Below are 247,067 nucleotides of genomic sequence, written 5' to 3' on the forward strand. Positions count from 1 at the left end.
CTCACATACACGAGGCAAGCGCTCTACCTCTAAGCTACACCCCAGCGCCTACAATTCTTTGGGAAGAGCTAATGTAGACGAAGAAATGTGAAATCAGATAAGCACAAAAGTAACTTTTGGTAGTCACAACTGGAGTTGCGTGCTAATGGCATCTACTGTGTAGAGGCCAGGGATACTGCCTACCATCCTACAGCACATAGTCTCTCCCTCTCTGCCGAACCAAAAACTATCGGGCTTTAAAAGTTAATGGTATCGCTGCTGAAAAACCCTGATCTAGGAGGAATACAAAATGCAAGCCAGTAGGTGGTGGTACAGGCCTTTGATACCAGCATCTGGGAGGCAGATGCAAGTAGATCTTCATGGGTTCAAGGCCAGCCTGGTCTACAGAGTGAGTTCCAGGACAGCCAGGGCTACACAGAGAAACCTTATTTCGAAAGCAAACAAAACAAATGAAGAAACAAAATTTATTTTAAGAAATAGAAAATACAGCCAGGAGGTGGTAGCTCACGCCTTTAATCCCAGCACTCGGAAGGCAGAGGCAGGTGGATCTCTGTGAGTTCGAGGCCGGGCTGGACCAACAGCCTCCAAAACAATACAGAGAAACCCTGTCTCGTAAAAACCAAAATAAATAAATAAATAAATAAATAAATAAATAAATAAAAAGAAATAGAAAATACATCCCCATTTTAATTCTGATTCTTTCTGTCTTTAGTGGACAGGGGATAGTGGCCCATTTGAAGAGGAATATTCAAAACTTCAATTTCTTTTCACCCTGGTAGCTGTCTAGGTGCAGAGACATAGTGGTAATGGCGACAAGTTTTTAAACTGGTAAAGGGTCACAGAACTGCCTCCCGCAGACATGTTCTTTCATCCCGCCCTGCTGTGGGATGAGCACTAGGAGCCTCCCCCTTTTGCAACTGAGAAGTAGCCAAGAGACTAATTCCCACACAAAATAAACCCAGTCACATTCTGCAGAGTTAATTTCACACTCAGGTCTACCAGCTTCACTATAATAGTCTGGTAAGACTAAGGATAGTCTCATTACAAAATCTATTTCCTTGACAGAACACAGGCTCCATAAGGAGTTCAAGGGAACTTTAGGTCACAGTCTAAAAGAAAAATGACATTTAAGGAACAACCAAAAAACATCCAGAGGAAGAGACCAGACACCTGAGCAAACCTTTCTTCATCCCAGGAAAATCTCGAAAGCATCTACATTCTTGACGCCAGTGGGCAAACTCGAGAGCGTCTGAGGTCGGAAGCCACTAGCATCCACGCCTCTAGGGCAGAAATAAGAGGAGAGCCAATAGCTTCCCGGCCGGTTTCATAAGCACCGCCCCAAGGCACGAGCATGCGCAGCTCTCCATCCCGGCCCCTCCCAGCGCGGGTCCACCCCCGTCACAGAGCATGCGCTCTCCTCCAGCCGCCCCGCCCCTCCCTACCAGTGCTCCCTGTTCCTTAGAAACCGGGCGGCGTGTTCCCGGTATCGGTGCGCTGGATTCCGGTGTCCGCGCATCCGCACTAGCCTCCCTCAAGGCGGACGGGCGGCCTCCGAAAGCCGTCCAGATCTATGGTCTCGCGAGCGGCTCCGGACGGGCGATGCCAGCGTGCCAGGTGAGAGGCAGCCGGCGGCGGGTGAGGGCGAAGGAGGGCATGGCGCTGCTGAGAGCGGGCACTGGCCCGGCCTCTGCCGCCGCCCAGATCCTGAGGTTGGAAGTGAGCATACGTGGGGCCCCGGCTGGAGAAGGCCTGTGCTAAATGCCATTATGTGCATTGCACTGAGTACCAGGCTCGCCCTGGGCTTCGTTTTCCCCACCGTAGAGATAGGACCTGCGCGTTTGGAAGCAGAATTTTGGATCCGGTAGGATCTTGAACCTAACCCATCGTTACACAGACGTGAAACCCTAGGCTGCCTCGCCTAGTGCGGAGCAGACTACTCCCTCCGTACCTTACCTGTGTGAGGATGGGCGCTTTGTAGATGAACGTTTGTGAGGTGTGGGAACTTCAGACAAAGGACTCGTCGCATAGCTGATCCATCCTCTCGCAAAACGAGATGGAATTTTCAGGCGGTACATATATTAGAAACTGGTGTTCAGGTAACAGCTTGAAAAAAAGGAACATCCGAGAAGTGTTTGGTTTACCCTGCCAGCCCCGAGTGCTGTGTCCCTGTTGGCTCTGGCCTACTTTTGTAGCCCAGGAAAACGATAACAACAAAAAAAACCTGCTGGATTTGGGGAGACAAAAGACAGATGAGGTGTGCCTGCTAAGGTTTTATTACACCTAAATATGAGGAAAGACGGCTGGGAGACGAGCATTTGTGAATGGGTATGTGAACAGCTTGACCTTCCAGACTGCAGCAGGATCTAACGAACAGGACAGAAATGTAAAGGTACAAAACTATATTGGGTAGACAGCAAGGAAGTAATGGTAGGTTTGTGTTCATTGTTCCCAGTATCATGCAGAGGGCAGAATACTGAGGAAGAAATCAAATAGTGCTCAGGCACTGTTCTTGCCCATCTGTGGGCACGAAGACTTCCTGATGGAAGACCACTCAGTTGAAAGAAACAGCCCTTAAACTAGAAAAAAGACATTATTATCATACAGAGTGATAAGGAAAATGATTGTCTTTGAGTAGGGGAAGCTAGATTCACCTGTGATAAGGAAACTCATTTCCTTCTTAAAAACAAAACAAAAAAAAACAACTACACCAGAGAATGTAAGTTTCAGGACACCCATTTTACAGAAAACAGAAAATTAATGCTTTAGGGCTATGAACTTAAAACATATTTTGGGGCCAAGATGGAGATTTTTGTATGCAATTCAATTGTTAGAATCCCTTTATCCCCCCCCACACATTGTTTCTGTGTGTAGACCTGGCTGACCTGCCCTGGCACTCGCTCTGTAGATCAGGTTGATCTCGAACTCCACGGAGATCCACCTGCATCTGCCTCCTGAGTGCTGGGATCAAAGGCGTGTGCCACCACCTGCAGCTAAATTGACAGTTCTAAAGAATCCCTGTTTTATAGAAAATTCTGTTATAAAGAATGTTCACTTAGAATATGGTTGTCACTTTTCCTATGAGATTATTGGTCTGAGTCTAATCCTTTATTCAAACTCACTGTGTAGCAGAAAATGACCCTAGAATTGTAATCCTCCTGCCTCCACCTTCCAAGTACTAAGACTTTACCACCATGTCTGGTTTTATAAGGCCCCAGAAATTGAGCCCAAGGCCTTGTACTTGCTAGGCATGTACTATATGAACTGAGATACAACTGTAATCTTCCATTACTAAATTTTTTTTACATTTTATTAATTTATTTTGTATGCATGAATATAGAGGTCAGGGCAGCTAGTCCTACCATGTGGATCCTGGGCGTGGAACTTGGGTGTCAGGTTTGGCAGCAGGTAGTTTTACCTGATCAGCCACCTCCAGGCCTCTGTGTGTGTGTGTGTGTGTGTGTGTGTGTGTGTGTGTGTGTGTGTGTGTGTGTGTGTGTCTAGAAATTGAAGCTGAGTGAGGTTGGTATGTGCCTGTAATCCTAATACCCAGGAGGTGGGAAAATAGCAAGTTCTGGGCCAGTCTGGGTTGCATATTAAGATTATGTCACAAAAACACAAAAAGGGCCAGAGAGATGGCTTGGTGGTTAAGAATGCTTGATGTTGCTGGGCGTGGTAGTGCAAGCCTTTAATCCCAGCACTTGGGAGGCAGAGGTGGGTGGATCTCTGTGAATTCAAGGTCAGCCCAGTCTACAGAGTGAGTTCCATGACAGCCAGTACTACATAGAGAGATCCTGTCTTGAAGAAAAAAGAGAACACTTGATGTTCTTGCTCAGGATGGGTTAGGTACCCAACACTCACATGGTGGCTCACACCATTCATAAATCCAGTTCCAGAGAGTCTGGCATTCTCTTCTGGCCTTCTTGGACACACATGCAGGCAAAATACTCACAACATAATATAAAATAAATCCAAAAATGTTTTTAGAATAAGTAAAACACACAGAGGCCAGGTAGTAGCTCATGCCTGCAATCCCAGCACTCAAGAGCTAGAAGCAAGATTTCTGAAAGTTCAACGCCAGCCTAACATAACAATACAAGCAAACAAACAATATCAGTAAAAGCCTAGAAAATTCAGATGTATGATTTCTATAGTAATTTAGATTTCATGTGTGCACAGAGAGGCCACCCTTTCCAGGACTGTGCATTTCAGGTTTGTGATGATAAGATCAACTTCCATTGGCCCTGAAGTTCCAGCATGCAGTTGCCTCACTCTGGATTGTGCTTTTCAGTGGGAGATGGAACTTTTTCAGAGAACTGAACTGTGGGAAAATGATCTTTCCTCAGCTTGAAGCTACTTTTAAAATCTGAGGGTCTGAACCAAAAGAAGAATGTCACATTTTTTGTAGTCAAGATGACAGATACAGTGAGAGTAACTACTAACTCCAAAGATGGCTTCACTCGAGAGAAAGAAGCATCCTAAGAGTAAGACAGGCTGCCTGAAGGTCCCAGGAAAGCTGTAATTTTCATCAGCAGTTACTCATGCAGCAGTGTATGCAACAGACACTGCTCCTTTTGATTCTGTGTTAGTACTTTTTGACCTGGGACATGGGTTTTCAAGGGACATTATCTGTACCAGCTTCATTAAAATAAACAATATTTGTAAAAACCGTAAAAAAAAAAAGAGATTTTGTGTGTGTGTGTGTGTGTGTGTGTGAGAGAGAGAGAGAGAGAGAGAGAGAGAGAGTTTGTCTATATGTATGTATATGCACCATATGTGTGCTTGGTACCAATGAGGGCCAGAAGAGGGTGTCAGATCTCCTGGTACTAGAGTTACAAATGACTGTGAATTGCCATGTAGGTGCTAGGAACTGAACCCAGGTCCTCTGTTATAGCAATAAGTACTCTTTTTGGTTTTGAGACAGAGTTTCTCTGTGTAGATTTGAAGCCTGTCTTGGAACTCACTCTCTAGACCAGGCTGGCCTTGAACTCACAGAGATCCCCTGTCTCTGCCTCCTAAGTGCTGGGAGTCAGTACTCTTTTTTTTTTTTTTTTTTTCTTCGAGACAGGGTTTCTCTGTATTGTTTTGGAGGCTGTCCTGGAACTTGCTGTGTAGACCAGGCTGGCCTTGAAGTCACAGAGATCTGCCTGCCCCTGCCTCCCGAGAGTGCTGGGATTAAAATGTGCCACCAACGCCTGGCAGGAGTCAGTACTCTTAGGAGACATTGTTACGTTGGAATGTGCTCTACTTAGATATGGCTTCATTGTGCTTCATGGGTTGTGGGTTTTTTGTTTGTTTTGGTTTGTTTTGCTTTTTAGAGGCTGGGTTTTTCTGTGGCTTTGGAGGCTGTCCTGGAACTAGCTCTTGTAGACCAAGCTGGTCTCAAACTCACAGAGATCCTCCTGCCTCTGCCTCCCGAGTGCTGGGATTAAAGGCGAGTGCCACCACTGCCAGGCTTTGTTTTTGTTTTTGAGTTTTACTATCAGACACTTTTTTTTCAAGGGAAGGTGGACATACAGGAGACTCTCCAGGTGTTTCTAAGTTACTATGGCAATGAAACCTTTGACAAATAATTGCTTAGCACCCACTCCATTTTCAGGGTAAGTGAGGACAGCTATCAACTCTGACCTGCAATAAAGTAATCACTAGTGTTTGACAGTTCAGCTGCAAGGAACTCTTACCAGATAAACCAGTAGTGCTAACAGAATCGACTTTCACTGAACTGACTTTCGGGTTTTCCTATAGGAGAAATAATGAGGGCATGCAGTGCCCTCTGATAAAGTGAGTCTGTGACACAGAGGCTTGTGATTAAAGCAGAGATTAGCCGTGCCAACCAGCACTGGGAGGCAGAGGCAGGTGGGTCTTTGTGAGTTCCAGGACAGCCAGAGCTACATAGTGAGATAGAGGAAGGGAGGGAGGGAGGAAGGGAGAGTTTTTCTGCATATGTGTAAACCTCTGGGTTCAGGGTTCTACAGCAAAACAGGAGTTTATATTTAAAGTTGAAAAAATCCAAATTACTTAAAAATTTAGATGTCATGTCTAATTTTATTTCATTTATTTGTTTTTCTTGTGTTGGGCATTGTGCCTAGGACTCCTGCATGCTAGACAAGTGCACTACCACTAAGGTATGTTCCCAATCCCTCGATTTCTTACACATACTTTAAAAAAATATATATATATGAACAAAAGAACAGCAGGGTACATGTGGAAGGCTGAGGCAGGGGGATTGCAAATTCAAGGCCTCTGTGGGCTACAGAGTGAGTTCAGAGGCAGCCTGGACTTTTACAAGAGCCTGGGTCAAAATTAAAAGTGAAAGAGGTCTCGAGTTCAGAGACCACTTGCCTAGTATGCACACATCCTGGGTTCAGTCCCACTACCGTCGAAAGTTAAAATAAGAGACATTGAGAAAAAAAATGAAAGACTTCCCCATTCTATTAATTTTTTTTTTTTGGTAATAGCCCTGGCTGTCCTGGAACTCGTTCTGTAGACCAGGCTGTCTCAGAACTCCTCACAGAGATCCTCCTGCCTTTGCCTCCCGAGTGCTGGGATTAAAGCTGTGCGTCGTCACACAGATCTTATATTTGGGTTTTGTTTTGTTTTTAGGGGTACTGGATGTTGTGCATGCTAGGCAAGTGCTTTCCCACTGGCCACACCATCGAGCACCTCACTGTTCTCACTGTTGGGCAGCGTTCCAGAGCAGAGGATAGTCCTTGTGCTTAGTGACTTCTGCTGTCCCATGGGGCACGTGCTAGAAAATGATTATCTCTGAGGGGATCCCACCTCAGAGTGGCTCTAGGAACCTGGTGAGTTGGAAAATTTGACCTGCTAGGACTTCTTAGATTGTCAGAGAGAAGGGTTCAACTGTACTCCCTGTTTCTTTTCAGCCTTTTGTGTTTATATTACCGTGTGGAGTATTCAGGAGATCCAGCTTGTGTTTGGGGACAGTGAAGTAAATATTTAATATATTATTTCCTTATGTTACTTTCAAAATAATTTGTGTTTATGTGCGTTAGTGTTTTGCCAGCATGTATGTTTGTGTGAGGGTATTAGATGTTAGAGTTTCAGATTTCTGTGAGCTTCCATGTGGGTGCTGGGATTTGAACCCAGGTCCTCTGGAAGAGCAGTCAGTGTGTGTGTATGTGCACACACATGTTATGACATGTGGAAGTCAGCCCAGGCGTTGATGGTGCACGCCTTTAGTACTGGCACTCTGGAGGCAGAGGCCAGCTTGATGTTTAAAGTGAGTGCCAGGACTGTTACACAGAGAAACCCTGTCTCGAGAGACAAACAAACAAACAAAAAAAGGAAGTCAGAGAAAGCTTTTTGGAGCTGGGTCTCTGCTTCTATTTTTATGAGGGTTCTAGAATTGAACTCAGGTCATCAGACTTGTATAACTCTAGTTTACCCACTGAGCCATCTTGCTGAGCCTGATCTTGATCTTGATCATGCTGTCTCAGCTAGGGTTAGTATCTCTCTGATTAAACACTATGACCAAAAGCAACTTGGGGATGAAACGGTTTATTTGGCTTATGTTTCCACATCACAGTTCATCACTGAAGGAAGTCAGGGCAGGAACTCAAACAGCAGGAACCTGGAGGCAGGAGCTGATGCAGAGGCCATGGAGGTGTGCTACTTACTGGCTTCTTCAGCCTGCTTTCTGCTTCTTTCTTTCTTTCTTTTTTTTTTTTTTTTTGGTTTTTCGAGACAGGGTTTCTCTGTATTGTCTTGGAGGCTGTCCTGGAACTCTCTCTGTAGACCAGGCTGGCCTCAAATTCACAGAGATCCGCCTGCCTCTGCCTCCCCAGTGCTGGGATTAAAGGCGAGTGCCACCAACGCATGGCCAGCCTGCTTTCTTATAGAACCTAGGCCAGTTTGAGGCCAGCCTGGTCTACAAAACTACACAGAGAAACCCTGTTTTGAAAATGATAATCATTTGTCTAAAATCAGAAGAACTTCTAATCAGTGTGTCATCCTCACAGGATTGTGCCTGATTTGATTTCCTCATTGGTTCAGTGACTGGTCATGCTGCAGCTCCCTCTGTATCAGAAGCTGTGCTGTGTTTTGGAGAGACAGCAGTGTGTGAGAGAAGCTGAGTCCTGTCGCTCTCACTGCTAGACAGTTGACAGGTGAGCACTGAGAAAGCCAAAGCCTCGGGTGCTGTGGGAACACTGAGCTGAATGTTGACTCCAGCCAAGGACACGGGCTCCCCTGGAGGTGGTGCTTTAAGTGACGGACTGACAGTTCTGAGGGTTAGCTAGAAGTTAGAAAAGAACTTTACAGGCAGAGGAAGTGGCACAGACCAGTCTCAAGAGGACCTGAAGGAGACAACTGAAGATAGTAGCTAGCCTGGCGTGCATGGAGTGGGAAGGTAGAGAGGTGGGAGGTGTCCTGTCCACATGAGTACCTGTGTTATGAGCAAGGGATTCAGAGCTTACCCTAAGGGTGCTTCCCTTAGGCTGGGGGAGTTAATGTTCAGGACCAGGAAAATACTGGGTATCTTTGGAGATCAAAGTAGTGGGTTAATTCAAGTGACATCAGGGTGTCCAGTTGATGGGTTATGACAGACTGTTGTGGGGGCAAGGTGGGGGGACAGGGAGGCTTCACTGTTGCCATGTTTCTTTTAAACTGGTCAAGTTTGAATCACTGGCATTTGTTTGAGTCCTTTTGGTCAGTGGCATTTGACTAAACAAGCCTCCATGCAATCTACTGTGGTCCTCCAAACTTAGACACACAGTATTCTTTTCTGGTAAGAGAGGACTAAGGTAACTGGTAGTGTGTGTTTCATGTGATGGGAGGGAGGGGTCAAAGTTGTAGAAGTGGCTCTGTGTTAAGGGCACCCTTTGAGAGCTCATGTTGCAACATAAGACACAGGGCGGGTAGCTACTTTTTCTAGTCCTCAGTTTGCTGTCATCTGGTGCTTATTTTCTTTCCTGCTTTCAACCATTAAAGCAGATTCTGTTCCAGAATACTCAAGCTAAGGACATAAGAGTGTGTGCATGTGTGCATGTGTGTGTGTGTGTGTGTGTTCTCCTCACTTACTTTCCACCTTATTTTTTGAGACAGTCTCTCTGAACCTGGATTTCACAAATTTGGCTAAACTAGCTGGCCAGCAAGCCCCAAGACCTACCTATCTCTGGTTTCTCAGCACTGGGACTAACAGAGGGGCATGATGGCAACCCCCCTCCAGCTTTTACATGGGTGTTGGAGAACTAAACACAGGTCCTCATGGTTATACAGCAAGCACTTTACTGACTGAGCCGTTTCCCCTTGTTTTGTTTGAAAGGGATTTATGGTGGCACTGAGTACTTGGATTACAGGCATGAACCACCATGCCTAACTGGAAATCTCCTTCCCCCTCTCTTTCCCAGAGGAGCATAAGACTTAGAACTCTGTCTTTCTCTCTTTTTCCCTCTCCTCTCCTCCCTCACTGCCTCTCTTCCTCTCCTTCCTTCTTCTCCCCTCTCACTGTGTTGGCAGGTTCTGGAATTTAGCCACCACACCTGGTTTTTATGCAGTGTTCAGTAGGAATAGAACCAGAGCTTCATGTGTGCTATTCAGGCCCTCTACCAACTGAGTGGCAGCCCATATCTAATTTTGTAGCTAGAGAGCTATTGATTACATTTGTATACATATACTGAACTATATGTAGCTTTTCCTTCTTTGTCTTTGTTTTCAGATAAGGTCTCAATATGTAACCTAGGTTGGCCTAGAACTCAAAATCCTCCTGCCTCAGTGTCTCAGGTGCTATGATTATAGGGATGAATCACTATGCCCATCTTTATGTTCATTGCTTGTAGATTTTCTTTTTTAACTTGGGTTTTTTTTTTTTTGTTGTTGTTGTTGTTGTTGTTTTATTTGTTTGTTTTTGAGACAGGTTCTCACTAAGTAATCCTGGCTAGCCTCACCTATGTAGACTAGACCCTGGGACTCACAAAGATCCTCCTGCCTCTGTATCTGAGCACTGGGATTGAAGGTGTGCACCACCACACCTGACTATATTTATTCATTTCATGTGTTCAAGTATTTTACGTGTATGTATGTATGTCTACCATGTTGCGTGTCTGGTGCCCTGGGAGGCCAAAAGAGAACATTGTAAGATCCCCTGGAACTGGAGTTACAGACAGCTAGTTGTAAGCTACGGTGCTGATGCTGGGAATTGAGCCCAGGCCCTCTGCAAGTCTCTTAACCAGTGAGCCATTTCTCCAGCCCTCGATATACAATTTTGTTTGTTTATTTTTATTTTTCAAGACAGGGTTTCTCTGTAGCTTTGGAGCCTGTCCTGAAACCTGCTCTGTAGACCAGGCTGGCCTAAAACTCACAGAGATCTTTCTGTCTCTGGGATTAAAGATGTTTGCCACCACTGCCTGGCTATCTCTATATGGAATTTTTATTAGCTCAGTAAATGTGTCTTGGTTTCTTGACTGTGGGAATAAGGTCTGCATATTTCTTTCTTTTTTTCCCCAGAGCCTACTTATTAAACGTTTATTATATACTAAGTATTGATGATAAAACACTGGAAAAAATATGCCCCTCCAAGCCCCCCCCAATCACTTGTTCTCAGGGAGCATAAATTCTAGCAGGTTGGCCAGTAAAACAACAGCAACAACAATATAACCATAAACCTGTTATAGGACTGCATGTTTAAAATCTTGGGAAATATCACTAATAGAAAACTTGCTAGGATTGATCCAGACCCCCTGAGTGTGAGAGTCAGTGAGGAGGCCTTGGCAACCTATGGGGCCCTGAGCCCACGTGTTTATCCCTGGAATACAAACGGACTTCGTGTGTCCATAACACAAAGAGGGATGCTCTCTCAGCCTGGACTCTTTTTTTTTTTTTTTTTTTTTGTTTTTCGAGACAGGGTTTCTCTGTGGCTTTGGAGGCTGTCCTGGAACTAGCTCTTGTAGAGCAGGCTGGCCTTGAACTCTCAGAGATCCACCTGCCTCTGCCTCCCTCAGCCTGGACTCTTAGGGGAGTGCCTGGACCCTGCCCTGAGTGAAATGACAGACTCTAGATATCCCCTATGTGGAAGGAAGTAGGGATAGGATGGGAGGCTGGGGGGGACGAGGGGTGCGGTAGGAGGGGAGGGAGAGGGAACTGGGATTGACATGTGAAACAAGCTATTTAAAATTAAAATAATAAAAAAAGAAAAACAAAAAAAGAACACTTGCCTATCATGTGTGAGGCTTTAGGGCCAACTCCCCAGGACTAAAGAAATAATAGATAAAAACAAGTAAATAAACAAAAATAAAAAGAAATAATAGAAAGGGAAAAAGACCATATTTGAGTAGAGACCTGAAAGGAAGGGGGAGATAAGTGAGTTTCTAGAAACACAGCAAATCTAAAGTATAATGGTCCTAAGACAGGAGCAAGCCTGGCATGTTTGAGATACATACAGCAGTGAAGTCGTATCTGGCTTGGTTTATAAGGTCAGAAAGGTAAAGTAGGCAGCAGGAAGGGTGTCTCTGTAGGTCAGTGGAAGAATTTCGTTATTATTCCACATGAGGAAGCCTTTGGCCAAATAATTTGATCTGAATCACACTTCAACCAGGTCACTCTTGCATTGTGTGAGTAGATTGGGGTACAGTATGGGGAGACAGTAGAAGCTGGGAGCCAGGAAGACTGTTGAAATAATGCAGGAGTCATTTGAACTTCAGAGATGGTGACAGAAAGTGGGAAGTGCTGAGAATCAGGATGAAGTCAGAAGGCAGAGAGCTGGCAAAAGATTTGTTGATGGACCAGATATCAAGTGTGAGAAGGAAGCAAAGATAACTCCAAGGTTTTGGTTGAGCCATTGGAAGATTTGTGTTACCAATTTCAGTGATGAAGCCACCATGGGAGGAATAGAAAGTGTTGTTCTAGACGTTTTAAGTATCAGATACATATAAGTATCCAAGTGGAGCCGGGGTGGTGGCGCACGCCTTTAATCCCAGCACTCGGGAGGCGGATCTCTGTGAGTTCGAGGCCAGGCTGGACCGACAGCCTCCAAAACAATACAGAGAAACCCTGTCTCGTAAGACAAACAAACAAACAAAAAACAAAACAAAACCAAAAAAAGTATCCAAGTGGAGATGTCAGATAGGTAATTGATTATACTGGTCTGGACCTCAATTGAAAGGATCTAGCTGATGACTTTAGGAGTCACTAGGGAATAGATGGTATTTAAAGTCATGAGACTTGGTAGACTCACCAAGGGAGTATAAATAGAAAAGAGAAATGGGCTGGGTAGTTGCATTGCTTATCAGGAGAAACTAGCCAGAAGGGTCTGAGAAGTGGCTAGAGAAACGGGAGCAAAATCAGGAGACATTTGCTTTCTAGAAGTCAAGGAAAAAAAACAGTCAAGGAGGGTGGGGAAGACATCAGATGTTGCAGACAAATCTAAGTAGGATGAGCATGGGAACTGGCCCCTGAGGTTAGCAATATTTTAATTGTATGTGACAAATATCAGGTAAGTCTAGGGTTTTGTTTTTGTTTTATTTCTCAAGACAGGGTTTTTCTGTGTAGCTTTGGAGCCTGTCCTGGAACTCACTCTAGACCATGCTGGTCTCAAACTCACAGAGGTTCGCCTGCCTCTGCCCCCTGAGTTCTGGGATTAAAGGCGTGTGCGACCACTGCCCAGCTAGTTGTGTTGCTTTATACCTTTATACTTCCACCATAAATATAAGATTTCCGTATATTCCATGTCCTCTGCACACTTTGGGTTTGTCACTCTTTTGCTTTGTTCAGAATTGAACCCAGCCTCTTGTAGATAAGACTGTTCCAAGCCTTTTTTTTTTTTTTTTTCCTTCACTGCTCTAAGTCTAGAGAGACAGCTCAGCTGTTAAGAGCACTGGCTGTTCTTGCGGAGAACCTGGGTTCACTAAGAGCACACACACGGTACCTCATAATCATCTGTAACTCCAGTTCCAGGGGATCCAACCCCGTTTTCTGACCTCTGTGGGCACCAGGCATGTACCTGGTACACATATATACATGCAAGCGAAACATTTATACACACAAAATAAATCTTTAAAATAAAATGAGGGGAAAAAAGACTCCAGATGTAATTTAGTGGGGCAGTTATTGCTTGGCATGTGTAAGGCCATGAATTAGATCCCCAGCACTACAAAATAAAATAAATGTAGGCTGGTAGACCACTTGGTGAAGCCCTGAGTTCAGTCTCCGAGACTGACACAAACAGAAGGAATCCAAGCTGCTTAATAGAAAGTGAATTGTGCAGCAAGAACAGTGCTTTTGTGGCTATTGATGGGGCTTTTGATAAACCAGGCGGACAGACCAGAGCAGCATAAGGACAAGTGCTTTTAACTGCTGAGCCTTCACTGCAGACCACTATTTCTGTTTCTTAAAAAAAAAAAACCACAAGTTGGCTGGGTGGTGGTGGCACATGCCTTTCTTTAGTCACAGCACTTGGGAGGCAGAGGCAGGTGGATCTGAGTTTGTGGATAGCCAGGGCTACACAGAGAAACCTTGTCTTAAAAAAAACAAAAACACAAGTTTTAGCAAACTATACCTTCTATATTTATCTCATTAGATAAACCTCTGCGCAAGGAAGTATGGGAAATACAGGATTTAGCTTTACATATTCCAATGCCAACATTAAAGTTGTGCATCACCAACGCCCAGCTATGGCACATGCCTTTAATCCCAGCACTCAGGAGGCAGAGGCAGGCGGATCTCTGTGAGTTTGAGGCCAGCCTTGTCTACAGAGTTCCTAGACAGCTTCCAAAGCCACAGAGAAACCCTGTCTTGAACCCCCCCCAATTTATTTTTTGTGTATAGTGTTTGCCTGAATGCATGCCTGTTCACCATGTCTGTGCAGTGCCTGCTGAAGATATTGGATCCCCTGGGACTGTAGCTACAGATGGTTTTGAACTGTCATATAGATGATAGATGCAGGGGATTGAACTGGGTTCACTGGATGAGCAACCAGTGTTAGTAACTGTTGAAACACCTTCACACTCGTATGTATGTATGTATGTATGTATGTATATACATACACATATACACACACACATATATATCTTTTAAACTTTTTTGTTTTGTGTTTTGAAGACAGGGTTTCTCTGTGTAGCCTTGGCTGTCCTGGAACTTTCTCTGTAGACCAGACTGTCCTTGAACTTGCCTCCAAAAAGATTCACTTGCCTTTGCCTCCTGGGTGCAAGGATTAAAGGTGTATGCTACTTCTGCCTGACTAAGTTAAAGCATTTAGTTGTGTATGTAGGCATGTGTACTAGATAGTTTTATGTCAACTTGACATAAGCTAGAGTCATCTGAGAGGAGGGAAGCTCAGGTGAGAAAATGCCTCCTTAAGACTGGGCTGCAGGCAAGCCTGTCGGGCGTCTTCTTAATTAGTGATGGATGGGGAGAGCCCAGACCATCATGGGTAGTGCCATCCCTGCGGTGGTCCTGGGTTCTGTAGGAAAGCAGGCTGACAAGTCATGAGGAGCAAGCCAGTGGGCAGCACTCCCCATGCCTCTGCATCAGCTCCTGCCTCCAGACTCCTTTCCTGCTTGAGTTTCTGCCCTCACTGCTTTTGATAATGAACTGTGAATGATATGTGGAACTGTGAGGGAAATCAACCTTTTTCTCCCTAAAATGCTTTGGTCATTGTGTTTCATCACAGCAATAGTAATCTAGTAATCTTAACTAAAGCAACACATGTGCGCAGATATATAGGTCTGTGCATGTGCTGTGTCTCAAGTGTGGAGGTTGAGGACAACTTGTGGGAATTGGTGTTCGTCTGCTGTGTTGTTAGTCCAGGGATCAAACTCAGGTCTTCAGACTCAGTGGTAAGAGCCTTTACCTGCTAAGCCATCTCACCAGCCCCTCCCTTTTGCTTTTTCTTCTTTTTCCCTGTGTATGAGCTTGTGGTTAATAGTGGAGATCTTCCTCCATTGCTCATCTTACACTTTGAGTCAGGGTCTGTCAGTCAAACGCAGAGCTCACTGATAAGTCTAGTCTGGAGATCCTGTCTTCATCTTCTCAGCCTAGAATTACAAGTGGCTAGCTGTGCCCATCCGGCATTTACATCAGTCCAGTGGATCTGAATTCCTGCTTGTATAACAAGTGCTTTAACCACTGTGCCATCTACCCAGCCCTTCTGCCTTAGTTTTTGAGAGATGAGCTTGTCACTGAACCCAGAGCTTTCTGGTTCAGCTCGATTAGCTAACCAGGAAGCCCCAGGGATCTTTCTTTTTCAATTCATGGGCCTGGATTTTTGTGGAATACTAGGGATCCAATCACAGGTCCTTATTCTTATGTGGCAAGCACTTTACTGAGCCAGCTTCCCAGCCTTTCCTTGTCTTTTGGTATTATAACTTTTTACCACATGTCTCCTAAATCTATTCCACCTTCATCTTTGTGCCAACTTTAAAAAGGAAATCAGTGGTTCCTAGCTACTTACAGGATACAATTCCTAGCTACTTACAGGATACAAGAAGTATACTCTGTCTTAATAAAAGACCTTGAATAAAGGAATTATTTACAATTGCAATGGTCAAGTGGCCCAATAATAGATGGTAGAACACCAAGAATCTGTCAGGAACAGACAATACCTGTTACACTCCATCGCAGATGCAATGGAGGAAAAGTGGGTGTGATTGGAACCCAGCCAAAGCTATGGCCAAGAAACAGGATCCTCAATAGTCCCCATAGGAGTTGTGACCTCAGTCAGAGAACATAAATTCTGCTAGAACCACATCTTTGAAAAGAGAGATCACAGGATAAGTGCCTTGACCTTCCTGCTCTCAGATTTCTTCTGGTGACTCAGACAAAAGTCAGAAGACCTGGAGTCTTGCTTCTTAGAGATTGGCCTTCTGAACCTCGAGGCAGCAGAGCAGACCAGGAGGGCGAGCATACCACCTGCCAGAGTTCACCCTTTGACTACCTTGATGCCATCAGCCTAGGCTCCTGCCTACCTTTCTGACTGTCATCCTTTGAGCTTGGAGTTTTCTTGTTTTTATACCCCGAAGGCCCGTTAAACATCGCATGAAGATTGATACATAAACAGATTGTGTTGGCTGAGGGTAGATCTGAGGCAAGCAGTAAGTTAGATGGGAAAGGACCTTTCCTGGTTCACACTCATCCCTAAGGATAACAGTCAAGCTGCTGATGCCGCACGCCTTTAACCCCAGCACTCGGGAGGCTGAGGCAGGAGGATCTCTGTGAATTCAAGGCCAGCCTGGTCTACAGAGCGAGTTCCAGGACAGCTAGAGCTACACAGAGAAACCCTGTCTCAGGGGGGGAAAAAAAGTTGAGCTACTCTTAAGTGCACAAGTGTCCCACAGTAATGTGTGGAGTCTCAGGAAAGCCAAGTAACTGTGAAGGTTCTCGCAGTTTGTGGCAGTCTGCTGCTCACAGCCAGCTGTGAGGTGTTGGAAAAGTCTCTCTGAGCTTCTGTTTTCTCAGCTTTAGGACAAGACTGTATGGACTTAAAGACAGGCTAATAATGCCTGATTGGCTGTACCCATGCAGGTAGCTCGGGGTTTACCTTTGTAATCCTGCGTAGCTGTGGTTTGTTTGTTTTACAAGACAGGGTTTCTTTGTGTAGCCCTGGCTGTCCTGGAACCAACTCTGTAGACCATTCTGGCCTCGAACTCACAGAGATCCACCTGCCTCTGCCCCCTGAGTGCTGGGATTAAAGGTGTGTGCCACCACCACCTGGCTATTTGTTTTGTGTGTGGAGGGTGTAGTCTATGCATGCAAGGGTGTGGTGCCCGAATCTGGGCATATGGCTGTGGACATCAGAGAAAGATGCCAGGTGGCCTCCTCTATTACTCTGCACCTTATTCGGTTGAGAGGGGTCTCTCACTGAACCCGAAGTTCACTGGTCTAGTTAGACAGGTTAGCCTGCAAGCTCTGGGAACCACCTGTCTGTCATTCCAGATGCTGGGCTTGCAGGCCCATAAACCCATACCCAGCTTTTTACATACGTGTTGGGGATTTGAATTCAGGTCTTTATGTTTGTATTGCAAGCACTCTTACTCTGAGCTATCTCCATAGTCTCCACTATTTATTTACTTATCTGTTTATTTGCTTTTGCTGCTTCTGAATATCAGAATTTAAGTTGGTTATTTGAAAATGAAATTTTGGGCCAGTGAGGTGACTCTGTGGGCACAGGCATTTGCTGCACTAGTTTGATGGCCTAAGTTTGGTCCCCAGACCCTATGGTGAAGAAAACTAACTCCCAGAAGTTATTCTCTGACCTCTACATGTATGTCTTCATATGTGCACGTCTACACTCAAAATACATACAATAAAATAAATATTTTAGCTCCAGAAAAGCATGCAACTTTGAGCTGGTTGTGGTAATGCACTTGGTAGGTACAAGTCACAGGAGTTCAAGATCACCTGCTACATGGTTAGTTAGAGGCTAGTTACATCTTGACTTAAAAAAAAAAAAAAGATGGGAGGCAGAGGTAGGCGGATCTCTGTGAGTTTGAGGCTAGCCTGGGTCTACAGAACGAGTTCCAGGACAGCCTCCAAAACAATACAGAGAAACCGTGTCTCTAAAAAAAAAAAAAAAAAAGATTTCATTTCTGTCTGCTTCCTGTCTGTGGACCCCATGTGACCAGCTGCCTCCTGCAGCCATTGTCTTATGCCATGGTGGACCATCCCCTAGAACTGTAAGCCAAAGGAAGCCCTTTCCTTTAAAAACCAGCAAACGTAAAACAGTGAATCTCATATTTCCCTGTTGCTTTTTGGTTTTCTTTGGGGGGGGGTTCTTTTGAGACAGGGTTTCTCTGTATTGCTTTGGAAACTGTCCTGGAACTCACTTTGTAGACCAGGCTGGCCTCGAACTCACAGAGATCCTCCTGCCTCTGCCTCCCGAGTGCTGGGATTAAAGGCGTGCGCCACCACTGCCTGGCTAGCATTTTTAAACATATCTACCATTGTACTTTGCTTGTGTCCTATCCCCCTTCCACACATATACAGAGACTGTAAATCCAAAGATACATTATCTTTTTATTTTTATTTTTGAGACAGGGTTTCTGTGTATAACCACTCTGGCTGTTCTGGATCTAGCTCTGTAGACCAGGCTGCCCTCAAACTCACAGAGATCCACCTGCCTCTGCCTCCCAAGTGTACCGCCACCGCCTTAGGCCATAATCAATCTTTTTAAAAAGCTGAGCTCTCTGGCTACATATGATAGTACACACCTGTAATCACAGTTCTGGGGAAGCTGAGACAGGCACATTGCTGTGAGTTTAACGTCAGCCTGAGTTACACAGTGAGTTGTAGGCTATAGTGTGAAACATAGTCTCAAAAAACCTGTGGGGGTGGGGAGGAGGGGGAGGGGGAGGGGCATGGGGGTTGAGAAAAGAAACTGACCAACTTACTTGGCCGCCCAAGTGAAGGCCACCTGACTGGTGACAGAGTCAGGACTTGAATCCAAACTTCTGACCTCTGCACTGCCTTCCCCGTCACCTAGTACTTGTACTCTGCATCCTGACAAGATGTACTGATTGGAATTCATCTGCGCTTGAGGAGGCTGGATTTGGGTAGATCTTCAGGGGCATGTGAAAGGCACATGCACTGACTTTAAGATAAGAGTAAGGAATTTAGGGGTGAGAAAGAGTAGCTGCTGAAATGCACCAGGAAAACTAGCTGTTCCTGCTTGAGCAGGAAATACCCAGCCATCCAGCTTGGTTAGTTTCGTGCCGTTTAGCTTCTTTAGGGGCCGTTTATGGGTGTTAGCGAAGCTGCCCTTGAGTCAGCGGTAGTGAAACAGGTTATTAAAACATCTAAGCCAGGCGTTGGTGGCGCACGCTTTTAATTCCAGCACTCGGGAGGCAGAGGCAGGCGGATCTCTGTGAGTTCCAGACCAGCCTGGTCTACAAAGTGAGTTCCAGGACAGCCTCCAAAGCCACAGAGAAACCCTGTCTCGAAAAACCAAAAAAAAAAAAAAAAATCTAATCCATTTTGCTATCTTACACCACCAATGTTTAAGAATATATATATATATACACATAAACATACATCCTTGGACCATGGTGGTGCACACCTTTTAATCCCAGCACTTGGGAGGCAAAAGCTGATGGATCTCTGAGTTCAAAGCCAACCTCGTCTGTACATCAAGTTCCAGGACAGCAAGAGCTACACAGAAACACCGCCCCATTTCATTGAATAAATAAAATATGTGCATAAATATTATTTATTTATATACATACCATATATGACTAGAGTATTTAGGAGTGTAGTGTGAAATAGGAGGAAGTGTGTTGTCCTGGACATAATTTCACAGAGGATATGGACACCCCTGGCTTTTAATAATTAATGGTCTGCAGAGCTAGGTATAGTGACTTAGACCTTTAGTCCCAACATGAAAGGCAAAGACAGGTGTATCTCTGTACCTTTGAGGCCAGCTTGGTCTCAGTATTGAGTTCCAGCTTCACCAACCTCCCCCAAATGCTTGTCGTCATGGTGCTGCAACCATAGCTACCTTTCCTTTCCTTGTATGCTGTTTTTATTTCCTACTTTTTCTTGTCATATAATGAAACCACTAAATATACAGCAAGAAACAACTTTAAGGGCTGGAGAGATGACTCGGAAGTTAAGAGCATCACTGCTCTTGCAGAAGACCCAGCACCCACATGGAGGTTCACAGTAGCCTGGAACTCCGATTCCAGGGGAATCCAGTGCCCTCTCCTGGCCCCCCTGGTTTCCTGCACATGTGTGATGCACAGACATAACTCAGGTACACACACACACACACACACACACACATAAAATAAATACTTTTGAAAAGAAGGAAGTTAAAGATCAATCCTTTTTGTTGTTGAAGTCTTGAAGGCTAAATTACTTGCCCAAAATTATACAGAAACTTTAGCAGAATAAGAATTTGACCTCCACTTCTCATTTATTTGTTTGTTTGTTTTGTTTTCTCTATGTCTAACAGGTGACTAAGTTGTGGTATCTTTCAGTGTTCTAGGAACAAGAGCCTTCAGTTTTTTTATTTTGGAAAAATACCTTATTTGTGCCTTAGGGGCAGAAAACTTGTTGCTTCCAAATACCCAAGAATGTAGGTTCCAGTGAGCATGATCTCCACAACTAAGTGTTTCTTTCTTACTGTTTTAGGAGCCATGTTTGATCAGGACTATGGGAAGGTCAACTCTGTTCTGGAGACCCTTGTAAGGAGATGAGTTGTTGAGGAGAGGCCAGGATGAAGTTGCTGCCAGGAGTGGGTGTGTTTGGGACTGGCAGCTCAGCCCGGGTCCTCGTCCCGCTGCTGAGGGCAGAGGGGTTCACTGTGGAGGCCCTGTGGGGGAAGACCGAGGAGGAAGCAAAGCAGCTGGCGGAGGAGATGAACATCGCCTTCTACACCAGCCGGACCGATGACGTCTTGCTGCATCAAGATGTGGACCTGGTGTGCATCAACATCCCCCCTCCTCTCACCCGGCAGATATCCGTGAAGGCTCTAGGTATGCACCTTCAGGCCATGGCGGGCAGGGTGTGTTCTTCTGGGCAGTCCTTTGTCTGCATCTGCAAGTAACAGTGCCCGGGGACATCACTGGGGCAGGGCTGGGGAAGGTATGTTGGAGATTCTAACAGCTCTAAAGAGGAAAAAAGGGCTTGAACCTTGCCTTCCTCCTGTTCACTAGAAACCCTCTGAGCCCAAACCCAGCCCATCAAGGAGCTGGAGATAGTTGCACTTCTTGACTGTCAGGTCTGCCTCTGGGAAGTCAGCACTCCCTGGACCCTGCAACGCAGTTGTGACTCATGTGTTTGTTCTGCCATTCTGTGTCACACAGACTACAGGAAGGAGGGGAGGCTGTCTAGAAGGCTACAGTTCCCATGCTTTGGCAGCCCTTGACTGTAGTGAGCACCACCCTTCCTGGCATTGCCAGACAGCAGGAAGGCTCTGTCAGCCCTGACTTTCCTGACACCAAACGCAGGACAGCGTGCTCACATTTCCACTCCCTTGGGAAACTGGGCTTGGGGACCTCTGACCCTGGCTGGGTGTGGCCTAGTCAACTGCTCTTCTGTTCCTAGTGAGTTTCTCTTACATATAGTGACACAGACCAGTGTCCTCTCAGACTTCTCCTGCCAGTCAGAAGAACCATGTCTTTAGAACAGCGAGGTCTGTGTGTGCCCTGAGTGTCTAGTCAGCGCCCATTCTGTGCTCTCGTTTTCTTAGTGAGAGTTCTGCCTTGACTCAGTACTGTGGAAAAGGCTCACAGAACTTGTCCAGTTCCCCCCACACTGCAGGGGTCCCCACACAGCACTACCAAAGAAGCGATGTCACCTGGGATAGTTGTAAGAATAGAACTGTAATTCCTCAAGCCCCTAAAGCCTGCTGCCTCCTGAGTGGGCCCCACACTGTGACTGGCCAGCTTCCTGCGTGGTTCTCATGCACACTGTGGGTGAAGGGCCGCAGACCCATTGTAATGTCTTGGTTGTCAGTTAAAGAATGTGACTTAGTTGGTAGAGTGTTTGCTGTATCAGGGCAAAGTCTCCAGAGCCACGTAAAACTCAGTGTGGTGATGTGTATATACCCACAGTCCCTGCATTTGGGAGGTGGAGCAGGAAGACCAGAAGATCAAAATCCTCTTGGCTCCATAATGAGTTAAAGGGCGGCATGAGATACATGGAAAAACTGTGTTTAAAAAAGAAAAGGAGAGCTGGGCGGTGGTGGTGCACACCTTTAATCCCAGCACTCGGGAGCCAGAGGCAGGCGGATCTCTGTGAGTTCGAGGCCAGCGTGCTCTACAGAGTGAGTTCCAGGACAACCAGAGCTGTTACACAAGGAAACCCTGTTTCTAAAAAGGAAGGAAGGAAGGAAGGAAGGAAGGAAGGAAGGAAGGAAGGAAGGAAGGGGAAAAAGAAAAAGGGGGCGGTGAGGTAGCTTGGTGGTTTAAGGTATTTGCTGCCAAGGCTGGCAACTTGAGTTTGAGCTCCTGAATCACACAGTGAAAGGAGAGACTGACTCCTCAACTTTCCTCTGAATCTGAAGCCCATTGGGACTTGGAGGTGTAGCTCAAGCAGAGCTCGTGTATGTGAGGCTTTGGGTTCAGTCCCTAGCACCCCAAACAAAAGAAAAAGAAGAGAATATAACTGAGGCCCAGGAATGTTGCTTGGATATTTTCTTTTTTTTTTTTTTTTTTTTTTTTTTTGGTTTTTCGAGACAGGGTTTCTCTATATTGTTTTGGAGGCTGTCCTGGAACTCGCTCTGTAGACCAGGCTGGCCTCGAACTCACAGAGATCCGCCTGCCTCTGCCTCCCGAGTGCTGGGATTAAAGGCGTGCACCACCAACGCCCGGCTGTTTGTATTATTATTTAAAGGGGGTTTTGTTGTTATTATTAAGCAATAAAGTTTATAAAATTAATTAAAATTAAATATATATATGTCGAGTGCTGGGATGGCTCAGTGGTTAAGAGCATTGACTGTTCTTCCAGAGGTCCTGAGTTCAATTCCCCAGCAACCACATGGTGGCTCACAACCACCTTGAGTGAGATCTGGTGCCCCCTGCTGGCATGCAGGCAGAAGACAGTATACATAATAAATAAAATAAAAAAGAAGATTTATTTAAAAAATATATATGTCTATATAATTTCTATATACACACTCATTATGTTTACTTTTGTCATGGACTGTTATGATAACAAAAGATTGTTCTCCAAGCAGACTGACCCAGATAATTTAATCTCAAGAATTCCAGTTCCTTAGGAAGCCTCTCTGAGTCCAGACCAAACCAGATTCCTGAATGGTCATCTGAACCTTAAAGTGTAACTTTTCAAGTAAATCCATGACTGATACACTGTGTCCCCCACTGCTCGACCAGGACCTGGCATACTGGGTAAATGAGACATTTATAGTTTGCACCCTTGTAGGTCATTTTGCTGGTGGCCAGTGAGCTAACATGGACCCGAGGCCAGGAAAGAATGAGATGGGCTGAAAGCAAGAGTGAGAGCCTGCTCTGCTGTTTTTCAAACTCATATTTCTAGTAGCTGGGCCTGGTGTGGTGGGGACACTTTTAATCCCCGAGTTCAGAAGGCAGAGGCTGGCAGATCTCTGTGGCCAGTCTGGTCTACATAGTGAGTTCCAAGACAGCCAAGACTCCATAGAGAGACCTTCTCTCAATAAAACAAAATAAGGGCTGGAGAGATGGCTCAGGGGCTGAGAGCACTGGCTGCTTCTCCAGAAGACCTAGGTTCAGTTCCCAGCACCCACATGGCAGCTCACACCTGTCTGTAACTCCAGCTTCTGACACCCTCACACAGAAGTACTTGCAAGTAAAATATCAATGAATGTAAAATAAAAATAAATTATTAAAATTTTTTATTTTGCTGAACAGCCTGTCTACAAAGTTACACAGAGAAACCCTATCTTGAAAAACCCCAAAAAAACAAAGGGGCTGGAGAGATGGCTCAGTGGTTAAGGGCTCTGACTGTTCTTCCAGAGGACCCAGATTCAATTCCTAACACCCACGTGGCACTCACAACTGTCCGTATCTCCAGGGCCTGGCACCCCCCACAAGCAACCCACCAATGCATATAAATTTTAAAAAACTGTTAAAAAAGCAAATGGGAGCCACTGAGATGGCTCAGTGGGTAAAGGCGCTGTCCATGCAGTCGTGGCCATCTGGATTTGATCTCTGGAGCCCATATAAAGGTGAGAGGAGAAAAGTAAAGCTGTCCTCTGGCCAGCATGGGCCAAGGCACATGCACCCACATGCACACAATGTGACTACAATATACTAGTGTGTGCAAACACACACTAGTGAGCAAGGCTGTGTACATGTGCGTCTCCCTGGGTTTTGTTAGACATAGCGCATGAAAGTGAAGCCTTTCTGGGTCCCCTCTCTACCCTGCTTTATGAGTCACTCACTCCCAGGCCTGAGCCCAGCCTGAGAACCCCACTCCTACAGTGTTTGTTACTAGGCAACAAAGAAGTGTTCTGAGGATGACTGGGACAGCTCCTGTGGGCCTTGGTAAGAGATCTGTAGCTAGAGAGAGGCTTACAGCTTAAAACACATTTACCCTCCAGAGAACCTCAGGTAAAAATTACTGGGGGAGCGGGGAGCAGCAAGGCTCAGTGGTAGAGTATGTGCTTAGCACACTGCAGAATCTAATACTCAGGATGCTGGGCAGTGGTAGTGCATTCCTTTAATACTAGCACTCAGGAGGTAGAGACAAATATGAGTTCAAAGTCAGCCTGTTCTAGGACAGTCAGATCTGTTACACAGAGAAAACCTGTCGCAGAAACAAACAAACAAAGAAAAAAAAAGTACCTAGGAACTCAGTCTCCTGCTGCCAGGAAGCAAGTAGCAGTTTTCATTCAATAATGTCTCTTTTGACTTCCTGGCAGGAGAGCTGGATAAACTTGAGGGTGTATTCAAGATAACCCGAGTCTAACAAAAGCTGAAGTTTGCATGGCCAGCCTACGGGAGCCCAGTTATGTCTGATTACTTTTGTTTGTTTGTTTGTTTGTTTTGTTTTTCGAGACAGGGTTTCTGGGTAGCTTTGGAGGCTGTCCTGGAACTCACTTTGTAGACCAGGCTGGCTTCAAACTCACAGAGATCTGCCTGTCTCTGCCTCCCGAGTGCTGGGATTAAAGGCGTGTGCCACCAATGCCCGGCTCGTCTGATTACTTTTGATTTCCATGCTAAGACTCCTGGGTCCTATGTCTGAGATCTCTTCTGCTGGGCATGCTGGAAGTGGGGCTTCTCCCACCCTTCTCCTTCAAACTTACTTCACTGCCCCCTCTGTAGTGTCTGCCACAAGCGAGCAATGTGTTGTTATAATAGAAGCTTCTAGGTGGTCAGAACTGCCACTCTCTGTAGGTTATGTCTGATAACCCAATTACAGCTCAGTGGTCAGCCAGATGGCAGTTACCTCTAGTATTGAGACACTCCTGTCCCTCATCAGAAATCACAAAGAGGGGGGCATTGGAGACCCTCCAGAAGCAGTAATAATGGCAGCTGGGACTCCTTTCCCTCCTGCAAGGCTCCTATGCAAAAGCCTGGGCATTCTGTCCCCTGCCCTGACATGGGACAGAAGCTGGCTATTCTGTCATCCTGCCTGTACCTGTTGTTGAAGCTTCAGTTATTTGAGGAAGAGCAGGAGATTGCACAGAGCTCATTTCTGTGAGAGGCCTTGTAAGCAGTACTGATGTAATAGGGAATATGATATAAGAAGTTTGAAGGTAGCCTGGCCTATAGAGTAAGACCCTATCTTAAGCCCCCTCTCCCTCAAGAAGGTGAAAAAACACTTCAGCATATTAAACACAGAAACTGTCTGCCTGGAAATTGTGGCACTTGTGTGAGTCTTGAAGTCTGAGTTACAGGAAGCCCTTCTGCTCTAGTGCATTCTCCCTGTCCTGCGGTGACGCCCTCTCCTGCGGTGACCCCTCTCCTGTGGTGACCCCTCTCCTGCGGTGACCCCTCTCCTGTGGTGACCCTTCTCCTGCGGTGACCCCTCTCCTGTGGTGATGCCCTCTCCTGTGGTGATGCCCTCTCCTGTGGTGACCCCTCTCCTGTGGTGACCCTTCTCCTGTGGTGATGCCCTCTCCTGTGGTGACCCCTCTCCTGCGGTGACCCCTCTCCTGCGGTGATGCCCTCTCCTGCGGTGACTCCCTCTCCTGCGGTGACCCCTCTCCTGTGGTGACCCTTCTCCTGTGGTGACTCCCTCTCCTGTGGTGACTCCCTCTCCTGTGGTGACCCCTCTCCTGTGGTGACCCTTCTCCTGTGGTGACCCCTCTCCTGTGGTGACTCCCTCTCCTGTGGTGATCCCTCTCCTGTGGTGACTCCCTCTCCTGTGGTGACCCCTCTCCTGTGGTGACTCCCTCTCCTGCGGTGACCCCTCTCCTGCGGTGACCCCTCTCCTGTGGTGACTCCCTCTCCTGTGGTGACCCCTCTCCTGTGGTGACTCCTCTCCTGCGGTGACAGTTGTGCTGAGCCAGGGGCCTCACCTGGGCTACCTCAGTTAACCCAGTCGTTCTCCGGGGAAGGTGACGAACCAAAACTCTTGACAGGAGGACAGAAACCGCAGGTCATTCCGTATGAACTGAAAAACATTTAGATGACAGAAATATCTGGTCTGTGTTTAAGTTTGTCACTAACACTTACAGTTGGCACTTTCTTGCCATTTGGCTGGCCGGAGGCCCATCCATCATAGGAGGCATCAGTCATTTTTATTTTTATAGTTTTTTTTCTTTTGCCACAAAATTTATAGTCAATGTAACCAGTGTTCATGGTGAAAGATGGCTAGATGAATTTCCCTGCTGAACCTGTGGGAACAGGATCCACCCATCAGGATAATCTGCCCTGCAGTGAGCCACCAGAAGTCATCTGCACCCCACCTTTGTCTGATCTGGAAACATGAGCACTATGGCTCTAGCAGAGGGACACACCTAGAGAGGAGTACAGTAAGGACCCAGGAGAGGGACGTCACGGTTTGGAGACTACCCCTCCAACCAGACAGCACCTGTGGAGCCAGGAGGTCAGTCCAGATGGCCCATGTGTGCACACACTGTTCAAGATGTCTCCCATAAGGACCAGGAATAAAGCCAGGCAGAGGCAGGTGGATCTCTGGGTTCAAGGTCACTCTGGTCTACAGAGTATAATCCCTGTCAAGACTTCCCTTACTGTGATGGTACCCAGTTCTGCCTGTCAGCTGCCTTGGTGCTAATAACCGCTGCCTCTCCCTGACCACTGGGCTCTCCACAGCAACACCACCTCCAACCAGTGGCTGGTAAGGCTGTGTGTGGGAGGGGCCATGGCAGGCAGAAAGAGCGAAAGGAAAGTTTTCAAAGGGTCTCTAGTCAGAAATGAAGGTTCTATCAGTGGACCACTAATAGAATTTTGTGTTTTTTCAGTGCCTGGGGTTGACCCTAGGGCCTCATGTGCTGGGCAAGAGCTGGGCTCATCCCTAGTCCTCTTTTACTTCTTGAGACTGAATCCTTCTAAATTTCCATGCTGAAATTGAATGTATACACCAGGCAAGGTTGTACTTTTAAAATTTATTATGGTCAGCCAGACATAGTGGCACATGCCTTTGATCTCAGCACTCAGGAGGCAGAGACGGGAGAGCTCTAGGAGTTCAAGGCCAGCCTGGTCTACAAAGTTAGTTCCAGGACAGATAGGGCTGTTACACAGATAAACCCTGTCTCCAAACAAACAAACAAATTATTGTCATGTATGTTATCATATATGTGTATGTAGGGTGTGTGTGCGCACGTGCGTGAATCTGGAGATTGAACTCATGTCATCAGGCTTACATAGCAAGGGCTTCCCCCAAACCCCAACTGAGCCATCTTAACAGCCCTAATCCATTTATTTATTTATTTATTTGTTTGTTTGTTTGTGACAGGGTTTCTCTGTGTAGGTTTGGAGCCTGTCCTGGAACTCGATCTGTACATGTAGACCAGGCTGTCCTCAAACTCACAGAGATCCACCTGCCTCTGCCTCCCAAGTGCTGGGATTAAAGGCGTGCGCCACCAATGCCCGACTCACAGCCCTAATTCTTTTTGGGACAAAGTCTTTTGGTGTAGTTCAGGCTGGCCTCCAACTCATAGTCCTCATGTCTCTGCCTCCCAAGTGCTGGAATTATAGGTATGTGCTGTCATGCCTGATGCCAGGACTTTGACTTTTCTTCTGAATGAGATATGAGTCCATTGGAAGGGTTTTTGGGAGAAGTATGCTGATCCATCGTAAGTTTTATGTTGTGTTTTAGATTCCATCACCAGGACAAATATTTGAGATATACAACTTAAAAGTGCAGGTCAGCCTGGTCAGCCAGGCCGGTGGCAATGCTAATCCCAGCACTTGGAGGCAGCAGCAGGAGGATCTGTGGGTTTAAAAGGAAAGTTTGCTTTGCTGGAGGGCTAGCCATTTAGCCATGGTAGTAGCTTTCCTGCCTCTGGGCCCATTGAGATAGGAGAGCACGTGGTGGAGGAGGACTGCTCTGTACGCCTTTGAAACAGACTCTCACTGTGTAGCTTTGGCTGGCCTCGAGCTCGTAACCCTCCTGCTTCAGCCTCTGACTGCTGTGGTTGGGTGTGTGAGCACCCGGCCCGCCCAGGGGCACAGAGAAAGAGCAGGAGAAAGGCCAGGAATTCAGTACCCCATTCAAAGGCACGGCCTCCTGTGGCTATAAGGGACTAGGGTTTAGTTAGCAAAGTGCTTGCTGTGGGGACCTGAGTTTGGATCCCCAGTACCCTCATAAAGAGGACATAGCAGCGTATATCCGAAACCCCAGAGGTGCGGAGGCAGAGATGGGCACTGGCTGGCCAGCCAGTATAACCAGGTTCAGTGAGAGACTGTATCAAAAATAAAGTGGCCTGGTGTGGTAAATACTTTTAATCTCCACACTCAGGAGTCAGAGGCAGGAGGATCTCTGTGACTTCAAGGCCAGTCTGATCTGCATAGTGAGTTCAAGACAAGCTTTGGCTACACTGAGAGACCGTGTATCAAAAAAAAAAAAAAAGTGGAAGGTACTAGAAGCAGACACCTAATTTTGGCGCTGGCCTTCTTACGCATGCATTGTATGACCAACCACACATTCACATGCACACATATAAGCACACACACTTTCATACACCACACAGATACAAAATCTTTTTTAAAGTGGCATGTATGAGGTTCCTCCAGTTATATATATATGTATATGTATATATATATATATTTTTTTTTTTTAATTCAGGAAACCTAAACGGGGAAAATTTGAGCAAGGGACTCTCCAGAGCCCCGTTTGTATCTTACCTTGAATGTCTGGGAGTAAGTGATATCTATTGTCTGTCTGCTTTCCCACATCGCGTTAAATACCACATAATCTCTCTGGTTCTGTGTCCTGGCATGCAGCCAGATTGTTAGCAAGTCTAACTCTTGGCCCTTCTCTGCCTTACTGTCTTGGCATTTGTCACCCCCCCACTCTGTGCCTTTGGTCCTGTTCCCTGACCCCAGAAACTCCCATCCACCACCACTCCAGTGAAAGAACTTATTCCTCCAGTCACTGAGACTTCTTCAATATGTCTTAAATCTCCTCCCTCCAGATCACTTGTTTCTGCAGGAGACATTCCTGGGCCATCTGGAGAGGGTGTGTGTGTGTGTGTGTGTGTGTGTGTGTGTGTGTGTGTGTGTGTGTGTGTGTGTAGACTGAATCTTATGTAATCCAGGCTGGCATCAAACTCCGTTATCTTCCTGTCTCCATCCCACCCACCCAAATGCTAAGATGACAGGTATATCCCACTTTGTCAGGCTTGGGAAATACAATTGTGTTATGGTAGCGTACACTTTTGATCCCAGTGCCTGGGAGGCAGAGGCAGGCAGATCTCTGAGTTCGAGGCCAGCCTGGTCTACAGAATGAGTTCCAGGACAGTCAAAGCTACTAGAGAAACTTGTCTCAAAAAAAGAAAAAAAATTTCCCCCTACAAGGCAGATCTTGTGAAACTTTGAAGACTTCCCATTGTCTTTTATTTACAGGAATCGGGAAGAACGTGGTCTGTGAAAAGGCAGCGACATCAGTGGATGCCTTCCGGATGGTGACAGCGTCCCGCTACTACCCACAGCTGATGAGCCTGGTGGGGAACGTGCTGCGCTTCTTGCCGGCTTTTGTGCGCATGAAGCAACTGATCGCAGAGCACTACGTCGGGGCAGTGATGATCTGCGATGCTCGCGTCTACTCCGGGAGCCTGCTCAGCCCCAGCTATGGCTGGATTTGTGATGAGCTTATGGGTGGTGGGGGCCTGCACACCATGGGTACCTATATTGTGGACCTGTTGACCCACTTGACTGGCCGGAAAGCTGAGAAGGTGCATGGGTTACTCAAGACCTTTGTGAGACAGAATGCCACCATCCGAGGCATCCGGCATGTCACCAGTGATGACTTCTGTTTTTTCCAGATGCTCATGGGTGGGGGGGTGTGCAGCACAGTGACACTCAACTTCAACATGCCAGGTGCCTTTGTACATGAAGTCATGGTTGTGGGCTCAGCAGGACGCCTTGTTGCCCGGGGAGCCGACCTCTATGGGCAGAAGAACTCTGCCACACAGGAGGAGCTGCTGGTGAGAGACTCACTGGCTGTGGGTGCAGGGCTCCCTGAGCAGGGTCTCCAGGATGTCCCATTGCTCTACTTGAAAGGTATGGTCTACATGGTGCAGGCCTTGCGCCAATCCTTCCAGGGCCAGGGGGATCGCCGTACTTGGGACCGCGCCCCTGTCTCTATGGCTGCCTCTTTTGAGGACGGACTATATATGCAGAGCGTGGTGGATGCTATTAAAAGGTCAAGCCGATCTGGAGAATGGGAGACTGTGGAAATGCTGACGGAAGAGCCAGATGCCAACCAGAACCTGTGTGAAGCACTTCAGAGGAACAACCTGTGAGCCTACACGTGACCTTCCTCCCGTGGGACAGAGGGACCAGGGAGGGGACCGGGAGTGGGATTGGCTATAGCAAAGACAGTGTCTTTTGTTTAATAAATCAGCTTGGGCCAGGGCTTGGAGCCCATGAAGGTGACCCAGGAAAAGCCCATCCATCCGTCATTGACTCCTCAGACTTGCAAGGCAGCAAGTGCTGTATCTCAGGCTAGTGATGTATGCAGGATCAGGCTGTGGCCTGCCCCTTGTGGTCCTACGAGCCAGCAGGGCCAATGAAAGTTCAGTCTGGGCTGTTCAGCCTGATTTGTGATCTGACAAGAAGAGAAAGCCCAGTAAAAGGAACCAGCTTGGTTGAGTCCTATGGGGAGATGGCAAGAAGCTTTGCTGGTCTTGGGACTAGGCCATCTCAGGACTAGTGACGGCAATAGGTCATCCCTTAGGGATCTTCACCCACCCTCCCTTGTGATCAGACCTTTTCAGGCCCAGGCATGCCCTTCCCACAGAAAAGGAGATTTCTGTATTATACATAGGGAGGAGGGCCCCTGCCTTGGCAGAGAGGAGACAAAGGGGAACTGTAGAACATCTCAGAAATGTCAGTAAATAAGTCAGAAAAAAATGTGACATCATGGTGTGTGGTCGTTTGTTTGGGGTTGGGTTTCTTTAATAATAGAATGCTTGTTTATTGCTGTAGATTGGTTATTTTCCCCGTTTTCACGGACTACACAGCAGCTCTGAGCTAATGGCTCAGCTCATGACTGAGTCCCAAGAGTTCTCCAAATATTTTTAGTAGACAGGGTGTGAGACTTCCTATTAGGCTGCTGCTAAATCTGCCATTTCAAGATTATAGAAGGATCCTGGGGCCCCTGGGCTGGTGGTCACGGAAGGTGGTTCTTTTTTTGTTTTTGTTTGTTTTTCAAGACAGGGTCTGTGGCTTTGGAGGCTGTCCTGGAACTAGCTTTTGTAGACCAGGCTGGTCTTGGACTCAGAGATCCGCCTGCCTCTGCCTCCCGAGTGCTGGGATTAAAGGCATGCGCCACCAACGCCCGGCTGGTTCTAGTTTAAGATTCATTATTTATTTATATGTATGCATGTCTCTCACTCTGTGTGTGTGCGCGTGCGTGTGTGCGTGTGTACATGAGTGCAGGTGCCCGAAGAGGCCAGAAGATGGCATCAGATTTCCTGGAACAGGAAGTAGTGAGCTACCTGATGTGGATGCTGGGAACTGAACCTGGATCCTCTGTCAAAGCAGTAAGCAAGTTTAACTGCTGTGCCATCTCCAGCCCCAGTGTTCTGTTCTTGAAGCCATGTGGTACTCCAGGAGTCCTTGAGGAGAAGGGACCTGTGCAACCCTTTGGAGCAGGGTTAACTGGCACAACTTGAGTCAGCTGGCTAGTCACCAGCCATGCTTATTAACTAGTGTTGCAGACAAGGACAGGTCTGAGCTGGTTGGGGGCTTTTTTTAAGAAGGTCGATTCTGCCCCGTGTTTCCTTTGCCAGTATGCTGGACTGAGAAGCCGCTGTGAGCTGTTCCATCTCTAATCTTCCTCCTTCAAGTCCTGGGCTCCTTGCCAAAAAGGAGGGGGCGGGGGCTTCCTCTTCCTCTTGGCATCACTTGTAGAAACCACCATGCCCATTTCCCTACAGTGTCCCGATTTCAAACATTGTCTTTTGTGAGGTAAAGTCAGGTTGGTGTGCTGGTGGTGTTCTGATTTTATGCAGATTACTCTATTTAATCTCTGAGCCATTCTGAAAGGACTATTAATATGTCCATTAGAGCTGGGTGTGGTGCTGTGCATCTGTAATCCTAGCATTTGGGAGGCAGAAGCAGGGGGATTGCTGCAAGTTCAAGGCCAGCCTGGTCTACATAGAGACTTCCAGATCAGCCAGGGCTACATAGCAAGAACCTTTCTCAAAATAAAACCCATGCCCATTGTTTACTCTAGAAGGCAAAGAGAGGCAGTTACTCCGTGAGGATGCTGGCCCCTGACCTTAAACTACCTTATTCCAGCACTTGGAATCTTCTCAGGACACCTAGGCATTGACTCCTCTGCAGCAGGATTCGGCCTGGCCTGAACTAGGAAGGCATTGACAGTGCCCACCCTCAGGTAGGAAGCTAACACACGATAGTCCTGTCTTTAGAACACTTCTCAGCTCCAGCTGTCCCTGTGTGTCTTACTAAGATGCCAAGGTCGCAGTCAGGCGGTGGTGGCACACACCTTTAATCCTAGCACTCGGGAGGCAGAGGCAGGCATACATCTGAATTTGAGGCCAGTCTGGTCTACAGAGTGAGTTCTAGGACAGCCAGAACTGTTACACAGGAAAACCCCGTCTTGAAAAAAAAACCAAAAAGATGCCAAGGTCACGCCTATGTTTGAGAATGGCCAAGACTCCCAAAGATGTACTTGTGAAAGATGCTTTTTGCTGGCTCAGAGTGGTGCTTACATTAGAAAACTGTATTTGGAGATAGACTCCAGTACTAGAGCAGGCAGAGAGCGGGCATGAGATGGGATTACTTTTAGAAGACACAGGACTCTGAGGGCACCTCTCAGAGCCTAGATCCAGACCCCTGACATCTTTTCATCTCTCTGGCACAAGAACTTGCAGTCACTGGGAATGAAGTGAACTGAGCCTTAAGGCCCAGATGCCTTGGCTAAGAGAGCCCAGGGGTGACTTAACCAAACTAGTTCCCGGCTTGTCCTGCAGCGCCCCCTCCTGGAAGAAGGCAGCGGCATCTCCCAGGACTATACTTTCAGGTAAAATTTGTTCTGAGTTAGCTTTCCCCTTTGATACCACAACCACATGAGAACTTCTAAAACACCTGTTAAGTCATCGACCTTCAAGAGAATCTAGGCTTTGTCTCACCCACATGGCATCTGCTGCCTGCCTCCCTGGGCACCTCACCAGTCCTTGTTCTTTGCTTCAATAACAGTCTGTCCTCAATGTCAGGCTGAGAGAAGCAGACCCCCACCCAAGACACCGCCAGTTTGCACTCGGAGAGGTGGAGAACTCAACTGTATTAGTTGGTGATAACTCAAGCTAATCCTCAAAGTGGTCAGACCCTGATCCATTGTCTCATACAGCTGCTAATGGCTGTATGTACAGTGTCGCTTTTGCGATTTCTCCTGATTGGTGGGCTTTACACTTTAGTTCCTATGATTACAGACTTCTAGCAACAATTCATTTTTCTCAGTTTTTAAAAACCAGCATGTTTTCCGGGCAGTGGTGGCGCATGCCTTTAATCCCAGCACTCGGGAGGTAGAGGCAAGCGAATCTCTGTGAGTTCGAGGCCGGGCTGGACCGACAGCCTCCAAAACAATACAGAGAAACCCTGTCTCGTAAAACCAAAAAACAAACAAACAAACAAAAAAACCCAGCATGTTTACGCCCAGTGGCGGTAGTGTATGCCTTTAACCCCAGCACTGGGGGAGGCAGAAGCAGGCAGATCTCTGAGTTTGAGGCCAGCCTGATCTACAGAGTAAGTTCTAGGGCAGCCAGGGCTACACAGAGAAACCCTGTCTTAGAAAAACAAAGCACCAAAAAACCAAGCATGTTAACAGAAGCAGCAGGACAAGGCAACTATTTTGGAACTATTTCTCAAGGAAACTAAGAGTTCTTGGCATAAAGAATAAGTAAAATTTCTAGAGACATATTGTATCATCATTCTAGGCTCCAGCAGGGCTCAGCTCCTTCCTACCATGTAACTGTTACCTTCTTTAGGCTATGGTAGAACTTAACTCCTCTATCGTGGTTAAGACTCCTGTTTGCTTACAGTCTGCTTCATCCCTGTCATACTTGTCCGGCCTGTGACCCTGGTAGCCATGTCCTCTGCTTCCTGAACAGCCTTCCTGTTGGCATCTGCCACACCAGGACAGGTTTGTCCCTGGTTTATCTCAGGCCTTGAAGGCTGTCCCCGAGGACAGCTGTCTTGGCATCGCTTGGCTCCCAGCATGTACCCCGCTAAGACAAGCCTGCAGGTCCAGGCCTCAGCAATTGTTCTCTAAGCACAAACATGAACTAGACGTCTGCACTTGCAGCTCTGGAGACAGAAAGAGCAAATGCTTCATACGCTTAGATCATGCCACTGACAGAGTCCCTTAGTCCACAAAAGGTGTAGAACTCCCAGCAGGACAAGACCCCAGGGTTTCCTGTAAAGTCACATCTCTGCCCAAATCTACTTCCTCAGTTATAGAATGAGGAGGGCAGACTCCATTATCTAGCTCTGAAACATCCTTAATCATGTGTGCTCATCTCATTTCTGTGTGCAAGATTCTGTCTGCATGGCTCCTGTGGACAGCATCACCGGAGGTGGTAGAATCATCACTGTAGGCAGATGGAGGGAGAGATGTCCTAACCTTATAAGGCTTGCTATGGGCCAGAAAGCATCCAGGTAATCTTCCAATGGCAGGAGCAGGCTGGACCATGCTAGGAAAGTGGACCGTGCCCATTCTGCCTTCACCTGCCCCTGCCCGCCTCATTCCCTCCCAGTGATCATGCTGGGCGATTATTCCAGAGGCCCTGCATGAGGCTGTGGGCTTCAGATGGCTTTAGCTGTTCTGTTTCGGACTGTCTGTCATCTATAGCCTCCTCTACTTTGGCCTCCTTGTCCTGAGGCCTTTGATGGGAACCCTTAGGTAGGTGTGACCCAATGATGTGTGATCTAGGGGTGTACGTACAGTCTAGTGGAGATACACAATTCACATGATAAAAATGCTGCAAATTCAGGACAACACTGGTACTTCCTGACTCAGCAGAAAGAGGGTGTGTGTGGTATATTTGTGTGCATTTATATATATATAGTGTGTGTGGTATTTATGTATTGTGGATGTCTGTGGTGTGTTGGCATGTATCTATGTGTATATGTATGTGGTGTGCATGGTATGTGTTGTGTATTTATGTGGTGCATTGGTATGTATGTATTGTGTATGTGTGGTGAGTGTGGTATGTATGTATTGTGGATGTCTGTGGTGAGTGTGGTATGTATGTATTGTGTATGTGTGTGGTGTGTATGTATTGTGTATGTGTGTGGTGAGTGTGGTATGTATGTATTGTGTATGTGTGTGGTGTGTATGTATTGTGTATGTGTGTGGTGAGTGTGGTATGTATGTATTGTGTATGTGTGTGGTGTGTATGTATTGCGTATGTGTGTGTTGAGTGTGGTATGTATGTATTGTGTATGTGTGTGGTGTGTATGTATTGTGTATGTGTGTGGTGTGTATGTATTGTGTATGTGTGTGGTGTGTATGTATTGTGTATGTGTGTGGTGTGTATGTATTGTGTATGTGTGTGGTGAGTGTGGTATGTATGTATTGTGTATGTGTGTGGTGTGTATGTATCGCGTATGTGTGTGTTGAGTGTGGTATGTATGTATTGTGTATGTGTGTGGTGTGTATGTATTGTGTATGTGTGTGGTGTGTATGTATTGTGTATGTGTGTGTTGAGTGTGGTATGTATGTATTGTGTATGTGTGTGGTGTGTATGTATTGTGTATGTGTGTGGTGTGTATGTATTGTGTATGTGTGTGGTGTGTATGTATTGTGTATGTGTGTGTTGAGTGTGGTGTGTATGTATTGTGTATGTGTGTGGTGAGTGTGGTATGTATGTATTGTGTATGTGTGTGGTGAGTGTGGTATGTATGTATTGTGTATGTGTATGGTGAGTGTGGTATGTATGTATTCGTATGTGCATGTGGCGTGTGTGGTATGTATGTATTCATGTGTGCATGTGGCGTGTTGTGGTATGAACCAGGGGGAAGGATGAAGGAACAAAGATATCTTAGATAAAGCCCCATGTGCAGAATGAAAGCAATAAAGGCCTGGTTCATCAGGGACTTACACACAGCCATCAAGTTTCAAAGCAACTGAGGTAGGAAGAGCAAGACACTAGAGGGACAGTAACATCATCGAGGATTCAGGTATATGTGCAGCAGGGTTACTGCATGTATCTATAAGACCAGAGACCACAAGCAGGGGACACTTTTGAGGCTTTTCCCTGGAGATGTCTGAGGCCCACGTTCTGACCTCTCGATTTAGAGGATAGATTCACTTGTAGGAATAGAGCCCGAAGTAACACCAGGACCTTAGCTTGACACGGGAAGAAAAGGATCTAATGTGGGAAAACCCTTGTCTGAAGTGTTTGAAGGACACACAGAAAGACCAGCAGTCTTGTCTCCACACATCCCTCTAACATCCCTCTGTCATCCACTCTTCCCAGAAAGCTGTCTCTGGACAAGAGGCAGCAGTCACTCAGTGAGGGGCCTTACAGCTCCAAGACATGCATTCACTGTCACCACCTCCCATCACCAGGGCCATCTGTGGGCAAAGTGTAGTCTGGTTCCTCTATGATAGTAGAGAACATTTGTACAAGTGTTTAATGCACATGAGCGCTTTGCCTGCATGTATATTTGTACACCACAGTGTGGACATGGCACAGGCAGAGGCCAAAAGAGGGTCAGACCCCTAGGGCAGGGTTACACAGGAGTAAGAGGAGCAAGGTACTGTGTGGGTGCTGGGAATTGAACCTGGCTTCTCTACAAAAGCAGCAAGTGCTTTTGCCAAGAGCTAGCTAGCGCTTTCTGTCTGTCTGTCTGTCTTTCTATGTGTGTGTCTCTGTCTGTCTGTGTATATGTGTGTGTCTCTCTGTCTGTCTGTCTGTCTGTCTCTCTCTGTCTCTCTCTCTCTCAGTCTCTCTCTCTCTCCAGCCTTAGTTTTGGCTTTTGAAGATAGGGTCTCTCTGTCTAGCCCTGGCTTAAGAGAGGGAGACAGAGACAGAGAGACTCTCTGTAACAGTCCTGGCTGTCCTAAAACTCACTGTGTAGGCCAGGCTGACCTCAAACTCACAGAAATCCACCTGCCTTTGCCTCTGGAGTGCTGGGATTAAAAGTGTGTGTCACCAGGGTCTCATGTGGTATACCCCGGCCTTGAATTCACTATGCAAACAAGGCTGGCCTTCAACTCATCATCTGCCTGCCTCTACCTCAAAAAAGCAAGGGCAAAGCAAGGCCTAAGGTGTGCACCACCACACTTGGTTAGTAGTAAACCTTCTAAAACTGCTTGTCTTGGGACAGACAAATGAACTTTACCACCTCAGAGGGAGATCCCAGATCTGATTCCTTGAAGTCAGGACAAACGTAGGCCCTTCTTCAAGACACAGGTAATAGGATCCAATGCTGGTTCCGAACACTTCTTCCCTCTGTCCCAACTTCCTCCCCCTCACTTCCTACCCTCAGGCAGACACTATGGGAGAGCACACAGAGCAGGGCACTGAGCCTGTCTCGTTGAGTAGCAGTTTCCTCTGAGATCCAAACATTCTATCCTGGAGGAGGCTCCTTAAGCAGGAAGGTAAACAACTCAAACTAGCTTCAGGAAGTCCCTGAAACTGACCAGATTCACTAGGCCCCTCCCTGCCAGAGTCAGCAATAAAAGCTAAGAGTCCTTCTCTGGTAGAGGGAAACTTGGCGGCATAGAAGGTTTTTAGACTAGACCAGAAGCCTGGAAAAAGTAGAAACCCGAACTCTTCAACCTGCTGAGCCGCCTCCAGGGTGTGCAGTGAGCGCCAGGTTACCAAATTTTGTGAGCTGTCACCCGTGCTGGAGTGGGCTTTGGTGGTGCAGCTGTCTTTGAGTCATTTCTGCTCCTGTAGTAACCCCTCACCCATATTCCTCTAAGCAACTCCAATAAAACTCATTGGTTCACCAAGTTGGACTTTGGTGGTGTCTGTACTTTGGTCTGTCCTGGGCTCCCTATCTCGGGTGAATAGATGTGATGTGTCTCCCCAGGAAACATTTTGGCACACAACAACCTCACCCACTCTGACACATTTGTCAAGGTTCCAGTGATCCAGATAGCCCATGAGGCAAATGATGGGTGAATTCTCCTCCCTTTTCCCAATTCAGGCATCATATTTGAGGAATAACAATTTTAAAAGGGGGAAATGTTTATTTTCAGAGCCCGAATTCCCAGTACAGACAAAGTCTGAATTCCTTCCTCCACCTGATGGCCTAGGCCTGAGCGTACAGCCCTAGTTTAGGCCTGGAGACCTTCTCAGTGGGTAGATGGTCACTTGTACTGCGGGGAGAGGGGGGGCACGAGAGGGGCTGCACAGACACTCAGCATCTTGTCAATGTCCACTTGGGTGGTCTTGTCCACCTCAGCCTTGCGGCTGCCGCTCGTCCTTAGACTAGACAACCCCCCGGGCTGCTCTCCCACCTCCCGTCCCAGAGGAGGCAGCGCACGAGTGAGTGGCACTAGTGTATTTGAGCAGGACAAGGCGAGGCCCAAGCCCAGCTCACCCGCCACGGGCAGCAAGGCCTGCAACTGCAGCTGCTCCACAACGGCCTCCTCAGGAGCCGGGGCCAGCTCCGACTCAGGCTCCACCTCCGGCTCCCTGTCCTCGTCCCCTGCCTGATTCAGCTCAGGGTTGCAATAGTTGATATATTGGTACAGCGGCCGCAGACGCTGGGCTTTTCCTGCAAGAACCCGAGGCAAGGCAAAGGCTGGAGCGCCAGGTGGTGCCATGTCAGACCCAGAAGACAAAAAAAAGGTAACCCCGGAGACTGCCACTCACGCTCCAGCCCCAGCGTCTCCGTAGATGTGGGCGTGCCGGCTGCATTCGGGGGCACAGGGGCCCCCGCGCTCTTGCGTTTCTTGGCTTTTTTGTGCTGCTTAGCAGACACCGAAGACTCACTGTGGCTGCCCTCTGGTTCCTCCTTCTGCAGCAGCATCCCTGGTGGCTGTTCAGCTTCAGCCCTAGGGTGCCCATGGTAGCTTGGCCCTGGAAGGCCTGGGCTGCCCAAGCCTGGGACGAGAGGCCTGAAAGAGGTGCGCTTCAGTCTTTGGCTCCTGTGTCTTGAGCCTAGGGCCTAGTCCTGCCTGCCCACCAACCCCAGGGCTAGTCAGCTGCCCCTTTCCTGGTCAACGAAGCTCCAAGCCCAACAGAGACCTGGCCCTCATGGTAACAGTCTCCTACAAGACTCCCAAATCTTTTATTTATTTTTTCTTCCTACTAGACTCCTTTTCTAGAGAAACAGAAGTTTCTAGTTGGGAGTGAGGGGCAGCAGCAGAAGACAAAAATACCTGCCTTGAAGGAATCGGGATTTAGGAAGCTGGGGGTGTAAGGCCCCCAGCCGCCTTCAGCCCCGCAACTCCTTCCCTCTGAAAACCCCCTCACTTGATGGGCTTTCTCTTGGGTCCATGACTGGGCCTCACGATGGATGATGTAGGCTTGGGTCCTCTCTCCTCTCTTGCGTCCACCCCTGGATTGAGCCCTTCCTGTCCCCGGTTTATTCCTTCCTCCTGGAGCTCCGGCTCGAAGCTGTGTCCTACTGAATACTTGTCTTCACCTGGGCTTCTGCAGGTCTCATGTGCGGGCACCAGACACTTTTCTCCTGGTCCTGGGCACTAGAAGATACGCAGAGTAGCCAATGGCCAGGCAAAGCATTGTAGGGACCGGTCATTCAAAGTCCACAAAATATGACATGAAGGCTACCAGCTCAGGCCCCTCTACTTGCAGGGCTTGGCCAGGCAGGGGGTTGGTTCACCTAGAGTCCCGCCTCTCCTGCCCTACCGCTGCCACCTCCCGAGCTTCGAAGATGCCTGACTCACCTCAGGGATCTCTGCAACCTGGGCTAATCCTACTGTCATCCCATTCTGGGCTTCTGGTTGCCTCTTGGCCCCTGCTGAGGCCATGGCTGTGCGGAATCAGTGCAGCCCTTGACGGTTGCTAGGAGAAGAGGGCGGGCTCAGAGGAGGGTTGGACTGGTGTTCTCAGTGTTGGTAGGGTAGGCCGACTGGGAGGTGAGGATCCCGCTGAGACCTGAGACTTTAAAAAAAAAAAGTTCGTCATCTGGAACTACAAACCCCAGAAGGCTTTTCGCCGAAGTTGTTGACCCATGACCTCAGGAAGCCATTTGTTGCCAAGCAACAGCAACTTCTACCAGCTTGCAACAGTTGGCGGTAAAACTGCTCCAGTGAGAGCCCCCTCTAGGGCGTTGCGGGGGGAGGGGTCGCGAACCCCTCAGGGCAATGGGCTAGGATCCCGGTCGCGGGGCGGTGGCGCCGACTGACCCTAGGGGCTGGGCGAGAGACGAGGGCGGGGGTCGGGAATGGGGGCTGCTGCGGGGCTGCAGGGCTCGGGTGGAGGATGGAAGCACCCGACAGGGATTGGGGGCCGAAGTTGCACGGCGCAGCAGGCTTCGTTGCACGGTTGCAGGGCTGCGATAGGATCATGTGCGAAGGACCGTCCCGCATCTCGGGACCCATTCCCCCAGACCCTACGCTCTGCCCGGACTACTACCGCCGGCCGGCCTCGGGTGAGTTGCGGGGTCCCACGGCGTGGCGAGTGTCTCGCGCCGCCACTGAGCACGGCTTCTCACCGTGTCTTGCCCTTCAGCCCAAGGGCGCTTGGAAGGAAACGCACTGAAGCTGGACCTGCTGACTTCAGGTCGCGACCTGGACTGCAGTCCTCCTCGTGGCCCCCGCATCAGGCCTGGAGCCCGAGAGATCCTTGAGCGTGGGCAGCGAGGCGTGGGAGACGTGCTGCTGCAACTGGAGGGCATCTCCCTTGGTTCAGGGGTATCTCCTAAGAGTAAGTCCTTGCCAGAAAGGGTATCGCGGCATTCGGAGGTCAAAAGCAGAGATTAAAATAGGAGGCTTCCTAATTGCCTTGAGCCCAGGGAATTAATTTACTTTTGTGGGTCTTAAGTTTCCCTAGCACAAAAAGAGGGCGAAATGAACTACTTCCTGACAGGATCAGAGTTCTCTTCTTATGTAGGAAATCCTAACTTCAAGCATTCACACCTCCATGGAGCATTGTTTACTTAGCCTACTTCTGTGCCAAGCCCTATAGGTGGTAGGAAGACAGACTTTAAAAGTATGGGCATCACAGTTGGAGGCAATAAACAAGACAGGACAAGGTAATTAATGATATTCGTTCACTATCGAAATATAGAGGATAACCAGGAGGAGCACTGTGGAAGGAGAGATTAAGATGATAATAGTGGGCCGGGCGTTGGTGGCGCACGCCTTTAATCCCAGCACTCGGGAGGCAGAGGCAGGCGGATCTCTGTGAGTTCGAGGCCAGCCTGGTCTACAGAGCGAGTTCCAGGACAGCCTCCAAAACAATACAGAGAAACCCTGTCTCAAAAAAATCCAAAAAAAAAAAAAAAGATGATAATAGTGCTGTGTGTATGGAGTCTAGCTTACATAAAGAGATCTTGGTTGTATTTAAATTGTGTGTGTGTGTGTGTGTGTGTGTGTGTGTGTTTGTGTGTGTGTTGAACCCAGGGCCTCTTGTATACTAGGCATCTACCAGATTGGGAGAAATTTCTGCAAACGGTACAGTGTGAGCCTGTGTGCTCTAAGTTCCATGGCCATCTGTAGGGTTGTCCCTAACAACAGTTTTTCCCCAGGGAAGGATCCAAAAGACCATGAGAAGGAGAACCTGAAGCGGATCAGAGAGATCCAGAGGCGTTTCCAAGACCAAGAGCGAAGCCAGGAGCAGGGCCGGCCTAAGCCCCTGAAGGCGCTGTGGCGCTCGCCCAAGTATGACAATGTCGAGTCTCGAGTCAAGGCCAGGATGAAGGTATCTGTCCCTCAGAGCCAGACATATTGTACACATTGGCCAACAGACAACTATACCCTGATCTAACTCACAGGGAGTGTGGGGGTCATAGAGGCTCAGGCATCTGGGGCAAACCTTCTCTGAGCTGCTGTTGGTGGCATCAGGACAAGTAAGAATTAGGCTAGGGAAGAGATGAAACCATAGAGATGAAACCTCACAGGTAGAAAGAAGTCCTGGGGATCAGGGCAATGAAGATAGCAGTTATAATGCAATTTGTAGACAGTTAGAGCTGAAAGCTATCTTGACACATCTGAAAGAGCTACCTAAGCTATTTGTCAACATTATTTATGGTGTTGGAGATTGAATCCAGGGTCTCATGCACGTTAGGCACACACTGTACCACTCACTAAGTTATACCCCCAGCCTTCCTACTAATTCATTCTCAGTTTTTCTGTCTCTGTCTGTTTCATGTAGCCCAGGCTATCCTCAAACCCTGTGTACATGAGCTAAAGTTGACCTTTGAGCTCCTGGCTCTCTTTTTCTACCTACCAAGTACTGGAATTTTTTTTTTTTTTTTTTTGGTTTTTCGAGACAGGGTTTCTCTGTGGCTTTGGAGGCACTGGAATTAAAGGTGTATACTACCACACCACTTTCTCTCTTTTTCTTTTAATTAATTAATTTTTGAGATAAAAAATTTTCTATGGGGCTGGAGAGATGGCTCAGTGGTTAAGATTACTGGCTGCTGTTGCAGAAGCCCTGGGTTCAATTCCCAGCACCCACATGGCAGATCACAACCATCTGTGACTCCAGTTCCAGGGGATCTGGTACTTTCAAACCAATGCACATAAATAAAATTAAATTAATTAGTTTAAAAAATTTTTATGTGTATGGGTATTTTGCCTGCAAGTCTATGTGTCACAGAGGCCAGAAGGTGGCATCAGATCTCCTGCATCTTTTATTCTAGACTGCTGTGAACTGTCATGTGATACTGGAGACTAGTCCCCTGGAAGAGCATCAGTGTTCTTAACTGCTGAGCCACCTCCCGACCCCCCCAACCCCCCCCCCGCCCCCACTACTTTCTTTTGAAACAGGGTCTCAGTATGTAGCTGGGTCATGTAGGCCCAGGCTGGCCTCGAACTCACTAAGATCTGCCTGCCTCTGCCTCCCAAATGCTGAGATTAGGAAGTATGCCAACAATGCCTAGCTGACCTTACGCTCTCAGATGTTGAGATGATAGGTTTGGACCACCACTTGCAGCTCATTCCCTTCTGAGACCATAGCTTGCTCAGCCTCACGCTGTCCTTGAATTCTCTGCATAACCTGGACTGGCCTCAAATTTTCTGCTCCTTCTACCAAAGCCTCCTGAGTCCTGGGACTATAGGCATGCACCACCATTCCTTGAAACATATATTTCTGAGGACAGAGAGGAGTGTTGGGTTTTGATGGTAGTTACCATTTCTCTATTCAGGGACCCAGAAAGGCACAGGGGACTGAGAGAAAAGACAAGGTCACATGAGATTGTATTCAGGCTGAAGCATGTGTGGGACTACCAGGGGGTAGGACTGTGTCCAGGAAGCAGATGGATACATAGCTCCGGATCTCATCAGCGGGACCAGAGTGCTATTGACAATTAAAGTGAGGACAGTGGGTCTAAGGAAGCAGCTTTGAGGACTTGGAGGCAACCCTCGGTAACTTTGGGGTGCTAGAGCCAGAAAGCTTGGTTAAGAGAAAAGGAGCCGGGCGGTGGTGGCGCACGCCTTTAATCCCAGCACTCGGAAGGCAGAGGCAGGCGGATCTCTGTAAGTTCAAGGCCAGCCTGGTCTACAGAGCAAGTTCCAGGACAGCCAGGGCTATACAGAGAAACCCTGTTTGAAAACCCAAAAGTAAATAGATAGAACGAATGAAAATGGAAGAAAGGATGGTAGCCAAATGAGGATGAATGTAGACAACAAAGTATTTGTTTTCTTAAAGCTTTAAGAGACAGGCATATTGGAATGTTGTTGAGACATCTTCCTTCAAGGAGGAGGCGCATAGAGATGATCGTAGAAAAGTACTTAGAGGAAGGAGGGACAGAAAGGGGAATAATCTTGTGGCTCAGGACCCTGTCTTCTGTCTCCCTAATCCCAACCTTCCAGGAGCCTGGTCCTGCCTCTGTGACAGAGCCTGTCCACTTTCTGCGGGCACACTCCCGCTGCGGCCCTGGGCTCGCACCAACCCGTGTCTCCAGTCCTCAGCTCACCCTGCCAAGTCCCAAAGCTAAGGTGAGCGGTTCTGTGGGGACCAGAAAGGCTATTAGCTGGCCATCTTGGGGGTGGGGTACAGAGATCCAACACAGTGCCACAGGGTCCCTACCATTTGCCATGTCCCTTGCAGGGGCCAGGCCTGGATGTGGATTTCATTAGTCACAATGCCCGAGCTGCCAAGAGAGCCCCCCGCCGCCATTCCCGTTCACTGCAGGTCCTTGCACAGGTTCTGGAACAACAGCGACAAGCCCAGGAGCACTACAATGCCACACAGAAAGGCCATGTGCCCCATTAGTAGGTTGCATGGGCCTGCAAGTATGGTTATGAACCTTTGTGGGGGGGTGGGAACCGGTCGGCCGTGGTGTCATCAACCCTGGGCCTGTGCATTTACAGCTTGTTGGAGCGCAGGGATCTGTGGCAGAGGGAAGCTGAAGCTCGACAGCACAGCCAGCCTGACCCTGCCACGCCCCCTGGCCACACGCTCATGCCTGAGAATCAGCGGCTAGAGACCCTGAACAGTCTGCTCCAGAGTGAGTGCTCGGGCAAGGTGGCTGAAAGGGAGCCCAAGGAGCACCATGCACCCCTACCCAGCATTCTCTGTTTCCATGCTCCCTTGTAGGCCAGAGCCAGCTGCTGCGTGAGTTAGTTCTGCTACCTGCTGGGGCAGACTCTCTAAGAGCCCAGGGCCACCGTGCTGAACTGGACCGGAAGTTGGTGCAAATAGAAGAGGCTGTCAAGATCTTTTCCCGACCCAAAGTCTTTGTGAAGATGGATACCTGAGCCCTGCCTTTGTGTGTAGAGTGACAGGGAGACCCACAGTGAGGATTGCCACATGGCTACAAAGTGCAAGCTCAAGCCCTTTCACAGTTCCAAAGGCAGGAGCGTTGGGGCGGGCAGTCTCTCAAGCACTTGCTAGTCAGCAGTAGCTGCAGAAGGGCCACCCAGCCTCCAACTCCTATGTCAAAATTAAACCTTTTATACATAGCAGCTGTTTCCATAGGATCTTTCTTAGAAATGCCAAGCTCAGCGGGCCTCCTGCTGCACAGTTAGAGGAAGATCTCATGTGTTCTTATTATCCCTCCTGCCTCATGTCCACAGAAGAAGCCTGACTTACAGGCTCAAGGAAGAGGTAAGGGCTGGGACACAGAAGAACCACATCTATATTTGTAGAAAACCTTTAATGTTCACTGGGTTGAGAGGGCTCTGTGAACAAGCTAATCTTCCCTCCCCAACTGGAAAGTCCATGCCACGTTTCAGCAGCCTAAAGCGACAAGGGCTGCATCTTTGACTGTTAGAGGCTGAAACCACTAACATCACCTCGCATGCCATTCCCCCAGTCAGAGTTGGCTTGCTCTTGGCTATCCAAGGAGGGCAGAGAGCTGCCAGCACCAGGAAGTAGGCAGCCAGGTTGCAGGTCCCAGCACAGGGGTCCCTGAGACAGCCCATTAGAACAGGGAGGGTGGCGGTTCTCAATGACCAGGTCACTGCTGTCATCGTCGCTGTCAGGGTCAGTAGGCCCAGGCCCTACAGAGGAAGGCCCTGTCAGACGCCCAGATGCCCCTCGTACCACATTATTACGCTGGTTGGCAGGCTTGACAGTGACAATGAGGTTATGGCTGTTAGCAACCATCATGTCTGTCACTTGGTCCAAGGTCTTCCCAGCCACCTCAATGCCATTGACCTCGAGGATCTCATCACTCACTGCCAGCAGCCCTGTGCTCTCGGCCAGGCCCCCACGTACCAGGCGGGAGATGAAGATGCCTGGAACCCGCTCCAGGCCCTGGGGAGCCACCCGAACACTCAAGCCATCTCGAATGTAGAAGCCCAGGGGACGGTCTGAGCCATGTTTGTGGAGCCTCACACGTCGGTGGGTCTCAGGTAGTAGGTCCACGTCTATGACTGAAGACACCTGTCGGAAATCTTGGGGCAGGCTGATTAACAAGGGTGGTCGGGTGCGCAGAGGTGCCGCTGGTCGAAGCAAGAGCCCTTTCTTGCGCCTCTGCAGAGAGTTGGAGGCAAAAGCCAGACCACTGGAGTCACCTTCTGCTGCAGAAGAGGGGGGTGCGAGGATTAGAGACAGGGACATTGTCAACTGTTTCCTACCCCTTGGAGGTCAGGCCAAGGGCAGAGACTGCAGAAGGTGAAGCCTGGGAACCCTGGGTAGGACTAACCCTAGTAGACCTTCCCTGTCACTCTACCCCAAGGAAGCTGCCCACTGTCCCCCATCCTCACCCCGCTTCTGCACCAATAGGCGCAGTGGCGGGGGCCCACTGGCCAGGGCCCGGTGCAAACTGTCATCGTTGGTGAGGGGCAGCAAGTCGCCGTGAGCATCCGTGTAGCCAAGCAGCACGTCCAGACCAGATATCTGGTGTACCACACACAGCAACCGCGAGAACTCCTGGAAGCCTCTCACCGAAGCACGGGGCAGCGCAAAACGTCGGAACTCGGCGTCAAACTGGAGGCGGGAGGGGAAGGGGAGAGGAGTGTCAGGACAGCCCAAGCCCCTTTCTCACTACAGGTCTGAGGCTGTCAAGTGAGGGAAAGAGCTGCTGCAACCGCTGCAGCCTTAAAGCTTAAACCTCAGTTCCAGTACAAGGGACACTGTCCAAGGTCTTTTCCTACATACCCAGCCATAGAGGGACTCTGGAGATCCGTAAAGGGAAGGAGGATGCGATGAGGGGAGGCAGGCAGAAAAGCAGAATAGGACGCGGGGGATGGAGGACAGACAGAAAGAGATGATGGAGATCAAGACAGACAGTAAGGGAGAGAAAGGAAATTGGGAGCGTCTAGCGCAGTGGCCAGAGCCGAGGCCGGAGGAGCCCTTACTTTGCTCTTCACCTCGACGATGCTATCGGGACTGCGCGCCGGAGTCCTCTGCGGTCTGGCCATTGCGGGACCTGGCGGGATGGGGACAGTGCCCCTAGGCTGCCCGCCGAGGCGCAGGTGCACAGCCCGGCCCGCTGGCCCGAGCCGCCCCGCCCCTGGCGGTAGCACTCGCCCCGCCCTCCCACCCGAATCATTACGTCAAGGGGGACGCGACACAGAGAAACACGGAGTCTACGTTTCCTAGGAAACGGAGACGGAGGTAGCCAGGGCTTCCTCTGCTCTTGCGTCATTACGCTATGGTTCGAGCGTTCCTGTGAGTTCTCGACCAATCCGGGAGCAGAATGAGGGAGCTAACATAAGTTGTCTGTAGTGTCATTTCCACTGGCCTTACAAGACCACTCATTTTGCAGACGAGACTTAGTCAACATGTTGGGAAACCTCTTGGGGCCACACAAAGCCGAAGGGGCTTCGAGCCCCATTCTCGGCTGCAGTATCTTAGCCTGGATCGCTCCTATCCAGACCAGCCCTTGCTCTTTCCTTTTCCGTGTTAGGTAGCACTGAGGAACAGGTCACAGACTCAGTAAGAACTTGGTAAGAACAAGCAGCCTGCAGCCAGCTGCCACGCTCGCCAGCCAAAGACCACACACACACAAACACATTACGGCCCAGGAAGTGCTTGCGCAAGCGCAGAAGCCGAAGCGTGGATAGGCGGCGCCTCAAACTTGGGATCCGCCTAGCGGTCACGTGCTTCCTCTCCGGCGGAAGACTGAGCGGCTGCGCTCGAGGGAATCCCCTACTCGGGGGTCTCCCAGGGGGCGGCCGCTCTAATGTCGGGCTCGGGGAGACTGGAACTGCGGCCCTGGATTCGGGATCTGATCCTGGGCTCAGAGACACTGTCAAGTCCACGAGTCGGGCAGCTCCTGAAGGTGAGCAGGCCACTGAGACCCCAGAGACCCGAGTGCAGGCCGAGGAAGGGAGTTGACACTGGCCACTACTGTTAGGTACTCCAGGACTCGGAGAGTCCCGGCCCGTCATCCGCGCCTGACACACCTAACACCGGGGCCGTGTTGCTCGTGTCAGACGGGACCCACAGCGTCCGCTGCCTGGTGACGCGCAATGCCATCGACACGTCCGAGTGGTAAGAGAGGTGCTCCTGGTCTGTGGAAGGTGGGAGCGCGAGGTTGAACCCGAGGTGGGCGGGTGCTGGAGAGGTGGGAAGCTCATACCTCAGGCGTGTGGCGCATGTGCCTGGGTTCTGGGCAGTGAGGGCTGTGACTGTTGCAGGGAAGAGAAAGAGTTCGGATTCCGTGGGACCGAGGGCCGCCTCCTGCTGCTGCAGGTCTGCGGGGTTCGCATTCAGGTTGCTCAGGATCGTGCGGTGAGTGGTAAGGCTCACTTGGGGTGGGGGGTTGGTTACTGTGCCTGGCTCTTTGAGACAGCTCCTTAAACGCCGCTCCCCAACTCCTCCAGCCTGCGGAGTTCTACCTCCAGCTGGACCGCTTTAACCTGCTGCCGTCGGAGCAGCCCCGGGTACAGGTGACTGGTTGGTAAGTGATCCCTCCAAGGGAAGGGGATATAGCTCCGTGGAAGAGCACAGGCTTAGCATGCCTGCGGTCCCGAGGGGTTCAGTCCAAGTCTCCCCATATTCCTTCCTCCAAAACAAAACAGTAAATCCACCCTCTGCCTCTTCACTCTCCCTGGCGTGGGTCTTTGGGTGAGAAGGCTTGGGCATCAGTCACTGACTACCTACCCCTGTCTTTCTTCTAGCAATCAGGATTCAGATGTGCAGAGAAAGCTCGGTGAATGCCTTGAGTGAGTCTGGGGTTGCGCTCTGATTCTGAGTGTGTTATGCTCAGGGGTGGCAGAGCTTCGTAGCCTGGCATCAGGGTTGTTCTGAGGAGTGTTCACTCTGTTTCTCTAGGGACCACCTTTCAGAGTGTGCTTCTCCCGGTGCAGGTACTGGTAGGGTCTCCTGGTAACCCTACCTATCTCCCTGTGGAGGTACTTCTGCTATCCATGACTCTCAGTAAGTAACTATAATGCCTTACCCATCCTTCTTGTTTCAACTTCAACTCTTTGGCCAAATCTCTGGCCCCAGGCCTAACGCTGTCTCAGCTTCTGGATGAGGTGAAGGAGGACCGGGATCATCGGGGGGCACTAGCCCATCTAGCTGAGAGCTGCCTGCTGCTGTCAGGCCCTTACACAGCCACCCCCCTCACCCGCTGGACGGCCTCTTGTTTCCAGGCCACGGTCAGTGTGGGGCTTTTCTTGGGAGGTTTCAGGGTGAGGGTTAGGCAACTGCCATGCTGATGTGTCATTCCCACAGGAAGAAACTGTGTTCACTGTCTCTAGCCTATTGCTGCACATCTCTGAGAATGACGAGCAGATTCTGAGTTCTGTTGGGTCAAGTCAGAAGGCGCAGGGTAAGGAGAACTGCAGAGGTCAGAAGGGGGAGTCTTTGGAGCCCAGGGCCCACCACAGCATTGATGATTCTCTCCAGAATCATCTCTCCAGGGCCCATCTTTGTTCTTCAGCCAGTCCTATAGGTTCAGGCCAGTACTGTCAGTCAGATTACTGGACTATGTGGAATGCTCTGAAATGTCGTATAATAGTTCCCAGCACTCAGCTGTCCTGAGCCGAAAGGTCTGTCCTGTCCTCACAGTCAGTCTCCTCTTCCCAGGAAACCTTGCTTCACTCAGGCACGCACCAGTGGAGGAAAGCGATGCCAGTGTTAGCCTTCTGTCAGCCTTGGCTGCATCAGACCCTGGACAGAAGGACAGCTTCCAGCCTCTACCAGCTGCTTGTTCATCCTCCCTGAGACCTCAGGCTCCCAGATCCCCGCCTCAGAGTTCTACACCCAACTCCCCACTCCTGACCTGTACCCCCAGTATCTCGCCCCCACCCCGTGCCTCTGGTCCATACCCAGACCATAGCCTGGAGGTCAGGCAGCTCCAGTGGCCTATCAAGAAACGGCAGCTTTTCCCAAGAACCAGAGCCAAGGGAGCCCAAGAACCTGACTGTGTCTGGGTGAGCACTGCAGCCTGCAGGGGAGATGTGGGAGAGCCTCGGGCGTGGAGAGGGCTAAGGGTAGGCTTGGATTACCTCAGGGGTCCTTATTGGACTCTATCTGGATACTGCCCCCTTTTCAGAAACCCCCAAAGAGGCATCATGATGCTTCCGCTTTCCAGTATAAATATGAGACACCCTCTGCCTCGCTCCATGCCCAGGTCCAAACTGCCAGGTGAGTGCTTGCTTGTGGTGGTGCCACCTGTGTTGGCCACCAGTCTTAGATAAACTGTGACTTAAGGCAATGGTTTCTTTCCAGGCTTCCTCCTCAGCTTGTAGCTTGGGCCTTGAGCTTGGTGATGGAGTCAGAGTCTGAGTTAACACAGCCATGAGGAGTCACCTGGACATATCAGAGGATTCGTACACACAGGTCTACGGACAAACAGTATTCCATACCCTGTTTCATTCAAGTTTTTTAATAAAATAATTTCATGCGGCAGGAGAGGACAGGATCAGGGATTGGGGCCGCCGCCTCTTTGGTCTGTGGCTGGGGAGGGAGGGCTCCGCTCAGGGCTGGAGGATTCTGTTGAGTATGGAAAAAGAGGCTTGGTTCCAAGGCCAGAGCCTGTGAGGAGAGATGGAGAAAGTTCTAGGCTTGTGCTGAGCCATCATGTCATCGTCTCAGTTGGCTCTTGCCCACTCTTACCTAAGCTTGGAGATGGTGGTGCCTCAAGCTTCGGCCTGCGCTTGAGGACAGGGGAGCGCTGCAGCCGAAGGGGCCGTTCTAAAAAGGATACAGAAAAACTCACTGGCTGCTCCTAACCCTTCTCCATCTTCAGTGCACGCAAAAACGTGCATATTCTACTTCCATCGATTCTCCAACTAGTGTCCTCCCACCCTAGCAGACATCGTCTCCAGGAGGTAGAGCCTGGTCTAGTAGGAAGGGCTTGTCACTCTTGGACTACACTGGGCCTTTGGGCTTCCTGCTTGTTCCAGCACTCAGCACTGGTGGTTCTGTCCAAGTACCAGAACCAAGACAGAAGTCCAGGAGCCCACCCTCCCCCATCTTCTGCACTCAAACACAGACAGAGGTGTCTCCCTCACCCGCAGGGGTCTGGAGCTGGTCCTCATGCACAGACACTGCTCGCCGCCCTGCTGAGAGAGGCCTCGGCCTCAGCTGGCCATCTAGAGGAGGCCAAGATATCAGGGTACATTCCCAGTAGCTGCCCACACCCAGTCTTTTCCTCCCAGTGGTCCCAGATGAGTTCCCAGCAGACACTCTGCCAGTCCCAGCCTAGGACTGGAGTGCCCACCTACCTTCACTCCGAGGGCCCATGCAAGGGTCCTCTGGGAGACTCAGGATGTCTGGGGAGGGGCTGGTTCTTCGGGGACTTGGGCTAGGACATGGGGAAGGGGGCCCTGGACCATCCTGTTGGCCCCAACCACGGCCTCTGAGCTCTGCATTCAGCTGTTGCCCCAGTGTCTTCCAGGTGGCAGACTCAGGTCCCTGGCCCCCTGGGCCGGGTCTACATGAGGGATCTGGGTAGAGAAACAAATGTCAGCTGGCTCCGAGCACGGCCTTGGAGATGGTTCTGAGTAATGGTCTGATCCCCTGACTCACAGTCCTTGTACCTCCCTCGGCATATACAATGACCCTCACTCACCAGCAGACACAGAGTGGGTACGGGACTTGATTGAGATGGGAGGGGTCTCTGTGGAACTGTCCATAATGTCACCTGCAAAGTAGGACTAGAGGCTTAGGTGTCAGACCTCAATGGTTCACCTTCAGGGAGGCAAAACAGCCTGTCCCCTACCCAAGGAGAGTAAGTAAGTATCTCTAAGACCACCTCCTCCTCCTAAATATATTTCTTTGTTTCAGGGTCCTACTTACCATCTGAGCCTGCCTTCTTGATCTCACCATCTTTGCTCTGTAGAAAACAAATCAGTCAGACGTCCTGTTGCCCTTACTCTCGCCTTGTCTCTGTCCGTTTATTTTCTTAAAACCTAGCTACAGAATGCATACCATGGGATGGCTCTAACATGGCAAACGTATTCCCCTGCCCTCTGACCTTACAGTCTGGGATGGCAGAGTTGACACACGAAAATATGCATGTTAGTCCTAACAAGTAGGTATTGTGATTTCTTTGTTTTTGTTTTTCTTTTGAGATAGTCTCATTGTATAGCTCATGCTAGTTTTCCTTGCAGTCCTGCCTCAGTTTCCTGAAGGCTGAGTTTACCACTATACCCAGCAGATGATGTGATTTCTTAGTTTTATGGTCCTTCCCATACTTTAACATCTCTAAATTCAGGCCAGTCTCATTGCATGTGTGTTTTTCCTGGAAAACTTAGGTGGATGGCATCCAGGGGTATGGTTCATAATAAAGACTGATTGGAATGACATTATCAGGGTGACCGGGAAAGGGAGCCAGGGAAGGCTCACGAGGACACAACTGGACATAGGACAGAGGGTGTAAACCTATGGCCATGCGAGGCCCTGAGATACTCCAAAGGACAGCAGGGAAGCCTAAGGTGGCCAGGACTGAGATCCAGAAGCTCTTGCTGCAGGGTTAGGAATCTGGATAAAGAGGAAGTCCTGGAGGACCGGTTTCAGGTATAGGTAACAAAGTCAAGAATCTTTGGAGAAAGTTCCCTACACTCTAGGAAGTACCAGGTCAGAAGCAAGAAGGAAGAAAGATCAATGACTACTTTTAGGGGTGAGAGTGTAACTGACAATCTGCTTGTGCCGTGTGTGTCCCTTCTTAGTTACATATGCCATCCAGATTGCCCCCTGCCCCCAGTCCACACACCCCACTCACTTGCTTCCTCTTGCTTTCGGCACCCCCACTGCCCCGGCTCACACCGATCCTCTGCAGCATCACTTGGACCCGCTGCTCAAAAGACGGGGCCAGTTCTGTGTCTCCCCGTTCCAGAGGCCGCCTCTGAGGACAGAGATGCCTAAGTAGAGAGAGCCCACTGCTTCCTTTCCTGACGAGCCCCCAGTCCCCGACACAAGTCCTTACCTTGTCAGGTCTGGCACTCCCTGTCGCTTCCTCCTCCTCAGCGGGCAGCAGTATCATAGAGTAGGCTTTGCTTTCCCGTGTGTACCGAGGCCGATTTCTTCGAGCAGAGTCAGGACTGCTGGTGCCCCCTTCTGCCCCTCCAGGCTCCTCGCTGCGGCTTGGACGAGCTGGTGGTCGAAGCAGGTCCCCAAGTGTGGTTTTTCTAGCACGAGCTGTTGCTCCAGGGCTGGTCTCTAGATCAGATCTTGGACCCCTTGTTGAACGAGGTTTCTTAAAGGCAAAGAGGGTACCCAGCTTCTTTCGAAGTGTACGGGGGACAGGAGTGGCACCGCCCTCAGTGGCTGGATCCTCCTCTGGGGCCCAGCTGTAGGAGCGACCATCAGTGAGTGAAGAAAGTCAAGGGTGCCCCACCCTCTTCCACCCCCAGCAGCTGACCCTCACTCACAGGCGATCCTGCTGGATCAGCCTTTTGGAGAAGAATTCCTCCACACCCTCATCCACACGAGCAGTGAGCCCATTCCCTTCTTGCAGCAGGGCTGGGGACACCTGGGAGACATTGAGAGGTTAGGACTGAGAACTGTGGCTCTCCCCACCCCCACTCCTTCCCCAGTGACCGGGCCTGAGTATATCCCAGAGCTGGGGTGCTGTCTGTACTGCGCTGGGTTTCATTCCTCACCGCTGCCACAGAACACCTGCTCAGTCCACACCCGTTCTTGTTTCCTAGAGGATGCTGTACCCCGAGCCGCCTGGCTATCACTAAGCAAACACCTACGGGTCACACATTCCAATATGCCACCGTTTTTACTTCTAACAGCCCCCCTCCCGCAGTACCCTAACCCTCCACCGCCACCCTACCCCACCCGGTCTGTCATCCAGGCTCAGTGGCGCCGCTGCTGCGTCAGACCCTGGGGGGGGGGCGCTCAGGCCGGCTCCTCCTCTCCTTCTGCCAGTGCCCACTGCCCCTGCCAGTACCCAGCCCACACACACATCCACCCGCTAGTGCACAGCAGACGCAGGAGTGTCCCGCGGCCCAGCTGCCCAGTATTTTTTCAGTAACCCCAGGAGAGGGAGGGCAAGGCGGACACCCGCTTTCACACGTCCACGCATACAGCGGCTCACTCCAAGGCGGGAGTCCACCCTCTAGGCACTGCTCACAGGAAACCCGCACATCAGTGGCTCGTTATGGGCACAGCCTGAGGTTAAGGGTGGCCGGGGAAGAGGATAGGGCGCGATCCGGTGGCCTTGGGCCTCCACTACCCATCTCCCTGTCTTCTACAGCAAGTGAGGAGCGAATGGACTACCCATGACCCTCAAGCGGGCGAGGGGGAAGGGAATCACTTACCTGGGGGCCCCCCGGCGGCGGACGGTGGTGGTGCTGGCGACGTGGCCGTGGCCGGGCCCGGGTCGGATGGCGTAGGGGTTGTCCGGCGGGTGGCAGGTCCATGCGAGGCAGCGGGCCGGCGGGGGGCCCCGGGGCAGCGGGGCTTGGAGAGCCGCGTGCGGACGGCCCAGCCTGCGGCTCCGCATCTTCACCCGGAGCCGCCAGCTCGGGGTCCCGCTCTGCTTCCTCAGCAGTACCTGAGGCGAAAACACCAGAAGAGCACAGAGCGTCGAACCCGGGGAGGTGGCGGAGGCGCTAGGGCGGGCGGCGGGGGACCCGCCCAGGGCGCGGGGAGGGGCCCGGCTACGCCGCCCGCCCCTCCCCCAGTCGCCGCTGTCCGTGGTGCTGAGCGCGGCCCCGAGTGCGCGCGGCTCTGAGCAGCCGCCAAGCATGCGCGTCCTGGGGTTAGGAAAAGGGGCGGGGGAGGCAGGGAAGAAGGTATTTTAGGCTTATTTCATTCAGGTCTCACACAGTTCCGAGAAGAGCTGACTCAGGCTTTCTTTCTAGCCTGGCTCGGGGGTGGGGGTGGGGGTTAGGGTATACCTGGGATAGGGCTGAATGAGTGTCTAAGTGCCCAGATTTAACAGAGCTTCAGTTCATTTGTAAACTCTCTTTCCTCCAGGGCCTGACTTACCATGAAGGGAAGGGACCAGGTGAAAACAATAGCTGGGCTCGGGCCATTTCCATGACGAACCATTATCCTGGTGGGATGGATACAACCTCAGTCTAGCATAATCCAGAACTGCTACTCACCTTCCACATCCCAGAGCAAGGGAAGATTGGGAGTTGTAGGCATGGAATTTAGGAGACTCACCTCTCTCTCCTCTTCCTTCTCCATGGGAAAGAAAAGATCTTCCAATCCCCCAGTCTCAAGGGGACTGAGCTCACATACATCCAGTGATGGTACTGCGGGGTCCACTGTCACTGGTGCCTGCTGAGCTAGACTCTCCATCTGCAGTACCAGCCACCCAAAGACAGGCAGATCTAAGACAACCCTAAAGTAGTTATCTTATGACCCCAGAAGTCATTACACGACCCCCTGGGAGTGTTAAACAGGTTACTCTGTGAAATATATGCAAAGCTTCCCCTCACCAGTTGATCTCTGGCTATATGAAGACCTTCAAGAGCCTGAGCCACAATGCTCTCTGCTAGGGTCCCTGTGATTGACAGGCGCATGTCCCTGAAGGCAGAGAGGGTGAGGATTAGTGTGTGGCTCTTTCCTGATTTGCCCACCCCAGTGGAGCTTGCTTACCTCAGCCTAGTAAAGGCATCTTGCAGCAGATGTTCTGGAAGCAGTTCTGGAAGGCTCCTGGAGCCCACCAGAACTCCCTCTACCTGCTCCTTCCAGCTAGGTCTCTGCAACATCTGCGGGCAAAGGCTCCTTGTGGTATCCAGTGTGGTCTGAGTGAAGTCCTAGACAAAGGTCATAAAATGGCAACGGTATGGCTAGAGCCTAGACCGCTTGACTTAAGGGTGTGAGCCTCCATGAAGTCTCTGCTGATTAAGGGCTTATCACAGACACGCCTACGGACCGTAGAGGGAGGTGAAGCTAGGGCAAGAATAACACTTTACCTGGATGTCCTGGCGGCAGATCTCGCCCACCTGACCCAAGAGGCCCTCCAGCTTCTGGTGCAGCTGCCAGTGATGGCTTGGAGAGCTCCCGGCCTCATATAGAATGGGAAGGATCTGAGGGCCAAGCAACAAAAAGAGTTGCAAGCTGACACTTCATTAGGAGCAGAAAGGGCCTCACAGTGGGAGGGAGGGAGTACTCACACTGAGAGAGAAGTTGGCATTCTGGATGGCATCTTCAGCCTGGTGCACAGCAACCTCACCCTGGGGCCCAGCCCCACAGCCCAGCAGCTCCATGTGCTCCTGCACTGACTGGCACAGTTCGTTCACTTCCTGAGGAGAATCAAGGGTCAGCCCACCGTTGTCTCTCATGAGTCTCCCTGATCTCCTGCCTCCCTTCCAGGGAAGGTGAAGCCGGAAGCAAGGTGCTTGGGAAACCCTGTCTGCTCGAGATAGGATAGCAGGGTCTTTCCCTTTTGGTTGTTTTAGGGACGTGTTACTTCCCAAATGCCTAGAAAGAGAAGGAAAGTTTTGGTCACTGTTTCAAACTCTTCTCAACCATCCTCACCAAGGATAGGTAGGTAGGTGTGTGTGTGTGTGTGTGTGTGTGTGTGTGTGTGTGTGTGTGTGAGAGAGAGAGAGAGAGAGAGAGAGAGAGAGAGAGAGAGAGAGAGAGAGAGAGAGAGAGAGAGAAACTGAGGAAGCAAAAGACGGCTGATCTGGGGTAAGGACTATGTTAGAGAGATGGTCCAGAGGCAGATTAGGGCTGTGAATGCGCCAGTGTGTGTGGCCAGGAGGGACCAGGAAGGGCACAGTGATAGAGGCCCCAAAGAAACTGTGCCCTGTGAGACAGAGTGGTGCTTATGGGTGATAATAAGATCACTCGAGAGGCCGTGAGATGGCCCAGAGATGGCCCACTGGGCCTGATGACATGAGTCCATCCCTGGGACTCACGTTGTGGAAGGAGAGAACCGGCTCCTGCCTGCTGTCCTTTGACGTCCATATGACCTGGGAGCATGAGGATGCGGGTGCATGTAAGATTGCACACAGTCAAACACAATAAGTAAGAGTTTGTAGAAAATCACGTGAAGGCATGCAGTGCATAAAGCCTGCCCCTCAGATGTCTGGATCAAGGTAAGTGGGCTTCAGAGCTTAGATGAGACCTGAGCCATAGGGACAACTCAGGAAGGCGTCAGTGGAGGGAAAGTCATGCCAGAGACAGGACCACTGAAGCTAGCCACAGAGATGAGTGGCGAGGAGTCCTTGACTGGGAAGTCAGATGAGACCATGAGGAGAGGTTGTTTACATTCTTTTTTTTTTTTTTTTTGGTTTTTTTTTCGAGACAGGGTTTCTCTGTGGCTTTGGAGGCTGTCCTGGAACTCGCTCTGTAGACCAGGCTGGCCTCGAACTCACAGAGATCCGCCTGCCTCTGCCTCCCGAGTGCTGGGATTAAAGGCGTGCGCCACCAACGCCCGGCTGGTTGTTTACATTCTTAAAGTAAGGCAGTCAAACATTACATGGGGAGTTATTTCAGGAATAGTGACCAAAGGGAGAAAATTGTGTGGGACACAGGACTCAGGCGGCTTGACCCAAGAGAGTCCCACGCTCGGCCTCAGGTGCCCAAGCACTCAGGGTTAGGGGAGGAACACTGACCTGCTCCGAGTGGCCTGAAGTCAGATGCAAAGGCTGAAGGCAGGACGTGAGGTCAGGAGCAGGCTCTGCCTGGTTGTTCCTCAAGAGACAGGCTTGGATCTGCAATCAAGGGACAGTGAGAGGTACCGGGGGCAGAGTCTACACTTATAAAAGGGAGGAGAACAAGAAGGGACCCCTACCTGATGGACTGCTCGTGCTGTCAGTTCTGGGCGGCTGCGGTGTGCCTGGGTTACGTCATTCAGCGGCAGCGGCATGGACTTCAGGCTGTGATTTTCTTCCAGGGCTTGCGCCACATCCAGCAGGCCCAGAGCAGAAGTGTTGTTTCGGTCCCAGATCACCGACCTGGGCCCCACCAGACTTCAGCTGGGGCAGAGCCCCACCCCACCCTCTGGCCTTACCCACTCATCTACGCCTTAGCCTCCCCCCACGCCTCTCTAATACATCCCCCCTTTCTTCTCTTGTTGGTCCCAGCCCTTATAATGACCATGCCCACCGAAGCCTGGTGTTGACTCGTAGAGCCTTGGCTAGCATCTTGGCACCAGCATCCCCTATGGCATTGCCACTGATATCCAGTGCTGTCAGTTTAGGATTAGTGCCCAAAGCCCGAAGCAGGACACTGGCTCCCTGCTTCAACCGGGAGTCAGCCACTGACAGAGACTGCAAAGGCTGGGATTAAAAGAAAATCATTGATGCACGATCGGAATCAGGCTCAGCAAAGAGGGTTTGAAGAAGCAAAGTGAGAGGCGTGGCAAGAGGCTAATTGTTTGAGGCACCCCCAGGTTCTGTGAACTCACACAGTCATCGTCCTGCATGAGCTGGACTATCCGGTGCAGGACATCGTCCAGGGTCTCCCTGTGGGCAGGGGGCCATTGTTAGGGGACTATCTGAGTGGTGGAGTCCTATCTGAGGGGTATAGAGATCGGCTTGGGGCTCACTTGCACCGCACGTTGAAGTTTCTTCCAAGGGCCACGTGTTTCAGAGACCGGCTCCTCCCGATGGCAAGCACCAGAGTCACCATGTCGGAGCCAAAGCCTGGGGGTAACTAGGGTGATGCACAAGTCGATGCTGCCAGGGCGGGGTCCCCATCCTGGGAATCAGGGAGTGTGGATGGGTTCCCCGGCAGCCTCACCATTGTCTGACAGATCCAAGGAGCTCAAGGCACCGGCGTCACAGACTAAGTCTTGTATCACCTGGGCACCCGCGGAGCGCAGCTGGAGGTGGAGGTAAGGATGCACTCAGGATATTTATGTGGACATGCTCCCGGTTCACCACCAGGACCAGGTGCCTACCTCACATGCGCTGAGGTCCAGGTGCAGGTCATGGATCTGCGTGTTGAGCGCAAGGCCATCTAGAAGGGCCCTGGAAGAAGGATGTCACACAGGTGACAAGATCTGGGAAAGTGGGACTCAGGGTGCAAACGAATAAGCCTGCGCCAGGCAGCTTGGGATTATGGAAGATGGGAGTGGGGAATAAAGTGGACAGTGGAGGTCTGGTCAAGGTCGTGACTGAACGCGTGGGGGCGTGGCCATGGGTAGCAAGACTGACCTAAGCGCTTCCGGTGGCAGTTTGCAGCCGGCCAGGCCCAGGTGCTGCAGTATCCTGACACTGCCGAGGAAGCGTTGCAGCGCGGCCGGTGCCGCTTTGGACTTCCTGCGGTGGGGTGGGGAGAGGGAGACGTGGGATTCAGGCTCACAGAACTGCTTTCCCGAAGTCTCTTCCTCCCGGGCCTTCCTTACGTGCGCGAGAAGATATTCCTTGAAGCTTCGAGGCGGGTGAGGTTGGAGCAGCAGCCACCAGATAACGCTGCAAAGAGCTGAGGGAAGGCAGTTTTGGTGGTAACCTTCCCGTAGACCTGGCCCTGCTCTGCAGCCTACCCTGTCCCACCAAATATCCCCCACAACCACACTCTCACCGTGCCCAGGGCGGCGTCAGTGCCTGCCAGATTCAGAAACACCAGAACGTTAGGACGGCTCAGGAAAGTGTACAGGCCCTGTGGAGGGTGGGAAAGAGGGGGCCAGGGGTTGCCTAAGGATTCCTGGCAGCCCACTGACTGGGCAGCTCCAATTCCTGACTTCAAAACCTGCCACTCACCCCACTGTCCTGAGAGGCTCCCAGTGCCCCAGGGTTCCCGGAAAGATCCAGGTGGGTCAGGGTGGAGTCAAAGGTGGCGTTGGCTGCCAGTGCCCTGCCTAGAGCCCTCATTCCTGGAGGCAGTGAGAGGAACCAAGTAGCTCAGAATCCCACAGCCTGCTCCCCCTCCACGCCAGCCTTCAGCAGCCCCGCACACCTCGAGGTGTCAAGCCTGTCTGTGCCAGGCTGAGTCTCCTCAGGGCTCCTGGACAATGCTCTAGGTGTCTGCTGAGTGCAGCCAGACCTGTGGATAGAGCAGCTAAGTGAACTCCACCTCCCGCAGCTGTCTGCCGTGGGTCTCCCAGGTTCTGCCATACCTCTGTCATCCAGCAAGTTCCCAGACAGGCTGAGCTCCCGAAGTCCAGAGTTAGAATGCCCTGCCAGGGCCTGGGCCAGTCGCCGAACAAAGTCTCTGGGGATCAAGATCCTGGGGTAAGACTGATTCCCAATCACGCCAGAGACCGCTAGTTCCCAGTCCCAAGCCCTGCTCAGGCCTCTCACCCTCTGAGGCCACAGGTCTCCAGCACCAGCTCCTCCAAGTGGGAAGATTGACTCATCATGTGTAGAATCTGTTCTGAGACCTCCAGGCTCTAACACCAGAGGGCCAGGACTCATTAGGCTGAACTTTGACCCTTGTGCCCTTGGCATGCCCTGCTGTGTATCCTCACCAGCTTCATGTCCACGCAGGAGAGACGCCGGAACCACAGGTTGTAAGATAAGGCAGCTACACTCAAGGCCAGGTCTCTGGCATGGGGAAGAAGAGGTACAGAGCTCTGGGCCTTCTAGATACTGGGCCCAGCCAGCATCCCCACCGCAGAGAGGCTCAAGTCTAGGAATATGGTTCCTGAAGTCCTCTCCTCCCAATCCTGGGAAGCCTCATACCTGCTGCCCAGGTGGGCGAAGTCTCCAAGGCAGAAATGGCGGCAGCCTTGACGGTGGTAGATAGTGTCCACATCCTGGATAGGAAGGAAAGTATCCACAGCTGGTTTGGGGCCACAAAGGATAGAGGGATTCAGCACACACGGGCGACATCTCCAGAGCTCCCAGAAAGGGCCCTTCTCTCACCCACTGAATCTCCTCTCGGAAAGGGAAGCCATTGTAGTCACACAGAGCTTCATATGTCTCCAAGAAGCCACCTAGGGAAGTAGCAGGGGCATAATGGAGGGCTCTGGGAGCCCCTAATACCAAGGGCCTGGGGCTGCACGGAGACAACCTGGAAGATTTATGGGGCTGTGGTTTGGCTCTCACCACAGGGACTGCTGGGTGATGTGGACTCTGAGGGAAGGCTTCTCTCCAGTCGAGCCAGCAGGGACGAGGGTGTGGGCTTCCGGAACAGCTTCCTAGGTTGGGGATAAAGGAGAAGAGGCAAGGGACGTGTAGCCTCCGAGGGGTGAAGAGCAGCTCACTAGTGCCCTCCAGCCCCTTTGGGTTCTCCAGGCCTCACCCGAGGGTCGAGCGAGGAAAAACCTTTTTGATGGCTACAGCCACATGCTGGGCCAGCTGTTCTAGGGCAGCCACACCCGGAAACTCCAGGACCAGTTCAGGCAGGGACTCCAGCTCAAAGGTGACCTGGGGGAGGTGACACTGTGGCACTTTTTGGATCGGTGTGTTTGGAAGCTAGTGTTTGTCCAGAACTCCATGTTTAGGGTTAAATGATCCAGCAGGGTGTAGGTTCAAGGTGGGGGTCCAGCTGTCTCACCTGAGGAGGTGTTTCCTGCAGTGCCATGGCCTGGACCTCCAGGTAGCTGAATGTGCAGTCCACCTAGAGAGCACAGGAACCATCTAGGGCTAACTGAGGCCACTCTCTGGACCCTAGCTTGTGTTGCACAGTTTTTATTACTGGATGTTCCGTCCTCATGTTTGTCTGTAGACCACTTGATACCCAGTGCCCAAGATGCCAGAAGGGGGCAGTGGGTCCCCTGAAACCAGAGTCCCAGCCAGTTTCCTTGTGGTGCTGGGAATTAAATCCAGCCCATGATTTTGTGGAGTCTAGTCCAGAGCTAGACCTGTCCAGACTCCGTTCCTGTCTGCTGCTGGAAGCCCAGTGCTGTTGGAAAGTAAAAGCTAGCACAGGTAAAAAGGGGCATCCTTGCAAAAGAAGTTCCTCACTGAAGGGGAGAGGAGTGTTGGCCGGGCCTGGACTCACCCTCAGCGGGAGGCAGGTATGCAGCAAATATGCCCTCCATCGAAGCAGTGCCTGGGGGAGACAAAATACTGGTATTCTAGGCAAACCAAGCTTCTATGTGCTGGGCCTGGCCACTGCCCTGAACTCTACTGGTGGCTGTCATACCAGGATATGACTTTGTTCAGCACCCTCCTGGGGAAACCAGGTTTTCAACAGCAGCTCTGCCTCCTTGGGCCACAGGAACCTGGTGATCTCGCCTGTGGAAAAACAGTCTGCTGGGTGACTTTTGTCCTCCCACTCGGTGCCCAAGGACTGTGCTAGGCTGGGTGTTTATCTATGGATCGGCTAGGAAGAAGTGAAGCGGGTCTTTAGGCACTGGCCCGCCAGAACAGAACCCCTCTGGTCAAGTTCCCCGAGGCACGGAGCTCAGGTCTCGTTGGGGTCAGGTTACCTCTTAGCGGTGGGCTCCCAGGAAAGGCCAGGCAGGGCTTACCTCGCAGTTCACAGGATATGCCGTCTGGGGTCTGAGCCATAGGGCCCGGGTGGCCCAATGAGCTCTGGCGGGAAAAAGCAGCCAGCGGGAGCGTACACAGGAAGCCTGGGGCCCGGGGCAGCACGGCAGCCACCTGCTCCTCCTGCAGCGGAAGGTACGCGCCGCTTCCTGCCAGGCCGCCCCCGACCCGGCCCCTCCCCGCCTGGGCTTCGCAGGCCGAGTTCGCCCGCGTTGGAGGTTGTGGGAGGGAGGTCGAATCCTGGCTGCTGCTGTCACTCAGGGACTTTTCCGTGTCCGGGTACTCATGGGTGTGGTGAATAGTGTAGCGGAGAAGGTCTTGCCTGTTTCTTGCGGATCCTCGTGCCCTACTTTCACCCACGACACATAGTCCTTGATGCGAACACCAGGGGGCGCCACTCTCCAGGGGATTGCATACGCCCAACTTGGTCTGTCCCAAGACAGAGGTTGGGTAGGTGTAGTAGGTACTCAAAAGAAGTCAGAAAAAGGTGTAAGTGAATTCGAGGCCAGTCTGGTCAACATAGTGAGTTCCAGAACAGCCAAGACAACACAGAGAAACCCTGTCTCAACAAACAAACAAAACAAACAAAACCCAAAAACCCAGCGGTGGTGGCTCATGCTCTTAATACCAGCACTCAGGAGGCAGACTCTTGAATTCGAGGCAAGCCTGGTCTACAGAGTGAGTTCTAGGACAGCCAGGGCTACATAGTGAAACTCTGTCTAGAAAAAAAAAAAGCTCAAACAACAAACAAAAGCCATAGTATTCCTTTGTAGCAGTTTCCTTTCATTAGATTGGGGATTATTACTATTATTATTTTGGGTTTCTTTTTTCTTTTCTTTTTTCTGAGACAGGGTTTCCCTGTAACAGCCCTGGTCATTCCACAGCTCACTCATTCTGTAGACCAGGCTGGGCTTGAATTCAGAGATTTGCCTGCTTCTGACTCCTGAGTGCTGGGGTTAAAGACATACACTATCACCACTCGGGATTGGGGCTCTTGGAAGACAGCTGTTGTTAATTATGGCCGGAACTTTAGGGAATGTAGGAGTGACTCATGAGCAAATGCCAAATACACTACATTTGTGTCCTCATGTTGTCTACGTTTAAGTTTAGGGAGAATTCCTTTGAGAAGGAAGCTAGAGCTGGAGATCATCCAGGTGTGGTGGTGCACACCTTTAATCCCAACACTCAGGAGACAGAGGCAGGAGGATGGGTGTGAGTTCTAGGCCAGCCTGATCTACAGAGTGAGTTCAAGGGCTACACAGAGAAACCCTATCTCCAAAAACAAAACAAAGTCTGTCAGAGTATGCTAGCCAGAAGCATACTATTGTACAAAAGTCCAGGGACTAGACTTCATGGTTCATAGATTGAAAACTGTGTCCCGAGACTTCTATTAAATCCCACTTCTAACTGTCCTTCTCGTGGTTCAGCTAGAGAGAAATGGAATGTCCTGGAAAGTCGAAGACTATGAATTAGGTAAGCTCTTCTTCAGCTTTTTTCCCATCTCTACCTACCCTTCCCAGACTTGGGGTTGAGACTAGGCATAGCCTCTAGAAAGGACCCACTTAACCAAGTCTCAGTCATTCTGAATCCACACAACTTTCTGAACAACCTGAACAACACAGAGACCCTGTCTCTTCAAAATAAAATGGCTAAGTGCCAGGAGCATTTGCTTTGCCTATGTGAAACCCGAGTCCAAGTCCCTGTACTGTGATGAGAACAAGCCTCTTAATGCGTTTGCCAATTTTCATCAAATCATAGGACAAGATGGGAAGCAGAAATGGAGAAACAACTTGGGGAACAACACAGCCATTTAAGAGGTACATGGTAGGACAACTAAAGGCTGACAGGGAGCGAGCAGATGTAGACAGACCAAGACGTTCTGATGCCTCTCAGCCCGAGACTGAGATGGAAGACTTTAAGGCCATCTGGAATTCACAAATAGCTCATAGGGTGATAGAATTTAGTCCTATGCACATTATGGCATGTGGGTTTTGGAAGGCGAAGTGAATGAATTTTGACAGCCTCACTAGTCTTTTGGAAGCTATTGAGGGACACCTGAGATAGTCTCAGAACTTGGTTCAGCATCAGATCACCCGGAGTTAGAGGTAATTGTGCCCTGCCTGCAGTGGGTGTTAGAACCAAATTCTGGTCCTCTACAAGAGCAGCAAGCAAGAAACCACTGAACCATTTCTCCAGCTCCCTTTTTGTTGATAAAGGGTCTTGCATTCCCTGTAGTCCAAGCTGGCCTTAAACTTGTGGCAATCCTGCTTCACTTCCTGAGTGCCAGAATTGCTTGTGAGCACAGGGCCAGCTTCTCCCAAGTGCTGGCATTACAGTGGTGTGTCAGGCGCCAGGCTCCGATGTTCACTGAGAGATGTGTATTCCATCTACCAAGTCTACCATGGCAACTATGGGACTTCAAAAACAGAAAACCTATCCGTGTCCCCTAGGACTTTTCTGATTAAAATAAGGGGTGTTTGTCAAAGGGCTACAGAAGTGCTCTGGGTCAAGGCCAGACACAGCACTAACAGCGTTAGTTCTATGCCCCGAGGGCTAGAGACAGACGGGACTACTGGGAAAAACAGGATCTGCAGAGGTAACCAAGCTGTTTGTGGTTGGTACAGTAGTGACAAAGAAATCTGAGACCAAGAACACTCAGGCAGGTTCTACAGGTGATGTCGAAGCTCATCAGGAACAAGTAAACTGGCTGCTGAGAGCAGTTAGTGCACACGGCTCATTCATCACAGGTCAGCGGTGGATAGGGCTGAAGCTGGGCCAGGAATGGAAAGAATACAATTCAGACAATAGATTACTGTAGGCTCAGTAATGTGCTTAAGTTTTCTCATAGAATAGGGGTGACGACCAGCTTCTGATGTTGAGGGGTTTAATGGACTTATGCATTTGTGCAAAACCATTCTTTAGCTCCATCAGAACCTCACTTCCTGCTTGACCCCAACAAACCAGCCAAGACTGATGTACTCTTTAAAGCAGAGGGTGGGGGCACACTGATGATGTTGATCAACAACTGATTGTTCTGGAAAAGGGACTTTCTTAGCAGCTACAAGCTGTATGAATTTTGCCCTTTGCCTTTTTTCTCACAGAAAAGCATCTGAAAACCAGTAAACACTAGACTTTTTTGTTTTTGTTTTTTTTTCGAGACAGTGTTTCTCTGTGGCTTTGGAGGCTGTCCTGGAACTCGCTCTGTAGACCAGGCTGGCCTCGAACTCACAGAAATCCGCCTGCCTCTGCCTCCCGAGTGCTGGGATTAAAGGCGTGTGCCACCAACGCCCGGCAATACTAGACTTTTGATGAAATAACAGAGACAGGAGAAATCCAGTAAGGAGTATTTTTGGTGAAACAAGCCCCTCCCCCACATACACCCCACCACCACCGACACCCCAGTTGAAGTTAAAGTGTGTTTCCATGGGGACTGGAGAGATGGCTCAGCGGTTAAGAGCACTGACTGTCCTTCCAGAGGTCCTGAGTTCAATTCCCGGCAACCACATGGTGGCTCACAACCACCTTGAATGAAATCTGGTACCCTCTGCTGGCCTGCAGACAAAAGGCTGTATGCACAATTAAAAAAAAAAAGTGTGTTTCCACTACAACGTAAGTCTCTAAATCCCCTTGTGAAGCTAAGGACTAAGAATCACCACCCAAGTTTGCCCTCAGCCTGTCTTACCTTTTCAATGTTCTTTGTCTCTCACAGGTTGAGCTCAGTTTCTCTGTTCCCTGTCTAGCTAGAAACTAGGACTGACTGTAAACCTTCCAAAGTAGATCTCAAGGACACAGCACCCTCTGGCCAGGCCTGCTGTGTAAATTACAGGCATCTCGGGTGTATCGTGGAAGCAGGAGGCTGTGTAACCATGCACTTCTCTACTCCACACCTGGAGGCACTACAACTTGAAGCAGGCTGCATTTCATATGCTATTGTCTACCAGGACCATCTATCTACAGTCTGTTGCAGAGGAAGCTGTGCACAGGCCCTGAGGGACCCCAGCAAACAGGAATCACAAAAGATGGAGTCTACAGAGCGCCTGTTAATCCGTTATGATTTATTAGCTGTACAGCAGTAGATCCTCCTCCCCAGCTTTCAACCCCATTACATATTTTATTACAGGTCTCATGTTGGCGTCCTAAAATAATGAAAAATATCACACAGTACAGCTAAGTACAAAAATGCATCAACCTAGAGTCTGATAGCTAACTGATGGCTCTCTTAAAAGCAATACACAGAAGAAAAACAGTGTTTGAAATCAGTCAGACTGAGGCTCTTTAAAAAACACATATCAACATGTGAGAATTCATGTGCAAGAATCACTTTTTAAGTTGGTTTGCTTCACATTATTATTAATAATTTTTTTCCAGATCCAAAGTTTAAATTACTGACCTAGTGAAATTTTTTGGCCCAGCTTGCCAGGGCTGCTGTGACCCATTCATAATCAACTCTTCTGGCTTTAACAGAGATTTTAAAAATATAACATTCAGCTACAAACAGAGCAAAGGAAATGTTGATGGGAAATCATAAATGAGAGTTATTTGTTCAAGGTTCAAATGCTGGCTCCATGAGCTGGAAATCATGACTTTCCACCTGGGTGTCCATCACTAGCAGGCAGCAGGCCTGATGCCCCTCTGCTACATGATTGAGATCTGATTCAACATTTACACACCACCCAGTCCGTGCTACCTTAATTTGCAAGTAATTAAAATGCTGGGTTTTCTTACACTGCGCTTCTTTTCAACCTCTTAATTAATGGAAAAGATTAAAATGTAAAAAAAGGTTATTTACAAGCTTGACCATACCAGAAACTTTGCCAAGAAAGAGGCAAAGCATTCAGGACAGAAACTGATCGTAGCATGCCATCCTACTGGTGTGCAGCTGACTCCGAGCAAAGGGAGTCAGGGAAAAGCAAAAGCAAAAAACCAGGTTAAAAGTCTAAGTCTTTCCCAAGTCTGCATTTACAATTAAAAACTCTCTTGGGAAGACCATAGAACTCTGGGAAACCCGTGGCCATTCTGGAGTGGTTTACTAAATCAAGAGAGAGGGCTCAATGTCTCTGTTTCCATCTAAGAAAACTAGTTAGGATAAACACTGTCCTCAGCACTTCACTGTAAACCCTCAGAGACGTAGAACATTCCATGATTTGCTAACATCAAACAACAAGTTCTAGAAATCACATTTTTCTAACATCATCCTTGAAGTTTTCGTTCTCAGTATGTTTGGTAAAATGGTGTAAAATTATGCCGTTCCCAAAGCCAAAAGAAAACAGAGAAAAAAATAAAGATGTGGGCCGTTTAAACACAGCCCCAATAGTCCTGGTGAGGAGCAAGGCCCCATCATCACCGGTCCATCATGCTGAGGATCATCTCAGGCGTGAGGTCTCCATTGGGAGCATCTGTGGTGGCTGCTTGAGCCTCCTCCTCTTCCCCTTCCACAGGCTCAGCATCTGGCTCTTTTTTGACTTCAACTATAATGTTCTCAATTGCACCTGTATTCTGGTCTTCAACCTGAATGATGGCTGTTGCTGACAAAGAAGAGCAGGAACAAAACAAATGTACATTAAAGCCCAGAGAGTTCAGGGATCCCTTCAGATACTGACAAATGAGTGGGGTGGCAGCAACATAGAAAGCCTTAGCAGAGATGCAGAAGTAAAAACAACAAACAAACAAACAAAAAGCCACAAGCAAGCCTCTGCTAATGTTAAGTAGTCATACATCCACCTACATAGGCCTCCAAATTGCACTGTTTTTTTTTTTTGTTTGTTTGTTTTTCGGGACAGGGTTTCTCTGTGGCTTTGGAGGCTGTCCTGGAACTCAATTTGTAGACCAGGCTGGCCTCGAACTCACAGAGATCCGCCTGCCTCTGCCTCCCGAGTGCTGGGATTAAAGGCATGCGCCACCAACGCCCGGCTTCCAAATTGCACTGTTAAAATACTTAGTTTCCCTTTATGTTTACTGTGAATTTAGGGTTTATAATGAAAGACCCCTACCCAGGACCCCCTAGGAAAAGAAAAACAAGGCCAGGCCGTTGCCTAATGAAAAAAACCCAGACCAGGTGGCTCGCCCAGTTGGCAGGATGTCAAACAGGATCTGTGGTCACCAGAGCAGTCATGGGACCCGGATAATAATTGCTGAAGCGTGCTAGGGTCTTTTATGTGGCAATACCAGGACACCTAGTCCTTGGCAACTACTCCTGCCCCTAGTTGTGTCTATGATCACCATAGTAGTCATGGGACCCGGATAATAAATGCTGAAGCGTGCCGGGGTCTTTCATGAGGTAATACCAGGAAACTTAGTCCATGGGAACTACCCCTGCCCCCAAGATGAGCCAATAAAATGCCTGTTACTATACTATGCTGATACTTATGTAACCATTAAAACTCTGTAAATATTATGCTCCCTGCAAGCCCGGTATGCTCTGCACCTGAGTTGCAGTAGCATCCGCAGGCGCCTGTGTACTCAACAAATCACCTCTTGCATTTGCAGCCAGTGGTCTGGCCCCGGTTCTTGGGCAGAGGGTTCGGTTCAGTGCCCGGCGCTTTGATGCCAAGGTCTTTCAATAGTAATGAGGCAGGGGAATAAAATTCAACCTCACCATTACATGACTAGGAATACTTCCGTGTATGATGTAGCTGACATTTCTGATTCTGTAGTGCTCCTGATGGAGTGTATGTAGGTGAGATGGGGGGCCTGGTTCTAGATCTAAAGTTAACTTCCTTTTTTGTGATGGACATCTAAACATGGGGCTCAGGGAGAGCATTTAATAGATTAAAGAGAGGAAAAGATATAAAAACCTAAGTGAATAGAGGGTAAGCGCCTGGTGCTACCTGGGCAGTATGGCTGAAAGAGAACACACCTCTGGGCCAGCCCTTACCCTTCAGTTTTTCTTTTCTCTTTCCCTTCCCCTCCTCCCCATGTAGCCCAGGCCAGCCCCAGTCCCCCAGGTGTGAGACTGCGGGTGGGCCAGAATCCTCTCTGTCTAGATGGGCTCTCTCAGTCCACTCACCTTATCCTATCCCTTGAAATCTGGCTCCCTTTAATCCACAACCGCATCAACTCTGCAGGCCACATGACTGGCTGTTCTCCAAGCCCTCCCACATCAACAGTGCACCTCAGACATCAGCGTCCTTCTACTTTGCACTCCCAAGTGCTGGGGTTAAAGGTGTGTGCACCACTACCCGGCCTACTCTGAACTTTTTCTGCAGGAATGTAACAGGCTTTTAGAGAAAACTTCCTTAAAAAAAAAAAAAAGGCGCTTCCTCAGAGTCTGTTGCCAATGTGACCTTCACTTGTTTTCACGGCTTAGTTCCCATCTTCACAAGAAAACAGACCCGTCTGGCTTCCTCAAATGAGGGAGAAGATGACTACTGAGTCAAGGCAGGTAACTTACGCTGGCTCTGTTTGGGCTGGTTGGTTCTTCCAGGAGGTCGTCCTCTCCTCTTCTTGGCAGGTGGTGGGGCTGGGGCCACAGGCTGAGGCTGAGGCTGGGGCTCTGGCTCAGGTTCAATTTCTACCGCAGGCTCCTCCTCCTCCTCATTGTCATCCAGATCTGGCTCAGCATTTTCTTCTCAAGAAATCAAAGCACAGGTGGCGGGTCAAGCAGAGTGGTGAGAGACACAGCAGACAAATGTCCTGAACAGTCTATACTTCCAGCACTTGGGAGGCAGAGGCAGGCGGATTCTGAGTTCAAGGCCAACCATGGCTATATAAAGAGACCCTGTATCCACGCCCCCAACCAAAAACAAAAGGGCCTTTACCAGAATTTTCCTATCAGCACTGATAAGGTCAATTGGTACTGTGCAGAGTATTGAAATTATATACTTCAACTATGTATTACTTTGACATTTCACATTGGCTGCCCATTACTTTTCCCTTTTAGGTTTAGTATAATACTGAGTTTAAGCCAGGTGGTGGTGGCCCATGCCTTTAATCCCAGCACTTGGGACGCAGAGACAGGCGGATCTCTGATTTCAAGGCCAGCCTGGACAGGCTCCAAAGTCACAGAGAAACACTGCCTCGAACGCCCCCCCCCAAAAAAAGAATACTTTATGCCAGGTGTGGTGGCATAATTCCAGCACTCAGAGGAAGAGGAAGACAGATCTCTTGAGTTCTAGGCCAGCTTTGTCTATGTAGCGAGTTCCAGGACAGCCAGGGTTACACAAAGAAACCGTCTCGAAAAATGGTAAAACAAAAACCAACCCCCCCAAAAAACCTCTGAGCTTCAAACCATAGAACCATTTTCATCTTTTACCAGTTATGTAACATACTACAAAAACAGTGCTTGAGCAAATAAAACAAATATTGCTCTTATTATACAGGGTAAATCAGGAGACTGGGCTGAAGTTGAAGCAGGGACTGGAGATACTCGTCTCTGACTGGACAGTATGTGTGGGTAGACACCCAGCTATTTGAGAAGGAAATACAAAACTATTGATACAAGTCTCTCATTTCTTAGGATAAGTTTCAAGAGTTGTTATGGGACTGTCTTCTGTTCCTCTTGCCTCTCTTACAATTACAGGTGGGAGCCATGATTCTTACTTTATTGCAGTGATGGTGACTGAATCCAGGGACTTGTTTTTTTTTTTTTTTTTTTTTCTTGTTTGTTTGGTTTTTCCAGACAGGGTTTCTCTGTATTGCTTTGGAGGCTGTCCTGGAACTCACTCTGTAGACCAGGCTGGCCTTGAACTTAGAGATCCACCTGCCTCTGCCTCCTGAGCACCAGGATTAAAGGCGTGCACCACCAACGCCTGGCTGAACTCAGGGCTTTGTCATGTTCATCAAGTACTACCAACCAAGCTATATCCCCAGCCTTTGAAACTATTAAATTAAAGGAGTGGATTATTAAAGAGAATACAATACAGATAAGGAGTCAGATAAGGCTTTGAAGTCTCAGATCTTATTCGATGTACTGACTAAACAGACAGCTGCCCTCCATTTCCTTGAGTAGTATCTACAGTACCTCAAGAACCATTTAACAGTGGTTTGAGAATTAAAGAATGAGACAGATGCATATGGTGATGTATCTATGCAAGTCAGTATCAAGAAACCTAGGCAAGAGAACTGAGAGTTTGAGACCACCTGGGCTAGTTTATATAAACACAGCCCGTATGTATATTGTTCATTAGAATATAAAAAGTCCCTTTTACTAGGCTTCACTAGTTAAGAGGTGTTATTTGGAGCTAGGGAGATAGCTCAGCTAGTAAAGTGTTTGGCATGCAAACATGAGGACCTGAGAGTTTAATTATCACCACCCACATTACATTAGAGGCTGGCCCAAAGGTTGTGGTTAAGGGCACTTCCTGCTTTTGCAGAATTCAGTTCGTAGCACCCACATCTGGTGGTTCTCAACCACCAGTTAACTCCAACTCCAGATGATTTAACGATTCTGGCTTCAACTGGCATCTGAATTCATGTCATATACCTTATTTCCCCACATATACATAACATAAAAAGATTAAACACTAAAAGAGCCTGGAGTGGTGGTATGTATCAAGTAATCCTAGCACTAGAGAAAAGACAGTACCCCTGGGGCATTCCATGAGCCCCCAAAGACACGCACACATACCTGCATGTGCACACACAGCTTCACGTGTCCATGCACACTGCTCAAAAGGCTTTCTGGCACTGAGCTGTGGCACACGCCTTTAATCCCAGCACTCGGGAGGCAGAGGCAAGGGAATCTCTGTGAGTTCAAGTTCAGGCTAATCTACAGAATTCTAGGACAGCCAAGGCTACACACAGAGAAAACCTGTTTCATCCCCTCCCCCCCCAAAAAGGCCTTCTGACTTCAAGAAAGTTCAGAAAATTATTTTTTTTCTTTTTCTTTTCTTTTTTCATCTTGGTTTTTCAAGACAGGGTTTCTTTGTGTAGCTTTGGAGCCTATTCTGGCATTCTCTCTGTAGAACAGGCAGGCCTCGAACTCACAGAGATCTACCTGCCTCTGTAAAAGTGTGTGCCACCAATGCCCGGCCTGGAAAATTCCTAAAAGTAACAGAATATGCAGGTCAATCTCTGCAGATGGTTGACAGAACTGAGTGGCCTTAGCTTGCAGTAGGATGGAATGTAGATTGACTCCAACATTCAGGAAGAAAGAAAAGAGACACTACCTTAAGACCCCGAGAAACAAGTAATACTAGACCAAGGAAGAACTGCAGGAATCTATTAGGGGCCATCAATAATTTCTTCAGAGACAGAACAGGAACAGAACAGTAGCAGGAAAAAGGCAAGGGACAGCAATCTACAGAGCTATCTGCTCATAGTCACTGTGAACACTTGTAACTTCTGGGGGTTATCTGATGTTCCTTTTTTTTTTTTAGGAAAGGGTTTCTCTGTATTGTTTTGGAGCCTGTCCTGGAACTTGCTCTGTAGACTAGGTTGGCCTTGAATTCACAGAGATCCGCCTGCCTCTGCCTCCTGTGCGCCTGATGTTCCTTAATGCCAGGGCTAGCCTTGAACTTGCTATGAAGTGAGGCTGGCAATGAACCCCTGGCTTTGCAAAGACTACAAGCATAAAAGAAGAGTGACCTTGCCTCTATATCCTGCACACATTTTTCTGGAAGCTGGGCCTCCAAATGTGTCACCTCTAACCACATCAACAAATGATCCACTTACCACTATCAGAGGAGTCTTCTTTTTTAGAACGCATCTTTCTTTTTCTTCCTCGTTTGCTCTTTTTAGTCTCTCCTCCATTTTCTCCTTCTACACCATCTGGACCAGCACAATTATCAGCATGTCTTGCCATTGTATTCTGACAAAAAGAACAAACCTTGTTTTCACACTACTAAAAGTTCAGGCTGGAACTTAAATTAAATAAAAACAAACTTTAAGGAATCCATAAAGCCCCAAAGGTCTGCTAACTATACTGAACATATTCCTCCCACCCCATTGAGGGGAGATGGGACAGCATCTGGAGCAAAGAGCGAAGGGAAAAGAGACTGAGAGAAGAAGGGAGTGAAGGAAGCATCTGTCAGAAGATAAGACTGGGCCCCTGGAGGGTAGGAGAACACTTAGTGGTTTAGTGCTTATAGTCACTGGTGGGGGAGGGGGGCTGTCAGGATAGCTGCCCAGTTCTTACTTGGCTAAACAACACAGAAAAGAGACTCAAACTAGCTAGGGATAAAATGGAATGCAGATTTCAATCTATTCAAGCAAAGGCCTTTTAATCATCAGCCTACTCAAACATATTGCAGTTCCTATCAATAGAAGGCAGAAGAGCTTGGGATAGGGATGAATAACTCTTACCAAATGGCAAAGCATCTCTACATTTATTACTACAGTGGGAAAAACTGCATTGTGCAATGGGAGATCAAGAATGTGTTATTAAGAACCACAATGGGAAAACTGATCCTTACCCGGCGTGTGAATGTTTTCCCACACTTGGAACAGACAAAGGCTGCAGGGACAAAGTTGGGGTCATGATAACGCTTGAAGTGCATGTCAAGGAGCTGTTTCTGGCGGAAGGTCTTGTCGCAGTGGCTGCAGGCATAAGGCTTCTCGCCCGTGTGAGTGCGCTTGTGCATGATCATGTGCCTCTCCTGAAAACAGAACTACTTGTCAGAAAGGCCTCAGATGGTCACAGAGCTGCTACTCCAGCTGCTATGCACGTATACCTTTCATCTTCAAGGAGTTAACACCATTTGTCATAATGGTGACAGCATGTTCATAGGGATGCAGAAGTGCTCCCCTAAACCCTGCTTATCCCTGTTTGGCTGCTTTTCTAACTCTCCTTGAAGAGTCATCTCATGGCTAGATTTCTTTTCCTTCTCAAATCTTAAGAATTAACAACCATGGAGTTTTTTTTTTTTTTTTTTTTTTTGGTTTTGCGAGACAGGGTTTCTCTGTATTGTTTTGGAGGCTGTCGGTCCAGCCTGGCCTCGAACTCACAGAGATCCGCCTACCTCTGCTTCCCGAGTGCTGGGATTAAAGGTGTGCGCCACCACCGCCCAGCAACCATGGAGATTTTTGGTTTGTTTTTTTTTCCAGACATGGTCTTAGGTAATCCAGGCTGGACTCTAATTCACAATGCAGTGAAAAATGACTTTAACTGTCTCCTGACTCTCCCAAGTGCTGAGGAGTGCCACCACACCCAGCAAAAAGTACCTACACAAAAATTTTAAATATTTTACAATATTGAGGATATTATTAGCAACTTAGCCACATACCCTCCTCTTCAAAAAAGAAGCTAGTGCTGTGCCTTAAGATATCAACTGAGATGGAAAGCGCATTAAATGGAGACACAGATTCAACTAACTGACAAAGAGTAGCATCTTTGATTTTGGTAGTATTCCTTATACCGATCTGCAGGAAGGGCTTTAATCCCAGCACCCAGGAGGCAGAGGCAGGCATTTCTGTGAATTCGAGGCCAGCTTGGTCTACAAAGCAAGTTCCAGGACACAGAGAAAGCCTGTCTTGAAAAAACAAACCAACCAATAAAATACAAAACAATGCATCCTCCTAGAAACCACCCAATAACAACAAAGCCCATAAGTAGCTTCCTAGGTATGAAAGCCCTTTGATAATACCGGACATGGACAGAGTGTCAATGGCTTTCTTTCTATCTAACTGAGATAGCACCTACCTGTCTACAAGCATAATCACACTGGTCACACTTGAAGCGCTTCTCGTTTTTATGTGATTTTTGATGCTGGATGAGAGCATAGCGCTCATGAAACACAGCATCACAGTAGCGACATTTTTTGCCTTGCTCAATATAGGAATGCTGCTTTCGCAAGTGGACACCTGTAAATGAAATATAAAGCCAAGATGAACTTGTACAAACACAAATTAGTATTTCAATGAGTTAATATTTTATTTAAGAAAAACTTGCTCCACAGCCTAAGAACATGAGATCAGAAGTAAAATACTTGCATAGCAGGCGTGAGACCCTGGGCTCGGTCCCTATCTCCCTTCCCTATCTGCAATCCACCAATAACAGGTGGAGAGAGAGACCAGAACAAAAAGGGTATTAGACAGGGAGGCCAGGAAGTAAGATCAATAGGAGTTAACTGACTAAATGTGAGGTAAAGTGAAGAAGGGAAAAGTGGATGCTTCGGATGACACACCCACTGGCACAGTCACTTACTGAGATGAGAAATGGTGGAAAGGGTTTGAGACTAAGCTATGTATCTGTTCTGGCAGGGAAGTGTACATCATTTTAGACCTACACTGAATTTGAAACAGTCACATTAAAACAGGGATGAGGACAGAACAGGACAGTCTGGTACTAGAACTGGAGTGGAACCAAGGGAACTGACGAGGTCACTAGGCCCAAGGGGAAAGAATAAGTAAGAACTAGCATGGTCAGCCTTCTTTCTTTCAAGACAGTCTTTCTCTGTGTGACAGTCCTAGCTATCCTGGAACTAGCTCTATAAGGCAAGGCCTGCCTCTGCCTCCTGAATATTGCAATTAAAGGTCTGTGTGACACCACAGCCTGGCTTGTTTCTTTTTTGAGACAGGGTCTCTATGACTCCTACCTGTCCTGGAGCTTGCTATGTAGGCAAGGCTGGCCTGAACTCAGAGCTCACAGAGGTATCACAGCCTACCCATCTCTGGAGTGCTGGGATTAAAGGCCTGCACCTCCATGCCCAGTCTGGATTAGGCTTTAAATCTAAGAATTAAGGCCACAGAGAAGGTGAGAAACAGTAAAAAAATATGGAGGGGGGCACGAGTATCAAAGAAATCCAATAGACTTAAATCATAGAGGCCAAGGGAAGAAAAGTGCTTTAATGTGCAGCATACTGTTTGTTTGTTGGGGATACTGTTGGGGAAGTAACCAAAATGAGGAGTAGATGTTTACTACATTGCACATGTGGGTTACTGACCTTAGCAAGCTACTTTAACTGGAATGAAGGTATAGAATGCACAAGAAAGGGATACTAAAGATAGGTCAGGAAAAAATAGAAGGGATATAACTGTTGATTAGGGTTAACCAGGGCGAAATGAGTTAAACCTAGGATTAGGCTAACTCGCTGAGAAACATTTACTTATTGCACAAGATGTCCTGGATTTAACCCTAGGGATGTGGGAGGGTGTGTGTATATATGTAGAGTGTGGCGGTGATACATTTGGAAAAACACATTTTTCCACTTTTAAAATGTTTTTATGCAGAGCTAGTTCCAGGACAGCTAGGGTTGTGGCATTATTGAAGCCTGAACTCAGGGAACCACACATGCCAAGCAAACATTTTACCACTGGCTTTAGCACCAGCTTCCTTTTTTTTCTTTCTTTTTTTCGTTTTGTTTAACCTATTTTTTTAAGATTTATTTATTTATCACATACACTTTTCTGCCTGCAGGCCAAAAGAGGGCACCAGATTGAATTACAGATGGTTGTGAGCCACCATGTGGTTGCTGGTAATTGAACTCAGGACCTCTGGAAGAGCAGTCAGTGCTCTTATCCTCTGAGCCATCTCTCCATCACCCCATCTTCCTTTTTTTAAAAAAACTTTTTGAGACAGGGTCTCACTACATTGCCCACACTGGCCTTGAACTCACTGAGGCCCAAGCAGGCCTTGAAATTGTTATCTTCTTGCCTCAGCCTCTTGAGCAATTAAGATGTCTGATTTATATCATCAGGCCTTATTCAAAATAGTCTGAGGACAGGAGAGAAACAAGTACCCCAAATTGAAAAGAAAAATCAAGGATATGAGTGTGAAGGTAAACATAGTAATAATGAAAATACTTAAGTAAAAGGAAAGTGGGGGTGGGGGTGAGGGTGAAGGGACAAGGCATAGGTTAAGCCACACTAACTCCTAACGGCAGACAGGAAAGGAGAGGTTGACTGTAGATACAATGAGGTTATAGCTGGTTTTATAACAGGAAATTTCACCCGGTTGCCTTCATATCTTAAAAGAAACAGGAAGATTAGTAGTTGAAAGAAACGAAAAGACTTGTCCAACTCTACTGTAGCAGGTTGCCTCCTACAGAACACAGTCAAAAGATCTGTGGCACAAAGGAATGAATTTACTAAGGAGGAATGGGAACAGCCCTAAAAGAGCACCTGCTCAGGAGTATGACAGATCAGAGTAAGATTATGAATATATGGTATTCAAGGTCATTATCCAAAACATTACTAGTCTCACCTTAAAAAACAAATGAAAAACCCCCTAAAACAGAGGGCCAATTCTGTTGACTGTGTTCAATCCCCAGCATGGAAGGTAGGGGAGAGAAACACCATTATACTTCACACACTCATCTTTGGGCTCACAAAGCCTGGAATAGGACCTGCTCTATTACTCTTTCCATTACTCCCATGAGATTTGTTTGGATTCAATTCTCAGTACCACCAACAAAATACAACAACCCCTAAAGATCAAAACAAAAACAACCTGAGAAAACTCAAGGACCTCTGACACACCTCTGTGAGTTTTAGGCTCACCACTGTACTAACACTAGAGTAAGATACATCTCAATTACTTCATATTATAAACCGATCAAATATAAACAGGAAAATCTAAACCACAAAAATATAAGCAAATATAAAAAACATTTCTAAGAGTATAGCTTAGTGGTAGAGTGCTTGACGACTAGCATGTGTGAGGCCCTGGCTTTGACATTCAACACTTAAAAAAAAAAGTATAAATCTTCTGCTTCAGACTTCTGGGGACCACAGGAATATGTCACTAAGTCATCTATTGTCTTCTGTCTCTGAGACAGAGGCTCATGTAACCCAGGATGGCCATCAACTTCTGATTCTTCTGCTTCAACCTCCCACATATTACTGGCACTTACTACTCCTGGCTTCTACACTTCTTAATAAGAAAGATTAAAAGAGAACTCAAGATGATCCTATGTGTAAGCCTGGTTACAGTAAAATTCCTACAGATGAATTTTCCCTGTATGTACTTCTAGCTTATCTATATACAAGAATAGTTACCACCAGACCAATAAAATTATTGTCAGAATGTACAAATACTCTTTTTTTTTTAAACTTATGGAAACTGATCTTAATCTGAAACATGTTACTTTCTGAACATTTAGAAGATGAAAGCTACTATTATAGGTGTACTGGTTCCCATTTAACTTATGTATAATCTATATTCAGGATATATTATCTCGTAGTTTGACTCCAATAGAGAAGATATGGGGGGGAGGGGCAGCTAAGCAATGGCTTTCACCAATTGGTAAGCCGTTCACATACACAAAAATTTGAGTTTAAGGTGAAGAATTTATGCTTTTATTTTCATTAATTCTTTATTTGCCTCTAGTAAATCTACTTACCCAAATCACTTTTTCGGGCTATGACAGTGTCACAGTGGGGACAATGAAATTTGGCCACATTTTCTGTGTGCTTCTGTAAAATGTGCATCTTCATGGTACCACTCTGGGTAAACCGAGCATGACAAATATAACATTCATAAGGTTTTTCCCCTTAAAAGGAAATACAGAATGAACAAATTAAATGAATAAATACTCTGACTTAGGTGGTGAGTAGCTAGCTGAGTGGCAGATACATATGTTAGGCCACACAGAATCTAACCCTTACTTCAGGTAAGTAAGGTCTAACTGTTCAGCTCATGCTATCTTCAGAATTAGCAAACAAACCCTAACTCTTTGTTCTGCTCAGCTCTCTACACATATATATAGCCTTCCATTTAGGATCACAGTTCTTATGGCAAAGCTCACCTCAGAGAGACTAGAATTATACATTTCTAGAAGCAGGGTCTTGTCTTACAGTCTAGGACTGTCTGCACTAGAGATCCTCTCACCCCAGCCCCTGAATGTGAAGACTTGTGCTACCATACTTAGCACAAGACTTTGTTTACAAAACGATAGCACTCAATTCAGACAGAGTCAATTATGTTAGATAATCTATCCAGACTATTTTACTTTTTGAGACAAGGACCCACTATGGAGTCCTGACTAGTCTGGAATTTGCCATGTAGACCAAGCTGGCCCCAAACTCAGATAGGTATCTGCCTGCCTTTGCTAGGATTAAAAGTGTATGCCACCATATCCAGCTTCTATGTTTAAAAATAAATACCAGATTTTAATTTCATTTGATATCTTCATTAAAAGAACCACTTTCAGTTATAAAAAGACACAAATTGAACAAAACTGTTCTCCAGTGTATTTTCAGAACCATCTTTCAAAGGATAAAACAGAGCTTTTCTTTTTGAGTGTTTTTTTTTTTTTTATAATTTTCCAGAAAGGATCTCTGGATCTCTGTGTAGCCATGGCTGTCCTTAAACTAGCTTTGTAGACCAGTCTGGCCTCGAACTCACAGAGATCTGCTTGCCTCTGTCTGCCTCCCGAGTGCTGGGATTAAATGTGTGCACCACCACCGCCTGGCTATTTTTGGTATTTTTGAGAGTTTCTCTGTGTAACAATCCTAGCTGTCCTAGAATGCACTCACTCTGTAGACCAGGCTGGCCTAGAACTCAGAGATCCACCTGCCTCTGCTCCCAAGTGCTGCTGGGATTAAAGGCGTGAGCCACCAACGCCCAGGCACCAGAGCTTTTCTTAACAGCCTTCCTTCCATTCAATTACGCCCTGGGTGCATGTAGCAATTTACAAGATTCACTGAAGAGCAGCTCATTAGTACCAGGAGGGGAGAAGTCCTACCTGAATGGGTTCTCATATGCCTTTTCAGCTTGTATGTGTCCCTGCTGGCATAACTGCACAAACTGCACTGGAACGGGCGCTCTCCAGTATGAGAGCGAATGTGTCGTTTTAATTTGCTGACCTGAAACATGAAAGCAACCGAACCTCTTATACTTCTGTTAACATGGACTGTAATATGAACTCTATATGGTTTAGGCACAAAAATGTTAGTTTTGGGACTTAGAAAGCTCTAAAAGATAGTGTTTCTTCATTGCAGCCTTTGCTGTATTTCAGCAATATTACAATCCAACTAGAAGGGGATAAACGGGTAGGACACAGATCAGGCAAAAAACTGTCTTCACTCATAATTGAGTTGGGATATAAGGTATACATGGTATACTATAGTCTTTACTTCATAATCATTTTTTCCATGTGGTGGTGGTGGTCCTGAAGATTGAACACAGGGACTTGTATTAGATCTATCACTGAGCCACATCTTCAGCCCTTCTTTTTATTTCTATGTTTGAAACTTTCCACAATAATTTAATAAGTAATCCATGCCTATTTTTATATTACTTTCCACAAAACTCAACTCCAAGTTCATGTTTTTAATTCCCCTACCCTCTGATCTCTCATTAGTATAATAGTATTTCCTAAACAGCCTGAGATCTAAGAGTAGTCTTTCACTTCTCTTCCTTGCCACTGGCCAGGCTTTCTGTCTCTGGGTAAACCCTGTATCAAACTATGAGTTTCAAATTTGACTCTAAGAAGCACTTCGAGCATTTTTATTAATGTCTATCTGAATTTTACAGAAAAAGTTTTCTGATTTTAAGAAAAAATCCTCCCACACCCATGAGAATTACACATTAAATTTTCACATCTGCTCAGAGGTCAAGTAACTGTCTCAGCAGAACTGCTTCATCTCTGTCTGCACCTCTAGCTGCCATACACGCTTCTTACAATGCTAGGTGATGCTCTAACCCTCACCTGATTACACACACTCTCACAATATCCAACAGCACACATCCCTCACTAAATTTCACATTTTTCTTGTCACTCACATGACTTTGGAGTCAAATTGAATCTTCATTTATTCATGCCCTTTGGAAAAAATTGTAACCTTTTCTAAAGATATCACAGAAACAGTTTCTTACTGTTACTTAGCTTAAGTCATTTCACCACTGCCAGAGTTAGAAGCTCCTCAAAGTTTCACAGTTCTTACTATTCCTAGCATAGGTTGTCTATTTCCAATTGAAAATAAACTAAAAAAATGTTCAGAGGTCTAAAACTATTATTATTTCTCTTTTTAACCCTGCTAGGGACTGAACACAGGGCCTGGTACTCCACCATTGAGCCAAGTCGCCCAAATTAAGAACTGACAAGCGGCAATTAGCAAATTCAACACTGATCTCATGTGATGGGCCCCAGTAAAAACACAGGTACACTGTAAGTAACTACATAAAATTACCTTCAGTTTGTGTGCACAATCTTATGCTTAGACTTGAGTCCCTTTGTCAAGATGTCAGTACATTTAGGCAAATATTCTAAACTCCAAAACAAGGGGAAGGGACTGGAGAGATGGCTCAGTGGTTAAGAGTGTACACCACCCTTCTAAGGACCTATACTAGGCTCATAGCAACTCACAACCAACACTCTGCACGCAACTCTAGCTACAAGGGATCCTGACTTCTTCTGGCCCCAGCAGGCACCTGCACTTCTGTGTACCAAATCACACACACACAGTTAAAAAAAAATAAATCTTATCCCCTTCCATGGGTGGGTGGGGGTGGGGGGATGTATCACTGATAAGGGATACACAACTTGTACACTAGTACAAGACATTTGAAGACTGGAGATACAGCTCAGTGGTCAAGTTCTTGCCTAAGGAACTGGCTTCAACCACTGGTTCATGCACAAAATTTTTTATTTTTGTATACTTCTTTTACATCTGGTCTCTCTCCACTGAATTCTTCCTATTCTAAGGTCTTCAGTTAATACTACTTGATATTCTGTAAGGCTTTTAAAAAATTTCCTAAGAAATGATGTTTTGAGGGATTGGCAAAATGATCCAGTGGGTAAGTGCACTTGTTGGTGACCTGAGTTTTACCCTCAAGATCCATATGGTTGAAGGAAAAAATTGATTCCTGGAAGTTCTCCTTTGATCTTCACACTCATGGAGTGGCAGGAATGCCCGACTCCCAGTAATGATTAAAAAAAAAAGAAAGAAAGAAAAACAAACCAAGACAAAACAGTTGGGTGTGGAGGATTAGGCCTTTAATCCCAACACTCAGGAGGCAGGGGCAGGCAGATTCTCTTGAGTTACAGGCCAAAAAAAAAAAAAAAAAAAAAAAAAAAGTAATTTTGTCTTCCTATAATATACTTACATATTTATAATATACTTACACATAATATACTTTTCTTCAATAAGCTGTAATAAAGATCCTAGATTTTTTAAAGGCAGGGTCCCAACCTATACCCAAGACTACCTTAAAACTTGCAGCAATCTACCTGTCTCAGCCTCCTGAGTGCTGTGATTACAGGCATGATGGATCACTTCAGTGATTCAAGGTTAATTAACATGGATTTACTCTAGCTTTTCCCTAGTCTTGTTAGGACTTCACACAGTGATGACAATTGTATTGTCCCTCTTCCAGCTACCTATAAAGAAATACACACTGCTGAACTAGTCTTGTTTTGGATATACTTAACAACCACTTATTTTTTTTCAATATATTTGATTTGGTTGTGCCCCCCCCATTTTGGTAGCATCCTTATCAAGTTTGGGTAGTAGACTCAAATAATGAAATCAATAACTGTTCCTACCTTCCTTTTTTCTCAAAGTGATGGGAATCAAATTCAGAGCCTCATAAACGCTGCAGCTTGGCAAGCACTGTACCACTGATCTATAGCTCCAACCCCAAACCTTCCACCATTGCAATTATTAAAACAGTAGGCTTCAAACTCAACACACAGTCCAAGTAACATCAAACTCACAATCCTCAGCCTATTCAATGCCAGAATTAAAGGGATATACACCAAATCTTCCATTTTTAAGTGAGATGAGTAGTTATTTCTTCAATGTATAGGAGCATTTTCTTGTACTAATATATGGAATTTTTTGTTTTCTGAGACAGGCTCTCTCTATAACCCTGGTTGTCCTGGTTCTCGCTCTGTAGATCAGGCTGGCCTTGAACTCACAGAGATCTACCTGCCTGTGACTTCCAAGTGCTCAAATACAGAAGTATACTAGCTTACCTAGCCCTGAAATTGGTGTTCTTAAGTATGCACACACACAAAAAGTCTAAGAAAACTCTGAAAAGAATAGACACTTACCTCTACACTGGCATAGTCACACATGGAACACTTAAATGGCTTCTCATGGGTGTGTTTATAACGACGATGCCGCACCAGTTCTCCACTGGTCACAAAGGCCATGTCGCAGTCTGGGCACTTGTGAGGACGAGTACCTAAAGGAAGGAGGGGATAACAGGATGAAGAATTAAGGGCACAGTAAATGACAGGGTTCAATGTGACTCAAAGCTGTTGCATAAGCTGAAAGTAGCTGTACAAGCTACAGGAAGGCCTGAATGAAATTTTAACATTAGCCTGTAACATGTGAGAACACATGCTAAATTTCAGTTTATGGTATTTGCTGAATAGAAAAATTCCTCTTAGCCAAAAATGGTGCATGCCTTCAATCCCAGCACTTGGGAGGTAGAGGCATATGGATCTCTGAGTTGGAGGCCAGCCTGGACTACAGAGTGAACTCCAGGACAGCCAGGGCCACACAGAAAACAAACAAACAAACAAACAAACAAACAAAACAACACCTAGGAAAAATCACAATGTCAAGTACTAGACCAGATACTTGCAGAAATAATTTTCTTCGTTCTTTCTCTTTTAAAGATAGGGTCTCAATATATAACCCAGGCTGGCCTTGAACTCTTAATCCTACTTACTGCTCCAGCCTCCTAAATGCCTAGGTTTACAGTCACAAAATGCTATGCCCAACTCTACAAAAGTGACTTTCTTTTTTTGTTTTTGTTTTTGTTTTGTTTTGTTTTTTGGCTTTTCAAGACAGGGTTTCTCTGTAGCTTTGGAGGCTGTCCTGGAACTCACTTTGTAGACCAGGCTGGCCTCGAACTCACAGAGATCCGCCTGCCTCTGCCTCCCGAGTGCTGGGATTAAAGGCGTGCGCCACCAACGCCCGGCTCAAAAGTGACTTTCTTATATTTTTGGTTGTGAGCCTAGCCTTTAACAGCTGAGCCATCTCTCCAGTCCCAAAACTGACTTTCTAAAAAAAGATGAAATATGTCACTGGAAAATGACAGTAACTAAGAAATGGAAAGGAATGCTTATTTCCTCATTAAATTTGCTTCTTCAATACTAATGAGCTAGGAGAGTGAAGGAATTCCTTCTATGAAGTATATATAATCCGGTGGCACAGAAAATAAAAGTTACCAATAGAAGGAAAGCAGCATTCATCTCAGAACAACGTAATCAAAATAGTAACTTTTGTTTTGTATTTAGTGTTACTAAGGGAAGAAAAGGGCTCCGTCTTTGGTAGAAACCAGCATGACAATTGTTGTGGAGTCAGGATGTCCATCAGACTGTATTATTTGACTACCTACGTCCTTCTGCTTAAGGTCCATGGTCACCAAGCCATTTTTCATTTGCTACAACTTTATAGGCAAGATCACTCCCTAGAAGTTGGGCATGGTGCTTATGTATGCCTTTCCCCAGCACTACAGGCAGACGCTGGTGGATCTCTCTGTCAATTCAAAGCCAGGGTTATGTACAGAACCCTATCTAAATAAAACAAACAAGTAAACAATCCAAAGAATGCCCCCTAGAATGCAATACAAGCACATTTAGAAAATGAACAGCTTATTCTTCACCATGAAGTGGCATGTGTTCATTTGACTTTTGCAGGCTTCTTTAACTGGATGAGTAAGTTTTACTAACTTAGTTCTCGACAACCACAGAATGAACTTTTCAAAGCTGAAGTACAGTGCAAGACAGAAGTACTCATGTCAATGTACATACATGTTGACAAATCCTATCAAACGACAATACAATTTCTTCAAAGTACTAGATGTATTTATGTGCAAATGAGTGCTATAACATGAGTAGATGATGGCAAAGAATACCCCAATATATAGCATACTACTTGTGAAACAATAGAAATCCACTAATTGCCTAATTTATCTGATTTATAAAGCAAGACAACTGACCACTTTATCGGACAAAGTATCAAATTAAAACCAACAGTTTTTTTTTTTTTTTTGGTTTTTCAAGGCAGGGGTTCTCTGTAGATTTGGAAGTTGTCCTGGAACTCTCTTTGAAGACCAGGCTGGCCTCAAACTCACAGAGATCCATCTGCCTCTGCCTCCTGAGTGCAGGGATCAAAGGTGTGTGTTACCACCACCCAGCTAGGGTGTAATTTCTTGTCAGTTAAATTCTCATCAACACAATGGTAAAAAGTCTTCCTGAATTACGTCAATTAAGAACCAGATATTGTAAGGAAGAACAAAAACAGCACTCCTCCACTTCCTCCGGCAGCAAGCCTGGACAGACTAAGAGCCATGAGTGCTTTAACCTTTGTCTGCTACAGCCCCACATTCACATCCAGCACCTGTGTGTGTGTTAAGGTGATTCCTCAGGAGGGTGACTGTTCTGAATGCTCTGCCACAGAGGTGGCACTTATGTGGTCTCTCATCAGTGTGACTTTTCATGTGACGATCCAAATTTGAACGCCTTGGACATGTGTAACTGCAAAGCTCACACTGGAATGTCTTCTTTACACCTATATGCAAAAAAAAACATGTACTTGTTAAAGTTGCTCAGTGTTTAGATTAAGCCCCAACTACAATTCTACTAACCTTTTACAATCAAAGTCAATCTAAGTAGAAATTAATTCACAGCATTAGTAGACTCTTATTACATATAAAACCAAACCAAACTAATATTCAATATGTAAAAACATAAATAAAACCCTTCTTTTGTACTAATTAAAAGCCCAGGCACCCACCAGATGTTGGGGGTGGAGGGAGCATTTACTTTAACAAAATTATTTTACACACAAGCTGTTACAACCTTTATTCCCAAATGGTTTTAGAAGACCATTAGAGATAAAGCCAGTTTACCTTTTTTTTTAATTTTTGTTGGCTTTGGAGGCTTCATATTACCAACCACTTTCTCTGCATTAACCTCAGACAGCAGACCTTCCTGCTGTTCTTCCTCAAAATCATAGACAGACACATCCACATCTTTGCCCTCCTCCGTGTAACGCAGTTTGCTCTTTTTGGTTTTCTTTGTTTTTTTGGCTGGTGGCTGATAGTCTGGGTCTTTTTGCCAGCTTGGGTCTTCCTGAGGAGGAAGCTCCCCCTGCTCTAGTGTCTCCACTTCTCCATTGGCCCCCACTTTCACCACCTGAAACCCTTCGGGCAAAGGCAAGGTGTGACATATCATCGGTTCACTTTCTGCAAGACCCTCTTTAGAGACTTCATTTTCATAAGCCCCCTGAAGTTCTTCTACTGAAGTAGTAGCCACAGGTACAGTCACAGGAACAGGTACTTGAACAAGTTGAAGCTCTCCTATGTTAATGGGCTGTTCCTCCATATTTACAACCTGCAAGGTTATGATCTGGGTGTCGTCCACTGCAGCCTCTGCTTCAGGAGCCACTGTACCCTCCATTACTTCAGTCTTCATTTGAAGAAGGGTAGGATCCAGCTGTTCCATCATTACCATCTGTACACTGCTGTTGACATCCTGGACCACCTCACCCCCATCTGTCTGGTTCTGGGGCAAGTGGCAAGCATCTTCTTCCTGGCCCCCTTCCCGACGTCTCTGGTAAGTTTTTCTTTCCTTTCCTTTAATGAAAGTTTCAGACTCCTCCACAATGGCTTCAACCGCCTCACCTTCCATTTCCCCTTCCTTTATTAAGGGAAAACACAAATTGTTATTTAAGATAAGGTTTGCTCAAATAAAAGCATATACATTTTAAACTAAAAACTCCTAGATTAATGAATTAGGCATTCATCAATGGTTTTCCAACAGATCTGCCTCTCTGATGAAGAAAAAAAACTACCACAACATTATAAATCTTGTCAATCAAAACAAAAAAATCTGAAATTGATCAAGACTCTAGAGCATACTCCCAATGTACAGAAAACTGGTAACAGTGGGTATTAAAATACTAAGAGAAACAATATACTATTAATTTTTGTTTCTTATGAAAATAAGTTATAAAAGAACAAAATGGGAAAATTGAAACAACACCTAGAGGCTCAAGTTTTCAAACCAAGGGAACTTAACTTCCAGTTGGCAAGCTCTAGGGATAATTTTTAGTTATTACTGGGATGGGATGTCACTAATGACATCAGGTGAAATCGTAAGGCAAAGTCAATCTTCTACCACAAAAACTTGCCAGAGCCAGATGTAAAACTAGAACTTGCACACTTTTAGAGTTGAGGCTGGAGGAAGAAGTTTGAGACTAACTTGGGCCACAGAATCAGAACCGATCAAAACAATAAAGAGACACTGGTCACTAGAAACTTCAACTATGGACATTTAATTACATTGGTAAAGCTAGTTTGAAACTTACATATCTGGGCACATTAGTAAAAAAGTAAATTTCAATCAAGAAAAAAAGTTCAAGATAGCTATTGTACAACAAACATACAGAAAATAGTTAATTAACTACTTAAGTAATCTCACCATAATTGAGGTAATACATTATTTTTTTAGATTTATTTATTTATTATGAATACAACATCCTGCCTCCATGTATGTCTGCACGCCAGAAGAGGGCACCAGAACTCATTATGGATGGTTGTGAGCCACCTTGTGGTTGCTGGGAATAGAACTCAGGACCTCTGGAAGAGCAGTCGGTGAGTGCTCTTAACCTCTGAGCCATCTCTCCAGCCAGGTAATACATGCTAATCAGCTTAATTTAATGCATCATCAACACATAATTCAAAATGCTACACACTACAAATACATTTATTTTTTTCTGCCAATTAAAAATCAAACTGGGTAGTGCTGGGATTAAAGGCATGTGCCACCACCACTCAGCGACAAATCCTACTTTGTCATACTGTTTTCCAGAAAGCTTTGTTGTGTGGGGAGATAGCTTAGTTTGTAAAGTGTCATTGACAACATGAGTTTGATCCCAACATGCACATGAAAAGTTGGACATGGCAGAGACAGGAGGATCCCAGGGCTCACTGGCTAGTTAAACCAAATAGATAACTTCCAGGTTCAGTAAGAGACTCTGTCTAAAAATAAGGTGGAAAGCAATCGAATGCTAGCTTGCTTGAACATACACTATCTCTTTCTCAATCCTTGTTTTAAATTCCAGCACTGAATAAAATTGAGAATTGTGTTGCATACCTATAAAAACAGCACTCTGGAGGTGGAGGTAGTAATAAGATCAAAAGTCCAAGATCATCTTCACCTACATAATGAACAAGGACAATCTGAGACCCAAACACACCTCTTTATGTTAAAATAAAATGGCTGAATGTGCAGGCACACATTTTCATTTAGGAAGCAGATACAGAAGACTGAGTTTGAGGTTAACCTGGACCATGTAGCAAGTTTCAGGACAACCACTGCTACACTGTGAGACCCTGTCTTAAAAAAAAGAAAATTCTGCCAGGTGTTGGTGGCACACGCCTTTAATCCCAGCACTCAGGAGGCAGAGGCAGGCAGATCTCTGTTGAGTTTGAGGTCATCCTGGTCTACAGATCGAGTTCCAGAAGATCCTCCAAAACAATACAGAGAAACCCTGTCTCGAAAAACAAAAAACAGAAAATTCTATGGTTATGCTGCTTACTGTATGAGTTTAGACATGCATATATTCAGGATACCATTACCATAATCAAAGCATTAAATATTTTCAAAGTGCCCTTACATTGCTACCCACCCCCCCCACCCGCTACACGGTAAGAACACTTAAGTGCTATTCTTAGGGGGCTGGTGAGATAGCTTAGTAATTAATTAAAGGCACTGGTTGATCTTCAAGAGGATCTAGGTTCAATTCCTATTAGAAGCTAACAACCATTTCTAACTCCAGTTCCAGGGATCCAACTCTCTTCTAGCCTCCAAAGGCATCATGGATGCAAGCTGTGCACAGAGGCACATGCAGACAAAGCAGCCATATATATATATGATAAAAATAAATTTTAAAAATTTACCCTAATATTTTAAAGTACACACTGTATTATTATTAAATGAATGTATTTTTCCCATATAAAACTCTAGAGGTACTTATTCATTTTATGTATCTGAAATTTTATATTCATTGAGTAATAATTTCATTTCTCTCTTCCATCATGTTTAATTTCTTTTAGTCTGGCCTCAAACTTGATTCTTCTGCCTCACAGTCTTGACTGCTTCGAATTAGAGGGACATTGTGTTCTATAAAGTTGTTCATTTTTGAGACAGAAATCTGTCTCCTCTAATTTAAAAAAAAAAGCAAGGACAGGCCTAAAGCAATCTCCATCTTAATGGCTTGCTTACCCACTCACTCACATTAGTTTTTTCATTAGTGGTGATGGAGACTGAACCTAGGACTTTCCACACTCTAGGAAAGAACCCCACCACTGACCTATACACTCATCTTAGCAACCTTTATTTTTGGACCAATTCAACTAAGCCCATCATATTTGTGGAAAAGACAAGGATGATGAAAAACTTCCTAGGTAGCCAGTTTCCTTTGTAGTGCTGTTATCTGCTAAGAGCAAAACAATACAATGTTTAATATAAATCTATCTTTCATAGTGATATATTATTTATGATTTATTAAAGCTTGACTGAGCACTCAGAAAACCAAAGCAGCTGGCTACTAGCTCTCACCTCTACTTTAGGCTGAAAGGGCTGATCCATGCACAAGCTCTTCACCAATTCTCAAACTCCTGCCTCTCCTCAGTGTGACTGGAGAATGCATGCCTCTCTGAGACCTTACTTCTGTCTTATATACTTCCCTAATGTTGGCATTAAAGGTGTGAGCTATAATTCTCTTTTAGACTGATTCACTCTTGTGTAGAGCTGGGTGGCCTTAAACTTACAGAGATCCATCTATCTCTGAATCCTGAGTCCTAGGATTAAACACGTGTACCTGACTTCTATGGCTTGTGGCTTGACTTTTGTTTTCTGAATCCTCAGTCAAGCTTTAATAAATCATAAATAATACCCACTGTCTCCACAGGGTTTCTCTGTAGCTTTGGAGGCTGTCCTAGAACTCACTCTGTAGACCAGACTGGCCTCAAACTCAAAGATCTACCTGCCTCTGCCTCCCCAGTACTGGGATCAAAGGTGTGCACCACCCCGACCCCCATACAAAGACCTCTTAATAGCTGTTTCACCACAATGGAGACAAATATAGCAAAATGTTACAGTAAAAAGTAGGAGTCAAAGTATATCTGTGGGACTTTACAATTTATCTATAAATTTAAAATGTTCAAGCACCAGTGTGCCAGTATTTTGCAAAATCTAGTGTTTCTGATTGTGAAAGATTAACCTCTAAATTTTCAACAGCAACACTATAGATAGAAGTCACAATTAGATAACTTTATACCCTTGTTGCTCAAAGTATGTCTAAGGACCAACAACATTAGGATAATTTTGGTATTTTATTAAAACACAAACTTTAAGCCTCACCCCTATCCTGCTATCACTTAACATTAAGCCATTTCTCTTCCTTTTTTATCTCAGACAAGGTGTTATTCTGTAGAAAAGCTAGCCTAATTCTGTCTTAGCTTCCAGGGTACTGGATTATCACTATGTAGGTCTTACTAGCCTAGAACTTGTTACGTAGACCAGGTGGCCTGGAGGTCACAGGGATCCACCAACCTCTGCCTCCTGAGTTACTACCGGGCGGTGGTAGCACACATCTATAATCCCAGAACTCGGGAGGCAGAGGCAAGCAGATCTCTGTGAGTTTAAGCCCAGCCTGGTCTACAATAGCTACTTACAGGACAGCCTCCAAAGCCACAGAGAAACCCTGTCTTGAAAAACCAAAACAACAACAACAACAAAAAGTAGTAATCCAAATACTTGGAATCAAGGAACAGAGAAAAGGTCCTATTTATGTTACAGACAGCATTATAAAGACAATAATTCCCACGTGGTAAATGTTTAATGGTAGCCCTGTGAGAGTCACTACATCATCCCAGACTATTTAAATATCTCCAGTAAAAATCTGATGGAGAAGACTGTACGGTGGTAGCATATATGTAATCCTACAACTTGGAAGATAAAGAGATCAAGAGTTCATAGTAAGCCTTGGTTACAGTGAGTTGAGGCCAGGCTGGACTACATGACACCCTGTTTCTTTATTAAAATAAGATAGAATCAAACCTGTAAGAGGAAAATTTTTCTTCTACAAGCTCATCTCCATGCTCCACCCCCACCCCGTGCCTCTTGTGGTTTGTAGCACATAATGTGAAGAACACAGAAAAACCAACTGTCTCTGCTGTGAATCGGAAAACTTAAAACATTAAATATTGCATTAAGAAGAAAAAAAATTCAATCTAAAAGAGGTCAATGAATTGTGCCCAGATAGAAAAACAACTAGTATAAAGGAATATGAATTGAAAACAATTGTACTGGCAAGGAATTGAGCTGACAGTACTCATCAAAGGAACACACAGGACTTTCAGCCATGGATGTCAGAATCTACTCAAGTCTTAAACAGCTTCTATTTTTACAGAGAAATATCACATAAAAGCAAGCCATCTCTCTGACACTGCTTAGAAATCTCAGTGCATCTCCTCGAGCAGTAGATTCCTAAGTCTAGCTTTCGGCAGAAGTGAATCCCCCCTCTGAATCAATAACTAACCCAATAGGCTAGCTAAGTCAGGCCTCCCCCACTTACTCCACGGGGACTGACCACATTCCTAGCTGCCTTGCCTGTATTAACAGTTCTAATCCATCTCCTCCTTTCAAATAATTCCTGGTTACTTAAATCTCTCCCCTCTCCACCATACCTTCCTAGGATTTATGAAACCTCTTCTGTGGAAGACTATTAAAAAGGGGTTTACAACATTTTTTCTCATTTTCCTTGACACTATGCTTTTCTTTAGCTGCTTCCTGTCCTGGATCTTTTCCCTAGGTCTCTGAGAACTTCAGCTTCTTGGAGCATATCAAGGATCTGTAGCCACTCTTGGGCACTAGACTTTTAAATGTTCTCCACAGTTTCCAAACCTGTATCTGTAATTTGTTTCAGGGTATAAAGGCTATATCTCCACACAGATTACTATCTATTACTTTCTAAACTCAAAGGCACTGAATAGAAATTAAAGAAAGGAAGACTGTAGTCTTCAGTTTATCATTAACCAAGAAAAAAATTATTTAGTACAACAGTTTTACTCTAGGGACTGAAGTGTCGCTATAAAATGATACACTGTTCTTTTGGGGATTGGGGTTTTGTTTTGTTTTTCTTTTTGGACAATGCTTGGAATGGAATCCATGGCCTTGTACCTATGAGAAGCTCTTTACCACCGAGGGATAGTTGTATCACTAAAATAGGACTCTCAGAACAGATCCTTGTTGTATCTTCTATCATCATAGTAGAAAAATGAAATAAATTAGCATCCCAGCAACTTCTGGATAGAAGAGAAAGGAGAAGCTTCCTTTAGATTAAGCAAGTGAGATCTAGACAAGTGAGGGTAAAGGGCTAGAAGACTTGGTTCCTAAATATTTTCCTGGCTAATTCAGAGTGGATACAGAGACCCAACTCTGAGACACCTGAATTCTGTCATGATCCCATGCCATAACCTAACTATATAGCCCCTCAGGCAGTCTGCTAGATCAGTCCCCTATGCTGTCCAAATATGTCCCATCTTAAACCATTTTACTATGTGTAATTTTTGTCATGTATTTTTTTTTGTATGCTCAATTCCACACTTGTTTCCAATCCTTCTCTTCCACCTTTTAGTTCAGCAGTTTGGCTTCTATTCCTTAGAATTCTATTGAACTGTTCTGAGGCCAGCAATGACTCTTAATGGGTAAATCCAAAGGGGGCTTTTCTGTCCTTATCTGACTCGATCACCCTGTGGAATTCAATATTCTATCCTAGGCTTAAGCCTAGACTTAAGCCAGATCATCTATAAACTGGACATAAATGAGCCACAAAGTCTTATGCCCCACTAAACTGCTTCCACTGAGATTTTCTGGCATTTATGCCCTTGGCTTATACCAAAGGAAACATGGGTAAAATGTTATCTGGAGTTAACACTTACTTAGAAAAGCTCTTATTCAGAAAGGATTTTTTTCTTTTGTTTTAAATTCTTTTTTTAATTACTTTTATTTTCTGTGCAGGGTATTTTGCCTGCATGTGGTTTGTGCACCATGTGCTGGCACAGGCTATAAAGAGCTGGAACTCCTGGAACTAGTTACAAACAGTTGTGAACCAACATGTGAGTGCTGGAAATAGCTGCCAGTGCTCCCAACCAATCTATTATCTCTCTAGTTTTTTAAAACTTTTTTTTCTTTTCTTTTTCTTTTTTTCTTTTTTTTTTTTTTTTGGGTTTTCGAGACAGGGTTTCTCTGTGTTGTTTTGGAGGCTGTCCTGGAACTCGCTCTGTAGACCAGGCTGGCCTCGAACTCACAGAGATCCACCTGCCTCTGCCTCCCGAGTGCTGGGATTAAAGGCGTGCGCCACCAACGCCCGGATTTTCTTGTTATTGTTTTTAGTTGGTTATATCTTGATCGGTTTGTTAATAATTTGTTAAATACACATGGTAGTTTGAATGAAAATGACTCCCATAGGGAGTAGCTGAATTACAGTAGGTGTGGCCTTGTTGGGGATGGGCTTTGAGGTTTCAGATGTTCAAGCCAAGCACAGTGTCACACTCTTCCTGCTGCCTGCCTATCCAGATGTAGAATTCTCAGCTACTTCTCCAGCACCATATCCGCTATCATGCTTCCCACCATGACAATAATGGACTAAATCTCGGAGGCAGAGGCAGGTGGATCTCTGTGAGTTCGAGGCCAGCCTGGTCTACAAGAGCTAGTTCCAGGACAGCCTCCAAAGCCACAGAGAAACCCTGTCTTGAAAAACCAAAAAAAGGACTAAATCTCTGAAGCTGTAAGGCAGTCCCAATTAAAAGTTTTCCTTAAAAAAGTTGCCATGGAGCTGGGTGTTGGTGGCACACGCCTTTAATCCCAGCACTCGGGAGGCAGAGGCAGGCGGATCTCTGTGAGTTCGAGGCCAGCCTGGTCTACAGAGCGAGTTCCAGGACAGCCTCCAAAACAATACAGAGAAACCCTGTCTCAAAAAACCAAAAAGAGTTGCCATGGTCATGGCATCTATTCACAGAACCAAGCCTCAAACAAATGGCAGATACAGGAGGGAAAAAAAAAAAGAACATCATTAACAATTAAAGACAGTGTGGCAGGATCTTGGCTATCTGAATAGTTACTTTCGAATGTTTGTCATGAGGCAGTGAAACTAAAAACTGTTAATGTGAATAAATGAAAAGTATGATCTTGCCAGGTGGTGGCGCACGCCCTTCATCCCAGCACTTGGGAGGCAGAGGCAGGCAGATCTCTGTGAGATTGAGGCCAGTCTGGTTTACAGAGTGAGTTCCAGGACACCCAGGGCTACATAGAAAAAGTCTGTATTCAAAACAAAACAAAAAACCCCACTCTCATCCCCCAGAAAAGTATGATCTAGTAAAAAAGCCAAGATTAGCAGAGTGTAACATATGCTCAAAACAGTTGCAAATTTTCCAAGTATCTTTGACAAAAGTCCGATTAATAGGTAGATATGGAAACTGATAAATAGTAAAGAGGCCAGATTTGTTAATAAATGGAAAATATTGTTATGTATTCTTTATATTATTATTTATTTTAGTTGGGGTGGGGGAAGGAGGTGCATGCCTGTAATCCCAGCATTCAGGAAACAGAGGCAGGTGGATCTCTGTGTTTGAGGCCAGCCTGGTTTACAGAGCTATTTTGAGACAGCCAGGGATGTTTGTTACACAAAGAAACCCTGTCTCAAAAGAAAAAATAACCAAAAAAAACAAAAAACAAAAAACAAACAAACAAAAAAAAACCCAGAACAACAAACCCGCAAAATGTATTGTATATGTGTGTGTGCCCTTGTGGTATTTGTGTACCTCTGGCATTCAGGAGCCCTGGGAGGTCAGAAAAGGGCATCAGATTCTCTGAAACTGTAGTTACAGTCAGTGGTGCTCTACCTTGTGGGTAATGATGCTGGGTCCTCTGCAAGAGCAGTTATCTCTTTAGTTCCAAACAAACAAATGAGTTATCAATATTTTCAGACCCAGATCTTTTCCTGCTTGAATAACTGTTTCTGTGGGGTAAATTTTTCAAAGAGGGTTAACAGGGAGAGGGAAACAAGCTTGTATTTGCTATTCTATAATACTGACAACATTACTATGAAGCCCTCAAGTCAATTTCCCTTCTCTTCAGAGTATCCACTCATGCATCAGGCCCATCATGGCCAAATTTGAAGAAGAAAAAATGTGTTATTTCATGTTTATTTTCAAATTAAACCCGCCTCCCCACTTCAAGACAAGGTTTCTTTGTGTCTCCCTGGCTGTCTTGAAATTCATCTGTAGACCAGGCTGGCCTCAAACACAAGAGATCTACATGCATCTGCCTTCTAAATGCTGAGATTAAAGATGTGTGTCACCACTCCTAGAGCTTGAGCATGCCTTTTAATTGCCTAAAATTTCTAATAAAAAAACCCTAAAGTTCCCCCATGAAAGTGACTTTTCTAATAAATTCCTAGGTTTCTATAGAACTTGGTGACTGATAAAATACAGAAATGAGAGATTTAAGAGCTCTTTAAAGAAACAGGACTGCAGCATACATGTGATACATGTACACTCAGGCATAATACACATCAGAGTAAATACTTTTTTTTTAAGAAACCAGCTGGGATTAAGAGCACTGACTATTCTTCCAGAGGACCTGGGTTCAACTCCCAGCACCCACAAGGCAGCTCACAACTGTCTGTAATTCCAGTTTCAGAAGACCTGAAACTTCCCATGACAAAACACTAATGCACACAAAATTAAAAAGAAAGAAACCAGCTAGGTGGTGGTGGTGGTGTACCCCTCTGATCCCAGCACTTGGAGGTAGGCAGATTTCTGAGTTAGAGACCAGCCTGGCCTACATAGAGAGTTCTAGGAAACCTTGCCTCAAAAAACAAAACAAAACAAACAAAACCCCCAAAACAAAACTGGAACCTGAGAATTTAGTATGTCTGATGTCCAAGGTTTGATCTCTATTACTGCAAAAACAAAGTAACAAACAAAAACAGGCTGGAGATGTAGCTTGTGTTCATCACACAAGCACAAGGATCTGAGTCTAATTCCCAGAACCTATTCAAAAGGCTGGTAGAACATGGCCCTATTCTATTATCTTCTTACTGGGAAGGCAGAGAGGCAAGAAGATCTCTCTAGGACCCTGACTCAAAAAGGCAGAAGACAACACTGACTTCTGCCTCTACATGCACTTGCACACATGGGTGCATATTTGTACAAGGATGGGACACATGAAAAACAAAATGAAATGACCTCTTTGGTAACTGATTACATCTTTGTAAAATGAGGCTCAAATACTTATGATGAATGAAGGAAGACAGAGGAGCACATGCCTTAGTCCCAACTACCTGACACTACCTGAAGATCACTTGAGCTCAGGAGTTTGGAGGCAGCGTGGACAGCACAGATCTCTTAAAATACAAACAGCTGAGTATGATGGCTCAGTCTATATTCACAACACTCAAGAGGCTGAGACAAGATCTTGAATTTGAAGCTAAACTGGGTTATCCAGCAAGATTGTATCTAATACACATATAATAGAAAAAGTTTCATAATGGTTGATGCTTACTGAATCAAGTTCAGACTCTGGCTTAGCTCCCAGCTTGTACAGTTCGTTCCCATCCTTGCTATTCATTTAACCTCATCTTTGAGTGCTCACTGCTAGGCATCTCTACACCAGTGTCTGCTGTCTTGTTCTCTTCTAGCTCAAAATATCTCCCATATCAAAAATCTTCTCAACTTCGACCAGCGCAGACTGACTTTGTTTTAACTATATCTGCATTGTCCTTCAACAAACCATCAATTTTAAAGGAAGAAATTATGTCTTATTTCCGTATTCTCTAAAGCAATGGATACAAAACAATGTTAGGTAAACAGCAGATACCCATGTATTAGTGTTACTGTCATATGAAATATAACTAACTGGTTTCTTGCACAAGGCAACTGTAGGAGGAGAAAATGGAAAAACAACACACGATATGCTAAGTGAAAGCCTAGCAACATGAATTTATTTTCTTCATTGCACTACTTATGCCCTTTCCTTTTTCCCTCCCATTTTTAGAGACAAAGAGTAACTATGTGACCCAGGCTGACTTTGGAATTGCTAACAGATCAGGCTGGCATCAAATTTGCAATCCCATGCCCTAGTATTAATTTTTTTTGTTTTTATTTTTATTTATTTTTTCGAGACAGGGTTTCTCTGTATTGTTTTGGAGCCTGTCCTGGAACTCGCTCGGTAGACTAGGCTGGTCTCGAACTCACAGAGATCCACATGCCTCTGCCTCCCGAGTGCTGGGATTAAAGGCGTGCGCCACCACCGCCTGGCCCTAGTATTACTTTTTGACTACATAAATGTATTCAACTATTCCTAGAGGAAGCTACTCAGATAAGCATGTGATATTCATCAATGTACCTACCATTTAGTCATTTGGAGAAAATACTTTTTGTACTTTAAATAATGTTACTGATAGTAAGATACTAAAACTGGGTTGGGTTGGATATGGTGTCATATTCCTTTAATCTCAGCACTCAGGAGACAGAGACAGCCAGATCAATGAGTTCCAGAAGAGCCAGGACTACATAGAGATGCTATGAACAAACACCAAAACCTGTGCATGCTTCGGTAGCACATATACTAACATTGGAACAGAGAAGATTAGCATGGCCCCTGTGGCAAAGATGACATACAAATTCATGAAGCACTCCATATTAAAACAAAACAAAACCCATGTTTCATGGAACATGCCTATAATTGGACTTGAAAAAGAGACTGGAGCATTGTCATCCTGGTCTATTACATAGTGAGTTCCAGACTAGCCGGAATATGTAGTGAGACCTTGTCTCAAGATAGGAAATAAGGTCTGTGTGGTGATGTAAGCACTTAGAAGATGAGGGCAGGAAGATCAGGAGTTTAATACTGTCATGGCTACAGAGCTGGAAGTCAATCTGAGTTTTATGAAATCCTGTCTCAAAAGTCCTACATGAACAAATAAATGAACGAATGAATGGGACTGGGAATAAAATAAAATCCAGTGACAAAGTGTCTGCCTACCATGGGGAGAGGGGTTAACAAGCCAATCTTCATATCTCTAGGAGATAAGTTAGGGTATTTAGCAATTATTTGCCACTGAAAACAGTACTATACTGAACAATAAGTTGTAAAATAGACTCCTGTACATTGACTTGAACTTATGATCCTTCTGCCTTAGCTTCCTAAATAGTTCAGATTACAAGCCTGTAGTAGCAAACCAGCCATAATATATACACTATACAGACCAAAAAGCCCCAAAAGTTTGAAGCTAGCCTGGTCTAGATCAACTGGGGCTACCTGGTGAGACCCTGTCTCAAAAATGAGGAGGCCTCAAGTTGTTCAATTGGTTTAGTATACACTAAACACTGGGTTTGATTCCCAGCACTACATACACCATGCAAAGTGGCTCATGCCTACAACCTCAGCACTTGGGAGATTAAGAGGCAGAATGATCAGAGCTCAAGACCAGCCCGAGGCTACAAGAGAACTATTTCAAAAACAGGAAAGGAGGGAAGAGTAGCCCAGGTTTCTAATAGCTTTAAAGAAAAATTTTAATGCAATGATTAATTATGAAAGTCTAAAATGAAGGTCATCCAACAAAGGTCAATAAATACTTTGGTTTGCAACTAACTATGTAGATCAGGCTAGTCTTGTAACTTTTGGAATCTTCTTGCCTCCTGTCAGCTTGAATTACATGTGTGCAATCCAATTTATTTTCCAGATCTTTAAAAAATATATCTATTTTTGTGTGTGCGCTCACATGCATAAATGTGTTGGATTCCCAGGAACTGGAGTTACATTTGTGAGCCACATGATGTGGTCCAGCATTCCCTTTTTTGTTTGTTTTTCAAGATAGGGTTTTCTTGATGAAATAGTCCTGGAACTTGCTTTGTGGCCTAGGCTGGCCTCAAACTGACAAATTCCCCCCAACCCCTCCAGTTTTTTTTCTAAAGAGACACCTCACTGTGTCTGATAAATCTTCTACCTCAGCCTCCAAAAAGTGCTAACATTACAAGTGTGTACCACCACACCACTTTCTAAACAAACAAATAAACAAACAAACATACATACATACATTAAGCACCACTCAGAAGACAGAGGCAGGAGGATCTCTCTGAGTTTAAGGACAGTTTGGTGTACATATCACATTTCGAGACAGCTAGGGGTTACATAGTAAGTATATTTAAAAAAATTTTTTTTAAGGATTGGCTAAAGCACTTGGTTCCAACAACCACATGGTAGCTCACAACCACCTGTAACTCTGGCTCCAACGGATCCAATGCTCTCTCCTGCCCTCTGTGGGTACCAACTATGAATGTGGCAGGTAAAACACCCATACACATAAGATAAAATCTAAATAAACAAGTAAATAGAGCCAGGCAGTGGCACATGGCTTTAATCCCAACACTTGGAAGGCAGAGGCAGGTGGATCTCTGAGTTTGAGTTAGCCTGGTCTACAGAGTGAGTTCCAGGATGGCCAGGTCTACACAGGAGAACCCTGTCTTAGAAACAAGCAAACAAAAAGACAAAAACCAAACAAAAAGTTTAAGCAGCCAAGTGTTATGGCACACATTGTATTATTAACACTGTAGAGAAAGGAGGATCATTAAAAACCATCCTTGGGGGCTGGAGAGATGGCTCAGAGGTTGAGAGTGCTGGCTGTTCTTCCAGAGGTCCTGAGTTCAATTCCCAGCAACCACATGGTGGTTCACAACCATCTGTAACGAGACCTAGTGCCCTCTTCTGGCTTGCAGGCAGAACGCTGTATACTTAATAATAAATAAATAATTTTTTTTAAAACCCTTTATTTTGATGTCAACCTAGAGTATGTGAGACCTTGTCTTAAGAAGTGCTTAAGGCGCTAGAGATGGCTCAGTGTTTAAAAAGGACATATTGCTCTTGCAGGGAATCCACACTTAGTTCCCATCACCCAAAATGTTGCTTATAATCTCCTAAAACTCAGTTCCAGGGGAATCCAGGTCCAACACTTCTGACCTCAAAACGTACCTACACTCATGAGGACATACCCACATGGAGACAGACAGACACACACAGACAGACAGACAGACAGACAGACAGACAGACACACACACAATCCTTTAGTCAAAAAGATAGCTGATGCTTATTCAGTAGCTCCCTAGAAAGTTAATGACATAAGAGGGACAAAAGTTGCAAGTAAAGCAAAGAGGGCACAAGCAATAGAGGCCACCTCCAACTGGTAATACTGTTACTCCCAGATAAGCTTTCTACACAGGGCTCAGTTCTTAGCTTTCTCATCTGACAGCAAAACAGGCAAAGAACAAATAGCAGCTCCATTGTAGAATGAGTGCTGGGAAGAGAGGGTAACATGGGCTGGAAAGATGCTCAGCTATTAAAGAATTTCAAGACACACACTTTTGATCCCAACACTTAGGACGAAGAGGCAGGTAGATCTCTGTGAGTTTGAGGGCAGCCTGGTCTACATAGTGAACTCCAGGTCAGCCAGTGCTCACCTGCTGAGCCTTCTTTCCAGCCCCATAAAGCTAGAAATTTACTTCACCCCTAACCTCATGATGGTGATCCTTAATTCTGAACCTAGGCCCTGTACATGCTAAGCAAGTGCTTAAGAGAAACCTAATGCTAGACTGTGAAGCATGTGCTAGGTCACTGGTCCATTCCCCAGTACCACAAAAATCAAAGCACTCAAATTTACTATTGCAATCTGGTTTCAAAGGCTTTTTATTAAAGATAGCCCATTTATTATGCTTATTGAACATTTGCACAGAGAAAAGAAAAGGCTAATAGGGAAGTCAACATTAGTGTCACAGTATCAATGGGAGGTTGGTTCCTGAGCAACATTCTCTACAACTCAACACTAGGGTACAGCAAACTAACACCTTGCTTTTCCTCATTTTCTTAATAATCATTGTGCCAAGTCTCCCTTAACCCTGAGAAGGAGCTCAGAGTCACTATTTCTGGAACAGTCCTCCAACATCAATTAGAATATTAAAGAAAGCTGACTCTCGTAAGGTTCCCAGGTCCCCAGGCATGACAGCACATGTTTCTAATCTAAGCACTCAGGGAAATGGAGATCCGCCACTTTGACAGACTCCATTCCATACATCCCAGAAAGGGAACAAATGACTTCAGACTGTATGTCATATAGACGCTATGTTCCATGATCTCAAGGTTGGCCTAAAATATAATACTTTAAATATAGGTTTGTTTTCTAATGGGAGGCCTGAACACTGACTGCAATACCTCCTCCCCCTATGCCATTCCCTTTTGAGGCAAGGCTTCATAGTGGCCTCAAACTGTCACCAAAATCCTCTTGCCTTGGTCCCTGGAGTGCTAGGAATACAAGTATGGGTTACAATTTCTGGCTTGTTCGCTTTTTAGAACAGTTGTCAGGCATGGTGGTGCTTGACAAACAAATCTCTAGGATTCCAGTCAAAAGCAAAGAATGTGGATACAAAATAATGTTAGTCGGGTGGTGGTATCGCACGCCTTTAATCCCAGCACTTGGGAGGCAGAGGCAAGCGGATCTCTGTGAGTTCAAGACCAGTCTGGTATACAAGAGCTAGTTCCAGGACAGCCTCCAAAGCCAGAGAAACCCTGTCTTGACCCCCCCCCTCCAAAAAAGTTAGAACTGTAGTTACAGATGATTGTAAGCTACCAGATGTGTGCCAGGAATCCAATCCTGGTCCTCTGCAAGAACAGCAAGCATTGAGATCTCTCTAATTCCATTACAAGATTCCCCTGCCTCCAGTACTGGGAATTAAACCTGCTTCACCTACACTAGGAAAGAGCTCTACCACTATGCTATATCCTTAACCCTCAAAAATCGGTATAAATTGTTAAAGGACTAAGCTGGAGCTGGCGAGATGGTTCATGACATAAAAGTACTTGAAACCAGATCAGATGGCCTGCATTTGATCCCCAGAATCTACTTGGTGGAAAGAACTCACTCTTCCAAGTTGCCCTCTGACCACCCTATATGCATTAGAGCACAAGCATGTATGGTCATACACACACACACACACACACACACACACACACACACACACACACACACACACACACACACACACGAGTTAATGACAGCTAGGCATAGTGGTCTATGCCTAGGTAGTATATTCCTAGGACTCTATCACATGGGAGACTGAGGCAGAATTGTCTTATTCTCTCAAATGTTTCTACTGTCATGTCCATAAAAAACACTTCCCTAGGTCTGGAGAGATGAACACTGGCTTCTCTTCCAGAGAACTCAAGCTCAATTCCCAGCACCCACACCCTAGCTCACAACTGTCTATAACTCCAGTTTCTGAGGATCCAACACCTTCACACAAACATATATATGCAGACATTACATCCAGGCAAAACATCAATACACAGAAAATAAAAACAAAACAAAAAAACCATTTCCTACCGAAAGTACTCATACCTCATTTTGTTGAAGACTTTATTTTTCATGACAGTAAGAGAGCTTGCATTCTGCTTAAAAACATACAGCACAGCTGGGCAGTGGTGGCGCACGCCTTTAATCCCAGCACTCGGGAGGCGGAGGCAGGCGGATCTCTGTGAGTTCGAGGCCGGGCTGGACCGACAGCCTCCAAAACAATACAGAGAAACCCTGTCTTGTAAAACCAAAAAAACCCAAAAAAAAAAAAAAACCAAAAACAAAAACAAAAACAAAAAAAACCCCGTAGAGCACATTTTTAATCCCAGCACTCAGGAGGTGGAGGCAGGCAGATCTCTGTGAGTTCGAGGCCAGCCTGGTCTACAGAGCAGATGCCAGGACAGCCAAGACTATTTCACAGAAAAGGCCTGTCCAAAAAAACCACAATAATAAAAAAAATTTAAATGCTCACTTGATTTGCCTGCCTCTGACTCCCTAGAACTGGGATTAAAGGCACACACCACCACACTTAGCAAATCCAACAATTTTTAAAAGTTACTATGCCAGGCAGTGGTGGCGTGCACAACTTTGGTCTCAGCACTTGGGAGGCAGAGACAGGCTGATCTCTGTGAGTTTGAGGCCAGCTAGTCTACAGAGGGGAGTTGCAGGACAGGTTCCAAAACTACAGAGAAACCCTGTCTCAAAAAAGCAAAAACAAAAACAAAGTTTTTTCTAGCTGAATTATTTATCTCACTACACACTAAATTAGCATAATTTAGGCTCTAGGAAATGGACATTTTTATGTTTGGCTTCAAGTATCATAAAATTATATCACCTTGTACCTTAAAGGCATTCATATGCAAATTTCAAAAAAAAAATATAGATCTGGCCGGGCGTTGGTGGCACACGCCTTTAATCCCAGCACTCGGGAGGCAGAGGCAGGCGGATCTCTGTGAGTTCGAGGCCAGCCTGGTCTACAAGAGCTAGTTCCAGGACAGCCTCAAAAGCCTCAGAGAAACCCTGCCTCAAAAATCAAAAAAAAAAAAAAAATATATATATATATAGATCTAATAATACACCAAGTCAACTAATAACACTTAAAAATGAGCAACGTTCCTATTCAATTCCCCAAACTAGTAAGGTTAGGTTCTCAACAGTTCTTCAAATCAGTACTGCTTCCCTTTTCAGCAGCTTATTAGTATTCCTATCAGTATCAACATTCCTTAAAGAATATGCAGGGCATTATTTATGGAGAGGAATGCTACTACTATACAGACCTCATGCTTCCTATATAGAAAACAGGCTTAAAGAATTAAGCTTTTTTTTTTTTTTTTTTTTGGGGGTTTTTCGAGACAGGGTTTCTCTTGGCTTTGGAGGCTGTCCTGGAACTCGCTCAGTAGTCCAGGCTGGTCTCGAACTCACAGAGATCCGCCTGCCTCTGCCTCCCGAGTGCTGGGATTAAAGGCGTGCGCCACCAACGCCCGGCTAAGAATTAAGCTTTTATTCCTAGTCCCTTCTCTCTGTGCCAGACAAAGCTTATAAGAAAAACTCTAGTAACCACTTTGTCAATTTAGTTAATATTAGCTTTTGAAGTTTCCATCTCTAAGGTGGGTGAGATAGCACAGTGGGTAAAGGGGCTTGCAACCAAGTCTGATGACCTGAACTTAATCCCTGTAACTCCACAACAAGAAGAGGATGATCCCCAAAACTTGTCTTCTAATCCCCACAGATGCTGTAGCATACTCCCACTGACACACAGACACACAATAAATAAAAGTAATTTTTTAAAAAATGAGCTTCCAACTCTAATTTTTACTATTACACAAATGTAATTTTACTTTTTCCCAAGGGTTAAAAAAAAAGCTTTTGTTAGCATGAAAGGAAATAATTTAATCTCAAATCCTATTTATTTAGAAAACTTAAAGCAGAACAGATCAACATTTATAAGGTCTTTTCCAAATACCTATGCAAAGAGTATAGATTAACAAAATTTGATAAAGACTAACTTATGAGACAAACATGGGACAGTGAGACTAACTCCAATTAATTAAGAAAAATTTTATCCCAGATACTAGATTCTCCAAGAACGAAACCACACCTGTTCCATATAAAAATCATAAAACTATAAACTATCATGTACCTTTTACATCATCTTCCACTGATCAAAATATATGAACCAAAGGTTTCTACAGAAAAACATCATATCCGTCCTATCAACCACCTAGTATATGGCACTACAGTTTCATACCCAGGACCTGATAATATAACTTACATGTTCTCAATTACCCAATGTGCAATCTTCTATGCTCAAAACTACCCAGAAAATCCTCTAGACTCAAGAGGGTGACATTACCTTATACCTCTTTTCCCCCAGTACCAGGCAGGGAACATAGGCTATCATATTATACTTCTTAGGCTCCCCACAGGCATATGCCATTATGCCAATCTTTTTACTTTTTTATCTTCCCCAGAGTGGCCTTCAATTTATTATTCTTCTACCTACACCTGGAGTAGCTGGAACTATAGGCTTGCACCACTGGGCCTAGCTAGTACCTTTTTTTAAGGGAAAACAATAGAAAAAAAAGCATTTACCTCTCCGTGGCTGCAAAATCAGTTTGAGGAAGGAAAACAGAACCCAGCTCTCCAATCGCTAGCTCCAAGTCTGTCTGCTAGTGCATCTTGCTCTTTGGTTCTAGGTTTGTCATTCTAAAAGAAAAGTAAAAATCACTTAATAAAACAGCAAATTCACATAAAGACACCATATAGCATAAAAAAGGAAGTCTGATATGACTGGGAGGAAAAAACAGACAAAACAATAGACCAGCTAGTTGTTATAATGAAGGCCTACAATGACAGCACCTCAGAAGCCAAGGAAGGAGGATTGCCAATAGTTCAAAGCCAGATCCTTTCTCAAAAACAACAGCCCCCCCACCAGGCAATAAACTGTTCATCTACTAACTGTATCCTTCTATAATTGCCTAGCAAGCCAACAATACAGCATTCATTTACTTTTTATACATTGAGCATATACAGATTTAAAAGATTTATAATGGCCAGGCGTTGGTGGCGCACGCCTTTAATCCCAGCACTCGGGAGGCAGAGGCAGGCGGATCTCTGTGAGTTCGAGACCAGCCTGGACTACTGAGCGAGTTCCAGGACAGCCTCCAAAGCCACAGAGAAACCCTGTCTCCAAAAACCAAAAAAAGAAAAAAAAAAGATTTATAATGGTTAAAACAGTACTCCATTATAATCATGGCACATATACTCAAACTACCAAAAATTAATTCTTACACCTGAAATAACAATCCTTTAGCAGTTTGTTTCCTTATCTTCAGTAAATAGTGAGTAGCATTACTGATTTAGTTGGCACCACGAGCTGGTAAGTTTAACAAGAGACTGAAAATCCTAGAATAATCAATACTTGTTTTAGTGAACATTTTTCCTCTCTACACTATCAATGAACTGCCATGCTTCAAGTAATGGTAGAATGTAATCTATTTCTATTTTTTAAAAAAGAGCCAGGCCTGATAACCAATGCCTTCAATCCAGAACTCTAGACTCTAGGTCAGAGGCAAGAAAATCTGTTTAAGGTCAGCCTGTTCTATATACAGTAAGCTCCAAGACTGCCCAAGCAACTTGAACGATCATGCCCCCCCACTCCCCACCAAAAAACAAGGTTAAAGAGATAAAAAGAGGAAAAAAGACACCCCCAAGTGAAATACTCTCTGAGAGCTTTCAAGATGGCATATACCCACAGTTCTAGGGTGAAGTAGGATTACAAATTTGAGGTGAGAGGTGAGACTATCTCCAAAAAACCAACAACAAAAAGGGCTAGAAAGATGGCCCAACAATTAAGAGTACTTATTGCTCTTGCAGAGGAACCAGATTCAGTTCACAGCACCCACATGGCAGCTCACAACCGTCTGAATTCCAGTTCAGAGGATCTGACCCCCTCTGACCTCCAAGGGCATACATGACCCATCTCACAAGTTTAAAAAAATTACGAAATAAAAATGTAAGAGATCTATTTGTATTTTATGCATGAGTGTTTTGACTACAAGTACATAAGTACACAGAGGCCAGAACAGGATGATGAATATGCCTAGAACTAGGAGTTAAGAGATGGTTGTGAACCACCATGTGGGTAATCGGAACAGAACCTGGATCCTTGGCAAAGGCAGCAAGGGATCTTAACTACTGAGGCATTTCTCTAGTCCCAGAGGGTTCCTTTTTGTCGTTTTGTTTGGTATTTTGAGACAAGGTATCATTATATATATTAGGTTGGTCTCAAACTTACAATATTCCTGCCTCAGCTTCCTGAGTACTGGCATTACAGGCATGTACCACCAAGCTAGGCTTTAAGTGGTCTTGAAAATAAAGTGATATGCTGGGCGGTGGTGGCACACGCCTTTAATCCCAGCACTCAGGAAGCAGAGGCAGGCGGATCTCTATGAGTTCCAGGCCAAGCTGGACCGACAGCCTCCAAAACAATACAGAGAAACCCTGTCTTGCAAAACCAAAAAAAAAAAAAAAAAAAAAAAGAAAGAAAAAGTGATATGACAAATCTACCTATCTGAGAACATCTTCAATGTTACATATATTTGTCTCTATTGTTCTTTCTAAACTGGAAGTTCCTTTTCAATCTAGAATCTTGTTATCTGAAGGATCATTTTTACTAACAGTTTGAAGTCATCCGTAGCGGAGACATGTAATAGGATACAAAGCTGGCCAAATCAGATTTCTACATTAAAAAGAAAGAGAGATGTTGCCTGTAAAGCAGATGACGTGGGATAGTTGTGATGCCAGCAGCAAGCCCTAGGAGAAAAAGGGCAGTTTTCTGCCAATAAGTAAAAGTGTGCAAGATTCTGCCATAGGACTCCTCCCTACAGCACTAGTCAGCCACATGTGGACCCTGCCAAGGAACTCCCAAGCCAGTCATTAGCCACTAGGGCTCCTTTAATTCTCAATATCCTTTTTTTTTTGGTAAAAAAAATCCTAAAACTCTTAGAACACTTCTTTTCTTTTTTCCTAGAGTCAGGGTTTCTCTGTGTAGCTTTGGAGCCTATCCTGGAACTAGCTCCTGTAGACCAGGCTGGTCTCGAACTCACAGAAATCCACCTGCTTCTGTATCCCAAGTGCTGGAATTAAAGGTGTGTACCACCACCCAGTCTTAGAGCACATCTTAAGGTTAACTTCTGCACCTCCTAAATTTTCCTACAAGGTTGGAGAGTTCCCTAAGGATAACTTTTCCTACTTCTCTTAAGTAAGCAGGATTTCCTTATGGAGGCATTCATGTAACTGTATCACATTATTGATTAAAATTAGTAAGTCCTTGGGCTGGGCAAGATGGCTCTGTGGATACAATCTATTTCCAGAAAAGCCTTATAATTTGAGTTCAAATTCAAGTGAAAGCCCACATCTTTAATCTCAGCACTCAGGAGGCAGAGAGATCAAGTGTGAGACCAGCATGGTCTACACAGTCAGTTCCAGGACAGCCAGGGCTATAAAGAAAAACCCTGTCCTCAAATAGAAAAGAAAAAAAGGGGAAAAAAGAAAAAAGAATCCAAGAAGTTAGGTCCAGTGCCCCAAGACTTCAATCCCAGCACTTAGGAGACAAGGGCCACCAACCTAGTCTGCATATAACGTTCTAGGCCAACCAGGGCTCCAAAAAGAGAAAATGGACTCCACAGAGTTGTCCTTGACTTTCACATACACCAGCCTGCACTCACAATCATACACAAAGGCCCATGGACTTGATGGTTCATATCTTTAATCCCAGGCAGCAAAGGCAAACCTCTGAGTTGGGAGACTAGCCTGGTTTACATAGCCAGTTCCTGGCTAGCCAGAGCTACACAGTGAGACCGTATCTCAAAAAATTTTTTTTGCTTGTTTTTGTGACAGGATCTCTCTACATAGTCCTGAATGGTCTTGAACTCAAAGAATTAGCCTGCCCCTGCCTTCCAAGTGCTGAGATCAAAGGTGTCTGACACTATACCCAACAAAAATTTTAAAAAAGTTTTAAACCAGGGGGTGGTGGCACACACATTTTGGGAGGCAGAGGCAGGACTGTTGAGTTCAAGGCCAGCCTGGTATGAGTTCCAGTACAGCAAGGATTGTTATAGGAACCCTGCTTTGAAAAACAAATAATAATAAAAGTTTTAAATAAGTAGGCCCTTAGCCAGGGGGGTGGTGGCGCACACCTTTAATCCCAGCACTCAGGAGGCGGAGGCAGGCGGATCTCTGTGAGTTCAAGGCTTGGCTGGTCGACAGCCTCCAAAACAATACAGAGAAACCCTGTCTCATAAAACCAAAAAAAAAAAAAAGTAGGCCCTTTGAGTTATCTTGCATTAATTCACTCTCAATTATTTTCTTTAGAGATTTAGTTGTTTTCTTTCCATTTTAAAAATCATTAGCAGGCGGGCATTGGTGGCACAAGCCTTTAATCCCAGCACTTGGGAGGCAGTGAGGCAGGTGGATCTCTGTGGTCTACAGAGTGAGTTCCAGGACAGCCTCCAAAACAATACAGAGAAACCCTGTCTTGAAAAAACAAAAAAACAAACAAAAAATCATTAGCATACAAAATAATGAATTTCATGACATTTTCAAACATATTGTGTTTTGCTAATATTTGCTATTTGTTGTAGTACTGGAGACTAAACTTTGCTACGTACTTCTTATCAGTCCTATCTTTTAAATGTGCTGGGATTCAAGTTTGTAATTCCAAGTATGGGAGTTAGAAGGATTTAAAAGTGGGAGGCTGGCCGGGCGTTGGTGGCTCACGCCTTTAATCCCAACACTCAGGAGGCAGAGGCCTCTGAGTTCAATCAAGGCCAGCCTAGTCTACAGATCGAGTTCCAGGACAACCAAAACCAAAAATGTGGGAGGCCTACCTAAGCTATATAGTTGAGACCAACCTGGGCAACATAATGAGATACTCTATTGAAAAAATAAAAAGGGATTTTTTTTCTTTTTAAGACAGGGTTTCTCTGTGTAATCCTAGCTGTCCTGAACTAGCTCTTATAGACCAGGTTGGCCTCAAACTCACAGAAATCCACCTGCCTCTGCCTCCCGAGTACTGGGATTAAAAGCATTGCCCACCACCACCAAGCTAATAAAAAGGGATTTATGGATATAGCTTAAGAAGGCAGCACACACCTAGTTTACTCAAGGCCCAGTACTAATAAAAACAAATTCCAACTACTCTCTGTGAAGGCAGTCTCATGTATGACACTTGCTACAAAGCTAAGGATGACCTTGAACTCCCTCCCCATCTTCCTGCCTCTACTTTCAAAGTACACCACCACTGGGAGCTTGTACAGCTTGACAGTAAAACAGAAAAGAATGTAAGAAGCTACATAGCTGGGCCTAGTATATTAGAAAAAGAAAGATGGTTCTACTAAAGACTGGCACTCCATCAATACCACAACATTCAGTTAGTTACTCAGTGAAATTTTATTGTGGGGGAAGGTGAGGAAGAACATTCTGGAGAATTCAAAGGGATGAAATGCTGAATGGGAACGTACCTCAAAGGTAGGACATTTGCAAGGCATATACAACCACCACAAAAATCAAAGTTGCATAGGATTTCAATGTGGCTACAGTAAGGCCCAACTAGCTCGAAGAATACTAGGTTCACTTAAGGGGGAGGGAAGGGATGGTATAGACGTTGGGGAGTGTTGTAAGAGTTGCATACAATGTGGGTCGCCAGGGCCTACAAATTGGGATCACACACAGTGAACAGCACAATTTTTCCTATATCAACATGTTTAGAGCAAGCAGAGCATGTCAGAGCACACCTCTAGTCCCAGCACTTGGGAGACTGAGGCAGGTGGATCTCCTAAGTATGAGACCAACCAGGGCTACAGAGATAAACTAGGTCGGGGTGGAGGGAGATGTTTAAAACGCTTCATAAGCTTAAATATCTTCTTTTTAAAAACAATGTCAACCTGGACTTTTTTTTTCTCCGCAAGAACCTAAGGTACACATCAGCGGCTAATTGGTAATAAAATATGGAGGTGGGGGGGGGGAACGGATGGCCTGACCTCGAGACATAAAGGTTACTCCAGTAATTTAACAGATTAATGCAAAGGACTTAAAGTCAGGGTGAATACCGTTTAATTCTTTTCCCTCCTATGGAGGCTGTGGAATTTTAGCTTTCTTAGTTGATCTAAACTCCAAAAAGTATTGTCTCTATGCCGATGTTTACTTAATGTTAAACCCAATACAGGAAGTCAGCTACTAAAGAGTAGTTACATTAGGAAAGACATTTATAAACCATCTACTGCAAGTGACCCGATTCAATTACAACATCAACCCTCACATTTCATCGAACAGTCAAATTACCAGTCTAGTCAAGAATAAGATCATTCAGCCCTACTGGCGCTTTAGATGGGGTTGCACAATCCCAAAGGGGTTGAACTGTCTTAGCCTAGCCCCAGAGCATCAGGTCCTAAGTGGAGTGCGAAGTTACAATTTAAACCGGAGACAAACTCCAGAGTCGCTTGAACAAACGTAACCAGCTCATGCTCCCGATTTATGGAGTTTTAACACATCACTTGAGATCAGAGTGAAATTAAGTTTCAGTCCCTTTGCGATCTCTGAGCGCACAACGTCTGACTGCTATCATTCCAACGGGCTCAAGAGTGCGAACCTAGTTGGGGAAAAACTATTTGGTGCGGAAATTCTGTCTTTCCGCCCACCATTGGGGGCCGCACCGGTCGGGTCCCGCGCGATGCCCTGGCGTGGAGTTTGGGGGCGCAACGGGGCCCGGCGGGGGCGGCGAGCGCGCGTTCCCCCGCCCGCTCGGGCGGCGTCGAGGCGCGAGCAGCTCAGCCAGCCTTGCAGAGGGAGCTCTCGGCAGTTCAGGGGTCCCTCTAATCGCAGCCACAGCAGCGCCGCCTGCGCCACTCGGCGGCGACGGAGACCAGCAGCGGCGATGATCGGACTCGGAGAAACTAGAGAGCACCCCAGCTGCTGGAGAAGCACTCAGGGCGGCCGGGTAGGTTCCGGGACCGGGTGGACTGGAAGACGGGCAGTCCGAGGCGCGTCGGTAGGGACCCGACACCCACACGGTTCCGGGACCAGGCTGAGCGCGGGCGGCAGAGGATTCAAGACCCCTAAGCGAGGCAAGCACGGAAACCCAGCCTCAGAGGTCCGGCCTCGGTTAGGGCCCCTGTCGCGGGTGGGGCGGAGGGCAGAGGGCGGGCCGCGGCCTGAAGATCAGCCGGGCCAAAAGCCGGCCTCGAGGGTAGAGACAAAGGAAGGAAAATGGAGTCGCCAAGCGCGCAGGCCTCTGTCGCCGCCGCCGCCAGAGGCCTACCATGTTGGGAGGAGGGAAGCTAGCGGGCGGGCGTGGAGGGGGTTGGCCAGGCCCTGGCGGCAGCGCCGGGCAATGGCGGCGGCCGCGCCGCAGCAGGGACGGTAGAGGGAGACAAACACCCCCCGGCGGCGGCGCTGGCGCCGGGCTGCAGCCAGCGCCGACCGGAGCGGCCCCATCGTGACACCTAGAGGCGGCCCGCGAAACCTCCTCCACCCCGGGCCCCCTTACCTTCGCGCCACACCCCCCACGGCGCCCGCTCCGCCGCCGCTCCACCGCTCCGGCCACCTGGCGTCCCCGGCCAGCTCCGCGTGCCCGCACTGGCTACCGCTGTCGCCGCTGCCGCCAAAGAAGCAGCTCCGCGCACGGTTTAATCGCTCCACAGGCTCGGACACAAAATGGCGGCGGCGCGGTGCAGTGCGCCTGCGTCGGCGCTGCCGGGGCCGCGGGTGCTGATAAGGGAAGAGACGGGTGGGGGGGGCCGGCCGGCGGCGAGTTGAGGGCGGGGGAGGAAAGGTGAGGGGAGGGGTTGGCGCAGGGCAGCATGGGAGGCGGCCCCGGGCGCCAACTTTCAAAAGCAGGCGCGATGGCGTCACGAGATGCGCCGCGAGTCGCGTCGTCACGCCGCACGCGCCCTTCCGCGCCCTCGCCCGGTCGCGCGTGGGCTTCGCTAAGGCGGAGGCGTCCTGGTTCCCGTTGGGTGGGACTTCCTGGGCGGAGGTTTGCGGCCTCTGGGCGGTCGGAACTCCGCCTGGTTGCTGTGATTCTTTAGCTCTTTCTCTCCCCCCAAAGCCGTGAAGGGCGGGAGGACTAAGGTTGGCTGAATTGAGCGCGCGGGGCTGGGCCGTGGGGTCGACGAGTCTCCAAGGTTCGGCCCTACCCGGTCTCCAACCCAGCTCTGCACTGTGGTCCGCTACCGAGTAAGACCCAGTGAGTTCCCGCGCCCTCACACTTATCCAACAGTGTCCAGTGCTCAAAATCGACGGCTAGAAGAGCTGTCTTTGCTTTGGTGAGCTAGAAAAGGGCCTTATAAAATCCTGTGTGAAATTACGAGGACCAGGATAGGGCCTCCTGGGTGTCTCGAAGCCACCTCAGTCTTTAGCTGTATTTGGCACCGTAAGAATACGTCATTTCTGTGAAATCCTTCAGTCCTTCCCTCTACTCTGGAGGCGCCGGGGGGGGGGGGCCTACCCAACCAGTGGTAAATTAATAAGGGCCCTCTCGCTAGATGTTCTAGTGATCTCCTTCCTCCCCAAGACTGGAATGTGACTTAGGACTATATTCTCAACCCTCTTACTTTAGCTATGTGGATAACAAATGCACCTAGCATCAAGGGAGCTGCTTCTGCCCTATCTGTTTATGCTGTGTTGTGGGAATGCTGGCCCATTATCAACAGATACTGTTATCCCCCCCCCCCCCCAAACAATCAAAAAGTTGGATTTGGAAGAATGTAATCCAAGTGTTCGAATGTTAGTAGCTAAATAAGATGTTTTTAAACTTATTTAAACTTTAGCCCACTGTTGTAGGGCTGTCAGTATATATGACCCCTGACTTAAGAGAAAGATCCTGTATTAGAGTAATAGAGAAGGAAGCAGACAGAAAGTCTAGAGTGTTGAATTGTAGAATCCAAGGCCAGAAGTTTGAGACAGGAAGTGAAGCTTCTGTTTCAAGGTGCTGAGTGTTCTGATCCAGGTGAGCCAGAGGCTTAGTTACTGAATTTGTTGGCCTCGGAGATAACTAGACAATGTCGTTGGTGACTTCAGCTTGGCTAGTGTGGACCAACTGAAGATGTTGACCTGAGTAGAATGGTTAAAAAGTAAACCGGAAGTAAGGGGATATTGACAGTGCATGAAAGCAACTTAAGAGTTTTGCTGTGGGTGGAATAGACACTTGGGAATAAGTGCAGAAGGATGTAAGGTCAAGGGAGGAGTTTTGTCTCATTTCCCTTTCAGGGGTAGGAGTCCAACCCACAGCCATTCACATGACAAGTGCTCTTCCATTGAGCTTGGTAGATGTGGTGGCACACAACCTTAATCCCAGCACTCTGGAAGCAGAGGCAGACAGATCTCTGAGTTGAAGTTCAGCCTGGCTGGGCGTTGGTGGCGCATGCCTTTAATCCCAGCACTCGGGAGGCAGAGGCAGGCAGATCTCTGTGAGTTCGAGACCAGCCTGGTCTACAAGAGCTAGTTCCAGGACAGCCTCCAAAGCCACAGAGAAACCCTGTCTCGAAAAACCAAATAAATAAATAAAAAATACAAAGAGAAACCCTGTCTCAAAAACAGACAAAACTTAAAAAGATGGTATTATTCCTGAGCTGTTTTATCTCACATCACCTTGAGAATATTTGCAGTAAAAGGCTTTAGTGTGGACAAATACAGGGCAGTATCTTTAGAAGGGAAAAAAGCCTCAGTTGTATTTACTAGTATATAACCTCTTAAGTATCAGCAGTTGGCAGAGGCAGGGGGATCTCTGTTTTCAAGACCAGCCTGGTCTACAAGAGCTAGTTTCAGGACAGCCTCCAAAGCCTCAGAGAAACCCTGACTCCAAAAAACAAAAACAAAATATCAGAAGTCAGGAATAGGGTCCAAGTAACCTTAGAATTGCTTTCTGAAAAAACAAACCTATGTGCTGTTCTGTCAGGTGAAAACACATAGGAAGAAACAAAGGATACTTTCTTCTAGTAAATCCTGATGTGTCCTACTATGTGTAATTACCTCCATAAAGTAAGGAAGGGAAAACCAAATCAAAGATTAAAGCGTTTCAGGCTGAAAAGAGTTAAGCTGCAAGGGAAGAGTAACATGATGAGATGCAGTTAGAATAATAAGACTAGGGGCAGGTGTTGGTGGCGCACGCCTTTAATCCCAGCACTCGGGAGGCAGAGGCAGGAGGATCTCTGTGAGTTCGAGGCCAGCCTGGTCTACAAAGTGAGTTCCAGGACAGCCTCCAAAGCCACAGAGAAACCCTGTCTCAAAAAACCAACAACAACAAAAAAAGAATAATAAGACTAGGGCCTGAGGACTGTTACTCAGTAGAGTACCTAGCATGTTTGAGGTCCTGGATTTGATCCCCAGCACTGAAAAATAAGGGCAGATTTGTTTCCTAAGTAACAACTGAAGCTACCCTATGCTGGGGGTTTATAAAGGAAATGTTGTTTTGTTGGGTATTGTATTTGTTTACTGGGAGTGGTCATGCTCAGGTTCCATGGCTCATGTGTGAAGGTCAAAGAACAACTTGCAGAAGTAAGTTGTCTCCTTTCACCTTGTGGGTCTTGGGGATGGAACTCAAGTTATGAGACTTGGTGGCAAGTGCCTTTACCAACTGAGACATCTTGCTGGCCCCCGTGTGTTATTGTTATGTATAATTGGTGTGTGTGTGTGTGTGTGTGTGTGTGTGTGTGTGTGTGTGTGTTTTATGACAGGGTCTTTTTTTGTTGTTTGTTTTTGGTTTCTGAGACAAGCAAGGTTTCTCTATATAACAGTCCTGACTGTCCTGGAACCCTGTAGACCAGGCTGGCCTGGAATTCACAGAGATCTACCTACCTCTGCCTCCCCGATGCTGGGATTAAAGGTATGCGCCTTTAATAGGGACAGGGTCTTGCTATTGCTATATAGCCTTATATCCACCTTGTAGCCCAAAGTGGCCTCAAATTTCATTTAGAGTAGTGTGTCCCCCCACACCCTGTCTTTTTTCCTGGGGTTACAGGTATGAGCCACCATTCCTGGTTTATAAGGGATAGTTTTAGAATATCCTAGAATGTGATACAGACTAATTGTATCTGTGTGTGTATATAGTATTGTTAGGGTTGTCTTACTTATTTTGTGTGATGTATGCACATGCATGCGTGCCAGAGCATACATGTGGGAATCAGAGGTTAACTTGTAGGAGTTAGTTCTCTTCTATCATTTGGGTCCCAAGAATGAAACTCAGGGTGTCAGGCATAGATTCAAGCACTCTTACCTGCAGAGTCATCTCACCACCCTAATTCTTTGAGAATGTAAGGAAGGGTCCTTCCCATGGACTTTCACTTAGGTTTGTAGTTCATGGACAGTGGTCAGGGTCTTTTAGCAGATGTCTGCCTGGTTTACCATATGGCTTTAGAACCTGTCCCGCAACCTCTTAGGTGGGGACAGATTCCTAGAGTAATTCTTAAGGGTTGGGTACCTGGGAGTTTGACAGATGAGCAAAGTGCTGTTTTACTAACTGGCAGGTAGACTAGTATCCATGCTGGCTAAGATATGTTGTAACTCAGTGGTAGCATGTGTGAGGCTTTGGGATCAATCTGTAGTGAGCCCCCAAAAGATAAAAATTAAAAAGTAAAGTCTTGTAGCCAAGTATGGTGGTACACACCTGTAATCCCAGTATTTGAGAGACTGAGACAGAAGGGTCATGAATTGGAGGCCAATCTGGGTTATAATAAGACCTTGTCAAAAAAAAAAAAAGGAGTGAAAAATTACATTGTTTCTCTATAGAAGAATGGCCAAATTACTAGAGAACTTTGTTTTCTTTTTGTTGTTGTTGTTTTTGATTTTTTGAGACAAGTACTGGCTGTCCTAGAACTCACTCTGTAGACCAGGCTGGCCTCGAACTCACAGAGATCCACCTGCCTCTGCCTCCTGAGTGCTGGGATTAAAGGTATGTGTCACCAACACCCGGCTCAGCTTGTTTTCTTTTTTTTTTTTTTTTTTTTTTTTGGTTTTTTGAGACAGGGAGACAGGGTTTCTCTGTGGCTTTGGAGGCTGTCCTGGAACTCGCTCTGGCCTCGAACTCACAGAGATCCGACTGTCTCTGCCTTCCGAGTGCTGGGATTAAAGGCGTGCGCCACCAACGCCCGGCTTTGTGTTAACTTTTTAAAAAACATTTATTTATTTTGGGGTAGGAGCACATGTGTGCCATGGACATCAGAGGACAACTTGCAGGAGTTTGTTCTTTCAGTTGGGTTCTGAGGATTGAACTCAGGTTATCAGACTCGGTGACAAGAGCCTTTTTATCCATTGAGCCATCTGGTGGGCCCTTTGTGTTGATTTCTTAGTGGCTCTGTGATCTCAGGTGAATGAATAGCAGCTCATCTGCAGACCTCTCCTGTAAGGTTGATCACTGTATTGATATAATGATAAAAATTCTGAAAAGTAAAGCTTCTGATATAGGTACCAGTTATTACTCAGTAATTGTCATGCTTTCCATTATTTACCCTTAATCCCAATCCTACCTTCCAAACAACTTGATCTTTCTAGAGTTATCAATAGAATTAGCTGTATTTCTTTTTTTGTTTGTTTTTCCAGACAGGATTTCTCTGTGGCTTTAGAGGCTGTCCTGGAACTAGCTCTTGTAGACCAGGCTGGCCTTGAACTCACAGAGATTCGCCTGCCTCTGCCTCCCGAGTGCTGGGATTAAAGGCGTGCCCCACCAACGCCCAGCATGCTATATTTCTAAGTAAATTCTTCTTGGCTTTAGAGTCATTCATTCTGGGAAAGACATACTTTCTGCAAGAATTCTCAAAAGAGATTTTTTTGCCTTGTTTTTTTTTTTGTTTGTTTTGTTTTGTTTTGTTTTGTGTTTTGAGACAGGGTCTGTCTAGACCAGACCAGACTGGCCTTGAACTCAGACACCTGCCCACATGAATTCTATTTCTAACATCCTTCATGGTTCCCTTTTTGTTCCATGTATGGCTTGAAGGAATTGCAAACATTTTATTTCATTTATATATTTTAAACACTTTACGGCCGGGCGTTGGTGGGGCACGCCTTTAATCCCAGCACTTGGGAGGCAGAGGCAGGCGGATCTCTGTGAGTTCGAGGCCAGCCTGGTCTACAAGAGCTAGTTCCAGGACACAGGACAGCCTCCAAAGCCACAGAGAAACCCTGTCTCGAAAAACAAAACAAAACAAAAAAACCAAAAAAAAAAAAAAAAACACTTTACACCAGAAAATCAATAAATGAAAGGGCAATGTACTCACAATAAACAAGAATCTTTACTTTGGTATAGTGCATAAGGATACACATGAATTATTCAGTTGTCTATACCTATTGAGAACATGTGTAGCACAAATAATAAAAACCCAGAGACAGATATTGGGGTTCAAGCTAAAGATCAGAAAAGCAAAGTGGCCAGCCACTAGACAGTTCTTACCTCTACCAAGGTTAAGATCAAAGAGGGGCTATCCTGCCCTCAGAGTGACTGCAGACTGCAGTGTTCTCCACCAAAAACCTCAGACTGCTCCTGACTTCACTGATCCTCAGATTCACTCAGACTGCTCTGAGTTCCTGTCTCCTCCACCTTACATTCTTTCTCCGCCCAGCTATGTCACTCCTGTCTCCTCCTCCCTTGTGCTGGTTTTAAAGGTGTGAGCTCTGTTTCTCTTTTAGATTGATTCACTCTCATGTAGCCCAGGGTGACCTTGAACTCAGAGATTTGTCTGCCTCTGTCTCCTGAGTGCTGGGATAAAGCTGTGTACCATCACTGTCGGGTTTCCATGGCTAACTAGTGTGGCTGTTGGGATTAAAGGTGTGTGCCATCACTGCCTGGCCTCTATGACTATCTAGTGTGGCTAGCTTTGCACTCTGATCTCCAGGCAAGCTTTATTTGTTATAGCATAAACAAAATATTGCCATAAACATGTATGAGATATTACACAATCCATCCAGTTCATCAGATAGTCTCTCATATTCACACACCCCCCTTTTTAAATTGAACCGGAGTCTTGTGCACATTAGGATAACTAGAGTAGCACAGTCCCTCTGAGCTAAACCTCCAGCTCCAGGTAAGCATATCGTTTGAGTACCTGCACGCTTGCAGCTTCCTGTTTTGAGCACTGGATTTAAGAAGTGCTTCCTGCCTTTGGACTTAAAAGTTTCATTGCAAAAAATGCAACAACTGAGCCTGGAGAGATGGCTTAGCAATTAGAAGCATCTGCTGCTCATGCAAAGACCATGGATTGGTTCCCAACACCCACATGGCAGATCACAACTGTCTGTAACATCAGTATCAGGGGATCTGATACCCTTTTCAGGCCTATGAGGGCACCAGGAATGCATATAGTGGCCATACATACATGTAGGCAAATACAAAATAAAAATCTTTAAAAGGGGAAGAAATGGATTCACAGAAAAATGAGTGTAAAGAAAAGAATCGTCTCTAGTAGTATCTCACTTCAGCTGGAGCTAAAGTATTAATAGGTGAGACAAAGGCATGTAAGGTAAAGAGCATGGTAAGGGCATACAAATAAGTGTTTGAGGACGGGGGTCAGCCCATGCCACTGTGCTAGTAGTAGATGTGATGTTGAACTTCATAAAACACTTGGAAAGTTCTTAGTATCTATCCACATCAACTGCCAAACCTGCTACTTCTAATATCTTACAGACTTCCACATCATCTCCTGCCCAGACCCTAAGAATTTTTTCCTTATCAATGTCTTCTTTCTGTATTTGCTTTTTACCTCTCAGTTCAAATGGCTTCCCTTTCAAGTACCTACATCCCATGCATGGGAAGTAGGTTAATTCTGACCTTTGCTCTTTGGTTTTCCAAGCATTGATTGGTTAGCTTTCTGTAATGCATCAAATCCTTTTACAAAATACCTGCCTTTCCAAAGGTGCTGGGATCTCAGGTGTACCTCACCATGCCTAACCTAGTTTTAACTTAAGTTCTGGAAATGAGCCAGGTATAGTTGTGCACATCTGTAATCCCAGCACTCAGGAGGCTCAGGCAGGAAGATTGTGGGTTTGAGACCAATTTGGCTAATAGAGTGTGTTCCAGTACAAGCTGGGTGGGTATCTTGTTTCAAAAGAAACAGAAAAGAAAAAGTTACTTATTCAAAACCATAATGAGAATCATGTCTTTTAGCCACACTTTTCTCCCTGTGTTCTCTTGTTGGCTGCTTGGGGTTCCTCCCTCCCTCCCTTAGACCTCATATAACATTTCCTTCATCATCTTTCCTCCTCCTCCTCCTCCTCCTCCTCCTCCTCCTCCTCCTCCTCCTCCTCCTCCTCCTCCTCCTTCTTCTTCTTCTTCTTCTTCTTCTTCTTCTTCTTCTTCTCCTCCTCCTCCTCCTCCTTCTCCTTCTCCTTCTTCTCCTTCTTCTTTTTTGGATAGGGTTTCTCTATGTAACAGCCCTTTGTAGACCAGGCTGGCCTTGAACTCCTAGAGATCTGCCCGTGTCAGCCTCCCAAGTTCCTGGGATCAAAGGTGTGTGCACCAGTGCCACCAGGCTTTCATTGTCTTTTTCTTCTTGCCTCTTTCTATGTTGGGGATTGGACCTATGGCCTTGGGCACGCAGGCAGATGCTTTACCACTGAGCTGTCTCCCCCAGCTCCTTTTTGCTTTTTACTTTAAGGCAGGATTTTACTAAGTTGCTGGCCTTAAATTAACCCTGTAACCCAGACTGACCTTAAACTTTTTTAGGCTCTGGAGTAACTAAGATTATAAATCTCAGCCGGGCGTTGGTGGCGCACGCCTTTAATCCCAGCACTCGGGAGGCAGAGGCAGGCGGATCTCTGAGTTCAAGGCCGGGCTGAACTGACAGACTCCAAAACAATATAGAGAAACCCTGTCTCGTAAAACCAAAAAAAAAAAAAATTATAAATCTGTCCACCAGGCCCAGTTACAGTTAACATCCCTCCCACTCTCCTTCCTTTTCTCCCCTGCCTTTCCCTTTCCACTTCCTCTCCTTTCCTTATTTGTCTTGCTATGTTAACCCACCTGATTTTGAAATTCTAGGCTCAAATTATTCCCTTACTTCAGCCTTCTGAGCACTAGAATTACAGGTGTGCAGCACAGCATCTAGCTCAGCATTTCTGCTTCTATGGTAGTCCTCTAGAGATGCTGCCGTAGCTCCAAGGCTGCCTAGGAAGGAGAAGGGAGGAGACATTTCTGCCGGGAATTAAGCACAGGACCTTGTGCACGTTAAGCACGTGCTCTTTTATTGAACACTGAACTCTCATTTCCTTAATTCCATATGATAGTTTAGGAGAAACAAAAGGATTTCTGACCCCAAGACAAACTGGATATTACCACTTCAACTCGAAAGACAGTACTCAGACTCATCAGACTTGAGCAGAAAGCACCTTTAACCTCTGAGCCATATCAAAAGGGTTTGTTTTGGTTTGGGGGTGTTGTTTTGTTTTTTGGGTTTTTCAAGACAGGGTTTCTCTGTGTAACAGCTCTGGCTGTCCTGAAACTAGCTCTGTAGAACAGGCTGGCCTCGAACTCACAGAGATCTGTCTGCCTCTGCTTCCAAAGTGCTGGGTTAAAAGGCCAGCTCAAAAGGGTTTTAATGATGGAAATTTCAGGCAATTTTTGGCAGAGAGACAGCAAAGGTATTTGGAGCTATGATTTATTAATCTATACGTATGTCCTGAGTAACTGAACCCAGCTTTGTGCTCTAGACAGGTAATACTGGACGGAGACAGGTGATAAATTTTGGTTGTGAGCAGAGCCATCTCTCCAGCCCAAGATACGCTGAATTTTAAGGCTTCTTCTACACTAAACATATGGTACTTTCATCCTCAAAATGTTTAGAGGTTGCATTTGAGATAGAATACAACATAAGTTGGGAAATTGGATATGGGGAGTTCAGAGGTAACAGATTGCAAAGATATACATCAAAGGCATTTCTGTTATTGTTATGTATAGAGACAGGATCCCACATTGTAGCCTAGCCTGCCCTGGAACTTGAAGAAATCCTTCTGCCTCAGCCTCTCAAGTGCCTGTACTACAGGTATGTGCTATCCCTTCTAGTCTTATAGAACATTTCTTTAAAGTGTGTGTGTGTGAGCCGGGCGTTGGTGGCGCACGCCTTTAATCCCAGCACTCGGGAGGCAGAGGCAGGCGGATCTCTGTAAGTTCGAGACCAGCCTGGACCAACAAGCGAGTTCCAGGACAGCCTCCAAAACAATACAGAGAAACCCTGTCTCGAAAAACCAAAAAAAAAAAAAAAAAAGTGTGTGTGTGTGTGTGTGTGTGTGTGTGCGCATGCGCGCGCACGCCGGTGCACGTGCACACTGTACACAATGTGTGTGCCTGTATCTGCCTGAGAGTGTCGAAGTCAGAGAGTAATTTGCAGGAGCAGGTTCTTTCATCCCACCATGCGGATCACAGGGACCCAACAAAGATTGCCAGGTTTGTACAGCACATGCTTTATACCTACTAAGCCATATCAAGAACTCTAAACGACATTTATTGACCACTTTCTATGTATCTGACTTTGAGTACTAGAGGGAAAGGGGATATTTAGGTGGGCATGGTAGTGTATACCTATAGTCCCAGCATTCAGGCAGTGGAAGCAGGATGATTGCAGGTTCAAAACCAACTTGGGCTATATAATGAAACCTTGGGCTATATAATGTGTGTGTCTAAAACACACAACAGGCTGATCAAATAGTAATTGCCAGGCTCCAGTTCTCGGGTGACTCTGAGAACTGGGTAAGTTGGAAAGAAATAATCTGGTTCCATTTAGAAATATATACAGGATAAACAAATATAGGGGCAGAAAATAGATTTCTAATTGCTTGGCTTGGGGTTGAGGAATGCAGGGGCCCTGGGAATGATAGCTAAAAGGGAGTATCATTCTCTTATTTATGAGTAGGTAAAAATATTCTAAAATTGTAGTATTTCCAAAGCCATTAGGTTAGCTGCTTTATTACAGTACTGGGGATTGAACCAAAGATCTTGCGTGTGTTAAGCAAACACTGTACCACTGAGCTACAGTCCAAGTTTGCCCACTTTTTAACTTTGACACCTGGTCTTGCCAAGTTGTCCAGGGTGGCCTCCTTGAACTTGCTGTATAGCTTAAGCAGTCTTTGAATTTACAGTGCTTCTGCCTCAGCTCCCAAGTAGCTGGCATTAGAAGCTTTTACCATCAGGCCTAATTTGAATTGTATACTTTGATGTTTTGTTTTGAGACAGGGTCTCACTATGTAGCTCTGTGCCTCCTGAGTGCTGGAATTAAAAGGTGTGTGCCACCATACACCGTTAAAATTTTTTGTTTTGCTTTGGGACAGAATTTCAAGCGGTCTAGGTTGGCCTCAGATTTACTATGTAGCTGGGAATGACCTTAAATTCTTGATCCTGCCTTAGCCTCCAAAGTGCTGGAGTTACAGGCTTGTACCACCATGTTCAGCAAGTTGTACTTTAAGTGGTTGAATGGCATAGTATGGGGACTACCAATAAAGCATTGCTGAAGTGTGGGGGGTGGGATGCTGGGCGTTGGTGGTACACGCCTTTAGTCCCAGTGCTTGGGAGGCAGAGGCAGATGGATCTGCAAGTTCCACGACAGCCTGGGCTACAGAGAAAAACTTTGTCTCAAAAAACAAAATAAGACTAAAAGAACTTAGAGAGTTCTACTGGAAAGAACCCATGAAACGCCTGTGGCTCATCCTTAGACTTGTGGAGCCAGTTGCTTAGTAGAATCGTCAGGGTAATTATGCTTACACCACAAGTTACAAAGGAAATAAGCAATTAATTACATGTGATTAATACATTTGAATGGTAATATAGGCCAGGTTGGCCTCAAAACCATTGTGTTGCCAAGCCTGGCTTTGAATTCACAGCAATCTCACTACAAGCAAACATTTGTCACGATAACCCAGTGAAGGTATAACTCTTAAAGAAATATGTAATGTTTAAATTGAAGGTTTCTAGGGGGTTGGCTTGAGCAAGGTTATGTAGAGGTGAAAATAATGGACCACAGAAGGAATGGTACCAGATTTAGGTGTAGGCAAGCCCTGCAAATAGCTCAGTAAAGTTCCAGGGCAGGGGCTGGAGAGATGGCTCAGAGGTTAGTAGCACTAGCTGCTCTTCCAGATGACCTGGGTTTGATTCCCAGCAACCACATGGTGGCTCATAACTGTCTATAACTCCAGTTCCAAGAGATCTGACACCTTCTACACCAATGCACCTAAAGTAAAGTTTAAAAAAAAAGCTCCTGCCAGGAGGTGGTAGCTCATGCCTTTAATCCTAGCACTTGGGAGGCAGTGGCAGGTGGATCTCTGTGAGTTCGCGATCAGCCTGGTCTACAGAGCTAGTTCTAAGCAGCCTCCAAAGGGACAGAAAAACCCTGTCTTGAAAAAAAAAAAAGCTCCAGGGCAGAGGGAAGCAGTTACAGTAGAAATGAGACTCCAGACTGGAATAGACAAAAGACTATACTGGGGTTTTCTGTAAAGGAAAGAAGCCTGTAGAGGTAGGTTTGAGTTTCGTGGAGAATAGGTCTAAGAAGGACAAAGAGTAGGCTTTGGGCTGTTGAGTTTGAGATGCTTTGGATGTTAAAAAGAAGTATCCAGTCTGAAGTTGGATTCACAAGGGTCTAGGAATAAAGTAAAAACAGCATGACTGACATTAGCCTCAGACTGTAGATGGAAGCCATGTGTTTAAAGACAGTAGAACTCTGGAGTGCTATTTATGGGAGTGCCTGAGGAGGAGGCAATGGTCAGAGAAGTTAGCTAGGAACATAGCTGTACGCTATAGCAAAGCAGCTGCTTACTCAGCTGTTTTAAGTCAGCATTTACTGTTTGTCAGTGTGCCTGGGGTGTTTCTTAAGAGGCAACTGGGCCTTGAATTTTACCATCAAATTTAGACTGATGGCTGTCACTGTAGGCCATTGACAGCCTTATTTTCTAATTGATATATTATGTTTCCTTAAATTTTAGAGGATGAACTGGAGTCTTTCCAATCTCACCTTATATTATCCAGATCCAGAAAAGCCTAGCCCTGTATTCAAGCCAAGAGCTTTCTCCGCCCCCCCCCCTTTGGCTTTTTGAGAGGGTTTCTCTATGTAAACTGCCCTGGCTGCCCTGAAACTCACTTTATAGACCAAGCTGGCCTGGAACTCACAGCGACCCACCTTCCTCTGCTTCCTGAGTGCTGGGATTGAAAGCATGCACCACCACTGCCCTGCTTTTAGGAGTATGAGGTTTTGCTTGCATGTATGTATCTGCCTATAGATGGTTGTAAATCACTATGTGGATGCTGGGAACTGAACCCAAGTCCTCTGCAAGAACACTAAGTGTTCTTAATTGCTGAGCTATCTCTCCAACTCCTTGAAAAGCCTTCTGTCCTTGGGGGATGAGTGGCCTGAATAGTACACTTCTTTTTGAGGGGATGGAAGGAAAGCAGAGAACATCTCATGTGCTGGTATTCAGCAAATTGTACCCACATACCAGGCTCAGAAACGTACAAGGAAGGCACCCGCTCTGCGGGGGAGACAAAGAAGCAGTCCTCTTCCCATGTGCCAGCCCATCTGCTTCTTTGCCTTCACAAACATGCTTTTCTTCTTTTTGGTTCACTGCAGCTTTGAGTACATGAGAAAGAAGAGTGAGAAACAAGAAGAAAGATAAGGTTGGAAGAGGGCAAGAGGCAAGGAGGGGAATGGAAGGAAGCTCCTGCACCACGAACACAATAAATTGTCCTAAACCACCTCAGCCTGGCCCCTTTTCTGCAGCGTGCACGTATCGGTTTCCTGTGTGCAGAGTTCTGAAGGTGATGAACAAGACACGGCTGTGACCTAGGCGGTCTTAAATGATGAGGCCCATCAGCATGTTACAGGCCTTGGAAGCCCATTTCCATTTGCCACACACTTTCCTTGCCCTGATACCTGTGACTCTTGATAATATCACCAATCTCCCAACTGTCTCTAAATCTGAGCCAGAAGAACAAATGTGTCCCTTGCCTTCAGGACAGCAGGGTAGGAAGTAAAAGAGTTCTGGGGCAGCTGTGACCTGTGTATGTCTCCCACCATCTGACAGACCAAGACCTGCTGTTGGGTTAAGAGACCAGCCTGACTTCAGGTTAGGAATTGAGAGGTCAGGTGACTGTCCTGTGATTGATCCATGCTGCTTCAAACCTAGAAGTCTTGAAGGGCAGAGGCCTGATAGCTCTTCCCCTGGCTGTGCTCAAAGTGCTCTGATTCTAGTTCCTATCCACCCTGTCCCTTCTGTTTTGGAGAACAGGGATATTCAGTGACAGCCAGAATTGGCCTCTGACTAGAATAATGACATTTCCCCATCCTGTATTTCTTGCCAGACACTGTCCTATGGTTTGTGCTATGAGGTTGCTCTGGCTCAGTCACTGCCTTCACTTTGCTAAGCCCTGCTCAACCAAGGTTTGGCTTCACTTTCCCCAGCACTCAGAACAGTTCTGCCCTACCAGTGGGCCTGTTCTGTGGCCTCAAGCCTGTAGGGTTCTACTGGTGGTTCTGGCACTGCCTCTGAACTGTGCAGTTATAGGCAGTGGTGTGGTCTGTCACCTGATTGTTTTATCTATTCCATTTTACCCCCAGATGACCAACCAAAAAGTTGAACTGCCCTGTCTTGCCCAGCTATGCCAGTGTGTAAGGGCTGTCTGTCTGTCCGCTCTACCCCACCCCCACCAGACTCTAGTGAACTGCCAGCATCTGCTCGCAGGTGTTTCCTGTTGCCGTTTCTTTTGCTCAGCATGACCTCCCCGGCAGGTGGTGAAGGCCCTGCCAAAAACCTCTTCATACGAGTTCTAAAACACTGGGGTAAGGTTCCCCAGGGATCTGGGTCACCCCCACCACATCTAGGCAGCTGTTGACACCTAATTGGCTCTTCCTGAATGCTCCCTATGACAGTTTTGTGCACAAAGTGTCACACTACTACTGTGCTATCACCACAGGTATTGGGACACCAGAGTGGGCTCAAGCTGGGAGACCTTATGCATGTCCAATCACTCTAGATAATAGAAATTCTGGTAGGAGGATGGAGGATCCATTTCTCTAGCCATGGGGCAAAAAATTCCTCAAGACCTTTTTAGAAAAGGCCTCCCATCCTGAAATCCCACCCCCACCCTCAAGTCCCTCCCAAAGGTCTCCTAACCTAACAAACTCCTGTGCTGGAGTCAAGAAAGCCCTCTCTTGGGAGTTCTACTTCCTCAACACAGATCTGTTTGTTGGCTGTTGGGAGCCACAGAGTTCACAGGTTTGTTATTGCAGGGAAGGAGGTGCCTCAGGAAGGGAAGGACCTTGCTGTCCTGGTTCACACGGCAGCCATCCGGATCTCCTGACTCCCAGGTCCCAGCTCCTCCCTTAAGCAAGGATTCCCACCTCTCCCCACAGCCTCAAGTTTGCTTCTTGAGCTCCATTGTAGAAAGCTGCCCAGTCAGGGGCACGCACAGAAGCTTACCACCCACTGATGCAGTTCTGCTGCCCCCTGGTGGCAACAGCTCAGGCATTCTGCTAGCTTTCCTTTTTCCCCCGAGCCACAGCCAGTTTAGAATAAGCAGTTAGGGCCTTCTCTGGGCCAGCTGCTTAGATCCACTCAGAGACTGTAGTCCCCAGACTCAGCTGCAGGCTCAACCTGTTCAGCAGTGCTCCTTTCCCTTCTGCCTCTTCTCCAAGCACAACCCTGGATTCTGGGCTTTCTTCCACCAGGATTTCCAGGGCAAAAGCACACGATGTTGTCACAGCTGGAGTGTGGGCACAACAGTGCCAGGAAGAGCATACCCAAAGGTGTTGGAGCAGAGGTTCAGAGGTGCAGCAAGCCATGTAGGAAATACATTTTGCTTTTTTATTTTCTGTAAAACTCTGTAAATAAAATATAAAACCAAGGGATATGGTGAGGCAGAGCAAGATACGGCCAGGCCCCTGACACTTGTGGCAAAAGATACGCAGAACCAAGGCTGGGAGGCACTTCGTTTCAGGCACTCTACCAACCCCAGGGGTAACAGAATATATTAGATTTTCATTGATAGAAATTTGTGGGGAGAGGTGTCTGGAACCAGCCCTCACCCTCCCTGCCAGTGCCTGGTGAGCCCTGAAAATGGGGGAAGGAACACTGGGAGCCGGTGATTAGAGAGTTCAGAATGCCGTGCTGGCCATGCTGCTGGGCCCAAAGATGCGAGGCAGAGCATCCAGGGACTCCTCTAGCCGTCGATGAGCAGACTGTCCTTCTTCCCCTATAACGTGTGAGGATAAGGTCAAGAGTGGCCCTGGCATCTTCCAAGCCTTCCCATGCCTGGCATTACTTCACCCTACTCCCAATAGCCAAGGTATTCCCAAATTCCCTCAACTCATGTCTCCCACTTCCCAGCCTTACCACACTGCTGTAGGCTCTGCCGGGCAGCTTCCCTCACAGCTTCTGTGTCTGTTTGGCACAAGTATACCAGGGGCTCAATGCCCTCGGGAGCCTATCAGGGAACAAAACATTGAGGCGGGCTCAGTTTAACAAGCAGGAGTAGCCCTGGAGTGAAAGTGTTAGGAACGTAGGTTGGCAGGGATCACCTTGATACAGCCCAAAGCTAGGCATCCAGCCACTCGAGTCTGCACATCCTCATCCTCAAGTTGGTCCAGGAAGCACAAAAGAGCCTGGGAAAGGGAGGAGGGAAGACTTCAGACACTGGAAACCTTCAACCCTCACCTTACCCACAAGAAAGCCCTGCCAAACTCACCCTTTCCCGGAAGACAGGGCCAAGTGAGAGGCTCCGAAGCTGGGTGCTGACAGCAGCCATGACTTTGTTGTTGCCATGGACCAGCAGGGAGCTAAGAGCCCGAAGTCCATCCCTTCGCAGGCGCCCCTCAGGTGCTAACCTCAGGGCTTTCAGCACAACAGCCTGGTCATCAGAGTTCAGATTCTGTACCAGTAACACTAAAAGAGGCAGGGAGGAGGGCAGGACAAGTTGGCAAAGCTCTTGGGTGAGAGGCTTTGTTCTTGAGATCTCATCACTCATAATATCAGGACCACCCATGGGGTCAGCATTCTGTGGCCAGGGCCACTGCCTTACCTTCCTCTGCAGTCTCTGTCACATAGGCATCCATGGAGGGGCTGTCCAAGGCTTCTACGTAACTCCAGAATTGGAAGATGGTGAACTGCTCCCCAGGGCCTGGCTGGGGCCTCCTAGGCAACTTCCGCCCCAGGGCGTCTTCCAGGAACTTCACACACACTGAAGGAGACAGTACCAGTCTGAGTCGGGAGAGACCCAGGCCTCTAAGGAGGAAGAGAATCTCCCCATTCTAGCTCAGGCCCGGGGCTCCTTGTCCACACAGGACTCTGTGAACAAGCACTCACTAGTTCTCCTCAGTGCTCAACTTGTCAGTCAGTGTGGGTTGACAAGGCCTTCTCTACGGGAGCTGAGGAAGGAAGAAAAGGGCAGGTGGGCAGCCCACTTACCAGCCTCAGCTAAGCCTGGCTGGCGCAGGGAAAGACGGGCTCCGTACTGGCTGCAGAAAGTGAGGAGCACCTGCTCCACGGGGCAGATGAAGGGGCTGAGTCCCTCTGTACACTGGTCCCAAAAGGTCAGGAAGCCAGTCCGAGAGGCAGAGAACTGCACCACTGTGAGGGGTGAGGAAAACCGTCAGCAACAGAGGTGGGGGTGGGGGAGCATGTGAATGGGAGTAGGTGAGGGGCGAACGCCTGGCCTTTACCTTCCTGGGCAGAGGTGGCAGAGTTCCCCCATAGCTTGCTGCGCTCACATACTTCCTCGAGCACACGTGCTTCCCTCAGCAGCCGCTCTAGGGCCCATGCCTCCTGGCAGCGCAGGGGCCCAAATGTGCCCAGTTTCTAGAGGACAGGGGTTGCCAAGTAATTTAGACCTCATGGTAAGGGTTGTGGGGGGTGGAGTCAGGGAGGTACAGGTCTCAGCATGCATTGGGAGGCAAATGTCTAGACTCTGGGGCATTGGTGTGTGGAATTGCGAGGTTTGGAGGGCCAGGATCAGAGTGCAGGGCTCCCTGGGTCAAGGGTTGGGGGGAGTATCCCCTCACCAGCAGGAAGTGGCTGCAGTGGTACAGGTGCTGGACCAAGGTAGCATCCAGGGCTGGACACCCTGTGCTTAGGGACTGGGCATTTGATGAGTCTAATCTGTCCTCTGCCACAGCCTCTGGGCTGCTTGTGGGCCTGAGAGAAAAATGGAATCAAACACCCCGACAACACACATTCCCTTCTGGTCACCAGAGATTATTTTTATTAAGTCCCTCCCACCCAGAATGGAAAGACAATGTGCAGACACAGACAACAGGTAAGTTCACAGAAGACTTCCAGGAGGATGAGGCTGCAACCAGCAATGAGTAACATGGGTCTTTATAGTCAGTTTGCCTTTTCCTACCCCTGCTAAGACCAAAGGGGCTTCCGGGCCTGAGATGGGCGCCAGCAGGATTGCAGGCCGGATGGTCTATACAATGTGGACTGCAAGGGATGCAGGGCTTGGGACTGGAACCTAGTAAGTCTTAAAGGGAGGAGGGGCCGGGTGCAACTCTCAAATCTGAATCTGTGAAGTCTACTCCAGGAATGAGAGCTGAGAGGCCGGGACCTCCGGGAGAGTCGAGACCTTGGAGGGGGCTGACACTGGGGGACACAGCATACATGGGGAGGCACTGAAAGAGCTCCTTCACTGGGTGGGTCCAAGGTGAGGGCAAGGGAAAGATGAGAGGCGGGAGGCTCACAAGCTGATGGGGGCTTGCGGGGGAGGCAGACATTGCAGAGATGAGCAGGGTGGCCACAAGCACTGGGACAGATGGAGTTGGTGACATGGGCATCAAAGATCCACGAGGTACACAAGGAAAAGACACACCTGCACTTGCCGCACGCCCATCCCCATGCATTCCACCTAGCCCCATCTCGCCAGTTCCCAACTTGTCTTTCTGCCAACCCACCTACGCCTCCTCTGCCTCAAGTTGCTGTTCCTCTTCCCCTTCCCCTCTCTGCCCAACCACTTCCCAGTCGTGCCTTGCCTGGCCCTCTCACCTGACCCCAGGACCATCATTGTCTTCGTCTTCGTCATCATTGAGGAAGCTGAAGCTCTCCAGGGCATGCTCCACAGTGATGCTAAGGCTGGAGGCTCTGCTTCTAGTCAGGCCTTGTCTCTGCTGAAATTGTAAAGGGGTCAGAGCTATGCCCACTGGCTGGCAGCTCTCCCTGTGCAGCCTAGCCTAGGCTCCTTACCATGAGCAAACTCTCCAGTCGAGTCACCTCCTGCTCCAGACCCTGTAGCTCAGGGAACTGACCACGATAGTCATCCAGGGCAGCCATTAGGGTCCCCAGAGCCTCTTCAAGCCTTTTGTCCCCAGCTCCTCCAGTTGCTTCGGGGACTGGGGCTTGAGCAGCTGTGGCCAGGCTAAGTTCTGAATGTTGGGGTGCAGGGGCTATGGATGAGGGAGAGAAACTTGGGCGTTTAAGATTTTGTTCTGGGGAATTTGGGGCAGGGCTTGTGGGAACCTCTGAACCAGAACAAGCAAGACTCTGGAAAGAGGTGCAAGATGCTGTGGGGTCTGCTTTAGTGTAGGGAGTGGAGGCTGAGTGACTACAGAGCAGAGAGTTAGTGCCTGGGAGTGTGGGGTCTGCAGAGGAGCTGGAGATTAGAGCAAGGTCTAGAGCAGGGTTGGGGCTTTCCATTGTAGACATGGGGCTCGTAGTGGTCAAGGCTGGGTCCACAGCATTGGTGGTATGACTTGTAGTGGTATGAGTTGGCATCCCAGTTTTTTGAGGAGGGCTAGTGGTACTGTTACTGGGGCTTGGAGTGGCATTGGTAGGGCTTGGAATAGTGCAAGTGGGACTTACAGAGGTATGGGTGGGGCTTGGAGTGGTGTGCATGGGGCTTGGAGTGCTATGTGTCTGGCTTACAATAGTGTGGGTGAGGCTTATAGTGGTATGAGTGGGGCTTGGGGTAGTGGGAGTAGGGCTTGTGGTAGCCTGGACTGGGTCTGTAGCATTGGGGATAGAGCCTGTAGTGGTGAGGGTAGAGGGCACAGGCTTGTGGATAGAATCTATAGTAGTGGAAGTTAGGCTTGGGACACTGTTGATAGGGCTTATAGCACTGTAGGTAGAACTTGCATGTGTGAGGCTTGGTAACTCAGAAGGGTCAGAGTCTGTGGCTTTGTGAACTGAGTCTAACTGTGTAGATGAGGCAGGGTCTGTAAGTGTGGGGGAAGGGCCAGTTGTACTGGGGGTAGGTCTTGTGGCAGAATGGCCAGTGTCTAAGACAGGAGGAACACTACTGAAATGCTCCACATGGGTGGAATCTGGATATGCAAGTGGTCCTGGGGTTAGGCTTTCTGAGCCCACAACTTCCATAGCCTCAGTCAAGGCAGCATCCACGCTGGCCTCACTGATGTGGCTGAGAGTCCGGCTGTAAGGGGCATGCCCATTGACTAGGGCTGGGGACACAGCTGGCTCTTCATCCATGGAGCCAGAAGTGAGCATCTCTGGTCTTCGAGAGGCAACTTGGATGGGCAGGGGCTCCGGCTGTTGCACCAAGGGCTTGGGAGTTGATGTGTGTCGAGCAGTGCCTGAGAGCTGTGGGCTGGATGAGTCATCTGAAGACTCAGATGACAGGGACCATGCTGTCCCATTCTCTAGCTCCTCCTGCCGCCGTAACATGTTCTGAGAGAAAGAGACACTTGAGGGTTATACAAAAAAGTCCCTGGGAGATGGTGAGACCAGGGGCCTGGATTTTGACTCACATAGAAGGCCTGCTCCCGAAGTGAGGGTGTGTCTGGTGGGCTCTGGCTATATGTGGAAAACCGCTTAGTGACAGTGGAAGCTTTGTTGACTGTAGAAGCAGCTGACGGCTGGTCATCCTTGTCAAAGGGACTGTAAAGGGAAAAGGACATTAGCCATGCCACCACCTTCCTTTTGCCCTGTCATAAGCCCTTCATTCTGACCAACCTCCATATGACTTCCAGGCTGAGCTTGATGGTGCCAAGGTCATTGATGTCCACAGCCACAACCTGGGGCAGGGCAGCAAACAGGTCCTTGGTCTCACAGGAGACACTGCCCACAACTACATGGTTAGCCAGGCCCTTCAGTTCTGTCACCTGTAGCCAAGAGTACATGGAGGGGTCATGTGAGTGAGTGTTGGGGCTAATGAGCTCCAGGACATTCAGAAATCTGAGTTTGTACAGATAGTCACAGGGTCATGAGGCCGTGCAGATTGCAGGATGAGAGTTCTAGGGATCACAGGGCCATGGAGGCAATCTGCCTCCATGAGCATCATAGAAGTCTAAGTTTGGAAGGGTCATTGGAATTTTAGGTTCACAGTCTCATGGGAGTTCAATGGAAATCAAATATCCACAAGTTTGAAAGCTCATGAGGTCTTACTATCAAAATCATGAAGTACAGGAATTACATAGATTGTTTTCAAGGCCACATAAAGAGGGTTATGGATATCACAGAGGTCATGAAGTTACATTTACAGGGCCATAGAGCTATAAGGGACCTCAGGAATGAGAGAGCCTTAGGAGAGATGGTTACAAGGAATTCACAGGATAATGTGGTTCATAGGAACAAGCTGTCTTATAGAACTGGTCAGAAAAGTCACCTTGATAGACAGGAACTCTGTGAGTAGAGGGAGAAAGACAGTCTCCTCGCTGTCCCACACCTGCTTCCCGCTGCTCTCTATTCGGCCTCGCAGTTTCCATCGCTGACGGCCATATTTCATGCAGATCTGGGGAAACAGGCAGGGTGAAGCAGCCCTTGGGACTGTGACCCTCCATCCCAGCCTTCTCACGCACAACCTCATACCTCATATTGATCGCCCACACACAGCCTGGCAAAGCCAGCCAGCCCTGGGCACAAAAAGGAGAAGGTGAGCCATGCTGAGCCTTAAGCATACCCACTCCTGCCTTCCTCTGCCCCTACAACTCAGTACCTTTCATCCGGAGATGGAACTCGCCCAGCTGGGCCTCCAGCTCGTTCTCCAGAAGACACATGCTCTGGGAAGGAGGGTAAGGATGTGAGGGAATGAAGAACGTATTCTCTCCTGAGCCCACACCTTGCCTCTGCCACAGCAGTCCTCATGTCTCACCTCTGTGTACTCTCGATGCCCTCTAGTGGCTTCAGCCAGGCTATCTCGTGCCTCTCGACTCCCTGGAGACCCTGTGCTATAGGCACGGACCATGTTGTAGGCACCATCCCGGAGACGCCGCTGGACACAGTATGCTTCATACAGCTCATCGATCTGGGAAGGTAACAGTAGGGGTAGCGAGAGGGAACTGAAACTCGCCACTGGGGCTCCCGTCCACTTTCCCTGTGACAGCCACACCCACTTCCCACTCAGCATGCATGCTGCACAAGTACCTTACTGGCATGGAACTCCAGTCGTCGAAGAAAACGTTCAATGGACTTGACTTGCTAAGGGAGGGTTGAGTCAGAAAGATCCTAAGTCCTAGGACTCTTTCCTCTCCCTCTGAGCCAACCCCCTCCCAACACAATTCTAAATACACTTACCTTGTCCAAGTCATACAGGAAGCCCTACAGGAGATAAGAAGGGGTACTTAGAAAGCATCAGCAGGACCCCAGGAAAGTACCTGCCCATCCAGCTATTCCTCAGTAATCAAAAGAGTTTCCTCCTTTGACAACCATCTTCCCAGTATGAACCCTGGCCCTCTCCTGTGCCTTTGCAATATAATCTCTTGCTGTCATGAGTGAAGCCTGCACTCTCCCACTGGAAGCTTTTGTGAGTAAGGCACTAGGTTTCGGGGAGAAAGTGCACTCCAAGAAGTTGGAAGAGAATCACCTACCAGCTCACCTTAGAACACAGCTCAGTATCATACAAGGTTGCTTTGCCCAGACCCTACACTATACAGGCAAGAGGCTTTGGTTCAGGGCATTCCTATCATTTACTCACTAGGCGGGAATTCCTCTTGGATTCTTTTATCTGGCGCTGGAGCTTCTCCTGCTCCTGTTGATGCACTTCCAAGTAGGCCCTAGGGGAAAGGCAAGTGACAAGGGTCAACTTATCCAGCCCCAAGCTGATACGGTGCTGGCAGTGGGGAAAAGGGTGCATGGCTGGGAAGATTCAAACTTGCACAGAGAAACCTAGGTGGAATCCTGGGATATTGCACAAGGAGGGGGTTGCTTACGTCAGTCCCCGCTTAAGGGCAGCATACACCAGGTCCAGCCGCTCTGGCTGTGGCACCTTGGGGGCTGGGTGAGCTACGGAAAACATCCTCGACACTCGGGAGAGCACTAGGGGCTTCCGTGGGGGCCCTGGTGGGCTGAAGACCGTGAAGTTCCTGAAGAAGAGACTACCTTTAGAAGGAGGTCAGCAAGAATCCCCCAAACCCTCACTACACACCCAGTCCCAACCCCATCTAACGCTCTCACCCCCATTAAACCTTTTGTCGCGTACCTGGGCCCGCGCTCGTGGCTGCCGAGGACGCCTGCGAAGGACTGGCTCCTACTGACCCGGGCGCTGAGCAGGCGGCGCTGCGGCCGCACCGACAGGGACATCATGGAATGAGTCCGCGCGGGGCTCCCTGGGGGTGGCGGGGGTGTGTGTCTAGCACCAATCGGGTCCCTGAAGAAGCCCCCTTCCCGTGGCCGGGTCCCAGGGCTGGAGCAGGCCCTCCCTGGTCTCCAGGTACAGCGGCCCCAATGGGCTCTAGCCTTGGCAGTCTTAGCCTCATTGGCCCCCTCGCTAATGACAGGGCAGTGGCAGGCGACTCGGCCTCGGACTCAGCGTGGCCTCTGCTCTGCCCCTACTTCCTGCGGAGGTAAGGGCTCCGCCTGTCGCGGGGCAGGAAGGGGGGGTCGCGCGGGGACCCTCCTCCAGCTGGGAAGAGGCAGGAAAGAGGCGGGGCGCGCGAAGAATGTGCGGAAGCGCCTGTTTACCCGGGGGCGGGGCGGCATCCCAGCCCTTCCCCTGACGGCCCCCCCTAAGTGGCCGAAAGCTCGGGTGCCACCACCCCGGGAGGCCGTGGAAGGTCATGGGGCGGGGCGCGAGTTAGGCTCTCAGCAGAGCTGGGAGACAGGCCTGGCCAGAGCAGGTTTGTAATCCACTCCTGTAACCCACCGCCCAGTGTAAAAATGTGACCCCAGCTCACACCGACTCACAGACGCCCAGACGCCACCGATCTCCCGGCAGGGCGCCCGCCCGGGGATTCCCAGAGTGGGGGGCAGTGCCGAGAGAAGAGCCCCGCCTCCTCCTCTCTATAGACCCTTCTTGGAAACTGAGTCAAGGACGCACGCTTCCCCTGACGTGGGAGGGAAGAAGTTCGGGGCCGAACCCCCATCCCAACCTACCCCAACGAAACACGCACCCTAGGCCCCCAGAATTCCTTGTGGGCATCTCTTGTGGCCATCTCTGGAGCCCTCGCAGCTCCAAGCCGAGTCCTACCTCTCTTCTTGGAGTTCATGGTCGGTTCCGGACGGTCCCGACCGGTGCTCACCCACTGTGTCCCGCTGGCCTGGGGCTTTTGGTACTGGCCCTGTTGGGCTCCAAGCTCACTGCCGGCGGCTCTGGCCCCGGTTTCGGCTGCTCTCAGCGCCTCCCGCCCGCCCAGTTCCTGCCTCCTGACTCAACCCGCCGGGATGGGGCGGGACTGATTCCCCGGACTAGAGGGGGCACCCGACCTCGGTCTGCCTCGCCTCTACAAGCGGTGACTAGGGGCTTTCCTCCGAAGTAGGTTGTTGGCACAGGGTTTGCCTGTGAAGGGAGTTGAACACCAGAATGGAGACTAGTGGCACAGAGATAGAAAGGTGTGCCAAGAGTGATGGTTAAGAGAACCCAGGAACAATTTCCAGCAGCTCACACTGTAATTCCAGTTCCAGGGGATCCGACACCTTCACACAGATATATACATGCAGGCAAATCACCAACACATGTGAAATAAAAGTAAAATTTAAAAAAGAAAGAAAGGTGTTCAAAAGTGATTGTCATGCTGCTGAGAAAAGATTCACCATAAAAAGGGCTAGGAATTAGGGTTCTGTGGGTGTTGAAGCGGGTGGGGGGTGAATGCAGGGATTGTGCCAGTGAAGGACACTGAATAATAAGTACTCTGATGAAACTTAGAGGAGAGAGGAGCTGAATGGTGGGGCTTGACCAACCACATATTATGTGCTTCTCCAAGACCTGAGAAGAAGCTGGCCCTGCATCATCTTTATATCCACAAAGGGGTTGCTCAGTCTGGGTGTTGCCCTTCTCTTGGACCTGGGGAAAACCATCAGGTCCTATTACCCAGCCAGGGCTTCCCCCTATAGTGGAAGCTAGGACCGAGAAGTTATCCTTCTACCCTTGACTCTCTCCTCAAGTCCTGAATTCCCTTTACTGGCTTCCTTGATCCCAGCATCTCTTACTTGAATATTCCTTGTCCACATCCAGCATGAACTATGCATTCCTGTGGACGGCCCACCTAATACACACCTTTATGCATCTTTCAGCTCCCATGCCCAACACCCTAGCCTTATCATCTGCTCTGGAATGCCCTTTTCCTAAACCACAACCTCACTGTCGATAATCGATAATTATCAGTTTCTCTCCATCACCACTGCCACATCTGCTTGTTACCTGAGACCTCCGGTTCCCTGAACACAACTCAGTGCCAGTCACTGGAGATAGAACCCGGAATTTCATAGACACCGCTATATACAGAGATCACAGTCGGCCTCTGCTTGCTTTCTCTTCCAGCTCCTTCCCACCTTCCTTCCCTTTCCTTCTCTGCACGCCCTCTCCACAGCCACCCTCCATCACCTGCCTGCTGGTAGTATCTTTAGCACCCTGCGCTCCGTCTTGCCTGTCAGAACCGACCCTGGCAGACCAACCCCCTTGTCCTTGCAGCTCCTACACTCATCCTGGATTAAGCTGGGAGGTCTTGGCACAGCAGCTGCAATCACAGTGCAGTTCTTAACCTCACATGGTTCTCGCTTCCTACCTGGGAAATTACCATTTACAGCGCTACTCTTTCTCCCTTCTCAGAGAAGATGGATGTCTCAGACTTAACAGTAAATTCAAGGCACTCTCACACTAAAAGTAAAAATAAACCTGAAAACTATACAAATGCCCATCCATAATAACAGAATGTGAAAAAAACAATGAAAAATAGACAAATACAATCAGTAATATGAGTGAATCTTGCAGGTATATCAACTACTGGCAGACAGAAAACACAAGTAAGGAGATATGTATGGTTCCCTTGATAATGAAGTTCAAAAACAGGGAGAAAGTACACAAACATGGTGGTGCATCCCTATTATGTCATCATTCAGGAGGCAGAGGCAGGAGGATCACAAGTTCATGGCTAGCTTAGGCTACATGATACCTTGTCTCAAAAAAACAAAAACAAAACCAGAACAAAAAGCACACAAAACCAATTTATGATGTAATTGTCCTGGTTGGGTTTTGCAAACAACACAAATCTAGACATCTGGGAAGAGGAAATCGTAATTGAGAAAATGTCTCCATCAAACTGGACTGTAGGCAAGGAGTATTTTCTTTTTCTCTCTTCCTTTTTCTTTTTCTTTTCTTTCTTTGACGCTGGGTGGTGGTGGCGCACGCCTTTAATCCCCAGCACTCCGGAGGCAGAGGCAGGCGGATCCTTGTGAGTTTGAGACCAGCCTGGTCTATAAGAGCGAGTTCCAGGATAGCCTCCAAAGCCACAGAGAAACCCTGTCTCAAAAAAAAAAAAAAAAAAAAAAGAAAAGAAAAGAAAAAAGAAGCAACCTTGAGTGAGCCATGGCAGCAAGCCAGTAAGCAGCATTCTTCTATGGCTTAGGTTTCAGTTCCTGCCTCCAGGTTGTTGCCCTGCTTGAGTTCCTGTCCTGACTTCCCTCAGTGATGAACTGTTACCTGGAAGTATAAAATGAAATAAACCATTTCCTCCCCAAGTTGCTTTTGGTCATGGTATTTTACTACAATAATGAAACTCTAATTCAGACAGTAGTTATCCTTAGGCTGTAACTGGAAGTAGGCAAAAGGAGTCTTCTGAAGTATTAGCAATGTTCTATTTCCTGCTGTGGGTTCTATTTCCTGATCATATATAGGTGTGCTCTAAAAAGTATCACGATGTACATTTAGGACAGATATCTGTGTGTGTGTGTGTGTGTGTAGGAGTGGTGGGATCTTAGCTATATTCCCCAAGTTAGCTTCAAAACTCTTAGGCTTGAAGGGCAGTGGTGGCGCAAGCCTTTAATCCCAGTACTCAGGAGGCAGAGGCAGACAGATCTCTGTGAGTTCAAGGCCAGCCTAGTCTACAAAGAAGATGCCAAGACAGCCAGGATCATTACACAGAGAAGCCCTATCTCAGAAAAAAAACACACACACTAGATAGATAAGATAGATAGATAGATAGATAGATAGATAGATAGATAGATAGATAGATGGATAGATTGATTGATAGATTTACATCCCGATGTGTCTTGTGCCTTGCTTTAGTTACCCCATTGCTCTTCTCCTTTCTGAGTCAGGTTTCTGGAAGAATGGTCTACTTCCACATCCTTGCCACACCCACCTACTCCTCTCTCTTCCCATGTTGGCTGGCTTTTTGCACCCACCCATTCTTGACAAGGTCAACAATGACCTCTCTGTTGCTGAATCAACCCAGGATCTAATGTCTAGTCCTTCTCCTGCTTGATCTTTCAGTATTAGATTTCGTGGTTCCCTTCCTCTTCATTAAGCCCTACCTTCCCATGAATTTCAAGAAGCAAAGGGAACCAGACTGTGGTGGCACACACCTTTAATCCCTACAGAAACAGGCAGATCTCTGTGAGTTCGAGACCAGTTTGGTTACAAGAGCGAGTTCCAGGACAGCATCCAAAGCCACAGAGGAACCCTGTCTCAAAAAAACCAAAAACAAACAAAAAACCAAACTAAGCCAGGCGGTGGTGGCGCATGCCTTTAATCCCAGCACTCGGGAGGCAGAGGCAGGTGGATCTCTGTGAGTTCCAGGCCAGCCTGGTCTACAGAGCGAGTTCCAGGACAGCCTCCAAAACAATATAGAGAAACCCTGTTTCCAAAAACCAAGAAAAAAAACTAAAACAAAACAACAAAATCAAGAAGCAATGGGGCTGGAGAGATGGCTCAGTGGTTAAGAGCACTGACTGTTCCTCCAGAGGTCCTGAGTTCAATTCCCAGCACCCACATGACTCACAACTGTCTGTTACTCCAGGATCCAACACCCTCAAACAGACCTATGTAGGCAAAACACCAATGTGCACAAAATAAAAATAAATTTAAAAAAACAGAAGCAACATACTTCTGTTTTTCTACCTACTTCTTATCACACCCACAGAGGACTTGTTTCTCTCTTTATCCCCAAATGGACAATGTTGTCTCAGCTCTTGGACTATGTACTTCTCTGCATCCTTATCTGTCTACAACCAAACCACTTTTGTAAGCATCAGACCTGCTTATCCAACTGCCTCCCAGATGGCTCCACACAAGCTAACTGACAATGTGTAGTGGGCTGCAAAGGGAGATGAACTGGGCTTGAGGTCATTGGACTAGACAGACCACTTCTCCAAGTTTTAACCATCCCATAACAGTCCTATTATCTATTTGCCCAGTTGTTCAAAACAGAAACTGGGAGTCATCCTTAGTCCTGCTGTGAGTTATACCCCACCTCCACTCAGTCACCCACTCTTGGCTGATCAAGCTTTTAGACATCTCTGGATCCAGTCCGGGTGGTACAAGTTTATAATCCCATCAACCTGGGAGGCTGAGGCAGAAGGATCAAAAATTCAAGCCCACCTGAACTACAAAGTGAGCTCAAGGCCAGCCTAGCTAACTTACTAAGATCAGATCACAAAATATATTTAAAGTCTGGGGGTACAGCTCAGAGGCAAAGTGCTTCATCAGCTTGCTTAAAATCCTAGTTTAAACCAGGCAATGGTGGCGCACGCCTTTAATCCCAGCACTCAGGAGGCAGAGGCAGGCGGATTTCTGTGAGTTCGAGTCCAGCCTGGTCTACAGAGAGAATTCCAGGACAGCCTCCAAAGCTACACAGAGAAACACTGTCTCGAAAAACAAACAACAACAACAACAACAAAATCCTAGTTCAATGCCCAGTATACATACATACAATACATTCACACGTATAGAGTGTGTCTCTAGAATCTGCACCCTCAAATCAGGTCCAAGCTATTACCAACTCTATCTTAGGATCCTAGTAGGCTCCCTGTCTCCCTTTATCCTGCAGTCAACCATTCTTTATTGACTAACAAGTCTTTTGAAAATTCCAGTCACCAATGCCCAAAACAACAACAAAGAACCCTGTTCCTTTTTGAGTGTTTACCTATGTAGCTATTATTAGTCCTGCTTCACAGCTGAGGTCAATTGGCTGTATGTGACCTTGGGTGACATACTTTTTGTTTCATGACACAGATTTTCTCTGTATAGCTCTGGCTATCCTGGAATGTGCTCTGTAGACCAGGCTGGCCTCAAACTCACTTCTTAAGCTTTTGGATTTCAGATACTCATGAGAATAAAAATCACAACCACTGCTGGAAGCATGAAGTGAGATATCTCCATTTACAGGGAGTGTTTAGGGGAGGGAGAAATACATGTAGTACACAAATATTAGCTGCTATTATTAATTTACCCAAGATTACACAGCGAGTAAGTGCCAGGCCCAGATTCAAGCCTAGGTTTTCTGATCTGAGACTAAATCTCTAAAGTCTCTCTATTCAGATTCTTAGGAAAAATTCACAGCTACCTCCTGCCCCTAAAAATAAAGCCTGTGCTTCTTTCCCAGGCCCCTGTCCTCTCTAGCAACTGTGACCCCTCCTGCCACACTCAAGGTTCTTAGCATCTGGACAGCAAACTCCATCCCTCCCATACTCCTTTCTCTCTATCTCTCTCTCTGTGTGTGTGTGTGTGTGTGTGTGTGTTGCTAGGTTCAAGCTTAGTATATTAGGCAAGCACTCTTCTGTTGAGGTACACTGCCAGCCCCCTCTTTTCACTACTCTTAGCCTAACTAACCCCCTCTCCTTTTTCTTCTGCCTCCCTAACTTCTTCCAGGAAGCCTGCTCTGGGTTGGTTCCCCCTTTGTGGCGCCTCTATAGCTTCCTCTCTCTGATTCTCAAGGCCACATAGCTAAGTTGTAGTTCTCCAGGGTCTATCTTCCCACCAGTCTACACCCTCTGGGTCCTGGGGCCTACTTGCCTGCCCACTACGTAATTTCCTGGGCCCTCCACCAGCACCTGAGCATCTGGGAGATGAAGGAAGAACGGGCCGAGTGTGAAAGCAGGGTTGCCCAGTCTTTGGAACAGGATCTTGACCTGGTAGAAGGGGTAGATCATAGGACACAAGTCTGGGTCTACCCTGACTCCCCTGCCCAACCCAAGACTCTTCACTTCTCACACCATATGCATGGAGCAGGAGCTGCTTCCTGGGACTGGGACAGGGTGGAGGGGTCCTAGCATTTCCGATTCAGAGTATAGTGGCTGTTCCATCCATTGTCTTCCCTGGCAGCAGCTCTGCTGCCACTATAACCCTATACTCAGGAACTGTTTGTAACACTAACCCATACCTCTCCTTGATGTTAAATGCCATGGAGAATGTATAAAGGACCATTTCTGGGGGAGGCAGTCTCTCTCCTGTTGGGGGTAGATGGAAAGGGCTGATACCCCACTCCCACTCCCAGCTAATAGTGAGGAACTGTCTCAACTGTGGGTGCTGGCTGCTAAGAGACAGGAGCCTTTGCTCCTGTCAACTCTGCAGTGTTCTGGGCATGGACAAGAATCCAGGTTCTAAAGGTTATGAGGTGTGTAGCTCAACAGTGAAGAATCTTTTTATTTTTGTTTTGTTTTTTTTTGTTTGTTTTTTGTTTTTTTTTTTTTGGTTTTTTTTTTTTTTTTTTTTGGTTTTTCGAGACAGGGTTTCTCTGTATTGTTTTAGAGGCTGTCCTGGAACTCACTCTGTAGACCAGGCTGGCCTCGAACTCACAGAGATCCGCCTGCCTCTGCCTCCCGAGTGCTGGGATTAAAGGCGTGCACCACCAACGCCCGGCTTTTTGTTTTGTTTTGTTTTTGTTTTTGTTTTTCGAGACAGGGTTTCTCGGTATAGCTTTGGAGCCTGTCCTGGAACTCGCTCTGTAGACCAGGCTGGCCTCGAACTCACCACCTGTCTCTGCCTCCCGAGTGCTAAGATTGAAGGCATGCGCCTCCAACGCCCGTCTGTGAATGGAATCTTAACTGCCAGCACTAACCCAGTTTTCATAGACCCCCAATAGCTCATGTGTGCCGAGACTAATACACCTGTGTGACACGGAAAGTACGACTGACGGTGCTGTCTGTCCATCTAGTGCAGTGGTCGGTCACGTTAGCCACAGCCTCTCCGAGTCTCTGGGTCCAGCCCGGCTCAGCTGTAGGGCTACACATTAGACTGAGGTAAACAGAAGCTATAAATAACCCAGGCAAAAGGGTGGCTGCGAGGGAGAAGGGGGTCGCGAGCAGAAGCCTGTCCCTGTCTCCATGGCAACTGCCCCAAACCTAGCTGCTGACGTCATCAGGCAGCCGCCAACCAGAACTGGCAATGAAGAGGGGAGGGGGACCTGCTGTGGCCTAGGACCCCCACCCCACCCCGGAACCGGGTGGAGACTGCTTGTTGGCCTCACTTCCTGCCAGCCTCCTCCCTGGTCAGCTGGTCACATTCCCTGTCCCGCCTCGCGTTCAGGGAGCTGGACAGCCTCCCCCAGCGGGGTCTGGCTAGGACTCGAGTCCCAGCGGTGGCGGATTGGGAACGCTCTGACTCACCCTCGCTTTCCTCGCCTGCTTTTCCACCTAGGCTTAGCCTAGTCCAATGCTCGGTCCCTCCCTCCCACCCAAACCCAGGCCCCGGTACTGCTCATCCCGCTCTGCTGCCCACAGGACCCAAGACCGGGTAGAAGGTAGACGAGGGAGCCCTGACAGACCTTGCCTGGTTTTCCCCCTACCCATCCCCAGTATCAGTACTGGGATGGTGGATAGTGCAGGGGCAAAGATGCAGATCCAATTCTTGCTTCTTCCCAACACAGCTGTGTGACCTTGAGGACCAGGTTAACCTCTCTGACCCCTTATGTACATCTGCCAGATGGTCACAGACCTCCCCAAAAGGCTGCACGTCAGCTGAATGCTGCAGACCCAAGACGTACGCAGCCACAGCACCGTTATTATTATATTAGACTGTGCACACACGAGTCCAGCCTGCACATATATATATATATATATCAGAAGTGATTTGGAAGAGCCGTTGAGAGAGGTCAGTTTCAGGCTTAACTCGGGATAGGAGGACAGAGGGTGTTGAAGCGGACTTACTGGGGCTCTAGTCCAGGTGAACAACCCCTTCCCCAAACCAGTTCTACAGGATGCTCAGTTCTGACTGTTTGCCGAGTTCCCATAGCAGCTTCCATTTCCAGGGACAGGGTCTGGTCACCGACCTCCTCCGGCTTCAGCTTTGGTTTGGGTGGAGAGTGTGGCCTCGGGCGGGCTCAGTCACCTCGGGCCTGGCCCCAAAGCAGCTTAGGTCGGAAGGGCCGAGGAGACTAGGTCATCTGGGAGGACTACTGCACCCTGTCGCCCCCTTCCCAGTCCCAAACCAGCTTCCCGTCGCGCGGTGGGCAGCGCAGGCTCGGGGGAAACGCCAATCCCAGGCCCAGATAGGCGCCTTAGGCTCGCCCTCGGGCCTGCCCACCGCGGAGCCCCGGGGCACGGCCGCCGCGGCCTGGCCGCGGAAGGGAAGAAGGCGGCGGCGGCGGGTGCGGCAGACCCGGAGGCGGCGGCTTTTGTGGGGCGAAGCTGCGTCCTCCGCGCCCGGGGTGGGGGTTGGGGGTGGGGAGGACAGACACCGCGCGATCCGGGTCGCGAGAATGGGGTGAGGCGGGACCCGGTCGCAGATCCGGGAGCCGCAGGGCGGCGCGGGTGCGGGAGGCACGGGATCCACCGCCCGCCCCCTCTCCCGGCCACGGCCTTCGGACACGGCGCGGACACTCACATGGCTGCGCTGGGCTTCAAGGACCTCGCGCTGTCGGTGCTCTCGGCGTTGCCTGGCCTGCTCGCGCCGCAGCTGCCGCTGTCGCCGCCGCCGGCGCCTGCCCCTCCCTCCGCTCCGCCGCCCCGCCCCGCCGGCCCCACCTCCTGCGTTCCCACCGGCTCCCGCACCCCTAAGGGGCGCCCACAGCTCGCTCCACCTTCGCGGGTAGCCGGGCAGAGTGGTCTGCCTACCGTGTCAACCAGCTCGTGGGAGGGGAGACCTTGGGGCACCCGAAGGCGTCTGCGGGAACCGGGCAGCTTCCTGGGAATCGCTTGAAGGTCTTAAAACTGGGTTAGGGGGCGCTAGGGAAACGTTCCTACTTGCCTCTTACCCAGATCTCTGATGTTCTAAGGACCTCAGGCCCCCTTCCTGTCACCAAAAGCAGGTTCTTGGAGCTGACACTGAAAGTTGGGGTGGTTGGAGAAAATGGTTAGAGTCTGGAAAGGACACAAGGCAGGCCGGAAGCCTAAGCATTCCACAGCTTCTGGGTAGAAGCTCTGCCCTTCATCCCTGCCCGCCTTTTCAGCCACCTTCAGTTTCCCACTGTAAGGGTGAGTGGGCTATCGTTTGGCTAATAAATCAGGGCTCATAGCCAGGCCATGCGTGCGTTCACCTCTCGTTGGGTACTGCTTTCCGGGGAGTTACAGATTCCGCTGCTCGGATATAAGTGGCTAACATGGTAAGATGGGAGCACACATTGGCCATGCCGGCCAAAGCCTCATGGTCTCCAAAGCTGGGGCTGGAATGCTGGCCCTTCCAAGGAATGGGTTACGGTTGAATAGAGAGCTGCCCTGACTGACCTCCCATAGGGTAAACAGGCTGACTCCAGCCCTCTACCCCTCCAGTTAATCAGATGCTACTAGCGCTCTCCAACCCTTTGTCCTCAGCCTCCTGTTTCCTGACTCCTGTAGCACCTCATCTTTTGAAGTATGTCAGGCATACTCAGGGATGGTTTGATGAATTCTAAAAGATCCCTGGATTTCTCACCCTGAACCTGGTTCTGAGGGTTAGTCTCACCAACTCAGTACGGCAGACACGGAACTCTAGGGATGTCAACATCTTCATCCTCCCAGCCTCTTACCAGAGACACTCTGAGCCTCTCCCCAACACTCCAGTCTTTCCCCCCAGAACACTTGCTTGTTTCAGAACCCTGGATGCCCTTGTGAATGTCCCCACCCCATGCCTAGTTCTTTTTTGTTGTTTTATGTGCATTGGTATTGTGTTTGCATGGATGTCTGTGTAAGGGTTTCAGATCCCCTGGAACTGGAGTTCCACATAGCTGTGAGCTGCCCTGTGGGAACTGAACCCTGGTACCCTGGAAGAGCAGCTAGTGATCCTAACCACTGAGCCATCTCTCTAGCTTCCCTCCCCAGTTCTTATAACTGGGTAGTTTGTCCTTAATCTTGTAAAGTATTGCCTCTACCCAGGCACCCGTTTTGGTCGGAGGTTGAGCCTCTCTGGAACTCTCAAAACTGGTAACCCTAGGCCTCTGACTATCTCTGAAGTCACCCCTTCGGCAAGACATTCTTCAAGTACCTTCTCCACAGATAGCCTCCCCTCTTTCCACTCTGTCAAGCTTCTGACCAACTCCTTTCATACCTTGTATTAGCACCAGGTAGCAAGCAAGCCATGTGCACTTAGGGGCCCTGTGTATGAGATTAAGGGACCTGACTGTGGTCTCTAAGCATTGTGGGGCCAGAGATCTGAGAAGAGCTTGTCACCATTGTCCTGGCTTGTAGGGGAGTTGAAGAACTATTTATTGAATGAGTAAGTGAATGAGCAAGTGTCAGTATCGGTTCTACTATCCTTCCCTTCCTCCCTTCTTGTCTTCTTCATTTTTTCTATACACTAGGCAAGTACTCTCCTATTGAGCTACTTTGCCTTTGGCCCACTGAGACAAGGTCTTGCTACATAGCCTAGGGTAGTCTCAAACTCACACTATTCCTACGTCTGCCTCCGAAGTCTAGGACTGAGGGTATGTGCCACTATACCTGGTTTCTAGTCCTCCAGTTTGTACCCACTTAACACTTTTTAAAAATATTTATTTATTTATTTAATGTGTTCTGTCTGCATGTATGCCTTCATACCAGAAGGTATCAGATCCCACTGTAGATGGTTGTGAACCACTATGTGGTTGCTGGGAACTGAACTCAGGTCCTCTGGAAGAGCAGCTAGTGCTCTTAACCTCTGAGCCATCTCTCCAGCCCCCCACTTAACACTTTTTAAATTCTTTCTCTTCTCCTTGCAGTTTTTTTAAGTGGAGATTTTTTTTTTTTTTTTGGTTTTTCAAGACAGGGTTTCTCTGTGGCTTTGGAGGCTGTCCTGGAACTCGCTCGGTAGACCAGGCTGGTCTCGAACTCACAGTGATCCGCCTGCCTCTGCCTCCCGAGTGCTGGGATTAAAGGCGTGCGCCACCAACGCCCGGCCTTAAGTGGAGATTTTAAGGCTGAGAATAAAGCACAGTGGTAGAGTGATTCATCGCCTAGAATGCACCTGGCCATGGGGTCTATCCAAAATACTGTAGGGGGGAGGATTATTCAAAGTGGAATTACATGATTTCTGTCCAGGCCAGTCAAGGCTACATAATGAGAACTTGAACCAAAATAAAAAAATAAATAAAATTAAACAAAACAATTTTTAATTATTTTTGTATATAAATAGTGTTTTTCGTGCCCGACGACCTAGGAAATCAGAAGAATGGGTCAGATCCCCTGGAATTGGAGTTACAAGTGATTGTGAGCTACTGTGTGTGTGCTGGGTTCTCTGCAACAGCACCGAATGTTCTTAACTTCTGAGCCATCTCTGCAGTTCCCCAAGTCCCCATTTTTAGTGGATGATTCAATCACTATTCTCACTTTCAGCCTCTCTGTCCTGTCTCTGTCCATTGTCACTTGCTCCTATGGTGACCTAGGTTACTATGTTTTTCTGCTATCCTCAGTCTACTTTTGTCACCAAAAGTTAGTTTCCACTCTTCAATCCAAGCAATCTTTTAAACCATAAATTCAGGCCAGGCATTGGTGGTGCACACCTTTAATCCCAGCACTCGGGAGGCAGAGGCCAGCCTGTGAGTTCAAGGCCAGCCTGGTCTACAGAGTGAGTTCCATGACAGCCTCCAAAACAATACAGAGAAACAAAGAAAAAAAACCATTAATTCAGTTATAGGTTCTCCTACTTGAGGTTTCAGAGGATCCTCATTGCCATCTAGACTGTGATAGGGCCTTAGAGAGATCTGACCCAAGACAGCCCCTGTTCCTTATCTCCCGTCTACATCTGTGCTTGACCAGCTTTTCCTGGAGTTCCCAGCCTCTGACTGTGACCTTTTTCCTAACCTATCTTCTGTTTGGTATGCTTTATCTCCCACCACATCCCCTTGGAAAACAAATCCAATGCCACCCCTCACTGTGTCCTCTGGTTTCCCAGTTATTCTGTCTGGGCATCCATCGCTGTGTACTGTTCTTATCTATAGCCGGACCTGTGACCAGGAGGGGATTGGACCGCAGTGATGAGATGGTACCCTCTGAGTTTACTGGGCCCTTCTCCCTTCCCAAGAGGCATTGAAGGAAGGGGGCATCGGAGGGCCATGGAACGCTAGAGAACTTCCAGGCCTCTCCCCAACTACTAGCAAGCAGGCCTTGGACAGATAGAGCAGAAACTCACTTCACAGAGGGGACACATGAGGCTAAGAGAAGGCAACCACTTTCCAGGTCATGTGGTTAGGAAGGGCTAGGTCTGAGTTCCCTGAGTCATGGTCAGTTTTGCTCTGCCTGATTCAGGCACCCAGAGCACTGGCTTTCAAACTGAAGGAAACATGGCTGGAAGAGCTCACATTCATGGAGGGGTAGACTTTAGCAGAATCAGAGGGTGGTAAGGGCCCTAATGCATGGTACTGACTGCTCCATGTGGGAAATTATGCATTCAAGTTAAAAAAAAATCAGAGGCTTCCCTCCTTTTGCCCCACAGGTTACAATTTCTTTCAAGATTTGTATATTTACTATATATAAAGTGTTCTGCCTGCAGGGATGAATGCACGCCAGAAGGAGGCACCATGTGGTTGCTGGGAATTGAACTCAGGACCTCTAGAAGAGCAGTCAGTGCTCCTAACTTGTGAGCCATCTCTCCAGCCCCAGTTACAACTCTTTGAGACACAACTTCTCCTGCTTCCGTGGAAGAGATAAAACAGAAACCTCCCCCTACCGTGTTTTGATGATGTCATTTATTCATTGGCCAGATATTTACCAAGCTTTCAGGAAAATGTTCAAGAACATAACCACCCACCCAGCTTGCAGGGACCAAAGTTAAGGTCACTATCATTCTTGTCCCTGGGGGCTCAGGATCAGAAGAGATTTTGTTCTGATCTCTTGAGTTTTTGCATCTTCTGTGTCATCAAAACTGAGTGTGTGTGCACGCGTGCGTTCGTGTGCGAGTGTGTGTGTGAGAGAGAGAGAGAATTGTGCGTGTGTGTGTGTGTGTGTGAGAGAGAGAGAGAGAGAATTGTGCGTGTGTGTGTGTGTGTGTGTGTGTGTGTGTGTGTGTGTGTGTGTGTGCTGGTAAGTGAATATAATTAGGAAAGGGTCCTTAGTGTGACATGTTGGAGGTTCTTGTCAGGTGGGGAGCAGGTCTTTGAGGTTCATGTGAGATAGGATGGCAGCAGGGCTCAAGGAAAGAAACGAGGTGTGATCTTTTTTGCTAGAGAACAAAAGCCCAATCTTGAGGAGCCTTAGGCGCTGAGGGAAGGGCAAGACTTTATCCTTAGAATAATGACAACCTTGGTTTAAGCTAGGGTATTTTAGGGTCATATCATATCTGTGCTCAGCAAAGGTCACCCAGGCAGTAGGATGTGGATCACAAAGACCTTGGTACAATTTCTAGGTGAGTTGATAGTAGAGTGAGCCTAGCTGAGGGTAATGGGGAAGGAGAAGAACAGGAAAAACTAAAGGAAAATTTGGAAGGCAGAATGCAGAAGTTGGTGCTTCAAGAGCTCTGGAGAGAAGGAGGCAAAGGCTTTGGGCCTTTGTGTTTCATTAGCGAGGGGAAGCCTAGAGAATTGAGTTACGAGGACAATGACATGGTTAGTTTAGGCAGGAAGCATCTGAAGAAAAGTTCCCACAAGGCAGCTGGACACATGGGTAGAGGAAAGAGGAATCTAGGCTAGAGACAGCTTTTGGAAGAGACGAAGGTCAATCATGTCAGTAAGATGTCTAGTGAAGGTTAACATATGCCAGTAAGGTGGCCTACTAGAGCTCTTCAATGTATGGTGGCGATAGAAGCAAGCTCAAAAGGACTAAGTAGGGGGCCATTGCCCTTACCCACATCCATTTATTCTCTGGTCCCTTCCAGCCCCAACCTAGATCTTACTTTGTGTGTGTGTGTATGCAGGGGGTGTTTCAAGACAGGATTTCACTTACAGCCTTGACTATCCTGGAATTCACTCTGTATACAGGCTGGCCTCAGACTCACAGAGATCCACCTTCCTCTGCTTCCTGAGTGTTGGGTTTAAAGGCATGGAACACTACTGCCCAGCATTAAGTCTTACTTTTTATCATGTATGTCAGAGATGATGGGTCAAGCATGTTCCTATGTTCAAGTTCCAGCTTTAGCATTCATTCCTCCCTTGTGGTTCTTGGAGCAATTTCTTTCTGGTGCTTTAACTATACCTATTCATTCACTTATTAAAATTGAAATTTGATAGCTGGGCATGTAGCTCATTGGTAGAATACTTGTCTAGCATGTAAAAAGTCCTGTGCACTGTCCCTGAATCATTAAAAGAATGTAATTTTCAGACTGGAGAAATAGCTCAGTGGTTAGGAGTACTGACTACTTTTCCAGAGGACTGAGTTCAATTCCCAGCAACCACATGGTGGCTCACAGCCATCTATAATGGGATCTAATGGCCTCTTCTGTCTGATGCTATTTTCTGTGGTGTAAGAATACATGCAAATAGAGCACTCATATACATAAAACACTTAAGTAAATAAATATTTAAAAATTAGTTGGGCAGCCGGGCGTTGGTGGCGCATGCCTTTAATCCCAGCACTTGGGAGGCAGAGGAAGGCGGATCTCTGTGAGTTCGAGGCCAGCCTGGTCTACAGAGCGAGTTCCAGGACAGCCTCCAAAGCCACAGAGAAACCCTGTCTCGAAAGACCAAAAAAAAAAAAAATTAGTTGGGCAATGGTTGTGCATGCCTTTAATCCCACACTCAGGAGGCAGAGGCAGTCAAATTTCTATGAGTTCAAGGCCAGCCTGGTCTTTAATGAGTTTCAGGACAGCCAGAGCTACAAAGAGGTATCCTGTCTTAACCACCCCCACAAAAAAAGAATATAATTTTAGGAGGCACATCATTAAAAAAATGAGATACACATTTTTTTCCCTTCAAATTTTGCCACGATGGACCTGATGCATGAGTGGATACTCTGAAGAGAAGGGGAATTGACTTGAGGGTTTCAGAGTAATGTTGTCAGTATTATAGAATAGCAAATACAAGCTTGTTTCCCTCTGCCTGTTAGCCCTCTTTGAAAAATTTCCTCCAAGGAAACAGTTGTTCAAGAAGGAAAAGATCAGCTGAGTGGTGGCGCACGCCTTTAATCCCAGCACTTGGAAGGCAGATGCAGGTGAATCTCTGTGAGTTTGAGACCAACCTGGTCTCCAGAGAAAATTCCAAGACAGCCTCCAAAAACTACAGAGAAACCCTATACTGAAAAACAAAAACAAACCGGGCGTTGGTGGCACACGCCTTTAATCCCAGCACTCGGGAGGCAGAGGCAGGTGGATCTCTGTAAGTTCGAGACCAGCCTAGACTACCAAGCGAGTTCCAGGACAGCCTCCAAAGCCACAGAGAAACCCTGTCTCGAAAAAACCCAAAACCAAACCAAAACAAAAACAAAAGACAAGATCTGTGTCTGAAAATGTCGATTACTGAGGGGATTCTTGAGGAGGTCGTGACTGCCTGTAAACACTCCGTGGTGGCAGGAAGGGCAGGCCTGAGTAACATCAGGGCTGGGTGGCAAGTGAGAATGTTATATTTTTTAATGTGTTGAGAGTTTGAGGTCCCTCAACACAACAAGCACAGTGGGTGGAGGAAAGTTCCAGAACAACCGCATCCGCATCCATTGCCCATGAGAGCTGACAGCACCTTCCTGTGTCAGTAGACCATCTTGTCCCAGAGTTGTAATTTCTCTTGACTGAATTTTCCTCTTTGTGTTTACTTATACTTTGACAGATTTCAGTGACCTTGGCACTGGTTTGAAAAGCAAACATGGTCATTACTTATCCAGACTGGCTTCTGCACTAGAAGGTGTAAGTCTCTAGGCAAGTAGGGGACTCGCCCAACACACCCAGCTGTGTCTGTTGTGGTCCTTGTTGGTCCAGTTTCAGGCCTCCAGGGGGAGCAGTGAGTGATGGGGGGTGGAGGGGGTGCTAGTTTAGTATGGGTAAGGGGTGGGGTGACTGTGTCTCTCTGGAACTGGGCTGGGCGTCCTTCCTTCCTTCCTGACTCCTTTCTCCTAAGGGACAAGTGGGAGGAATGTCCTTGCCTCTCCCAGGTCATGGGATGAGCTGTTCCCCTAGGCTCCTTTTAGGCCAGGCCTCTCAGTAAAGGCTAAGGAGTATGGCTGGCAGTTGTTTCTGTGTGTATCCTACTGTTAGAAATCTGACACTGACATAGCAGGGAGGGCTTGGTGGAGATGGGAAGTGCCCCGGACACCAGGCATCTGGCAATCCCTTCCTACCCTGAACTGTGACTGGCCAGTGAGGGTCCCCAAAGTGACCCCTGCCCTGTCAGGTCCAAGCCCAAACACAGAGTGGGCCTTTGGTGCCCCCGTGTGGGAAGTATCCACAGTGCAGTCACAAACTTACCCATGCCAGGAGTGCCCCATCACCTGAGTCCTCTGTCCCTGACTGGGGTGTACAGTGTACCGGCTCAGTTGGTGGCAGTCCTTCTTACACTCAAACTGGGTCTCAGCTCAGGCACCCTGGGACACCACCACCGTTAAGATCTCCTCCACAGCCCAAAGCATCTTCAGGAGGGGCATACTCCCTGCCCCTTCACTTCCTAGACCTCACTCCTTCCCATCCCCATCGTTCCCTTTTTAGAAGATCCTTTTGGTTTCTGTAACTGCTACTCTAGGATTTCTAATTACTTCTCTCCGACTAGCCCTTTTTCTGGTGCTTGGAGGCTGGGTCCCCTTCCCTCTTTCTTGGTATCCCAGCAACTTCCAAGACCTTACTTCTGAATCCACATAGCACATAGTCTTCTCTCTCTCAGTGCTTTCACTCCAAACAGAATTGATTCACTTCTACAATGCAGAATTGATCTCATCTCTTCACAACTGTGCCCTGTGATCATTCCTCTGGCACTCAAGTCATTATGCTCCAAGAGAGCCTCTACCTGTACTTCCCTGCCCTTAGCTCTGTATCTGAGACTTGACTTCCCTAGTCTTCAGGGGTGGATTGCCTCTGTAGCCTGGACCCTGCCCGTCCTCACTTTCTCACTGGCCCCTCATCTCTGACCAGTTCGTCCCTAAGAGGGCCTAAGTTCTGCCAGACTGGACTTCCCGTTCTCTAAGTGCACCCTTTCTGCCCTCTCTCTTCTTGTGCACCTGAATGCCCTTTCTGGTTCCTCTTCCTGACTCTCACCTGTCTACCTGGTAGGTCCCAGCTGCAGTGTCAGTGCCTTTGGATAGTTCCTATGGACTCCAGGCTTTGCCAGGTTCTTTTCTTTGCCCCCAAGACATCCTATATTTGTTTCCTCTATCGCTACCATGAACTGCCTGTTCTTACCCTACTCCAGGGCCACATTTAGGCTGAATCACCTGACTGCCCAACTGTCTATACCCAGAAGACCAAGATATAAAAAAACATGGAGTTTCCTGGGGCAGTGGGGCGCACGCCTCTAATCCCAGCACTCCGAAGGCAGAGGCAGGCGGATCTCTGTGAGTTCCAGGGCTGCCAAAGATACACAGAAAAACTCTGTCTTGAAAAACCAAACAAACAGCAACAATAACAAAAAAAAATTGAGGAAGGCCATGATTTCTGGTCTTCACAGTAAACCAGTGGCCAAGTTAATCTGCGATCCAAGACTTACCTTTCCTTCCTGGGCTTCTTTGCTCCCCAAGATACCATTGTGAACTGAGTTAGGATCCTTGAAGGCCAGAAAAGACTTGACAAGAAGAGAATTGTTCTAGGTGCTCTTGTCCTTGGGGGACAGCAGCCATTAGCTCAGGTTCATTAGAACCCAGGGGGCTGTCTCACAATGCCAAGGGAGCTGGTATTCAGTGACCACAGGTCAACAGATCTGATGACGTCTTAGTGAGACTCCCTTTTCCTTCAGGGCTATGCAGTAGGAATGCTGGCAACATGTCCTTCAGGGAGGGCCTGAATTCCAAAAGGGTGCTGGTGGCAGCAGTTATGGTTCCCAGGTTAATTATTTCTAATGTCATACAGAAGAGAATGTGCTGAGTGGGACCTCCCCCACTTAACCTTGGCCTCCCCAGACCTATTCTATTACCAGACTGAAGTTTAAGGTCATTTCAATATCCCTCAGGCCTCTGACCATCATTGTGCTCCAGTATCATGGGTGCTCTCCTCTAAGAATTCAGGGTCCCCACCTTGGGACTTCGATAATGCTGTGTCCTCTGCCTGCCCCACGGGTGGACCCAGCTCCCTTGCTCAGAGTGCTCCGTAAACAGAGTCAAATTTCTCTGTTAAGTGAACCAAAAGTGTCGAAGAGAATGCCACCTGGCACTTAGGAGGTGCCCCCATTCTACCCTAACAAAATTACTAAGCAAACAACCAAAATAAAATACAAAGGATTCGCCGGGAGTTGGTGGCGCACGCCTTTAATCCCAGCACTTGGGAGACAGAGGCAGGTGGATCTCTGTGAGTTGGAGGCCAGCCTGGGCTACAGAGAGAGTTCCAGAACAGCCTCCAAAACAATACAGAGAAACCCTGTCTCGAAAAACCAAAATAAATAAATAAATAAAATACAAAGGATTCATCCAGTTTTTTTCTTGCGCCTCTGTTCACCGAACTGCTTTCCTTGAACTGACTTCTTTAGAACAGCCACCCAAATCTCCGTCATTGCCCCCTCCCAAAGCTGCTTCTTTGTCACTTACTACAAGAGTGATGGCATGCTCAGTGAGCGCCTGCTGGGTGGTGAGTGGCTCTCAGCCTGGGGCACTGATGTTTTCACTCTCACCTCACCTTGTCTAGACGGTGCTTGTTTCAGACAGCCCAGATGTGCAGAGTCCCTCATCTGAGCTGCCAGGGCTCACTTGCTCTCCCTAGTCTTTCTTGCTTCTGTTTATCTCTGAGTTTCCAGCATGGAACAGTGACTAGACAGTTTCACACTAAAGTGGAAAACTTTCCCTGAGATCCCTCCTTGCTTCCTTCCTGGAATCTGCTTGCTTCCATCTCCCTGGCCTATAAAGCCGGTGACTCATTTAGGCAGCCAGGAGTGCCTTCTCCACTGGGATTTCTCACAGGAAACCTGAGAGCAGCTCAGGAGCTGCTGTTTTCACGCTACCCACACTTGGCCCTGGCTTTTCTTATCTAAAACCCTGATTTGTTCTATCACGAGAGGCAGTAGCGTTGTTAGTTTTTTCCCTAGATTTGGGCACTCTCATTAAAACAGGGCTTTGTATCCAAGGAGCCCAGGGTGGAGCTTTTGCAGACCTTCCAAACCCCTCCCAGATTCTGCAAATCACGGAATCATCTTTGTTGAGGTGTCTACATAATGACAGTCTTTGGGTCTCCCTAGAAATCTAAAAATCTATAGGATTTGTACACACACACACACACACACACACTTTGGAGAATCTATGACAGCTGGGTGAGGGATAGGGTGGGATTGTGGTAGAATTGACAGATGGGGTTCATATCTGGATGGAATGTGCAATGTCTTAGCAAATCATTGAAAGGCTGGGAGAATGTTTGTGTTGAATTCCTGAGGGTTGTCAAAGGCCCCAGTAGAATTTTAAAAATGCTTTATTGTTGCTGTTTTGTTGTTTTGTTGACAGGGTCTTACTAGGTACACAGCTCAGGCTGGCCTGGAACTCACTATATTGCCCAGGAAGGTCTCAAATTCTTGGCAATCTTTCTCTCTCAGCCTCCCAAGTGCTGGGATTACAGATGTGTGCTCCGTGCCCAGAAACATATGTTTTACAAATATATTGGTGAAAGAAGGCAAAGTGATGAATGTGGGTAACGAATTAATAGGATTAATGAAGTTTGAAAAATCACCTTTAGAGTTCACTCTTTTTTTGTTTTGTTTTGTTTTTTTGAGACAGGGTTTCTCGGTGTAACAGCCCTGGCTGTCCCGGAACTCACTCTGAGGACTAGGCTGGCCTTGAACTCACAGAGATCTGCCTGCCTCTGCCTGCTGAGTGCTAGGGTTAAAGGTGTGGGCCACCATAGCCTGGCTTAGAATTTACTTGTTTCTTCATCATCAGTAACACTCTGTAACAATAACCATCAGTTTCTTCTAGTACTAAGGATCAAACCAAGGACTTTGGGTATACTAGTGCTCTACACTGAATTAGATCTCCAGCCCTATGTTCATCAACTCTAGAGGGACCTCTATATGTCAATTTAGTTCTCTGAGAAGCAGAGCTACACACACAACCTGAAGTCAGTTAGCATAGAGTTAGTTTTTGTTGTTGTCATTTTCTGAAATCTGATGAGGAGCACAGAGAAGACAGAGCAGGGTGAGGGTAGGGTAGAGGGGGTGGGGATGAATGAAGAAAAAACAAAACAAAACAAAAGGAATTAAAGAGGCTTATAGGTCTCTGTGAGTTCGAGGCCAGCCTGGTCTACACAGCGAGTTCCAGGACAGCCTCCAAAGCCACAGAGAAACCCTGTCTCGAAAAACCAAAAAATAAAATAAAATAAATAAATAAATAAAGAGGCTTATAGGAATTCCCTCCAGTGGAATTTTGTTTTGTGACCTTTCTCTGTCTTCCTTCCAGGTCTCGGCACCAGGTGAATGAAAAGCATAAATAAAAGGACTTGGAAGAGTGCAGACTGAACATGCTCAGAAGACTGAACCAGGCGTAAAGGGAGAGAGGTAAAGGGAGAGGGGAGAGGAAGAGACAGGAGCCTGGGGCCAAGAGGCCAGGAGGCCAAGAGGGCAAGAGAGAAGCATAGCCAAAAGGGCTGGGTTATATAGGGAAGAGAGCCTAGGGGGAGGCCAGGGAAGCTCAGGGACTGGGGAGGTTGCAGGTAGGGGGCAGGGTATGTTAGCCAGGATGTCTCCATGACAGGTACTGGCAATGCGGAGAGGCTGGCAGACAATGTCTGCTTTGATATGTTAATAGGCACCTCAGCCAGTTGTCCCAGGTTTGGGAGTGTGTGTGTGTGTGTGTGTGTGTGTGTGTGTGTGTGTGTGTGTGTGTGTGTAACAGAGACCATGTGACAGGCTATGAGGAAGTGCCAAAAGGGACGTGCAGGCAAACATGTAGCCACAAGGGGGCGTGCATTTACTTTCAATAAGAAAATACTCAGGAAAAAAAGTCTATTATTACATACCTAGCATATACAAAATATCACTGACTTCCTTATAAAAGTATTACAGAGCTGAGGATATAACACAATGGCAGGTCATTGCCCAGCATGCCTGAGGCCCTCAGCACTACAAAGGAGGAGGAGGAGGAGAAAGAAGAGCCAGTAGTGGTGGCACATGCTGTAATCACACCACTTAGGAAGTGGAAGTAGGAGAATCAGGAGTTCAAGGTCAGTGTCAGCTTGGGTCACAATGTCTCATAAGAACAACAGCAAAAAAGCAATGTGTACTCATTTGCGAAAATCAAAGAAGATAAATCCTTAACTACAGAGGCATGGATAGATGATAAGCAAGCATGATAGAGATGCATTGGTAGAATACTTAATTTCATTTTTTAAAGATTAATTTATTATGTATACAGTGTTCTGCCTGCATGTATCCCTGCAGGCCAGAAGAGGGCACCAGATCTCATTATGGATGGTTGTGAGCCACCATGTGGTTGCTGGGAATTGAACTCGGGACCTCTGGAAGAGCAGGCAGTGCTCTTAACCTCTGAGCCATCTCTCCAGGCCTTAATTTCATTTTTTTAGGTGTGTGTGTGTGTGTGTGTGTGTGTGTGTGTGTGTGTGTGTGTGTGTAGGTGGGAATGTACAGATGTGTGTGGTTGCCTGAAGAGCCCAGAAAAGGGCCCCTGGGAGCTAGAGTTACGGCGGATGTGAGCCTTGCAGTGTGGGTGCTGAGAGTAACCCTGGGTCCTCTGAAGGAGCGGTATGTGCTCTTACCCACTGAGCCGTCTCCAGCTCTAATCCAGTTTATGAAAGGACCCTGATAGGAGGTGTAAAAAAGTTTACTCAGCCAGTTAATGGTGGTGCACACCTTTAATCCCAGCACTCTATAGGCAGAGGCAGGCAGATCTCTGTGAGTCATAGGCCAGCCTGGTCTACAGTGTGAGTTCCAGGACAGCCTCCAAAGCTACACAGGGAAACTCTGTCTTGGAATAAAAAAGTTTACTTTTTTATATGAAAATTTTGACTGTGTATTTTTGTTTATTATTTATTTATGGAGAGAGAGAGAGAGAGAGAGAGAGAGAGAGAGAGAGAGAGAGAGAGATGTGCATGTGTCATGGCATATGTGTTGGAGTTAGAGGACAGTTTCTAGGGGCCAGTTTTCTCCTCCCACCACGTGAGCTCATGAGACTGACTCAGATCAGGCATGGTAGAAGGTGCCTTTCCCCTTTAAGCCACCTCACAGACCCTTTGTTTGTTTGTTTGTTTGTTTTTGACAGATTATCTTGCTATATAGTCTTGACTGGCCTGGAATTTGCTATGTAGATCAGACTGGCCTTCAACTTGCAGACCCCCTGCTGCTGAGTACTGGAATTACAGGATGTGCCATGTTTCTGCAATGCTGAGGACTGAACTCATCAGTACCAGGGCTTTCATACTAGGATGGGTCTAGTGGCAAGGCCAAAAGTAAGAATTGTAAGCATATCCTCCAAGGAACTTGCCTACATGGAAGGCTATGTATAGCTTTCAATCAGGAGGGCCTCTGCCCCACCACAGGTTGAAGTTAGCATAGAGGACAGAATTCCCACAAGTGGCTCTGAGTTCAGAACTCCTTGGGTCCAGGATTCCCATATATATTTACTCAGATATTTTAATAGATGTGGATTTATGTGCAGGAGGCTTTCAAGATGAAACTGGCTTTCTCTGAAGTACTGCCATGTGACACTGAATCCTGGTGCTGGTGTGACTTTGTTTGCCTTTTGGTTTCATGACATGAGCATTCACTTACAGCAGTGGTTTTCACTGCTAAGTAATACTTGTTGATAGTGCTGAACATTAGCTGATAATAAAAAGTTAATTTTTTTTCTTATTGCTGTGACCAGATACCTGATAAGAAGCAATGTTAAGAAAGGAAGGATTTGGGGGCTGGAGAGATGGCTCAGCAGTTAAGAGCACTGGCTGTTCTTCAGGAGGACCTGGGTTCAATTCCCAGCACCCACAGGGCAGCTTACAACTGTAACCCACACCCACACGTAAGGACAATACAATTACACAAACACGTGCACACACAAGTAAATAAAAATGAGAAGAAACAGAAAAGAACATGGGGGGGTGGGGATAGACGTGGTCTCATCTGGAGGCTAATTTCAGCTAGACTTCTTACGGGGCTAGAATCACACCCATAGTTGGTTCCACCACGAAGTAAAACAGCTGCCTTTGCCAGGCGGTGGTGGCGTTTGCCTTTAATCCCAGCACTCGGAAGGCAGAGGCAGGTGGATCTCTGTGAGCTCGAGACCAGCCTGGTATACAAGAGCTAGTTCCAGGACAGGCTCCAAAGCTACACAGAGAAACCCTGTCTCAAAAGACCAAAGCTGCCTTTATTGACTGTGTCCCGCTCCTGGGAAAGGCGGGACTAATATCCAAGCATGCAGGAGCTTGTTAAACTTAATCAAATTCTACAAAGAATGGATATGTGATGTGCAGTGGTGCTGTGACCCCGCACTGAGTGTGGAGGTGGATGGAAAGGCAGTCCTCAGATTTCCCCATGCACTCACGCACAGACACAAGCACGCACCCTTTACTGTCTCTGACACTAGCAGCTTTCAGCCTGTGAAAGGTCTGGGTCCTGCGAGATAAAATAAACAGGAGTGGGCTTTTGGTTTTGTTTTTTTTGTTTTTTGTTTTTTCTCTTACGCATAAGAAGTCATTTCCTGCCTTGACTTTCCTGGATGATGGGCTATAATCTGTAAGCTGTAAAATGAAATAAACCTTTTCCTTCAAAAATTGCTTTTCATCATGGTCTTTATCAAAGCAGTGGAAACCCTAAGTAAGATAGGTACTCGGATGAGGTGGAAACCCCAAATCTTCATACTTTAAAACACCACATCTTTCCTTAGGCCTCTCTCCCAAAAGCCCCAGAGAAAGGAATCATGTCCATCCCGCCTGCGCATACCAACAGCTTTTGCTAAAGCCTTGAGGAGAGGGACTCTCGTCTCTGTCCCACCCACCTTCCTCCTCCCTGCATCCCACCTTTAAAGATCCGATTCCTTTCTAATCCCCAGGATTTAAGTTTTAACAGTCAGTGGGAAACTGGGAGACACTGTGCCCAGTGTCCTGATGTGCCCCGAGAGAGCCCTAGTGACAGATGAAGCCTAAGGCTAGCACCAGAGCAGTAGCTGCTGGCAGGGTTCCTACCTGCAAGCTGGTATTTGCCACCTGATACCTTGATGGGACCCAAGCACAGGCAAGAGTCTGCCAAGCCTGGGATGTGATTGAGCTGGAGTCGAGGCTTGCATGGCCCAGGGTCAGTCTCACCTCCTTTTCTCCAGTAGCTCTGGGACACTGCAAAACAGAACACTGACCATTGCAGATTCTTCGTTTTGGTGAGGACAAAGCCAATCCTGCTCTTCTTGCTGTGATCACTCTTGTGTCCCTGATCCCTGGTCCTTACCTTGTTGATTCAGGCTTAAACTGGCTTCCATGTAGGCATGAACTTGACAGTTTCTGAACCTCATCTAATTATGCAGCCTGTCTCCTACAGGTCAGAGTATACAAAGTCTCTGACATGTTCAGGTGATTGGGAGGAAGACATGGTAAGAAGAGAAACCCTTTTTACAGTAGATCTCAGGCCCCGAAGCCTCAGGCTTTAGGTCAGAGCATAAGAGTTACTGTGAGAAAGGGGATGAACTGTTAAACCGGAAGCAGAAGCCTAGGAAATCATGTTTGGGGAGGTACAGGTTAGATTCTAAAACCAGCGTTTACTTATTTTTCAGAAATGTCATAAACCTTGCATTCATTCAACTAACCAAGTGCAGATACTGCTTCTGAGAGACAAAGGCCCGTCCCTTTTAGTCAGCAGGGCGACACTGTTGAGGGCTTTATCCTTGGATGCAGAGATAACAACCACATAGCTGTCTGCGGGGTCCGCTTTTGGTCAGAGTTCCTTACCCACACTTGCCTGGGATGGCTCTTCTTGGGTGCCAACTTGACCACATCTGGAATTAACTAACCCCCCAAACAGAGGGCACACCTGTGAGGGATCTCTGTTTAGTTTGAGGTAGGTAGGAAGACACACCTTTAATCCAGATCTAATCTGGCCCATGCTGTCAGCTGGAAGCCTCTGTAGCACAGGGAAGAAGGAAGCTCCTGCTCTTTGCCTGCTTGCTCTCACCTTGCTGGCAAGCCCGCTCCTTCACTGGCATTAGAGGCCACTGCTTCAGGATTCCAGTGAATACTGAAGACCAGCCCGGACACCCAGCCTCGTGGACTGAGCAACTACTAGATTCTTGGACTTTCCATTCATAGTTAACCACTGTTGGATTAGCTGGATTACAAGAATATATATATATATATATATATGCATATATATAAACACACACATATATAATGTATATATGTATTAAATGTATATGTATATATACGTGGAGAGAGAGAGAGAGAGAGAGAGATTCATTCATTCCATAAATTGTTACTCTAGAGAACTCTGACTCCAACCCAAGGACCTCAGGCAAGGGAGGGGATTTGAGTAGGCTCAGGCAGTGGAAGGAATCTGGTTCAGTTCCCCTGACATCTGCTTCCTTGCTGAGTCATGTAAACTTTTCTGTAAAAGGAGACTATCATCTGCTAGGCTTCCAGGCTAAGAGACTATTGTTGTCAAGGCTTTTTTCCTTCTTGTCTACCGTCATTCCCCTGTCCTAGGCCATCAACTGAGGAGACATGCTGGCTGAATCCACCATCCCCCAAAGAATGGAATTCTTTAATCCCAGCACTCGAGAAGCAGAGGCAGGCAGATCTCTGTGATTTCGAGGCCAGCCTGGGCTACAGAGTGAGTTCTAGGGCAGCCAGGATACACAGAGAGACCCTGTCTCAAAAAAAAAATGGAGTTGGGCGTGAGATGCCATCTTCAGCCTTTGCAGCAGTGCAGGCTGTAAAGCAAAGTTTGTGGGATGGGACTACAGACAAAGCAGTGATGAGTTTGGGAAGGCTACGATGGAGTTTTAACTATATTTGGGACCCCCCTGGTGGGTCATAGCCCTTTCTAGCTTATTCCTTTTCTAGATTGCCCCAGACACATGCTAGGCTATGGCCTAAGGGAGGAAGGCATTTTTGTATGCTAACATCCACTCTGGCTGCAAGGGTGTTTTCTGATTCCTAACATTACAGCCTTACCTGACTCTGAGGACAGGTCTGCTCTGTTGGGTTCTAGAGAGTCTGGCAAAGATATCAGAGCAAATGCCCTTGAATTCTACTTTTTAAAGGGCTATAATTAGCCAGAGTGGCAAATGTTGTCCTTGGGTGACATTAAAAGAGAGTTGAGTCCTAAGATGCGGGCTGTAGATGGAGGCTTACACATGGAAGACAGGGGAGCTAGTGATTTGGGAAGGTTGTAGAAAAAAGATGTAGAAGACTTTCTCCGTACACAAAAGGTCCATAAAATAGGCTCAAGGCTTCAAGAAATCTACTGCCCATGGAGTTCCAGAAAACAGTCAACCCACCACCCAACCTGGAGCACAGAGGTTGCAGAAAAAGACCATCTGAATTACCTCCAACCTCAAAGTTTTAAAAACTACTTTAGGCTGGGCATTGGTGGTGCATGCCTTTAATCCCAGCACTTGGGAGGCAGAGGCAGGTGGACCTCTGTAGGTTCGAGGCCAACCTGGTCTACAGAGCTAGTGCCAGGACAGCTTCCAAAACAATACAAAGAAACCCTGTCTTGGAAAAAACAAAACAAAACAAAAAACCCTAAAAACCAGTTTACACAAAAAGCAGCCCATGGGCCTGGATTCACCAGGCCCTCCACCTCCCTACTCAACAGCTACAAAAACTCATTCTCAGACCTCCAATGATGGGATGATCTTGTGTACCCCTGGGATCTGAGCTGCTCAAGGTTTAGTGACAACAACCTCTCAGACCAATAGAGATCTGCTCTTGCCATTTTGGGGTAGAACTGAGTCTTTATCCCTTCATTTTCTGTCACTGACTTTTTTTTTCAAGACAGGGTTTCTCTGTAGCTTTGGAGGCTGTCCTGGAACTCACTTTGTAGACCAGGCTGGCCTCGAACTCACAGAGATCCGCCTGCCTCTGCCTCCCGAGTGCTGGGATGTGACTGACTTTTTATAGGAGGTATTTTAGAAGAGGTGATGGGTTGAAAGAGGCAGGAGGATCCTTACACAGGCATCTGGTAGATGACATTCAGACCCTAGAAGGTGTGGGGTCTAGCTCCGGTGGACTTCTCTCTGACTTAGGCTCACCTTCTTCAAGTTTCAATGTGGGTTGGCCTGTGGTCAGGTGGTCTGTGTGTTTCACTGATAATACACAGAACCGGTCCTCATGCATACTGAAGTGGGGTAGCTTCCTTAGAGAATGAAGCAGGGCCCTTTCTGAACTGTCAAGGCTGAATTATGTCCCACTGAGCATCTCTAAGGACTCATGTAGACCAAGGAGCCCAGGAGACTCCAAGTCCTTGTAGTCCAGCTCAGCTCTTGCATGAACTTTGTTTCCTTTTCCTCAGGCTCTTATAAATCCTAAGGATCTGTGTCACCTCTATCAGGCATGGTCCACAGAAGGCACTCAGTGAATACTTCATGAATGAGGATATTCCTCGGCCTGTGATACCTGCAGCAGACACTCCTGTGATACTTCTTGTTCATTGACACCTAGGTCTTCTATGACTAAGTTGTCAGGCTTTGCAGTTAAAAAATGGAGCAAGGGTTCTTAAAGTTCAGCCACATGAAAATCTCCTAGAATGACTATTAAAACTGGAGCAGCTGGTGGGAACTGGGAGATAGCTCAGTTAGTAGTGTTTACCCTTCTCCCATGGGGACCTGAGTTTGATCCTCAGGCCCCACAAAGACAGCCGGGCACAGTGGCTTTTTTATAATCTCTAGAGCTCACTGATCAGTTACTCTAGCCTAATTGATGAGACCAGCATTCCAGTAAAAGACTGTAGACCAAGCTGGCCTGGAACTCACAGAGATCTGGAGGCAGGAGGATTATGAGTTCCAGGTCAGTATGGGTTACACAGTAAGACCACCTCATCAAAAATTCTGGGGGCCAACAATATGGCTCAGGCAGTAAGGACACTTACTGTCAAGTCTGACGACTTGAGTTCGTTCTCCTGGACCTATACGACAGAAGGAGAGAACTGATTCTTGAAATTTGTCCTCTGACGGAAGCAGCAAGTACAGGGTCTGCACCAGGCCCTCTACATAAATATTAATAGCTTTCAGATTAGCTTTTTGTGTTTTTGAGACAGGGTTTCTCTGTGTAGCTGTGGAACCTGTCCTGGAACTCGTTTTATAGACCAGGGTGGTCTTGAATTTACAGAGATCCGCCTGCCTCTTTTGTCTCGCAAGTGCTGGGATCAAAAGCATGCACCACCACTGCCCGACTTCAGTTTAATATTTCTATGGAACTGCTGAATGTGTGAACCAGTAGGTCTCTGATTCCTGTGCCTTCTCATGGACTCTTTCCTTCTTTTGAGTTGCCTTGTTCAGCCTGGCTATGATAGTTTTGTTTTTTCTCATTGTATTTAATTGTGTCATGTTTGGGTGTTGTCTCTTAGAAGCCTCGCCTTTTCTAATAAGAGACAGAAAGGGAGGGGAGGGGAGGGGAAGTGGGAGGAACTTGGAGGAGTACAGGGAAGGGAAACTGCAATCAGGAGATATGAGAAAAGATTCTTTTTATTCCTCTGTCTCTTTCTTTCCTTCTTTCTTCCTTTTCAAGCCAAAACTTTATTCCCAATGTAAAGGAAATGCTCTTAAATGCTAGTGAAAAACCAACCAGCGCAGTGCCGAATGATGGTCGAGTGTCACAGTAGTGAGTGCCATAAGGTCGTCTGTGTTTTGGTAGTGACGATTCTGCATGTGGTGCTTCGTTCTGGGTTTACACCATCACTGAGCATGAACAAGGGCTTCTGCTCCTTGACCATAGCCAAATCCCCTTGGGCCCAAAGTTCTTTTTTTTTAATTTATTTTTTATTTTTTGTTTTTTCGAGACAGGGTTTCTCTGTATTGTTTTGGAGCCTGTTCTGGAACTCACTCTGTAGACCAGGCTGGTCTCGAACTCACAGAGATCCACCTGCCTCTGCCTCCCGAGTGCTGGGATTAAAGGCGTGCTCCGCACCAACGCCCGGCTGGGCCCAAAGTTCTTTCTCAGAGTTGTAGATTTAAGACTTCCCACAGCGGTGGAAGCTCCGCCCATCACACTGCACCTCCTCGGCGTGGTACACGGTCCTCGCACCGGCCCCGCACTTATTTCCACCGCCCCAGACAGACATTCCTAGTGGCAGACCGGAGCACGCAAGGGGCGGGCGGAGCTAGCGAGTCCCGCAACTGAGGAAAGCCGCAGGCGGATCCCGAGACAGGGTTTCTCTGTGTAACAGTCCTGGCTGTCCTGGAACTTGCTCTGTAAACCAGGCCTGGCCTCGAATTCCCAGAGATCTGCCTGCCTCTGCCTCCCCAGTGCTGGGATCAAAGGTGTGCACCACCATGTCAGGCTTATGAAAAAATTGTCTTCTGATCCCCTTATTTGCACCATGACACACATAGACACTGCTTTCCAACCAACACCAATAAGTAAATAAATGAAGTAAAATATTAAAATTACTTTAGATTTATTTTTCATTTTATGTGTATGAGTGTTTTGCCTATGTACCGTTTCTTCTAGGGCCTTTGGAACTGGAATTACAGATGGTTGTGGGTGCAGGGGATGGAACCACAGAGAAACCCTGCCTTGAAACTCCCCCCCCCAGTATAGTGGCACATACCTAGAATGCCGGCACTTGGGAGGTTTGAGGTCAGCCTGGACTACATAATGAGTTCTAGACTGGCTTAAACTACAGCCTAAGACCCTGTATCAAAAATTAGCAAGAACCTCAGAGAACCAATAGTAGTAGAAGCGCTTTTCACCACTATTCTAAAATACCTGAAGCAGGACACTTATGGGGGAAAGTTTAGCTGGGTATAACGGTGCGGCTATGATCTTAGTACTCGGGGTGTGGGGGCAGGAGGATCAGGGGTGCAAGACCGTGGCGGCTACCTGGGACCTGGTTAAGAGCTACCGAAGAGAGAGAGTTCTTTTCCTTCATGGGTGTCATGGGCATTCAGGCAGCACTAATTGGACACTGGGTTATTAAATGTTCTTGAGGGGGACATGTTAGGGAAGTTCCAGGGGAGTGAGAGGATGGATATGATCAAAACATGTTGCATATATGTATGAAGCTATAAAAGAATAAATAATTCTACTAGAAACCAAAAGGCTTACTTAGCTCACAGTTTTAAAGGCTGAAGAGACTATGGGGCAAATTGCAGACCTGGCAAGACTGCTGGAGTTCAGGCCGGGCCACAGTCACCTCTCCAATATGTAAGGCTTCAGGCACTACGCTGGCCTGCCTCTGTCACCTGGCAGAACGCACTCAGGCAGTGCCCGGGTCAGCCCAGGGTTCCGTGGCTGTGTAGTCTGCACCCAGGTGCAAAGGACCCCTTTAAAAGACAGATTTCTCAGCCGGGCGTTGGTGGCGCACGCCTTTAATCCCAGCACTCGGGAGGCAGAGGCAGGCGGATCTCTGTGAGTTCGAGGCCAGCCTGGTTCTACAGAGTTCCAGGACAGCCTCCAAAGCCACAGAGAAACCCTGTCTCGAAAAACCAAAAAAAAAAAAAAAAAAAAAAAAAAAGACAGATTTCTCACTCTTTCCTGCTGTTCGTCTGGGGCAGACAAGACTTTTCCTGTCTCCCTCTTGTCTTCTGTCCTCTCTGTCTCTGTGTCTCTCTACCTCTTTTCTCTTTCCCTCCCCCCTCCCCTTTCCCTTTCTAATAAAACGTCTCACTTATGCTCTGTCTGCCTGGCATGTTTGTCCCCCGCCTTAGTCACCCTCGCCCGCCATGGAATCCGCCAAGGTTCCCCTCGAGCTTTATCATAACACCGTAGGCAGTAGAGACCTGAGTGGAGTCACGCTTGCTCCTTTTCTAAGAAACCGATGGCAAGGAACTTACAGGGGCTTCGAAGGTAGCTCCTCAGTGACCTAAAGCCCCAACTAGGTCCTTCTCAAAGGTTCTACTACCCCTCAGTACTGCATCAGTACTGCCCTCTGGAGGTTAGACATTAACCACAAGAACCTGGGCTGGGGAGACAAACTATACTCCAACCCTAGCACTAAGGAAAGCAGGACACATTAGAAAGGCAGAAAATAAAAAAAAAATTTTTTTGTTAAGTAAATTTTTTCTTAAAATGCTTTTTCACAATGAAAAAGAAAGGCAGAAGATGTTAATTGTAACAAAAATTGAGTAAAAAATTGAATTGAGGCTGTATGTGGTGTGGTAGTGGCATACACTTTTTTTTTTTTTTTTTTTTTTTTTTTTGGTTTTTCGAGACAGGGTTTCCCTGTGGCTTTGGAGGCTGTCCCGGAACTAGCTCTTGTAGACCAAGCTGGTCTCGAACTCACAGAGATCTGCCTGCCTCTGGGTCCTGATTGCTGGGATTAAAGGCGTGCGCCAACACAGTCCGGCGAGCATACACCTTTTATTACAGCTTTTGGGAGGCAGAGAGGCAGACAGATCTCTGTGAGTTCAAGGTTAACCAGAGTTATATACTGAGACTGTCTCAAAATAGAATAGAGTCAGGTATGGTGGTGCATGCCTTTAATTCTAGCACTCAGGAGGCAGAGGCAGGAGGATCTCTGTGAGTTCAAGAACAACCTGGTCTATGTAGTGAGTTACAGGCCAGCTAGGGCTGCATAAAGACCCTGTCACCAAATAAATGAAAATAAAATAAATTGAATTAAATCAAAGATTGCTTATTTGCGAAAATTAATATAGGTAGGGGCTGGGGAGACTACTCAATAGTTAGAGCACTTGTGTAAGTGTGAGGACCAAAGTTTAGATACTAGAACCCATATAAATGTCAGGTTCCCATGACAGGCCACCTGTAACTTCAGTGCTTGGAAGGCAGAGACATGTGATCCACAGAGTAATCTGGCTAGCTAAACTAGTGTGTGGGTGAGCTCTGGGTTCAGTTAAGAGACTGCCTCAATGAATGACCAAGGAGGAGTTCAACCCTGGGCCTCCATGGGCACATGCACACCTGCTCACACAGATAGAAAAGTTACTCTACCTCTATCAATCTATTGATCTATCTATCATAGATTGATTATATATGTGTCTATATATATACATATATATATAATTATCACAAGTAATTCAAGCCATGTTTAGGGGAACACTGAAGGGCAAAGAGGATTGGAGTACAAGGGTGTAAACATGTTTATTTCTTCCTCTGGATTCTGCTTGCATATATGGATGATACTGGTTTCTGTGGCAGGTTGTCTGCACCCATGCATAGTCACAGAAGTTGTACAATGGAGTGATGGCTACAGATGTTTGCTGATGACTCATTAGCTGAACCTTGGAGGATGGATGGCTTCCCAGTTACAGCTGAAAGACAAAAAGTCAACTATTTATTGGGCTGGGCCTTTGGGAGGGAACCAGGTTTGAGACAGAGTATGGGTCAAGCAGTGTTAACCATGCTGAGTGGTAAACAGTGTGTTGGTTATGAATCCAAGAAACTTATACTGCCCCAGCCCTCCTCAACTCCTACTCAAGTTTCATGACCAAAGAAAGGTCTCCTTCCCTAGGAAGCCTTCCCTGCAGTGAGTGCCCAAACTGTCTCAACAGGTCCTTGAACATTCTTGAGTCAAAGTACTTAGCCTGTTGAAGTTTGTTTGAGACAGGGTCTCTCTATATAGCCCTCACTGTTCAGGTTGGCCTTGAACTCACAGAGAGATCTGCTTGCCTCTGCCTCCTGGGGTTAAAGGCATACCTAGAGACTTAGATTTTTTTAAAAACCCAGCATTTTATAATGTAGCTTAGGTTGGCCTCTAAGTCATGACCCCTCTCCTCCTTGTAGGGTTACAGGTATGTGCCACTGCACATGACTTATGACACTATTTTTTAAAAGTTGACATTTGTAGTGAAATATCCTTTCTTTCTTTCTTTTTTTTTTCAAGACTGCGTTTATCTGTAACTTCAGAGCCTGAACCTGGAACTCAGTCTATAGACTTGCTGGCCTCTAACTCACAGAGATCCACTTGCCTCTGCCTCCCAAGTGCTGGAACTAAAGGCGTGCACCACCACCGCCTGGTCCATTTTAATTTTCTGTATTTCATTTTTTCAAATTATTTATGCTCAATATACAATTTTCATTTGTCATTTAGGAAGTTCTTTATTGTAAAGATAATTCTTTTATCTAATGGCAAACAACAGATAATTATTCTGGATCTCCACACTGGATGAATTCTGTTCCTTCTGTATTTCTGGGGTAAAGTCCTGTTATTTCTTCAGTGTCTGCTGGACCCTGATGCATCAACAGACCTGACATTTACTCCCTTTAGAATGCGGAGAAGTCAGAGAAGAGTTTGATAGTAGTCCTGCTGATTCCAAAGCTTCTGAGGCTCCAAGTGTAGGATTGTATCTACTACCAGAGAACCTTATTAATGTAGCATGTGACTTTGTTAACTAAATGTCCCTGCTGCTGGACACCACCTTGCTGCCTATCACCTGTCTCACTGTGTTTTGATGACTGGGTCTCTTCCACTGGGCCTGACCAGGATCATGGATTTCTCCATAAGCATCATAGCCCTTGTCTTCCACTGCCAAATGGGCTAATATACTTGTGCACATACCACCAGGTGAAGACAGTTGACATTCAGAGTGGCCCATGTGGGTACATAAAGAGCTGTTCTGAGGATAGGTGCTGAGTAGATGTGGCCAAGTTTCCAGAGTCCCCATTTCAGCAATCCTCCTGCCTCTGTCTCCAGAGTGTTGTGATTGCAAGTGTGCCTCAGCTCATTAGTGCACCTTTCTAAGTCACAAGCTGCCCCTGCTTAATGTTGTCAGCCAGAATCTCCAGTAATAGAGGCTGAAGAAAAGATTTGGGAGCCAGGTAGTGGAGGTACACTTCTTTAATCCCAGCACTTAGTTAGCAGAGGCAGGTGGATCTCTGTGAGTTCAAGGCTGCCCTGGCCAGCAGGGCACAATGAAGGTCTAGCCCATGGGAACCTGGAATGACAGGACAAGAGACACGAGAAACGGACAGCACAACATGGCTGATCAAGCTGCAAGATTTTATTTTTCTCAGGCCTGTTATATAGCGGTTAGGGTGGGAAAGTAGGTAGGGAGGAGCAATCAAAGGAGAGGGGTCGTTGCCTAGTAACCAGGCCACAGGATGTTCTTAGAAGGTGAGCAGATAACAGGTGTTGGCAAGGTGAAGGGTCGCAGAAGGAGGGGTTGTTAAGTGATCTAATTGTGGAATGTTTCCTTTTTTGCCATCAGCCATTCCTGTGAGCCCAAGTTCTACTTGTCAGGAAGCTGGGGAGGGGGAAGAAGGTTGATTGGGACTAAAGGTAGCTATTCTTCTAACAAAATGGACTGTTCTTCTTTTTTAACAAACATTTTTTAGATTTATTTATTTAGTATACAGCGTCTGTCTGTATGCCCATAGGCCAGAAGAGGGTGCTAGATCTCATTACAGATGGTTGTGAGCCACCATGTGGTTGCTGGGAATTGAACTCAGGTCCTCTGGAAGAGCAGGCAGTGCTCTTAACCTCTGAGCCATCTCTCCAGCCCCATCACAATGAACTGTTCTTAAAAAAGACTGGCAATATTTACAAGAGGTCCTAAATAACAATGATCACTCCCTACAGAAGGTCAGTCTGGTCTTTGGAGCAAGTTCCTGGATAGCCAGGGCTACACAGAAAAGCCCTGTCTCAAAAACAAAAACAAAAACAAACAAACAAAACAAAAAAACCAAACCAAACCCAAATAGTAAATAAACAAACAAGATCTGGGAAAGAATCTCATGGACTCTTCATGTCCTGCTGATTTTGAGCTCCAAGTGACGCAGTTGGTATATAGTCCTACTTCTCCCCCTGATACCCCTGAGAAGACAAAGTCCTGGAGTGGGGCACCAGACTTCCAGGTCAGCTTCCAAATAGGTCTACTCAGTGACAGCCTCATCAGTGACTTCCTATTCAGTGGCTGCCTACACTATTCTCAGGGGAGAAATAAGGGCTGCCCTTTGCTGTCCTAAAGGGTGAGTTCAGGGACTACTCCCCTAAAGGGGCTTTCCCCAGTTCCTCATGGCCCCAACTTGGGAAGGAGAAAGTAGACCCTGAGCTCTGAGGACTGTTCCCTGAGTCACCTGCAGGTGAACACAATGCCAGCCGGACCCTGGCTATCAATGTCTGTAGTTTTTATTCCTGGTGGGAGGATTTTCTCAGGCAACTACTACCACCAGAAGAGTTCATATGAACTGGCCTATATCCTTACAATTCTTTCAGCTTTTCTTATTGTTCTGGGGTCTCCACGATGATTCATCCTGTATTCCTTTTCCAAATGGACATGTGAATGATTTTTTAAAATTAATTTATTTTTATTTCATTGATGTTCTGCCTGTATGTATGTCTGTGTGAGGGATCCTCGAGTGGCAGACAGTTGTGAGCTGCCATGTAGGTGCTGGGAATTGAACGCAGGGCCTCTGGAAGATCAGCCAGTGCTCTTAACCACTGAGCCATCTCTCCAGCCTCATGAATGATTTTTTTAAAAGCCCACCAAGGAGCTAAAGAGTTGTCTCAGAGGTTCAGAACATTTGATGCTTCTGCAGAGGACCCAGGTTCTATTCCTATCTGTCACCTATATGGTGGTTCACAACTATCCATAACTCCAGGCCCAGGGGATCCAAAAACCCTATTCTGACCTCCTTGGGCACCAGGCATGCAAATGGTGCACATACATAATGCATGCAAAAACAACATCAAAAACCCTACCAAATGTGGTGGTAAATACCTTTAATCCTAGCACTTAGGAGGTAGAGGCAGGTGGATTTCTGTGAGTTGGAGACCAGCCTGGTCTTACATAGTAAGACTCTGTCTCAAAAACAAAACAAAACAAACAAAAAGGGTTCCATGGGGCCTGCTACATTCACAAATGGACAGTCCTCACCATGTCCCCAAGCTGATGAGACCAGCGTGGGCAGAGTCCCGACAACACAGGGAGGAAGGGAGCTGCCATTACCACTAATGAAGCAGGCAGGCTGAAAGCTTTTTACTCTGAAGCCGTGTGCCCACCCTGGGAACAGTGCGTTCTGTTCCCTTGGCTTACAGAAACCCTAGGTGGAACGGGGCTTGGGGAGAGGAATAGGAGTGGGGGTCTTAAAGAAGGGAAACATGAGGTAGGGATGGAGAGAGTGGTTTTAGCTGGGAGAGCTTTTTTGACTTGTCTTCCAAAGAAACCTTGGGTCTAGTTTTTTACTCCACTCGTGGCTGGTGACACTCACTGGCCCTTTGGTGTCCTTGATCAAAGTTCCTGGAAGCAAGGAAAACAACATGCTATAAAGAGGCTAAGTGAACATCTGTGGGGCCAGAAATTATATTAAGATCACAGGGCCGCCTGCCTCATTATTGCTAATGGTTCTAGCCTGACCCATGCCTAGGTTCTGGTCTTACGGAAATTTTAGGGTCTGGACACCCTATTTTGTTCCCAAAATTTAATTGGTTCCTGGAGGCTTATGCCAAATTGGATAGGTACTTTCCCCAATGGTCCAGGTTCTAGGGAGAAAGCCAAACTGTGTCCCATTTTTTCAGGAAGGGCCCCTCAAGCCGTGGCTGTAGGAAGCAGTCACGTGTGGGCCCTTTATTAGACCCTGCCATATAAGCTCAGGGCACAAGTGGCGGGCAGCTCTTTGGGCAAGGATCCGCAAGTACAGGTAAGTGCAAAGGCTAGACAGGAATTCTGACTTTCTGGGCTCATCTCTCTTGGCATTTGTAGGGTATTCCAAGGATGAGGGGAGACTAAATGGGGGGTTTTCCTGCTGAGCCAGGCATGCTGACTGTAACACTGCTGAGCTGTACCCTGCTGCTGCTGGCACTGCCTCCCACGCTGGGGGTCCAGATGGGCTTGGAACCCCTGGAAGGCATCAGAAGGCCTGGCCAGGCCCTGTTCCCACAATTCCCAGGTGAGTATGGCCAGGTTGGGGATGTGTGGGGTGAGGACAATTGCTGGTCACAAATCTGCCTGTAAGGACTAAGCCCTCATTCCCGAGTCCCAGTCCCAACCCTGGAGGTGTGCACTTGGTTCATGGTGGGTGTGGCCCTCCCGTCCTCTGACCCAGGTCTAAGTCTGAATGGCCGGAAGAGGACAATTGCAGACCGAGCGGAAGAGGCTCTTTTGCAGAAGGCAGAAGCGTTGGCGGAGGTAACTCTACAGGGAAAGGGAGAAAGTAGCAGGTAGGGAGCATCAGATACAATCCTCTCTGCCCACTTCCGGACCATCCAACCTGGGCAGAACTGTAGACCTCGCCCGCCCCACACTCCACTGCCGTCCTACTGGGATCGGGGTGGGAGAGTTTCCTGAACCTACGGCCAGACGTTCTTGTTTTTCTATGAATGCAGGTGCTAGATCCACAGAATCGCGAGTCTCGTTCTCCGCGTCGCTGTGTAAGGCTGCACGAGTCCTGCCTGGGACAACAAGTGCCTTGCTGCGACCCGTGCGCCACGTGCTACTGCCGCTTCTTCAACGCCTTTTGCTACTGCCGCAAGCTGGGCCCTGCCACGAATCTCTGCAGCCGCACCTAGTCAACGGATGTTGGGCAAAGGCTGGGTCGCGAATAAAAGACGGGACCAACCCTAAAGCTGTGATTATTTTGAGTGTGGCTGTCGAAGGGTTGTTGGTCTCACTGGAGGGTAGGGGGCGTCGTTATGCCGTAACTACACACACTACAACTGTAACCTAACCTCAGGGTCTAGGCAATTCCATCTTTTGAGCCACGGTATACGAGCGATTTTTAAGGCACCAGGTCCCTGTGGGGAAAGCAGGAGGCCACACGCCAGCCTCAGAGAATCTAGTGCAACAAATGCAGGGAAAGCGGGCGCAGCGCAGCTTACGGGGTGTAAAGTCTAGCTGGTGGCTAAACATTGGTTTCAAACCAATCCTCTTCCTCTGGACCTCGGTTTCCGTGTGGTATGAGACAGCCTCGGCAGCGTAAAGAACAGCACACACGCTCACCTTTACCTGATAGGTTCCAAGCAGAGCCAGACACGAGTTTCTAACTCGGGAAAACTAAATTGAGGGCCCCGCTCGAATCCTGCGGATACTAGCACCACCACGCGGTCGGCCTCCAGCATTGCTGTTGCCTTGCTCTCCGCTAGGCGCCGAAGGCCCGCCTCGCCTTAGTGCGCAGGCGCCCATAGGAGGGCATGCGCGCCAGGCTACCCGGAAGCTGGACACATTTAAGAGCCAGCCCCGCTGTGGTCACGTGAGACCCTTTGCGTCACCTGACGCACTTGACAGCCCTCTGCGGGCGCCGTGTCAGCTGATCTCGAAGTCGGGTTGCGTGCGTGCCGATCAGGGCTCTCTGGTCCCGCCGCCCCCGCCGCCCCCGCCGCCCCTGCCGCAGCCATGTCGTTCTTCCCGGAGCTTTATTTCAACGTGGACAATGGCTACTTGGAGGGATTAGTACGCGGCCTGAAGGCCGGGGTGCTCAGCCAGGCGGACTACCTCAACCTGGTGCAGTGCGAGACTCTGGAGGGTGAGCCGCGGGTACGGGCTGTCTGAGGGGCCTTGAAAGGCCAGAATGGAGACCGCCCTGAGCCGGGAAGCCGGAAGCGGAGGGTCTCGAAGGCCTGCGAGGCCTCTGGGAATCCGCGAGCGGATGGCGGGCATGTCAGAAGGGAGTCTACCTGTAGATAGGGCTCTGCGCGGGGCCCAGACATAAACAAGACTTTAAAAACCGCAGTGGTTTGCCTCTGCTTAGGTTGCCGCTAACCTCGTTGAGCCAATCCTGTAATTTAGAAGGATGAGCCCCCGAGGTGTCATCCTACGAGCCTCTTCACCCTGGCCCAACCCAGGGCCTGTCGGGTGGCGATGCATAGGGAAGTTAGGTGGAAAAGCCTCCCCCCTCCCCCAAGGTCTTTGGAATCATTGTGTTTTGGTGTTGGACTGGGGTTGAGCCTTCCTGGGGAATTGCTAAGCCAGTTTGGTGAGAGGTTCCTCCCAACTCCGAACAGCTGGCTGTGCAGTGTCTTCCAGATGGAATGCTGGGAAAGCAAGAGGTTAGCCCTGTAAATCTGAAGTTCGTGCACAAGTATTTGGCACCCACCCCTCAGCGAGTGGTAATGCCTGTTGGGACAAATAGTTACTTACACAAGAATGACAGAAGCTCCTTTCATAACACAAATCTAGAGTAGTGGTTCTCAATATGTGGGTCGCGACCCCCCTTGGGGTCACAGGGGTCGCCTAAAACCATAGTAGAACACAGATATTTACATTACGATTCATAACAGTAGCAATGAAAATAATTTTATGTTTGGGTGACCACCACAACACAAGGAACTGTATTTAAAGGGTCACAGCATTAGAGATTGATAACCACTACTCTAAATTTAGTAAGATGACTTTCGGGCCCTTAGCAAATTTACTAAGTTAGAGATGTCCGTAATTCCAGACCTTCCAACCTGGTGGTAGTGAGGGATGGGGATGTGAGTTCCCGTCTCTTAGTCCTAAATGATTTCTTTGAAGAAAGGTACTTATAGCTGGTAGGAGGACGCTTGGTGATTACCCAATTTAGAAACTTCTTATCAAATACTTCTGGAGTTAAGTTGAGCTCATTCAGTTAATGTCTACCTTGAAAACTAGACCTGTCAAGTGAAAACTAATGTTAAAATAGAAAACTTAATGATGTTAAAGTGCAGTAGTAGATTTTATGGTTTTGATGTTAACCTGGAAGGAAATTTGCTTCCTTTCACTGTATGAGCAGAAATGGGGTGGAGAGGATACTTCAAGATGCTGGGTTGTGGGAGCAGCCACAAAACTTAGTCTGGCTTCACTGTTGGAAGAGGAGAGAGAGAGAAGCCGCCTGGGGCACAGCCTACCACCTAGTTGGCACTTAATGTGAGTTCTGTGGATTGACTGGAACTTGAGGAAGATTTTTTTCCTGTTACAAAGATGTCTAGCTTTTTCTTTGAGGAAGAGCCTTATTTAGGTAAATGTAAAGGTGAACACTGTTGCCTCTTCTTTTGGCTTTCCTTACTCCAGCTGCTGCCTGCTCCCCTGAAGAGTTTCTGGGAACCTGTGCTCCTGTGTCTCCAGCAGATACTCCATCATCGACAATAAAGATACTAGGGCATTCTTCAGCAATGGGTTCCCCTGTGGAACGTCATCCAGACCTTTAGGGTAGCATGTAGGGACCCTTGCCGTTCACACATACCATCTCCTTTATGCACAGCATACCCCAACACACACGTGATGGGACTTCAGAGTCCAGCAAACATGAACCACAACCTGCCAGCTTCTGGATTCCCTTAGACAAATTGTTTAGCATCTCTGGACAGAACTCGTCATCTGACATATTAGTAACATCTGTCTCATAAGTTTATGAGATGGCCACAGTGCTACTTCGTGTAAAACAGCCCAGCACTAAGAACCCAGTGAGGGCAAAGACAAAAGTCTGATTTCAGTAAATGTTAGCTTTATTGTCTGTTATAACTTGCTGTCAACTTGTTGTTCTCTCTACTTCCTTCTCCACCCATAAGCTCTCCTCCGATACCACATTTTTTCAGTTCTATATTTGAGCCTTGTAGATACTTGGAAAGTGGTCTGACCACTGAGCTGTAGCCCCACCCTCTTTGTTGTTGCTTTTTTTTCAAGACAGGTAGCCCTGGCTGTCCAGGAACTCACTCTGTAGACCAGGCTGGCCTCAAACTGAGAGATCTGCCTGCCTCTGCCTTCCAAATGCTGGGATTAAAGTGTGCACCACCACTTCCTGACTTCCAGCCCTCTTTTTTACTTTTTATTTTGAGATTGGCCTCTCTCAGTTACACTGTCTGTCTTGTACTCTGTATCTTAGGCTGACTTTGATATTGTGATCCTCCTTATCCTTCTAAATAGCTGGAATTGTTTTTATATTTTTGCGTTTGTTTTAAAAATTTTTGTAACTATGTATGTGTGGACATGTGCATGTGAGTTTGGGTAGTGTTGAGGGCCAGAGGAAGAGTTGCAGATGGCTATGAACCCTGTGGGTGCTGGGAATTGAAGCCAGGTTCTCTGGAAGAGCCAGTGTTCTTAATTGAGGCATCATCTCTTCAGCCCCTTATTTGTTTGTTTGTTTGTTATTTGGGGACAGGGCCTCGCTCTGTAGCCAGGCTGGCTTAGAATTACCGTATAAAATTTGACAGGAGGGGCTGGAGAGTTGGCTCAGAGGTTAAGAGCACTAACTGCTCTTCCAGGGGTCCTGAGTTCAATTCCCAGCAACCACATGGTGGCTCACAACCATCAATAGTGAGATCTGGTGCCCTCTTCTGGCGTGGAGGCAGAACACTGTATATGTGATAAATAAATAAAATCTTTATAAAAAAAAAAACAGGAATTAGCGGTAATCTTCCCAAGTGCTGAATTTACAGGTGTGAGTTATCACACCTGTCTGCCTACCTCATCTTTGAAACTCTGGCAGTGGTTGGCTAGAATATTGTCACACCCACCCATTCAATCACAACTCCTGTGATATTTGTTATTGATACTTTTCTAGGAATTTCTTGACTTATGTTTGGTATCCCATAATCAGAAGTAGGGAAGAGGGCCAGTGAGATAGTTCAGCAGGTAAAGGCACTTGCTGCCAAGCCAGATGACCTGAGTTCAACCTTTAGGACCCAAATAAACTCCCTCAGGTTGTCTTCTGATCTCCACAGTGTGATACTTTTTGGTTGTTTTGAGACAGGGTTTCTCTGTGTAGCCCTGGCTGTCTTGGAGCTCACTTTGTAGACCAGGCTGGCCTCGAACTCAGAGATCTGCCTGCCTCTGCCTACTTCCTTCTCCACCCATAAGCACTGCCCCCCAAGAAAAGATCTTACTGGCACTCCCAAGTTTCTTTGATTTCCTCACTTCTCATCTTTTCCCCTCTTCCCCTTAAAGATGGGGAAGGCAATAACATCTACCAACAGAAGCCTGAAGCTCAGGCTTTCAGTATCACCTTCAAAAATCACACAGAGCCTGGCGGTGGTGGTGCAGCCTTTAATCCTTGTACTCGGAGGCAGAGGCAGGCAGATCTCTGTTAGTTCGAGACCAACCTAGTCTACAAGAACTAGTTCCAGGACAGCCTCCAAAGCTACAGAGAAACCCTGTCTCAAAAACAAACAAACAAACAAACAAACAAAAAAAAACACAGAGCCTTTGTGCAAAAGACAAATGGAGATTTGGTCACTATTCCTGCTTTTTAAGTTTTTTTCATATTATTTTATGTGTGTGGGTGTTTGCTTGCATGTATGTTTGTACACTATGTAGGTACAGTGCCCATTAGACCCAGAAGAAGGTACTGGATCCTCTGGGACTAGCATTACAAACTCCGGTGAGTCATGAGGGTACTAGGAATTGAACCTGGGTCCTCTAGAAGAGCACCCAATGCTCTTAACTGCTGAGGCATATCTCTAGCTCCTCATGATTTTTAAAAGCACCATTCTGAGCTTGGCAGAGGTGATTACGCCTTTAATCCTAGCACTTGAGAGGCAGGCGGATATCTGTTAGTTCAAGGCCAGTCTGGTCTACAGAGCTAGTTCTAGGACAGACAGGGCTATACAAAGAAACCCTGTCTCAAATAGCAAAACAACATAACAAAAAGATACTCTGACTCAAACTGTAGAATGTGAGGAGTGATACCTAAGGTTTTCCATTGACTCCTCTGGGCATCCATAGCAAGTGTGTAACTGCACTACATAAACATGCACACACACACACACACACACACACACACACGTGAGAATTTGAATGAAGGAATTTTGGCTCATGGCTTCAGAAGCTTCAACTGGCTCCATTGTTTCTGGGCCTGGTGAGAAAGACCATTAAGGACAGGGAGAACTAGTGCTGCTTATCTCGTGGTGGTCAGAAAACAAAGGGAGTCAAAGGAAGAGACCATGGCTGAGCACAGCTTTCATTGACCTACTTCAGTTAGCTCCCACTTTGTAACACTTACAAAATAGTCTACTAGGTAGAGATCAGGTCACCGACATGTGAGGGGACTTTTCATATTCAAACAGTAACTGATACTCTAATTCTGTTTTCTTCTACAATTGCTTGCATGAATAGTTCTATACCTGGAAACGTTTGTTTGTTTGTTTGTTCATTTATTTTTGAGACAAGGTATGTAGCCCTGGCTGTCCTGGAACTCTCTTTGTAGACCAAATCTTTGTAGAGATTTGCTTGCCTCTTCTCCTAAGTGCTGGAATTAAAAGTGTGCACCACTTTGCCCGGCAATGGGAGCTTTTAATTATCAGCTATTTGGTTACTTTGAAATACAGTCTAGATAGGAGACACTAGGATTCTTGGGTCCCACATTCACTGACTTTTAAAATAATGAATTCTTGCCAGGTAGTGGTGGTGCACACCTTAGTCCCAGTGCTTGGTTGGGAGGAAGAGGCAGGCAGATCTATGTGAGTTTGAGGCCAGCTTGGTCTACAGAGTGAGTGCTAGGACAGGTTTCAAGCTACACAGAGAACCCCTGTCTCAAAAAAACAAAAAACAAAAAATTTCTTGGCTTAGGCATATAACTAAAATTGATAGTGGTTGCCTAGCATGTACAAGAACCTGAGTTTGATTCCCAGAACCACAAAAACAGGATATGGTGGCATATATCTGTAACTCCAGCACTGCAGAGATGCAGTCAGGAAAATCAGATCTCACTTGGTTATGTAGTGAATTCAAGTCCAGCCTAGGATGTATGAGACCCTTTCTCAGAAATGAAGGAAGGAAGGAAATAAGGAGTCCTTGGGCATTATTCAATGATGACTAATGATATTTGATTGCCATAACGCTAATGAAGGGCTTAGAAGATATCTCAGCTGGTAAAAGTGCTTGCCACATGTGTTGGCTAGTTTTCATGTCAACTTGACACGAGAGGATGAAGCCTCAGTTAAGAAAATGCCAATGTTAGATACTGGGCTACAGGTAACAAGCTTGTGGGGCATTTTCTTAATTGGTGATTGATGTGGAAGGTCCCAGTCTATTGTGGGTACAGGCACCCTGGGCTGGTGGTCCTGGGTTCTATAAGAAAGCAAGTTGAAACTGGGTAGTGGTGGCCGATCTCTGAGTTCAATACCAGCCTGGTCTGCACAGTGAGTTTGGACAGCCTCCAAAGCCACAGAGGAACCCTGTCTCGATGCCCCCCCCCCAAAAAAGAAAGTAAGTTGAGGAAGCCAGTAAGCAGCACTCCTCCATGGCTTCTGGGTCAGCTCCTGTCTCCAGGTTCCTGCCCTGCATGAGTTTCTGCCCTGATTTTCTTTGATGATGAACAGTTATGTGGAAGCATAAGCTAAGTAAACCCTTTCCTCCCCAAGTTACTCTAGTCATGGTGTTTTATCACAGCAATAGGAACCTTGAGACACCATACAGGCAGCTGGGTTTTGGTGGCGCACACCTTTAATCCCAGCACTCGGGAGGCAGATCTCTGTAAGTTCGAGACCAGCCTGGACTACCAAGCGAGTTCCAGGACAGCCTCCAAAGCCACAGAGAAACCCTGTCTCGAAAAACCAAAAAAAAAAAAAAAAAAAAAAGATACCCTACAGGCATGAGTTCAGCTCCCCAGTATCCATATAAAAGCAAGATTCCCAGTGAATATTTGTAACCCCAGTGCTTGGGAAGCATAGAGGAGGCAAGTAGACCCTGGTGCTTGCTGGCCAACCAGTCTAGCTAATTGGTGAGCTCCAGGTTCAGTAAGAGTCTCAAAAAAATAAAGGTGGAGAGTGGCTAAGGAAGACACCTGGCATTGACCTCTGTTTTCTACTTGTATGCATATCCACATACATACATGCACATATACACATGAACACACACATATACAAAATAACACACTAATGAATCTTATTTTTTAACATTTTTATTAATTTTTTTTTTTGGTTTTACGAGACAGGGTTTCTCTGTATTGTTTTGGAGGCTGTCGGTCCAGCCCAGCCTCGAACTCACAGAGATCCGCCTGCCTCTGCCTCCCGAGTGCTGGGATTAAAGGCTTATGGCACCACCGCCCAGCACATTTCCTTCTATAGTTTAACATTATTTCATAAGAGAGAGTCTGATGTGAAGAAACACTGGAAATGTGAGCGGGGCTTGGCTAATCAGCATTTATGTAGAACTGAAGGTACAAATGTTGATGTAGTTTTCCACTAGTCAAATGTCATTTGGCATTGATTAATTGTGGGATGGCTAGGAATGTGGCTGGAAAGTTAAACATAGATCAGCTCTTGAAAGATGCAAAAAATAGCCGGGCAGTGGTGGCGCACGCCTTTAATCCCAGCACTCGGGAGGCAGAGGCAGGCGGATCTCTGTGAGTTCGAGGCCAGCCTGGTCTACAGAGCGAGTTCCAAGACAGCCTCCAAAGCCACAGAGAAACCCTGTCTCAAAAAACCAAAAAAAAGAAAAAAAAAAAAAAGAAAGAAAGATGCAAAAAATAGAGGACCTTGAGTTTAGAGTATGGGAAAGTAAAACTTGACTTTTAAAGGTAATTGCAATTGGAAAGTAGGCTGGTGATACAGGCTACTTTAGAGAAGAAAAAAAAGTCTGTGGACTCTTTTTAAAGATGTATTTTATTATTTTATATGTATGAGTGTTTTACTTGAATATATTTCTGTACCATACCTGGTGCCCTTAGAGGTCAGAAGCGAATGTTGGATCCTCTAACTGGTTTTGAGCAGCCATGTGGGTGCTGGGAATTGGACTCATTTCCTCTTCAAGAGCGGTAAGTGCGCTTAACTGCTGAGTCAATTCTCTAGCCCCAGTCTGTAGTTTCTTATAGTTATCCAATGAGAGGTGATGATAAATTTGTGCTCAGACATTGGCTGGGAATACTAGAGGGCAATTTTGGGAAGAACCTAAGATATGGAAACTGAGCAAGAAAGAATGAGGAGGGAAAACATGCTGAGTGTGTGGTAGTACTCACCTGTAGTCCCAGCACCTGGGATTCAGAAAGCAGGGGTACCAGGAGTTCAGAGTCTCACTCAGCTATATAGCAATTTTGAGGCCAGCTTGAACTGTGTGAGACTCTATCTAAAAAAAGAAAGGAAAGAAAAAAGAAGCAAATAAGTAATTAAGGTTGGTGTGGGTTAGGTAAGTGTCTAGATGGCAGAATGAAATGACAGCCTGTAGGAGAAAGAACAGGTAGGAAAAAGTGAGATGAGACTGAGCATCGGTAAGTCATCTGAGTGAAGGTGTAAGATGTGAGCTTGAAAGACAGCTTTGGAGACTGCAGTAGAGTTGTAACCCAAGTCCCCAAAAGAGTATAGAATCCGCATAGAGACCAGAGGTTGGGCTCTTCTCCAGACGGCACTTAGTTAAGCAAAGTTGGGAGTGGGATAAAGAAACAATACTGTTAATGGCCAAAGGCATCTTCCTTTGAAATAGATAACCCTAAGAGAGGACCTGGAAGTGAAGGTGATGGTGAGTCTCAAACATGGCCAAGAACTTTATAGGAAGAGCTTTCATTTGGTTTTATCATTCAGAAGTCATGAGTAACCTTAATGAGAACAGAGGAAGGAAGTGGCAGAAGCTAATGAAAGTAGGCTGGCAGAGATGCTAAATAGATACAATAGATTTCATTCATGAACAAATCCTAGTTTAACCACTCACTGGCTTTGTGACCTAGAGCAAGTGATTTACCCTTGACTATAAAGTGGAAATAGGATCCCTTAGCTGGTGGTTGACTCCAGTGGTTCATATCTGTTCTCACAAGGCTATGGTAGGAAGGTCACTTGGTGAACTTGAACTTGGGAGTTTGAGACCAAGAGGTGAGCGTGTCTTCAGGATGTTTGTGAAGTACTAATGTGGAGCTTGTTGCTGAGTGAATGGTCAAGCTGGCTGTGGCCATTGCTATTCTTCCATTAGTTACTAGGAAGCAGGTGTCATGGTAGGGTCTTGGGTGGATGGTACACATATATTACATAGGCCTCACTTAGGGCAGGTGTGTCTAAGATGCTGATCATTCAAAGCAGCATTGAATGCCCAGGATGCACGGAGTACTTTGGGGAGAATATGTGGCTTCCTTCCTTCCTTCCTTCCTTCCTTCCTTCCTTCCTTCCTTCCTTCCTTCCTTCCTTCCTTCCTGTTTGTTTTTGGAGATAGGATTTCTCTGTATAGACCTGGTTGTCTTAGAACTTGTTCTACAGACCAGACTGACCTTGAACTCACAAAGATATGCCTACCTCTGCTTCCCAGTGCTGGGATTAAAGGTGCTCACCACCACCTACTCTTGGCATGTATTTTACACTTTAAATGGGTATGTTATATAGTGAATAAGTTAATCTCAATGAAGCCATTAACCCCCCCCCAAAAATTAGTCAAGTTGAGGAAGTGGGAAGAATTAGTGACATTAGCCATATCAGAACTACAGGATATCAGAGAAGCTCTGCAATTAGGAGTAGAACACATGAAGTATGTGCAGGGCCTGTGTCTGGATAGAAGTTCTGCTGGTGTGTGTACCTCTGAAATACATATGGATCAAGAAGAATGAGAGTTAAGACCTTTTAAAAAGAGGAAGATGGCCGGGCGTTGGTGGCGCACGCCTTTAATCCCAGCACTCGGGAGGCAGAGGCAGGCGGATCTCTGTGAGTTCGAGACCAGCCTGGACTACAGAGCGAGTTCCAGGACAGCCTCCAAAGCCACAGAGAAACCCTGTCTCGAAAAAAAAAAAAAAAAAGAGGAAGATGATTAGCTTTGGTTAAAGTCAGTGTGTGGGAAATGTCTTAAGACTTGATGGTGGGCTGGAGAGATGGCTCAGTGGTTAAGAGCACGGACTGCTCTTCCAGAGGACCTGAGTTCAATTCCCAGCTTCAGCATTGTTCACAGCCATCTATAATGGGTTCTGATGCCCTCTTCTGGCATAAAGGTGTACATGCAGATGGAGCACTCATACATAAAACAAATATTTGTTTATTTATTTTTGACTTTTTTGATACAAGGTTTCTCTGTGTGACAGTCGTAGCTCACTTTGTAGACCAGGCTGGCCTTGAACTCACTGAAATCCACCTACCTCTGTCTCCCAAGTGCTGGGATTAAAGGTATGCACCACTACTCCCTGGCAAAATAAAAAATCCCCCCCCTTTTTTTGCAAGTTTTATTTTTTTATTTATTTACTTTTTTCTTATTCTGAAGCAGAATGAGGCAGGTGTGGGCAAAATAAAAAATCTTAAGGGAAAAAAAATTGCTGACTGGGAGCTAGAGAGATGACTCAGAAATTAAGAGCACTTGTTGGTCTTGGGGGGGGGGTGGCACAGGGTTCAATTCCCAGCACTCACATGGTGACTTACAGCCATTAGAAACTGGGCTGGAGAGATGGCTCAGAGGTTAAGAATACTGGCCGCTCTTCCAGAGGTTCCGAGTTCAATTCCCAGCAACCACATGGTGGCTCACAGTTCTTGCCTGTAGGCAGAGCATTTTATACATAATAAATATTAAAAAACAAAAAGCCCCAACCAGCAGTAACTCTAGTTCCAGGGAATCCAGTGACTTTTTCTGGCCTTTGAAGGCACCAAACATGCACCTGATGCACACATATACATCAGACAAAACACATACACATAAAATAAAAATAAATCTTTAGACAATTTTGTAAAGAGTTGTTGACCAATTTGATGGCTCCAACCTGACTTCCTGTGAACCAGGACTCATGTGAAAGAAAAGGACTGACTTCCTCTGACATCTACACATGTTCATGGTTTGTGCAGACACAATAAATATGAATGTGCGTGGAGGGGTTCTGAGATCAGGCATGGTGGCATGTACCTTTTATTACAACCTACACTTGGGATACTGAGGTAGGAAGATAATGAGTTCAAGCCCAGCTTTGGCTCATAGGCACACTTTGTCTCAAACAACAAAACCATAAAACAATAATTTCTTTTTGCTTTGTTTTTGTTTGAAACAAGGTTTATCCTTGGCTATTCTGGAACTCTCTCTGTAAACCAGGTTGGCATTGAACTAAAAAATTCACCTGCCTTTATCTCCCAAGTGCTGGGATTAAAGGTGTATGCCACCACACCCTGCTTTCTTTATTTTGTATGAAAATATTTATGTGTTTCATTTTGTTTGCCAAAGGAGACTTAACAGGGTTTCTGAAATGAGATGAGCACAGTTTAGACTGCAAGATTAACTATCTCAGTCCTAAATCCAGAGGAAGAGATGTCATACTCCTAACAATCTGGTGACAAGAGAGGTGTTAAGGAACATTGGAGAAATGTCTGCATAAGGCAATAACCCAAGGACAGTTTATACTATGGAAGGAAGGAATAAGTATTCTTCAGTGGGAGACTGAGCCTCCCCCACGCCTGTGTTGTTCCAGCTACCTTGGGCAATGACATCATTATACGAAGAGACCCCGGTGCCCAAGGATCAAGGAGCTGGTATGGTCATTGACAACTGTGCCTGCTGCCTTGATTGCTGTCTTCTGACTTGCTGCTGCTTCTGCTCCTCAAGAGAATGAGGCCAGGGAGAGGCAGAAGCTGCTGTGAGCTATCTGGATCTTGACCCTTTTCTAGATGAAGAAGGGGAGTTGTGGAGGAGGTAGGGATTGGTTGTAGGATATAAACAGAAGCTTGCTTTGGATTCTCAGAAGGAAGACTAGGGGCTGGTGGCTGTGGGTGACAGCTTTAACTAACGGGATGAAGGACTGGGTCAGAGATCCAAAAAAGGGGATGAAATCTACTTTCGTTAGATATCAGGTAAGAGGTATTGAAAGTCAGGCTTCTGGCCGGGCGTTGGTGGCGCACGCCTTTAATCCCAGCACTCAGGAGGCAGAGGCAGGTGGATCTCTGTGAGTTCAAGGCCAGGCTGGACCGACAGCCTCCAAAACAGAGAAACCCTGTCTCGTAAAACCAAAAAAAAAAAGTCAGGCTTCTGACTTCAAGAAAGACTTAGATAAACCCTGAAGCTGTTTCTGAGGTGTGGGAAACCCTTGAGGAAAAGCTTGAGCGTGGATAGAATGGTAGAAGAGAAGGTGTTGCCTCTTAGATGTGTGAAGAGCCCAGTAGGCGTGTGGGGAAATAGCACTCAATTAAGATACCAATCTAGAAACTATCAGTACACTGGTTGGAAGGAGATTGACATGCTCAGCTATACTTAGGCTTGCAGCCAGGGCAGCCTGCCTTAGCAGCCCAGTCCTGCTCAAGAGTTTTGTCAGGTGACTAGAGAAGAGTTGTAACTGTAGGCTAAATGTGGGTTAAGTGTGTCCTAACAACATCTGACATGGAGCCTAACTTAGCAACAAGGCAGACCTAGAAACATGCTGGAATTTCCCATTCCTCGATTGCTGACATCTCTCTGTGTGGTTATAGGGTGTGTTTGGGTTTATTTCTTGTTTTCTAATACATACATATGGACACACATCTGCATCTGTACACAGTTTTTGTTGTTGGTCTGTTTTGGATTTTGAGATGGTCTGGTCTCTCTATGTGGCCCAGTCTTCAATTTGCTATGAAAACTAGGATGACCTTGAACTTCTGATCCTCCTGCCTCCATCTTTGAGGTGCATAGATTACAGATATACATCACCAGCATGGTAGGCAAAATTGTCACCTTCTTGTCAAAACACTTGTCAATACAGCAGCCTGTATATTCTGCATGACTCTGTAACCCCATTTATAGGATTATATCCTATAGATGAGCATAGGGTAGTAGGCACAGAGGTATTCATGGAAGCCTTGTTAGTAAGAGTAGACTATTAGAACCAGTGACATATTCAATAGTGTGACTGCAGGGTTAGGAAAGCCATGCAGTACCCTTATAGTGAAACACTAATAGTAAGTTTTCTAAGTGTTGATTTAGAAATATATTGTTGCCAGGCGGTGGTGGCACACACCTTTAATCCCAGCACTCAAGAGGCAGAGGCAGGCAGATCTCTGTGAGTTCGAGGCCAGCCTGATCTACAGAGCGAGTTCCAGGACAGGCTCCAAAGCCACAGAGAAACCCTATCTCGAAAAACCAAAATAAAATAAAATAAAATAAAATAAAATAAACTTAGAACATGGATAGAAAAATAGATCAGTGGTTAAGAGCACTAGCTAGAGGACCCAGGTTTGATTCCCAGCGTCCACGTGGCAGCTCCCAATGGTCTTTTAACTCCAGTTCCAGGTGATCCCTCACCCTACAAGCACAAGACAGGTGCATGGTGCACAGATGGACAAAACACCCTTATATGTAAAATAAATACTGAAAAAAAAAGAGCATCTGGTGAAGATACTTAAGAAAAATTAGAACATACAGGAACCAACAGTTCAGACTTGTTCTGGTGAGCTTGGAACGTATGCCTTCCAGATTTTGGTTCATAGCATTATAGGCTAGTCTGAGACTTAATGAGGTTCTATCAATCCCCCCCTTTTTTTTTGTTTGATTTTTTTTTTTTTTTGGTTTTTTTTCGAGACAGGGTTTCTCTGTGGCTTTGGAGGCTGTCTTGGAACTCGCTTTGTAGACCAGGCTGGTCTCGAACTCACAGAGATCCGCCTGCCTCTGCCTCCCGAGTGCTGGGATTAAAGGCGTGCGCCACCAACGCCCGGCTGCCCCCCCCCTTTTTTTTTAAAAGACTTATTTATATACAGTATGTATCCCTGCAGGCCAGAAGAGGGCACGAGATCTCATTACAGATGGTTAGCCCCGCCCCCCCAGCCAGTTTTTTTAAACCTGGAATCTTAGAATTTAGGGAATATTTGAGGTCAGGCCTAGACTCCTCATATATCCCAGGCTAGAGCTCCAGGGTCCCTAATCAAGTTCTGTCTTTCCTGACCATTTTTTCTCTTTCCTTTCCCTCTCCGTTTCCATCTCCATTCCTGATTTCCCGTCACATTACCTCTTGCACTACTATATACGTTCTTCTGATTTTATCTGGGAAGCTATTTATGGTCAAGCCAGTAAGAGTCTGCCATAGAACATAAGCTGTGCTCCAGGAGGGTCCATTGGAACTTATTATGGTGAGTGGTAATATGCTTTTTGTTGTTTTTTGAGACAGGGTTTTTCTGTGTAGCTTTGTAGACCAGGCTGGCCTTGACCTCACAGAGATCCACCTGCCTCTACCTCCTGAGTCCTGGAACTAAATGTGTACACCACCACTGCCCAGCCATAATATACTTTTCCTTGGATTTACTTAGCCGTTTCTTGGGCCTGGGTCATCATGTCCATCCCCCATGTCCACGTCCCCCCCACACACACACACAGGGTTTCTCTGTGGCTTTGGAGGCTGTCCCGGAGCTAGCTCTTATAGACCAGGCTGGTCTTGAACTCAGAGATCCACCTGCCTCTGACTCCCGAGTGCTGGGATCAAAGGCGTGTACCACCACTGCCTGACTTGGACCTGGTTTGTGAGGTGGAACCAGTGTCAAACTCTCGTCTGGGACTTTTGAGGTAGCCACTTAAAAAGAGGCAAGTGTCAGCTATTGAGAACCCCTGCAGACTTAAGGCTTTTTGGATGGCAGAGGTGGAAATGCCTCAACACCTTATTTATTTTTCCATTTTGTTTGTTTTTGAAACAAGGTCTCACTTTGTAGACAGGGCTGAACCCAGAGTGGCAGTGATCCTACTGATTCCCCCTCCTGAGTGCTGGGTTTACAGGCAAATACCACTATTGCCTGTCAATGCCTTATTTTAAATCCAACAGTGCAACTGGATGCTCAGTTTTACATTGTGTGTGTGTGTGTGAGAGAGAGAGAGAGACAGACAGACAGACAGACAGACAGACTGACTGACTCTGGATGACTGATAGGCCCATAATGGTACTAGCAGGATCCTAGGAATTTGAATCTAGGGGAGAGAAGCTAATCTGAAAGGGTCACTGTGACATAGATTATCTTATTTCTGAGTAATAAGTGTCAGTAGAGACAAAACAGTTCGAGAGTTAAAGGGGATTAGAGATTTGGAAGAGTCTAGCTGAGCTGAGCTAGAAAAGAAGATTGTGGCAGGCTGAGCATGCCCAAGCTTCCCTCAACATCCTGTTAGCCTTGTTCCTCAGGAAACTGTCTGTGCCAGTATAGACCAGTTTCTCATGCCAGATTCATACTTCTCTGTATGTATTCTGGCTTTTCCAGATACATGTCTACTTCTGAGTTAAAATTTTAATTACGTTGTTTATTTTTGTGTATTGTGTTTTGCCTGCATGTCTGTCTGTGTACCACGACATGTTTACTTGGTTCTTCAGGAATCTAGAAAAGGGTATGGGATCTCCTGGACTAGAACTGCAGATGGTTGTGAACCCCAATGTGAGTGCTGGGTATTCAACTCCTAGAAGAAAGCATCCAGATATCTTAACTGCTGAGCCCTCTCAAGCCTTTCTTTATTCGTTTTGTAAAAATGTGTATGAATGTTTTGCCTTCGTGTATGTATGTACGTATGTGCCCCATGTGCACTCCTGGTGAGAAGAAGGGAGTGGGTCCCCTGGAACTGGAGTTATGGATGGTTATAAGCCACAGTGTGGATACTGGGAATTGAACCTGGATCCTTTGCACGTGCTTTAAACTGCTCTCCAGCTCCTTAAATTCCCGTTCGTTATGACACATTTCTGCACCTCTCTGCAGGTGTCATCATTCTCATGCCTGCAGGGGCTGATGGCTGGGGGAGATGGAGACCAAGAGTCTGAGGCATGATGAAATTGGAAGGATGTGTTGAGAGGGAACTGGAACTGGAGCTGGAGCACCCTCTTCTCGCCAAGAACCGATTCCCTCATGGTTGTCCACAGACCCATTCTCCTTTCCACCACAAGAGGGTGCACTAGGATCACTCTGCCACTGGGAGAAGCAGCATGGCTTCTGCTGTACACTACACCTGCCCATGGCTGCTGTCCTTTAGGGTTCTCTCCTGGGCTCTACTTCTGTCACTCAGGTCCCCAACTAGCCTCTCAGATTAGATGTAGGGTTCATGGTTCAGTGTCTTCTGTGTGTTTAATTCTTTCTGCTCTTTTCTCCCTGTGTCCCATCTTCCAAGGATAGGAAGAAGACCAGAGGACATTCTCTCCATATTCTCTGTCCTGATGCCTGGTACAGGATGCTCTAACCCTGACTAATACACTCTCTTCATTTACTTGCATGCTTGTATCTAGGTCATTCTGACAGCTCTCAGAGCTAGGGTAGCAGCCACTGCAGTGTGTTATCTTTTTTTTTTTTTTTTTTTTTTTTTTTTTTTTTTGGTTTTTCTGGTTTTTCAGAGACAGGGTTTCTCTGTATTGTTTTGGAGGCTGTCCTGGAACTCACTCTGTATACCAGGCTGGCCTCGAACTCACAGAGATCCGCCTGCCTCTGCCTCCTGAGTGCTGGGATTAAAGGCGTGCACCACAAACGCCCGGCTGCAGTGTGTTATCTTATGAGCTCTTAAGATATCTTCAGGGTTTCAAGTAGGAACTTGAGGCTCCCCAGGGTTCAAGACCCTGCCTTTCAGGTTCCCAGAAATACACTCTTCACCAACTTTTCACCCTTGTTGGTTCCTTGGTTTCACCTAGAATTCATCCATAGTATAGACTCTCCTCAGTTTCCTTTGGTCCTCTATTTTTTGTTGTTGTTGTTTTGTTTTGAAACAGTGTTCCTCTGTCCTTCAGGACTCTTAAGAAGGACATTTAAGCTTTTGTGGCACATGCGGATACATATGTGTAAGCATCTGTGAGAACTAAGCATGGTACCAAACTCCAAGTTAGCAATGTTGGCCCACTAATTCTGCCAAGGCTGGGGCCATTAGCAGGTGACTGACAACTCTTCCTCCTCACCCACTGCTCTCATTTGAGTGCTTTTCCATTGTGGTCACTGCTTCTGCCTCAGCCAGTATTCCAAGGCTGACTTCCTTTGTCTCCTCCCCACCTTTAAGAGACAGAAAAATGAAAGATCACTTTAGCTAGAGACTACTATTTCATTACCTGAATGCCTTTTCTACCTATCCATACCCTGGGACCACAGCTCCCCTGATGAACTGTGGAGGTACATTCAGGGGCCTGGACTGGACTGACCATCTGAGGATGGACAGGCATACTTTTAGCAAGCGAAGGGTTCTGGGAGGGAAAGCCCTGACTGATTGCTGGACTCTTTCCCTGGCCAGTTCTGGTCTGGCCAAGGGCACTTGCCCAGACCTTGAATTTTCAGGGAATGGATTCAGGCCTTGACCTTAGCTGAGACTTCATATTTGGTTAGTATATGAGGCTCCCTTTCTGAGGAGTCTTTGTCTTGTTGCTGTCTGAACTCTGAGGGCTTTAAATCTCCAAGTGTCTTTCCTGCATCTGCCACTAGACCTGTTAAGGCTGTTTGCTGGTGCCTAGGCCACTAATCTAACCTAAGCCTCTGAGTGACCTTTAAAGGTTCTGTTACAGGGTGTCCGAGTGACCTGGGCCTGACCTGGTTGCAATATGGCAGAGCTAGACAGGCTTCTGGGGATAACTTATCCAACCTCTTGTTTTATCTGGGAATTAGGTTCCAGATAAAACCCAAGGACTTACACATGGTCTCCTAACATCTGTTCTGGCTCTTTGTGTCTAATCACTTTAGATTCTCACTTTTTTCCTTCATTCACTATTTAATTTATTTATTGAAGGATCCCTGGGCTACACCTGTGTATATCTAGCCTCTGACTCAGTAGTTAGTAGAAAGAATCCCTGCTTCTGGGGCCCTTGCCAATCCCTAAGGCCTTGCCACAAGGAATCTAGATTAGAGTTAATAAGTTGGGAGTTGAGGAATTTAGGTGAGATGCAGCCCATGATTGACTGCACAGGACCCTGAGGCTTCTAGGTCACATGTGGCAGCTCATTCATTTTCTCCACCTACTGTTTCAAACTACATTGCACATGGCCAGGTCTAGGGGAACAGAGAATCTTTGAGCACCTTTCACTCCTTGCCAAGACTGCATGCTTCCCACATCCTGCAGTAGCTCCCATCATTTGGATCTAGCTTTTGTTTCATTTAAAATATTTATTTTTTTTATTTGGGAGAGAGAGAGAGAGAGAGGAAGAGGGAGAGGGAGGGAGGAGTAGGGGTGTCTGTGCATGTGTGTCCAGGTACCTAAAGAGTCAAAGGAGTCAGGACCCCCAGCAGCTGGAGTTACAGGCAGTTATGAACCACCTGATGTGCATGCTGGAAGCTGAACTCTGATTTTCTGCAACAGCAACAAGCATTTTTAACTGCTGAACTATTGGATCTACCTTTTAAACTATAAAGCTTCCCAAACATGGAACCACTGCCCTGTCAGGGGACAGTCCAGGACCACAGTGCTGATCACATCCAGTCTAGCTTTTTATTACTGCCTCCACATGTCTATTGTGTTCTTGAGTGGGGTTACTGGGGGTAACCTAAAGTCAGGGTGAGTGAAGGGTACTGAGCAGGACCAGCCTGGATGGTTACTGCTGGATGTTGCCACCTTCTTGCTTGGTCCAAGTGTCTTGGCTCTGCAAGACATATGTATGGTGTGTTTGGCCTGGGCTGCTCTGTGCAGTTAGTTTCCTTGAACTCTAGGGAATAGAGCTTCATACTGAAGGCAACGTGTCTTCATATATATGAATGAGGCTTGCTCCTTTGAGCCTGTCCATAAGGTTGAGGCCAAAGCAGAATAAATCTTTCTTATGTCTCTCCTTTGGACTATCTCTGAGCATCATGAAGTTGGCAAGCTCTCCTACCAGGATCTTTGTATAGTCTCACAGAGATCAGAACCTCTAGAACTACACTTTTCCATCTGAGCAAGCTTTAGCTTTCCTTCATGTCCTGCTTCCAGAGGTCTGTATGTGGGAACAGGAGCTCAGCGTCAGGAACTCAGGTGCTATGGTCCAGCAAACCCAGGACCTAGACATGGATGTGAGCCAGCATTTGAGCTCAGCTCATTGCTATTGAAGACCTTCATTTGACTACCTGGCACCTAGCCAAGTGAGACCACTTTCCCTCTCTTACTCACACCCAGACAGATTCACATCTTTGGGAAATGCAAACCAGTTTTCCTTACAGGCCCAAATTACTCTAGTTTGCAGATTCTACAACTGTGATAGCAAATCTAGGGAAGAAAGTTTGTATAAGGCCAAAGTGCATGGTAGCAGCAGAAGAGGTGTGACCCCCCCAACTCCCAGGGTACGGTCCCTCATTTGTCAGGCTAGGTTGTGGTTGGGGAACACAAGGAAGCTACCCTGGAAGCCTTGTGTCTTTTTGGTTATACCATTCCTTTGAAGCTTTAGGACCAAGGAGGGAATAGCCTGGTGTAGACTGTCCAGTTGGATTACCACTCAGGTAGAGGAGAGCTTCTTGGAACTTGCCCTGGGTGCAGCAGTAACTAGTTCTGCCCCTCCCTTTGGCACATGAAGCCATTGCCTTACTGCCACCCTTCCTCATGGATGAGTTGACTTCCTCATGGGTTATGAGAGATGCTTTCATTGTCCTAGCTGCAGGGACGGGATGTTCCTAAGATCATGTGGGTAATTAAATGTGACTCTGCTGCCACCTGCCACCTGTCCCAGAGCTGGGAGTGTGGTGGCTACCTGGGGCAGTCATCCTGATGACTCTTGGACATGGGGAGTGATCTTCCCACCAATGTTTGAGTTTGGTGGGTAGTGGCACCAGGATCAGATGGACAACCTCCATGAGTTAGTCCCCCGGCCCCCCCCCCCCCGCTGTTATTGTAAAAGTCTCCAGCATGAAATAAAATTCAGGTCCATGTCCTTTCCCTGCAGAAGCCCTGCCTCACACCACCTGAAACCCAGTAATTGTACGGCTGTGCCAGTGGTAGACTCCAGGTTCCAGAGCTTCCCATGGAGCAGGGACTGCGTGTGGCTGCTCTAACCCTATCTGTTCCAAAGACTCTGGGGCTGTAGCTCAGAGCATCCCAGGGTGTAGTATGGGGCAGAGTTAGGATCATAACCTCTGTCTAGATTTCTGGGCTGCTTAGAGCTCTGTATGATTTTGTTGGTAGGGAAGTAATGCATGGACTTTGGTATAGGCATCCTAAATCTTGAGCCAGCCCTATTCTTCCATCTCTAGTAGATAATAAAGTTGTACTGGTGCATTTGCGTACTTACAGGGTATAGGGATTCCCATCAGCAAAAACATGGAGGGCATGCTAGAGCTCATGGAAAGATGCTATAGACAGACCATGGAAAGGAAGACCACCAAATTTTTGGTGGGGCTGGATAGGGCAGCTTGAGCTGCAGCTGGAGTGGAGTCTATTGGGCTGAGAATGTTTGTTAGGAAGCTTTGTGTGGAGTCCTGTCTGCTAGGAAAAAATGGTCCGTAAATACTGTGTTGATGTCTCTTTATACCATTGCTTTTAATTTAATGTCTGTACAGGTGCCCCAGGGATAGGGTTGGACACCCAGTGAAAGTGCTGGGCAGTCAGCCAGAAGCCTGTACTATATAGAGATGTACTATAAAGTGCTCAGGGCCAAGTTGCAGGACAAGATTTGAACCCACATTTTTATGGCTCCAAAGCTCAAATTTTTCTCTCGTCTTGAGCCAGGCATGGTAGTAGGTACATGCCTATAATTCTAGCACTTAGAGACAGAGATGGGAGGATTTTAAGTTTGAGGCCATCCTGAGTTACACAGAGACTCCTATTTAAACATATGCACACATACACACACAATATTTCCTCTTCTCTGCCCATGGAGTGATGTTTTGATACCAATGGTTTGGCAAAGTGGGTCTGTAGAAAGAACTGGAACTATAACATAAACCAGCTGTTGAAGAAAGGGTATGCTTTCCCTGGCCAGGATAAGGGGCCTTGACACTCTAGGAGTGGTAAGGAAGAGCAGGTAATATGTGGGGAGGGAGAAAGCTGGCATTTGATAGGAAGAGTTAGAACACAGAAGTGACCAGTTGGCATTAACCTGGGAGTTTTCAAAGTGCCTTTGATAGACCATAGTGGAGGCTCAAAAGCTGAAGTGAAGAGGATACTCAGTCTGTGCTGAGGCCTTAAGTAAACCCAGGGTTAATGGTTCCTATGCAGAGACTCCCACGCTTGTATTCCAGATGTGGCACTGTGACTGTAGATCCAGCCAGCCAGTGTACACATCTGCTTTAGAGCTGACATGAGCCTGAGAAACTCCCCTGAGCCTAGAGAGGAGGTTTTGGCACAGCATATTCACCCAGAAGTGTCAGGGTGGCACAAACTATTTCATCACCAGACTGGCCAGCTGTTCATATCTATCCATCCTGTGTTTTCTCATTTTGAACCTTTGGAAATAATAACATTGGAAGGGGATTCTTGTTCTTCAAAGTAGAACAGACCCATGGCTTAGCCATCTTTGCAGGGTTGGCACATTAGGCTTTATGAAACATGTTCTAGCATCTGGTTTCATACAATTCCTGAAAACTCCTGAGCTCCCCAGGAGAGCGTCGTTGAGTAACCTCTGGAAAAGCAGAAGTGAAGTCTGGGTACATACTGTCCTCTTACACTTCACTTTGGCCAGCTGGCCAGTAGGACCCCTCTGTGGACCATGAGGCCATGGATAAATGTAGAATTGAGCCACCCTGTTTTAGTGTGTTGGCCCCTTAGGGCATGTGGGTCAAACTCTTTGGCATAGGCCATGGCCCTGTTTTCCTGCCTGCCTAGGTCCTGGAAGCCAACTGAATGACCTGAAAGATCCTCTTCAGGGTTGACAGGCTTAGGGAATGCTTTCAGGAAGAGGCTGCTTAGTTCCAACTAACACAGCCTGGTTGAGTCATTGCCAAGCCAATGCTTTATGGTACAGAGCAGAAAGCACTAGTCAGGTTGGTTGGGGCAGAGGGCACAGGAGGATGCCACTGTACTATTTAGAAGCTTGGGGTCAGTCAGTAAGGTCAGTAGTGTCAACAGAGACTAGAGTCTTCCTACTGAAAGGTCATGACCAGAGGAGACTGGGGATTAGGGAAAAGTAAGTGGGTTTTCAGGACAGGTGGAAGCTGAGGCTAGCCTGAAGCTGGTACAGGCTTATAAGCTAAATAGTCATGCCAGGTGGGTATTGGTCTGTGGTCCTCTCTCGTACCTCCAAAGAGCTCTGCTGGAGCTGGGACAGTGGGCTTTGACACACAGTCTCAAGATGACAGAAGCTGCGCTGTGGAAGGGAGGGCAGAGGCTGTTAGTTTCTAGACTTGTGGTGTATTTTCCTTCTTCAGTCTTCCTGGCTGGACTTGAGGATACAGCTCTGTTTCCTCTACTTCAAGGGCTTCTTAATAAGGCTGCCTATGGACTTCCCTAGAGCATTTGCTGGGAGCTTAGATAATAGGAAGGGACTGTTGTCAGAATAGTCGCACTGTTAAATCAGAGAGTCCAGCGCAAAAGGAGTGTAAAGCTGAAGGCATGAGAACTAGGGCTGTTGGGAAAACAGAGCTGAAGCTTCAGGGCTCTCTTGAGTAAAGGTGACAGTCACATATTGGAGATGGATGACTTCACTCTGGGGTTGGTGTGTAGAATGGACTTGGGAACTGAGAGCTGAGGAGTAGAGCAGGAAGCCTGCATGACACTTGGAGATGGCGCTAGTGGAGGATAGTTGCCAGAACATATGAGGTAAGAACTTAGGAAGCATAGGAGGTCTGGAGTGATCCTGGGGGTGGGGTACAGAGGAGCAAGCCCAGGCTTCTTAGTGGAGACCAGGAACATAGAGAAACTGAATTAGTCTGCTTCTCCTGAGTTAGGGTTTAGGTCACACTAAAGCAAGAACTTCCTGATAGCAATAGCATCTTTCTGAGCTTGAGAATCAGCCTCTGAGGAATTCTGTTACTGTGAGAGATTCCAAACTGGCCAGATTCTACTGCTGCTGGGCCACTGATAGGATTTAGGGAAGACAGCTGGGCTTGTGGGTCGACCAGAGTTGTCCTCAGAGTCTCTAGAATACAGCTCATACCTCAGATGAGGCATGTGTGCCCTCTTAAGGGCTATCAGTGATGTTGCTATTAGACTGCTGAGCCCCTGTTGTCCTCGGGTGCCCTTAAGGGGCTGGGCTAGGGACTTGTGGCTGGGTCTCCCACAAAGCATATAAGTTCCAGGCCCTCCTGTACTTGAATCCTATCCACAGTCACATCCCTTCCTCCACAGCCTTCAGAGAGCAGGAAGCTGAGGAGAGAGTGTCCTAACCCAGCTTGTCCTAGCCCTGGCCAGGCCTGTCTGAAGGGCTTGGAGCTGCCAGCCACTATGTCTAGGCGCCAGGTTTCTCCAGCAGGGTCAGAGCTGGTTTAGAAGCCCTGTGTGGTCCCCTCGTGGGCGAGCTGAGGGATCAGCCTGCCTGCTTCCCTCCAAGTTGCCTTCTTGGCTGGCAGGCTGTCCTTCTCCCTGGGTCACAGGGAAATGTGGGTCTTAGCCAGAGAGAGTGGTCTGGAACAGCCCATTGACATTGTCTCTGGGGGCTTTTAAAAATGAGTTTCCTGGTAAGGCAGACTCTTCCAGCCTCGGGCAGGATTCTCAGTAGTCTCCTGGGTTTGCTCTGATCTGACAAACTCTAGCAGAAACCAACCAGCCGCCAGCATTCCAGCAGTGCTCAGAGCCATGGCTTCCCCAGATGCAGCGTCAGCAGAATGCAGCAATGGAGGATCAGTGGTGTTTGTTCTACAGCCTCTGTGAAGTCCCAGGGGTAGGGCTAATGAAAGGAGAGAACCCCAGTTTATCCTGCTCAGTCACAAGCATACATTTCTATCTTCTGTAGTAATTAATGGTTGGTGTCAAAAGTGACACTGGAGGGATGTGTCACTGCGTCATGATAGTATAGGACTGTGCCTGCTATTGACAGGTGGACAGTGAGTGTCCAGGTTGCCTGCAAGCCAGTTTCTTTGCCACTGGACAACTCTTCTGGGTCTAAAGGCTATTTGGGCAGCTGGTTCCATACCTGAAAGGCCTGCCCTACACAAGGAATATAGAAGAATGTGGTCAAGGAGGCTCAGAGGAGAACAAAAGAGGCCTGAGGTGGGGACCAGCAGCATCTCTTGGGCCTGCATAACGTCCTAGCCTCTCTATACTCTGACTGTGAGACTGTAGACAAGGTTCTGGCTCCATGAAACTTTTTATTGATAAGCCTATGAAATGGGCATGGCTGGAAAGTCCAGCTCAAAGATTGCTCCTGGCATAGGAGTGAGACCACTGCATAGCCTGTGTGTTTCCAGGTCTTATGAGTTGAAAACTCATGTGAGTACCAGGTCTTTGATGGAGAGCCACTGGTTGTTTAAGAGAAGAAAGTGTTTGGCAGCGGGGAAGTTGCTGAGCTAGCCTTCCCAGAGAGAAGCCATGTGATGCAAGGCAGTCTGGGACAGAGGAAGTTTCATGCTACCGGAAAACTTATTAGGATCCCCAGTGGGAGGTGTCAACTTGCCTAGGGAATCCTCCCAGAGCATATGCCCATGTGCAGAAGAGCAGAAATTCAGAGGCCTGGATCCTTAATGCTTTGGCTTGTGGGATATGGAAGATTGACTATGATTTGAGGCTAGGCTTGCTACCCTAGGAACCAGTGGAACCACTAACAAAGGGGCACTCCAGTAAGAGGATTGAGTTTTGCCCTGGGACCTCTGTGCCTCTGTCTTGATCTCTAGACCCAGGCTGTGAGCTGAAGAAAAAGTCTTGGCTTACTTTAGGTTGGCTATAGTGGCTGCATGGATAAATGGACAGTTTGGCCTAGCTGATGGTCTGAACCAGAATACCAACCTAGCTGCTGTCAGCTCTGGAGCTTCTCTTAGTAGAAGTTTGGGCACTTGGTGGCCCTGGACCAGAACCCCAACCCCCAGTAGCAATATGTTTATTGGTAGATACAAATCTATAAATCAGGGCATGAGCAAGTTCACTTCATCTCAGTACTTATAAGATGGGATTGCTTATATTTTTAACCATTTGTTTCATACCCATGAAAACCATTTCAGAGGCATTAATAACCTTTTTTTGGAAAGTCAAGCAAAGCTGAAGTTTATTTATTATTGTTGTTGTTTTTCAAGACAATGTTTCTCTGTGTAAAAGCCCTGGCTTTCTTGGAACTTGCTTAGTAGACCAGACTGGCCTTGAACTCACAGAGATCTGCCTGCCTCTGCCTCCTGAGGGCTAGGACTAAAGGTGTGCACCACCACTGTTTGAGCCAAAGTTTAAGAGGTCAATTTTATTAAAGTGTCGAAAAAAACCTTAGAGCAATCAAGTTGTAAATCTCAGTAACTGCACAGAGGAGGAGACTAGAAAAGGAAAAACAGCCATGTTCATTTGAGTTAAACCAGTGTAGAGGTCAGCCAGCCATGTGGTAGCGTACTGTTCCATGGTGGTAAATGGGGCATTAGAAGGGTGAAAACCTAAGTGTTAAGGAAGATATACTTATGTGAGATAGAAGAAAAGGAAAAGCTACGTTTCTCAGAGAATTTCAGAAAGCTGGCAGGCTTATGAAGCAGCATGGCTGTGCACTGTAAGAAACGACGAGACAAATGTTCTAAGACATAAGTGTCATTATGCCTTTCATTGTCACTATTGCCATCCCCCTCCGCCTGCTTATTTCTATTTTTTTTTCTTTTTCATGACAGGGTCTCAGCCTAGGCTGGCCTTGAACAACTGATCTTCCTTCTTCTGCCCCCAAATGTTGGTATTATAGACATGTGCCATCATACCTGATTTTGTATAGTGCTGGGGATTGAACCCAGGACTTCATCTGTGCTAGGAAAGACCTCTGCCAGCTGAGCTACTATCTCAGTTCCGTTGGAACATGTGCAACATCACTAAAAGATAGCTAGCTGGCATCTCTTAACCTGCTTTGCTTCTCTTTTTATCATCTTTAGGGTAGCCATGGGAGAAAAGTAGATGTAAGTGGAAGAGTTGGGATGAAGGCAGTGGATCCTCCTCTAGAGGTTAAGGTTCCACTCTGTTAGTGCTTAAGAAGCACAGAAACTAAGTTCTGTTTGTTACCAGCCCGGGCATATAGGTGGAAGGTGTCCATCCCAGCACTCCTGTACCCTCTCTCCACACTCGGCCACATTTGCTCTTCCATCTCCTTTTTTACATGCTGACTGCAAGGTGGACATTCTTTGTTGTTCATTTGTTTGTTTTGAGGCAGAGTCTAACCATGTAGCCCTGGCTGGTCTACAAAGTGAGTTCCAGGATAGCCTGGATTGTTTCACAGAGAAACCCTGTCCCCAAAACAGAACAAAAGAATGTCTCAATGGTGTTTGGCAGTGGTGGCACACACCTTCAATCTCAGCACTCAGGAGGCAGAAGCAGGAGGATCTCTGAGTTTGAGACCAGTCAGGTCTACATAGTTAGTTCCAGGCCAGCCAAGGGTACATAGTTTCTGTGGTGAGAAGGGAGACAAGACAGGTAGACCCCTATAAGCTCACTGGCCAGCTAGTGTAGCCTACTTTATCAGGGTCCCGGCTAGGGAACGTACTGTCTAAAGCAAAAGACAGAGCCTGAAAAATGATACCAAGGTTTCCTTTGACCTCTACAACCATATACACATAAGTACACATGTGAAAGAGTAAAATAAAATAACAAACCTAAGACTATACCTCAGTGATATAATACTTACCTAGTACGTATGAAGCCCCGAGTTCAGCACTGCAAAGATAACGTAATCACTGGCTGCTGTGTGAGGAGGAAGAGATTGGGGCAGGGGCAAGTCATATTCTATCAGCTGTGTCTCTGAAAGTTCAAGAGAACTCGTAGTGCTAGCCTATCTGCCTCCAGCCACTGCTAAGGGAAGCCCATCCCCAGGCCACACGTTTACCCTTCAAGCCCCTTCTCAGTCTCTCCGTGTCCTGGTTGTTTCCTTTATGCTTCCTAGTCCCTACCCTTTGCTGTAGCCCAACCCAGCATGGCCTTCTCTGCCATATTTTGTGCTGTTTCTCTCCTCTATTCCCAATAACTTCAGGTATTTCATTTTTCTAATGTGCCTCATGTCTGAATGTTTTGCCCCTCAAATCCTAATGCCCTAGAGAGCAGAGCCAATGTCATATTCTGTTCTGAGTCAGGGTCTCAAAGACTATATTGACACATTGTGTTGAGGTTTCCCAACCTCATCATCTTAGTGTACAATTGCTCTATTTATGTTTGTACTCTGGGGCTCAGCATAATAGCTTCTGTTCCTAGGATCTGGAGTATCTAGACCTTAGCCTGACTACTTTGTAAATTGGCTCTGAGCCAGTGGGGAGATGGAAGTCAGGGTGGCAGCAGGATGCAATTTCTTGGGAGGAGCTAGGCCCAGAATTGGTTAGGGATGAAAACTTGGGGCACTGGGTAAGGTTCAGAAAGCCTAGCTCTTTCCATCTACCCTTGGATTTCAGACTTGAAGCTGCACCTTCAGAGTACAGATTATGGCAACTTCCTGGCCAATGAAGCATCACCTCTGACAGTGTCAGTCATCGATGACAAGCTCAAGGAGAAGATGGTAGTCGAGTTCCGCCACATGAGAAACCATGCCTATGAGCCGCTTGCCAGCTTCCTGGACTTCATTACGTGAGTGGACCCATAGTGCTGGTCAGAGTAGCTATATACTTGCAGAAGTTGACACCAGAATGGCCTAGGCCAGAGGCTATTGCGCCTCTCTTATTCTATAGCACCCACGTCAAACACTTATTAGGTTTCCTCCTACTCCCCTTATGCTAGAGTTAAAGATCCAGGTGTAGACAGAACTCTGAAGAGCCTGGGATGAACCATATCATCCATCTGCCCCCAGTTAGGCTGAGGCATGTTTTCCTTCTGCTCTGACAGGTCAGAAAGACTGGGAATGAGTTTGAGTTGGAGGAGGCTGAATTCCTTGCCCTTCTTCACAGGAGCTAAAGTGGGTAGTTTCCCATGTTTATAGTAACCCATGGTTGCACTAGGCTTCCTCATTGGGACCCTTGGGTGGAGCTCTGCCTATCCAAGCTTTTAGAGAAGCTAAACAGAGAAGACCCTGGACTTCAGGACTAGAAGAAGCTACTTGGCTAGTCCTGTGTACCTGGGACCCTGAAAGGTAGAGACTGCCTCTGAAGGAATGACCTAAGTCATGACCCAGGACCTGGCAGATAAAGAGTGGCTCTAGATCAGTGGCTGCCTTGTGCAAGTGGTGAGGTGAAGTATGACCGTTGGCCAGCCCCTGAGTATGCTGTGTAGTTTATGTTGTTAGGAAATGTATCCCCATATTCTTCTGCATGTCTTGTTTTTCCCATTCCCTACTCTCTTGCTTGGGACCAGACACATTACTCCACTTGTTTCTTCAGAGACAGGGTTATATGCTGACTGCCCAGCCTGACTCCCCTTCTCAGCCAAGAGCAGCCAGTTGCACGAAATCCACATACTCAAATGGGGTATTTAGGCAGAGGGCTCCATCCTCAGGTAAAGGTAATAGGCTTGGACGCCTGAAAGGTGCTGAGAACTCCTTTAAGCTGGAAAGAAAGCCTTTTCCTGGCTATAGAGCTCCTCCCCCAGGTACCTCTTTGCTGGGGAGTCCTAGATGGACTCATACTCAAACCATCTTTCTCCTCATCAGGGTATGCCAACTCGGACCTAGTGGAACAGGGCAGATGGAGTATATCATGTGCTGCCACTGTGTGTGTGTGTGTGTGTGTGTGTGTGTGTGTGTGTGTGTGTGTGTGTGTGTGTGTGTGTGTCACATCACTCTACCATCTGTCACTTAACCCCTAGCCTTGGCCTGTATCCCTTTCTCCAAGGCCAGAGCCGAGGACATACCAGGAAACTGAATTTATTGCCAGAGCTTAGCCTTCACCTTCAACTTGTTTGCACAAGGCTCCTTCAGCTTCCTGGTGAATGTTCTGATCTTGCCAGCTAGGTTGGCTGGAGAAGCTTGACCCCATGCCAGTGGTCACAGAGTAGATGTTATCCGTGTTGCTGCCAACTTGCCCACCTGCCTGTGCATCTACCCTGGCCTGTTTTGGTGTCAGCCTGCCAGGCTCTGAAACTGGAGAGGGCTCTGAGTGTGACTGAGACAGAGCAGCCGCCAGCTCTTTGCTGGAGGTTGGCTCCAAGCACCAAGTGTGCTTAAAGTGCCAAGTGTTATCCTGTGGCAAGCTGTCTGAATCCACCACTTCCGCGCCTCTTCCATTCATGGGCGATTGTGGCTTATAGCCTTCCCATCTACCCCCACTCAGGAATAGCTCAGCAGTCATGTGTTGGCTAGTCTGAGCCTGTGGCTGCTTGTCCTTGACCCTTTCATTTCCTGTGCCTGCTCCTCTGCTCTCCACATCAGCCGCCTCTCACTGATGACTACTATGTCACCTCCTGGGGCTACTGCACTCCTGAAATCGCTGGGTCAGGCAACCACCCCCTACCCACAGCCCTCAGGCTTTCCGGCCCACTTTCAGTCTCTTGCAGGGCATGGGTTCTAGATTCAACAGGACATCAGGCCTTGCTTCCTTCCTTCCTATTCTTCTGTCTTCATTTCCCTACCTCCTAGCTGAGATTCCCTGGCCTATCATTTGAACTGTCTTCTGCCAACATTTGCAACTCTCTTGGCTGCCCGACTCATGGTCCCACCCGACTGGCAGCCCCCCAGCTCTGGAGGGATCCCAGAGCCTCCAGCCTAGAGCTGTCCTCCCTCCACCTCCACTGCTTGGAGCAAAACTGGGAAAGCCAGCTATTTGGTGGGGGTGTGGGGAATGTCATTCCTACTAATAGACATACATGCTTACTACCTACTCAGCTAGCCTTAGCTTGTTTCTGCCCAGCAACTTTTTGCTGTCCCTACTCAGCATCCTGCAACTCCATCAAGAGCAGGATGACCCTTCCCCACTCTAAACATCATTCCTCTCCTGTCTCCGGCCTCCTCATCTCTGGGCAGATGGCCCACCTACTCCTCTACAAAGTAACCAGAAGCCAGTACACCTTCCAACACTGCATCTGCCTCCCTCTCCCTAAGTCCATTCCACCCTCCGTTTCCCAGGATCCCTCTGCAGCATTCAGAACCCCCTAACCCTTTCCTGGGTCACCAGTAGCCACTCTCCTTTTCTTCTGTTTGCCACCCTCCCTCTCCTGTCCCTCTTCTAGCACCACACCTGAATCTCCAGCGTCCCTGACCACCTTAAAACGAATCTCATGGCACCTGTTTTCATAGTCCTCATCTCTTCCATCACCTCCCTTATCACTCAAGTCTGCAGTCATTTCCCAAACGTTCTGTCACTCCACAAGTCCCTGGCTATGGTCACTCTTGGCTTAAATGTGGCCACTGATAGGATCCAGCCCTCAGCAGTTCCTTTTCATATCTGACTAACTAACTTAACCCCTGTTTCTTTCTCTTCCATTGCCCTACAGATCACTCAAGTGTGAATAGAATTTTGGAAATGGAAGAGTGAAGCTTTTCATTGGGCTCTATGCTGGGGGTGGGGTGGGGACTCATAACCCAAGGAATGGCTACTTGGCTGAGGAGAAAGGTGTTTGAGGGAAAAACTAGAGATGGGAATCTAGGTTGAAGAACTCTGACTGAGTCCAGAGCCAGTGCCAGGAAGAAGTTACATGGATACAGAGATAGTGGTGCTGAGAGAACAGATGGTGACAATAGATGTGGTTGCCTGGCATAGTGCAGAGATCAAAGTGAACTGGACTGTTAGCATATGGTCTTAAGGTGACCCAGCTCAATTTTATAGTGCTAACACGTTTAGTGTGCCATTCTTGCCAGGTCCAGCCATTAACTTTCTGTGTGACTTGGGATAGAGCTTGTATTCAAGGTTTTGTTTGTTTTTTGCCTTGGAGGAGACTTTTATCTGGCCTGTTCAATGTTTTCCCATAGGAGAGTCAACTCTGGAAGAGAAGTTGGGAAAGTTGTTTTTAGGAGAGTAAGTTTGGTCTCTGGGACATCTTCAGGTGGACCTTAAATGCCCTTGTTTTTAAATGAGTGAGCCTCTAACAGGGGCCATGTCCAGTGTATAACAGCTGCCTGTAGCCTACATGCCCACTGGCAGAAACTGTGGTTAACCTGTACCATTTTGGAGAATTGACATCAGCTGAAGTAAACACCTGGAAAGAAGTTTTGTCCCAGGACAATGGCCTCAAGTGTACAGTAGGCCCACCAAAGCATGCTATCCTCTTCAGGGTATGTTGCCCCCACCTTGGCCCTTCTTGGTCATAGAGCAGTCATCAGGCTTTCCCAGGCCTTCTTATCTTGACTGCTCCCAGTAAGCTGTGTGTGGGTGGACCACGGGTCTCTGCTGACTGAGGCTCTAGGGCTTCAGTGGGTTCTGTTTCCTTATCTTTCCCTAGCATGGAAAGAGAGCCAGTACTGACCCTGTTCTTCTGACTTGGGGAAAAGCACTACTGTGAGAGGCTCTTCAGGGCCAGGCCACAGAGGCTCAAATCAGACAGGATACTCCAACTGGGCCTTGGAGGAGGGCTCAGGATTTTAATGGGGAGAAGGTTCAAGCCCGCTAACTCTTCTGTGGACCACATCTCATTCATTCTGGTTGCAAAACGGTACTTGAGGCTTAAGAGGTGATGTGCTGAGGCCATAGCAGAAACTTCTGTTCATTTCAATCCTGGGTGGGGCTCTTCAGGACCTAGATGTAACTGAGTATAGATACTGTCACTAGCAACAAATGGGTACCCTTGGTGGGGGCTGCAGGTGGACAAGTTGGTGGAAGTACCTGGTTACACACAGCATCCCTGTCCAATGCTGAAAAGCCATGTTGCTCCAGCAGGTGGCACCAAAGGGCACAGTGGAGATACAGGGTCGACTAGGGGGACTCTAAAGGCTTCTTTGAAGGAAGTAGCTTCCTACACTCCAGCCTGAGACTTCTCCCAACCCTAGTCTATTTGGAGGCACAGGGCAAACAAGGGAGGGCCTCAGGGCAGAAGATTGTAGACTGCCCTACCCCCCACCCCAAAAGGGCCTCTTTGGCCTGGTGGGCAGTGGGCCATCCATTCCCCAGCTGTCTTCCTCTGGAGGGAGATGCTGACCAGCTGGAACTTCATTCTCTCTTTTGAGGCCAAATGAGGGAGACATGGCAGAGCAGCTCTCTGGGGGCAGGGAGGCAACTGCTGAAGCGCCAAGCAGACAGGCAGGTTCCCTGCTTGCTGAAGGTAGGATAGTGTATGACTGGATCTTATCATCTCTGCTAGGCCTGTCCTGTCTTCCATCTCCCAGGAAAGATGATTCTGAGCCTTACTGTGCAGGCAGGGAAAGCAGGGGCCTCCACTGAAACAGCCTTACAGTTGGCTCAGGGGCAGGGAAAGGCTCTGCCTGGCACAGGACAGAGGCTGACCTGGCCTGAGTAGGAGGGATAGAAGGGGCTGAGTGCTATGACTTGAGTGACCCTTGCTTGGGTCAACATTTTCCTGTATGCTCAACTAAAGCTTATAGCAAAGAGAGGCTTGGGGAAGCTAGCGAGGAGGGGAGAGCTCTCCACACACCGTTAGAGCTGAGGCGTGAACCACAGCTGGCTTCTGAAGCCAGGTGGCAGGGCCTACAGGGTTCTTCTGAGATGCTCAGACACCATCTTTGGGCTCTTATTCCAGCCTTGCCCCTAGCCTAAACAGATAAAAAAGACCCTGGGTTATGGGGTCCATCTGAGAAGACAGAGGTGGGGAGTTTAGAACTAGAACATAAGGTGTTAGTGATAGGTAGGTGTGTGTGTGGACAGTGGCTGTAAGGCTAGAGCTCCTCGGGGGCTGGAGAGATGGCTCAGTGGTTAAGCGCACTGGATGCTCTTCCAGAGGTCCTGAGTTCAATTCCCAGCACCACATGGCAGCTCACAGCTGTCTGTAACTCCAGTTCCAGCAAATCTGGCACCCTCACACAGACATATATACAGGCAAACATTAATGCACATAAAATAAAAATAGATAAATAAATAAATAAAAAGACTAGAGCTCCTCTGCCTTATGTTGAGATAGGGCCTGGCAATAGCCCACTCTGGGTTTTAATCTGCCATGGTGGTAAGGCCACATAGAAGCACTTGAATAATGTAAGTTCAAGAGATGTGCTGGTTTTAGAAGGGGAGCCCTATCTCTTCTCAGTGTGTATCTCATAATGACCCAGGCAGATTGGATATGGAAGGAGGGCCCCTTATAATGACCCAGGAGACCAGAGGTTATAATGGCATTGAACTAGGTGGTAGCTGGGGGTAGTGTTCAGCAAGCACAAGGAGTATGGGTTGGACTGTGACAGAAGATGGGGCATTTTCCTGCACCTTCTTTGAAGATCTTATAGGAATACCCCAGTAACCAGCTCGTTAAGTTGAGGTATGGGCTCTGGACAACCACCTTTTTTCCCCCCTTTATTTTGTTGGTACTGGGTATCACCTCCTACCAAAGCCTTCCCTAAACAGTCTCAACACTAGGTACTTAAGATTTGTCACAAGGAATGGAGCCTAGCTCTAGTCCACCTAGAAACAGAACAAGGCCTGTGCTCAGGGCCCAGTTCACAGTAGCCTCCATCTTAGTCCTCACCCTTCCATAGCCCGGCCTGGCCTATAAGGATGTTCTTCTGAGGCCTAATCCAGTACCTTTATACCCTGAGTTTATTACTTATAACAGGATGGGTCATACTTGGGACTACTGAACCCTGACTGTAGCTGGGGTCCCTCCTCCCCATAGGTGATTACACAAAACCCTCTGCCCCAGTTCCTCTGTGGCTTTGTTTTTTAGTTGGAGACAAGTTGTCTTGGTCGTCCCTTGCCAAGTCTTAACTAGGCAGCCCCACCCTCCCCAGCTCCACAGCTCCCTCTGCTGCCCATGGCAGACAGAGACGTCCTCTTGCAGGGCAAGCCTAGAACTGACTTGAGTCAGACCAGCCTCTGCTTCTTATTCAGGCCCTCCTGAGTAGTTGGCTTAAACTGGCATCTGGCTCTCAGGAGGAATGCATTTTTTCTGTCTTCAGTCTGCTAAATGGGGCCTCTATAACTCTTTTCTGGCCTTACTTACAGAAGCCTCTCCCGGGCCCATTCCTTAGCCCTTTCCCTCTTTCTCCTTTGCCCACTCCCCAACTCAGAGGAGCCAGAGTAGCCCTAACTATACTGTTGGTATCCTGTAGTCAGCCCACTTACAGCCCTAGTGTTTGAGATGGATTTGGAACACTCTGCCCGTCTTGACAGTACTCAGTTCCTTAAATTCAGTTTCACTCAGTGTGTGCCTCCAGGATTTTGTATACTGTCCCTTTTTCCAGAACACACTTTCATTTCCAAGTCCTTTTATCTGTCAAACTCCTGACCACACCTACCCATGGGATGCGTTGTGTACGTCACCTGCATATGCTTACTGGGTTAGGGAGGTAGTGGTGGTTGTAGTGGCAGGAACCTGGGTGGGCAGTGCCTCGGGAGCCTATCATAGCATCCATGAGCCAGTCCTTGTGCTTAGGAGGTACTGACTCATTCTTTGTGTGGTCAAGGGTATTGGGCTAGGCCTTCTACCCTAATAGTCTGCCCTGTTGTTGTCTGCTTCTCACAGTTATAGCTACATGATTGACAACGTGATCCTGCTCATCACAGGCACATTGCACCAGCGTTCAATCGCTGAACTTGTGCCCAAGTGCCACCCACTAGGCAGCTTTGAGCAGATGGAGGCCGTGAACATCGCACAGACACCTGCAGAGCTCTACAATGCCATTCTGGTGGACACGCCCCTGGGTGAGCCACTGTGGTGGAAACAGCAGCTGGACAGTGGTCTTAGCATTAGAGTCTCAGTGTGGGTTTTGTAGATTGTAAGGGGTGGGGCAACCCCAAAGCAGAAAGTGAGAGTGACTGCTGCTGCTGACTTTGCCCTTCTTCCAACTTCCCATTCTCATTATTTCCCATCCCATTTCTCCTTTCCCATTGCTTTTTCTAGGCCAGACAGGCAACCCACAGGACAGGCTTAGACTATCTGACTTTGGAAATGTCTAGTTTTTCAGAATTCAGAGGAGGGCTGGATGAACTTATGGAGAAGAGTGAGGGGCTTGCATCCCTTGGAGTTCTGAAAGGTCTGGCAGACTATGACCCTAAGCAGGGATGCAATGACTCACTCCTTATGAGGTGGAAAAGAGAAGCTAACAGCTTCATTTGACTTCACTGAGCAGGTCCTAGGGGTCAGACAGTGTCCAGCAGCATGCAGAGTTCAAGTCAGAGGCCAAGGACAGGAGGGAAATCAGGATAGCTTCCTGTTAAGCCCACCTCACTAGTGCTGGCTCCTGTCTGGCTAGAATGCTGGAGGGAAGGCATGAAGATCATAACTAGTTAGTAGTCTTATAGCCAAAGCCTAAACCCTGGGGAACTGTTCCAGGAAGCCACCAGAGTTGAATCAGAAGGTTCTAGGCTGAAAAGCCACCAGCCATATCTGTTCACCTAGTTTGCCTTTGATCCTCCCAGTAACTCTGAGCTAGTTCTGGGCTGTTTGTGGCTTCTGCAGTTTCTTCATCTTTAAAGGAAAGACCTCGGGTAAGTCTTCTGACCCTTCTTGGGAGTGAGGTTTCTTGATCCTGCCCTGGCCTCTCCTCTTAGTCCTGCAGTAGATCACTACCTAGTCCATGCCTAGCTACTGAACTCATTCTTCCCTAAAGGAGGAGGCTAGCTTCCTATGTGTGCGTACTAGACCCTCATAGGTATACAGAGCAGTGGATTTCAGCCCCCAAATCCTAACTGCCCCTGGAGAAAGAGAATCTCATGTCCTCTTATGCAAGCCTGTCTTTGGCATGGTCTAAACTTGGGTCTGCCCCAGCAGCGATTAGATCATGTTATGGCTGGCCGCCTCCTTTATAAATCAATTTTAGGAGCAAGGAGGCAGGAAAAGCTCTGGTCAGTGCACATGGCCCAGAGAATTGCTTCTACTACTTCCAAGGCAGTATCCCAGGCTGTACTGGGGTTCCTAATACCTAGCCTAATGGGTCTTGTGACGTTAGTCCTCTCATTTAGGTTGTTTACCTATTCTTCACATCGTTGTCTTCCTCTCCAGCTGCTTTTTTCCAGGATTGCATCTCAGAGCAGGACCTTGATGAGATGAACATCGAGATAATCCGCAATACGCTGTACAAGGTAGTGCCCTTTAGAAGCATGGGGAGCAGGGGGGTTGACTTGTCAGTGGGTGGATCTGTGGGCCTCATAAGGGGTGATTTATGTGAGATGCTGGCTAGGATTCGTGTGTACCAGGCTCATGTCCTGAGGGCCTAGCCTCTCACTCTCAGGTTCCTGTGATGTTGCATGAAACAGGTTATCCGTTCTAATGTCTGTAGCAGGCTCAGGTAACATCAGGTAACGCTCCTGTAGCGTTCAGGAGGTTCATGGTCTACCACCCAAGCCAGAGCCATCAGATCTACACCATGTGAGCTTTTGCCAGCTGGGACAGGCACTTAGGCAAAGGAAATACTGTATGCTTAGTTATGTGGAATAGAGATCCAACCAGGCACAGCCAGTTAATTATGACCCTTTCAGGTTTCCAATCCCTAAACCAATACCTTGTACCTCACTATCTTCAGCTTCTACTCACCTTTTGCTTCCCATTAGGTTGTGGCACAGACTGGCTAGCCTTAAGAGTGGGCTTGGGATTCCTGGGTTGTGTAGACATGTCAGAGATTAAGAGGTAGCTATCAGATCTCTTGGTCTTTCTGTGGAGCCTGAGCCAACATACAGCAAGGATCTGGTGGCAGACGATAGAAGTTACAATAGTGTAGGCAGATGGATGGCACATACAAAAAGAAAGTAAGGAGCATGGGCCAAGACAGATGGCCAGGGGTTTACTGTCAAAGTGCAGGCTTTACATGGATAATAGGGAGGAGATCCCAATGAAGAGGGAGGCACTGAGCCAACTCACCCAGAGCCCTGACTGCCAGATCAAAAGTTTAAACTTTAGCTGGGAGTGGTGATGTATACCTTCAAGTGCTCAGAAAGCTCAAGCAGGAGAATTTTTACTAAGTTCAAGATTAGCTTATGTATGTTGTGAGTTCCAGGTCAGCCAGGTCTCCATAGTAAGAGTCTGTCTCAAGAAAAGTAAGCCAACATAGTGGTGTACACCTTCAATCCTAGTACTTGGGAGGCAGAGGCAGACAGACCTCTGTGAGTTTGAGTCTATGTATTAAGTTTCAGGGTTGCTTAGTGACAAACTACAACAATAATCAAAATAGGTAAGGTTGACGTTTGAGCTGAGAAGGTGGCTCTGGGAATGAAGCTGCTTAGTTCCCAGGTAGACAACCTGAGTTTATCCTGGGACCCACATGGTGGAAGGAGAGAACTGATACCAACTATTGTCTTCTGACCTTCACAGGTACATGCACACAAAATAAGTAAAATGTAAAAACTGAGCCCAAAGTCTTCTAACAGAGCAGAGTATTCTTAGAGTCCCTCTGTGACTGCAGGGTGGGAGGCAGATTAGAGGTAAGGGGTACATGCAAACATACATGCACATGCATACAAAATCTTATAGTGTCCCACCCACTCACCTGACTCATTGACAAATTCCCTGCCCTAGACAGGATGAGGGGTGTGACCATCCCCCCAGCCTTACTCACACCCTCTCTGGGCTTGGCTGGTTTTAGCTGGAGTCATTGGCAAGGATTTCCCAGGAACCAGCTCATAAACACCAACCCAACACTATAGACCCCATGCCAGGACTCCTGCCTGTCAGGCAATAAATGTTCCAGCCCAGTGTCCCCAGATGGGAGATTAGATGGACCATCCGTCAGCTATCTGGCAGGTAAACTAGGCAGCTGATGCAGAACCAAGGGCTGACAGACTCCAGGGTACAGGGTGGGATTGGAGAGGTGACCTTGGTACCTGGATCTTGCCAGTTTCTTTGCTGCTGTAGGCTCTGGAGCAAAGTATAGATCTTAATCCTAGGGTCAACTTCTCTGGGGATCAGTACAGCTAGGCTAAGCAAACAGGTTAGGTAACAGGGCATGGAACCTAAAATCTGGCTAGTGGTTTCCCCTACAGATAGGAACTGAAGGCTCCACTTGGGTAGGTCCTAAGATTCTAGCATAACCAGCTTGGCTGCCCATAAGAAAGGCTACACAGGACTGACTCCTGGAGGGACTGGGAAGTACCACAAAGCCCTGGTGGGAGCAGGCTTTTGTTTCTCTGTATCTTCTGTGTTCTGCTTTGTTATCCTCCTGCCTGCCTTCCTTCCTTCCTTCCTTCCTTCCTTCCTTCCTTCCTTCCTTCCTTCCTTCCTTCCTTCCTGCCTTCCTGCCTTCCTTCCTTCCTTCCTTCCTTCCTTCCCTCTTTGTGTGTGTGTGTGTGTGTGTGTGTGTGTGTGTGTGTGTGTGTGTGTGTGTGTGTGTGTGTGTGTGTGGTTTTTCAAGACAGAGCTTCTCAGGGTAACAGCCCTGGCTGTCCTGGCATCTGCTTTGTAAACCAGGCTGGTCTTGAACTCAGAGATCTGCCTGCCTCTGCCTCCAGAGTGCTGGTATTAAAAGTGTGTGCCACCACTGCCTGGCCTCTAGGATTTTTCTTATTGACTTATACTGGGTTTTTGTTTCCTGTGATTTCAGTGGCCCGCTTCAGGTTCTCCACTTAAGCTCATCTTGCATAGTGTCACTGTGCTTATGGGGCTCTGGGTCTCATCTCATCTCTCTTGGAATGGCAGGTCCTGTGTGTCCAAGCCAGCTCAGAAAAACCTGAATGTGAAGTTTTTCATACCTTGCAAGCCCCCCAACCCCAACTCAGAATAGTCCTTAGTATATGGATCCAGCATCTCTGTGACCATGCTACATAGGGGACCTTAGGTGGTGTTTGAGTGAAGTTTCATGCAAGATTGTTACCCATGGGCCGGGCGTTGGTGGCACACCCCTTTAATCCCAGCACTTGGGAGGCAGAGGCAGGCGGATCTCTGTGAGTTTGAGGCCAGCCTGGTCTACAAGAGCTAGTTCCAGGACAGCCTCCAAAGCCACAGAGAAACCCTGTCTCGAAAAACCAAAAAACAAAAAAACAAACAAACAAACAAAAAAAAAAAAAACAAGAAACCTGTGTGTCTTTATGAATGAGAATCAGGAAAGGTCTTGTATTTGGGGCTGACCTGTCCTTTCCGCATGCTCAGAAGATCTAATTTGCTTGGACAAAAAGTACTTATTTCCGCCAGTAGCCCATGTACCTAGTTATTGACTGAGGCCTGCTTTCACATAGGCAATAGCCATCATTCAGCAGGAACTGACCTGATAATTTGGTTCCTACTGTTGATGCCAAGGGACTGCCTGGGGATGGGAGGAGTTAACGTTCTGCAAGGTGGGTTGTTGTAAGGGAAGGCTTATGATTCAGTCCAGACCATTTGTGAATTCTGTGGATAACTTCCCCTCACTAGCTCTTGGATACCTGGTTTTTGGAGACAAGGAGAAAAGGCAGACCACCAGGAAGAAGACAGAACCCCCTCTAAGCTTGGCTGTCCAAGAGAAAGGGGTGGGAATATGTTCCCTGAAGCAGACAGTAGGCCAGAAACTGTTTTGCCACCCCTAGATAGAAAGCAGCAAGCTACTGCTAGCTTGGGTGATTAACTGTTGAAATTGGTAGATATTTTGGTACAGGGAAATTGTCATAGAATCAGCTGGCCCATCCCAACCATAAAAGGCTTAGAGGGAGGAGAAGTAAACTGACTAGGTGTCTTTTTGTTTTCTCTTTTTCTTTAATATTGTGGGGTTTTGTTAGTGGTTTTTGTTTGTTTGTTTGGTTGGTTGGTTGTTTTTTGTTTTGTTTTGTTTTTGTTTTTTTAAGATTTATTTATTGTGAATACAGTGTTCTGCCTGCATGTATCCCTGCAGGCAGGAAGAGGGCACCAGATCTCATTACAGATGGTGTGAGCCATTGTGTGGTTGCTGGGAATTGAACTCAGGACCTCTGGAAGAGCAGGCAGTACTCTTAACCCTTGAGCCATCTCTCTAGCTCCAGTTTTTTGTGTTTTAATGTGTTAATGTGCATTGGTGTTTTGCCTCTGTGTATGCTTATGTAAGGATGTCAGGTCACCTGGAAATGTAGTTACAGACAGTTGTAAGCCACTATGTGGGTTCTGAGAATTGAACCCAGGTCCTCTAGAAGAGCATAACCACTGAGCCACCTCTCCAACCCCTGACTAGGTCTCCCAGCATTGCTCTCCTTGCTCTAAGCAAACACTACTCTCTCTGCAGGCCTATCTGGAGTCCTTCTACAAGTTCTGCACTCTATTGGGTGGGACCACAGCTGATGCCATGTGTCCTATCCTAGAGGTGAGTGCCTGCCTTACCTCTCTGTCTTTTGTTCCCACTGATCCTTGCCAACTGACTGGCTATGTCTCCCTCGTCTTCTTTCTCTCCTCACCTATGCACTGGCCCTGCAGTTTGAAGCAGACCGCCGCGCCTTCATCATCACCATCAACTCTTTCGGCACAGAGCTGTCCAAGGAGGACCGTGCCAAGCTCTTTCCACACTGTGGCCGACTCTACCCTGAGGGCTTGGCTCAGCTGGCTCGGGCTGATGACTATGAACAGGTCAAGAATGTAGCTGATTACTACCCGGTGAGTGCCCTGGCTGACAAGGTTTAGGTAGCCATGTTGGCACACCCAGCAGCACTCATAGCTGTGCTTCTCTCCATTTCCTGGCCAGGAATACAAACTGCTTTTTGAGGGTGCAGGTAGCAATCCTGGAGACAAAACCCTGGAGGACCGATTCTTTGAGCATGAGGTGAGCACAGGGCTCTGTAGAACCCGCACAGTCCAGGGAGGGTTGTGACTTAGGACTCACATTGCTGGCCACAGCCCCTGTGAGTCACACCCGTGTCTGTCCACAGGTGAAGCTCAACAAGCTGGCCTTCCTGAACCAGTTCCACTTTGGTGTCTTTTATGCCTTTGTGAAGCTTAAGGAACAGGAATGTCGCAACATCGTGTGGATTGCTGAGTGCATCGCCCAGCGCCATCGCGCCAAGATCGACAACTATATTCCCATCTTCTAGAGTTCTAACTTAAGGTTCCCAAATGCACTGTGTGTGTCTTTGTGTGCTGTGGAGAAGCTCATGGCTCACTTGTCTCACCTGGTAAGGTGTAGCACATTGTCCTGGGGTTGACCACCTTCCATGGCTCCCTCTGGGACTGCTCTTAGACCTAAAAAGGGATTAGGTACCTTTCCCCTGATGAAGAATGGACCAGTATCTCCTCCAGAGCAAAGAGCCCCCAGCCCTATGTTTACAGCCTTTGACGTGTCTAAGAAACTTGTGTCATTTTCGTGTCCCTCCCTAACCTGAGAACCTCTGGGACAGTGTGATGCTTTCTTCTCTGTGGGTCATCCCCAGAGCCATGGCCCATGGGAAGATTAGAGAGTGTGTGTTTTGGGGGTATGGGGGGAGTAGCTTTGCAGCCCTGTCCGTCAGCTCTTGACCCTCTGAGATAATAAAGTTCCCCTCTTTAAAAAGCCTGCTGAGTGCTATCTCCTTTGAGTCCTAGTATCTCTCCTTGACTCCCAGCTTTCTTTGTCACTGTACCCTTGGGCCCCTCCTGCAGTTGGCAGTCACAGGGTTAGGGGAGTCCCTGGAGGAGGCTCCTTCTTCTAGGAGCTCAGGCCCAAAGATAGGCTGAGGTAGGGCTTGTTAGAGAGGAGTTGAATCTTGGCTCTGGGAACCCCAGAGCTCCCTAACTGCTTCACCAAGTCCTGTAAATTGGCCATTACCTTCATCTCTCTATGCAGAAACCCAGATCTAGGGATAAGAGATTTATCTGCCTGAGGTCAGTAGAAGAGGGATATGAACCACAGAGTGCCTGGGAAGGCCAGTTAGCTTCCCTGCTGGTTCCAATCTCTGTCACATAATCACACCAAAGGCAACCAGGCAGTCACCGCCTTCAAACACTGACCTCCCCCATTCTAGGAGACATAAAAACGTGTCTTTATTTTAAAATGCCAACAACCAGGCAAATACAATATGCAGCTTCCCTGTGGTTTGGGAGCAGGTAGTTGAGGACCTGACTCTTGAGTCAGGCAATAGGCAATTGGGATTTACTCTGGACTTTCAGAGCCAAAGCATTGGTGCCAAGACAATCCTGAGAAGGTACCCACCTGCCTAATCACTATTGAGTCTGATCAAAGGCTACAGATAATCTTGCATAAAACTCTCCACTGAGCTGGGTTCTCCAAGTTTCGGTGTGGAGCATTATGCCCGGTAGGGTTTGTGTGAATTCATGGAAGAGCAGAGAGGTTCAAAGACTCCCTAGCAAACTTCAGCCTCCACGGCCTGGACTAAGCATCAACAGTAGAGTCTGGGCTTTTCTTAACACAAACTCTAGGGCAGCGGATCTCAACCTAGCTAATGCTGTGCCCTCTTCAATACAGTTGCCCATGATATGGTGACCTCTAGTCATAAAATTATTTTTGTTACTACTTCATAACTGTAATTTTGCTACTGTTATGAATTATAATGTAAATATTTTTGGAGATAGAAATTTGCCAAAGGTGTCACGACTCACAGGTTAAAAACTGCTGTTCTAGGGCGAGCTTGAGAGGTTTATAATGGCTAGGAAAGAGAGCCAAGGGCTCATGGAGCCTCTCTGCTGGAGCTCTTAGTCAGACCATCTGTGGCTCACCTAGCCGCCACTAGGGAAGGGTTTGGGTCCTGGGGTGTGTCCTGAGCAGGAGCAGGGCCAGGCTGGCCAGACCTCAGTGCTCGGGGCAGACAGTGGCTGATGAAGAAGTTTTGCAGGAAGCGGCGCCGCAGGCCCTCTGGCAGGTAGTAGTGAATGAAATACATGAGTACCAGGCCACGGCCTGGGTAATAACGGCGGCGTGGCTGAGCTGCCAGCAGGGCATCAATGATGGCATCTACAACCGGGCTGAGGTCAGGCACCGCCATTCTGAGTGAATGCAGGAACTGCCCGTGCAGGTGCTCAATGTAGTCTTCACCATAGGCCTGCAGCAGCTCTCCAGGCAGGTTGGCCAGCAGCAGTTGCTTGCGCTTCTCCCAGAGGTTCACATTGGTCACTGACTCTGGAGAAGGGACAGCAAAGTCAGAAGGCAGCAGCTGGAGGAGCCAAGGGCCACTAATCTATTTAATGTGAACTATGCCTATAACCAAAGCCATGCCAGACCTCAGACCACACACCCAGGCCACATGCATATCCCACCCCAAACCTGAACCCTCACCTGTCTTGAAGCAGCCAGGCTGGATAACGCTGACCTTGATACCCCAGGGAATCAGTTCACAACCAAATGTGTCCATAAGCAGTGCTACAGCTGCCTTGGAGGTTCCATAGGCTGCTAAGCAGGGATACGGCATGTCTCCTGGGAGTAGAATGGGGGAGAAGCTGCTCAGCTTTGGCCAGGGATTCCCCAAATCATTCTTCACCTGATAGCAGGCACTTTACTACTGTGCCTCAAGAGTGGAGGGCACTACCCACCTGCTGGGCTGCCAACTGTCACAATACGTCCCCTTGAGTGTCGGAGGAGCGGCAGGAGACCCTTAGTCAGTTCAAGTGCACCAAAGAAGTTCACCTCCATGCAGTTTCGGAAAGTTGCCACAGGGGACAGCTCTACATCGGCCACTACACTGTTGAGGCCAGCATTGTTAACCAGACCCCACAGGCCTGAGGGCACAAAAGCAGGAGGGAGGCTTCGGGTCAGCTGACAGCAAACATGCCATCCCCGCCTCCCTCACACTCACCCAGCCATGCCCAGCCCTAATGGAGCCACATCTGCTGACCAGTGCCTGTGGTGTGAGCCTTGGTGAACTCCAGCACACGCTTGATGTCCTCTGGCTTGGTCAGGTCCATCTCCAGCAGCTTTAAGCGAGGGGAGCAGCAGGCACGCAGTTCTTGGGCACCAGGGCTATTCAAATCCAACACAGTGGCCAGCACCATGAAACCCATGGCATCCAGTTTCTTAGCTGTCTCCTTGCCAAAACCAGTGTCACAACCTAACCAGGGTAGGATAGCCAGTGAATTCCCATAGTGGCCCAGCCCAAGACAAGCCACGGGTCACCCATATGTGGGTAGAATCTAGGCCCCTGACCACTCAGCCCTCCCTCCATCCTTTCAAACAAAAGTTTGTCCTCTTGACTGAACTGTGTGCATCAATTCTGTGACATCTGTCATCTCCCTGATTCCCTGTAGCTAACCTACCAGATGTGACGGATAAACCTTTAGAGAAGAAACAGTTTGGTCCCATCTTGTCTCACGAGTCGACTACCAAAACCAGAGGGGTATTTTAAAATGACAGCATCACTCTGCCACTGCTAATTCCCAAAAGTTTTCTGCTTCCTTGGGATCCTTTAGAATAAAGCCGCAGTTCTCTGATGACATCACCCTGATCTTGTCCGACTGCCTCAGCACCCTACTATTGTTCCAGGAGCCCCATTCCCGACTCCCCTTGAAATCTGCCCTTGGAATTCCAGTCACTGGCTTTGGGCATATATGTTTGTTGAGCCACAGACCACTTCCCTCTCAGGACAGGAACCATGCACGGTAAGTGAAGAAAACAGACATGCACTGGAATCTCTTCCCACACCACCAAGTGTGACCTGAGGTCGGCTGCCACTCATGGAGGCTTCATTTTCTTGTCCTTGGTATGCTGAGATAAGAACCACCAGGCAAGGCCCCAGTGTGGGGGTCCCTGGTACTGATAAGCCCTTGCTTCCTTGATGGTTTCCATTCTGATCCTGGCTCTGTGGGTGGCCAGTGAGAGGAGGAGGAGGGCCAGTGCAGGAGGAGGAGGTGCTTTGGAGCCGCCAGCCCCGGGGTCCTGCTGAGTAGAAATGCTGCTTTGCAGCTAGGCTTCCCCACTCCTGGACAAACAGCACCCCTCCCCGCCTCAGCCCCGCCCCCTGTGCTGAGAGGAGAACAAAGCTGGGCAGGGGGCTGCAAACCGGGCTTTGTGTGGCTGGGGCCTGCCAGCCTGTGTGGAGGGGTCCTTCTGAGGCAAATCTGACTGGGGGAGGGGAGTTTGTGTGCACAGATACACACTTGCCTCTGCTTCCTTCTGGATCAGATAGCACTCCACTAAAGCCTCCCAGAGTTTTAGCTCTGGGGTCCTGACACTCACCCACACTTTATCCTCTTGCTCATCTGCAAACATCTGTAACTTGCCTGGATGTTCACACATGAGCTTGAACCCAGTTACCCATCAGCACAAATATATACACGTGCAGGCACACAGGGTACCACACCACGAAGCCCAAGCTTGACTCCATGTCTGAGCTTGTGGAGAAGATTTGACAAACAGCTCTTGGACATTCTTTGGGAGGAATGAGTGACAGTTCTGCAGGTATAAAGCGGTGTTCTTGGCAGGTGGGGCAGGACCTGGACACTTAAGTGCCTTGCTGCTTGATGGTAACTGGGAAAACCCCCAGAATTTGCAGACATAGGGAAGCTAGAATCCAATTTGCTGTCTTATACAGCAGTAAGATTCAAAGAGATGAAGGGAGCCCAGGTCTCCTCTTGCTCAGGCTCAAAACTGGAAGTAACAGCAGCACTAAAACCTGAGGTCAGATCTCTGGAAAGACTGCCCAGCCAGGCCTGTAGAACCTGAAAAGGCTTAGGACCTGGTGAAGCAGCTCACAGATTAGAGGATAGGAAGCGATCTGTCCTATAACCTAGTCCCTGCTTCATTCCAAGAGAGTTGGATAGCGTTCCTTTCTCAACCTCCTGAAACTGGGGTTCCCTGAGGCTGGAAGTCTCTCCCATCTTGCCTGATCCCCACTCCCTCTGCTGAACATAACCTATGTGCCATCCTCCTCTACCTTAATACAATCTGGTTTCTCACCTGACATTCAGGTCTCCCAAGGAAACTTCACATCCCACCACACCCCCACAGTCAGACTGGTTATTGACTATCCCTTTCCCAAACCATGTGCTTATTCCTGTCTTAAGCCTTTGTTCCATGCCCTTTCTGTGATCCAAGACACATTTCGTATTCCACCTGTCTCCACCCGACTTCCTCTAAGGTCCAGTTCAAGGATTTCCTCCGAAATTCTCCCAGCCCCATCCAGTCATACAGACCACCTACAAAGGACCAAGATCTCTGAGAAGCTGTGGTGGTTGGGGGAAAAACAAGGCTGCTCCTCCTCCCATGCAATGGACCAGTGCCCCCTGGCCTTCCTCCCCCTCCCCATTTCCTGCTGGGTCTGCAGCCCCCCTTCCCCTTCCCTCCCTCTGATGACAGATTTATTCCCTGCTCCAGACAAAGAGAGCTCAGCCAGGCACCAGAGACACCTGAGTCCAGTACTCTGAGGCCTCTTTCCCGGGCACCCGGGGCTGGGCAGGATGAAATGCTAGGTGCAGACGGCTGCAGTTTTGGCAATGGATAGCTAGATCCAAGCAGCAGCTACTTACTATCCAGCTGCTGTGACCTCAGGCGGTTCTGAACTCCAAGGATTCCAGTCTGTGGAGGTCAGGGGAGCAGAACTCATATCTAAGCTCTCCTGAGACTAGCAGAGAGTGTGTTCCAGTGACATGGGGATGCCAGAGAGAGTTCAAGGGATGGCATTTCCTTTCTCGAGACTTCTGCAGTCCCTTAGAGTACTGCCCTCTGCTCCACACCTGGTCTCTTAGGGAAGAACACAGCATACACTCCGTCTCTCCTCAGTCACTAATGTTCATTGAGCACCTGCCCACTCTCTACCTAACTTTCCCTCCATCACTCGCCCAGCCGCAGGTAGTTAACCCGGACTTGGTGAGGTGCCCTGAGCTTCCTACTTGGCTCACACTCTTGCATCTCGGAGAGAAGGACTCTCACTTCTGAGCTGCTGGGTGCGCCTGGATGGTGCCCTCTAGGTGTGCGGTCCCGCCCTCCAGCCTGGAGTCCCTGCGCTCTACGCACTCACCGGTGATGAGCACCGCGCGAGTGGCCACGGGCAGGCGAGGAGGGCGCGCCAGGCGGGACAACGCGATCCAGCCGGCAGCAGCTAGCACCACGAGTGCCGCCGGCGGGGGCAGCAGGCGCTGGCACAGCCAGTCAAGCGCGGCCAGCAGCGCCAGCGCCGCCAACAACGGGCGGCCCAGACGTAGGTCTGAGCGCAGCAACTGCAGCAGCGCGCGGGCAGCCACTAGCAGCCAGGCGCCGCCCGATGGCCAAGGCCAGCGCTCCATGACTGCGGGGCCGGGCCGGACCGGGCTGGGGCGTGACGAGGGCCGGGTTGGGGAGCGCGGAGAGGGACTCGGCCAGGACACAGAGTGTAGAGAAACCACGGCCTGGGTGGGAGGGATACTCGCTTTCTTTGCGGGCCCTCGGACCCAGCTTATAAAGCACCCCGGGGGCGGGGTGGGGGCGGGGCGAGGGCGGGGCTGGGGTGGGCTTTTCTGCACTTCTATCTCCTCGCCCCACCGCAGGCAGGTGCCCCCCCCCGACCCGCCCCCTCGGCTAGATCCGCTTTCGAAGAAGCCGGAACAAAGTCCCAAGTTGTTGCACGAGGCGGAGCCGTCAGTCGCCGACTTCGCCGGGGAAAGAGCCAATCTGCCCAACCCTGTACCCTGCATCTCATTCACTCCTGCACGCCAAGGGCTCTGAACCTCCGCGCTCAGGTGTGCCCACACTTCCTCAGAATACCTACACACACACACACACACACACACACACACATACACACACACACACACACCAACACCAACTTTCATCCAAGTATTCCACATTGATATCGCTGTGGCTGCCGTGACTTCCAGAACATGCATGGAACTAGTCAGAGTCTGCTCCGGGCCACACCCGCGGTGCCATGGCCTAAGGTTCCTGGTGCACACACCCAAATGTGCACTCTCGCCTGAGTACTTCCCAACCACAGCTAGAATCGCCAGACCAGGATTCTTGGGAGTTTCTGTTTCACCCCCCCACTTTCTTCCAAGTCCAGAACTGGGGAAGCCACACAAGTGCATGTGTGTGAGTGAGACGTCACAGGATCATCAAAGTCTCCTTTTACTTCACCCCTCCCCTCCCCAAGAACCAAGCTAAGGGGAACACCTGGAAGAAGTGTCAGGACAGGGTGGTCCCTGACCTGCTACCCTGAGTCCCCAGGGGGTGAAATAAGTACTGTGTGGGTGCACTTCCCTCCCAGTGTGTATGAAGGTCCTTGTTTGTGTGTGGCCTGGCACCCCTGCCACCCCCGTGTCTGGCGCTCTGTGCCTACCATGCATGCCAGGGCTCTAGCAGGCATTGGCGGTGAGTGCCAGTAGCTGGGTGCCAGCCCCTATGCAGAGGAGGCACAGACTATGGCAGTGGAGATCCCTGCTTCTGTGAATCTCCAGACCTTGCCCGGCTCCTCATCTCTGTCCTTTCTGGGTCCTGGGAGGCCATGAACTTCTAATCATAGCTCTCTGGCCTGTGGCTCATTCTCTGTCCGGTGTCCAGACTCTGTTCCAGAGTTTCATGAAAACTCTTCCAAAGCTGCTTTTCTATCCAGGCATGGGTTCCTGAAGGGTCAGAGGAATCTCCAAGAAGGAGCTGGAGTCCAGACCCACTTGAGGGGAGGAGCGCTGGGTGGAGACCCCATCTGCACTCAGAGCCAGTCATGTGCCCCTCCTGCCTTCCCTCTGGAAATACAGGTGATGGTACAACCCTGGCCTGGGAGGCAGGATTGCCTGAGTAAGGCGCGCGTGCGTGCGTGCATGTGTGTGTGTGTGTGTGTGTGTGTGCGTGCGTGTGTGTGTGTGTGTGCGTGTGTGTGTGTGTGTGTGTCTGTGTGGCCTTGCATTCTTTTGTTTCTATGCACTTGTGTCCGTGGGGTTCTGTGCCGTGTTGTGATCTTATATGTGCATGCGTGCAGGTGTGCATGTGGCATGTGTATTTCCTACAGCTCTTCCTCCCGTCTAGGTCCTCTTGCTTCTACAAATTCAGGGAAACAATCCTTTTCCAAACCACTGACTTCTATTGTCCTGAGTCAATTGTCCAGGTCCAGAAGAGAACAATGTCCCCTACTTTAACTGAAAGTGTTAGGTTCATCAGCCCTCCCAGATCCGGCTAACCCTCCTCAGACCCCAGCTACAGTCTCTCCAGTCTCAGCCCTTTTAAGTACTCTCCTTGTGGGAGGAAAGGAAGAAAGCAGAGTCCTGGAGGACGGTCAAGCTTGCTCACAGTACTGGTACTTGGAGCAGGGTTAGAAAGGAGTAGAGAAAGAGAAGCAAGACTGTGAGGTGAGGGGGGACTGAGAACCAGGCCTCTACCTTGCTCCTGTAAAGTACGTGGGGAAGTGCAGGCTGGGCCTGAGAGAGATTGGCCGAAAGCAGATATTGGGTAGAGGGAATTGCCTTTGGTTGTGGGATACAAGACGGCTGGGCTGCTTCTAGGACAGTGGACCACTTCAGGTGGAGCTTTTCTGAGACTTGATAAGACTGGACCGTCTGCCACATTTCTGAGACACCTGCTCCCTGCCCCACCCCCTCCCATTTTCTGAGTCAAGAGACCATGGCACCTCCCTCCTAGGACCTGTTCTCTGACTCCCAGAGCCTCCTCAGACACTGACCCTTCCCCTCATCAGGTGGAGGTGCCACAGAAGTGGAAAGTGTCTCATAACTGGGAGGGGCCAGCCCAGCCCTGTCTGAGGCCTGGTGCCAGCTTGAGCCTGCCTTGGGTTAGAGAACCAACTTCTGCCAGAATCAGGAATCTGGCCTAGTAGGGGCCTCAATGGGAGAGGAGTGGGGAGGGGTGGCGTGGGCAGAGGGCAGGTACCCTAGCAGATAAGGCAGGATCTAGAAGGGCAGGTTAGTGGAGGTTTACCAAAAATAGAGTTCCCAGAGCCACCTGGTCCCAAGCACTCAGACCACACTCTTAATCCTTTGTTCCATCTCCCAGCCCCAACCTCACCCTTTGATCAGAAACCTGGTTAGCCAACCATTGCATGCCTCGGGCTCTGGAGGACCTAGGGTCTGTAACTAGAAGGCTGTCTGCTCTCTTGCTTTGATGACCAGTGACTCACTAGCACCATCTGCTGGCTGTCCGGGAGGGTGCATCTGTAAAAGCGATATTCTTGGAACCAGACTTCTTCTGCCTTCAGCTGTCTCCCTTACCCCTCCAAGCCTCTGCTCCTCGGCCTCTCTTGACTGCCAGGTTCGGCTCTCTCTCTTTGATGCTGGTTTTTCCTCCCAGTTCTCTGCCCTTCCTCAGCCTTCTTCATAAACTTGTCTTCTGTGTGCATGAGTGTCTGGTTGTGGAGGCCTCATACTCACCTCCTCCACCCATGAGCTCATCTCGTCTTCCTACTCACATGCTGGCGACACCCACACTCTGGCTTTCCAGCCAAGGCCTCCCTCTTGACTGCAGGCCCACGCATCCAGCTGCCCTGGATGCCTCCCATGGACACCATAAGCCACTTGCACACAACATGTCCAAAGTTGGTCTCATCATCTTCCTAAACCCTGGAAGACATCTTCTTCCCAGAATACCCCTCACTCCATGCACTGGCCTCCAGACTTCTTGTGCTTTGAGCTCTGGCAACCTCTGTCAGAGGCCTCTTGGGGTCCTCTCAGGCCCAGCCTCAACACTTAACCTCAGGCTTAAATGCAAAAATCCATGTTTTTGAGAACTGAGTCAGTACAGAGCTGCATTTACCACAGTGGCCTCGTGGCCTTCATTTCATGAGCAAAAGAGAACAATGCATGGTCTTGAGCAAATAAGACCTCTGTCCCAGCTGGCCAGGAAGTAGATTTGGGAAGCAGATGTAGGTCTAGGGTCTTGTTGCTACAGCCAGGTAAGGGCCAGGAACAGAGGTCTTATGTAGTCAGACAGAGCCTCGAGTGTCTGAGGCCAGAGGCCAGAGGCAGTTGGATGCTTGTGGGCTAATGTGCCTTCGGAAGCCTGGAAATGACTAACTCCCTTCAAAATACCCCAAACCCTCTCATTTTTCAGAGGTACCCTGTTTAATGTGAGCACCTGGAGATTTTGCCCCTTGGTTACCTGGAGGGGGGGTGGTAAGCAGTGAGATCCAGGGTCCCACGAGCATCACCTAGATTCCCAGGCCATTTCTGCGACTCTCTTGAATTGTTTTATGGCCTCCAAGATTGAAGGCAGATGTTTAGGGAGTAGGGTCCCGGAAGGTGGGAAACATTTTGTACTCTGCAGAATTTTCTGGATCAGCCTCAGGGGAGAGCAAGGCCCAGTTGAGAGGTCTGGGGCGACTACTTAGTGGACTCTGAGTCAGATCCTTTTGGGAGAGTTAATCGTAATCTTTTCACATTTATTGTGTGTTTTCTGCATGCCAGTCTGGGTCCGCTGGGCTTTTCTGTTCTCTCAGTGTCTGTCTGACGCAGATGCTCTCCTTTAGCCTCTTGGTATATGAAAGGACACGGGCTCAGAGCTCAGTGCTCTCCTTTAGCCTCTTGGTATATGGAAGGACACGGGCTCAGGGCTCAGTGCTGTGCCCTTGGAGCGTTTTTAATCTTTCCCACTCACAGCCTCCTTTACCCCGGGGGGGGGGGGGGGTAGGGGTACGGGGGGGGGGGCACAATTCTTAACATGTAGCCTGGGTTAGCCTGGAGCTTGTTATGTAAACCAGGCTGACCCAGGACTCAGGAATTCACCAGTCTCAGTTTTACAGGTGCTGGGATTGAGGGTGTGGACCACCATGCCCAGTCTCATAGAATTTTTTATGTGATTCCAGATATAGGTATATAAAATAGATATACTTTCCAGGTGTGAGGGCACACGTCTTTAATCCCAGTACTCGGGAAGAGGCAGAGGCAGGTGGATGTCTGAGTCTAAGGCCAGCCTGGTCTGTAGAGCAAGTTCCAGGACAGTCTCCAAAACAATACAGAGAAACCCTGTCTCATAAAACAAAAAAAAAAATTTTTACATAAGGAACTAAATCTTGGTTGAATTATTATTAGTAGTAGTATTAGTATTATTTTGGTTTTTCAAGACAGGTTTTCTCTATGAAATAGCTCCAGATGTCCTGGAAATTGCTTTGTAGACCAGGTTGGCCATGAACTCACAGAGATCTGCCTGCCTCTACCTCCTGAGTGCTGGCATCTGAGGTATGTGCCACCACGCCCAGCTGTTCTATTTTTAAATATATATTTTAATTTTTTATTTGTGTGTGTGAGTATAATATATATCTGGAGATGTGTGAGTGCCACAGCACACATCTGGAAGTCAAATGGCATATTTGAGGACTCAGTTTTAACCCTTTAGGTGGGCTCTGAGCATCAAACTCAGGACATCAGACTTGTGCAGCTGAGCCGTCTTACCTGCTCTGTTTTTGTGTTTTTGAGATAGGATCTCACTCTATAGCAGCCTAGACTGGATTTGAGCTTATGACGATCCTCTAGTTTCAGCTACCAAGTGCTGGGATTACAGGTGTGAGCTACTATGCTCACGTAGGTTAAATATTTGATACTGGATGACATAGAACATCTTCAGTGTTCCTCAGAGTTGATCAGCATTTAAATTTTATATGTTAATGCTGGGAAAACTGTTTTGCACAACTACGTAGTAGAAAACAGGAGATGTATGTTTCAGAAACTTTTGGAAATTCTATACTAATCCCAAAGCAATATTTATTTAATGATTTTGCTCTTGTTCTGTTTTGCTTTTTTTTTTTTCTTTAAATTTTTTTCTTTGTGACAGTGTTTCAACTATGTTTTTCTGGCTGATCTTGAACTAACTTGTGTCTTCCTCCCAAGTGCTGGGATTAAAGGTGTGTGCCACCACAATCAGCCTTGCTTGTTTTTTTCTTAAGATAAGGTTTTACATAGTCCAACCTGGTTTCAAACTCTCAATCCCCCTGTGCCAGCTTCTGAAATGCTGGAATTATAGGCATGTGTCACTCTGCCCAGCTTTCATTTAATGTTTTTTTAAAATGAAACTTAAGTCAACAACTCAAATAGCAATTTTAAAAATAAGACACTCTAACGTAATACAATTCAAAAAATCTATAAATTTGATACACACTGAGGACTAACTAAAAATATTCTGTTTTTTTCTTCTAAAACCAAACCACTGTTTCTATAAGAACAAAGAAGCCTGTATGGATAGAAAAATACCATAATCTATAACACACATAGCCTGAAATCTGAAGAGAGGCATTGCAGGTATCTTTTGCTGCTGTTGTATAGCATGATGGCGTACACAGTGCATGTCAAGTGTTCAGAAGCAAGTCTGTGGTAAATTTGCAGGTTGTAATATATGCAAGGGCTGCCAGAAACACCTCAGATTCATTATGTGTTTGATTTTGAATTAATCATGTGTGTGTGTGTGTGTGTTAAACAAAACATTTTGCTATTGTCAAAATTTTCTCAGCCCCTCCATTCAGCCAACCTATATGGGTTTAAGATGCCAGTCCCGACGGGCATTGGTGGCACACGCCTTTAATTCCAGCACTCGGGAGGCAGAGGCAAGTGGATCTCTGTGAGTTTGAGACCAGCCTGGTTTACCAAGTGAGTTCCAGGACAGGTTGCAAAAACAATACAGAGAAAGCCTGTCTCGGAAAAAAAAAAAAAAAAAAAGTCAGTCCCTGGGGCTAAAGAGATGGTTCAGTGGTTAGGAGCCCTGACTGCTCCTCCCGTAAGTTTTGTAAAGCATAATGTGGGTGTTCTTATTAAGAAAATGCAGCCCGTTGCTTCCCTCCTCATAGGAAGGGCAGGTATAATGGGGTTTAGGATCTGGGTTCAATTCCCAGCACGCACGTGGCAGCTCACAACTGTCTAACTCCAGTTCCATGCAGACAAAACAGTAATGCTTATAAAATAAAAATAAACTGGGCATTGGTGATGCACACCTTTAATCCCAGCACTCAGGAGGCAGAGGCAGGCGGATCTCTGATTTCAAAGCCAGCCTGATCTACAGGGTGAGCTCCAGGACAGCCTCCAAAGCTACAGAGAAACCCTGTCTCGAAAAACCAAAAACAAAGCAAAACAAACAAAAATAATAATATAATAAAAATAAGTAGCTGGGCATTGGTGACACACACCTTTAATCCCAGCACTCGCGGGGCAGAGGCAGGCGGATCCTGTGAGTTCTACAGAGTGGTCTACAGGGTGAGCTCCAGGACAGCCTCCAAAGCTACAGAGAAACCCTGTCTTGACACCCCCTCCCCCCGCAAAAAAAGAGAGAAATAAATAAATAAAATTTAAAAATTGTTAAAAAAAATAAAGAATTTAAAAAAGCTGGGCCCTAGGACATGCAGACATCAAGACTCTTTTTGCCCTTAGCAGGAGACCACACACTGCCCTGGCCTTCAGTCAGGCCAGGAGGTGAGCATGCTCAGGGAGCAGTCCACAACTTTTTTCCCCCTTCTGGATCAGAACAAGTCTCCTAAAGGCAGAATTAAGGCAACTGAATGTTTACAACTAATTCCAAAGCCGTTTCTTTACAGCTGCCTCCGCCCCTAGTTTAGGCCCTTTCTTGGTGGAACAACGGTAAGAGATGCAAAACTTGGTTGCTTGGCTGGTGTCATTTATTTGCATATACATAATTGCGCCCCGCCCTTGGTGGCTAATACGACCCTGGGGAAGCACAGGCAGTCTTCTGATTGCTGGTGGGGAGGCCTGTATGCGCTTTTTTTCTTCTTCTTTTAAACAAACTGAAACCAGATGGAGGGGGTTTTGTTCTGGCCTCCAGTTCTCTCCAGCGAATTCCTTGAAAAGGCAACCACCTATGTAAGAGCGGTGCCTTTCTCTGTGGAGGTCTCTCACCACTGGTATGCAAATAATGGCTGGGACTGGTGTTTCTAAGCATAAAAGTAGGGGTGGGGGAGGTGTTCTGTGGCCTGGGGTTTTCTGGAATGCGAGGTCATCTGCTGGCGCCCCAACGGTACTCTAATGTGAGTCACCTTCCGTGCCCTCTCCCCTGTTACAGCACATTGAGCCAACCGTTTGCTAAGAAAAAGCGTCAACCCCAGCTGGGTGGTGGTGGCACACACCTTTTATCCCAGCACTTTGGGAGGCCGACATGGGCTGGTGGATCTCCGTGAATTCGAGGCTAGCCTGGTCTACAGAGCAAGTTTTAGGACAGCCAGGGCTACCCAGAGAAACCCTGTCTTGAAAACCAAAAACAGAAATGAACAAAACAAAAAAATCCCATTTAACCTCAAATCCTAACTCTGTATGGGTTGGGTTTTTGCAGTTCAAAGCCACTCTTGCTTCCAGTCGTAGGAAGGCCAGGCATCAAGGTGATTAAAAGTAAGTTCTTAGCCGGGCAGTAGTACTGAAATGGTATAAAAAACAAGCTGGGCCGGACGGTGGTGGCGCACGCCTTTAATCCCAGCACTCGGGAGGCAGAGGCAGGCGGATCTCTGTGAGTTCGAGGCTGGGCTGGACCGACAGCCTCCAAAACAATACAGAGAAACCCTGTCTCGTAAAAACCAAAAAAAAAAAAAAAAAAAAAAATCAGACTGACTTCAAAATTGTGGTGATCCTCCTGTGTGCCTTCTCAGTGCTGGAATTACAGGCACGTGCCACTGTGGCCAACTGTTGAAGGTGTGCGTGCGTGTGTGCATGTGTGTGCGAGTGTGCATGTGAGTGTGAAGGTCAGAGGACAACCTTGGGTGTTGGCCCTCCACCTCCAAGGTCTCTTTTGTTCCGTCCTCCCCTGTACTTGTCACAAGCCAGCTGGATGGTCATTCTTCAGTCTTCACCGCCCATCCCTCCACAGGAGCACAAGGATTCCATGTGCTTGTGTTATGTGTTCAACTTTTATGTGGGTTCTGGGGATTCAAACTTAGGTCCTTGTGCTTGTGCAGAGAGACCTTTTATCCACCGAGCCATTCCCTCACTGAGCCATTTCCCCAGCCCTATTGAAGTATTTTTAACTGCCAGCCAGGTCCAAAGCATTGTAATGTGATCATTAAGCGATTCCTTGTTCAGAGAAAACAGTCAAGTGTGCCCGCTGGTTCCTGTGTGGGGGTTAGCACTTTTTCTTTGGGACATGAATTGGGCATTGTCATAGTGAGGTAGGACCCAGTCCCCAGCAGAGGAGAGAACACCCCTTTCCAGCGCTGACCTTCATTCTTCGCTCAGAATGTAGCTCTCTTGGATTCTGAGCTTTTTCAGATAATTGTGTCGGGTTACACAAGGTTTTGAGATATGAACACTCAAAGAAAAATCTGCCAGGAGCAGGCCTGAAAGGTCCCAGCACAGAATTCGCTTTAAAGTATTTGAGGAGAAATTCAGGTGTCTCAGCCATGGACAATTCTGAAACAAAGTAAGCAAGAGCAGCCAACAGTGCGCCTGTACCATTCCCCATAGAGAGCAAGCAGAGAGATGGATTTCAGACTGGAAGCAAATCTCCTCCCCCGGAGCCCTGGAGGGTAGTGCAGGTCAGCAGCGAGGCGGTAGCTGGAACAGACTCCATCCCTCCCCTCCCCCTCCCTGCCTTCCCCTCCCCCTCCCCCTCCCCTCCCCATCCTCTCCCCCACCTCTGCTTTTCTTCCTACATCTTAGGTAACACACACAGTAAATAAAGCCTTTAGTTTTCCAAGAAACATAAAATAAAAAATGAATTATGGGCAGCCAAAGCCTTAAAGTCTTTGGTTCCTAGGACTCTGTGGGCACATTTTTCAAACACCATGATTTTTATTTCATTTGCCTCCTAGGAGCAGCCCTCTGGCAGTTCTGTTGTGTAAGGCGCTGGTTCCAAACACCTTGTCCCCAACTAGAGACACAGAGTAAATCTTATCTAGCTTCGAGGAGAGCTCCGGAAAGGGTGACATTGTGTTCCAAGCCTCACTAGCTATAGTCAACAGAAGGAGAGATGCCAGACTCTCACCAAGGATGCTAAGAGGCTATTTTAAATATTGAATGCTGGTACTTCTTGCTTAAAGCACAGAACACCCATAAAAAAAAACTTAACAAGGAAAAATTAATGGGTGCAAAATGTCTTGAATGCAGCAAATAAAAACCAAGCCCAAACAGAGAAGCCCCTCCAACTTCACAAGTGGTGTGGGAAAAATAGATTCTCTACACTGAAGGAATTGTAATACTGGAAGTGAACCTTTTTCCCTTTTCCAGCACCTGGCATAGTACTTCATTCATGCCAAGCAAGTGGTCTGCCACTGAGCTACAGCCCTAGTCCAGGAAAACCAACTTTTATATAAAAACGATTCAATGAGCAGCTATTTACGTCATAAAAGGAGATTTCCTGGTTCCTCCTGAGATTGTATATAACTTCACAGTTTTGCTCTATAGAAGGCTTCACGTAAGAGTAACACCTTCAACTGGTAGTACTGGTGCCCACCTTTTGCCTCCTATAATTTTTAAGAGAATCTGTTTTATTGGTTTTTTTTTTTTTTGTATGAGAGCTCTGCCTGCATGTATGTCTGCATGCCAGAAGAGAACATCAAATCCCATGATAGGTGGTTGTGAGCCACAATGTGGGTCCTGAGACTTGAACTCAGAACCTCTGGAAGTGCAGCAAGCGCTCTTTTGTTTTTGTTTTTTTGTTTGTTTGTTTTTCAAGGCAGGGTTTCCCTGTATTGCTTTGGAGTCTGTCCTAGAACTTGCTCTGTAGACCAAGCTGGCCTCGAACTCACAGAGATCTCCTGCCTCTGCCTCCAGAGTGCTGGGATTGAAGGCGTGTGCCACCACTGTCCGGCTGCAGCCAGCCTTCTTAACTGCTGAGTCATCTCTCCAGACTCAGCACTCAAGAGGCAGAGGCAGGAGGATCTCTGTGATTTCGAGACCAGCCTGGTCTACGGAGCGAGTTCCAGGACAGCCAGGGCTGTTACATAGAGAAACCCTGTCTCAAAAAAACAAAACAAAGCCATCTTTCTCTTCTCCCTCTCTCTTTTCCTCTCTTTCTAATGTAATCATTTATTGTTATTTGTTTGATACAGGATCTCCATGTATCTCAAGATGGCTTCAAATTACTGTCCTTCGTTTCTGTCCTCCTACATGCCTTCTGCATATTGAGATGCCCAGCCCAGCATGCATTTACTGTGTGCTGTGTTTTATCATTCTTAGGGGAGCAGTGGGGAGCAAGAAGAATGTGAATCCTCGTCTGTGGTCCCGCTTCCTGTGATCTGACTGGAGGGACAATCAGATCACTACACAGAGGCAGAGCCACTGAGAGAAGTAACTAGAAAGCAGACTTCCATAGTAGAAGAGGGACTGAGGCCTTCTACTTTAAGACTCAGAGAAAGATTTTCTGGAGGAAATGTTGCTCCAGGTAGTGTGAGGACTATGCACAGTTTCTGCCTAGGTAAGATGAGTTCCCCTGACCCAGGTGGCTCCTCTGGCTTCTTAGAACCAGGTGATAGTGCTGGGTGGAGGGAACCAAGTCTTTCCAGGAAGGGAGGGGCAGCCAGCAAAGCCACAGAGGTCAGCTACATTTAGCAGGCAGGTAAGGTCTTGGAGACTGATGGCTTTGATTCTAATTTCACAGTATAGGAAACACAACTTCTTTAGGAGAAGGAAACATTGAGGATTTTAAGCAGGAAATAAAATAGTCTACTTTTACTTTTCTTTTTCCTTCCTTTTTAAAAATTTTATTTTGTGTGTGTGTGTGTGTGTATACAAATGAGTGTGTATGCGGACCTACAGACTGACATTGGGTGTCAGTTACTCTCTACCTTATATTTTTTTTATTAAAAAATTGTAATCCCAGCACTCTGGAGGCAGAGGCAGGCAGATCTCTGTGAGTTCGAGGCCAGCCTGGTCTACAAGAGCTAGTTCTAGGACAGCCTCTGAAACCACAGAGAAATCCTGTCTCGAAAAACCAAAAAGAAAAAAAAAAACAAAAAAACAACCCCCCCTCCAAAAAAAAAATTGTGTGTTGATGGGCAGTGGTGGTGTGTGCCTTTAATCCGAGCACTCAGGAGGCAGAGGCAGGTGGATCTTTGTGAGTTCCAGGTCAGCCTGGTCTACAAAGAGAGTTCCAGGATAGCCAGGGCTGTTACACAGAGAAACCCTGCCTTGAAAAAAGAAGTTAGGCCGGGCGTTGGTGGTGCATGCCTTTAATCCCAGCACTCGGGAGGCAGAGGCAGGCAGATCTCTCGAATCTCTGTGAGTTCGAGACCAACCTGGACTACCAAACGAGTTCCAGGACAGCCTCCAAAGCCACAGAGAAACCCTGTCTCGAAAAAAACAAAAAACAAAAAAAAAAAAAAGAAAAGAAAAAAGAAAAAAAACAAAAAAGAAGTTATTTGGCAGTGTGTGTGTGTTTGACGTGGCGGCACACAGACATGTGGGGGTTGGAGAACATCCTTATGACTCATTTCTCTAACCTTAACGTGAGTTCTGGGAACCAAACTCAGATCATCAAGCATCATGGCATCATGGCAAATGCTTAGCCTACCGAGCCGTCTTGCTGGCCCAGTTACCGTTGTTGAAACAGGGAGGGTCACACATGAACCAGCAGCTTGTTGATTCCCCTAGACTGGCTGTCCAGAGAGCACCAGGGCTTCCCCTGTCCCTTTCTCCCCGGAGCTGGGATTGCCCTGCTAGCTTTTCCATGGATGCTGGGGATGGAAGGCATTTGGCACTCTGTCAACTCAACGGCCCCCTCAGCTCTTCCTCTTCCTCCTTCTTAGGGTCTCCACAGGCTGTGAGGAGATGGGAGTGGGCTGGTCCCCAGTGGAAGCAGTGCTGCCGGTCAGGGAGGACTAGCCAAGTGGATGGGCTTACTCGCCCAGATCCACTGAAGAAGGGTTCTGTGACCCAGATAAAGTGGTCCCAGACAGGAAGAACTCCGGCTGGCCACCTCCCACTCAGGATAATTTGATAATTAAATTAAATGGCTGTCATTGACAAAATGAACAGCATTATTTCCCGGTAGAATGAAAAGGAGGGTCTGGATTGTACACACCAAAGACCATAACCCCTCAGACTCTTGCTATGCTTCATCTGCGGGGTAAAGTTTCAGGCCTTGTTACGGTCCTATGCGGTAGCTGTTAGTATCCCCATTTCACATAGTAGAGAGTTAGAGAGGTTACGTCACTAGCGGGTGACTGGCAGGGTTCAGGTTGAAGCAGGTGACCACTGACTTGCCCTGAGACAGAAGTCAAGTTCCATGAAGACCCTCTTCTGGCTCATCTCTGTATCCATAGTGTGTCCTCTCACAGTCCTTAGGCACCCAATAGCCAGCTCATGATCTCCTCATTCACATGTGTTCCAGGTTTAAAACAGTTTGGACACATAGCTGGCCTTTTCCCTCCATGGCCAGGGCTCTTCTATGGTGGGAAGACCTGCCCTATGGGTTAGAGGCAACAGCTCTGAGCTGGAAGAAGCCTTGAGGGGCTGACTTCTTCCCCAGAAAGAATGCAGGTCTCATGTTTTCACAGAAAATGGCCCTGGGGAGAAGGGGAGAGAGCAGTTAGGTCAACAATCCACTGCAGTGAAGGGTAACGTGTTAGAAAAGGCCGGAGGGTGAGGCCAGAGCTGCCGACTCCTGGATCTGTTCCCGTCTCAGGGGACAAGAATGGACTCACATGCCAGGGAGGGGGACAAGAATCTGGCTGAGCACAGCCTTGGCAGCCATGTGTTGGTGTTTCCATTGATCCCAAAGGCAAACACAACTCCTGGAGGACCTTGGTGTTTTGTTTTTGTTTTGCTTTTTGAGACATGATCTCCCTATGTAGCCCAGGCTTCCCTTGAAATCACAATTCTCCTTTTGATCCACCTTCTGAGTGCGGGATTATAGGCATACACCACTAAACTGGGTGTCCCCTTGAGCATATTAAACAAGACTGATGGGGAACCTACTTATTTGTTTGTTTTAAACTTATCTATGACTATTTATTTGTTTGTTTATTTATGGTGTGTGTGTGTGTCCACATGTGGAGATCAGAGAACTACTCACAGGAATTTGTTTGCCTCTTCTACCACATGGGGCCCGGGGATTGAACTCAGGTCCTCAGGATTGGCAGCAGGCACCTTCACCTCTCCAGGTCAGAGTGCTGTCCATACAGCAGGAAGAGTTCTCTCTGGCCTTTCTCAGGTAGTGAAGTCCTGGGGACCAGACTGGGGACCAGAGGCTGAGGACAATTCAGGAAGAGCATGATGGAAACGGGTGCCTTTGGAAAGAAGATTCGGGTGGGAAGCCTCTTCTCTGGGAGCCCCCTTTGTGGGGACACAGGGGAATCTGAGCTGTTACTAGGGTTTTGTTTTAAATAAAAACATCTGTCAGTTACATAAAAACATATAATTGGTTGTATATATGTGCACTTACTCTTATTTGAAATTCACTGTATTTGTTTCCTATTGCTGCCGTGACAAATTACCACAGATTTAGTGGCTTACTACCACACAAATTTATTATCCTGAAGCTATGGAGGTTGCAAGTTTGAAATGGCTTTCACTGAGCTAAAGACAAGGTAACAGCAGGCTAGTTCCCCTAGAGGCCATAAGGGGTGACTGTTTCCTTGCCTTTTTTTTTTTTTTTTTTTGGCTTCTAGAACCTTCTGTTCTTGACTTAGGTCCTTCTCTCACTCTGGCCTTCCTGCTTCCTTCCGTAAGGACTCTTGTGATTGTCTTGAGACTCCCTTTCTGAGACCCTTAACTTCATTTCATTTGTGAAATACCTTTAAAAGTGAAAGGTAAGGTATTTACCAGGTCCAGGGATTAGGATACGGACATCCTTTGGAGCTTTTATTCCAACTGCCATTTACTTTAATAAATAAAGGTAAGCCTGGCAGTTGGGAGAAGAATGAACTGGTAGTAGGCAGGCTGATTTTAGACAGGATGCTTCTGTGAAGTCAGCAAGAAAGATGCTAGGGATCAGGCCTGGATGGAGGGAGGAAGACGGATGTAGGGACGTGTCTCAGAGGGAGGAGAACCTGGCCTTGGGTCTGTCTCAGTTCAATGAAAAGGAACCAGGCAGTGGTGGTTTGAGTGGGAGGTGTCCCCCATAGGCTCAGGCATTCGAACATTCTGTCCCCAGTTGGCAGTGCTGTTTGGGGAGGCTGAGGAGGTACTGCCTTGCTGGGGGACGTATGTCACTGGGAGCAGGCTCTGGTAGATTATACCCACACTGGCTTTTCTCTTTGCTCTCCCGGCTACATATTTGTGATAAGAAGATCTGATCTCTCTGCTCTCTGCTACTATGCCTGCCATGCTTCCCTGGGATGCATCGTCCCTCTGCAACCAAAAGCCCAAATAAACTCTTTGCTGTAAGCTGCCTTTGGCCTTTGGCCTCGTGGTAGCGTAGCAACAGGAAGAAGCTAATACAGGAGTTGATGGCAGGAGCGTTGCTGTGAAGAGCCTGACCATGTTCTGACTGGAAACTTAATGGGCCATCCTAGATGGAACCTGGAAGACCATAGTACTGAGAGCAAAGTGGACTGTGGAGGCCTGAGGTTTCAGCGGGAGGCAATGACTTTGACAGCAATGGTGCTGAAGGACATTCCTGTGACATTTTGGCAAAGAATATGGCTGCCTTCCACCCTTGGCTGAGGCTAAATTAAAAAACAATAGACTAATTTTTTTTTTTTGGTTTTTTCGAGACAGGGTTTCTCTGTATTGTTTTGGACGCTGTCCTGGAACTCGATCTGTAGACCAGGGTGGCCTGCCTGTTTCAGAGATCCGCCTGCCTCTGCCTCCCTAGTGCTGGGATTAAAGGTGTGCACCACCAACTACCTGCGACTAATCTCTTTATTGGAGAAATTTCAATGCTGCATAGTGTTGAGCCTGTAGTATGACTTTTATCAATAATGTTCAGGTGTGTCTTCAATGGGAAAGAGCGAGTGGGATAGAGAGGGAGAAGTAATGTACAGTTTGGAGAAAAAGAGAGCACCCGTGAGTTTAATGTTATAGCCAACCATATGCTGGAAGAGAGACTGTAATTGTTAAGGAGATTAACAGCATTAAGGAGAGGCCTGATTTGCACTAGAACAAAGGGGAGGGTGCACTTAGGGCAAGACCCCCTTCCCCCAAGCCAAACTTCCAACTTGTAAATTTCTGTGCCTAGAAATAAGGTGCCAAGGACAGTTGCCGACAATGTGTTCGGCGCAGGACCAGTCCGACTTTGGAGTCACGAAGGACACAAGAGCGAAGGGGTCACAATTCTTCCTCTGCAATTTCAGGGGCCACTGAGGCCAGGAAGCATGGGTAGGGGCAATCCATGTAAAAACCCTGAGAGAGGGCAGAAGGACCTGGCATGCATTGCGTGAGGCTGTGAAAATGAAACCTGCATTGCAGGGGAGACTCTAAGATGTTGGTGATGCCAGAGCTATGAAACAGCCAGCAAGCAGAACTGCAGACAGGTAGGAGCCAGCCCGAGAGAGAGGTAGGTTGCAAGCAGCCAAGCTTGAGGGTCAGAGCTCTGTAAGATACCAGGCTTGGAGCTACAGGATTGGGTGTTCCCACTGCTGGGTTCCAGTCCTTCATTGGTCCAGTATTTCTTCACTGTTTCCATCCTTCTCCCTTTTTTGTTTTTGTTTTTAGAGACAGGGTTTATCTGCATAACAGCTCTAGCTGTTCTGGAACTCGCTCTGAAGACCAGGCTGGCCTCAAACTCACAGAGATCTGCCTGCCTCTGGCACCCGAATGCTGGACATCCCCTCCCTTTTGAAATGTTAGTATATGTTGGAGGTATGTAATTTGCTTTTTTATTTTACAGAGGGTTACAATTAAGAGATTGCCTTGAAGGTTGGGTATGGTAGCATACACCTTTAATCCCAACATTTGGGAGGCAGGCAGAAACAGGTGGATCTCTAATTTTGAAACCAGTCTAGCCTAAATAGCGAGTTCCAGGTCAGTCAGGGAAAAGTCTCAAAAACAAAACAAACAAAATAGAACAATAAAGCAAATAAACATTGCCTTGAGTCTCAGAAGAGACTCTGAGCTTTAAACAGTGTTGAAATGATCATAGGAACTTTTTTTTTTGGAGCCTGTCCTGGATCTCACTCTGTAGACCAGGCTAGCCTCTAATTTGCAGAGATCTGTTTGCCCCTGCCTCCCGAGTGCTGGGATTAATGGTGTGCACCACTACCATTGGGACTTTTGAAGTTGGACTAAATGCGTTTTGTTTTATAGTAACGCAACTGGTCTATGGGGGAGGCAGAAAGTGAAATGTAATGGTTTCGGTGAAAAATGTCCCCCATTTGCTCAAGCATTTGAACACTTGGTTCCTAGCTGATGGTACTGTTCTGGGGGTTTAGGAGGTGCAGCCTTGCTGAAGGAAGTATGTCACTGGGAGATTATAGCTTCACTGTCTTCTAGTTTGCTATCTCTGCTTCCTGTTTGCAGTAAAGGATGTGATCTCTTAGCTTTCCTGCTGGTGCTACTATGCCTGCTGCTTGCTGCCATGCTACCCTGACATGATGGATTCGTCCCTCTGCAGCCATAAGCCCAAATAAACGCTTCTGAAATCTACCTTTGGTTATGGTGTGGTAGCACAGTAACAGAAAGTCACTAATACATATGAAAAGATGCCTACATGTGGAGACGGGCTGATGGCGGTGCTCCCCAGGAGGTACATGTGTAGGAGCGGGGTTTTGGCAAGGACCAAGAGTGAATATAGGGATCTGTTGCATGTAAGACACTCTCTAGACATGCAGGAGATGTACCCTGGAGGTAGGAGAGTCTGGGGTCTGGAAGGCTGACTCTTGGGTCCCTTTCCTTGCTGTTGACATTCATTGGCCCAATTTCCACCTTCATTTCTGTGTTAACATCTCTATTTGACCTGGAGTTCTCCATTTCCAAATAACAACTCAGGAGTCATATGTGTCTCTGAAGCTAGAGTAACACTGATATTATCTTCAAATTGGAGCTTTATCAGTTAGTCCTGAAAGCAAGAATTTAAATTATAGCCAGGCTAACTTGCATAAGGACCCAAACTGGCATGTGACAGAGCAGTTATGTCACATTTATTGCACACATGTGACTTACACATTTTTAGCGATAGATATGCTTTCTGTTCCTATTTGCCCAGTCTGCGAGGGAGCCAGCAATTTACCATTTTAGGGCCTTGGAGCCTGTCCTGAAACTCACTGTGTAGACCAAGCTGGCCTCGAACTCATAGAGGTAGGCCTGCCTCTGCCTCCCAGTTCTGGGAGTAAAGGCGTGTGCCACCATGCTCAGCATGGAGAGGGAATTTCTAAGGAATCCAACTTAACAAGGGGGTTCTTCAAAGGGAGAGAGTCTAAAGGTTTTGTCTCCTAGTAGTCCCAGAAAGAGCCCACAGAGCCCCAATTTGAAAATCTTTGTGACATGGAGCAATAGCTGTGGCCTCAGTAGCAGAGACAGGAGAGTGGTGTGTGTGTGTGTGTGTGTGTGTGCGCGCGCGCTTTCAAGTCCTTTGGAATGATCTGGGAAGGAAGTCTAATGAATTTCCTGAAGATGGGAGCTCCCAGAAGGAATTATGCTTGGTTTAAGGGTAATAAAGAAATTAGAGGGACTGGAGAGATGGCTCACCAGTTAAGAGCACTAAATGGTCTTCCAGAAGACCTGGGTTCAAATCCCAGCACCCACATGTCTGTAATTCCAAGATCTGACACTCTCACATAAGCATACATGCAGGCAAAACACTAATGCACATAAAAACAATGAATTAAGAAAAAGAAATTCGATATTTTGGGGCTGGAGCCATGGTTCAATGGGTAACAGTGTGTACTTCTTTTGTAGAGGGCCTGAGTTTGGTTCTCATTACCCGTGTCTGGGGGTTCACAACCACCTGCAACTCCAGCTCCAAAGGGATTTCATATCTTTGACCTCCTGGAGCACAGACACAAACAAAGCAAACACGCGCGCGCGTGTGCACGAGCGCACACCCACACAGACACACACAGGTGGGAGGAACACACACAGACACACACACAGACTCATACACACACACCACACACACACACACACACACACACACACACACAACACTAAAAGAAAATGAATAAAGAGCCTACAGGACGCGTTTTAGAGAGAGTAGGATCTTTGGAAGACAGATTGTGCATGGTGGGGGCGGTGTGTAAGGGAGTGGATTTTCTTGAGGAAAAAAATGAGGAACGGGCACTCTACGGAGCCAGGGGTCACTGGCAAACTCCGCCCAGAGTCAGGATGCCCCAGCGAAGTGACGCAGCGCGGTTTGGCCACTGTGGGGCGCCGTAGCCCGCGCTGTTGCCAGGGGAACGGGCCCCGCGCCGGGTGAGGCCCAGCCTGCCTTGGCCTGGCATGGCTGCACAGCCAGGCGGTCTGAACTAAGGCGGAAGGATTTGGAGGCCCAGCCTCGGTCCGGGATGGAGCCACGCTCCGGGACGCGTCTCCTCCGGGTCCGGGGTACTGACTCTGCCCGGACGGTCTGAAGTACGGCCGCCCTGGGGAGGGTGGACGGGCAGGACGGGGCCCCGCCGCTGGCTGACCTTGGCAGGCCGCATCTGGCGCAGGTGAGGAGCCAGCGGCGATTCTCACCTCGGGCCTGGCGGGAGCCACCGGGTCGGGCTGCGCCGTGCCCGGCCGGACTCTGAGCCCGTCTCGGCCTGCTGGGTTTCACCAACCCAGAGGACTTTCTTTTAGCACTAATCAGGGCTCTAGGTCCGCACCGCGCGCTCACAGAGTGCCAGGCTGCGTGCCAGGCGTCAGGCCTAAGAACAGACGCCTTCAGGCTCCAGAACCCACAGAGAAGGAGGGGTTGGGGAGCAGGCACCAGACGCATGACTAGAATACGTTCAGGTCGCGTTCAGTGCGCTGGTGGCCCTAAAGGTGACTTTTAAGCTAAAACGTGGAGGTTGGAAAGGGGCCAGAATTGTGAGTAGGGGAAGGGTATTTCTGAAAGAGGGAAAAGCAAACACAAAAGTCCAGGAGACAGAGGACTAGTGCGGACCAGAAAACTCGAGGAGAGGTCCTAAAGCTCGTCATGCGGCGTTTCAACTCTCATCCCAGAAGGTGAAGGGAATCATCAGAGTTCGATGAATTAAAGTTTTGAAAAGAGCTTTATACTCTGGTTGCTGAGCAGTCAGCTGAAGATTTCTCTAGCTCTGCTAGTGCAGCTGAGCCTCCTAGGACCCAGAAGTTCCTCCGTGCCCACCTCTGTGCGCTGGAGATGCAGTTGTCGTGTTTATGAGACAGAGTGGGGGGGGTCCACACGCGAGACCAAGCATTAGAGACGTCTGTGGGAGCCGTTGGGAATAATAGGACTACTTCAGAGCTGTTGAATTAAGTGAATTCCATGGAAGCGCATCAGGCAGCCCTGGCCTAGAATAAGAGCCTTCTAAATGGCTGTGATGGCTGTTATTATCATGGAAACACTGAGGGAGCCATGATGGTTAGGGCGGCAAAGATCCTAGGAAGTGGCTTCGCTTTCTTCACCAAGGGAGAGCTAGGTTAGATGAGGGGTTGGTCACTCTTTCTATGGAATTGATGTTTTGCTGTGGGAGACCAGATGTATACAGATAATCACCCTGAGACGCAATAAAAGCAATGGTGGTGTTTAATTAGTCTGATTTTTTCCCTATTGTTTTTCTTACTTTGTTCTGTCACAACTTTGTTCTTAATGACTTTCTTGGTGTGTGTTCCCCAAGGCTGGCTCCTACAATCACTAGTTGATTTCCTGGTTAAAAATCCACAACCCTTGCCTCCTTTCCTTGGTTTTCTGTTCCCTGTTACTTAGGCCTTCTTCTGAACTTGTATCCCTGAGTTTGTGGTGGCAGCTGCAAGAGGAGAGGATACAGAAATGTTTGCACACCATGTCAACTCAGGAATGATTTCAAGTTTTTTTGCCATAGCAACTGACTTTGGCATATTGTTTATGAGAGAGAAATAAAAGCCCAGCCACATTATTTGAGACCAAAGGCCAGAGAGGACTTTGAGAACAGCCTTAAGTTCTAGCTTATTTTCTGGAAATGATGTGATATGCATTTTTCAGTTGAACTGTAGCCACTGCTCAGAATGTTTAAGACCGCAGATTTTTCTGGCACCTGTGGGAAGTTTTAATAAACATTGTATTTGCCCCTAGAAGTCTTTTATAAATGGTTCTGCACTGTAAACCAATGTGCTCTGCGATGCATTTTCTCTTCAGCTTCCCTTTATGTGGTTTAAATTGAGGCATGTTAGATCTCAGTGAAAATTATTTTAGAAGCAGATCCTTGGGGAAGGCTGAAAAATGATTAGAATTACTCAGAGGAATCTTGCAGGGAAACAGTAAAGCCTCTATGATAAAGAAAGCTGCTTAGGAGTGCACCTTCACCATGGGGTGCACCTCTGCCTTGTTTTGGGACCGCAGGGTACTGATCCGCTCTTGGCCAAGGCCTAGACCAGTATCTTACCCAGCAGCACTGTTAGACTGCTTGATGTCTGTTTCCAAGTTTGACAAGACACCTAACTGCTAGAAAGTTGTGTGGCTCTTCCTCACAATCCAGTGGCTCAAGGGTAAGAAAGCACTTGAACAAGCAGTCTTGTCAAATGGTTGTTAGGCAGGAACTCCTGGTTTTTCTGGCCTGGTGTAAACCTCTAGCTAACACAAGTTTATTTGGTTCACCTCTAGCACTGTGGAACAAGGAGGGCTAGAGGTGACACCCTCTTAACTACATCTTATTTGATGTGTGTGTTATGTGTTTTGTTGTTGCTGGGGATTAAATTCAGGCCTTTCCACAGAGTTATCCTACTTCCCTTTCTCTCTCTATCTCTGTCTCTCTCTCTTTCTTAAGATAGGGTCTCACCTTGAAACTCTGATTGTCTTAGAACTTACTATGTAGACCAGGCTGCCCTGGGACTCACAAAGATCTGCCCACCTCTGAGTGCTGGGATTAAAGGTGTGGACCACCTGACCAGCTATTTTTTTTTTTTTCCGAGACAGGGTTTCTCTGTGGCTTTGGAGGCTGTCCTGGAACTCGCTCTGTAGACCAGGCTGGCCTCGAACTCACAGAGATCCGCCTGCCTCTGCCTCCCGAGTGCTGGGATTAAAGGCGTGCGCCACCAACGCCCGGCTATTTTTTTTTTTAATAGTAAATGCCCATGATTTTAAAAACTTGAAGCCGGGGCCGGGCAGTGGTGGCGCACACCTTTAATCCCAGCACTCCGGAGGCAGAGGCAGGTGGATCTCTGTAAGTTCGAGGCCGGGCTGGACCGACAGCCTCCAAAACAATACAGAGAAACCCTGTCTCGTAAAACAAAACAAAACAAACAAACAAAAAAATTGAAGCCGGGTGGTGGTGGCGCCTGCCTTTAATCTCAGCACTAGGGAGGCAGAGGCAGGAGCATCTCTGTGAGTTCGAAGCCAGCCTGGTCTACAGAGCGAGTTCCAGGACAGCCTCCAAAGCAATACAGAGAAACCCCGTCTCAAAAAACCAAAAATAAGTAAGTAAATAAATAAATAGATTTGAATGATACCACCAAACACACAGTAGACAAATCTGTCTTTCCCCTGCCCATGGCACTAGATCTTCATGGAAATTACCCTTCATTTGGACTCTGCCATCTCCTTCCTAGAGTGATCTGTGCCTATAGAAACACAGATATCTGTCTGCCTATTCCATCAGGGTGGTTTTTGTCTGTCTTGACAGTATTGCTATGTAACCCAGGCTAGACCTGGAACTTGCAGTTCTCCAGCCTTAGTCTCCCAAATGGTGATGGTCTTTAAAAAATTTAATATGTGCATTTGTGTATATGATATATATGTCTACCTGTCACATATGTGGAGGGCATTCAATTGCTTGGAGCTGGAGATACAGGTGACTGTGAGCCTCCTAGTTTGTGTTCTGGGAACTGAAATCTACTCTTCTGAAAGAGCAATAGCTGCTCTTTTTTAAAAATATTTATTTTTATTTTATGTTTGAGGGTGTTTTACCTGCATGTATGTCTGTGTACTATAAGCATGCCTGGTGCCCTTGGAGATCAGAAGAGAGTGTCAGGTTTCCTACAACTGGTGCTAAAGATGATTTTGAGCCACCATGTAGTGGGTGCTAGGGTCAGAACCTTGCTGAGCCATCTCTCTAGCCCCCAGCCTCGGTTTTTGATAGCTCACTCTATAATTGTGTGTCTTGTGTGTTGACATAACTTTATCTTAAGAGTAACGTCTTCCCTTGCTTTTGATGCTGCATAGCATTCCCTTGTGTGCATATTCCAGAGCATGCTTATATTTGCTTTTGTTCTTTATTATTACAAGGAACAATGCAGTGAACTTTTGTGTGTTAGGAGAGTCTAAGATAAATATAGAAATGGAATGTCTGGACCACAAGTTAAATGTGTTCTCAGGTTTGGTAGACATTACCAAATGGCCTTCTGGCTAACTTTTGAAACATGAATAAAGAAGACACCAAATAAGTGGGACTCGTGAAATTTGCCCCAGCTCCCTTGAAGTATGAACAGCAGTGCAAGAGGCAGAAGAAGACTCTGTTTCCAGGCAGCCTGGTTCAGTTTTCCAACCTCGGCATGAAAGAGGGCTAGATCTCTGAGCCCTCTAAGCCTTCCTTTCAGCTTGGTGGTTGTTGTTTTGAGACAGTGTCTCACTGCATATCCCTGGCTGGCCTTGAACTCACAGAGTTCTGCCTCCTGGGTGCTGGGATTAAAGATATACACCATGCTACTGGCTTCCCTTCGAGGTTTCTTGGTTTCCTCTGAGTTGATTCTGAAGTCCTCAGGCATCTTTTAGTAATCCAGCGGCAGAACTTTGCACTCCAGTCTTGTTGCTTTAGCTAAATCCGCATGAATATCAGAACAGCATTCTGAATTTATCGATACTATTAATATTGTTATTTGAGCTAGGATTTTAGTGTCTTGATATGTTGCCCAAGCTGGCTTTGAACCTCTTGGCCTGGTGATATTCCTGCCTTAGCCTCCTGGCTACCTAATTTTTTTTTTTTTTTTGTAGCAATGGCAGGCAGGGAGTAGTAGATCAGTCATACAGCTATTATACCATTCATTATGAGAACTCAAAATGTTAAGATTTTGCTTCCTTTTTTCTTTTCTTGGCTGTTTTGAGACAGGTGTCACTATCTAACATTGGTTGGCCTGCATTGATTATGTATAATAATCAGACCCAGAGATTCACCTTGCTTCTGCCTCGGGAGTTCTGGGATTAGAGGCATTTGTCACCACTGCCAGCTAAGATTTTCTTCGTTGAATTTAAGCATGTATATTAAGGTAGCCTAATTTTATTTTGAAAATGTTATTTAAGGATTTTAGCAAATGAATGTTAAATAGCAAAGATTATTGTTATACTGACGTGGCCTCCTCGCAGGGACTCGGGAAGGACCTGCTTAGCCCCTTCAGTCTTCTGCAGATGTAAAGCAAGTCCATGCCTAGGTAGCAGACCTTTGTCTCTGACAGTCTGTGCATCTCCTTGCCCTTTCTCCCTTCCATCCTTGCCAGCATCTGTATGTTTTGTCCTTCTCGTATTTATTTGTTTGCTTTCTTTTTGGTGTTCAAGACAGCATTTCTCTGTGTAATAGTTCTGGCTGTCCTGCAACTTACTTTGTAGACCAGGCTGGCCTCAAACTCACTGAGATCCACCTGCCTCTGCCTTCCAAGTGCTGGGATTAAAGGGATGCATCACCACTGCTACCTGGCTGCTTTGTCCTTTTTAAGCAGAAGGCACATGAATATTTTACCAAGGGTTCTATACTACTCAGTCCACTAAACATGCAGCTGTACTCCCGACCTTACCCTCTGGCCAACTCCTAAGGGACAGGATTATGGAGTCACTGCCCTCCTGGGGCAGCCTCCTGCTGTCACCTCATCCCATGCCCTTTCTGGTCTTGCTTATGCCCTCTCCTCTACCGAGATTAGAACTAAAAGTTGTGCATCATACTCTGTTTTAAAATTTCTTTGACTCGCCGGGCGGTGGTGGCTCACGCCTTTAATCCCAGCACTCCGGAGGCAGAGGCAGGCGGATCTCTGTGAGTTCGAGGCCAGCCTGGTCTACAGAGTGAGTTCCAGGACAGCCTCCAAAACAATACAGAGAAACCCTGTCTCATAAAACAAAAAACAAAACAAAACAAAAAATTCCTTTGACTCCCTGTGGCTTCTTGAGCAGTGCCCAGAGCATCTCACCTAAGCCTAACTGATCTCAGTGTCTATCTCTCACTACTCCCTGGCACACTCTATCTGTGAAACTCACCCTTGCGAAGCACTGTCCAAAACACTCAAGTACCCACCTCCCTGATGTTGCTTGCTGTGTGTGTCTCTGGGCCTCAGAAAGGAAAGCTGGGGAGGGGAGGTACCTAGTGTCATCTGTGTTTATACCCTTCAGTGCACATAGGCCTGGGCACCCGTAAGCCTTGCCTGGCCAAGGGCTGAGTGCACCATCTGGTCATGTTTTGGGGAATAGAGCCACATATCTTTCATTTTGGACTCCCAGAGGGCTGTTGAGAGGGAAGGGACAGCCAGAGAAAGTCCCCAAGCCTGATGACAATACTTGCTCTCAGCTGTGGGCCCCATTTTGGATTTGGTCCGACCTCCCAGCCCTTGTAATGAAATTTTTTTGGGCCAAAAAGAATTTGTGGCCTTCAATTCAATGATAGAAAATCATCCAGTTCGGAGTTAGCTCTCTCAGGGTTTGCGGGTAGGCAGTGTCCTCCTGGCTGTCCTTTGTGTCTGCTCCTGAGGATTGCTGCTGCTTCTAAGAAGTTCATCCCTGCATCTAAAGTCATAGGCAAGTGACACTTCTCTAGACTAACAGTATCTTAATCTGGAGCCAAAGCTACCCCCAAGATTGTAGCAAGCCTCCATCTTGGGATGGTGATTCCTCCTCCCTCAGGACTCGGGTAATTTAACACTAGGGGTGCCTCTGTCAACATATCAGCCTCGTGCTCTGTTTCTCTCTTGAGAAACAGATTCCTTCAAGGTGCACGGCTTTTCAGTTGTGGAGTTGACAAAGGCAAGACTAGGCTTTGGGATTAAATTCATATATCCCCTTCAAAGTACTTGCTTGCTTAGATGGAATATAGCCCAGGGAGAGGGTGCTTATGTAACATTTTCAAGGCCCTGGGTTCAATCTCCAGTGTTGCAGAACCCACAGAGATCTGCCTCAGAGAACTACCAGCTCAGCTGTATTCGTGGGGCTTGATCTGATGACCTTTGCTTATTTCCACAAACCAGGGACAAAGATTTGCTCACCTGGGGATGTTCCAAAGAAAGTTTTGTCATTTTTTTTCTTTTGTCATCTTTGATTTAAATTTGGACCCTAAGCCTGACTTGCCCTTTCTCTGCCACCATAAGTAAACAGCCCTGTACCTTGAGGCAGTTTCCAAAGGAAGAAACAGACATGTGGATGGTAAGTCCCTACTTTTGGTGGTGGCCATAGGTATAGTGACAAAATCAGAATGTCAAGCCAAGACAGTGTGGTGGCATAATCTTGACATCTAAAGGATATTCTGGTCTATACATAACAAGTTGAGATACATATAAATGGATTAGTAAAATCCACTAATCAAATTATCTAGTCTCTTGGACTAAATTAAAAGGAAAATAGAGATAGA

At 47.4% G+C, this 247,067-nt stretch overlaps 11 protein-coding genes, 2 long non-coding RNA genes and 1 other non-coding gene across 31 annotated transcripts; 7 read left to right on the forward strand and 7 right to left on the reverse strand.

Moving 5' to 3' along the window:
- Window positions 1–1,462: 1,462 nt before the first annotated feature.
- Window positions 1,463–30,931, forward strand: Gfod2 (glucose-fructose oxidoreductase domain containing 2). Of its 6 annotated transcripts, XM_040736586.1 has the most exons (7): window positions 1,474–1,614; window positions 6,087–6,122; window positions 6,601–6,800; window positions 7,544–7,621; window positions 7,977–8,123; window positions 20,074–20,417; window positions 29,418–30,931. In XM_040736586.1, exons 6-7 carry the CDS (start codon window positions 20,159–20,161, stop codon window positions 30,314–30,316), a joined length of 1,158 nt encoding a protein of 385 aa, XP_040592520.1. In that variant the 5' UTR covers window positions 1,474–1,614; window positions 6,087–6,122; window positions 6,601–6,800; window positions 7,544–7,621; window positions 7,977–8,123; window positions 20,074–20,158; the 3' UTR covers window positions 30,317–30,931. The 6 variants fall into 6 exon arrangements, with proteins under 6 accessions (XP_040592518.1, XP_040592521.1, XP_040592519.1 ...); XM_040736583.1 differs by lacking the exon at window positions 7,544–7,621; XM_040736585.1 differs by lacking the exons at window positions 6,087–6,122; window positions 7,544–7,621 and having other exon boundaries at window positions 1,473–1,614.
- Window positions 30,932–38,224: 7,293 nt separating this feature from the next.
- On the reverse strand, window positions 38,225–40,754 carry CUNH16orf86 (chromosome unknown C16orf86 homolog). The gene is made up of 5 exons (XM_040736538.1): window positions 40,680–40,754; window positions 39,910–40,126; window positions 39,476–39,705; window positions 38,873–39,117; window positions 38,225–38,774 (listed from the first exon to the last, which is right to left on the reverse strand). Exons 2-5 carry the CDS (start codon window positions 39,991–39,993, stop codon window positions 38,365–38,367), a joined length of 969 nt encoding a protein of 322 aa, XP_040592472.1. The 5' UTR covers window positions 39,994–40,126; window positions 40,680–40,754; the 3' UTR covers window positions 38,225–38,364.
- On the forward strand, window positions 40,154–45,093 carry Enkd1 (enkurin domain containing 1). Its single transcript, XM_040736537.1, has 8 exons — window positions 40,154–40,274; window positions 40,517–40,616; window positions 40,697–40,891; window positions 41,715–41,887; window positions 44,002–44,127; window positions 44,240–44,403; window positions 44,503–44,639; window positions 44,729–45,093. The coding sequence occupies exons 1-8, from the start codon at window positions 40,197–40,199 to the stop codon at window positions 44,887–44,889; spliced, it is 1,134 nt and encodes a 377-aa protein (XP_040592471.1). The 5' UTR covers window positions 40,154–40,196; the 3' UTR covers window positions 44,890–45,093.
- A 177-nt stretch (window positions 45,094–45,270) lies between these two features.
- Window positions 45,271–47,099, reverse strand: Pard6a (par-6 family cell polarity regulator alpha). Of its 2 annotated transcripts, none has more exons than XM_005076301.4 (3): window positions 46,936–47,099; window positions 46,342–46,564; window positions 45,271–46,152 (listed from the first exon to the last, which is right to left on the reverse strand). In XM_005076301.4, exons 1-3 carry the CDS (start codon window positions 46,996–46,998, stop codon window positions 45,401–45,403), a joined length of 1,038 nt encoding a protein of 345 aa, XP_005076358.1. In that variant the 5' UTR covers window positions 46,999–47,099; the 3' UTR covers window positions 45,271–45,400. The 2 variants fall into 2 exon arrangements, with proteins under 2 accessions (XP_005076358.1, XP_005076357.1); XM_005076300.4 differs by having other exon boundaries at window positions 45,271–46,155.
- A 106-nt stretch (window positions 47,100–47,205) lies between these two features.
- Window positions 47,206–50,440, forward strand: Acd (ACD shelterin complex subunit and telomerase recruitment factor). 2 transcript variants are annotated; one of them, XM_021230774.2, is made up of 11 exons: window positions 47,206–47,861; window positions 47,937–48,073; window positions 48,220–48,313; window positions 48,406–48,482; window positions 48,703–48,747; window positions 48,857–48,891; window positions 49,034–49,185; window positions 49,262–49,358; window positions 49,616–49,962; window positions 50,073–50,176; window positions 50,261–50,440. In XM_021230774.2, the coding sequence occupies exons 1-11, from the start codon at window positions 47,763–47,765 to the stop codon at window positions 50,331–50,333; spliced, it is 1,260 nt and encodes a 419-aa protein (XP_021086433.1). In that variant the 5' UTR covers window positions 47,206–47,762; the 3' UTR covers window positions 50,334–50,440. The 2 variants fall into 2 exon arrangements, with proteins under 2 accessions (XP_021086433.1, XP_005076405.1); XM_005076348.4 differs by having other exon boundaries at window positions 47,212–47,861; window positions 50,085–50,176.
- On the reverse strand, window positions 50,402–62,673 carry Carmil2 (capping protein regulator and myosin 1 linker 2). Of its 2 annotated transcripts, XM_040736536.1 has the most exons (39): window positions 62,313–62,672; window positions 61,985–62,076; window positions 61,841–61,891; window positions 61,394–61,456; window positions 61,139–61,263; window positions 60,943–61,034; window positions 60,760–60,830; window positions 60,577–60,650; window positions 60,363–60,438; window positions 60,196–60,284; window positions 60,012–60,106; window positions 59,852–59,938; window positions 59,656–59,768; window positions 59,477–59,554; window positions 59,301–59,377; window positions 59,110–59,214; window positions 58,854–58,923; window positions 58,694–58,775; window positions 58,500–58,596; window positions 58,359–58,416; window positions 58,058–58,230; window positions 57,744–57,906; window positions 57,565–57,663; window positions 56,116–56,244; window positions 55,915–56,028; window positions 55,595–55,755; window positions 55,435–55,522; window positions 55,157–55,294; window positions 54,977–55,043; window positions 54,304–54,539; window positions 53,407–53,507; window positions 52,962–53,325; window positions 52,758–52,880; window positions 51,833–51,869; window positions 51,606–51,677; window positions 51,259–51,480; window positions 51,046–51,126; window positions 50,648–50,725; window positions 50,402–50,566 (listed from the first exon to the last, which is right to left on the reverse strand). In XM_040736536.1, exons 1-39 carry the CDS (start codon window positions 62,350–62,352, stop codon window positions 50,454–50,456), a joined length of 4,194 nt encoding a protein of 1,397 aa, XP_040592470.1. In that variant the 5' UTR covers window positions 62,353–62,672; the 3' UTR covers window positions 50,402–50,453. The 2 variants fall into 2 exon arrangements, with proteins under 2 accessions (XP_040592470.1, XP_005076356.1); XM_005076299.4 differs by lacking the exon at window positions 51,046–51,126 and having other exon boundaries at window positions 62,313–62,673.
- Window positions 62,674–66,366: 3,693 nt separating this feature from the next.
- Window positions 66,367–112,354, reverse strand: Ctcf (CCCTC-binding factor). Of its 5 annotated transcripts, XM_013117910.3 has the most exons (13): window positions 112,130–112,352; window positions 105,175–105,288; window positions 88,266–88,329; window positions 86,018–86,807; window positions 85,507–85,677; window positions 83,205–83,338; window positions 79,893–80,013; window positions 78,549–78,698; window positions 74,909–75,069; window positions 73,683–73,865; window positions 72,943–73,078; window positions 69,722–69,898; window positions 66,367–67,856 (listed from the first exon to the last, which is right to left on the reverse strand). In XM_013117910.3, the coding sequence occupies exons 4-13, from the start codon at window positions 86,796–86,798 to the stop codon at window positions 67,672–67,674; spliced, it is 2,199 nt and encodes a 732-aa protein (XP_012973364.1). In that variant the 5' UTR covers window positions 86,799–86,807; window positions 88,266–88,329; window positions 105,175–105,288; window positions 112,130–112,352; the 3' UTR covers window positions 66,367–67,671. The 5 variants fall into 5 exon arrangements, with proteins under 5 accessions (XP_012973364.1, XP_040592580.1, XP_012973365.1 ...); XM_040736646.1 differs by lacking the exon at window positions 88,266–88,329 and having other exon boundaries at window positions 66,367–67,850; window positions 69,722–69,895; window positions 112,130–112,354; XM_013117911.3 differs by lacking the exon at window positions 88,266–88,329 and having other exon boundaries at window positions 66,367–67,850; window positions 112,130–112,354.
- Window positions 97,785–97,887, forward strand: LOC121136323. Its single transcript, XR_005873463.1, has one exon. It is a non-coding gene; the product is annotated as a U6 spliceosomal RNA (small nuclear RNA).
- Window positions 111,027–173,734, forward strand: LOC101828730 (agouti related neuropeptide). 5 transcript variants are annotated; one of them, XM_021230771.2, is made up of 5 exons: window positions 111,027–111,580; window positions 156,517–156,614; window positions 172,925–173,059; window positions 173,216–173,298; window positions 173,496–173,734. In XM_021230771.2, exons 3-5 carry the CDS (start codon window positions 172,927–172,929, stop codon window positions 173,676–173,678), a joined length of 399 nt encoding a protein of 132 aa, XP_021086430.1. In that variant the 5' UTR covers window positions 111,027–111,580; window positions 156,517–156,614; window positions 172,925–172,926; the 3' UTR covers window positions 173,679–173,734. The 5 variants fall into 5 exon arrangements, 4 of the variants coding, with proteins under 4 accessions (XP_021086430.1, XP_040592581.1, XP_040592582.1 ...); XM_040736647.1 differs by lacking the exons at window positions 111,027–111,580; window positions 156,517–156,614 and adding an exon at window positions 169,229–170,450; XM_040736648.1 differs by lacking the exons at window positions 111,027–111,580; window positions 156,517–156,614 and adding an exon at window positions 172,406–172,810.
- On the reverse strand, window positions 127,394–138,036 carry Ripor1 (RHO family interacting cell polarization regulator 1). The gene is made up of 22 exons (XM_005076291.4): window positions 135,950–138,036; window positions 134,963–135,089; window positions 134,694–134,846; window positions 134,459–134,537; window positions 134,059–134,082; window positions 133,909–133,962; window positions 133,637–133,789; window positions 133,481–133,544; window positions 133,354–133,397; window positions 133,151–133,276; window positions 132,499–132,647; window positions 132,294–132,423; window positions 130,777–132,213; window positions 130,579–130,700; window positions 129,600–129,732; window positions 129,261–129,396; window positions 129,007–129,168; window positions 128,621–128,779; window positions 128,288–128,484; window positions 128,121–128,204; window positions 127,936–128,026; window positions 127,394–127,795 (listed from the first exon to the last, which is right to left on the reverse strand). Exons 1-22 carry the CDS (start codon window positions 135,966–135,968, stop codon window positions 127,698–127,700), a joined length of 3,741 nt encoding a protein of 1,246 aa, XP_005076348.1. The 5' UTR covers window positions 135,969–138,036; the 3' UTR covers window positions 127,394–127,697.
- On the reverse strand, window positions 172,326–174,286 carry LOC121136318. Of its 2 annotated transcripts, none has more exons than XR_005873459.1 (3): window positions 174,115–174,286; window positions 173,464–173,674; window positions 172,326–172,410 (listed from the first exon to the last, which is right to left on the reverse strand). It is a non-coding gene; the product is annotated as an uncharacterized LOC121136318 (long non-coding RNA). The 2 variants fall into 2 exon arrangements; XR_005873458.1 differs by having other exon boundaries at window positions 174,109–174,285.
- A 130-nt stretch (window positions 174,287–174,416) lies between these two features.
- On the forward strand, window positions 174,417–215,242 carry Atp6v0d1 (ATPase H+ transporting V0 subunit d1). The gene is made up of 8 exons (XM_005076289.4): window positions 174,417–174,631; window positions 201,267–201,438; window positions 208,357–208,535; window positions 209,836–209,915; window positions 213,989–214,066; window positions 214,177–214,353; window positions 214,442–214,519; window positions 214,626–215,242. The coding sequence occupies exons 1-8, from the start codon at window positions 174,502–174,504 to the stop codon at window positions 214,785–214,787; spliced, it is 1,056 nt and encodes a 351-aa protein (XP_005076346.2). The 5' UTR covers window positions 174,417–174,501; the 3' UTR covers window positions 214,788–215,242.
- Window positions 187,086–190,187, forward strand: LOC121136319. The gene is made up of 3 exons (XR_005873460.1): window positions 187,086–187,354; window positions 187,953–188,030; window positions 189,627–190,187. It is a non-coding gene; the product is annotated as an uncharacterized LOC121136319 (long non-coding RNA).
- Window positions 215,243–215,690: 448 nt separating the features above from the next.
- Window positions 215,691–221,032, reverse strand: Hsd11b2 (hydroxysteroid 11-beta dehydrogenase 2). Its single transcript, XM_005076287.4, has 5 exons — window positions 220,635–221,032; window positions 217,518–217,730; window positions 217,216–217,401; window positions 216,962–217,099; window positions 215,691–216,805 (listed from the first exon to the last, which is right to left on the reverse strand). Exons 1-5 carry the CDS (start codon window positions 220,897–220,899, stop codon window positions 216,402–216,404), a joined length of 1,206 nt encoding a protein of 401 aa, XP_005076344.1. The 5' UTR covers window positions 220,900–221,032; the 3' UTR covers window positions 215,691–216,401.
- Between the last annotated feature and the right edge of the window lie 26,035 nt (window positions 221,033–247,067).

The sequence above is a fragment of the Mesocricetus auratus genome, unplaced genomic scaffold, assembly GCF_017639785.1.
Source record: "Mesocricetus auratus isolate SY011 unplaced genomic scaffold, BCM_Maur_2.0 Super-Scaffold_100062, whole genome shotgun sequence".
Lineage (NCBI taxonomy): Eukaryota > Metazoa > Chordata > Mammalia > Rodentia > Cricetidae > Mesocricetus > Mesocricetus auratus.

Bases quoted from the DNA above. Each gene is read 5' to 3' on its own strand.
- Enkd1 (XM_040736537.1), top strand. From the start codon at position 40,197: ATGACCTCAGGAAGCCATTTGTTGCCAAGCAACAGCAACTTCTACCAG. The intron at 40,892-41,714 runs GTAAGTCCTTGC...GTTTTTCCCCAG, and splicing joins TTCAGGGGTATCTCCTAAGA to GGAAGGATCCAAAAGACCAT. The intron at 44,640-44,728 runs GTGAGTGCTCGG...GCTCCCTTGTAG, and splicing joins CCTGAACAGTCTGCTCCAGA to GCCAGAGCCAGCTGCTGCGT.
- Carmil2 (XM_040736536.1), bottom strand. From the start codon at position 62,352: ATGGCTCAGACCCCAGACGGCATATCCTGTGAACTGCGAG. The intron at 60,439-60,576 runs GTATGAGGCTTC...TCCCCATGCCAG, and splicing joins TTCGCCCACCTGGGCAGCAG to AGACCTGGCCTTGAGTGTAG. The intron at 54,540-54,976 runs GTAAGTCAGGCC...TTTTCGCCTCAG, and splicing joins CCTGGTCCCTTCCCTTCATG to GTACTGCTGAGGAAGCAGAG.
- Ctcf (XM_013117910.3), bottom strand. From the start codon at position 86,798: ATGGAAGGTGAGGCGGTTGAAGCCATTGTGGAGGAGTCTGAAACTTTC. The intron at 78,699-79,892 runs GTAGGACTTCTC...TTTCCTTTTAAG, and splicing joins GCATATGAGAACCCATTCAG to GGGAAAAACCTTATGAATGT. The intron at 73,079-73,682 runs GTAAGGATCAGT...TCTTTTTGTCAG, and splicing joins GGAAAACATTCACACGCCGG to AATACAATGGCAAGACATGC.
- Hsd11b2 (XM_005076287.4), bottom strand. From the start codon at position 220,899: ATGGAGCGCTGGCCTTGGCCATCGGGCGGCGCCTGGCTGCTAGTGGCT. The intron at 217,100-217,215 runs GTGGGTAGTGCC...TTCTACTCCCAG, and splicing joins GACAGTTGGCAGCCCAGCAG to GAGACATGCCGTATCCCTGC. The intron at 216,806-216,961 runs GTGAGGGTTCAG...TCCCTTCTCCAG, and splicing joins GCCTGGCTGCTTCAAGACAG to AGTCAGTGACCAATGTGAAC.
- LOC101828730 (XM_005076290.4), top strand. From the start codon at position 172,900: ATGGGGGGTTTTCCTGCTGAGCCAGGCATGCTGACTGTAACACTGCTG. The intron at 173,060-173,215 runs GTGAGTATGGCC...CCTCTGACCCAG, and splicing joins CCTGTTCCCACAATTCCCAG to GTCTAAGTCTGAATGGCCGG. The intron at 173,299-173,495 runs GTAACTCTACAG...CTATGAATGCAG, and splicing joins AGGCAGAAGCGTTGGCGGAG to GTGCTAGATCCACAGAATCG.
- Atp6v0d1 (XM_005076289.4), top strand. From the start codon at position 174,502: ATGTCGTTCTTCCCGGAGCTTTATTTCAACGTGGACAATGGCTACTTG. The intron at 214,067-214,176 runs GTGAGTGCCTGC...CTGGCCCTGCAG, and splicing joins CCATGTGTCCTATCCTAGAG to TTTGAAGCAGACCGCCGCGC. The intron at 214,354-214,441 runs GTGAGTGCCCTG...TTTCCTGGCCAG, and splicing joins ATGTAGCTGATTACTACCCG to GAATACAAACTGCTTTTTGA.
- Ripor1 (XM_005076291.4), bottom strand. The intron at 132,214-132,293 runs GTGAGTCAAAAT...TCTTTCTCTCAG, and splicing joins TTCGGGAGCAGGCCTTCTAT to AACATGTTACGGCGGCAGGA. The intron at 130,701-130,776 runs GTAAGGAGCCTA...TTACAATTTCAG, and splicing joins GACTGGAGAGTTTGCTCATG to CAGAGACAAGGCCTGACTAG.
- Gfod2 (XM_040736584.1), top strand. From the start codon at position 20,159: ATGAAGTTGCTGCCAGGAGTGGGTGTGTTTGGGACTGGCAGCTCAGCC. The intron at 20,418-29,417 runs GTATGCACCTTC...TTTTATTTACAG, and splicing joins GATATCCGTGAAGGCTCTAG to GAATCGGGAAGAACGTGGTC.
- Acd (XM_021230774.2), top strand. From the start codon at position 47,763: ATGTCGGGCTCGGGGAGACTGGAACTGCGGCCCTGGATTCGGGATCTG. The intron at 49,963-50,072 runs GTGAGCACTGCA...ATCTGGATACTG, and splicing joins AAGAACCTGACTGTGTCTGG to CCCCCTTTTCAGAAACCCCC. The intron at 50,177-50,260 runs GTGAGTGCTTGC...GTTTCTTTCCAG, and splicing joins GCCCAGGTCCAAACTGCCAG to GCTTCCTCCTCAGCTTGTAG.
- Pard6a (XM_005076300.4), bottom strand. From the start codon at position 46,998: ATGGCCAGACCGCAGAGGACTCCGGCGCGCAGTCCCGATAGCATCGTC. The intron at 46,565-46,935 runs GTAAGGGCTCCT...TCCCGCCTCCAG, and splicing joins TCGTCGAGGTGAAGAGCAAA to TTTGACGCCGAGTTCCGACG. The intron at 46,156-46,341 runs GTGAGGATGGGG...CCTCTTCTGCAG, and splicing joins CCTATTGGTGCAGAAGCGGG to CAGAAGGTGACTCCAGTGGT.
- CUNH16orf86 (XM_040736538.1), bottom strand. From the start codon at position 39,993: ATGGCCTCAGCAGGGGCCAAGAGGCAACCAGAAGCCCAGAATGGGATG. The intron at 39,706-39,909 runs GTGAGTCAGGCA...CGTATCTTCTAG, and splicing joins AGGTTGCAGAGATCCCTGAG to TGCCCAGGACCAGGAGAAAA. The intron at 38,775-38,872 runs GTGAGTGGCAGT...GGGTTCTTGCAG, and splicing joins GGAGACGCTGGGGCTGGAGC to GAAAAGCCCAGCGTCTGCGG.